The following is a 288,358-nucleotide window of genomic DNA, read 5'->3' as shown; positions in this document are numbered from 1 at the left end:
ATTCCTTAAACCATCTTCAACTTGATCCCATCTTTATGTTTTTGTTGTTCTCATTGTTTCTAGAAAAAAAAAATATATATATATATAGTAAAAGAAAATCAATAATTTAAACTGGATACTGACATAATTTGAATGACACAGTCCATATTAATGGATTTACACTATATCTAACTTAGGTTTTATAGCCACCAGAGCTGAGTCATTCAGGAGACTGTAATTCAGAAATCTGAACTGCTTATCTTCAGAACACATAGACAAGGTAATGACAATGTTATTATTCCTTCTTGACACATGAGGAATGAAGGCATATAAAACTAAGGGTAAAGATTTACTTTACTGCAACGTTTAAACTTGTGATGTTGATCTGCAAACAGAAGCCATGAAACTACAGCTAATTCAGTGCTTACTCTAAACTAGTAAATCCTGCTGAAATGCAAGATGCTTTGTCTAGTGCTCAAAAGAGGACCATGCATGTTATCTGATTGTGGCTGTCTTGGAGGATGCATAGGAACCTTACATCTGCTAGGGTAGACGACCAGTGTGCTCACACCTCCCTGAGAAAAGCCATGAAGATATTTCCTTTTTTGCAGACCTCTTGCACTGGATGAAGAAAGCCAAGAATACCTAGTTTGAGTCAAACTGCAAGAGTTGGACACAATCAAGTAGGCCTAAGCTATGCCAAGATCTTGCTTTGTTTACACCTGTCAGAGGAAATTCAAACAGATTCAAATTCGGGCAGCAACTGAACAGGGATTCTGAGATTGACAGAGGTCTTAGAGACATAGGTGCCTCCACCAAGTTGTGAGCCAAAACAGAAGAGGTTTATCCAAGGTTGCCCAAGATTCCTGTGAGACAGAAAGTGTATCAAAAGAGATCTCTCAGCCTCCAGGTCAGTGTCTACTCACTGCAACACCCACACTTTCACAAGTGTATCTGTAATTTCTTCTGTCTTACTGAATTGATTTTTTCCGAATTCTTAAGTTGCGTCCTGTATGTACACAGCACACAGGTTTTTTTGTTTGTTTCTTTGTGTTTGCTTGTTTTATATATATATGTATATATATATTATAAAACTCTTAATTACTGTAGTAGCTTTGACCCCACATGGTGCTTTCTATGTAAAACACTGACTACAGAAGAAGATCATGGTTTCAGCAGTGAAACTTTGAGTAGTGTTTGGTCCTTGGCATTGGAAACTGCTTAGCAGATCCTTTGATAACCTGACTTCACTTGCAGTTCCATGGACAGCATTAGGTCAAAAAATTACCTCTCCTGGCAAGATATAAATTGACCACTGTGGCTTTGGTAACTGGCGGACAGATACCTGTGCAGACCAATGCCGTGCTTCTACATCTACACAGAACCATATGCAAGTATTATACAAACCCACTGACTTAACACCTCTTCAATCACTATAATGCATATGTCTCTTTCCATAAAAGTTACAGATAATGCATAACCACCAACTTTTCAAACCTGAGAAAATTTTCTTCACTAAATTAATCATTAGTGTTTGCATTATCATGGAGGACCCAGCTATTTAAACATTTTTTTGAGGATCACATTGATATGCAGAAACATCAAAGACTTTCTGCCACTTAACAGTAAAAATGGCTAAAATACCAAGATGAGCCATGAGTGAAAATAACATGTTTTCATGAATGTGCTAATATGTTATTTTGTTGTTGTTTTTGTTTTTGTCTGGGATGGAGAGGGCACTTTTTGCAAGCTTTTGCCCCATAACCAGATATTCTCAGAGGTCTTAGGAAGAGAGAGAGAGACAGAGATTGTAAAAAACTTCCCTGAGTACATGGGCTTGGAAGAATATACGAATACAAGAGAATGAAGAGTTGGAAAAGTGCAAAGAGCAAGATCAAGGACAGGCAACTTAACAAGCTGTATAGATAATAGAATTGGATCTGAAATGAAAAAACAATAATCATAGAATCATAGAATACCGTGAGTTGGAAGGGACCCATATGGATCATCAAGTCCAACTCCTGGCACTGCACAGGTCTACCCAAAAGTTTAGACCATGTGACTAAGTGCACAGTCCATTCGCTTTTTAAATTCAGACAGGCTTGCTGAAGTGACTACGTCCCTATTTCAGTGTGCAACCACCCTCTCAGTGAAGAGCCTCTTCCTGATGTCAAGCCTAAACTTCCCCTGCCTCAGCTTAATACCATTCCCATGGGTCCTGTCACTGGTGTTTACAGAGAATAGGTCACCTGCCTCTCCAGTAATAAGGAGAATAATAATTGTGTAAAGCAAATAGATAATGTGAACATTTCTCCTAAGTGTCTCAAGCCACTTTAAAATCTATTTTCTTCTGCCAAACTTACAGTCCTACAGTGTTTGGTTTTAGTAGATATGAGAAGAGGTTTCTAGGAAATGCATTTCAAAGTGACAAATAATGAATGTACACTGGGAAAACTCAGTTCTGTAGTTCTGAAACAATTGCAGGCCATAAGCATCTGAAAGTACAGCATGGTGCAACAACCATCTCATCTGGCACTGTTGACTGATCACCTCTCAAATTTCTAAGTCAGCAGTATTTTCAGGAAACTGTAACTAGTCAGAGAGAGAAGAAAAGGGGAGCAAAAGAGCAATCCAGCTGAACACCAGACTGTTCTGTTATCCAAGCATCACTACAGATAACATATTCTGCCCTATCTCTTAACACGTTAAGGTGACCTGGGAACTTTAGAAAATGAAGCTATGTTGTACTCAGTGGGGACATCTGCAAAACTGATGTAAACTATATTATATTTTAACACCACTAAGCCTGTACTTCCTAAGAAAGACAGGTGATCAAATGGTTGTTCTTTTTTTCTAAGGCAACATCATAGGTGTATTTTGTGGAGAAAGCAGGGTCTGTGGAGGTGTTAGGAAGTGCTCTTAACTTCAATAGCATCTCTGGAACATTAATCGGCAGAGCTAATGAAAACCGTTGTGTTATTTGTGAAGGGCTTGTACAGACTCAAGCAGGGAGCCTGCTTCCTCCCTCACAACACACACACATGCAGAGCTGGAACCAGCTTTTTTTTTTTTTTTTTTTTTTTTTTTTTTGACATCATTGGCTAAGAATCTTTTATTCAATTTCCTTTTCCATTGTCTGAAATCTGAAGAGAATAACACTCTTGGCAAGAACAACTAATATATTTTTGCAAAGAGAGAGAGGAAGGAAGGAAGGAAGGAAGGAAGGAAGGAAGGAAGGAAGGAAGGAAGGAAGGAAGGAAGGAAGGAAGGAAGGAAGGAAGGAAGGAAGGAAGGAAGGAAGGAAGGAAGGAAGGAAGGAAGGAAGGAAGGAAGGAAGGAAGGAAGGAAGGAAGTCCCACTGCATTATTATAGTTGTTTCTCTGTCTCTCTGATGAACTCACCAAACAACCCGTGTACTACTGCTGCATCTGTTAATTTTCATGCTAAGAAAAACATCTTATTTACTCATGACATATACAACCCATAAGAGAAGTTGTTGTAGCAGATTTTATTATATAACTTCCCAAATACTCAGTTTCTGAGCCAAGTCTGTCTAAACAGAATATAATACATAGCAGATCTCTTTTTGATTACCATTTTAACTATATTTTTATTTTTATGAACATGTAGGAATGAAAGTACTCAGATTAATAAACCTGTTAATAATGAAATCTCTTCTAAGAAAACTTATAGATTCTGTAGTGATATAAAAATGCTTTGAAAAGTCCAAAAATACTTTTTTTTTTTTTCCCCTAAGATGAGGAAAAATGCTGGTGTCACTAGATCTGGAAGTGGTAAAAGCCAGTCATTTTCTTCTGAATTCAGAGAATGAGCTTAGCTGCAGGTATATGAAATATAAGAAATTATTTTAAGGCCTGTAAGTGTTTTAAGGTAATCACAAGTAGTAAGAGATCAGCAACCTGGATACTTGGGCAAGATCAGTAGTGTCTGAAGGAGAGAGAGACAACTGCTTGGTGTAGAAACATGGGTACATCTACAGTTAGTTGCAGTCATCACCGGGTCAAAATAGAAAGCCACAAAGTACAGCTGCTTTTACTGCGTCTGGCGAGGAGATTAAGGAGGAAAATAAATAAAGAAAGAAAACTTCACTTTCCATCTCTGAATGTAGCCCTGTCTCTAATTAGCTTTGTTGTTGTTGTTATTGTTGTTTGACTATCTGTAAAACTCTTCACAACCTCTCCACAGTGCAGCAAAGTTAACTGATTCTTGTCCACTGCTACCATAATCTGTTTTGCTTTACTGAGAATGAGCAGCAAAACTCTCAGTTACTGTGAATAATAATGATAATAATAAATTTAAAAAAAAAAAGGAAAGAAAAAAAGAAAAAGAAAAAAATGTTGTATTCACAAGCACCGAGAGCATCATTCTTTTCAGTGTTATCCTTTCAATTTTACATATGATGGTGGTGTGACCTGTTTTCTCCATGGACCCACCCAGCTAGCCACCTGATTGAGCCTGCAGGGCAGCTGAGTGCATGGAAATAACTTTCCCCAGAGTATAATCCCATCTAAAGGACCAGATGGCCCAATTTGTCATACAGTAATGTTGCTACTCTTCCCCACTGAACAGTCTCTATTCCGATGCCAAAAGCACACAAGTATGAAAGGCTCAATTCTCTTTTTGGGGGGCCTATGTAACTTCTAGCTGAAACTATTATATTTTACTAATTTAAAGTGCTGCACAACAAAAAAGTCAGACTTGTAGTCTAAGACAGAGCTGTGTATAATAAATTTAGCAAAGGTTTTTGTTTTTGCTGCTGATCACACAGACCATTGGAAAGTATAGTAGTCTTTTAATAAAAAGCTCCACCACAAAAAAAATCTGCTAGCTATATTGCTAGATTGCTCAAGCAATCCGTATGGGTTATATGAAGATATAAGTGTGTGCTCCAAGCCCATGTTATGCAGAGTCAAACCTCTTCTCTATCTCATTTATATTCTTCAGAAGGACTTTGACTGACTGTTCTTCCAGGGCTAAAATCAACAGTTTTGAACTATTTTTATGTGAAGGAGGAGCTTTGCTCATCCCACTAAAAGGGTTGAGGTGTTCTTCTGACTGCTAAATGTCTGCTCTGGGGAGCTGTAGAGAAAGGAGTTGCAGACAATCCATCACTGCACAGAAACAACAGCAGCAGCTGGGAGATTGAGACTATTTGACAGTAATGAGGAAAAAAAATGAGAAAACCATTCAACTGTAGTGATCATTGTCCATTTTAAAACATTCCTGAAACAAAAAGGGAGCTGACGATGCAATGCAAAGGATGCTGTAAAGGCCATGAGGAAGGCAGTGAATGGGTGAATGTCCACATAGAGGATTTTTACACTCAACACTCAATCTACCCTGAATATACTAGCATAAACACATATATATTTTTTTATTTTTATTTTTATTTTTTTTAATGAGGCAAAGCAATGCAGCTGATTGCTAAACATATGTTTAGGAATCATGTTTAAACATAAGTTTAAACATTGTCATTGGCTTCATTTGTTCACTGGACTTGTCAGGGTGTTTTATTACTATGAGTGAGTTCAATATATGCATCACACACATCACTTTTCCTGAGATCAGTATGCATTATAGATGTTGAAATTAAGAAAGATGGATAAGTGCCTGCTACTGTTGAGATGCTTAAGATTTTCCTCCTACCTTTCCCTGGGTTATCTAGGGAAAAATCTCTAAAACGTTATTTGTTCTGCAGTTTATGTGTTTGCAGGTTAGCTGAATTCAGTCTGATCTTAGCTACAGTAAAATATTTATCTATTTATCCTGTGTTAATACATTATATCCTTCCTGAAATGTACTTACTTCCCTTTGGTAATGAAGAAAAAGGCACTGAAGAGTCTCGCTGCAAGGATACATTTATACTGAAATATTCTTTCCATGGAAAATCCAATTATATCTCTTTCAATAGAAAGCCGAGCATGACATTTGGTTAGAGAAATGAGTCTTTTTAACTTATTGAGTCCCACAGAATTTCAATTTAAAAATACATTTCTAGGTAATGATGAATTTTCCCCCTCCATTTTTTATTTATCTAATTCTAAATCCCAGGCAGCAACTGAGAAGTTGAAAAACAACAAAATGGCAGAAGCTGATTAAATCAAAGAAACAGCACTTAAAAACAACTTGATTGTACCTTTCGAAAGCTCCATAATTAAGTATAGTGGGGAAAAACATGACATGGAAAATATCAAGTCGTTTTTAGAATACCCAGAAAAGGGAATTCTCACTGACTCCGGCAAGCAGAGAGAAACGGCACTGATGGCTATCTTTGGGAACATCTCATGATGACAGCAAGCAGAAGGAAAGGCATGGAGATTCACCAAACAGGAACCCTAATGTTGAGGTGGCACTTGTGATTTTCAATGATTTTGGGAAGCCCATGGCTCCACCACAAACAGCAGGCAGACTGTGGCTCCCACGATGGCGAGTACCAGCCATTGCCATTACATGTGTCCAAGTCCTGCCACCAGCCCCTGAGCAGACTCTAAACATGGCAAGAAACAGGGATGCCCTCTCTTCTTGATGTTATTTCTAATAATAGATAATGAAACCAGCACAAAAACTGAAGTTGCAAGCTATAAAGACCTATATTTTACCAGTAATTTTCTGCTGCTCAGCATTCTCCTAAAAGTGCTGAAAAGATATCAACACAGCAAAATAGCAGGCAAAGCAGAAATTAAAATTAATTAGAAACAAGAAAACCAGATGAAGGCTTTGATGTCCAGCTGCAATACCGCTGTGTGCAAAAATCACAGAGAGGTATGAGACATTGGAGGAGGAAATGGCATTAGTTTTTTGACAACCTTCCATGACATTCACTAAAACTAATGACAAGCAAAAATCAAAGCAAACACAGCTCCAGAATAAAAGTGAGAATTTTCTTTCCAAACACATCTTGATGATACAGTTGCAGCGTCTGGAGGTCTGCCAATGAGTTGGACAGGAAACGAGGTGTCTCATTAAACAAGTGCCGCCAGAAGTCTTGGGCAGTGGCCAGAAGTCCTCTACTATCAGCACGGTAAGCACATAGATGTTGCACTGGACCTGAACCCAAACAGCTGAGACCGTCCTGGATGAGGATATGAGAGGAGATGTAAATAGTTCCTTTTCCTTATTTTTATTTGTCCTTGTGCTCTACCAGGGGAAATAAAATACCAAGAAGACATAGGCCTTGTTATTGCTTTCATCACTCAGTCACTATTTGTTGCAGCTTTGTTAGAGCAAAGCTTACTACTTGTAGATAGCATTAACACTTTTTTCTTAACTGTTATTGATTATAGCCTGTATCCTAGATAAATAACCTGGGATAGAAAGATTTAGTCAATTTTTCTTCATCTTCTTCATTATAACCTTTTATAATAAATTATTTTTGCAAAAAGCAGAGCAGGTTCAATATTTATTTATTTATTAAGTAACCAAAGGCAGGATGATCTATGGTAAACTGAGTTGGGTGTAGCTATCCTGAAGTAAGATAGGTCCTTTATTTTTCCTTAAAAAAAAAAAAAAAAAAAAAAAAAAAAAAAAAAAAGCAAAAAAAGCACCAGTTTCCTCTCACTGTGAAAGAGAAAGAAACTGAAAGAGAATGAGAGAGAGAGAGAGAGAACAATCATCTGTATAGGTAAGGATCTGTAGAGTCTTGCACAATGTGTCTTATCAATATTTACAAAACAGCCAAAGCACTGTTAAGATGGAATGGTTTTGGTAGCAAGTCAACTAAAAACTTTGCACAAAGTAAAAACTGTAAGAAAGAATGTTAAATTGTTATTTCCATTTATTTCTTCTTGACTTAGGTATATAACATCACTATGTAGGTATGAAACTGTGAAATTACTAGCTTTCATCCACTAAGGAAAGGACGTCTTTAGAGTTGCTATAGGACAACGGCAAAAAACTGATTGACAAGTCAATCTGTGCCTTAGTACTTACATACATGTAGGTGTTTGGGCAGTGTGGTTGTGATCATGCCATGCCATGCTTTTATGTGCACTGCTCTTTCTATGGTGGGATAAGTGGCTTCTGGGTGTACTGTACCTATTTCTTCTGTTGATGTAAACAAATTCCATATACCCACAAAAAGATAAAACAAAAGAAAAATCCCCTCAAAACAAACTAACAGCAACATTTGCTACTGTCTCATCCAAATATTGGAGGAGGACTGTATGGCTCTACTTTTCTTCAATAGAAGAAAGCTTTCAAATTTCTACCTATGTGTCCAGGTTTTAAACATGCATATTTACTCACTAAAATTAAAAAAGTATTGGTTTATTACTCACATTTTGATGCTAAACCCACTTCTTTTGATGGCATCTACTCATGACTCTTGTTATGCAAGAAGGGGTAATTTCACCTTTTATCCAATATTACTTCATTCAGTTAATGTCTGTATGTTCTGTCTGAGACTACCAAATCTGCATGAAGTTACTTTCCAATCCACAGTCTCTCAGCGATAGATTTCTGTAAATAATCTTGAAACAAGAAATCTTTGTGCAATTGCTAATTTAATGTCTTTTAGTGATTTTCTTTTATCGCTAGGAGAATATCTAGAAGAGAAAGCCACCCTCCTCCAATTTAGGGGACCAAAGCACAACGGGAATTTTCTTATCAGAAGCCTTTCCCCTACTTATTCATATAATCAGCCTTCGTCTTCTCTATCAGGCTTATTAAGTTCACTGCTGTATTTTGAAATGACGTCCTTGGAGCTTCCATAGAATTCATTATCACATTTTTGCCTCTTCTTGTGGCCTGCAAATCCTACATAAAGACACACAGACATAGTAGCACATCTTCCTCTTAGATCCCATGTGTAACCTAAGGCAGTGATTTTTCTCTACAAAAGCTCAATGTCTCAGGTGGAGTTGCTTAGATATTCCTTTCCTTTTCTGCTGCAGTAGCTAAACTGTAAAAAGTCTGTATATGTCTAGTAAAACTGACACGACACATAGCAATGTGGGTGCACATCTAAACAGTTTCTCCCCATAGCTGGGAACACGCTGGACAAAAGCAAGCCTCGCTTGTCCTCCTTTTAATGCAGAAACAAAGTAAAGTAGAGGTAATAGAGACAGGAACTTTTGGTGAACTCAAACAAGAAGATTTTCATTGCCCATGGAAGAGAGTTTGTCCAAAAGGTGTAGAAATAGCATTGTGCTTTTAATTGCAGAGAATTTGTATTAAGGATAGCAAATAAATGCATTTGCAGAAGACATCAACAGCTTCTGGATATTCAGCTTTCTAAAGGAAATAATAAAAACAGCTCATCCATTACACCATGGTGCCTCCTACCAGTTCATAAAACAAAATAAAGGTTCCAGTGATTAGCTTTTACACAAAACACGATAATGGGGAAAGCACTGTAGGCTTCCTGAACCAAATCTGTCCTGGAATATCATGGCTCATTGGAGGCCAATCTGTTTTCATGAGGGGTTGCTAAAGGGAGGGTGAGACTTGAGACTGCATAAAAGGCTAGAGTCATTTCCACCTCTTTTCTTTCACCTCTGACATTTCATTTTTTTTGAGATCTCTAAAAACAACTTCCTCCACAGCTATATAGGATCTTTGATCCTGTTTCTTCATTAGTTTATGTATTTCTGAATGCTTTCCTTTAACCATATGTGGTTTTGCACTTCGTAGAAGAAATTTCACTCTGAGAAGTGAGAAGGATGTATGAGCTGATTAAAAATAAAACTGTCTGCCCAGAAGAGAAGCTGCCAAGCAGGGTGCAGGCAAGTTCAGGTTGACTATGTTGGAGCTGTGCAAAATTACTCACCACGGCTAGCATAGGCTTTGTCTTCTTTATATCTGGCCATCTTTATTAAACGGGGACAAAAATGCAGATCAATTGCACACTGGCTCAGCACAACAAAGCAGCTTACCAAACCACTTACCTTCCTACAGGAGCAGCTCAGGAGAGTGCTTCAGGTATAAAAACATAGGCAGCAAATTATGCAATCCCCTTTACAACATTTATCCTTTCACCTTTGCCATCGTCTAGCCCAAAAATATTGAGTGACACATGCTTAGAGGAATCTAGACTTAAACTGACATTTCAGAGCAGAGATCTGTTTGTCTAGGCCACTTCTTGGGGATTTTTCAGGAGCCTGCAGATAATACACACAGCTCATGCAATTACATTGTTGTATTTATGTATCTGCAATTACCCAACTGCCATCTCAAATACAAGGACAAGGCTGAGTTCTTCACGTCACTGATAAGTCCTTGGAGTAATCTTCTAGGACTCTTTTTTTACAAAGATTTCAGAATGAAATAAGGTTTTGCACAAAGTCATTAGATTCACAGAAGAAAGCAGAACACTCTTTTCAATCAGAACACAATGTACTAATCTGCCTGAAAAATAACACAATGAAATGGCATTTCAGAAGATTTAGCCCCTGTTACTTTGAGAATAGATAGATGCAATCTTCATGTAGGCATGCACATGGCTTTAGAATGTACCAGCTAACTTGTGTATGCTTTGCAGTCTAGCTGTCTGCATAGAGTTATTACCGTAAATGTCATTTGAGAGGACCAAATGGTGAATTTTGGCCCAGGGCTTCAGTGTAGCAGAGGAAACTAATGACCACGTCTATGTCATTGCTGCTTTTCTCTGCATAAGCAACACATCCCAATATTGTAAAGCAAAAATTTGTATTCTTCATCTTAAAACTGTAGAGGACTGAAACTGTTTATTTAATCAGAAATATTAAGAGTGTGTCAATAAAATAAATTGTTATCAGATTGAAGTTAATACCTTTTTCATGAACTATGCCGCAGGATTTTTTAAATGGAGCTTTTCAAATGTGTGCAAAAAGGAACCTTGCAAAAGTATTTGTAATCAAAACAAAGTACTGAAATACTTACATGTCAAAATGCAGTCAAGAACTTTTATTTCTTCTTACAGGATTATTTCAAACTCTACAAAAAGTATTATCTAAACATGAAAAACAAATAAATACATAAATAAACTTGTAAAAAATTACAAGATCTTTCTATTTCATAGATCTTAATGTTTTTCTTAACCTTTACAATTAGATCTATTCATATTACTACGTATGGAAGGTCTTTGGATAGCATTATCTTTTGTAAAATTTTGAGAACTTGAGCTTATTCTTCTTGTGTTTTTTTTTTTTGTTTGTTTGTTTGTTTTTGGTTTTGGTTTTTTTTTTTTGCATAACTAACTGAATGAGCAGTGGCATTTGGGCAACAGACTTATTTAAAATTATCAAAACCAAGGAAACAGTAAGTGCATGCACTTACTGTTGAATCTGCACGTCCATTAAGGGCCCACACCATCTTTCCAGTAACTCTTATTTACTCTGCATGCAGTAACACCGTGTTCTCAAAAACTAGGAGAACTGCACACATGAGGTTTTACACACTGTGAAAATCAAGAACTATTAAAGTAACTAAGAACTTAAAGGGAAGATTTTCAGTAGTTATAGCAGTTGAAAGCATTTTGTCCTTTATTTTACATATGCAAGAAAAAAAAGGCATCAATTTCTTATGTGAGTTTCACAGAAAACCATTTCAGGAGGGAAAAAGAGTTGAGTAGCAAATGAAGGCAAAGAGATAAAGCCAAAAAGACTGAAGCGGCCAGAAGAAGGCAATCTGCATAGCGGCAGAGTAGTAAAGTGTCACAGAGAGGCAGAGAGGCTGTGCACCCAGGTACACAGGCTGTTTCCAGACCTGCAGGCCTGCACTGCTCCCCCTGTGACCCCACTCCCTTCTGGGCACCAAACACTCAAGGACCAATTCATCAATTTGAGGAATAAAGTCCATTACAATTACTGAATTTCTTTTCTACGTGTGCACCTCGTCAATTCCCCACTCTCAGCTCTCATTCTCCCCTTTGGATGATGAAAAGAGCTGTTTTATCACAAGGCCCACATCCAGGATGGGAGTCTATGGATGGATCTGTACACTTCAGTGGTTCTGCAAGGTCAGTGCCATTTTGTACGGACATCAGTGTTAGATGGGAGCCCAGCAATCACATGGATTTCCACGGGAAATATCTGCCACTTTCCCTTGGGCCTGTGATACAGACAGTACATCCTCCAAACTGAACAGCACCTAGTCGACCTGAAAGGAGGGTTTTGACTTCACTCCAGAAGCACAGGGGATTGAGCTGTGACACCAGGATTTTTAGGAGTCACTTGGTGCCAGAAAAACAAAGGTAAGCTGTGCTGCAGGCATTGGTTGGCTTTGACAGACTGGATTTTGTGATATAATGCTGATTTGTTTTTCGTTTTCAGTTCATCTGCAGCTCATTTGTACAGTACTGTTATCTCCCTCAGATGGTGTAAAGGAACAAACAAATCCACCAAATCAATATATCGGTGTAGGTTCCTCACATTTGAGAGGTCAAGTTCATCCTTCCCCAAGTTTATTTACATATTCCCTAGAATGTAAACAACTGTAATAATCACATTTGTTTAAGAAGTGACTAAAAACCTAGCTAAAGAACATAACAATGTGCCACTGGCACAGGTGCCCAGCCCTTTGCTGCCTACAGAGCAGTTTGTGCAGCTGCTGCAGCTGCAGCATGGTAAGCCGTGTGATATCTGGACTATGAATTAAGGCTGTTATAGATCTAGCCTAAAAAACTGGAAAGAGATGGAGAGTTTTCACACATTGGGCTGTCATCACAGCAGAATTTAACACAACAGACCATGATCTGGAGAGAGCTCACTGGAAATTTTTGTGCCCTTAGTGCTCTCAGAGTACTTGCAAGGTGGAAGCCATTGAGCAGTGCAAAAGAAGGAATTAGCATCTTCCTGAGGAATCTTTCTTCTCCAGAGCTCAAATGGCACCTACAAAGATCAAAGGTTCTTTCCCCTCTAGTCACTTCAACAGAAACAAAATCTGAAGCACGGCTTTTCTATCCTATTTCATGGAGAAGGGTCTTATTAGCCAGCTCCTGCACAGACAAATACATGTCTGATCCCTAATAACCATCACACAGCATTCACTGATGTGCAGTAAAGACTGACAAAATGGGAGAGGCCTAATGCACAAACCCTTAACCACTATCGGATAAGTATGTGTAACCTTTAACATTATTTCAGATGGTAAGTAATGAAAAGCCCTGGTAAAATATGCTACAAGTTAATAAATGTCAAGAAAACCTTGCAACAGCAGAAACCAAAAGTCTTGTTCACCTTCACATAATTTTTTACAAGAAGCTTACTAGACATATTCTCAATTTACAGTTAAAATGAGAATAAGAGCCAATGATATCACATTCCTTTCTAAAGAATTTGTGGAAAAAAATGTTTTAAAGGTAAGATTATGAGGCATAGATTACTAAAAAACATTTCAGCGTGTATCTGTCCAGCTGTCTTAGGACAGAAGTTTAAGAAGCCTTCTACATTTCAACCAAGTCTCCATTTTCTTTTATAAATTGGTTGTATTCCAGATCCCTCTATTGTGTCCTTTCTATGCACCACAGTCCTTTTCTCCAGCTCTCTGTCTTAAAAATAGGACCTTTATAATAATTAATATTTCAGATTTTTTTATTAAGTACTTACACTAACATCTCACTTTCATTAAAAGAGCTGTTTCCATTGAAGTAAATGGCAAAACTTCAGAGCAAGCAGCATCATGCCCAAATCAATGCTCTGATGCCATTAACTATTTTTAAATTTTAATAATGGGAAGATATGTACACCCCAAATATAAAAGCAATACCCTCATTATCTAACTTAGCTTAATTTAACTTGGAAACTGTTAAAAAGAAAACACCATCTCTATTCATGTTGGATCCCTTTCAACAACGTCTATTGAAAATAAATCCAATTACTTGTTCCCCAGCCCCCACCCAGTACAGCACAGTGTCATTATTCCAACCTACACAAAAAGTATTTTTAATCGCAAGGATACAGCTTTGGCAACTGCTGAGGCAACTCCTACATTCTTAAAACTGACACCCTGCCATGATGCTAGCAATTAGGAACTCAGTCCTGCCCCATGGAGGATCAGAAGCCACCACGGGGCTCGGGGGCTGGCATAGCCACATGACCATGGCCCACAGCTGGTATACAGGGAGAAGGGTGCGCGTCCCAGGGACATGGTTTCTCCCCAAACCATGTGTGTGGTGTTGGTCTTGGGCCACTACCTGCCCTGCCAGAGCTCAGGAGGCAGAATTGCTCCCTGCCCACCAGGACAGACCTCCGTGGGCTAGCAGCATCCTCCGATCTCACTGCTCCTTCTGCTTCAGCAGGGCAACCTGCCACTTTCTTTCATTGCATGCAGTTCCTTTGTTAGTTTTCCAATGTCTTTGGGAAAGAGGAAGTGCATACCGGGGCATGGCTTCAACGGTTACAGTTTGTGTTTTCAGTCAAGGTAATTAAGTTTGATTTCTTTTTAATCTACCAACGCACTCAACACCAAGGTTTTGATTTGAACCTGCCTGTAAATGGAGAGGTCACAAGGAAACATTGAGTAAAAATATCATGACTGTAACATAGGATGCCTCTTGGAGAGGTACCCAGGAGTGAGGCTCTGCTTTAAACAATCTTCTGAAAGACATCTAATGTATTTTTGTCTTCTTCCTCTTTTATAAAGTAATAAAAGATTATAATATCTCCAGCCATGGTGCGGGCTTAAATGATACAGTGGAAATAAAGAGAAGAGAGGAAGCTTTGTAGAAGCTGCAAATCCCAACTCATATTTTATTTAGGAAAGAGGAACATTGCCCATATCAACATGCTGAATGACCTGAACTATCATCAAATATTAGAGATCATGCTTTACCCAGCAGGGTCATGGTGCACTTGGTAATACCATCACTTGCAAAGGCTAAACACATGGCAAGTTGTGATCTGCTTGCACAGCTCAGCAGGCACAGATAGCTCTCCTAACCCTTTGCAAAGCCAATCAACTGTGCAACCTGAATACCCCATCTGAAAACCCCATCCTAGTATTTCCATTTTGCTCTTATTTCCCCCTATCAGCTGCCATGTTTTGGAGTAGGTGATCACTTTTTTGAACCCAGCTAAGTTTTTGGGGATGTGATTATGAGTCCTTCAGGAGACACCAGCAAAGATGGCTGCAGCCATTCACCATGCTGCACAGTTCATCCCAATGAGCTCACCTCTGGGAAAGCAGTGGCACACTCCTGGACTGAGAAATGGTCCACCAGCTATGAAACATGAAGGTGTGGCCTTATGCATCTGCAGTAGCCTTCTTTTTTTTTCCTTCCTTCCTTCCTTCCTTCCTTCCTTCCTTCCTTCCTTCCTTCCTTCCTTCCTTCCTTCCTTCCTTCCTTCCTTCCTTCCTTCCTTCCTTCCTTCCTTCCTTCCTTCCTTCCTTCCTTCCTTCCTTCTTTCCTTCCTTCCTTCCTTCCTTCCTTCCTTCCTTCCTTCCTTCCTTCCTTCCTTCCTTCCTTCCTTCCTTCCTTCTTTTCTTTCTTTTCCTGATGATGGAGACAACAAAAATATTTAAATGTAGTATACACACAGGAAATTTAAATTGAAGGCAAGAAGCAAGAGTTCTTCTAGAAAGATTATTCACAGTTGCCAGAACACAACAATTGTCTCTTAGTTTTCTGAGGGATTTCACCAATATCTCTACTCCGTTTTTCTTAAAAAGTATATACTAGTTTTCCAGCATATTTCCAAATTGGTAACTCTATCCATTATCCATATGCCAAGTGTCAGACTGTGCCAGCTGGTTGGAAAACAGTTGGATCTCTTTCAGACAGCTTAAAATCCATGGATTATAATTATATAAAGGTAAAGCCAGGCAAGATGTCATCAAAATGTTAACTTCAAGGCAAATGGGATGTCATATGCCATCAAGGACTCCTCAGGTTTCCAGGACACACTCCGAGGAAATCCCTTGTTTGTTTGATTTCATTCTGCACAAGAGCATATTAGCAACAGGGAACTGCACGTGAAATATGAGCCCCTTCCAAAGGGCCTCTATAAAAAGCTCTGTTTCTTCCCAAGATGATGTGAACATCACACAGCATATGTGATGATTAATGGGCTGATCGCAAACAGTCCATGAAGTCAGGCAGCAAACATCTAGAGACCACCCAAAGGTGGAAAGAGTACCCCAACTCTTGCAGGAGGTGCAGGCTGAATGGCTTCAGTATCATCATTATACTTGTTCTTCGTGCTACTAAATTACTCCTTTTCAAAGGCAGTGTCCAGGGTGGGACTGACTTTAACTTATCTACTTTCCCCATCTTTTATCTACAAGATCTGCTCTGCAAGACAATAAGACTCAGTTCCAGGTTATTCTTTTGGTGGCAGCTCTTAAGAGCTTCTTGGGATGGTTAATCCTGAAGAAAAGGAGACTCAGGGAAGCCGGGGGGGGGGGCGGGGGGGACGGGGAGGGGAACGGACACTTAACGAAGGCTATAAATACCTGAAGGAAAGGTGCAAAGAGAATGGAGCCAGGCTCTTTTCAGTGGTGCCCAGTGACAAAACAAGAAGCAATGAGCACAAACTGAAAAGACAAGAGGTTCTACCTGATCTTCAGGAAGCACTTTGTCATTGTGCGGGTGACCACAGTAAAGAACAGGCACAGATTGCCCAGAGCGGCTGTGGTGTCTCCCTTCTTGGAGATCTTCTAAAGCCACCTGGACATGGTTCTGGGCAACCTGCTCAAGCAGCGGACTAGACCAGATGACCTCCAGAGACCCCTTCCAGCCTCAGCTATTCTGTGACAAGGTGATTCAGAAGGATGAGCAAAAATTCCCACAACTTACAGTGTGAGAGCAATTTGGTTATAGGAAACTGTATTCCTTAGTGTCAAGCACTTAGAATTTGGCTCATGACAGGATTTATTTTTCAAGCATCCCAAAAAGCCTTCAGTTCCAATCCGTATTGTTGTCCTTCTTGATTATCACAAGTCCACCAGTTTATCTCTTCACTTTCAATCTTTCTCAGCAGTCTATCCGAAACTAAACATAAAATATTTTCGTTTGTTCATCTTTGGATATCTGAATTTTCTCTTTGTTTCACTTTCCCCAGTGGAAATCTTAATTTCATTGTGTAACTTCTGTTCCCTCCCAGAGAACTTCATGCTCTATACTCCATGAAGTCGGGAGCATCTGAATTTTCCAGAAGCACTATTGTGTGCCAATAGCACTAGTATTCTGAAACTTCTCAGAATGCTCTGTCCATTAACAGATGAAGAACATAAAATTTTGAGAATTGTATGAACAGATAATATGGATAATACACAAAACTGGACCAGTTAATTTTTTTTTTCATTCACAAAATAAAATTCACATTTTATTTTGAATGTTCTCACTCTTCAACTATACCCTACCAATACATATATACAGGGAGAGACTCTACAAGTAAGACAAGGACTCTACAGATCTTATGAGGAGTGGTTGAGGGAGCTGGGATTTTCAGCCTGAAAAGGAGGCTCAGGAATGACCTTATCGCACTCTACAGGTACCTTAAAGGAGGCTGTAGCGAGGTTGAGGTTTGTCTATTCTCCCATGTGGCTGCCGACAGGATGAGGGGGAATGAGTTAAAGTTGTGCCAGGGGAGGTTTAGGTTGCATATTAGGAAGAACTTCTTTACTGAAAGAGTTGTTAGGCATTGGAATGGGCTGCCAAGGGAAGTGGTGAAGTCACCATCCCTGGTGATGTTTAAAGACGTTTAAATTTAGAGCTTAGTGATATGGTTTAGTGGAGGACTGGTTAGTGTTAGGTCAGAGGTTGGACTGTGTGATCTTGGAGGTCTCTTCCAACCTAGATGATTCTGTGATATATAGTACCAATACATATATATATATGTACATAAACATACATGTATGCATATACATACATGTATGCGTATGTGTATATATATACATATATATATAATATATATATGTTTATATATATTGCCAAAAATATTTTTTTCTCTAGTGAAAAATGTCACCATTTCCCTTTTTCAGGTTCACCAGATGTGACTCTCCCCCTTCCAGCTTGGCACTTCTAAAGTACTTCATTTTTTTCCTGTATGCAAATGTTATACATCAGATTTTAGGGTTTCCTGAGGCACTATGGCTTAACCTGGCCCAGATTAAAGGTTAATAGCAGGCGAATATACTGCTCCATCCCTGCCTTATGAGTTGCCTCCAGTTGCCTTGGCTGAAATAGAGATCAGAGGCTCTTTGCAGGGAGAATGAGCCTTCCTGCCTGGTACCGACCCCAGCCACAGTGAGGGGACTGCACACTGTCCCTGTGCCACCACCTCACAGGTACAGGTATACCTCCTCATGCCCCTATCCATGTTGATGGGGCCACTGCCTCCCCCTTGAGTAGCCTCAGTAAATGTGAGTCTGATTCTGTGTGTAAATTGTTGATGCTCCTTCTTGGCACTATAAGATAACAAATTATTATTATTATTATTATTATTATTATTATTATTATTATTATTATTATTATTATAGTTAATGACAAAGCTAATAGGCCAGATGATTCTTTGAACCTTTTTTTTTTTTTTTTTTGGCTATATTCCTCTGGACAACTTCAAAAATAACTGTGAAATTGTGATTTTCTTTCCATCTGAAATTTTCACACTTCGTTTTTTCTTCTTTCAAAATCTCCTTCAGGGTGCATGATTTGCTCTTCTCACCTTGCATCCAGGCTATCCTTTCCACAGCTTAAAGTCTTTGAAATTCTCATCTCTTTCCCTGAACTTCTTCAAACTCCTAGAAGAATTATGCTGCAAACCAACATAGAAACATGAGATTAAGCGTAGCAGCTTGGAGTTGCTACAATGCCACCTCCACTGCCAGAGTCCACAGATCTCAGGGATAATTAACTCTTCAGTAGGCTCATTGCTGGTGAATCAGGAGATACTTTGTGTTTCCCAACCTGCCCCTGGCAATTCATCTGCTGGGAAGGATGTGTGTGAACTTACTGACCCTTAGGGATGGTGACTCAGAGCTGCAGGAGGGCCAGACCTGGTGCTAATGCTCAGCCCTGCCATCCCCATGCGGAAGACATCACACGGCATGACTCAGAGCAACCCTGCTCTCCTCCAGTGTATGCTGCTCTTACATCTCCAGGCTCCCGCAGCTCATGTGATCCTGATGCAACTCCGGTTACATCACTGACTTCATGTAACAGCTCAGCAAATTGGCCAGAGATAACAGCAAATAGAGCTAGAGGAAGAAAAAAAAAAGAAATTAAAAAAAAAAAAAAAAAAAAGCAGATTTTCAGTTTTAGTTCGCCTATAAGGATCTTTTGAGGTTAACTGAAATTTTACCAGGACAACTCTATTGTGGCAGCAGCCACGCTATGGTATTTCTTTGGATAGTAAGTATATGTGACTATTAACACATATATCCTCAACTCCTACTTGCTTAGGCTGGTGCTCTTTGCTTTTCATTTTTCTAACGGGAGGTTGGGGAGGTAAGAGTGGTTTAGGACTAACATTACTGCTACAGCCCCCATATGGATCAGGTCCATTCAGAACTGAACTGTGATGATCTGGAAAGGGGAGCTGATCAGCTGAGGGTTCTCCCTACACCAGGAAAGCAAAGCACCTGGTGCAAAGTCCAGGCTAATTCTCTTGAAAATTCTGCATACTCTTGTTTGTGGTTTTCTTTCTTTCTGGTTATAAACCATGAGCAAATTCCACAGGTCATCCTCTTTTCATCACTAAGGTTTGGAACAGGCTTGATAACAGTGAAAACTACAGAATGGCTCTGTTGTTTTAAACCCATCTCAAAAACACAAGATCCAAGTGTCCTAATCTGAATATTGCTCATTTCATTCATAACAATAAGGCCACCAATTACACAGAATTAATTATACCAATAAAACAGGCTTTGACCAGAGAGGTTGTTCAATGAATTGTCTCTCAGTTTACTGCACCTCATGATACAATTGGACCTAAGATAAATTATCTTGCTTAGCTAATATACATATCTCATTACTACATCTGAGATGAAAATAGAAACTTTGCACATTCACTTGGCCACACCTACCCCAAACATCCATATGATCGTGTGGTATGCCATAGCTTGTAAACAAAACTGCAGCCATCTTCAAGACATTCAATGCGTTTATTGCATTGACAGGAAATGTATCTTTAGAACATCTTTACCTGACAGTAGTCTTCATGGGCCTAATTAGCTATTCTTTCAACCAGCAACAAAAATTCCCTTGCAAATTTTCTAATTAAATCTGCAGTGGCTCAGAAGAGTATTAGCACAGCAAAGATTTTCTCTAAGCAGGCCCACTGGGAGCCTGCCAGTGACCTTACCCTAGCTGTCAGCTGAACTGAGGACTATGTAACATATTATGCAATTTGGGCAAGATCACCCTGGTAGCTGCCCACAAGGAACAACAAGCCCTGATGAGGGTAAAAGTCAGGAGGAAAACACCTGCAGTTCCTTACTGGGTAATAGAACCTTTTCCATCTATGTCCTAAGAAAAGAGAAAGATGCAGGGAAAGCATCAGACTTGAAACAGACAGGAATGTGTTTTTTTTATACACAGAAGCTAGTTCAGATTTAAATCCAGCATAAACAGACATGGTTCTACTCAGTCTGATCCTCTGGCTCCTTGGCAAGGGTCAGGGGTAGGGGAGCAATTGCAGGTGCAGCACATCTTAGAAAAACAGCTGAGTCAGTCTCAATTTTTGTCCACTAATAATGAAAAAAATAAATGTCTCAGCTGTCTCAGCCTAGTGCAAGACTTCAGGTGTAACACAGCCAAAATTGCAAAACAGACAGTATAAGCAACTGGTCTGTTTTCAGAGATAGTGCTCTGACAGTCTGTGAAAGATGGATTCTTGCTTTTATCTAGGGCTTTCAGCCTCTAGATATGTAAAACCTACAGTTTTGCGGCCAGGGGTTGAGGGAAGGTTTGATGACTTGAGGGGAAAAAAATAATAAAAAATATCAAATTTTCAAAAGACATTAGCCCAGATTTGGCACTTCTTCTATGTGTACTGCCAGCTGAAACATGATTGTAGTAACATAAGCATTAATAGACATACCTGAAGTGAAACTTCTGATTCATTTTTCATTTCAGATTAACTGAAAACACATTAATGAGGAAATTTACTGTTCAGAGCTCTGAAGGCTAGGGTCAAGGAGCAGGACTCTGTGATCTTTGTGGGTCCCTTCCAACTCAGATATTATCAGATATTCTATGATTCCATAAATCTTACTCACTTATTTCCATAGGTATGCATAAAGCAATACTCTGTTCTACTGTATCCTACAGACAGTAGAGAAACTCAAGTAAACAACTGATGAGATTGCAGAGTGCAAATTTTCATATTTGCATGGCCTCCCTTATACTCCTCAAACCTTGAAATAAAGACAATTAAATAAATATTAAAATATTTTTAAAAGACCTCTGAACAAGTCTCTAAGTAGTTTATTTTTCTTAGCAGGCATAAAGTTGGAAAATCCACAGCACGTGAAAAAAGACTGAAAGGGATGTCAAAAAAAGTTGCCACAGACAGGTGCTATCAATAATGCAGAAAATGGGTATATTGATCTATGTCTCCACAGCAGTCACCTCCTGCAGGCAATTTTGTTTCATTTATTTCAAAGGTGTTAGTTCTGTGCGAGGGGATCCTCTCTTGTACTGGGGTACAGATATTTGTGACATTCTTAAATACACTGAGTGATGTCGCAGCTCCCTCAGTACATTCCTAATGCCTCAATCTGGTAGTGAGGTTTTCCTAGTACTTGCTGCTTTCAGGTGTCTACTACAATGTTATCTCTTTTTTGTAGTAAAAGGTGTCCTGAAGAACAAATTAATTCCTTCTTTCCTGAAGTTACCTTCTATGTGGTTGAGGATTGTTAATAGGTCTCTCTTCAGCCTTTTTTTTTTCTTTCTCTAGACTAAGCCACTCCAATTCTTTAAATTTGTCCTCACAGGTGATATTTTCTAGACCCTTGATCCTTCTCATTGCTTTACCTTGGGTTTTATATAGATAGTTATCTATTTCTGGAAGTCCAGTGTTCAAATCAGGACACAGGTCCCTAGCTGCGGGTTGAACACTGCTGTCATGTGTCTGGCAGATGACAGACCCAGCCAGATATCTCCATGTGATATTTACCTTTTACACAACAGAATGACATTGCTGACTTGTGTTCAGTGTGTGATCTACTATAATTGCTAGGACCTTTCTTACAGAATTACTATTTGCTTTGGTTTTGTCCAACCTAGATTTATTCCATGTGACTATTCCCACATCCTCACCAAACCAAACTGCTCTTGCTGAGTTGCATCTTAGTTTTTAAAACTGCATCCAGTTTGCTGTGCTCATGTCAAGTTCTCATCTAGTCGCTTGGTGCAATTCTTGCTCTTCTCAGTGAAGTGCCACGTGAACTTATTCAGCATACTCTCTACTCCACTTTACAAATAATTCAGAGAAATATTGAATAGAGTCTGAAGCAGGGCAGACTGCTGCAAAATCACACCTTTCTGGTTCAACACAAAGAAGTTAATCAGTACACTTTGAACCTGGTTCCCCATCAGATGATCACTCACTCTGGAGGAGTTTTGTTAGATTCTGTCCCCTTAACTTTTCTATTAAGAAGTCAGCTGAGTGTCAGGCAGTCCCACTAAAGAGATCTGGCTGCTTCACGCAAGGCCTGTTACCCTGTCAAAGCAGGAAATTAGATTGATTTGGAATCACTTGTCCTGAACAAATTCATTTTGGCTCTTACTTATCCCTGTATTTATCTTCTTGGTATTTTCAAACAGTTTGAGTGTTTGTTCCAGTACTTTTCTGGGAACTCAAATTATAGCCAGAGACGACAATGTCAGTCCCCTCCTGTTTCTCTCTTAGAGTTATGCACTGCCTTTACCTTTTACAGTCAATGGCCTCCAGGAGCGAGGTCAGCCTTTCCCAAAGGTGACAGTTCTGTGCAGGTCTCAGCCAGTTCTCCAGGTTCAGGTCAGCTCCAAACAAACGGGAAATCTCTACCCTAGCTAAATATTCTCTAGCTTAGTCTCCTGCTTGTGCACTGCTGGGTCAGCTGTGACTTCAGCTGGCCTTTCTAGTAAAAAGGGAGACATAACAAGCATCAGACATTTTAGTTTTCTCAGCACCATCTAGCTCTTTCTTCCAATTTGGTGACAAATTACAACTTCTCTTCCTATCACCCTCACTAGCAGCACACATTGAGGACACTTGTCAGTACTCTGCCCTGGTGCAGTCCAGACCCTGATATCTTTTAATTTGTCCCGTCCTGTTCATACTTTCCCTTGTATCCATTCTTAGTAGCCTGAATGAGTTTCAATTCTTACATGTTTCCTTTTATCTTAAAGGTCAAGGTCCAAGATTTAGATGATCTTTATGCAGTACTCTCCTACCTCCCACACCAGAATAGGCTGCAGCCCTAACATATACCCTGTACAGGAATCACCAGCTCTACCAGACAGCTTTCCTTCCCTTTACACATGATTTGTATGGGGTCGTTCCTGTTTATATCCCAAGCTCACTATCACCTGCCTTTCTAAAATTCCTGGTGTTTTTGCCACCCTGTTCTGCCTCTCGCAAAAGTCAGCCTTATACTGATCATTCTCACCCAAAAATGCTGTTGTGTGCATATTCTCCAACAGTTCCTCACTCTTTATTGCAATTACATGTTAAATTAAAAAATAATAATAAAAATAAATAAATAAATAAATAAATAATCAACTTTAGGTGCTTTTTCTACCTTTAGAACCAGTGACTGGTTTTCTACCATAGACCAGTGAACCAGAGTGTAAAATTGAAGCTAGCTGACACTATTACAAGTCTGTGTATCTCAAATAAGTGCTAGAGCCTGTGTAGATGTGTTTCCTCTCCCTCTGATGTGGTTATGGGCTTTAAAGCTGTGCCTTCTGGCTGACTGTGTCTTTAAAGTATTAGTCAACTGAAAGTAGGCCTGATACTGCAAAGTGAGTTCTCATTTGCAAACCTCAGCCCAATTGAAGTGGATTGTGCTCTCTTACGAGAATAGTAGATAAACAGACATCAAATGCAGCCTGAGAACAACTCTAGTACAGTTTTGAATATGAACAAATTGAGATCTCCTACCTGTCAGCAAGCAGCAAAGCAAAAGTTACAGAAAAAGAAATTGCAAAATCAAATTCCGGGGCAAAACTTCAAGGAATACATTCATACAGTCACTTCTGGAAAAAAAAAAAAAAAAAAGGATTTTGGAAAAAAAAAAAAAAAAAAAGAAAACACTACGTTATACCAGCTTGTGCATCTTCATAACTTAAAATAAATAAATAGATAAATAAATAAATAAAGCACCTGCAGTTTGTATCTTTCATCATTACCAGAGAGTACATGTGCTAAAAATCAACAACTAGCTCTAATATCACAGTGGATCTCATGAGAAGAAGCAGTGCAGGTGGCAGGTGCCAAGAATAGGTGAGTTTTGTAAGATTGTTCTAAACTCTGAAAGAAGTACATTAATTTTTTTCTCTCCTTGTGTAAATTTACAAGATCCATTTCTATAATGACTCATTCCTGCACCACAAATTGGGTTATATTAAATAACTGCTTTCATGTCCTTGTGTGAGTTATATTTAGCTCTCACGTTTTCGTTTCCTGAAGGAACTTAAACAAAGGCCACTCAGTTTGTAACCACTCCCCTTTGGACTACAGAAAAATTGGCATGCCAAGAAAAGCGACTTTTACATGGGAAACACTGGGTCCCTGCAGTATGTCAGTTTGTCTGAACAGCTGCCCCTTTCCCCTGAATGGTGAGTCAATGGCCTGCCAGCAGAAGGGCAGAAAATTGCCTCTCAAAATCTGTCCCATGCACCCTCAGAGGGCAGGGCTGGCTACAGTGCTCCCCCAGCATCACAGGGTTTTGAGCGATGTGGGACTGAAAGTGCCCCTACAGACTGCTGCAGAGCTTTTCTCTTCCCCACCCAGAGCCAGTGTATGAATTTTTGTGGCTTGACCAAGGGACAGTTTGGGAACGGCTGTGCTGTCTGCCTGGCCTCCTCCCTGCAGGTCTGACTGCACACAGAAATCTCCCTCACTTTGTGCCCTAGAGCCTGACCCTCATCTTAAATTTGCCTGTGCAGCGGCTGACGTCCAAAGTAGAGCATGTGGCTGCTGCATGTCTCCTGCTCCCTTCAGTGACCATGGTGGTCATCTTCTGTCCTCAACAGCACCACAACACTTTGCTGGAAAAGTTGATTCCTCTGTAATAATCCTGAAGAAAAAAAAAAAAAAAAAAAAAAAAAAAGTCCCTTCAAAGCAAGGGCAGCATCACTTTTGTCTTTAGCGATAGTATATTAAATGTGCCCTGCTAAAACTGATGAGTCACTCTTCAAGATGAAGGATTTGCCCTGCAAAAGCTGATGCATTATCTTCTGTTACCACAACAGTACTAGTTTCTGCACATTTTGATTCAAGTCAGTTTAGAGTGCTGCTACGTTTTGTCAGTGTCAATTTAATTCTACACATGAAGTTTTCTGACACTTCCATAGTTTTACCATTTGTTGACAATTCAGATTCAGAGATTATATTCAACAAATTCTATTTGATATGTTTTTATTGACTGCACAGAGCAGCAGGACAATATTTCTGTCTGCATTTCAACTCCAAACAGACATTAGAAAATGACTAAAACTAGAAACAATAGTTGGAGAAAAAATGCATGCTGTCTCATTTTCTTGGTCTGAAGTCTGCACTGAAAATTCTGGAAAAAAAAAAATAAAATAATACAAAAGAAAAAAGAAAAAAAAAAAAAAAAAACAGGTGAGGACAAATCCTCGTTGTATGTTGCAGAAATAAGTAAAACCTGTTTGATGGTTGGTTTGATTGTTTGGTTGGTTAGTTTGGTTTGACTCTGTTTACTCCCTATAGCCTGCTGCTCCTGAAGGTGAGCTCCAGGCCAGGCATGGGCAGCGCTGCTCCAGCTGGCCTGGACAGTTTGCCAGAGCACCCCTCCAAAGAGCAGGCTGCAGCCACATCCTGCTATCACCCTGTTCCTTCACACCTCCCACTCTCAGACCAACAGCCACGCATGTGCAAGTACAGGACATGCAGAAATGTCACTTGAACAAGAGGTGAAATCGCCAAGCTCCTGTGAACATTCAAATGTAAGACTTATAGCTGTTTGGCTGCAGATCACACCACTTAAAGAATAGAAATCCTTTTGAGCAAACATTGCCTGATCACGAAGTGAAGTCAGTGGTCTGTAAATGATCCAGGGGTTCCGATGTCTGCAAACAGCATCTTTATATTTTATGCGCTTAAAATTGTTTGCTTACTTGACATAAAAATTAGTACACCACATCAAAGGAAAACAAGTACTATAACTCTGTAGTCATCTGTCCCACTGCAGAGAGGAAAATTTACTTCTGCAAAGCAGCAGCACAGGGCATAGGCCCCATCCAGCTGCAGCCAGAGCAGTGTGCTACATGGAGCTGCAGTCAGACTCAGGGTTACGACCACCATGTTCAGGGCATATGTGAACATGTGCACACAGGGCTACAGGATTACTTTATCAAGCCTAAAAATGCAGGTAACTGGGTGTCCAGGAACGATGTTTTGCACCCAGTGCTCCCGCCAGCCTTGCTGCTGCTCCAGGCCCCGGGCAGCCTGGGGACAGAGCCAGATGTGACCTGGCTTGCAGTATTAAGAGGCTAATGCCAGTCCCGCACATGCTGGCTTGGAGGAACAGATTTAAAATGCTCCTGTGGGTCTCCCTGATCACTGGCCATCAGAATAAAAGATCACCAGTGAAGTCAGCGCTGCAGAACATTACTTTCTTGCAGCCAGAAAAGAATTTGTACACAGGCAGTTCTTAAAACGCTGCAAGTTAAGAAAATGTTCCTGCTACTCAGATGTATACTTCACAGCAAATACTCAAGCTTTTGACAGAAAATCAAATATTATCATTTTTTTCTGACATAGGACTCCTCAAGAAAGAAAGATTTTGACAGCTGCAGATTTCACACATGTCAAAAAAAGCACAGATACATTCCTGTTTTTAGAAGACAGAAAATGAAAGGAACATTTAATCATGCAACAGCTCAGACAGGGTTCTTAGCCCCGGGCTAAAACTTAGGCTCCGTGTACTATAATAATTCCCGGACTCATTAACTGTTCTACAGCAGGTGACCATGGAGATCTCAGGCAGAGGAAGTGCACTAGCACTGTGGGGCCAGCTATCACCTTTATAAATAAAAAGCACATTAATATCATTCCTTGCCCTAGAAGACTTACTGTAGCGATGCAAGCACAGTCTCTAGACTATTTCCTATTACTGAAGAATTAATCTCTTTGCAGTTCTAACTAAATTTATATTTTAAAAAATATTCTACGCTCCAAACCACAAGCTATTTTTCATCTTTACAAAACAAATCAATTCTAGGAATCTTTTTAGGATGAACTTTTTTTTGGCAGCACCTTGCAGACATAAAGATCAGTCACTGAAAGGTTATTAAAGAATTTTGTTTCCTGGAACTATTTTTTTTTTTCTTTTTCCTGTAAAGGCTGCTCTTCCAAAATTGGTGTTAGATATTCGAACATTTTAAAAAATGTGGATCCTATTCTGACTTTAAACATCATAAAGAGGAGTACCTGTATCTTTGCCTATTCCTTGTAAATTTGCCTCTGACAACTTCATATGTTATTGTCATTATCACTCCATATGTTTAGTCTCAGAAATTTGTTATGTAACTGCAAGAATAAGGAAATCCCCATTTAACAGAAAAAGAGAGAGAAAGAGAGAGAAATTGGAAGAAACCTTCTTGGTTGGTTAAGCAGCTACTCATTAACATTAAAAATAACAAAAAGGAGGCAATTAAGCCTCACTAGTTCTTATCTAAAAATTAAAAGCACAACTGCAGCAAAGAGTTGTTAAGAAATATTTGTGTGACCCTAAATTATTTGTAGTTAGCAATGTAAAGCAGATAGCCGCACACACCTCATTTTATCTCATGCAAGGGCCCATCCCATCTTACAAACAAATAAAAAAGGATGCACACCAGCAGCATCGGGGCTCTCAGATTTGGTTCATACTCTCCAACATGGTACTTGTTGGAGATGTGTGGATCAATGGCATTAGGAAAAGAAAACCTATACCCTAAATGTCATGACCTTTAATCAAATAATCCCAACTGCATAGGCTCCAAGATGACCAAGTCTTATTTTGAAATGAGCACACATGCATGCTCCAATATGACCCTTGTTTTCTGCAGCAGAGGTCTGCTCATAGCTGTCACAGGCACACCTCAGGAAGCTTTTCTGGCAGCTGTGCAACCTGTTTGGCAGAAGTCACTGCAGACACTAGGATGACAGGTTAGTTTTGAGGTTGCCTTCCCTTAACACACCTTCATTCAGTGAGGGTGCGTGTCAGGTCAGAGCTTTCCTCTGACAGACCCTTCTGCCCTTCATCCCTGCCCAGACATTTTGTTCCAGGCTCCTCTAGTGCTTTGAATCAGAAATAAAATATTCCCACTGCCTCATGAATTCCCAAGAATTCTTCCAAGGGGTGCTGAGGTGCGGCTCCCGACCAGCTGGGCACCCAGGCAGTGGGTGCAAGCAACTGCGGGTCCCTGTCCCTGCATGTCCTGCAGCCCTTGTGCTGCAGCCCCTGCGCTGCAGCCCCTGCCACTCACACTGCTCCTTTCCCCGCTTCCTGACACTTCAAAGAGGACAACAGCATGCTCAGCAAGAAACATCAAACGCAGCAGGTGAGTTTCCCCCAGTCACTCTCTTTGATAGCCCTCTCTGAATGCTTTCTGGCTCTACATCCCCACTGAACGTTCCTTTTTGCCAGCATGCACAAACAGTTCTGTCTTTGCCTTTAGTCTTTTTTTTTTTTTTTTTTTGAGACTCAAAGAGCCAAAGTCAAAAGAAAATTAAGGTAACAGTAACAGTTATGTCCTGCTGCTGCTCAGTGTGTGAGGTCTGTGTGGTCCCACAGAAAGCAGTGCATGCATGAGGATTGGGGACTGCAGTGGGAAGGATGCCAGGCTCATCACTGAGGGGCTTCTCTGTATCCATTTGCTTTCTTAGTTTAACATGAGTGAGTATTAGAGAAAGACATTGTGCCTAAAAAGACTGGAAGAAGACACTGTGTCATTTCAAAGCAATTACAAAACATGCATGTGCTTAATTTGAGTGCTTTCCTGGAGTTACACAAGTGCATATAGCTCTGACCCTCTGTGTCCTGCAGGAAACCAGAAAGCTTTGCTCAGGAGGCCAAGGGAGGTGGCACCATGCCCAGACAGCCGTGTTTATAGAAGTCCCAGAGAGCTGTTGACCTACTACACGTGACTCCAAAAGCTGCCTTGCTGATCGTCGTGCTTCCTCCATGGAGGAAACAGCACTTGGCAGAAAAGACTCGTAAAAAACAGAGGTTCATAAAAACAGAAACAGTGGCCATACTCCACACACTGCATGTGACAGGGTAAATGGTATTTACCAGGACAGGCAAGCGTAACCTAGCCCTGCAAGTTCATTGCAGCTTAATCTCTCAAGTGGCAAAGATCCCTTAAAGGAAAACCCGGGCAAGGGTTGAAAGTGCTTTGAGTCTCTATGTGCCACCCAGAAGCTGGTATTTTTATCTTTCCTAGTGCCTCTCCAAATGTCTCAGGAGTCTGGGGTTCATCCTGTGTTTCAGTGAAACTACTGCAACTGTGCAGCTCAGTTCATATAGTGAAAGGGCACTAAATAGCCCTGAAATATCAGGTGAAACATACTCATGTTGTTTAAACAAAAAGTAGTTCGTTCACTAATGCAACAGTTATCTTAATGAGAAATCTCTTAACGAGAAATCTGCATGTTTTGAATTATTCCCCTGTTTAATCTTATAAAATCAAATATTTCATAACCTGCTAAGGGCAAAAATGCACTGTGGCTTGCCCCAGTTTTCCAGGCAAAGCCAGCAGGACAGCTCTCCAGCTGAACACTGGCACGAACCAGCCACGTGCTATTCACAAGGCAACACCAAGTCCCTATGGAAGAGCCCCTCATACCTCTGGCCTGGCACAACGATCCTGGCAGGGCAGGTGGGGATGGCAGAGCCCCATCACACCTTATGAGCCTCCAGACTGGAGAAACGGGCCCTGGGCCTCCTGGAAACAACAGACTGCTTGTACCCGCAGCATCTCAGGAGCTGACCTCATACAGCTGTTGCATCTGCCTCCCATATACTCATGTGTTTTTTTCTCCAGCCACCATGCACCAAAGATATCAGCATCTTTCCTTTACCCTGGTCTTTTAAAGAAAACTTGTCACCTACATTTTGTTATGCATTTTTGTGATGAATAAGAGAAGGCATAAACAAAATCTATGCTTTCTGCATGCAGCTGAGAACCAGAAATCCTTACTTATCTGCTACGTTACAATGAAGGATAAAACTGGTTATTGTTTTAACAGTTACTTCAGGGACCACAAATTTCTTGAGTGTTTTTGAAAGTTTCATCTTTGCTTTTGACTAACATGGTTATTTATCAGAATGAATCAGCATCCGCATTGAATTAAGAGAGAGAATATATGTATATGCTGAGTGGGAGTGTCTACATATAACAGGAGTTACCATACACTAAACTTGCTTGAAAACAGTCTCTGAAATCAAAATGCTGACTCACAAGAGCATAGTTAAGCAGTTACATAAATTGTTCAGTGCTTTCTAAAAATTGAAAAAAAAATGCCATGTTGGAGGAGCTGTGGGGTCAGTGGTGTTTCCCAGTGCCAGGGTTTCCTGACAAAGTGATGTAAAGACCCAGACTGTTGTGAAAAGAGGAAAAGAATTGTGAAAATATTAATTCTGGGTGTGTGCACTAAGAAATAATTTCCCAGTTGTGTCTGTACAACACTACTCAGCATTTATCTGCACTGCAGATGATAAAGCAGAAATGCATCTCTTTCAGAACAATGGGACCCATTGATAAGGGTTTCACCAGAGGAAAATGCCACATACATTCCTGACTCCTCTAACAGGTGGCTAAGAAGCAATGTTGTTGCTAGAATATTAGCACCATTTGAAACTTGGACAAATGGCTTCATTAGCAAAGGCTAGTCATTTCAAACTTCTTTGTGTTTTTCACTGAAATTAGAGATTTTGATCCCTCAGAAAGCCAAGCGCGTTGCTGGAAATTAAATGGTCATAGTAATTCTACCCCCAAGCCTTAAACAGTGGCTCACTTCTGCCATTAAAACAAGATTGTTTTGTCACAGGAGAAGAGAGGGCAGGTATGCATGAGGATAGGTCACAGACTGCAGACCTTCTGCAAAGCTTCTGCCGCTGCCATCTCATAAAACTGAAATGAGAAGTTTGGCAGGTCAAGTCAGCTGAACCAACCCAATTATCCAGCTGCAAAGGGGCAAAATACTTCCTACACTATATTGTATGCAAAGATATGACAGGTGACATCATTTAACTCTGGTAAAAATCTGTCATCCAGTGCAACTAACAGTGAAAAGTATCCATTTTTCCCTATTTGTTTTACTGATGGAATAACGTTTGTCTCCTTTTCCAAAAGCCTTATGAATTAGAAGTCTGTAGTACTAATCACCTTTCCTTTAAAAAAAAAAAATGCACTTGTGAAGCAAATCATTTTTGTACTCATAATCAATTAAAGAAAGCACAAAGTTCTATAGGGTGGGATGACTTTTTTTTTTTTTTTTTTTCAGGAGTCTCTTAATCGTACACTGATATCAGCAACCCAATTTGTAGCCACTAGAAGAAAAACCTAAGACAAAGCAAAACTCATTTTCTGCTAGCACACTCCCTCAAAAACTAAGGGAACAGGCTTTCTTGTTGGCAGGCTGGAAGAAAGCTGTGAAGGAAGGTGAAGGCTGTGGTAAGCATGCACGCCAAATGCAACAGCACATGCTGCACTAACACTTTGGCTAGGATGTGTAAGTGAAGCATGATCTACTGTGTTCACTGAGGAATGCAGAAACCCTGAGGTGTGGCAGCAAGGTCTATTTTGTTGCGGTCACCCTTCTGGTTTGCATTTAGTAATTAGCATCTTAAATAGATTCCCACTTAATTTAGCATTCTGTACTTTTTATGTTTTTCCTGAATGCACACACAAACCAGACACCTTTGTGCGGTGCCAGTGGCACAACATGACTAATGCATTTGCATCTTGGCAATGGACTCTGGTAAGCTGCAGTCTACAGGCAGGCAGGATTTATTACCGCAGCCAGGTATGTCATGTACTGGGGGGAAGATAATTGTGAACAGCAGGCTGCATCTGTGAACGCCTTGTTCTGCCAGATTTATTTTATTTCATTTTTTTGTCAGAATTGAAAGGTGAGTAGAAAAGTGTTGGTGAGGGATGATGCAGGCTGTAGAAGGGACACCCAACTAAGGTCTCAGAGAAAGTTTCTCAGCTCTGCTCCAAAAGAAATCATTCATTTTACATTTATTGCTCATGCAGAGTACATGGGTAGTGATTGATCACTGGGCAATGTGCCTTGCAGATTTCTGAATTATAATCCATTTTGACTTGGTAATGCTTTACCTACCCTCATGAAATTTCTCTGTATTTTGCATATTCATTGACTTATGGCAGAGGACACTGCTGCCAGCTGTTTTCTCCTATCCTTCTTCCCCAAACAACTGTGTTGGATTTTGTGACATTTAGATTTGATGCAACTGTTCTGAGGAGAACAGAAGTGATTTTAGAGGCACTACTGTAAGTAATCATGGATTATAGAAACTTACATGACTCCTTTCCAACCACCGGGTACAAGCACTCTGCAAGGGGGTCTCCTTATTCTGCTGTCTCCAAAAAGATGTGTCATGTTTTTCTACAGTCAAGTAATACACATGTCAAATTTGCATTAACATGGAAAAAAAAAGAAAAGAGAATAGCTAGATTCCTAAGGTCAGAATTTTCTCAGCTGTAAAATGATGCATTCATTTTTACTTGAAAAGTATTGTGTTGTTACAAACAGTATTTAAGTGCCAAAATTAGATTCATCTGTGGCAACGCCACATTCATTCTGTGCTTGCCCCAACAGGGCCTGGGAACATATGCATATGCAGGGAGTTCACAGTTATACATTTAATAAATAATAATAATACATTTCAGACATTGTCCAAGTTCAAGCACAGATACATTAAACTGATCAGATTTTGTGGTGCTGTGTACACAAGGACGTATGAACTCACTTTCAAACTCCAGAAAGCACCTTCCACCCTCTGGATAGGTAGGATACTGTTGCAGAAACAGTCACTAAACCTTTTTCTTTAGATTTCAGGAAGAATCCGAGACATCTGAATAGAGCTAACAGATGGTGCAGGACCTCTGTGCCCTTCTGGAGAAGCAACTGGGAGGCCCCCAGGCAAGGCTCATCTGCACCTCAGATGCTTGCGTGAAGGCAATGAAACCCCAACCCACGTGTGAACACATCAGAACTCCATCTCACCTGGGACTTCTCCTTTTTGGCCTCCAGTGCTCTGGGATCACTGGGACAGAGCTGAAGGATGGAGTGCTGGCACTCTACAATGCACTGTTTGGGCTTGGAGAGCAGCCATTCCTGAGCTGGAGAGATTTCTGGTTATACTATGTTTATAGGGAAGCTTGTCCTGGAAGCCTAAATTATGTAAACAAGCTTTGCCAATAAACCTCCCCTCCCTTACAGAGCAAAACCTCTAAGACATGCCTTTAATTTTGCTTGTTATACAGCTCAGAGTAAAACTCAGAACTGTGAAGTTTGTCCAGTTAAAAACTTTTCCTATAAAACTCTAAACATGAACAGGTTTAAACCCCCAACAATGACCAAACAACTGGGGAACTTGTTACCTCAGAAGCCTTCATGCTAACTCCTCATGAGATAATATATCCTTGACACCAGTACAGTAACAAGTTATCTAAGACTACAAAATGTAATTTATTGAAAGCAGGTATCGTGGATTTAAAAGGAAAATGATATGTTTTGTAAGCACAGTAAAGATCTAAGATATAATTGCTTGAATCGGTTTGAATGGGTTAGGAAAGATGGCAGTGTTTAAAAGACATCCTTTTTTTTATTATTATTTTTTTTCCCCTCTCCATGTCTGCATGGTACAGCATTGAAGCATTCTTAATGTTCATATGAGAGAAAGTGAGTCTGTGAACTGCTTGGGACATCACAGAGACAGCTGAATATCCTCCACTGAAAACTTTAAATGACAAGAAATCAGTGCTGTTATTATAATAACATTAAGGACTGGCTTCCCTAGAACTGGACTCCAGAAATGAGAACTCTGCTCTATGAAGAGTGCAATGTAAGACCTATATATGGTCAGATCCAGCCTGTTGGCTAACAGGCACATGAAAGAGCAAAGCCATGGTCCTGCTTGACTCACCTTGAATTCTCATCAGCATTTAACACAGGGAATGGAGAAAGTGGCAGCAAGTGCTGAGGTTCCCTTTTAATTGCTGCAGGCAATTAGCATGCTGTGATTCCTGTTAACACCTTAAGAGGGATGTTCCTTGACATCATTATTACTCACTAATACTATGGACAGTAGGCTTATTGAAAAAAATCTCTGACCCAGAGGAACTATGTACTGAAGCAAGAACACTCCACCTGCATGAGTATGTCAGAGTCAGCCTTTGGGAGAGTTAAAATAGGCAATCCAAGTTTACATACCTTAGAACAAAATTAAAATGGCTCAACCTTGAAGGGCTATCTACAATGCTACCAGCTTCTGACCTGCTCCTCAGCAGGGGTTTGGGTGAGATCAGGATGACAAAGGCACATAACACCAAGAACAGATGCAGCAGGCACCTTGGACAACCAAATGAGACGTGATCAGGGCTCAGTCCCACTATACAACATCACGTGTGCTACACATCACAATGAGAAGGTGATTCTCATCCATCGATGTTCTTTCAAGTACTGTGTCTCCAAAAGCTTTTGTTTCACCCATAGGTGTCTCAACAGGCATTTGTAGCTTTACCCATGCGGTACGAACTGAATTCCTTAGAGCATAAATGAGCCAGATACATGTTACTCATTTCACTCAAAGAACAGGGCTGGAAAGACTTTCAGTGAGTCTATAAGGTAATGGGACAGGATGATGGTATGGACAGGACTGGCACAGTCCACTATGTTAGTACATGAGCTGCAAAACACTTTTTGTCTTGCTGTCTTACCTCCCATATATGTGCACATGCAGGACTGCATAACAGAAAGGAAAGCAGAAAAATAGCCACTACGTAGTTGTACAATAATGAAATAAACCCATTTTAATATTCCCCTTGTCAGATTATCAGTTATCAAATTTCCAGCCCTGACATCAGTTTCTGACTGCCATGCCAACTGCAATTTTCATCGGATCTTGCATCATTGTTTTGCAGGGTATATTTTTCTGGTGTTCTCTGGTTAGTCAATCACTGTATCTGAATCTCAGTTCTTCCTCTTCTGCCTCCTGTAGGGAGGTGTTACAGAAATCAGACTTTTATGCACACAGCCCTCATCAGAAATCTGATGAAATACTAGCACAGATAATGTTACTGTCTGATTGAGTCATCTGCTTTGGATGTAATCATTATTTTATTCACTTGCTTTACTAAAATAAGTATGTCAGGACTTCCATGTCAATGTTACAAGTGCTGAAATCAAATGACTAACACTGCTATTTAGATTCAGAACCTCTTTGTGTGCAGGCATATTGGATTCAACTGCGCTCAGTTGTCAAAAATTGACAAAGGCACACACACACACACACACAAAAATCACTTCCCAGCACCTGCAGGACCTTTCTGCTTATTTGATGGTGATCTCATCCAGACAACAGGCAAGCAGCAGTTCTAATGTCACCTTCACTCAAGCACACTGATAAAAAATTGAAGGATCTGATGGGTCATATCTAGCTGATGTAAGTGACCACATCTACTCTGGAGCTGCACTGGATTTCTGCTATAGATGACAGGGCAGCAATTGTATTTCAGTGCAGCCATAGTACACGTAAGCTGAAACTCCATCCCTGGGGCTCTCCGCCAACATGTATGGTGTAACAGCATTTCCTGGGAAGTTCTTGGTTAGGACAGCACCCAGACTATCCCCTGCTATGCCTCAATTATATTTCATCAGGAATATACCTTTGAGGAGAAAAAAAAATGCTCAGAAACAGAAAATATTACAGCTTAGATAGCTGTTTTGAAAGTACATTAACATCATCACAAAGCAGCAATGTGCAGAGTTGGCAAAAACCCAAGTCTTTCATTTGTTCTCTGCTTTCTTAAATCTCATAAAGCTTTTTAATAATCTGAAACTTTTCAATTAATGAAAATCAAAACTAAAAGAATACATAAAAGACGCACAATTGTAAATCATGACAGTGATATTACATGTACAATATACATAGTTTCTATAGTACTTCCTAGAGAAAGAAACCTTAAGAGAGAGGACAAGAACACGTTAATTTGCTAGTAGGATGTCTCTTGTTACAGTTTCCTGAAAAATGAATTTACATGTGCCACAGCACAGCAGATCAGTAAAACAGCAGCCATACTAGCATGTGTAATGCCTCCCACACACAACGTGACAAGTGAAGGAAACCTCCCCTGACCTCCCTGTCCCACCAGGTTTGTAATTTGCTGTTATACCAGAACATAAACATATAGCCTGATGGCCTGCCCCGTCTGCTGCTGGTCTCATGCAAGCTATGTGAGCCCTTGATCCTCTGGATGGGGAGAGAGAGCAGCATCCCTGGCCACACCACCAGCCCAGGGATGAACCTGACAAGCAGTCAGGCTGTTTGTGTGTACTTTGGCCACCCCGCTTCACGTGTTAGTAGAAACTGTTTTTCTAGGGGGGTGACGGGGCAGCTGCATCACCCTTGGAGCTTGAAACAGCTGCACACCCTACCTGACACCGCTGCGGAGGAGGTGGTGAGCACTGCTGGAAGGATCTGGCAGGCAGCTGGGGCATGTGATGTTGTTAAGTGACCGTAGCCAGACCTGCTCAGATTTCTCTGCCTTAGAAACTGCAGAGAAGCCTGGAAACTAGTCCACTACGTAATTTGAATCTGTCCAGTTTTAAAACTTGTGCCTAAAATAAAAAATTAGTTTAAGTAGGTTTGGTCTAGGGGGTGGCATCCCTGCCCATGACAGGGAGTGTTGCAACTAAACAGCCTTCAAGCTCCTTCAAACCCAAACAGTTCTATACTTCTATGATTAACTAACAGTCAAGCACGGAAGGAGTGTAAAGAACTGAGCCACACAGAGGAAAAGATTTTTGCAAATATATATTCACAACTGTTAGACTACAGTCAGAGACAGGTAAGACCAATCTGTGGTGTAAATAGACTGAATAACCCAGGATCACATTAGTGAGACTCATAAAATGCATGGCATGAAATACATCGCGTTACATATTCCCACTTAGGCATCTGAGCTTTTCATCAGGGTGTCAATGAGGGTGATTTTTCTGTCTTCTCTTCTATGTTCATCATTCATGTGCTTACATACATGTCTGCCTTTTTATGGGAAACTATATTTGAAATCCCGATAAACAGGTAAGTCACAGCAGAAAAGCTGAATATATAGTAAGTTGTATCAACACTATGAACTTGAAGTAATTTAATTAACATTGTTTTGGCGGACTGATGATTTTTTATTTCATTTTCATGGATTTCTCCCCTCCTCATTTCTTCAGTTTTGCACATTTTGCAGCAGTAAAAACAACAAACTGATAAGCAATTCCCATAATTATGTCACCACTAAATCATTCTGCCTCATGAACTCCTCAGGCTGCTGTCTAGTGACTCACTGTAATATCATGCCTTAAAGTAATTTAACTTCCTCCTATCAAACCTACTAAGAATCTGTGGAAAGGTGAATCAGAAGACATCCTCTACATTAAGTAAGTTTCACAGTACTTACTTCCCTTATAGGAAGAGTTTTATTATCATTGTAATTGGTGAGATGAATGTAAAGTGTATATCAAAGATCAGCGTCAATCATTTGTTCCACAGCAAGGAGGAACTACTGGAGCAGAATCCCAAAACCTACACCTTGACTGTTTGTTGTCACCTTTTTTAAAGATCATAGAATCATAGAATCATAGAATATCCTGAGTTGGAAGGGACCCTTAAGGATCATCAAGTCCAACTCTTGACACCGCACAGGTCTACCCAAAAGTTCAGACCATGTGCCTAAGTTCACAGTCCAATCTCTTCTTAAATTCAGACAGGCTCGGCGCAGTGACCACTTCCCTGGGGAGCCTGTTCCAGTGTGCAACCACCCTCTCTGTGAAGAACCCCCTCCTGACGTCCAGCCTAAATTTCCCCTGCCTCAGCTTAACCCCGTTCCCGCGGGTCCTGTCACTAGTGTTAATGGAGAAAAGGTCTCCTGCCTCTTGACAACCCCTTACGAGGAAGTTGTAGACTGTGATGAGGTCCCCCCTCAGCCTCCTCTTCTCCAGGCTGAACAGGCCCAGTGACCTCAGCCGTTCCTCGTACATCTTCCCCTCCAGGCCTTTCACCATCTTCGTAGCCCTCCTCTGGACACTTTCCAACAGTTTCATGTCCTTTTTATACTGTGGTGCCCAGAACTGCACACAGTACTCGAGGTGAGGCCGCACCAGCGCAGAGTAGAGCGGGACAATCACCTCCCTTGACCTACTAGCGATGCCGTGCTTGATGCACCCCAGGATACGATTGGCCCTCCTGGCTGCCAGGGCACACTGCTGGCTCATATTCAACTTGCTGTCTACCACGACCCCCAGATCCCTCTCTTCTAGGCTGCTCTCCAGCGTCTCATCGCCCAGTCTGTACATGCAGCCAGGGTTTCCCCGTCCCAGGTGCAGGACCCGGCACTTGCTCTTATTGAACTTCATGCGGTTGGTGATCGCCCAGCTCTCCAACCTGTCCAGATCCCTCTGCAAGGCCTTTACGCCCTCATTTGAGTCCACAACTCCTCCAAGTTTGGTGTCATCAGCAAACTTGCTCAAAATACCCTCTATTCCTACAGATGTGTGGAACAATTTTGCAGTGCCACTGAAGTACCACTGTACAACTCAATATGGAAAAACTGTATTCCTGTGAGCCTCAGCTAGATCCCCATGGGCATTAAATACCCAGCAATAGGTGATTTCAGTAGGAGTTAGGAATGTCAAAAGGACTTAAGTTTTCAAAGGTCTTCACAGATCTGAGCCTCCTGGTCTAAAGAAAGGAGAAACAGGGCAATCTGGAGTAGAATAAAGTAAATATGGCGATTATTTTTTCAAAGTAAAGAAATAATGCACAGGCACTGAAGGTGAGATATTCTGAAGTGGTCAGCAGCGATTTAAACATTTAATAAAATTATGTCAAAGTACTATAGTATTTCAATCCTTCTTGGATTAGTTTAGCAGAGCATATTTTTAAAAAATATTGACATCCTTGTGAAATAATTTGAGGCAGAGATGGGAACTGAACCTACAGTGCAGATGGAGGGGACCTTTTGGGAAGGGTAGATTGGGAAGGACCTTTTACCATGGTTAGTCATGCTTTTTTGTGTATTTGTTTGTTCTTCCTCTGTCCCTAAGGTTTTGTGTTTTTCATTTTTCAATTTAAAGTGTACTAATTTTGGTAGTGAAGGAAAACATAATGAAATGGCTTAGGCAATAATTACAAGAGTGCTTGGCACCCTCAACATTTCATGAGACTCTCGAAAGGGAAGTTTGCAATCAGTTTTTAGTTTTGTTACCATCAGATAGTTTTGCTTGTTTGACTAGTATATTCCCCTTTTATTTAGAATAAATCTTCATAACAGTAAGCAACTTCATAAAACTGTACTTTTTTAACTGGTATACTCTTTGTAAATGATGCACTAAAATGTCCCAAGTGTTAATCACAAATGATCAATGTGTTCTCATGCTGTATAAGCACAAGAGAGCTGCTGTCAGTTATAACAGAGCAGAGGAGACATCTGTGTCTGTATTAGTTCTCTATTAATAATGTCTGCAATTATACAGCAAACTACATTTGACTTCTTGCTCTGGAGATCCAGTAAAGTCCCTTAGCCATATTACAGTACGAATACCTTGACTATGTCCCCATAAAGTTTAAGAGTGCTATCCAGCTTCTTCATGCCCTGCATTACTGACAGAAAAGCAGTATGTACCCTCTGTGGTTGTTGTGTGTCATCTGTAAGCAATATCTTATTCAAAGAAAATATCATTATAATATTAATATTTGTGGCTCTGAGGGAATATTTTATTTCAATATATAATTTACTTCAGGCACAGCACTGCTTAGAAGCATGGCTAGAATTTTAAAAATATCATTGCCATTGTTGTCTTATTGTGCATGATTTAATTTCTATACACAAGCCTTTGTATGCACAAGTAACATTTTTTCCATACTCATCTTTATTGCATTAGAGAAGGCTACAGTCTTCTCTCAGTTCCTTCATGATTTGACTCAAATTTCTCCATGTTATTCTCCCTTTTCCATGTCTTCAAGTCGTACTTCCAATACATAATGGGGGCTACAAGAAAGATGGGAAGAAACTCTCCACAAGGGAGTGTAGTGATAGGACAAAGGGTAATGGCTTTAAACTAAAAGAGAACAAGTTCAGATTAGATATTAGGAAGAAATTCTTCACTCAGAGGGTGGTCAGGCACTGGCACAGGTTGCCCAGAGAAGCTGTGGATGCCCCATCCCTGGAGGTGTTCAAGGCCAGGCTGTATGGGGCTTTGAGATACCTGGTCTAGTGGGAGGTGTCCCTGCCCATGGCAGGGGGTTGGAATTAGATGATCTTTAAGGTCTCTTTCAAAAAATAAAAATAAATTATAAATATAAAAAATAAATTATAAAATATAAATCATATTAAATTTTATTAAAAATAAAGTATCAAAATAAAATCATAAAGTGATTCTGTGTGTGATTCTGTGATTCTGTGATTCTGTGAATATTCACCAAAGACCATGGCATTGTGTCAGCTGTGGCACCTTCCCCATAGCTAAAGTTCCTGATGGAAGCAGCTACAAAACCATTTCTGACCAGCTACATTCCCACTTCACCCCACAGCCCTGCTCTGACCTTTCCGTGGGTGCACTGCACTTGCTCTGGACCGTGACACACCTGACCACACATGAACAGCCTTGTCTTTGAGAGCTACTCACGACTCCCTGCCTTCCCTTCCCCACACTGTCACTGTGCCAGACCATCAAAGGATAGCTCACCCTGTTTCACACTAGGTTCATGTTCGAGCCATGTCTATGCTGTCACTGAGTGCCACACTGAGCAGAACACTCAAGCCTGCAGGCCAAATAGTATTGGAGTGACGTGAGTAAGTGCTGCTCTTGGCTTGCAAATCATAGGGTACTTTTTCTTACACAGGTCAGCCTGGGATCCTTTGTAGCACCTGTACTCAAGAACAGTTTTCTCTGTAGCACTGTCTTCAAACTGTTCTAAACAAAGAGCAATTATGTTACAACCCAGGAGAGCATTTTTTGCAGAATGATGCTAGGACTTGCTGTGATGAGTCCATACTTTCCATCTGCAGGGACCCCACAGTATACTTATCCTACCAGCAAAGATCAAGAGGGAGAACCAGAAATCTTGAGTCAAACAAAGAACAAGTCAACCTGACAGTACAGATAATGGGAATGAGCCAAGCTGGCCCAAAAACAAGAGCTTAACTGCCAAGGTCCCTACCAGAAATCACTGGTTCATAACACAGGCATTAGCCAGCCTGCGCTATTAAGCCCAAGGGTCTCAGGGACCTTTCTAATGAGGAGAACAAATCTAGTCCTCACTGTAATGGTTTTGGTTGGGATAGAATTAATTTTCTTCATAGTAGCTGGTATGGTGCTGTATTTTGAACTTAGATGAAAATAATGCTTATAACACACTGATATTTTAGTAGTTACTGAGCAATGCTTACACTGAGCCAAAGGCTTTTGGCTTTTGATGCTGCTCTGCCAGCAAGCAAGCTGAAGGTGTATAAGGAGCTAGGAGGTGACACAGCCATGAGAGCTGACCCCAGAAACCAATGGAATATTCCATAATATATGTTGTCATACTGAAAAATAAAAACGGGGGGGGAGTTGGCCAGAGGGGGCTGCCATTGCCTGGGTACTGGCTGGGCTTGGGTCACCTGGTGATGAACAATTGCTTTGTACATCACTTGCATTTTTTATTATGATTATTATTGTAGTTCTTTTTTATTATTTTATTTTGTTTTATTTTATTCCCCTTTTTATTAAATTGTCCTCACCTCAACCTCTGAGTTCTTGTATTTTTACCTCTTTTCAGTTCTCTCCTACATCCCACTGAGGGAGACTGAGAGAACAGCTGTGTGGTGCTGAGCTGCCTGTTGGGTTAAACCACAACACTCACATAGACAGACTGGTTGCTTCGTCTTCTTTAGCCTTCAAGTCCCACTTAATTGTCCAAATATCTTTTGTTACTAACTAATGTTAGGACTACGCAACACTCATAGTTGTGTGGAGTATTGTGTATTACTCATACAGGAGCCTAAAATAACTCCAGCTGACTGCTGGAGAAATGGTGTGGCACACACTGACATCAGGAACCTGTAAAGAGTGTCACTCCATTTCCAGCTTGGACTTGTCTGCTGGTGATCCACAGATAGAGCTGCACTACTCGTCCTAGGAAATCATTTGCACTGAGACTCAAGTGGTCTTTTTAAGAGGCATGAGTGTCCAGTGCTCACCTTTAAGTCATGCAGCATTCAGAAGTTTATACTGAAAAGCTTAGTAGAAGTTCATAACATCTGTCCTTTAGGCATTTAAGTCAGATGGCTCTGTCAGCAACTAAAACTCCTTAGAGATACAACAAAGAAGAGGTTGCTTCTAACCTAACATAGTGCAAATAGCAGTGCAAAGTCAGGTAAGAATTGTACATATCAGAATATCCTTTTGAATTTGTGGTCATTTTCTTAAGGATGGTCATGAGTACCATTGAACATAAACATACAGGTCCCAGCGCAGACACCTGTAGAGCTCCATTGCTGTTCCCTGCTCCAACATGAAAGCTGACCCTTTGCCCTTCCCCCGTTTCTGCCTTTTAGCTTACTATTTATCTGTGACTTCCTCATACACTCAGATGCTTTATCTAGTGCACTTAAAAGCTTTTGATGAAGGAAATTTGCCAAAAGTCTTTTGGAAATCCAGATAGTCTGTATCATATGGTATCTCCCACCTAACATGTTTCAGCAAAACACTTCAAAGCACAACCAGGTTAGTGGGGTGGGACTTCCCTTTAAATGAGCTGTATTAACTCTTTCTAAATTGATTATATTTATCTGGCTACCCAATATTTCCATTTTTCCCTACCATTTCTCCCAATATTCCTACTCTGAACATCACTGCCATAGGCCTGTTACTCCCCAGAATCTCAGCTGGAATGCGTTTTAAAGTCTGGTGTCACCTTTACCAGCACTGTAAAGCATGGGGTAACACACCAGTCTTAATGACTCAGACATTTCACCCCTGAATTCTGCTAAAATTCTTAAATGAACACCATCTGCTTCTAGCAGTGTATTACCAATCTTTATTTTTTATTTTTTTCCTCCTATTTGCTCTATAATTTTAAAGCCAGTTCATTACTCTCTGGGCTTACTCTCTGAAAAGTCCCTCACAAAGACAGGTTCCAAAGTGGGAATCTCTCCAGTTCCTTCTTCTCTGAAAATAGTTTATTTACTTGTTCTGCAAAAGCTTTATCATGTGTAGGTGATCCTTTGATACCTGTATCATCTATTGGCCCTACAAACTCCCTGGCAGGCTTCCCACCCTTGATGCATTTGAAGAAAGATTTATTACTTTTGTGAGCTTTTCCTCAAACCCTTTTGGACAGTGAGGTTTTATTTATACATTTAATCTGCCAGAATTTATGATTTTATTTTTTTTATATATTTTTTTTTAACGTGGATAGCACTTCAGCCTTTTGAAGGATTCCCTTTAACATGAGATAAGTTTTTCCTCCCTCTTCTAAAAAGCCTGGCTTCATTTTGCCCTCAGTCCTTTGTTAGTAGCTGGTGCATTCAATCTGAGTCTGCCAGAAGCCTCTATGCTGCCTGTAAAGTTTTAATTCTCTCAGCTGCTCCATTTAGCTTCTCTTTAAAAAGCTCAGGTATTTTGGAAGCCCCACTACTATAGAGATTTAACCTCTCTCTTACCTTTCTATGCCTAAAGTTTAACAGCATCAGCTTTATTTCAAGTATTAAAAGGAGGAAACAAACAAATCCTTTAAGAGAAATGCAAATAGCAAATGGTGTCAGAATTTACAACTGGAAGACTTTCATCTTTACCACGTATTTATTAATACTTTCACAGATAAGGATTACAGCTGCAGAATGTACCTGATGTACTCATGAGGCGAGGCTCCCAGAAATGCTAAGCGTACTTTGTGAATCAGGTTCACTCAGCTTTTACTGCCTCCTTCTGAAGGTATAAAGCAGAGGAACCTTTTCCTCTGCTACAGTTTTTCTTTGAAGTGGACAAACAAACAGAAACTCAAATGCACCTCTTGAAAGAGTAAGATTTAACTCCCTGTGATTAAAGGTAGTGAGTTAGCCCACAGAATGAAGTATTATAATATGATAGTTAGGATTACAACTTCAAACATTCAACAGCAGATTCATTCAAGAACAGAGCCAGTCATAATCTTTGAATTTATTGTCTTTGAAGATGTTGATCAATGGAACTTTTTTTCTAACAAACAGCTTTGAGATTTTAGTAGTGGAGGTCACTGAAAAGTTTACTATCTTACTTGCTATAGAGAAGGGAAATTCCTCCTAGCTGTACATCTGCTAACACACAGTCCCCCTAAGGCAGCTCCCAAAAGACTAGGCTTCTTTTTGTTTTTCAGAGCAAAGATTTTTTATTTCTTCTAGTGATCTATGAAATCAAGAAATCCTACTTTCTTGTCCTTGAACACCGAATTAAGGACAAAGTCAAATTTCATGACCATGGCAAAGTGCCAGCTAACATCTCAGGGCCCAATAGGTTATGAAGAAAAGGGCAGCGATGAGACCATTGCCAAAAAAATGTACTTTTTCAGCTAATTTGTTTAAAGTACAAGTGCTTCATCTCTTTGACATTCTTCTAATTCTTTAAAGAGCAGTGTACACTTCCTAGTGCAGCTGCTTTCTTTTATAGGCATCTCTTACATTTGGCTGGAGGCACGTTAATCTGAGCAGCAGCAACGTGCTGAGGGGCACCTGCCATCACCAAGCACAGCTAATCATCCTGGAGTGAGGTGCCAATGCTCCGTTTCTTCTGAATGGCACCTGGGGGGCACAAGGGGTGCAGGCACAAGGGATGCATTTTAGCAGTAAAAAATTACATGTCCGAGCCCAGTGTTCTCAAAAAGAGGAGATTCACTCCTTGGAATCATCCAGACTCTGCAGATGTCACCCATTTATGTGATATTTGCCTTTAATTTTGTATGACCCTTGCAACATCCTCTGCTCCTTCGGTTAAAATTACCAACTCACAGTCCTGCTATCAGCCATGACATGAGGACATCTAAAACGGCACATGAACATCCCTCGTCTTTTATCAGACAAAAGTTACATAGGAGAACACAGGACTTGCCACAGTGCTGGGCAAGCAGCAGATGCCTGCAGAGCTGATCTACTCCAGCCAGCTCTGGATGGCATGTTCTAACGAAGGACTTTTAAAATACTGCAGAGAAGGGTAAGATAGGAAGTAGGGCAGGAAGACCAGCCAAGCAGGACAGGATACTTGCGCAGGTCAGTAAGCACAGAAATCCCCTAATCTCACTTCCCCTACTCCTTCATATGGGGGGAGCCCAGGCAATGTCACCCCCAAAGCTGGTGCTGGCTCAGAGCACTGGTGGGGGCAGAGGTCCTGGGAAAGCCAGGCCAAGCCACCCCAGTACATCGTGCCTGGAAGACTGCAGCCAGCTCCCTGTGCAGGTCGCTCTAGGTCACCTCAGGAATGAAGCTCCCAAGAAGGTTTTTGGGGACTGAAGGGAGCCTTGAGGCACGGGAGGGGTGTAGTGGCCCCACGATGCTCTTTGGCTCCACAGCTTTGCAGCTTCACAGGGAGAAAGCACCAGGGTACAACAGGGCCCATTTTTTCAAGCAAAGCTTCTTCAGCTCAAAAAAAAAAAAAAAAAAAAAAAAAAACCTTCCTCACTGAATGACACAAAGCTAATCACTTCAGAGAAATTGGGAATGCATAAAGCCATATAGCCCATGCAGCATTAGAGAAATAAATATACAGAAATCCTGACCACTCTGCAAACACTATTTATAAGAAATTGTTTGCAAGGAGTAACTTGGCTCCTTCTACCAACACAACAGCAATTCACAGTTTGGGATTGGGAATGAGGTCCTAGCTCAATCAAAGTTTTTGTACTTTTCCAGGACTTCTGCTTTGAAAAGAAACAACATGCATCATTTTGTGTGCTTAGAAGCGTATCTTAAGTAGTAATGAAAGGCAGAGAAATCTCCAGGAAGCAAAAAAATGCATGCACATGTAAGCAGACACTGAACAGCACAATAAACAAATCAACATGGCACCACAGCAGTTTCTGTGGAGCAGTGGAAGGTTTTGTGTACTTTCTCCATCTTTCTTACCAAAACATGCAACTTTGTTTTGAAGGGTAATTAACTAAATAAACCCCAGAAACTGCAGCTATCTTGACTCTTATGCTCAAATGAACTTCCTTAAATTGCAATTTTAAGGTCAATTTAACATCATGACAACACTTTCCAAAACAGTTTCATCTTACCAGTTTTAAGGAAATAGGGGAAAAAAAGAAAAAAAAAAAAAAATGATTTTCAACTGGTAGCATAGCCTGGAATTTCCACATTTAAGCCAATCTGCTAGTATGCACCTGATCTAACTTCCTTTTGCATTTGATGTTCTTTACTTCTCACACGAAGCCCTTCTCAGTTATAAGAAAGCTAGTTAGAAAAGACTCTAGATTCTCTTTTATCATAGACCAGAAAAAAAGTTGAAAGCAGAACACTGTTTTCTAAACCACCTGCAAGCTCATGAAAAAGCCTCAGACTTAAAAGAAAAAGCTTACAGAGGTGCTTAACCAAAACAGTCTGAGTATCTATTGAAAAACCGCAAGAAAAATTCCCCTCTTATGTGGGAAGATTATTCAGAAGAGCTAAATATTAGTGAAGTTTTTTGGGGTTTAGTGCATATATCAAAGAGGAGTTTGCTACATTAAAAATAAATACATGAAGTTGACTCAGAAGCAAAAGTTTGCAGGATGTTATTCATTTGTGAAGCTTGATCACACTTTGGATTTTTAACTAGTATTTTATTTTGAGTGCAAACATTTCACAAAAAAAAAATAAAAATAGCACAATAGATTCCTATCACAAACATTTTTTGACATTAGAGATCTTCCGAAGCATGCATTCATTTGCCCCTATACATAGCCCTCTGACACTTATACGTTCTTCAAAGTTGGAAATTGCAGAGGGCAAGTTCTAATCACAGAAGTGTCTGCAAAAGATTTTCCCCATTAAAAAAAAAAAAAAAAAAAAAAAACTTGCAGTAAGACTGTTGCATGATTTCTGGGATCCTGTCTAAGCACTGCCACTGCAGCTTGCTAGGCACTGTGCTACCTGTTCGAGCATGTAACTGAATCAATAAGTAGAGAGAGGAGAACGATGGTTTTGGGTTTTGTTTCATCCCACAATCCTGTTTAACAAAAGCACATCTGAGATAAAGGTTACCCTGCACAGAGGGTGTGACAGTGATTTGTTCCATCAGCAGTGCCTGGATAACCTGTGCAGACACTGCTATGTCCTCACTCTGTTTGCTGCACCTCTTTCCTCTAAAAGCAATGCTGTTCTCTCTGGACTGAGAGTCTGGCCGTCTGTAGGTTTTGAGTCTGTCTTGCAACAAAACAAATTAGCTACATATTTCCCACTGGAGCTATCACTGATGCAGTTCTCCTGACATTGACCAAGACGCGGACCATTGTTCAGACAGGCACTCAGCTTTTTGCAATGCCACATCAATTAGATCTGCTGCTTTCGTCCTCCAGACTCCAGCTTCCCAGCTGGTTCTCTTTTGTCTCGTGTAAGCAGTGAGCACTGTCTTTGATATTTGCAGTAGCCCCCTCCTTCTTCTCTTTGTAAACTTGCCAGCTCTTTGGGTGCTTTTCCCGGATGAGAGGGAAATAGATGCATTATGCTGCTCTTTCAGTGCTCACTGCCCAGTAGATTTGCTCTGAGCAATGACACTACTCCCCTCCCCCACAAATGCTGACAACCTGTGTACATATGCCAGCAATCTTTGTGCTGCTGTGCCTGAAATTATTAACACTTAGAAAAAACAAACTGACAACCAGAGGCGCAACACTGGGAAATACTTGGATTGCTTCATACAGTTCCTTTATACTTTGATTTTGGCCCTGCTGATTTACCTACAGCTCAGGAATACCTTCTGTGTATTTGTATGCTTTGGAAGTGTTACATGAGAAGATAATCAGAACAAAGATGATAAATGATTAAGGAAGAAAAAAATAAAAATACAAAAAGCTAACTAAAAAATAGAAAAGTTTTTTGTTTGGTTTTTTTTTTTTGGTGGTGGTGGTTTTTCATTTGTTTGTTTGTTTTTCCTTAGAGGATGCTCTGAAGTGTGATGTTATAAAGATTTCTGAAGAAATCCACCCCAAGCCAATGTTTCTGGTTACATTGCTGTGCATTTGCGTGGCACCAGTGAAGACTTAGCTGTAACAGGGTGGCTAGTTCAGTTCTCAACAGAGCAAAGGGCAGTAGAATTCAAAACAATTCAGCTGCAAGACATCACCTTCTGAAGACTTGCAGACTGCAAGGTGGCAAAACAACACCAGTTTCTGCTGTTGCCTGCCACAAATAGCAAAGCAAGCCACTGGCTTCCCAAGAGAAAGCCTGCTGCTCCTGCAAATGTGCTGTAACCTCTCTTTCCCATGGATTACTTTGTGCAAACTCAGCAACTCCCATCTCACATCGCTGCAATAAGATCCCTGGCAGTCCTGAAAATTCAAGCTCCAGCATTTGCACTACTGCACCCCAGGAGGATGCTAGGGCAAATACGGGCTGCTGCCTCCTGGGGGAAGCCCCCCATCCTCCAAGGATTTGCCTTGACACTGGGTTATCTGCAGCTGGAGCCTGGTTGTGTCCCCAGTTCCGTTTCCCCTGTGGTGGTTTTACTCTGCCAGTCAAAACCAGTACACAAAACAGCTTTCAGGACTATATTTCTTTATATTTTCCCCAAAATGAAGTAACAGCGTGTGGATGGAAGGGGTGGGCAATGTTGGCCTGTCTGTTTGCAGTGATATACATCAGCCCTTACGCAGTCTGCCAAATTTAAGACCTATCAGGGCTGGAAGGTGGCACACAGACCCCAGCCTAGCAGCTGAACAAACTTCACAGCCATAAATTATGGGAAGGCACAAAGAGAAAGGTCAGGAGGAAGTGCTTCCTCATCATTGCCAAGTGACAGATTCACACTCCAAATGTGAGCACTGCCCATATGAACTGCATTGGCGGGGCAGTTAAAGGAAAGCAGCTGGGAGAAGAGAGGATGTGGTTACTGCTTGGGGGACTTAGAGTGCAAACAAGGCCTTTTTCTCTTTCTTCCCTCCTTTCATTTTTTTTTCCTTCATGTTTCCTTCAAAGCCTTTTCCAGTCCATAAAATCTGTCCTCTGAGTGGGTCTTGTGCTACCTCTTCTGGCAGGAACTCTTGCATCTTAGGCTAACCTTTTTCTGGCTTCAGTTTTTCTTCCAGCTGAAGCTCCTGCCTTTTTCCTGTATTTGTGTCCACTTTGGTTTTTGATTATCACAGCACCTGGAGCAGAGGTTTTCAGGACCTTACCATGCTCTCCCCATTACTTTGTGTAAAGTGGTTACAGATAGCTCAAACTCTGCACATTGGGAGAAAATCCCATCTCAATATTTTACCTCTCCCCCTGGTTGAGGGTGGCTGTCCCAGTCCTTAGGGGACTGTTGTCTGTGTAGGGGGACAGTAAGACAAAAACTCAGCCTCATGGCTTCCCTGCCTTGTGCATGGGGTGCCCCCACACTGGGAGACCACCATGCATAATTAGAAATGGGGGCAATGAACCAGACCCTTCTGCCTCCTCCAGAAGTACTTCTACAGAGGAGCAAGGCAGCAGCACAGCCAAAAGGACAAGCATCAACTTCTGCTCACAACCAGCTTCTCAGGGATTGTAAGGGAGGTGGCACGTATGGAATTTCCTTGAATAACTAGCTGCACTGGTGAACAAAGAGGGATGGGGAAATATTACCAAGAAAAATGCCACAAAAGAATTCTGAAAAATCATTAGATGCTTGTTACAGTTTCATCCAAAAGCTTTTAGCTGGCTATAAATGCCCTCTGGAACACTGGTCTAGTATATTTATTATATTTTTCAAAAACCTTCAAACAGTTTTACTTAGAACATAAATAAATATATATATATAAAAAGACCATGTTTGCTTTAAGAAAATAAAGAAAAAACAAATTGCTCTGGTTATTTGGAACATGACACCCACAGCATGTTTTCTGCTTGCGTCTGTCCTTGACCGTATTATTTTGATACCAGGTGAAGTTGTACGCTACTGTATGTGAATTCCCAGAACAGACATACAGGCTAACACTACATCTTCATGAGATTAGGTAAGCAAGAATGCAAAAACTCACTGCTGCAAAAACAGTGATTTACTACTCAGTGGTAAACTGGTACACTTCAAGTCACTGTTTGGATGATGTTTGTCAGTGCTTTGGCAGCATGTGTGCTAACCCCTGTTAGGAAGGCAAACACACGATAGGGGATGCTCAGGTCTATAAGACATTTTGCAGTACCTTATGTTAGGTGTTGTAATTTAAATCATACAACTACAAAAGCAAGCAAAACAAAACAAAAAACCCACAACATTCAAAAGCCAAAGTTTGGTTTTGGGGCTGACAGTAGCACACATGAAAGAAATGATTCTGTCTTTTAACGTTGTCTGCAGAGTGAGAGAGAACTACCTGATTCTCTAGGTCCAACAAAGCCTTTTATGAAAATCAGACTCTAAAAAAAAAAAAAAATGCCAGTTGGAAGGTGTCCTCTTTCAGTCCGCATGGGAGAAGATCCACCTTCGTTTCCTTTCTAAGAAGAAATCTGTTCACAGACAACTTTTTCTTACAGACTTTGTATCTAATGTACTCTAACTTGCAGGAGAATGATTATTTATATAAGTAAGACTATTCAGATAACTGTCAATAGGAAAAAAAAAAAAAAAAAAAAGGACACACACAAAAAAAAACACCATCCATTATGAACAAGCTTCTTATCATCTTAAGTACACTGTTTTAACTGTTTTTGTTTGTTTGTTTGTTTGTTTTTAGTTCTGTTATGTCAAAAGTCATTTATGCTTTGGCCCCATTGTAATCTAATCACTCTGAAATGCTACCACAAACCATAAGCAACCAATTAACTACAATGAAGGTGTTCTTCTATGAAGAAATATTGTCCTGGGACAACTTTATCACAGAAAAAAATAAGCTTTACACTTATATTGAAGTCTACTTAAGATAAAAAATCATAATGTGTTAAATATACATCTCTAATTAAAGTAAGATTTATGCACTGGGGAACAAACAGCTGACAACTGTGAGAGCTTTGCAACTCAGACTGCTACTAGTGTTTACAAGTTCTATAAACGTAAATTCAGCTAAGGCTATTCTTTTTCCTGTCACTTATATACACAGCTATGATACTGCCAAAAGCTTAAATAACTTAAATAACTCAATCTCCAAAAAGTTAGACTGGCACAAACATGCATCTCACAGAAAACCCTTCATTTCTGCAAGTATTATGTTTGTTTGTTTTGGGTAGGAAGTAGGTTTGCTTGGGGTAGGACGTGAGAAGGATGTTTTTCAAGTTATAGTGGAATACCCACTTCTGCTTCTTTTTCCATAGCCTCTCAAACAAAATGCAAATACTACAAATTGAATACTAACCATGAGGCACACGATTCACTACAGTGTAACTTTCTGTAATGCCCCTCTTTTCATTGTTACCCCAGTTATATGCTTTGTAATGGACAAGATGCAAGAAAAAAAACATCCAAACAAAGGCCTGTGACACTTATTTCTTTGGCACTCATTTATTTATCCTTGTCAAGTTAATTTCTACAAGGCAGAATGTTTTCCATATACTCTGTGCTCACATTTCATTTAGAAACTGATGCAAATATGACAGATAGATAGATCCCCACCCTTGCTCCCAAGCACAGGAAAACCCTGAAGAAAGAACCTATTTCACCCATGGGAAGCAGTTTGATCAGCACGCTCTGAAGAGGACACAGGAAGATGGTCTGCAGCAACATCAATTAAAGTAGATAGACTAGGTAGGAGTGTTGTGTAATGCACGTGTCAGAGAGTGCTGTGAACAAAACAGTAGCTGGGGAGCACCAGGAGGGAAGGCAGTCTCACTGACTAGCTAGGGGGCTGCTGTGCATGTGCCCCTGCTGAGGAACATGCTATGGGAAAAGGTGTGAGGCCTACTGTCTCTCTCTGCCAGCACACCCAGCTGCCCACCCATCAGCAGAGGGCAATGGGCAGCAGCCTCAGCTATTCTGGCAGGCCTGGTGTGTGAGGGACTGCTCTTTGGCACTGCACAGCCTGTGCCTACACTGTTCAGCCTTCCGACTTTCCAGGGGAGGATGGCTGGGTGCGGGCTGCCTGCTGGATACAGGCCCTGGCCCACGCCAACTTCCAAATAAGTGCCTGGCAATTGTCGAGGGGAGCGCTGGCTGGCAGGGGCTGGAACTGCACATGGGACTGTTTTAACAATTTAAGGGTATAGATAGTCAGGTTCCAGCGCCTGGGAACATTCCTTGTACCGTATATCTTACAAATATAGACACAAGCAGTGCACATAGCTATGTGCTGCCCTCACCCCCACGTGCACACGGTTTGGCAGCGATGGACAGGACGGGCGAGAACATCAGCAAGGTGCAGGACATCACAGTTGAACCTTGGCCTTCAGGGCTGATTCAGTGCTGATTCCAGCAGTGCCCATGCAGACTTCTAAACTGCCTTCCCTGAAAACCAAAACTGTATTTTTTCTGCTAATGTAGGAATGAGGAGAACAATATGACCACAGGCCTTCTTTGGTGCTGCTTAGATGGGAAGTAGCCACAGCTGTTTTATCTTCGGTGCCACTGTAGCCCATATATTTAAGATTATCCAGGTCTTTCTGAAAGAGCTGTTAAACCTGAAACACAACATGCAATGTGCCAAAAGTATCACACCAGTCATTTCCCCACCACCACAAAAAAAAAAAAAAAGTTTTTGTTTGGCTAAATGTATAACAGCAAATTGATTACATCTCAAGTGGTAGAAATAGCTTTTAGCTCTCACATAGAGTAAAAACTCCTTAAATGCAGACAACTGCATAAAAGACATAAAAGACAAGAAAATGTGGACATGTACTTTTGTGCAAAAACAAGCCTCAAATGCTCAGCTAGCTACAATATCCAACAGAAAATCTCTGTTCCATATTTTTTACCTTTAAAGAAAGTCCATGCAAAACACCTCTGAGTTGTACTGAAGATCTGCTCCAGTGTGGCATGCCCCAGATCCAGCAGTGGGCTGGGGTATCTAGTCCATTGCACCATAATTTCTGAAAAGATTACATTTTTCATACTGAAGGCACATTTCAGACGCAGTTTAATATGCCTATATTATAAAATAACAAATAAGCTAAGGCATCCCCACCTATTCTTCTTCTTTTTTTCCATTATATGATCTCACCAGTAAGGATTCCCTAAGTACGTTGCATCACCAGTACTGTGGTGAATACACAGCACAGCAGTATTTGCCAGTCCAGATTTATGTATGCCAAGCAGAAAAATTAATTAATTTTTTTTTTTCTGAAATATAAAACGTTATACAGCAGGTGGGACAAATGACTACAGTTGTCATTTAACCACTTAAGAGTAATTAATTGCCCTTATCTGACAGCTGGATCCAGTAAAACTAGCAGAAATCTGACAGCTGCTGGTGCTAGGAGCTGACTAGCTTCACTGTGATATGAGCTGACCTCCTGCTTTGCAGAGATAGTGGGTGAGGGGAACAAAGGCCAGGTCTATTCTGTGCATCAAAACTTTTGCCAGTACTACTGTGCCAGCTAAGGGGAGTGATCTATGATGACTTTCCTATAATAGAAGAAGACCTGATTTCAATACAGGGAGATGTTGCCAGATCAATGGTTGGCTTAGGTAGCTTTTTTCCCTATTTAAGCTGTGCGAGTAATGTACCTGTAAACATACACTCAGTGAAAGGAGTCTGCAAATACAGGTATCCAGTCAAATCTTTTCAAGCAGACCACAACAAAATGAAACAAGCAACATTTTACTTTGTGAATTCACCCTGTAAATCTGAATCCAGATACTTTCAATAAATGTAAGTCAACAACATTCCAACTTTTATGCAACTGCAGTTTAAAACACTGAGAAATGGTGTCTTTCAGACAAAATGTAAAATAGCCTAAGAGTACTTGCTATGTTCCAGTTGAAACACCACTTCACCGTAGGCATTGATTCCCAGAAAATATTTTCTTTGCTCTCCTGATACAGTTATAAAATTAGGTATCTTTAAAACATGATGTGCAAGGCATTTTCTGCCAAGACCTAAAACTTTCTCTTTTTTGTCATAACAGTCTTGTTCTCCTTCCCTCTCTTGGTTTAAAGAAATGTCAGTCAGAGCAGAGGTGGTCACATTTGCAGGGAAAATACTGTTGGCAAAAGGGCCTGCAGAGCAGCGTTATCAGTGGGAGGTCCTCCTTCCTGGTGCCAGCCCTGCTGCTGGAAAGGCAACGCTGTCCCCAACACACTGGTGCCACCTCGGCTTCGTCTCCCTCATCAGGAGAGGTGGTCTGCAGGGGGCATGGTCACACCGAGCTGGACCCGGCACTAGCTCTGCACCTGTGGGCAAGGCTCTCCACCTCACCCTCTCAGCTTCTGCAGAACTGATATGGACAAGCACAACAGGAGGGTTTAGTAAACATGGCTTACAAAATTTCAAGTAAGCTAAGGGGAAATCAGATAAAACTGCTCAAAAAAACAGCGCGCCGATGCCAAAAGGTGCCATTGCACCCTGCTCCCCTGTGGACCCCAAAAGCCTCTTATCAAGTAGTCTGTGCTGTCTGGATGGTCTGTATCTATCAGATATCACCATGCTGGGAGAAAGTAAGCTAAGATGCAGCACCAGAAATCTTTGGAAATATTCCGAGCTGAATGCAGATATCAGTATAGTAACTGATGAGAAAAGCACTATCCAGACACTTTCATTATTATTATTTTTAAAAGAAGATACATACAACTCATTTGTATGCAAAATGTGCATCCACAATCCCTATGTTAAATATAAACAACCCCACCATCACATATTTAAATATTTCATCTGCAAGTGCTAATGCACATTAATGAATGCCAAAGGCACTGCATGTCCTGAAAGAAGAGCCTCTTCATAGCAGGTAGGGTTTGTGCCAATTATGTTCTGAAAATATCATTACAGTAACCACTACACTTGATCCAATCAAGCTATTTCTTGAACCATAATAACTGACTTTGAAAAAAACACTTCTCTTTGGAGTCAGAAAGTTATGGAGGTTCTTCCCAGTTCTGAATATCTCAGACTATAAGAAGAGGTGCACAGGGGAATTTGAAGAACAAATGCTGCCCTGTTGACTTGCAGAGTGCAGCAGGTTGTATTGAAAACATATTTGTGCAAAACAAATGCGGCTCTCCATTAGTTATGTAAAGTATGTTAGCTATGTGAGTAATGAAGAAAATGAAAAAATAACAGTGTCCTAAAACTATTCATGTGTTTGTTCCTATAATCTCTGATTTTTACTGGGGAGTTTTGTCTTGCTTAGGTCATTCATACAAAAATCTACTTTTCCTGTCCTTCAGACAACACCTCTGGTTTTCTGACATTTTTGTTTGAATGCACAAGGGAAAGTGCTGCCTGATTTGTTTAACTAATGAACACCTCTCTCCACCTATTCCACTGTGATTAGATTGTTGCTGTTTGGTATGTCCTGAGTGATTTTGTAACCTCCACCCCAGTGTTTGTGTCTGGCATAGAAGAAAAATACAAGCAAACAACTGGAGAAGACAATTTGTTTATTTAACATTTTGTTTGTCTTAACTTTTGAGGGTTGTCTGAAAATGACTTAGCTGAACTCAAACTTACATGATCCACAAGCAGAAACTACCAATCTATAATAAATATTTCAGGGTCTACAGAAATTTTGTATAGAAAATTAGGTCTGGTTTGGATTTTCAGTCTCTGTGCCACAAACAACATTTTTTAAGGTTTTGCTCTAGTATCTGAGCTACATTACTCAGATGCCCTTCCAGCTCTGGATGGGATTGTGGCATGTCCCTGATTTTTGCTGAATAAGTTTGGGTGAATAACAGGTGAATAACAGAAAAAAAAAAAAAAAAAAAAAAAAAAAAAAAAAAAAAAAAAAAAAACTGTTCCAAATAACTTATATTCAAACTTATATGCAGGGACTGTGCAAAGTCCCTTGCTACAGGTCAGTCCATTAGCAAGGCAAAGCCTGCACTGTGAGACTGTTTACCTAAAACTACAGACCCACTTGTGCCTGCTGTCTGGGAATGGTGGGTGTACGCAGAAAGGCTGCTTCTGGAAACCTTGCACCTTGACTCACCTTTGCTCTCCTCCACTGCTTTCACATTCAATAAGCACTGCTTTTAATGTTTGTGTCCTGCTCTGCTGGTTTATTCAGGCAAACCACTAAATCCATGGCAAAGAGTGCCTTCCTAACAGCTGCGGACACTCGAGCCAAAGGAATTGATTTTTACAGATCAGAGAAATCTGAGAAAGTTTACACAGCCCTAATATAGCCACAGCTATTTTCAGCTTTAAAAAAAAAAAAATCAGGAAGGAAAAAAGAAATCCCATGGCTAAAGCTACCTCGCAAGTCTATGATTAATACAAAACACAACTTTCAATCTGATCTGCATAAATTGTGCCCAGTGTGGAAACAGTGAGATGTGCAGCTTACAGTGCACAGTACATCTCTGCTGTAGTGCTGCCAAGCAGGAGACATCCCCGGGCCCTGGAAAGATTTAATGCATCTTTCCTTTCACATTCTGTCAATGTAGAGCAATTCTCCTCTTCAAGGAGGGAATCTCCCAAACCCACTGAAAGGGCAAAGCAAAGCACGCAGGCACTGCAGAAATGGTGCAAGAAGCACTCCAGTAAGATGCAGTTCCACTTGCTGAAATGGTAAAACCATTGTGCCCCCGTATCTTCTCATCTCAAGAGCTTCACTTCTCTGCTGTTATCTTTCATTTGGTTTCTAGCAACACCGCTTCCTGCCCATCCTCAGCCATCAGACCAGAGGTTTTTTTCACTTCATTCATTTCCTTTTTTGTGGGAAACTGGCACTTACGCAAGGGCAAAGTTTACAGGGGTGGAAACTTCAGTCCTTTTTCCTCAGAAGAGGTGCCACGGGGAGAGCAGCTGCCTCAGACACAAATTACAAAGTGCAGTACCTCTCATGACATAGCTAAGCCCCAGAACCACTTTTATCCTCACCCCTTTTGTTGGTGGCACATGCCCTTCACTTCTAGGGGTATGGGGCAGTTCAGAAGCACTCCTTGGTATGACTGAGAAGCACAGAGAGAGCAACTCATAGGAGAAAATGCCAAGCAACCTTTCTCAGCTAGCATCTACTAGGCCAAAGCCCACTTGAACTGGGAGAACCACAATGATTTGCTCCAGCTGTGGGTCTGTCTCTCCCTCTGCTTGTGCTACGAGAAACCCCAGGGTGCCTATGTGTATTTTGTTGGGCAAACCTCCAGGGCCAGCTGCAGAAATGAAAGTCTGACTAGGGAAAGAGCCGAGGGAAGTCCCAGCAGATATAACCAAGGTAGGCATAAACAAAGTTGTCTGCAGTGTCAGGCAGGCAGGGACCTTGACAAAAGCAAAGATTTCTTAGGTCTATGTATGCAGCACTTCTGTACTGTCCCGGTCCTGTGGTGGGCTCAGATCCCTTCACCCCCCACTCAGCAGACAGTGGAGGCAGAACAATCTGCCAGAAGAGCCTTTACGACCTTTTTAGCAGCAAAGCAATGAACAAGAACAGGTTGTCAGCCCCCTCCACCACAAACTGGATGGTTTTAACACTGAAATGGGGTATGACGCTCATTCACCCATGGTCTTTGATTCCCTCTCCAGCACTGGAGCTCAAACATGCGTGTAGCTCAGGCATGCCCTAGAGGAGCTAGCTAGCAAGTGGGAGCTTATTGCTGCCAGTGTGGCTGGTGGTATAAACTAATAGGAACCTTGTCCCATGAGCAATCACAGGTGCTTCTCCTCAGGACGCTGGAGAAACCATGACTGCATTAAGCAAAACACCATGTTCCAGGCCCCGCAGCCTTGTCCAAGGTCAAATGCTTTAGTCCCTGTACACCACAAGCTAGTTTTGCAAGCTGGTGGGGACTGTTTTGCAACAAGTGAGCAACCAAAAATTATCTGTTTGTGGGGAGGCTTTTCACTGAAAATCCTTAACTTCTCTTTCACGAGGACCCTCACTGTCAGCAGCCTGCTGCTGCTTGTCATACCAGGAGACCAGGGGCCACAGCCAGGAGTCCTAGCACCAGAGCACACCAGGGATGCTGGCCCCACCACCACAGCACCCATCAGGAGTGTCAGAAGCATGCATATGGTGTTCTGGGAGCCAGGCCTTAAAAAAATAACCACAGATTTGGGGTTTAGTGCACATAAAAATTATGTGCAAAAATATTTTAAAAGTAAACTTAAATTTTGCATGGATGCTCAGTGGTTAAAACATTTTGTCCCCATGCTTCTCTATGAATCTGTGAAATGTCAAGCACAGAAGTACGATATTTATATAATTAGATGCAAGTGAATCACAGGCATGAATGATAGGATGTGTGGGAATTTCCACTGGACATTGAGCAGTGCAGGGAAGTGGGATTAAAATACTGTGGATCCTGATAGCTGGCAGAGAGGTTCACCTGGAGTTCTGCCAGCCAAGCACGGTGCTCCAACATCACTCCACACCGGTCTGAATCTAGCAGTTGGATCCAGAGCACTGCTACTGTTACAACAGCAGGCTGACTCCTGATCATGAAATTAATCGGCTCTTTGTTTGTACCATTCTGCAGCAAATCACATTTAAGCAGGCCTCTGAGCATCTGGTCTGTCACTATCACACCCAAAATCTGAATTCAAAGGTGCAGTGTAACCATGAAGCCAGGCAGATTTTCTTTGTAAAGTAACACCCCACTGACCACAAACTACTGTAGTCCAACAATTGTATTAGAATCGTAACTGTGTATTTACTTGAAATTGTTTAGGTATTCATTTGGGGTATCTATGCCGTACTTAAGTATATATGTATGTCTAGAAAAGAGTCCTGACACAGCTTCTCAGGCAGTCCCCAGTGGTAACTTCACCTCATATTGCCAGGTATTTGAACAACAGGTAAAGGCCAAGCATGGAAAGTGGCACAGGGAGCACTGTGCAAAACCTACAAAAAAAAAAAAAAAAAAAAAAGAGGGGGGTTGCATGGACAAGCATGTGAGTAGAGAGGAAAATTAAAAGGTTCAATTTGCCATGCTACTTCAGGCCTGACCTACATCAGGAATTTTTGCAAGCATTACAGTGTTAATACCATTCTTGCAACAGAGACCCCCAGACCCCCAGCATTAATGCACTGCAAGAGTTAAAAAAAGAAAAAAAAAAAGGGGGGGTGGGGGGGGGGATTAATTCCTCTATGATTTACTCTGCTGTTATGGATTTTGAAATGTTTTTGCAGAAAGCTGGAGGCTGATTCTGATGCCTTTGTTGGTCAAAACAAAGGCACATGTGAATTTTGCTTCCATGTATCTGCACATTCCTGAGGGCTGCAGTAAGCTAATTCGCTGGAAAAACACTGATAATGGTTTTCTAATAGACACCATATCCTACTTTGGGAGCTAAGCTTTCACTTACGTAAAGCTGATTCCCCAGCGTCTGGACTGAAGAAATAGCTTTCAGTGAAGAACAGGTTGTAAATCAATAAATACCGTAGCCATAGCCAGGTCTGCAAACAACCTGCACCAACAGCTTGAGAGATGTGTGCTCCTATGATTCATCTGAGTGAACTCTTACCTCAAATCATTAGCAGGTGTTCAAAGAAGGGAAATGAAAGCTTTATTAATGATACTATTCAATTTTATCTGAAATTCAGAATTTAAGACTTCATGCAAGGTTACACCTGTTAGCATTTGATATCCCTTCAAATATGTATGCTATTTATTACAAATTCAGCCTCAGTACTAGCACTTCACACTTCTCTTACAGGTGACGTCTGGAGTTTCCAAAGAATAATGAATTTAATGATTCTACATTGATAGGCTCTACTCTACTACTGAAGGAAAAAAAGTGTCCTTGTAAAAAACATTAATTAACCTTTTCAAATCATCACTCAGCTGGCCTCCCAGGAATTTTTATTGGTTTTGCTCTGACTTATAGTTAAGCCTTCTAGGTAGGTACATTTTAAGGTAAGCATGGGTCTTGAACAAAGCAACTCGAAATGACCTTTGGCACATCTGGTGTACTTTACATCGCCAAACGGTGTGACCTTTAATACTGAAGACAATACTGCAGTGTTGTCTAGCATGGATAAAAGCTTAGTCTCCAACTGGAACCTATAGTTTCCTCTTATTAAATTAATTACATAAGAAACTATGTCTTAAAATCAGCTCTTTGACTGACATGTTTCAACACTAAATGTTCAGTTCACTCTTAAATATTTCATCAAGCCATCCTTTGCATAATAGTAGAAGTTTATTTGGGTTATTCTATGTCCATGGTGACTGTGTAAAATATTGCCTAAAATCAAGCATACTTATGTGTGTAGCATTTGTTTATTTTTACAGCTTTATTACATGGAAACAAGAAAGACGGAGACATACTGTCTTTGAAAAAGGTAGGAACTTGTTAATGAAAAACAATATTTCACCTAAGGAATCCAGAGAACATTACAGTGCTTTTTAGAATTTGATCACAGGGACCTTTATTTATTATTAAATCACTAGTGTTTCCAGCTATAAGTAAGGGTACCTCAGGGTAAACCTGGGTGATGAATGCCTGACTGTTGGAAATCTGACTCAAACTGGCATTTAGCTTAAAAAATGTTCTCGGTGCAGCACTAACATTTCAGAGGAGGCTGCCTGCCTTACTGATGTCCTCCTCAGCTAACACTGGTTCTGGTGAATAGGCTGGAGGATGTGACCCAACTGGGGCTGTTCCCTGCCGGCCACCCCCTCTCTCTGGAGCCAGATTTTGGATGGATGTACTGGGCTGTGCCCAGTGCACAAATCAGCACACATCCACTGGCCAAGCGGTCAACATACTTTCAATTAATTGCATGTGTCCTGGTCTGCTTTAACAACAATGCACTGCTGCACTAGCACACAAGCAGCCACACACTAGGCCAAAAACTTGAGGAAGCCACTGGTGGTTGGAGCTGCTGGAAGCACCTCTGGGCACAGCCTGTCACCTCCCACCCCTCTGCTGCTTTTCCAGAGGGATTTGCAGAGCCCCAGCTTGCAGGGGGATGCTCGAGCAGGGACACCCCAGGGGGACACCTGGCACTGGGGTAGCCCCGGCCAGGCAGGGAAGCAGCAAGGCCATGGCAGACACGGCCTGCATGGGACTGGGAGGCTCTGCCCTCCCGCTCCAGCTGCGGGGCTGACTCACAGCCTCGCCCTTCCTTTCCCAACCTCCCTCTGACGTCTTGCCCTGGGGACCAGCCTCAGCAGGTTAAGTGCAGGGCCGGTCCATTGCTCTGCTGCTAGGCCTGGCACCCAGACACTGCTGCTCACCCATCTCCACCACCAGCCTCGGACACCCACAGCCTGACACCCTTTTGTCTTACCAACTCCTTTTATCCACCCATGGCCTCCACCTTACTACAGTTAAAATTAAATCTCCGTGTTTTTCCCTTAGCTCTGTCTTTTTCTGTGGTCCCCTCTTGAGAATGGTCCTGGCCACCCCCAGCCCACACTGGTTTTGGTATCACTGAGAAATGGGAAGACCCAGGAGAAGTTACTGCCCTGCTTGACAGCTCGCAGTACCTTTCCAGAAGCAAATGCAACCAAGACCACACTGATCTTTCCAGGCCCAGCTGTCCTCACTGGCTGCAAAGACGAGAAGGAGGTAGCTGCTCCTCACCATGCCCCCACCCCAGGGCTCAGCCCCCCTGGACAGATTTTGTGTGCAAGTCAGAGAAGATCCCTGGCACGCCCTGTACCCCGACTGCACACACTGCACCACTCTGGGGATGATTCACCTCACGTTGACACGGCAAGAGGGAAGCACGAGCTTCGAGGTTTTGGTCCAAGCCTGAACTTTCACCTGGTTTCAACCCTGTCTTCCCCAAAGTGAGTAAGGAAACCCCTGCACCAGCCTGGCTTCCCCCACCCACCCTGGAAAACGGCCTCCCTGAGAAACGCAGCAGCTCTAGCCTGGAAATCCCAGCAGTGCCCTGTGAGAGCTGCGTTACTCATATTTAGAGAGTGGTACAACCGAGCTGAAAAACAGCAGATCTTCCAGCTGTATAACGTAGTTTGGAACGGAAACATCACTACGCTGGTTTCACTGCCTGGTGAGAGCCCCTGCTGCAGTTCCTGATGTGCACCAGTGAATGTGGTGTCTGAGTAACATCAGAGCCCCTGTGTAGGACGCCGCAGCTCAAGGTCCCCAGCTCTGACTGTCCCCACCAGACTAGGCCGGGTGCGGTGCACCGCAGAAGCAGCTAGTGCAACCCGTCCCAGGGAGCACCACCCAGCAAACTGCAGACCTCTAACACTTCAGGGCCCGAGGCTCTGGAGAGCTGCCTTGCTCAACCAGACACAGCTATCACCAAGCAGGACTTTCAAGTTGATGGAAAAGTACGTGGAGCAATTGAAGGAGGGACACACTGAGCTGCCAAGGGAAATGCCAGTACGGCTCTGTAGAAAAGAGGGAATTCCCAGATGCGTACAGTCATTCCCCTTAAAGCAAAAGCTTGCTAACACTGAAACGAAGTTGGCTAACTGCTCCATCATGGTAATTAATGATAAATCATTGCTCATGTTGTTGTAAGGCATAATGCCTTTATGTCACTGTTTTCAGATAATGCAGCTTCTTCACTCGACATTCCCCAAGCGCTTTAAAAAGCTCGTGCACATGAAAACTCCTCTCCACACCATTGCTGCTTGTCTGGAGTTCTTGTTCTCCCACACCTCCAACACATACATAGGCATCATAACAGTGGTTCAGGATATCCACCCTCCCATCCTAGCAGCCTGCATTATCCTTTCTTCTTCCAATTTCTAGGTGGGAACTGGCAGCACAGCCCCAGGTCAGCATGGGGCTGCCCCCAGCAGGTGCCTCGTTCTTGCTAACTTACATCCTCGTTGAGTCAAATGCAGGAGCAGGCTGAGGAGTTTCTGCAGCACAGAGGTATATGCCAGCACACGTTGTAAGCAAAGGGCGTTTGTAAGAGCTCTGCTGAACCAGAGCCAGGGAGGCAGCGTGGCACATAAGGTCAAGCAGCAACAACGCGCAGCTCTTCCGAGTGCAGGAGGAGTGCTGTAACCACAAGGCCGTCCTCCTTCCTTCCTGCGCTCAGCGCCAGGCACCAGCTCGCTACGTGCACATCCACTCTGCTACATGCACGCTTACCTCAGTAACATTAGGAACACAAAAATGGGCATTTACAGTCCAAACACACCAGGGTGTCATGCAGGAATAGGGAAGGGACAAGGTGTTGCTGACAGGTGAAATGTGAAAAGCAGGCAGCATGTTTGGTCACTTGGGCCAATTGCAAGTGATGGGATGATCAGTAGCATGTCCAAATTGTCCTGGCCAAAGTATGTGCCTTTCCTTCTCCACTTTCCCCTTCTTCCCTTTTTTTCTCATTCCCATATCCTTCAATTCATGCAGAAATGTGTAATTTCTCCCAGTTATGCTTAACATTCTGCAGAAAAAAAAAAAAAAAAAAAAAAAAAGAAAAAAAAAGACAAGAAACAAAAAATGTTGCAGGAGGGTTGGGATAACACAGACAAAAACTGTTATCTCTGACAAAGCCAGCAGGGTAAGAAATTTCAATCAGTAAGAATTTTCCACATGTTGGGAGAGCACTGTACTGGTTTCTTTTTCCTTCCCCCTCACCTACCCTGCCCCCCCCCTTTTTTTTTTTTCTTTTACCCATGTTTCTGGAGAAACAAGAGCCAGCTTGCAGGAAGAAAACTCTTAATTTTGATGCTTATATAGACATTGCCAATATTTCCCTCTAAAAAGGATTGAACTTGAACCCGAGGGTAAAACAAAATCAGGTTCTGCACACATGCATATGCATTTATTAGGACTCTCCTTCACAGAAATTAAAGTTAGAAAATCCTGGGCAAGCCCCCAACCAGCAGCATCCTGGCAGGAGTTTGTCCCTTTTGTGGGAAGTCCCCCGAGCCCACGCCAAGTGCTCACCCAAGGAGTCAGATCCCGCTCAGGATAGGAACCGGGAGTTTCCAACAGCTGTGCGTGGGGCTCACTTGTTCTCCTGCTGCAGCACACACCGTTCACCTGAGGTCTCCCAGTGCTCAGACTTACAAGAGGAAGCATCTTCATGTGTTTTAGAGCACATGGAGGATGCGCACCGTGCTGACACCCTTCCTCCAGCAAAAGGAAGGGATGAAAACTGGCGTCCAGTGTTAGGGTCCACATTTGAGAGTTGTGGACTAGTTTTCTGTACCACACCTGTAAGATGCTTTTTTCCCACCTCCTCTTAAGCTGATACTAAAACTCGCCTTATTCAAGCACTAGCAGTGTAGCCCAGTGTAGTGTCTCACATACAATTTTTTCTATATATATCATTTATAAATTTTGGACACATTAGTTTGCTAAAGATTCTGGTAACCACAGCTGAGAAAAGGCTGGTGATTTGATTCAGAATTGGAATTCTGTAGCCAAAGACTATCAATTTTTCAAATAAGTTCCACTGAGCCACTACATCAGCTTACTTTAATGTAGTAAGCCAAGGGCATAATACTGCTGTAGCTATCAATAAACATATAGCAGTGAGTGGTTAGGCATTACTGAAAAAAAAAAATGTGTATTTTTTAGAAGGTACTGAAATAGGATTCAGCTCAAGATGCAGTAAAAAAGACCTCACACCTCTAAATGGATGCATATGGACAGTCACATATTTCAGTTCTGCTCTTTAAGCTGAGATGTTGTATTTTTCAATATTAGGATTCGGTTACTAAATGTAACTCCCTTTTGTAAAACAATAAACATCTTATTTACAGGGATTACCATGGACAAGATGTTTTGCAAGGTGACTTTCTTCCAAACACCCTTCTATCAGCTTTTGAGTTGCCAGAGCTCTCTTCAAATACATCTGCTTTCACTATCTCCAGTATCAGCCTTGTGGGCTGATGATTTCCCAGTACAGCCTGGGGCTTCTAGCTCATACTGACAAAATTAAGATGTCCTTATGTTCACCCCCATGAGCCACACTATCAGGGGGTTCCCCTTCTATGCCTCCATCCTAATCTGAGAATAGGATAACAACCAAGAAAGGTGTTTTCCACAAGTTTCTCCAGCAGTGTTTCTCTCAGCCAGAGAGCACGGCTTGTTGTCTGAAGAACCTGCCTGTAGGACAGGTTGCCCCCACCCAGAGTGTCTCCAGAGTGCAGAAATAACCCATGCCCACAACTCTTCAAAGCAGTTACCTCTCCTGGTTGAAAATCTGAGGGATTTCAAGACAGCGCTTGCACACTTTTGGTTCTTTGACAGAAACATGCCACAAATGTCACTGGGGGAATGGCTGCCAACACAAAACCAGTGTCCTCAAGCAACTCACTTACGCTATATATGGGAACAAATCAGCCTGCTTTTTTCCTGTTCTGAATGGCAAATTGCCCAGAGATTACTCCCACATTGCTCTAAGACATATAAATCTATGCTATGTAATGCAAAAGTAGAAAATTTAGTTTTTCAGACCTTCATATCAAATACATGTTGTTTGTTGTTTTTTTCCATGATCATATAGCAACAGGGTTTGGGATTTTTTTGTGGGGAAACTCATACAAAGCTCAATGCATGCCTAACTCAGAATGATTTATCACTTCCACACATAGTAGCCATGTGTGTGGTTAACTGGCATTTGTTTTCTGTGGGCTCAGTGCTGTTCACCACATTTTCTCTCTGAGTTTTTTTCCTTATCCATGATCGTGTCATGATGGGTAGTTCTACCTGTGGCAAGCTCAAGCAGATACTACACATAAAATGACACTTACCATGCTTCCACCAGCCTGTTAGCCTGTTTCTGCTGAAAATGAGTCACAGGGGTTTCCCTGGAGCCACTGAGAAAGGATTGCAGCTGAGGGATATTGGGAGCACAAGACATCATCCTGCACAACCCAGAGTCCCCGATGAAGCTCATGGCTCTGCCAGCCCTCACTCGGTGGCTTCTGCTTCCCACCATCCAGCTCGTTTTGACCCCATACCAAGAGCTGACCTCCCAACATTTGGAGCAAACCCCACTGTAGCATTTAATGTCGGGTAATGCTGTGGTTTAATCCAGCAAGCTAAGCATGGGGGGGAACGTGCTCATCTGCTCCAGGGTCCCCACTCACTGTCTGCTCCCTCCCCACCAAAGGAGGGACACTGACCTGATGCCCTTCACCTCTCATGGCCTTTCAGCTGTAATTACACTGCAGGTAGGGAGTCTTGCTGCCTGCCCTTGTGCACTCTTGTTGCCTATTCTGGACAACACAGCACCATAGTTCCGCAGTAAGGCAGGGACTCTCTGTCCTTCAGGGATTGTGCAGAGCATTTGCTGGTCCTTTGTCATGAGGACAGCCCCTGCTGTAGCGCCTGCCATCTCAAACATGCACAAGTCCAGCTGGAGGACAGAATAATTTTCACTGCCAGCAACACACATGTTTCAGCTTGCATTCCTACCATAGCCCTCCCTTCTGCCTTTCCGTGTTATCCTTAAGCTGAGGAGAACAAGGGTAGCAAGCAACAATCTCTGCAGATGTGGCCAGCATTACTACCCACATGGTACCAGGGAAGTCCGTGTAGCAATGCACTCTGTCACTTTACATGGCATCTATAAAACACAAAATCCAGGGAAGAGCATGCATTAAGTACTTCTTCACGCTGCCATGGCAGCCACAGTTGAAGGATACAGTGTTTATGGCCCTATACCTAGCAAATACTCAGCCCAGGGCTGCTCATACTTAAGAACATGGGTGATCTGAACCAGATATAATCTGAAAGATATGTGCATGTAGATGTATTTTTCCCCACACACCTTGCTGACAGACACACTATCTTTTTTTCCACTTATTTCAGGGATCATCTGCACAGGGGATTTCTGCCACTAGTGACCAGCTGGAGGTTGAACTGCAGCAACTGAAATCTCTTGTGCACAATCTCTATAACACTGCAGTCACTGTAATTTGCATGAGTAACTTTTACCCATTGCTTGGAGTTAGGACAGTCTATGATGTGAATTGTGGTTCTTTACACAGACTAAGGAAAAAGTGAGAGTACTTCATCTCTCCAGAAGCTTTAATCTAAAATGTAGATGAGAAGCAATAACTTTTGGGCTAAGCATGCCCAGTTCAACAAGGCAAACAAGTGCATCGCTGGTCAGCCTGGTGAGCTGCGCCTCCCAGAAGACCAGCCCCAGAGGTCGAGCAGATTGGGCCAGCTGATATTCACCTGCTCCCCAAACGAGACAGCAAGAGGCAGAGAGAAAACAAATGGGACCCCATCGCTGCTGAACTGATGTTATCTGCGGGCAGCTGTGCCTTTTGTGCAAGGAGCACACAGTGCCACAATTTGCAAATGTCACTGATGAATTGCTGCTGTCTCTGCAGCACATTGTAAAGGACTGCCTGCTCTTAATTACCAGGACTTTGTCTTTTTGTAGCAGTAATGCAGTAATGTAATTTAGTAATGAGCAAACCTAGTCCCTTTGACAATTAACTTCACATTAAACAAAGCCTTCCCTGCCTTTTTCACATACTAGTGTATGGAGAAGAAATTCTGTGGTGATTGCAGTTTTTTGCTCAGATTTCTTAAATAGAGCACAAGAACATCACTACAGATGGAAAAATACAATCTAAGGTCCTGATTCAGCAGTACATTTGAAGATACCAGGATAGAGGATCCATTCCAGGTCATTACAGGATGATGGTCAGCTCTGGGAGCAAACCAAAGAAGGGACAGAGGAAATTAAGACTCTCATATTTCAAAAAGACTTTAGTGTCATCGTGGACACTCTTATTCCTTCAACAAGGAGAACTAATAGTCAGTCATTCTAAAGCATTAATGAATTCTTCTCCATTTTTAACTTCTCACATTCTTGCTCTGCTGAATATGGGTTACTAGTAGTGAGGGTGCAACTTGACCTGTTATATGCAGATAATGCTGAAGCACAGCAGTCACCCTCGTTCCAGTTTCAAAAACAAATTGTTCCAAAGGTCTTGGCTTTGGACTTGTATTTCATGCCCCACCACATTGTACAAAAGGAACAGTTCCAGATTTGCAGTATGAATGATATTGTGTCATAACACCCCGTAAGTGAGAAGAGTGCTGCCTTGTGAGCTGGTATCTCCACTTACTCCCCTTGTTTAGAAACAGTTGTATTACTGCATTTCCCCCTCTAAACAGTCAGCATAAATGCCAGCAACGCCTGTTATTCTTCGTGCTACTCTCAGCAAATTCTTCACTACTTTTTTTTTTTTTTTTTTTTTTTTTTTTTTTTTTTTTTTTTTTGTGTGTGTGTGTGTGTGACCAAATAGAGCTGATGTGGCTGGGACACAAGGTACCAGACAGTAGCCCCACTTCAGATCAGAACAAGCTGTTAGGTGAACTGCATTTTTTGACATTCTCTGCTAAATCAGACCTTTTTCACAAGGCACTGTATGTAAGTCCTTTCTGCACCTTGCAGGGTTTGTGCATGTCTTTTTGCACTTCTGAATGCTTTGCAGGAGACTAGTAACAGCCTCAAGTTTCTGAGAAGCTCCCAGTCTGTACTTTGAACAGGCTGGCACATGAACACTGTACAAACAGCAGGGAGAGCACAGAACAGCCTCAGCCCGTGCTGGCTTGGCAGGACATTGACACCACAAGTAAGCTCAGTAGTTTCTTAGGTTAATACCACGGAGATTAACCTTGTAGTGTCTTGGACTACTGAAACTTCTTTAACTACTTTTTTTTTTTTCTTTTCCATCTGAAACTATAGAGTATGCCCTTTTATTCCCTGTAACAACAATCTGATATACTTACAATTTTGGCAAACTATCAAGGACTAATTTGACACTTGTGTTGAATGCCCAAGAGTGATTCAAGTTTTACTGCAGTGCCTGTGGCCCAGATTACCATTTTACACCTGTTTTATATCAAATTGTTTCTGCCACCATGCATGGTGTCACGCCAGCTGTAGTTTTTTGTTTGACCAAAGAGAAGACAGTGCTGTATAATTATCAAAGGGCATTCTTGCATCTGTAGTTCAAACAGGATCAAAACGTCAGTCCTTAACAGTGGTTCCAAGTGCACTGTTTTGTTTGTTTTTTTAAATCTTTAGCATATTTTTGTTCATGCTCTGTATTCTGTTTTTCAGACATACACGCATATGGTTTTATCACCCCAAATTCCTTGTTTTCTGGGAATGACAGCACAATGCTTAAGTAGAATGCAGTCTCTCTCAAATTTTAGTCTCTCAAATCATATAGAAAAAAAAATCATAATTTGAATGAAAAAAATGCACATGCTTTCATTAAGTTGATCTCTACAGAATCATGTCACAGAAAAAAAAATGAAAGAAAAAATGCAACTACAGTGGCTTAAATATATGCTGCAAATACAACTAATGGTTGTATTTAATAATAATCACCATCATCATCATAAATGACCAGTAATCCTATGAAACAAAAAGACATCTTTCATCTGGATGCACAGGATTTTTTAGGTGATATACAGGATCATTGCTCATATGCCAGTATTTTCTTTACGTTCTGTAGACAAGGCTGGAATGCTGATCTAACTGGTGAGTACAAAGACACTGCCTGGGAGGTGTCACGCTACATCACGCTGATGATAACCCGACATCCGCCATAAAAGAGGCATTTTACAAGAGTGTGATCCAACCAGCTAAACCCAGCCCGTGTCTGCTTCTGTCTTGCCCAACCTCCTCCTCCCTAAAGAAGGCAGAAAATGACTGTTCAGGCAAGCTGGGCTCTCTGAGGAGCCGAAACCTTCATCTGTGCATGGCACAACCCTCCTGTCAGCAGCCAGCCCGTGAAGGGTGGCCATGAGCTGGGATCCTGCCCCAGCTCAGCCACCCTTTTGTGCTGAAGGCACCACAGACTTCTTCAGACAAATTACTGGGGTTATTTGAGGTTTTATCAGTGATTAAATGGCTATTGACAGCCATGTCTATGCTGTGGGGTGGTTTTGTTCTGCTTTTTCCTCCTACTGTTCTTATTCTTTTGCAAAGTCATCTTGAAAGTATAAAGCACTAATAAATGCATTAATATTTCTGTCATTTTGCTCTTTGGGGCCTACATTCTTCAAATTTCACCATCTCACATGCAGCTTGATCTGCTTTAGTTACTCCCTTCTTTGACCATAACATGGTCCATCATGAAGTCCACCAAAGTAAGAGTTTCACCACTGAATTGTGCAAACCCTACTGGCTTTGTTGCAAAAAGCTTCAATGTTACTGCAAAGACCTAGCCTAAAAAAAGATCTGCACCACAGTCCTAAAATATGCATATAACTATATATAACTATATGCATAGCTGTATACACTAGTATATATAATGTAGTAGATTTCATTTAGGCACTATCCAAGCAAAAGGCAGCACAGAAGAGGAGGAGGGTGGCAGCAAACCTGGCAGTATGTGTATCTGCCAATTTTTACTGAGTAGCTAGGACATTCTGGAAAGGTCTTCCCTTATAGCCATTTGTCATTTATTAGTGTTAATGTCTAACGCTAAATGTCTACAGCCTGGAGCAGGAGCAGGGCTGATACTCCAAGAGGCCTTTCCTAGGTGAACTCGTCCCTGCTCCCTGGGGAGTGTTGTTTCCCTAGGGTAGATGCACTGAGAAGCCTTTGAGCAGCCCTCTGGTGGGGATTTTCACCAGCAGTATCTGGGGCAGTGGTTTCAGAGGAGGGCAGATCACCAGGCTCCTCACGGCTGTGCTGATTTCTGATGTGAGCAGTCTTGTCATTTCTCCAGCAGGTGCAAATCACCACAATTTCAAACAAACTGCTCCAACTGCACCAACAAACACGGCCGCAGCAGCCTGGCTAAACGCTGTGATAAATGTATACATGCATGCATACAGACGTGGAGGCTTTCTTCTGTGCCACTTATTGTGGAGAATAGCTGTTGCATCAACTTTTAATAGCAGTGCAGGGATTTACTTCCCCCTATGGTCTGTGGCACACTTTTCTCCTGTTCCACGATGTACTTTGGCTAATCATTTCTTAGACCTCTAGGTGCAAGCCTTTAAAAGCACTGGGAGCCCTGGGTCCCCCCTTTTCAATCGCAAACGATTCATTTTGGCGAAGTGTGGCCTCCCTATTCTTCTGCCAGCCGTTGTGTTTGTGAAAGGACCGTCTCAAATTTCTTGTGCGGGAGCAGCTGTTGCTGGACCGCGGCGGCCTTTTCAGAGCCCCTCTGCAGCCGCTTTTCACTCCTCCTCCTCCTCTCCTTCCTCCCTGCCTTTGTCTCCCCCCCAAGCAAGAGCCCCTCTGACCCTTGCCTCGCTCCAGCCTACCTCCTTTGTCGGCCACTGCAGACAAGTTCCACCCTAAATCAAGCATTGTCTCCATCCCCAGAAGCCAGCACGTGCCCACATCCCCCTAATCTTTTAATTTCCCCCCAGGAGAAGGCAGCTGTTGGCGCTACGCGCCGTGCACAGCTGTCAGCTGGGGCCCGCTGCCCGCCCGTGCCCCATGACGGGGAAGGCAGCACCAGCGGGGCCGAGGAGAGCCAGCATCCACATCCCCCTGCATTTGGCAACAGTTGGCAGCACGTGCTCTGAAATGCCGCATTGTGTTGGGAACACCACCCTGCCGGCCCCCACCGCCGCGCCGCGCACGCACCGGCTTGAACTTTGACTGATCTAAGAACAAAACGCACGCTCCAAAGGGCAGGGCTCCCCGGATGGCTGCATTATACCTTCTCTGCCGAAACAACCCCCTGCAAAATTGCCGGGTATGAAAGGGATGGGCCTCCAGGAGCCTGGTGCATGGGTCACGCATGCCCCTCTTTTACACACCAGTTGCTTAAAGATTTGTCCTGGAGGGAGAACAGCATAAGCAGCCCACAGCAGGGGGAAAAACATATACATCATGGTTTTACCTCTTCTATTGGGTTATGGGGGCCCCTACTCTCTGAGCTAAAGCAGGGACAGATATGAGTGTCTGTGGTTGGGTTGGTGATCAGACAGCATGAACGTGCAATCATTTCACAACGAGATGCAGAAAGAATTGGTTGTTTAGGGCCAGAAGAATGCAAGACATAATTCCATCTCTGCAAACACATGCACGTTTGCTTGCCAAATTGGTACCTGTAACAATGGCAAGCGTGCACACGAATGATAAATTGCACAACGCTGCAGTCATTTGCCAGTGCAGTTGCCTCAAGTGAGTTTGCAGACACAGTAGCTACAGACTCCAATTAGTCATGTAAATGTGCATGCCTCTTCACATGTACTGTGGTGTATATAGCATTGCAAAAACCTCACCTCTTTGCTCCCTGCTGGAACACAGAGGAGAAGTTTTTAAGGAAATTCACTTTGCAAACTCACATTTTGTGGCAAAGATGTATAAAAAACTCAAACATTAAAAACTGTTTCATTTCCTTTTCCCCATGCAGTTTATTTTATTCTTCTCCCACCCCCCACCCTGCTCCTACCCCTACCCCCCATTATGCATGTATTCTTCTCACCAGCCTTCTGGCTAATCATTAAATGAGAATTTGATTGATTTCTATGTGCAGTTGTCCCCAAAGACTAAGCATTTAAAAAGTGGCTGTCTCATCTGTTGCAGAGGTCCATTGCATAGTTTCCTCTCCAGGCAATGGAACAAACAAGCCTCCCTCCCGACCCTGTCACTGCCATAACCTTTCTGCAGCTAGGAGAACGAACGTGGGTTTACTTCACTGCTCCCAGTCATTTTCTGTGATAAGCAACAACTTCTGCATTATTTGTGTATATTCTCCAGCTTGCTCCATACACGTGTTTTTACTCGCTTTATCTCACCTGGCCTGTAATTTGAAGTACTTAAGAGAAACACTACACCAAGCCGACCATATGGCATGCGGTACACCTGCCCCGTGCTCAGCACCTGCCGAGCGCACCGTGGGTGTCAGGCTGCCTGGCCAGAGGGCAACAGCACTGCCACACATTTGCATGCTGGACAGAGGCCACGTGCCTCGGCTGTGAGCGGATCTGACACAGCAGCGTGTCAGTGCTTTCAAGATTAGCAAATCTGTAGAAAGCAATGGATTTAACTGACAAAGGAGAGGCCACATCACAGAGACCTACACACACACACACACAGACACCTCGGGGATCCTAATAAGCCTCAGAGTGATGAACCAGGATCTTCAATAAATGGTAACTTGCTTTGGGTGGAGAGTGTCAGCATTAGTCACTTGGGTGCAGCCAGAGTTTTGTTGTAGTGCTCAGAGAAATCACAAAGGGATGTGTTTTGCTTTTAGTTAGGCAAACACGAATGCAATCCTTACCTACCCCTGTGCAGGGCCACCAAAGGCACAGTCAGGGAGCAATGTGCAGTGAAAAACAGGTGTCTCAAAATAAAAGCATTACACATTAAATACAAAGGAAATGGACAAAACACCAAGATTCATAAGGGTTTAGGAAACATGCCCCTGGCATGTCCTGCAAAACCTGGTCTTACACTGTTTCATTTTCCCCATTTGCAAAATCAGGACAGTAATCCTGTGTTTGTGGTGCAAAGTTCTGTGGGATTTACGGAGGAGGAATAGCATGCAGAAGGACCAAGAGGTGTTATCGTCAGGTGAATTTTTATCCTGGGTGGTAGCTATAGCTGCCATTGGAGCAGTCCAAGTATCCAGGAAAGGCAGGGGACATCTTAGAGGCCCATGTGGGACTCCAACAGCACGCAGCTGGACACACACACAACATAGGGCAGCCAAAAGGATTTGTCCCTCTCACATTACTCATGGAGGAAAATTCACCATGCATGTGACTGGCAAAGGGAAGGCTGGGACAGGGTGGGCAGCAGGGCACTGGGTGCTCTCCTGAGCAGCAATGGGCAGGCTGGGAAGGAGCTCGGTTTTGCAATGGGGACAGCATGGGACCTTGTGCATGGGACCAGCTGCAATGCCACTGCCACGGGACGGGACATTGCAGGGTTTCTTTTTTCTTCCCACTTCAGGGTTTCTTTCTCTGACATGGAGTTTCAAATTGCTCAGTTTAAAAGATTTCCATTTTCTGATGGTGCTCCCCCTCAGTAGTGTTTCATGATTAACTTAGATGTAGTAAATTTTGCAATGCTCTTTCTGTCCTCGTGTTGGTGTTTGCAAGGGACTTTTCAGCAAGAGATGGCCTGGCCAGCTGACTTACGGTATGGTGAAAACAGGGGAACATTTCCAAGTGTCCTGTTACAGGAAAGAAAAATCCTCTGGCTGGAAGGTGGTTGTCAGGCTGGCAGTGCCTTTCTTTATCTCCATTACCAGAAGGGCCCGGTGATTGCCATGGCCTGGGAACCCCCTACCCCTGCAAAAAGGATGTGTTTTTCCTAGCATAGCTGCAGAAATGCTGAACCCACCAGATCTACAGTGTGCCCCCCCTGGAAATGTGGCTCTCTGGGCAGGCTTCAGGAAAGCAAGTGAGCTGCTGGGGGGTCTCTTTATTCCACAAAATCGTTCTTGTCCCACAGCTTTTGGCCAGCCTTCCAGGTTGTGGGAGACAGCAAAGTGCATCCAGCACCAAACCTTCAGCATCCCCCGGGGTGTGGGGTGCAAGCACGGGGTGCAGGGCCAGGCTATGGGCAGCCATAGGTCCTGCTCCTGCCTGTGGTCATCTGCGTCCCACTGAGCTACCAGCGAGTGCCCCCAGGCCCCATCCTCGCCTTAAACTACCCCAGTCCCATCTGTCACCATATCTGGGGCATCTTTGCCGCATGATTGGCACGGGGCTTGAAAAGGCAGCACAAGAGGGGCCATGTGGCAACCCTGCCGACGGGGAGGGGGCGGCGGGGGAGCAGAATGAAATATTGTGACAGGACACTTCAAGCCCCAGCTAATCACAGCTGCCGAGGGCTGAAGAGTGCTATACATCCCCTTGTATCAGCCAGCGCATTCCTGGCAGCATTATTAATTCAGAGGAGTCCCTTTAATTTGAAGCAGAGATTAAGGCTTTCCCCTGCTGGCCTCACCGCGGCTGCAAAGGCAACAGGCAGGGCTATTGTAAGGCCATTAGGGAAGAACAATAGGACGCTGAAAGGGGAGCGCGGGTGAATAGGAGAAAGAGACTTGGCTTGTGCCGGAGCCGGCGCGGCGCGACGGGGAGCGGCAGATGGAGCGGGGCGGGTTGCCGGGCAGAGCCGGGCGGGCAGCTGGCGGGGCGCGACCCTCCGCCGGCACGGCTCGGCACGGCTCGGCACGGCACGGCACGGCGCGGCACGGCCTCCCTCCGCTGGCACAGCCTCCGCTGGCACGGCCTCCGGCGGCACGGCCACCCGAGGGGCGAGCCGGAGCGCCAGTGCCTGGCTGGGTTTTTAAAGGTTTTGGGTTTATTTATTTATTTATGGACAGATTTGGTGAAAAGGTCTTTGCATCCTCCGGGTTTTGGTGTTGTTTCCACTCTCACAGGTTATGAGCAGCTCTGGCCATCGGGGCTGCAGGCAGGCGCCCGGCGAGGTGCATGCCGTGCCTGCGCAGAGAAATCTGCTCGCATCTGGTGGAGCCGCTCCCCGGATGCCTTAGGGAAGGTCAGACAGGAGATGTTGGTGAACATCCTGACAGTAGCTGTCGTATTTTTCAAGCAGGTGTAATTTTATGGTTGGGTTTCTCAAACTCCTTCACGGCGCTTTTGTGCAATTCTCTTTGGAAGAGAAATGACCTGAAAGAGAGCTCATGGCTGAGCAGCTTGGCACCATCCCAAGCAACTGCAACTGCAGACACCCAGACGAGGCACTCTGCCTCAAACAAGCTGACATCCCCTTGTCTTTATGGTTTCTGCTCCCTCCAGTTCATGGTCATGCATGTAATTGCTGATCAAACTGTGACTGCCTTTGCTTCCATGGAAAAAAAGTCACTTTTGGAAACTATGGGGAGTATTTTTAGATACAGAGGTGGAAACAAGGAGAAGGAGCCAGCACCCTGTGATCAGGTCACTTTGTGCAGACCATCACCAGGCACTCTTTGGACCACTCACTCTGCAAAGTGCTCTTTGGGAGCAGCAGGGTCATTAAAGGTGACAGCTGCAGTGCAGCATGCAGAGAAAGGTCTTACTCTTCAAAACAATGCCATCTAGGCTTTCTTCAGCTTCTCCTCTGCACCACAATGTTCATAGCCTGTTTGCTTTCACCTTACCTCATTTTTTTCCACTTTTTTCTTTTTCTTTCATACCTTATTCAAAATCATCACAGTCTACAATTTCACATTTATTCAGGGCACAACTGTATTTTCTGTACCATAAATGCATTGGAAGTGATTATGGAAATTAATACATCTCCTTTTATTTTTTTTGCCATTGCTCAACTATTGCTTTTATTTATTTATTTATTTATTTACTGGGTCCAACTCAGACCTGTTCAGTCTTCAAGTAGAGACTGCTCACTTTCAGTCAACTGCAGCTACATGGATCTGCAAAGGGTTTGCCCTCCACCAGTATCTGTGCTGTTCTCCCGTCTTCCTGGTCTTGACATGCATTACTTAGCATCTGCAAAGCCTGTCAAAATATCAAGAGGAAAAAACATGAGCACTCAGAAGTCTTGCTCTGCAACCAGCTGACACACTAGACATGGGAACTGCAATTTTTGTTTCTGAGTAAAATGAAAAGTTTCTGCATGGAAGAATGTAGCTATCAAAATGGGTTAAACCTGCTCCAGAAGTCTGGGTAGTTTAGTAAATAATGAATCAGAAATTGTCATGGTCTTTTCATGGGAGAACATCTGATTATACATTTGCAGCAATCCACTTTGTTGATTTTGAGTGTTTTTGAGATGGGTTCCTGAAAGTCCTTACACCTTTCTGTTGTGAAGCCAGGAATTTTGCTGCTGCAGTAGTTGGGACAGCCAAGCCATCACCATCAGGAGCTGCAGGCTCCATAAGCTGGCCAGCTAGTAGCAGCCTTGTACCCACGTTCCCCCATCTTATCATTTCATGTCAACATTAATTCCCTGAATAATGCGATTGGAAGGCCCAAAAGGCAAACACTTCAATTGCCAGTGGAAACTTGCAGCATATGGAGAATAGCGAAAAAATAACCATCCAGCTCTGACGCTGTGTTCCCGGCACGGGGCTCCCGGTCTGTCCTTCACTGCGGGCAAGTTCACAAGGCAGACGACAGCAGCGTTGCTCTCTGACCCTGCAGCAGATTCCCAAATGCCAGCAAACACAGGAGGCAGGGCAAAGTCAAAGCACAGGCTTTGGTGTCAGCACAGGTGTGGGCTGCACAGGCTGTGCTGCTCTTCTGCTGGGCAAATTTTAGGCTGTGATCTCCGACAGGGGCACTGGCCACCGGGCTGCCATCCTACAGTGCGCAGGTACACTGCTCTTCACCACTATGGAGATCGAAGGGCAGAAACCCTGGCGAGGCAGGAGAGCAACTGCATGTCATGGCTCTGCAGCTCCTCTTTGAAAACCTCAGATGGGGTCAAGGACCACATGCATATGTGTTTGTGCACAGACACCCAGAACACACCTTACACAGTGCCTCAGAAGCGTTTGAGGTCACACTGTACTCCCACCCTGAAAGGCTGCTGTCAAGTTTCATCAGCTTGACACTCAGAAATTAAGCTGTATAGAGACCCATCTGCAAAAGTAACCATGACCCTCTATATAAATTGTTTCTGCAGACAAATGCCTGTTTGCAGCCTTAATTATTGTCTATAAATGCTTTGCACTTCTCACTCTGGGAAAACTGGCTGCAAATGAAGGCATACCTTTCACATGTGCTCTTGTTTATGGGACTTTGTGTTCACTTTTGAAAATGCAAGTCCTAGGTCACTGCACTGAAGGAGATCAGCCACGGCACATGGCTTTAAAATGTGTTTTGCTAAAAAGGTTACCTTGACCCACTGTGGTCACTAATAGGGCAACAGGATCAACATGAGCATCACTCCTGTAAGTGCTTTTTCATGAGGCTCTTTGCAAGGAAAATGAAGTCTTTTTCATTCTTGCCTGTAGTAATTAGAACATAAAATAATTAACACAGAGAAACACAGCCATCCTATGCAAAATCTTATCTCATATAGCTGTTGACATGTTCTTATTTTGCAGCCCCTTAAGTAAGATAAAAGGAAAGGATATATTCCTACCCTATGGCACACAGTACTCCTATCTTCTTCTTGGAGCAAAGCTCAAATGTATCCCCTCCCCTTTTCCAGGATGAATAGCCCACCCATTTTCAAGAAAAAAGATTAATAAATCTAGACAGTTTCTAGGAATCAGAACATTTTGTGAAGTGTATATACTTGGGTTTTCTGTAGGGCAGTCTGTGAATCTCAATCCATGGATCAAGGAAGTGCCATGGGTTTACTCCTTCTTAATTGTGAACAGACCCTGCCCATAATCCTGCTGCAATTTGTACATAGCAGATGTACATTTGTACGATTTCAAAATCTGTACATTTTCAGAAATGTTCCTGCATGTGCATTAGGAAAGGGTAGCTGCACGCACACTTTTGCAACACGAGCAAATATCTGCAGGCAATCTTTAGATAATCCTACGACCTTAAACATGCATATGCATGCAGCCATACAACCAACATGTGCACCTGCACGCCACCGAACACCACCGTGCAACTACTGAGGATCCTTTGCAAAACTCATTTTGTGCAGAAGATTCGTGACAGCAGGGCTCTGGCAAGTTAATTGACCACCTATCCACACTTATTTGAGATCTGGCTAAACTGGGTGCCAGATTACAATTTGTATTTTTTATTTTTATTATTATAGTCAGTAAATACAAGGGCTGTGTAAGTACACTCAGCAATAAAAAATCTTTACTTGCACAGAGTTCCTTGAAACTGGTTCTGCTTCCCTCCCTGTCCCTGTCTCCACCTGCTCTCCCCAGGGAGGGGAGAGCCGGGGGAATGGGGGAGGTTCAACATGGTTTATTAAGCCTAGGATGGGCACAAGGACCATGTGCAAACAGAGGCAGTGTAACTTGGAAATGACTGGACCTTCACCGCGGGCAAAGTGGCAGATTTATAGTTAACAGTGCGAAACTGCAGCAGGGTGTTGTGGTAGCTGTGGAGGGATTACGTCCCCAGCTCCCCAGCACATGCTGGTCACATAACTTACGCAGTTGATTCGGCACCTACCACACAATGCCAGGGTGCTAAACTGAGAAGGATTTAAAGCAGAAAACAAATACTCAGAGACAATCCTCTGTATGCTGAATTTCGGCTTTTGCAATGCATTCTGAGCCTGATAAGTCAGCACTGGAAACAATTATTGGAAAGTGAATAATAATGGCCCCATTACCACAGCACCCTAAGCTGCAGAGCTTCTGTGGCCAGTCCCTGCTGCAGTTGCAGAGGGTTGTTTTGCAGATACCACGTTACAAAACAAACTCCAGCTTCCTTGGGTGCCTGCAGAAAGAGAAACCAAGATTTATTTTCTTCCTCTCATGATCATCAGCAGACACTGTTTTCACAGGGATCTCGAGTAAAGGGACAAAACACGGTGCAAATTGTGCAATTTTCACAGTACTCCTTCTGCCTTTCCCCTCAGCTGCCCGAAACCCCTTTTGCACTAGAGAGAAAGCAACAGCACAGGACAGTTTGTACACAAACAGGGCAGCACAGCGTTAGAGGAGCAAAAGCCCAGCTGAATTTCATAACTAGATGCCGTCCCAGTCATCAATTAGTGTGGGAGGTGGGAAGCTGTTTTCCCTCTGCGAGCGCTGTTGCTGTTGGGAGTTTATTTATAAGCACTTTGTACTGCAGAATCAGGGGCTGCTCTTGGAAAGCTTTGACTATCAGGATACCGTCCTAACTTAGCTTCGCCCCCCCCCCCCCCCCTCCTGTCTCCCCCCCCCAGCACACCACCACCCTCCTCCCCTGGTCACAGCTTTTTGCCTGGAGGGTTTTTTGGCACGGAGACAGTAGGAGCCCTTTCAGGACTTCACAGGAGCAGAAGGGAATGGTGCAACTCTTTATATGCTAACGTGTAAATTCAGCTCCAAGACTTTTCCAAATCAGTCGAAACCTCTCGTAAGTGTAAATACAATTTCTCAGGGTCCTGCATGAATGCTGAAAGCACTCGGGTTAAGCGATAATCAACAATGTCAGGGAGTTTGCATTCGATCTGCTGTAGCAGTAACACAATGTTCTGCCAGAAGCAGTGCAGAATGCAATGCTGGGAGAGCAGGAAGCTAGTGGGAAGGGAAAAAAAAATGCAAGCCTTGTCCTTTACGCTTTGCTGATAGGGAAAAATAAATAAAAAACATAACCTTTCACAAAGGGCTGACTCCGGGTCAGTCTGAAGGGCTGGGCCATGCACAAGGCAGAAAAGCAAGAGGAGAAAGCACCAGAGCTGTCTTTCTCAGGCACTGCACAGGAGAAAGCCCCTCAGCAAAATGGGCACCGATTCTTCCTCTCTTCCTTATTAATCCTTCCAAGTAAATATGGTGTCATATGCCCTTCCCTCAGTCCCTTTCCTTCCTTCCCACCTGTAATAAAAATCTCTTGGCCAAAAAGAAGGGAAGCTGGAAGAAGGTGATGTGAGCAGGCACTGATTTCCTAGATGGTGTAACACCCTTCCCCCCATAAGGTTGTTTCTGGTTTATGCCAGTAAAAGTGAGAGTGGAAACCAGCAGTACCAGTCAGTGCTGAGCCTGGGTTCTTCTATCTTTAAGCAATTGCTCTTGAGTGACCCACTGGCCTGCGCCCCTGCACCCAGGGGTCAAGGACAAGCCAAAAATTTGCTATGTGGCCTGAGGGAGGCCATGGGGCCGTGGGGGAAGGAGGGTGAGGAGGTGAGGAGCAGCATTGCTGGGCTGCAGGTGCGCTGAGTGCTTCTCCCCCGAGCAGAAGCCACCCCAGCCAGCCCCCTGGGGTACAGGGGGACCTGGTGGAGGAGAGGTGCCAGCACTGTCTTTCTCACTTCCCCACAGGCCAGCAGTGCTGTGCCCAAGCAGGGAGCTGGCCGTTTGTTTGGCTGCAGCGGGAGGAAATGCTGTCCCCCGGGGCCACGCCGCAGCATCAGACTGTTCCCAGCTCCGCTCCAGAGACGTTGGGAAACACGTCCTGGGAGCCTGCATAGTCCTGGGAGCCTGCGTAGTCCTGTGCTCACTGCTTTTGGGTAAGCACCAATCTTTTCTTGCTTGGATTAGCTTTGCTCATGGAAACCACATCCACTTTTTGTGCTGGCTGCTTACACTGTAAACTAGCACAGAGGTAGTTCCTACATGGGAAGAGGATAATGCCACATAATGAACTAATACAGAACATTCCTTTTGCTTTTCTTCTTTCTTCTCTGGCCTTCTTTGGTCAGAGAACTTTTGTCTCCTAAGGCGTGTGCTCCTGTTGCATCCCGCTGCCTCCCCCACCTCAAAGCACCCACGGCAGCTCTGCCTCTGTGTCCTGTTGGCAACGTCATTCATATTTCACTGCTGCACTGCAGGGCTGGTGTGTACCTCTCCTCATGTGCAGGTAACCCCTATAAACAAACCTGTGCAACTGCTGGCTCTGCTGCTCACAGGGTGGTTGTGAGGAGAGCACTTGCCATGCTCACCAGGACACATGGGAACAGCGATGTTCCCTTGTGGCAGTCAGGTGCTTCATTGCCACAGTCCTTGGGCTGCCATTTAGCCTCATTCAAAGTGACTCAGGCATCAAGGAGACTCTCACCTCCTGACACAGCCTCGGGTTTGCTCCCTGTAAGTGATAGTACAGGCTGAGAGAAGCCCACCAGTGTTGGTTCTCCTCTGCTGGGAGGAGGTGTCAATCCAATTTTTCTAACCAACAGGGTTTTCATGACCTATAAGAATGCTTAAGTGGAAAATGTTCTTCTAGGTCTTCAGGTGAGCATGGCTGAGGCTTTCCTTGTCCAGAGGACAGGTGAGCTGGCTTGCTTTCCTGCCACCTGAAAACACCCCTGAAGTGTACAACATGTCAGTGGCCTGCTCCTCAGCAACAGCCACGACCAAAAACGCCCCAAGAGAAAACTCCTCCCAGCCAAAGTGGGCACATTGCTCTTTACCAGACTTATCAAAGGATAAGTTGTACACATAACAAATGCTACACTGCCTCCAAAAATAGTCAGGTAACAGCTGTGTAGACCACAGGAATGGTTACATGAGGGAGAAAGCAGCCTTTGTCCCAAGACCTGCAGAGCAGAGCTTGGTCGTGTTCCTTCACACACAGCCACAGCTTTCATGTGTGGATGAGAGGGCTGTTTTCTAAGTCAGGTCAGCCTGATACGAGGAAGGCAGACAAGGGGAAGGAGAGATGAGAGGGCAGTGTCTCACCAGGGCCAGTGTTCCACCTGGAGAGCACCAGCTGCTGGTGGCTTCCACCACATCCCAGGCTCCATCACAGACTCATGACCTGACTCACACAGCATGCTTTTTCCATCTCACAGATCAACATGCTGCTTCAATGCACAGCAAAGGCACCAGCAGTCTGCACCATGTCCCTTGGAAAAGCAAGGAAAGGAAAGGAAGATCTCTGTGGTCAGAGATAGGTGACAAGATGTGTGGTCGTGAGAAGGTGACAAGATGTGTGCTGGGCAATAAAAGGGTGTGTTTTTCCCTTAGTCTAATTAATGGTGTTACAAGTACAGATTAGAGGAAGAACTGCACCTACCAACATCTGCATATGAGGTGGGGGAAAATGTAAATGCACCCACCTTAGCCAGCAGCATGTCCTGTTACCCTGTAAGTATTGTCAGTTGGAGTCGACACCAAGAAAAGATGCTCCAGGCTCCAGTGCCTTGATACTTTCTGTGCCATCGAGGTTTGTTAGTTCCTGTGCAGAAAAGACATTGCAGGAAAGTCACCGCAGCAGCGGGGAACCCTTTTCAAAGGCCTTTTTCTTTTTCCTCCAAATGTTTTACATGCTTTCACATTGCTTGAAGCTTGCAAGAGGCTTGTGTCCAGTCTTGTTTAACACCTTCATTAACAACTTGGATTATGGGGTAGAGAGCACCCTCAGTAGGTTGATGGAGGACATGAAACTGGGGGAAGTGACTGACTCACCAGAGGGCCACTCAGACATGCAGAGGGACCTTGACATGCTGGAGAGGCTGACCTGACACGAATCTCATGAAGTTCAACAAGCAGAAGTGCAGAGTCCCACACTTGCAGAAGAACAACCCCAGGCACCAGTATGTGCTGGGGGTCACCCAGCTGGAAAACTGCACTGCAGAAGAGAAACAGGGGATCCAGGCGGGCACCAAGCTGAACATGAGTTAGCAATGTGCCTTTGCTGCTAAGAAGGTTAATGGTGTTCCTGGATGGATTATGTAACTTATTTCCTGCAGGTCAAGAGAGGTGATCCTCCCCCTCTGTTCAGCCCTGGTGAGGGCACACCTGGAGTGCTGTGTCCTGTTCTGGGCTCCCCAGAACAAGAGAGGCATGGAGCTAGTCCAATGCTGGGCTGCTAAGGTGATGAAGGGTCTGGGAGCACCTCTCTTTTGAGGAGAGGTTGAGAGGTTTGAGACTGTTTAGTCTGGGGAAGAGGAGTCTCAGGGTGGGTCTCCTTACAGTCTATAAACACCCAAAAGGAGGGTGCAACAAGGACAGAGCCAGGCACTTTTCAGGGATGCCCAGTACCATGACAAGAGGAAATGGGTGCAATTTGGAACACAGGTGTTTCCATCTAAACATCCTGGAGTACTTCTTTACTGTGTGGATGAGAGATCATTGGCATAGATTACACAGAGAGATTGTGTGGAGTCTCTCGTCTTGGAGATCATCAGAAGCCACCTGGATGTGGTCCTGGGACACCTGCTCTAGGTGTCCCTGCTTGGACAAGGTGACCTCTGGAGGTCCCTTCCAGCCTCAATCATTCTGTGATTCTGTGGTATTGCCACGTTCAATTCAGTAAAAGCATCAGATCAAAGGAATTCACATTCCTCCTGCAATGCTATGTAACATAACTAGAAATATTGAAGAAGAAATTCATCAAGTAGGCATTTTTTCCAGAAATAACATTGCTTCCCTCAAATACATACAGAAAATTTTCAGCTTTGGAAAAAGACAATCCTTCCACTAGGATTTTGGTTTTCCATAATTTCTAGGAAGCCTGATCAGTTACCCAAAACCAAATCTAAGGGCAACATGGTCCTTTTGGTGCCATGGCCTCTACAGGGCTCACGGACTCGCATAGAAAGTAGAGTTTGTGTTGCCCATGCCATAGAGACTGATCTCTCCATGTGTACTTATGTATCAGCTTCTGTTGAGTAGATAATTCAAAAAAAAAAAAAAAAAAAAAGATATAGTAAAACAAACAAACAAACAAACAAACAAAAAGATGAAGAACACTAAGATCTACCCCTCATCTGAAAACTACATGCCACCTACAAAAGAATGGTCCCTATTCAGACACCAAATGTGTCGTAGCTGCAGGCTCCACAAACTAAAAAGTGTGGGTAGGGAAAGAAGACCATTACAAATATTGCTCAAGTCAAAAATGTGATGTATCATAGTATCAGAATGGCTTGGGTTGGAAGGGACCTTAAAGGTCCAGTTCCAACCCTGTGCCATGGGCAGGGATGCCACTCAGTAGATCAGGTAGCTCAAGGCCTCGTCCAACCTGGCCTTGAACACCTCCAGGGATGGGTCATCCACAACCTGTTCCAGTGCCTCACCACCCTCTGAGTGAAGAACTTCTTCTTAACCTCTAATATAAATCTCCCCTCTTTTAGTTTAAAACCACTCCCCATTGTCCTGTTATTGTCTGCCCAAGCAAAAAGTTGCTCTCCATCTTTTTATAAGCCCTCTTTAAGTATCGAAAGGCTGAAATGAGGTCTCCCTGGAGCCTTCTCTTTTTCAGGCTGACCAGCCATAGGTCTCTCATTCTTTCTTTATAGGAGAAAAACTGCTAGTTCATATAGGCTTTGTCTATCTGTTCCTGTTGTTGTTGTGGTTATTTCATAAACATTATATAGCACTTGTACAGCATGTGATGATGCATATAACCCAGCTACAGTCATAAACACTGCTTATTCATGTAAGTGGTCATAACTTGGTTCCAGACAACTTGGAGGTGTTAAATAACTGACAAAGATTTTTTATTTATTTATTTATCTTTTGTAATCAATGAATCTCAGGTGAAACTAGATATTAAAACAGAAAAATTGGAAGGATGCATTATTTTCATACAAAATATACTCAGCACTTTTTTTCCCCACATTTGAGCAAGTTTTTTATCTGGCTTTTATTGCCCTCCAATTTATAAGATAAAATCATGAAAACAAGAAGTAGTATAGTGTCGAGAGGAAGGAAAGTAAACACAGCTAATAAATGTACCTTATCTGAATGACTGTCAGATATGCACAGCTGAAACCTCTTCACTTCAGACTTCTACAAGTGTGGTCACTGCAGAACAAAATTACAGTTATTGCTAGGCTATATTTAAGCTGGTTCACAGGAGTGTTCTGATAGCAGGGAGCTAGTGCATTTGGATTTCATTCTCAATAAAAGAAATTTTGGGAAATCCCCTTTTATAATAGTGAGCTTTATCAAATGGGGTGCATTCTGTTCTGTATCTCAGTTTGAGTCAGCCTCATTTCCATACATGTTAGATAATGACTATCTACTAATAGAAGGCATTGGCTGATTCTGGTAATTGATATGCGAGAGGAAAGAAGGACCTGCTAGTTTAGACAAAAGCTAGAGATGAGGAAATTAATGAAAGTTGCTTTGTATTATCTGGCTGGCTTACCAAAAAAAAAATAAAATAAAAAAAATAAAAAAGTTTCACACAGAAATAGTTAAAAAAAAATAAAGTAAAAAATAGAATATCTTAGTCAATTGTTAAAATGAAATGACAGACTATTCGAGCCCCATTCAGTGGACACCCATTCATCTGTCTCTAAGTGGAAACACTCCATGGCCCAGCCCTGGTGACAGTATCAGGGAGACAGGAAAACCTGAATGGGGTTGCTGATATCAGAAAAGTGAAGCTGATAACACCAGCTGTGTCAGAGGGTGGGGAATGGCTCCCAGTGAGGCTCACACTGCTCACAGAGCAAGGAAGAGAATCCGTTGCCTCCTGGGGCCATGCCAGTGGGCTGCTTGGCTGGAAGGGACATTTGCAGAACTGATGAATTTAAGTCATTTGAGAAGCATATCAGCCAAGCATTCCTTCAGAGCTTACAAAGATCTGCAGCACAGACCATATTATAAGCTATGCCAGCTCTCATGATAGAAAACAGTAGTAAAGTTATCCCAGTCAAACCAGAATGCATTGCTTTGTACCCTGAAAGAGTGCAGCTCTATCAATCCTTATGTAATATGGAGTGGGACACACACCTTACCTTAAGCAGTTTGTAAAGAAAGTCTTCGACCTTCCAGATAAGTAAACACATATTTAGCTTCTCTCCCTTGGAGCAACAGGAGTCACTGAGGCTGTGAGCTTGCCGGATGTAGGCCTGTACTGTACTGAGATTGGGGTTTAAAGTCCTAATCCTGCAAATACTTCCCTGTGCGTGAAGACGCGATGAAACCGATGACATTTGTCATACAGTCAGAGCTGAACAGCAGCAAAGCCTAGCAGTAAATACACCTTGCTGCAGACCAGCCTGGGGTAAGGTGCGCTGTGGGTTCACCACATGTAGCTGCGGATGGACAGTCTGCTGTTCTGACTGAACTCATTTAATGAGACTTTTAATCAATCTTCACTCAACACTTTCCTCGGCTTCATGGACTGACCCGTTGATCTGCATTTTCTGCCAACAATTAGATGTAATAATGTCAGTCTTTCAATGCAGTATTTTCCTAAATTCTTCTAATAATCACTGGATCAAGCTGGTGGTAGCCAAAAGTACACAAAGTGGGGAGGCTTGATCTGTAACCAGCACTGTGTTGTGATCCTAAAACACCAGGTACCTTAGTAACTAAGGTCCTGTTGGCAAACAGAGCTTGCCTGTAAGAATTGTATGTAGAAGAAATGCAGGATCAACGGAAGACGCAGAGGCAGCCTCCTGGAGAGCAGACCGTAATAAAAATGGTATTCACAGGGAACATGGGATCTTCCAGTCCATGTTGATTTTGTGAATGATCCCTGATTTCTAGACTTAGACTTAATTTATGTGTTCTCATTCGAAATTTCCCAGCTAAGCACGATACATTTCTTTAGGGCCAAATTGACAGATTTTTATTTTTTATCTAGAAGAGAGATTTTCCAGTTTGTTTGTTTGTTTGTTTGTTTGTTTGTTTGTTTCTGGGAAGTCAAAGTGTCATTTCACTTTAGGCTAGTCCTGTATTTCCATGGCTGTTTGGTGGTCAAACCTAAAAATCAGGTATTCAGATGTACCTCCTACTAGAAAACTGTCAGTCTCCAATAGACAGAAAATAAGTGTTACAAATAATATCTTTAATAAAGCTTACTAAGTATCTATTGGGCTGCCATTATGTGAAGTATGTGGTTCATTTCTTCTCTATATTCCCATGGAATATATGGAGCTGGGATGCCCACTGTTCCCACCAGATCAAAGTCTCAGGTCCAGGGACTGAACAGTTAAGCGTCTGCAAAACAAAAGGTTGAGCAGCCATGTATGTACCACAGTGACTTATGAAGTATCCCACTTATTCATTGTGCCCATTATCCACGCCACAATGAAAAAAAAAAATAGTCCATTGTCTCCCTCATACTATTACCACAAACCTACGTTGCTGATTTTGCTTTTATCTAAGCCTGACTTCTAAAATCACCTTCATCTCCTATAGGCCTACATGACCTTTAGCATAGGGTCCAGTTGTAGATCCCGACATAGGGACTGGCAGGCACACTGCTGGAGTTGCTTTCACGCCCCGCTAAAGCCAAAATGCCAGGGAGGCAGCCTGGGAAATTGACCCCCTCCTGACTCTGGTAGCAGGCCAGGTTCCTGTCCCAGTGTGTTCATAGGCCTCTGAAATGGATGACGAAGGCTCCAGGTCTGTATTTCCTCAGGCAGGCTTTGTGCAGGGGCAGGACCCCTCACCCATGCAGCACAGGTGCGTACTGGAAGAGGAGGTGGCTGCAGGCATGACTCAGTGCCTGCTGGAGTCACTGGGCACGTCTCCAAGTCAAGAGCGATGGGGATTGTGCCTGACGGCACTTGCCCAGCTGGTGAATCCCCAGTAAGACACCACAAGTGAAGCTGGGAGGGTGCAGAAGCTCTGGCAGCAGCTGGCAGGCAAGTTTCTATAGATGCCCAGGACTAACCCCCAGGCAGCCAGCACACACCACCTGCCAGACCTCCTCAAGGCAAAGGACTTTTTGGGGGCTTTCATCTCTTTTACCAACAACCTGGGCTGTGCCAGCAGCACAGTGACAGCAGCACCTTCCAGCTGCTCCACAGCACCTCATGCATGCATGCAGCAGGTGAGCCAGCAGGGGAAGGGGACAGCCCTCACCCTTCCTCCAGAGCATGTCCCAGCCTCTCATGGGGGTGACAGAGCTGTAAAGAGGTCAGATGTGTCATGCTCTGTGGGTTACAAGTGAAGGTGCTAATTAATGCTTGGGATATGCCTAAGATCCGAATTTAGCAGGAGGCTCAATTGCAGTAGAATCACAGAGTCATAGCATCACAGAACACCCTGAGCTGGAAAGGACCCAGCACAACCATCGAGTCCCACTCCTGGCTCCACACAGAACCACCCAAAAAACAGACCATGTGTTGTCCAAATGCTTCTTGAACTCTGTCTGGCTTGGGACTGTGACCACTTCCTCCTTGGGCGGCCTGTCCCAGTGCCCGACCACCCTCTGGGTGCAGACCCTCTCCCTAACCCCCATCCTGACCCTCCCCTGTCCCAGCTCCATGCCGTTCCCTCGGGTCCTGTCGCTGTCCCCAGAGAGCAGAGCTCAGCGCCTGCCCCTCTGCTCCCCTCGTGAGGGAGCTGCAGGCTGCCATGAGGCCTCCCCTCAGCCTGCTCTGCTTGGGGCTGAACAAACCAAGGCACCTCAGCTGCTACTTACATGTCTTGCCCTGTACACCCTTCACAATCTTTGTAGCCCTCCTTCAGACACCCACTGATAGTTTTATTTTCTTAAATAAGTACTTAAATAAGGACTTACTTAAGCAACTAGAGCTTCTGCAACTGCAAACAGGCTCTAAAGAGACTAAATAAGGGTGTCTATTGCTGAACATCCAATTGTCTTCATCCCTGAGCTACTTCAGTGGCACCATGCCAAACCTTTCACAAAGCAGAAGCACTGCCCTTACCTGTGCTGGGAAGGACAGTACTGAGCATTAACACAGGATGCTCAGAATATTTATTTCCAAGTCACCAGAAGAACCAAGAAGGAGGGATGGAGAAAGGCAGGCTTTTCTCTGAAGCTGAGCCCCAGTGACTGCCCAGAGCCCATGTGCAGCCTAACTGAGCTGTCCCAGCCAGCATGGACTAGGGGAAGAGGCATGGTGAAGGGGCACGCGGAGCTGCTCCAGCTGCACAGGGCACCAGGACCTTCTGCAAACAGGGCTCTATTCCTGGCTTGTTTGTCCTGGTTTGTGTCCTCACTTGACACAAGCCCTCTGCAGCTACCTTCCAAAACCTGCTGTAGGGTTATTATTAGAAATGAGAAGACTTGGAGCTCTGCAAGCTTTCCAGCCCAGAGAGGCTAGGGGCTGCAGGGTGGCTGGTACCTGTGCAGGCACTGGTATGTCAGTGGCATGGGGCACCCTGTCCTCCCTATGGGGCTGACACCGGCCCCACGCTGCCCCAGCCTCAGGGCCAGCAAGCACGTGGGCCAGCTGCAGGCTCTGCACAGCAGTGTGATATGGAGAAACATTTCACAGCCATGGGTCCGGCTGCAGCTCACACCTGGTTACATTTCAAAGTTGTGGTTTTTTTTACATTTTGTTTGTTTGTTTGTTTTTAAGGAAGTGTAAAAACAAAAACAAACAAACAAAATATATATATATAAAAAAGACCCCTTTGCTTTCTGTTTGCAAAGTAAGATGATCTCCGTGAAATCTAGGCACCAAATGTATCTCTCTTGGAAATATCAGATTGCACTCTGGGCTCTGGTGAATGTTTTTCATAATGTTTTTGAAACACAAGCTCTGGGAGGTATTGTTTACAACCCAGGCCAAGGAAATCACAGAGCAAGATGAAACACAAAGCAAGTCTGATAGGAGATATAGTTACATTCACGATAGCAGATCTGATAAGGAGAGAAGTCTGCATTATGACACTTCTAATATAAGCTGAAAGTGGTTGGAAAACATTTACTATATGTCTCTGGCTCAAAAGTGCTATGGGTAGTAGTGAGTGCAAGCCTGTATACGTGCTTTACCACTGCAGCATTTGTCCATCACATCCCAGGAACCCATCTGAGGGGAAAGTTTCTTGGTAGGAGCAGCCAGGGCTGAAATAACAACACCAAGGAGGAGAAGCTGGCTGCTGTCCACGAGGCTTGCTGCTGCTTGCAGCTCACTGCCGGCAGCCAGCCCAACAGGCTGGGGAGTGCCAGGGACACGTGCTCTGTGCAGAGCTGACACCAGACCCCTGGCAGAGGGACGGGAAAAATTACCCGAGCTGCCCATCCAGCTTTGCTCCCTGCTCTGGGGATGGGGATCAGCTAGATAACCACAGCCCTTGTCTGCATGGTGCCCCATGCGTGCGGCCACATGGACCCGTTGCTGCTGCTCCACGTGCTGGGGCAGGAGGAAGCGTGCTGCTGCCTGTCCGCAGACAGTGCCGGCAGGAAACAGGAAGGGGAGCCAGCCGCCCCCTCGGTATCGCTTTCCACATCCCGCACTTCACCTCTGGCCCAAAGACAGGCCCGCACTGGCAGGGCAGCGAGGCGGGAGAGCCTGTCCCACGCTGCAGCAGGAGTCCTGAAAAAGGTAAACCTCTGAGTCATCTGAAAAATCGTCTTAAAAAGGTAAATCTCTCTCTAATGCAGGGTTCGTTGCTTTCTGGTAAGCTTCATAGCCTCAGCACCACAAAACTCCTCATGCTGCTGCACAGGCTCAAGCTGTATAAAGGAGGGCCTGGAGAACACAGGCCAGAGCTGCACACAGATTTGTCTGCTGACATCCCCACCAGCACGCAAGCACTACCACCTTGCACTTCTGCATATACCATTCTCTCTCCCAGGTGTATGATCAGGGATAGAGAAAAGTCAACTTACAGTGCTGGAGAAGTGGAAGAAAACTTCCAGTTTCCAGCATGACATACTGCCCTAGAAACCTGAATGACTTTTTGACAATAAGGAAATTGAGGGTATGTTTGGAAATAAGGAAATGAGGGTTTGTGCAGGGAAACAGCTTGAACTCTGATGGAGTATTCTAACTCAAGCAGCAGATAAATACATAGGCACACAGCAGCAGTGAGCAAAATACAGTAACCTATCACAGAGGAAAAGCACAGAACTGGTGATTTTGCGCAGTTTTTGTTCTGCCCTGTTCTTCACAGAGCTGGGCAGACTGTATTTTACTCACAGTAATAGGTGTTGCAAGTTTAGCTGTTTACCCCATTCATGAATTGGATTTATCTTCTTGCAACATCTTAATAATTCAGAAGCATTTGGTGAAGTGTTCATGTGACCAGGCATTAGCCTTTGGTTGGCTCACAGACCGTTTACATTAACTATCCATTGTAGTAAACAGTCGCCTCTGATGCACTGGTTTCTTTGTTCTGCAGTTCATGATCACTAATTTTTATAGAGTTATACAGACACAGAGAATAGCACTGCACCTGACTAAAGAATCACATCCTCACAGTGAGCACTGCATGTCACCTGTCAGCCAGATTAACATTTGAGAATTGCAGATATTTGGGTTAAATGTATCAAAACACACTCACTCATGCATATTTTGTGACTTTATCCACAAAAAAAAAAATAAAAATAAAAATAAATTACAAATCTGATTTGGCCAGCTCTGTTACAGCTGGTTGTATCTTGCTGCCGAAAGAGTAAATGGAGTAAATGTTCTGAGATTGTTTATCACCAAGCATCTACAGATTAATGCAAAGCACTGCACTTGAGCCTTAGGGTTACTGTGAGGCAAGGGAATGAACCCTAGAAGAAAGACTGCTGCAAGAGACCACCATGGTTCAAGACAATTTCCCATAAAGAATAAAGGTGTTTTCCCATAAAAGGCGATAAACAGAGCAGCTTCTTGAGCTCATGTTAGGAAAATCCTGTCTGTGTATGACCCTATGCAGCACTGTTCTGTGTGGGACTGATAACATCAGTGAAAAAGTAATAAGCATTTAGAAGTAAAGCATGCCTTTCTGCTTTGTACAAGAGTGGAAGGAGAAAGAAAGGTGGAGTCAGGGAGCTGCCAAAGCTCTGTGTCTCCCTTTTCAGGAGCTCTGCCAAGTGAAATGTGTCCTGGAGCAGGACAAGCATTGGCAGGAGCCTGCATCAGGGAACAATGGCGAGGCAGGGAGTAGAAAGCTCTCAGCAAAACCATTTTGAGTGAATATGGATTTCATGTGAGGCCAAGATGTCCTTAATCAGGCAGGAATGCTCAGGGCACAAACAGTTTTAGCTCTCCAGATGCTTTTAGTGGCTTTCACACACATGGATCCCCACCGCCTGGCAGCAGACAGAAGCAGGTATGGGGGGTCTCTGCAAAGGGGGCATTGCAGAGCGCTCACCAAAAGCACTATCCAATTATTCAGAGGAAGAATGTGGCATATGCTGCCTAATGGGCAGGAAGAGTGTCTCCTTCTGTCTGCCTGACATAATTTTTCAAATGTTTGGCCAGCTATTTCTGTCACCAGGCTCACCTTAACATACTTAGGGACACTGGGGGTGGATTTGTGTGCCTCTGGCCTTAAATCTGTCCTTACAGGCCAGCTGGGAACTTAGATGTGAAAGGATGGATTAACTCCTAGCAGTCCCAGGAGATGGCGACAGGAGGAAGGGACATATGACATTTGTCTCATCTGTCCATTGTAAGTGGCCATCAAGAAGCTTAGTCTCCCTTGAAGATCAAGGTCTAGCAATAACCACAGTCTGAGAGCACCTGTAGGACAGAAAGGAATCAAAGGGCAATTTAAGATGGACAAGATGGCAAGAAACGACCCAGCCCACCCCACTGCTTGAAGTCTGACACACACCACAGCTAGACCAGGACTGTGTCCTGCCAGGTTTTGAGTCCTTCCAGGCATGGCGGCACCCGACCTTCCCCAGTGTGTGACCACCCTCCAGGGAAAAAGAGGGTCCACCAGGACTCTCGCCATCTTTCCTGCAGAACTGCAGCTTCAGGCAGGCAGCCTCCAACCCCTACCTAGCTGCATGGGGTCATTTCACCCCAAATGGGAGATTTCACTCTGATTTCTGCTAGGGTGCTTGCTGAGACCCTGAGAGGCAGCACTGCCCTCCCAAGTTAAGACCCCTCCTCCACATTTGGTGCAATGAGGGTGCCATCCCCCTGTCCAAGCTGCCGGGAGTGGGACCAGGCTGGTGCAAGCTGGATCTGCTGCACTTATCCTGTTGGCTTCTCATGTCCCTGCAGTATGTGGGAACTGTTGGCCTGCCCCAAAATATTTGCAGTTCGAAGTGAAGAATTTTTGCATACTGCAGTTACTTTTATCACTTACAAGAAATACTTTATAGAGGCTTTTCTTAGACTGGTGTTGGTGTTTTTTTCCCCCCAGTGAACACTTTTAGACCTAATTCTGGCAAGTTCATAAAGTTTTTATCTTTCATTGTTAGTGGTTTTATTATTTATGTATTTTTTACTAGTAAACATTTCCTAGAAAATATTTGTTTTCAGTTTTATGAATTGACTTCATATTCTCTGAAAGATTTTGCTACACAAAGAATAAAAATCTTCCTTAAGACATTCTTCCTAGTAAAATGTAAATTGACTGCTCAACCACTCCTTCCCTTCCAGGCAGAGCATCCCAAGAGCAGAATTGTTTTTTGGTTTTTGAGTTTTGTTTTGTTTTTTTGTTGTTGTCATTGTTGTTGTTGGCTGATTTCCTCCAGTGCTGCACAGTTTGTTTTACCCTCTTTCATTTTTTAACAATGATTTTCTCTTTAGCTGTACCGTCATGATTTCCTTTTATTCTTACTGTGAAATGTTAAAGTATCATACATACTATATAGATCTGCAGTGTAAGGGACAGGTGTTCTGGTTCTAAATTTGACTTTCTTTCTGAGGTGAACCTATAATAAAAGAATAAATAAATTAAAAAAAAAAAAAATCTCTACCTATACACAATAGCTAGATATTTCCAAAGCTAGTTTATAACCTTAAGATCTCATGTACCTCAACATGTCAGAACACAGAGCATGGAGAAGTTATTTTCCTCACTTCATCTTTCTTAACATGGAATATTGAATCAAGCCCATCTTTAATATAACTTCAAACCTACTGCTCTTTCCTTTAAATCAAAAGTTTTAACTCTTTTGTCTACGTTCACAGAATGTAGCTACTGAAAGTTATCAAGCTCTGCAAGCACACTTTTGCTCTGAAATCCTGTCTCCAGCTTAGCTGATGCAAGGTTTCAGACATAGAGAGAGGAAAAAAAAAAAAAAAAAAAAAAAAAAAAAGTACAATAAGCTCCAGACCTTGACCTGCAGGCAGCATCCACTGAGCAGCCAGTTCTGTAAAAAAAGGTCACCCTGCCTTTGGCTTCAACTTAGCCTGAAGAGAATATGGCCAGTGGTTTTGGCCTGCAAAACTTCATTTCTACAGAAAAGGTTGTGGTGACCCAGGGATTTGTTGGGAGTGCTCAGAAAGCCAAAGTCAACCTGCACACAGGAGCTCTTGCAGCATCCACTCCGTTTCAGCAAGCAAGCTACAAGTGTCATTCACTCCAGCTCTCTTCCATGCACTAGAGAAACACACCGCATCCAGTCCTTCGTAGGAAAAAAATACAGAAATATCCTTAGGAAAACACAATGTTGGAATTAAAATTATCTACATTTTACTAAGTCTTGCCAAGATGTTGCCCCCTTGCCAGGTCCTGTAAAACCTTGGGAGAACAAAGTCCTTTCTGTGTGGGTAAAATAACCCTCTGTACACAGCTAATAAGTAACACAAGGGCCAGATTCTGGGCAAGGGACAAATAATAATAATCAACTGTGCAAGCTTTTCCAGCTTGCCCCAGTTTTAAAAGGAAAGCAAAAGACACCTAAAGAAAGGAGGGTCACCTCACAGCCTGGCGGCTCACGTAGGCAGTCATGCTCTGTGTGCTGCTGACCTGGGCACCCCTCGCTCCCCCTTGTCATACTGAGCCCCCAAATCTTTAGCTGCAAACAGTGCGCAGACCTGGTCTCTGCTAGAAACATCTGCAGCATCAGCAAGAAATGCTAAAGAGACAGCCAGGATATGGCAGTCTTGAACACACCATCACCCCCGTACAATTGTGCTTCCTAAAGTGATTTTAACAGTACTGATTAAATCGGAATTGTCTAGAGTTCGATCCAGACCTGAGAGACCTACTTCTTGGGGTGACCTTCCTGCCTCTTCTCCCCAAGTTAATACCTTTGCCTTCAGGAATGAGGCTCCAGGCCTAATTTATACTTCCTGTGGGTGCAGAAACAGTAGTTATGGTAGGAGACAGACTGAATCTGGGCAGTTAATTTAGGAATGCCTAGGGGTAGTTCAGTACATTTTTTCCAAAGGGGAACTGTTTTGCAAAGTGCAGAAAGCATGTGCAAAGTTTAGTTCTACTATGATAATCAGGTTGCTTTAATTTCTTTTGTACATCAAACATACTATTAACATATTTTACATGTTTTCATAGAATTAATCTAAGAATTGTCTAACTCCAACCACCTTGCAAGGGGTAGGGACACCTCCCATCAGACCAGGTTGCTCAAAGCCTCATCCAACCTATCCTTGCCAAGGACATCCAACACTTCCAGGGATGGAGCATCCACAGCTTCTCTGGGCAAACTGCTCTAGTGTCTCACCAATCTCATAGTAAAGAATTTCTTCCTTATATCTAATCTAAACTTACCTTCTTTTAGTTGAAAACCATTGCCCTTTTTCCTATCACTACAGCCCCTGAAAAAAAGTCCCTCCACAGCTTTCCTGTAGACCCCCTTTAGGTACTAGAAGGCCACTCCCTCAGGAGCTTTCTTTTCTCCAGGCTGAACTACCCCAACTCCCTCAGCCTGTCTTCATAAGAGAGTTGCTCTAGTCCTCTGATCATCTTTGTGGCAATCTCTGGACTCTCTGTAATATGTCCGTGTCCTTCTTGTGCTGGGGGCCCCAGAGCTGAATGCTGTTCTCCAGGTGGGGTTTCACGAGAGCAGAGCAGAGGGGGAGAATCACCTCTCTCACCCTGCTGGCCATGCTGCTTTTGATGCAGCCAGGATACAGGCGGCTTTCTAGGCTGCAAGCACACATTGCCAGGTCATCTTGAACTTTTCATCAACCAGCATCCCCAGGGCCTTCTCCTCAGGGCTGCTCTCAATCCATTATCCACCCAGCCTGTGTCTGTGCTTGGGATTGCCCCAGCCCAGATGCAGGACCTTGCACATGGCCTTGCTGAACCTCCTGAGGTTCCGTCTGCCACAATTGCACAGCATTGTCAGGGAAGAAAAGAAATACATGCAAGGCTGATGCTCTCTCATACTGCCAGGAATCCTTACACGGTCTTGAATACACAAAGCATATCCCGAGACCCAAAGAGCCACACATATACATAAAGCCGTTGCATTTTCACATGGTATTCATAGTTATGCATCCATTGTGGGATAGATATTCTTCTACATACAGTCCCAATGTGACATTTCATTTAATTTTGTCCCTGTATCTTACTGACACACATATTATTCCTCATGCCTGAAAATGATGCCAAGATTCAGCTTACTCTAAAACACATAAATGTGAAAGTAAATGAATTCTAGTTGTTATTTCAGCTTTTGGGATAAATATGAACAATCTGCTTCACTGAAGGGAATTAAAAACCCTACACTCTGCATTTCTGGAGCTATTTCCCTTCACTAAGCCCCCAGATCAGTTGTTGTACATCGGAATGAGAATGGCATTGGGACTATGCACCAGGGAATAAATATGGTTATCCCCCATACCTCACGACATAGCTTGTTTCACTTTCCTACAGTAGCTACCAGTGACAGGTGCCTAGAAAGGACTCTATATGTAGTCATTCTGTCTGTAAGGTGGAAATCATCCTGCACTTCCCTAATCTCCAGGTTTCCCTCTTCAGCAGCCCCTTCTGCCACCCAGCATCAGGTTGCCCTGGCTGCCAGATGAGGCCGGACAGGCTGGGTATCTGTCCTCCCCACCCTGCCGCTACCATGCTGCAAACCAGACACATCCCTGGCAAGGAAAATCCTCCCAGGCCCGGCATACTGGGCACCTTTCCAGCCCCGTGGAGATCCAGAGAAGTTAACTTGAAAAGCTGGTCACTTGGCAAAGTAGAGCAGCTTTCCAGAGGCAGGCAGATGTCTGGCAAAGGCCACCCTGCTGCCTATCTGCAAGGGCGGCTCCAGAGATTCACTGGTAAATGTTCCTGAGAAGTTTAACAACACTTTTTCCCCTAGCTCTGCACCTGAAATGGCAGAGCTTTTCAAGCTACAGCATTGCCAGAAAGCTCAGCATAAGGCAAACATGGAATTTGGAGAATTGCAGAGGAGCTTTCTCCAAATGCAAAAACATGAACAAGTCCAACCAGGGCCTTAGAATGGGAACCAGAGAAACCCATCTGCAGTTTTAGGCATTCTACCTGCATACATCCATGGACCAATGTCAAAGTGACCAACACTGTCTAAACAACCTATGTGCATAAGCACCATGTAGATCTTCAAGGCAGTGAAGGACCTGGCACAAGTGCAATCCAGGTACTTCTAAGAAAATGACACCTGGAGTGTGCCTCGTAAGAAACTTGTGATAATAAACTGGGGAAAATAAAAATATTCTTTGCTGCACTGTCAGTGATTGAAAACACGGAAATTAAACACTGAAGCTTCCATTGAAAACCTGCCTTGATTTTCTTTTGTGAAGAGTAAGTGGTCCTTATGTCTCTAGACAAATAACTTTCCAAACTCTGAGTTTGTTTTAGTAGCAGGGAATCTTGCAGGGGCCACATTTGGTAAAAAGTCTGCAAGATCTTTGTAGAAAATTGTGAATTGCAATAACACACACAATGGCTGCATTTCAGTTTCATGTCTCTTCACTGCTTCCTTTTTAATTTTGGCTTCATGACTCTCATGCCAGCAAAAAATGCCTTTGTCTTTTCCAGCCTGCTTGACTCCATGTGTGGGTGAGCATGCATAGCTGGAGCGACAATCCGCATGCTTACAAGATAGATACACTTGTTGGCTAATCATCCTTGCCGAGGAGACAGAGAGGGCAGTGGCTGAGGCAACTGTGCAGGAATGCAGTGTGCCCAGTGCTGCTGCCATGCTAGGTTTCAGTTCCCCTCAGAGGCTCAAAACTTTGCAAGAGCAGACAGTGCCATCCTCACTCAGGTAGAAAAGGGCAGACCACACACCATGGTAGAGCAACATTCCCCTGCCTGCAAAGAGCTTTGTGCAGCTCCAGCTGCAGAACCAGAAACCTGCTTCCCCACTTTCTATTTCATACTTTTTGTCCAAAAATTAGCAGATGTTAAGGATGGTGGTTTTCTTGTTTTGTTTTGTTTTTGAAGTGAGATGCACTAAATATTTCCATAGGGGAGTCTATCTCACTACGAAGAGCTAGGTGTTGTCTGTAATTAGAAGTACACAGCAAAGGTAAACACAGAGGCAGTTTCCAGGAGGAGCAGCAGCTAGGCAAAGAGGAAGACAGACAAACCATAAGGTAACACCCTATAAGTTTTGTTCCACTCCTACCCAACAACCAGGGTGTCTTGGCTACACCGTGCATACACCTTGCAAAAGGGTATCCATATATATGAATATATATATGCATATATAAGCACTTCAGTACATACCGAGTGCTTCGGATCCTTCAGTGGCATTGGTTGTGCTGGCATGATGCTCATAAAGCAGTCTGGAGGTTGTAGTTCCGATTATCATACAAATAGCAGGGAAAGTCAGGGATGAGAAACCTCTCTGGACTCTGAGGCATTTGTGCAGCCATCCCAGGAAGGCAGTCACAAAATGCCAGGTTTAGCTCTCCTCTAATTCCATTGAAATGGACAGAGATGAAACCAAGACAGTTGAGCCCAGTGTTTACAGCTTCCTATTGAGGCTGAGAACAGCACCACTTCTTTTTCAGCACCAGCACACTTTCTCTGGAAATTACATAAGAGCAACAGTTTGCAAACCTGCTTTCAATAGCTGCTTTTTCTTTTGCTTTTTTTGCTCTGTAACTATACCCTGCTATATAAAAACTTCCATAAGCTGAGGCCCCAGGGCACCTTCAGCTTCTGCAAAATGTAATGTTTCTCCAATGTCATTGCATGTTCCTGATAATTAGCAGCACCACATGCAGAGAGAAGTTTCTTCTCACTAGTGCACAGTTTTCTGTTTCTCCCAGGGGGATGCAGAAATCATCAGTTTCAACATCCAGATCTGTTCTGCTTGAAAAATAATGGTCAAGCGATGAAATCCTGCTGCAGAAAGTGCAAGACTGATTCTATCTGGGAGAATTTGTGGCTGCAATAAACTTAAACTCCTCACAGAAAGGCTTAACGTAGAGTTAACTCTTGTGCAGTCTCATCTACGGCTCTCTTCAAGCCACACAGCGATGACTAATATGACTGGTGTTCCCATGCATGCAAAGTGATAGGGCCCAAAATAACCTTGCTTCTTCTGCATGATTTGGGTGGGAAGTAGAAATCCTTCAGGTCTGGTCAGCTTTTGCAGAACTCTGGTGGCTGTTTGGTCCCCAGCATGGGACTCATGAATACACAGGACTACCTGCTTCCTTGCCAGCACTTGGGTTGTGTAAAATAGTACTGTCTGAGCCAAATACTCACAGTTGGCAGCATTGCTTGAGAAACAATGGAGAGGGTACTTTGCTGCAAGTAACCCCCAGTTTTGGTTTCAGGCACAGAGCAATGGCTGCCCTCCCACATCTTTCCTCAGCTGGACAGATTCAGACTAAAATTCAGGAAACAAGACACTGTCATTGCCTTTAGAGCCTCTCCTGACCTCTCTCCCGTCACTACCATAGGTCCAAATCCTTGTCTGGATGCAGCCTTGTCAAGACTTGTCGCTCGGTGAAGCAGGCGAAGAGCCAGCCTGGTTGGCCATCAATGATAAGGTGATTTTTCGGCAATGTGAAGTCTGCATCCCAGAGGCTGCTCAGCCAGCATAAGGTAGAACAAGCCTCCAGCTGATGGAGTCAGACCATGCTGGAAAGCAGCTGGCTAGGCGTATCACCCTCTTAGACCTAAAGGAGAGCACAGGGGAGCACTTTCTCAGGAATGGAAGGAAAAGCTAACCCCTCAAGATCCAACAACTATTTTTATTCAAATTACCAAATTGTGCAGAATTTACACCTCTTCTTTGAACACGTACACATCCTGGTTATGGTATACAGCTGCCCACAAGGAGTTTGTCCTGCTCAGTCATAACATACATGTAAATTATCTCTTACTGACCCACACATAGAATTTCACTTTCATTGTCTGTGATAAGCAGAATAAAGCCCCTCTTTGATATTTTTATATATTTCACCTATACTGGCAACTCTCTTTTTCTCTGTTCCTGGGGGTTCAGGCCTTCTTCAGGGACCTTTTTGACCTGTTTTTGACATGCTTCTGCACGTGCCATGGAGCTACTACCAGCACCTGAATTTCAAGCTTGTGGCCTCTAAGGACTGTACCTGGAAAATATGTATTGGTTTTAGGCATGAGAAGTCCCAGGGCTGCAAGTTTCTTAGGAATATCAGCTACAGAAAGGATCCGTAGATGTTTGCCCTTTTTTAGACTCTTCTAGAGACTCTTCTCTAGACACCTGCTCTTGTCTGCTGTAAGAAACAAGGTACTAGTCTGGATAGTCCTTTGTTCTGATCCTGTATGGTTATATATTTTGCTGAATTACACCAAAAAAAAAAAATCAAGGGATATTCCTTACTGATCACATCTGTGAATGCTGTAAAACGTTTTTCAATGATTATGCATCACTACAACAATGGACTAGGAGGAAGACACAGATAATGTCTCAATGAAACTGTGAAAGTCAGTAGCTGCAAAAATGTATTATATTAATTAATCCATCCCGACAACATACAATTGTGACTTTTTTTCTGTGACTTTTCCGACTTACTTTTCAAAGTAAGTTTTTTTACTGTTACCTTAGAGAAAGAATAAATGCAAAGAATGGTTAAAAAAAAAAAAAAAAAACCTCTAAGAAATTAAAAAGGCAATGAATCTTTTAAGGATAGGTCACACTTAATAATAATATCTTTCTTTTTTTCTTTTTTTTTTTTTTTTTTTTTTTTTTTTTAATAGCAACTCATGCACCAAGAACAGCATAAATGAAGGGACTCAGGTAATCAGATTGAATCCATATTTTCCAGAACTGTGAAGCCCATCTCTGGTACTTGGAAGCAGAAAGTTTGTAAGGAGACACTCCTCAAAAACAAGTAGGGCTGGCATCAACACACTTTTAACAGGGATGATTATTACAGGCAATTAGGCTACATAATTGCCCTAGAAGAGGAAATCATCTGCTGCTAAGAAACAAAGAAACCTTAGTTTCTAGTAGCAGCCCTACCAGCTGATGTGCGTTGCTCTGAAAAGCTTTCCCGTCATTTGTATAAGTGTATTTGGTAACCTCAATTGCAGGCTATATTCAGTTTTTCATTTCAGTAAACAATATGCCCATGCCAGATTAAAATGTTACTGCAAAAGCTGGATCAGGTGGCTGCTTTCTTCTGCACTTACCAGAGAAAGAATTTTTTATCTTCAGCTTGTGGAAAAAAAAAATTGCAGCTTCTTATATTTTCCCCGAGCCTGGTGGTTTTCCCTAGGGCTTCAGGCAATTGTTGGTTATCCATCCACGTTCTGCTTTCAGCAGGTAGGTGGTCAGATACATTTAGGCACACCAGCTGGGCTGTGGGAGCTTGGTGAGGCTGGGGCAGGGCAGGGAGGAGAGCCCTTCCCTGGGGCAGGAGAACAGGGCTGGGCAGTCCTGGGGCAGGAATACCCCTGCAGCCACCCCTGCAGCAACAGTTGGTGAAACATTTGCATCCTTGTCCTGCTTTTTTTTTGCAAGCAGGTACTGGCTCCCTCCCCGCAGAGACCTAGAGGGGGTCACCAGGCTGCATGGAGAGGTGCCCGGAGAGCCCAGCCCATCCTGGCCCTGCACAGGGAAGCAGCATCTGAGAGCACTGCAGAGGCAGCAATACAGGATGTGGGCCTCAGGGGGAGAAATGCAGGTTTGGAAGGTGGGAAACCAGTTCTTGCAAAATGCCCCTAACCAGCTGAGGCTTGGGAGGTAACGTCAGCGCTCCTGGGAGCAGAGCCTGCTCCAGCACCTTCTCCACAGGGTCCTCCTGGACCTGGCCTGCATGGGATTATTATCGTAATTAATACTCTGCAATTTGCTCCAAACGACACGCCACAGTGAGTTATTAGTAATGCAGGTGAAGGTACAATGAGGCCAGCCAAATGTTTACCTCGTCAACAAAGCATGGTGTCAGGCTCAGCTCCATGCGGGCAATCACCTTGAGCTCACCTGCTGCAGTGGGGTTGCTACAGCATCTGTGAGCTCTGGGCCTGGTTTCCCCTGCATGTGTATCTCACAGCGGATTATGCATGCTGCCTGGTGCTGTTTCCATGGCTGAAGCATTAGGAAACCCTCCCTCCAAAAAGGGTTTTCTGGAGCCTGTAATACGTTATGAGCACACACTGCAGGCTTAGCACCAGTCAGGGCACTGACCTGCTCTGATCTATCAGCCAACAATTTTTACAGATCTTGCAGAGCTTAGCTATTTTCAAGAGCTCTGGTCCTATGGCAAGTTTGGGCAGCCATTATCCAGCCAGTTCAAAATTCCATTGTGGAGCTCCTTGTAAGTGGCTCAGTGTTGCAATTGTGGCTGTAGGACAACTTCTCCTGCCTGCAAAATCAGTGGCACTCAGCCACAACTCTCTGGTCGTGCTTCCTCAAGAGGCATTTTCTGCTGCTTCCATGGCTGGGTGAGGTAAAGCACCACTTAGCTCCTCTGGCAAACCAGGCACAAAGCTCCATGTATTTCTGATTGTTCAGATATGGAATAATTAGGATGTCAAAACTGTCTTATGCCACAGCTTTTAAGAAGCACCATGCTGTGTTGTCCACAGCTGCTTTGCAAGGCAAGCTCTTGCACAACTCTCACTCCCTTCCTGCTTGAATCCTCTGCTACCTCATCAACTCCTGCACCTCAAGAAGAAAAGCTGTGAGCCCTAGACACCAGTGAATTAGCAATTATTGAGAAGCTTAGCAGGAGATAAATAGCTCTTTGAAAATGCAGTCCAGACCCCATGGAAGAGGTAGGGGTGAGTTCAGTAACCTATTGCATGGTTTTCCAAGAGTTGCTGTCATTTTGCCATGAAGTGACCTGCCCAAGGGGAAATGTGTAATGCAGCCAGACCTTCATAGCACAATATCAAGGTTTTGTTTTTGGTTTTGTCTTTGTTTTTCTGTAAAAAGTACTAGGAATTCCATTCTGCAGCAGATTTCCAAGGGTCATTTATGTTATGACAACAGATGGAGCAGAACACACAGTGATAAAATACAATTACACTTACGTGTAAGATTTGAACCATTCTGCATCTCCTTCTTGTGTATTTGTGCAACTATCCATTTTGGATGTTCATGGGTGTGACACTCCTGTATGCAATGTGAGGATATGTATGTTGCATTTAAGTGCATGCATTCTGTCTTTTCTGGAAATAGGCCTAAATTATTAACAAAAAAAGAAGAAAAAAAAAAAAAAGAAGAAAAAAAAAAAAAAAAGAGTAGCACTTCTTAAGATGTATTTAAATCAAGACAGCAGATTCTGGATTGGAAGATGCTTCTTTCCACAAAGACATGTCATCTACCTTTGCTTTAGCTTACACTTGTTGGCCAGATGTTTTGAGAGACATGCAAAAAATTTTTGTCATCACATTTAATGGGAAGACAGCATGCTCCTGTCGATCATGGCCCAGAAACACAATTAGGCACCTGGTTTTGAGCACCTGAAATCCAGTACAGCGTCTGCAGGGGTGAGCAGCTCTCGGCACAGGCAGCTAGGGTTGTGTACAGCCCATCTGTCGTCCCTCTGCAGCGTGCCGGGTCAGGCAGCATCCCAGGAACACAACCGCTCAGTGCACGCCATGCGTTGCCTGCCACTGGCTTCTTCTTCAGCAGTTCATTTGAAGGGCTTTCTATAGCACTAGAGAAACAGAGTGGCATGGAAGACAGAGAACATCTATATTAATGAAGAGTACAGCCAACCCACTGTAAAACTGTGCAAAGGTCTACCATCTTCCTATTTTGAACTACACACAACTAGCTTGCACTTATTGCTCATTTTCCATAAACGTGCCTTTTGCAGCATGAGACCACCCATAATGACAGCAAGTTTGTTTTGGTTTGGTTTTTGTTTGTTCGTTTTCAATGCAATAACTCTTAAGTGTAGAAAAAACAGCCTGCAACAAGGAGTTTGCTTTTAGCACAGGCACATCTGAAGCAACAGCAAGAGGTACTAGGGGCATTGGCACTGACATAAGATTACATGGCCTCCCATTTGGTAGTTATCATCTCCTGCCATGCAAGAAGACGCATCACCTCGTTCTTATCTATATTAAAAAGATGATTTGTGAAATTGTAACAATTCAGCCCAGTGATTCAGATCTTGCTGTAATATTTTCTGTCAGGATACGATCCTACTCATCCTTATGTCATCTGGAAATCATCTGCACGTATTGCATATTTACATTGACAAAGACAATCCAGCTGCGTGATGAGTGGCAGCTGCAGGGGACAGGTTGCACCGCGGGGACAGCCCTGCTTTGGCTGGCATGGGACCCACGGGGTGGTCCCAGCTGCCCCCACGGAGCGGCGGGGGAGGATGGCCACGCGTGGCCCGAGGGGACACCTGCTCCTCAGGCGCAAAGGCAGCGTGCCAGGAAAAGCTGTCCCAGTGCTGCCAGTTGGGCAGTGCTGGTCTATTAAATTAAAAAAAAAAAAAAAAAAAAAAAAAAAAAAAGTACTGGCAACCGCTTCTAGAAATAGTCCCATTCATTGTTCTTGCCTCAGAAACAATTACGTTCGGCAAGCTGCTGCCAAAGCAGATTTTTAACCCTGTTAATTCAAGAGTATGCAATTGTTTGAAACAAATTGGTATGTATATTACACTGAAATCTCTTCTTCTGTGAAAAGTAGGCCAACGTATTTCTCTTCTTTTATTGCCAAGATGGCCAATTTATTCTTAATCAGCAAATAATTGTGCTGTATGTATTTCAAGTGTGGTTCTAAGAACTGAATGCTCAACAGCAGCTGAAAAGCATTAGGTGGTCACTTGGAGTACATCACCTGGCTTGGTTTCTTCTGAAATAAATCCTGTTTGCACGGTCCAAGTCGGTTCTGCCATGTGAACCAAAGCAGGCTAGCAGTCGATGACCTACAGATTAATTTCAGTTACTCTTCCAGCCCAAAGCAAAGCACTAATGCTGTTGTGCTTATGGTACACATGGTCTAGCTGAAGAATAAAACATTAAGTCTGGCGTGTGAGTCTATGGCTATATACCTAAATTACCTGGTTAGTTGGAGGGCTTTAGCTGCAGGCCCCTAGCTGAGGATGTAGGCATCTGAACGTGCCCAGTAGGTATCTCCTTTTAGTGCCTTCCTTTTGGAGGCCAAATCTGAATTTTTCAGCCTTAACTACTTGCTTATGAATTTAAGTAGAAATTGCTAAGCACAATTGCTTCCTATTGATGTCAGTAAGAAGGTGACCACCTGTGAAATCTAGGCCACTACAGCTTGGGCACTCCAAAATAGGGAATAGGAATCAAACCTTACCTTCACAGTGTGTCAGGGCAGTAAAAAGTGCTTCTGGTATTGGAGTGCATCTTGGATTTTTTTTGTTTAATATTACCACAACATTCTGCAATAGATTATAACGTGGGACTTCTTGCAGGGAGTCAGACCAATTCTTCTTGGAAAAAATCATGTGTAGTGGTTTTTTGTTTTGTTTTGTTTTGTTTGTTTGTTTGCTTTTGTTGTTTTTTTATTTTTGTTTGTTTGTTTGTTTGTTTTGTTTTTTTTCCTCATCATCTGTTGCAAGCAGGAAATATTAAATCTCAGCAAACCTCTTGCTTTTCCTCTATAGCTATCTCTCTAAGGCAGAAACAAAAACAAACAAACAAACAAAAACACTGTACAAACTAGTGTTGAATCAGCACTATGTGCTCACACTAAAAGTTCAAAGCCATGATTTAAAAATAAAATGAGGTGTACAAAGAGGACTGGACATGGAGAAAAAATAATAATTTTGTGCACTTTACACACATATAAAAAAAATCAGAAAATAAGCAGGACAAATTAATCACATACCAGTACAGTGCGACATTGGAGATCTTACCATCACTGTAACAAGCCTAAGATGATTATACTACTAAAATCATCAATACATTCAAATAAATATGTTGTACACACTCCAAAATTTTGCACGTTTTATTTGCAAAAGGACACCTTATGGTAGGACAATGAAGAATAAGCAGCACATTCACTCATTTAGCACGAAATAATTACACATAAAGTACTAACTCAGCTTTTCCAATATGTCTGCATGTCCAGACTTCACAAAGTGAACAAATCACACCTGCCATGATGAAACAGATAAGAAATGAGCAGGAACCAAAAGCTGCTTTCACGAAAGCCTGTGGAAAATGTGGCTATGGCTTGGCGTACCCTGCGCGGCTCCCTCTCCCCTGAACATGGGTTTTGCCAGGGCTGCTTTACAGCAAGCTGAGATCTTGTGGATGCGCAGTCATGAGCACAGCTGACCGCCACGTGTGCCCCTACAAGGGCTACAGTATTCACACATCCTTCCCCACACATCTCTCCTGACCACACGTGTGATGGTGTTTGCTTCCACTAGTAAAATATTTTCTCTGTGCTTGACATGGCATAACCTGGGCACACACGGCTCTTTCCTCCTGATGACAGGGGATCTGAGAGCTGGAGCTAAAAGATGTGTTGACATGAACCAGTCTCCTTTACATGCCTGACAGTGGTGCTGCGGCACGTTTCTGTCATTAGAGCTCTTGCAAGGACTAGCTCCTTGCAGAGCATATGTTAATTTTAACAGCTTCCCCTTACCTTCCCCTTACAGACTCCACCAGTCCGCAGAACTCCAGCCCTGCAGCAGGGCATGTCACCTCTCCTTCCCTGAGTATCCCATGCTGAAAACACTTATTTTTCTAGTACTTGCACAGATTTTGTGCAAACAATATTCCCTGCAGTGATTTGCCTGCCTCTTTCTAGTACACTTTTTACTAGCTGCATTTTTGTATTTTCTACTCAACAGCAAAGAGAAAGTATTGTTTATATAAACCCTGATCAGATGATAAGGCAGGTAACAATATAGCATACAGGAAAAGGACTGGGCATCTGAAGAGAAGATCACCACCGTAACCGCAAGAGAGAGAAAAGCAGAGTGATGCACTTAAGTGTAACAGGAAGAAAACAGAATTAAGAGAAGGAAACAGAGAGCATGCGAGGGGAAATTCCTGTCAGTCAGTGCTGTTTGATGCTGAAACAGATACCTAGGCAAAGAAACTAGACCCATTACTCAAGAAATTTTAAATGAAACTTCATAAATTACTACATGAAAAAAAAAAAAAATAAATAAATAAAAAAAGTTTAGTCCCGGAAATGCAGACAGCACAACACAAACGCCTATGATTACAATATTCGAACACATGGTTTTGATGAGCTACTGTCCCCTCCCCTGCATGCCTGATGAAGCCCCCTGGACACCTGGTGAGCCCACCAGCACCTCCCAGGCAGCTGGCCCCACCACCCACAGCAGTGCCCAGGTCCACTCTGTCTGTCTGTTTCCAACAACTGTGTAGCTGCTCGTCGCACAGTTATATATGAGCACATAAAGATGAAGCTTGCTTGATGCCAGCTGCTGAATTTTTGCTACATTAAGTAGCGTTGATCGTTAGAGATATTTGCAGCAGTACATAACTTGCAAGTCACAGCTGCTTTTGGCTGTAATGCCATATTAATAGCATTTCCAGGCTAACCTGGGCTTCATGCTGTTCCTGCTGCACTGTTATCTGCACCGAGCCAGGAGGGATTTCAGGAAGGTCACTGAAATAGGAAGAACTTTGTGCCACACATGAGGCACAGTTCGCAGCTTCAGAAGACTATAGGAGAGGCAAAGGTCAGCCATCCATCCTCTGCTGCACTGGAGGCAACACCCTCACAATGGTACTTTGGTGTTGCTTCATTAATTTCATTGTTTGCCGTGTAATGTGTTTCTTCCATAAAAGCTGGACAGTTAAGCTTCGTACCAGGAACAGCTATCTGTGCCTATAGTCTCAGACAAGCTAGGCACACTTTTTCCCTGCTTTACTCAGTTATATGTGCTTGAGAACTTCCTTCAGTCTTATCTGCTCCGGCTTTTGTTTACACTACCTGAGTCTTTGAAGTGCTGCCTTTACTTTACATAAAAGCTAGTTTCAGGACAGTTCACATTAATCTGTTCCTGGCTCTGAGAACTGATTAGTCCCCAGAGAGAGAATAAAAATATGTTTCTTAGCTGTAAAACCACTGGAAATTAAGAAACTTTGCATTTGCTCAGGGAAAAAAAAAATACAAAATAAACCATCAAAACATAATAAATTACAGCATCTGGACCTGGCATTTTCTCTGTATCAAGGCAATTGCCTTAAAAGCAGTTTCTGTCAGTGCCCATCACAGTTGCAGGAACCATTTACCCTCTTAGCTCCTGGGTGCGACTTTCCTCGAAGTGCTGGAGCAGAGGGGCACCAGTTGATGCGCTCCAGTGGAAACTCAGGCCACCTGAGCCCTAAGCTCCACAAGTAACAGTTGCAGGTCTGAGAGCTGCAGAGTTTCATCTTCAGCCTGAACTCCTGGTTCTGTTGCTTCATGCAGTCCCTCATGACACAGTAACAAAGGCCGACCTAGTACACCACTGGGCATATTCCAGGAAAGCTAGAATTGAATTTGAACTTCCCCTATCAGGAACAATGAAACCAAGAGCAAGCTGCTTACCAGAAACTGCAACTGTTCGCACACACCCGGTAGAAATTACCACTTTTCAGCAAGTGCTACTGTCAATCTCTGCAAGCCCGGCCAGAGGAAACAATTCTAATAACTGAGTATTTTTAGTGCCTGCAGAGGATGTGAATAGTCTAGCATTCTTGCTCTCAGGAGAAGGGATCAGTACTATGCCATTTTAACGTCAGACACTGGGGCACTGATTTAGACTCTGCACAGAAATGGGATGATATTTTTTTCCCTTTTCACATAGAGAAAAATTGGTCCCCCCATATTAATTTTTCATGACAAGATCTCTGAGAAAGGCCACCCCATCCTTAAATTGTTTTGGACTTAATTTGGAGTTGTCGTGCAATTCACTTTCACAAAATTGCCTTCTGGAGTGACAGCTCCTATTGTTGGAGCATATGGCAATCAGAGGGCAGCTTGTGGCAGATGTGATGTTTATTCTCTATTAGCTAGTTTTCAGTCTAACTATGTCATTCTAGTCAAAGCAAGTGTAAGATGTATTTGACATCTAAGGAGTTCTGCAAGCCCCCATCATGTCTAAACTGCTTCTGTCAAGTGGCAACACTGCAGCTCTGAATGAGTAAGTCATATTCAGCAAGTAATGATGCCATTTACTGGAGGTCTGTATTCCAGAAAATCCATGTTCCTAACATGTATTGTGTTCCTTCAGCAGACTACAAAGACCACCTATTACAATAAGTGAGCTCATTAAGCATGCAGCTCCTTAGTCTTGCAAGCTGTTGCGATAAGCAGCTGTTGCAGAGGGTGAAAGGTTGAATTATCAACTTGGAAAGCATAGCTCTTCATTCAGCTGACCTGGGAGAGAAAGTGTTTGAGCAATGGCCCCGTTGCTGTGGTATATACCTTTGACTACAGCCCACGAGCAAAATATGAGTGGTATTTCAGTGACATGCTTCCCCACCCAGTAAGCAAGACACTCCCAGAAATTAATTGTCAAAAATTTATTATGAAAGCTTCAATAGCAGCAAATATTTCAATAAAAATTATTGCATTATTAAACCAGTTCTGCAGAGCAGCCCAGAGGCCTGTTGAAGTCTGTCTGCTTTAAGAGTCTCTATATCCCCCTTAGTAATCAGTCTCTAATAGTCCATTAAATACTGGAACTTCCTTTTCTCCGTGTTTTATAGACAGTGCCAACAGTTCTAGTTACAGTACTCTGTCCAGTCCTTCTGTAAAGTTTTGGCCCACTTCCCCCAACTTTCTCTGTCTTCTGAAACAGCTCCTCTCGACCAGGAAACTTGCAATACTTGTTTCAGTTCCATGGTATGCCAGCCTCCCCGCCGCAGCTGCAGCCTACTGAGGCTCACTGGTGGGGTGAGCTGTTCTTTTCCTCTTTCTCCTCTGTAAGAGCCCACTGCATGCCAGTCTGAGTGACCTTAATCCAGTCTCTTGACCAGGCTAATCCATGGAATCAGCAGCTTGTTGCACACTTCGGTGAACCAACACCACGTTGAGAATGCAACAAAGGTTTCAGCCTCCCCGGTGCGCTGGGTCACCATCACTCGGGCAGGGTGATAGTTGGCACCCACTCATTGACATTTCGGCTCTCTTCACAAAAGAAGTTCAGCTTTTCTAGAGCTGGGTCCTTCCAGCCATCCTCATTTGGGTTCTGCAAGAGGAAAAAAAAAAAGTTGCACACCATGAGAACTGCCTGCCAGCTGAAGTCATTACATTATTTACAGAAGCATTGACTTAGTAAGTGAGGTATTTTCAGATAGCTTCTGTCCCAGCACGGGGAAAGCAGGAAGCAGAGCTGTCACCCTTGCAGGCAGAGGAAATCCACAGTTACGAGAAACGTAGCCTACTACTACTCAGCAGATTGGCTCTCAGGCACATGTGCCAAGTCCCCTTTCTCTGCCCAGAAGAGGATCCAGCCACCTGCAGGCAGCGTGGCCACCCTGTGCAGAGGCTGTGCTGCAAGCAGCAGCGCAGAGACCCCCCCCAGCCCCTCGCCACCCGGGGACACCCACCGTAATGAGGATGCAGTGGAGGTCCCGCGGTTCCCCATCCTCCTCACTGGGCCCTACGACCGCCGCCAGCTTGGTCACGTCGTTGACCCGCACGATGTCGATGTCGTTCTCGCAGCAGAAGGCCTGGATGAGGGTGAAGTGGATCTGCAGGGCGATATCCCCCTCGTCCTCCTCATCGGCCGCCAGCACGCAGAAAGCCACATTGTCGGGGTCGCTGCAAGAGGCGAGGCGCGGCGTTAGGCTCTGCGGACCGTGCTGCAGCCCCCCGACAAGCCCAGCCCGGCCCCCGCCGCCCTACTTACACATTCATCAGCTTGGCCGACTCGTAGACGCCTGCCGTGAGGCAGCCGCGGCGCTGCGCCGACACCAGCAGCTCGTGGAGGGCCTTGCCGGCGCCCTGCATCCTGCGGGGGGAGACGGGCACGGTCAGTCAGTCAGCGCGGCGCCAACGGCCTCACCGCCGCCCAACCGCCGCAACGGCCGCCCAACCGCCGCCCCACCGCCGCCACTACCTACCAGTCGCTGCCCGCGGGCACTGGCTCCTGTCCGTGGGTCTCCTCCAGAGTCATAGCAGCGGGTGGATAAGGACAAGCCGCGGCGGCGCCGATCGCTCCCAGCCGGCACCGAGCCTCCCGCTGTGCTGCGCTTCGCTCGGCTCCGCTCTGCGCCACCCGCCGATCCGAGCGGCTCTGCGCCGCCCGCTCGCCGCCCGCCCCTATTTATAGCCCGCGCGGCCGCGGCTCCGGCAGCTGCCGGCGGATGCCGCGCTCCCATTGGCCGGCGGCGGGGAAGGGGGAGGGGGCTTTTGTCATGCTAATAGGCGCGCGCCGGCGGAGGGCGGGAGGGAGCGGGCGGCTCGTGCCGGCAGGACACGTGGGGCGGGGGAGGGGCGGCGGGGGCACGCGCCGGGCGGGGAAGCCCGCGCGCGGCCGGGAGGGGGGAGGGAAAATGGAGGAGGGGGGGGCGGCAGCGGGAGCGCGCACGGGTGTGTGAGGAGCCGGGCGAGCAGCCGGCCCCTTGGCGTTTAAAAGCACCTCCCTGCCACATACACACACTGAGTGCACCCCCATATATCCCCCAGAAAGCGCCCCACCGAGCCCAGCACCCGCTGCAGGCAGCCCGGTGCCGTGAGGCGTGTGGGGAGCCCAGCAGTGCCCCGCTGCCCGGCTGCGGCTGTGGTTTCAGTGCCCTTCCCCTCACGGTGGAAACCAAAGGTGCTTAAAACGGGCAGAAATCAGGCCCAGCAGCCTGTAGCAGATGCAGTAGGTTAACACGTGTAAGCACCGAAGTAACAACCCCAGGCGTGCAGGCGTATTGGTACAACCGCCCTTCCACACTTAGGCCTCCATGTCTTGCCTAAAAGCCTTGGCGTCAGGGCTTCCCCTCACAGCAGCGCTCACATCGCGCCGTCGTTCCCGTCTCTCCTGGCACAGACGGTGCCAAAGGCCACAGGGCATGGCCAGACAGCTGGTCCAGCTCGTTTCAAACCAGGGTGCCAACACTGGGCCTCCCAAGCAGCCCCGGGGGTGCAGGAAGGAGCTGTGCCTGCCCCTGGTCCCGTCCCTCTTTTTCCTCAGGTTTTGAAGCAGTCAGCTCCTCGGGCTTCGTTGTCTGCAGAGCAAACTCCAGCTTCCATGGACATCATGCTCCACTGCTCACTTTCTTGGTCTTTGCCTCCCGTGTCTTTAATATGTAGGAAAAAAGAAATCCATCTTTTTCACTTTTTAGCATTGCTGCCCACAAACACCCAAGTAAGTGTGCTGAATGTTTTGCTCTGGCAGTGGAAGTTACACCCCCCATTGTCCTAGGACGCTTGAGCACGCTCAGGTGGATGTAAGTGTCCCCAGTGCACTTACGAGCCCAATGCTAAGCACCAAAATTCACTCCTGCAAATGCAGCCCCGTATGGTCTGTGCATTTGACGGGAAGCTGAGAGGCACCAGTTCTCTGCTGGATCAGCTGCTGAGTGCTGGAAACCATCCTGCAGATCAGGGTGGGAATATCACTTGGCAGTCCTACTCAGGCAAGAATAAGTGGATTTTGACATTAAATTTGACAGCACCGGTATAATGCCAGTGCCACTTCCATAGCAATAAAAAAAAAAAAAAAAAATAGTTGGCCTAAAGCTCTTGGGTTTTTTACCGGCAGCTACAGCATATGAACAAACACCTCTCAGACAAACGTGATGCTGCATTCAAAGTAAAACTCTGACCTCTGGTGGACTTGTAAAATACTACTTCTACAAAAAATAATTGCCAGCCCAAAGGCATATGATGCCTAGATTCAGTGCCTGATCTCATCCCCTTAATGTTTCTGGTGAAAGCTTAGGGGAAAAAGAAAACAAGAAAACAAAACAAAACAAAAAATCAGTGTTTCTTCGATGAAGAAAGCCCTTAAAACAGAAAACGGGAAAACAGCCTCCTAATCTTATAAAAAGTCAGATGCAGAGTATCAGGGAAATAATAATGTATTCAGTTACGACAAAGGCAATGTAATGCAGGAAATGCAGGAAAATGCAGGAAATAGCAGACACGACAGCAGATAGATTATGCCCTTGTTTTGCTGGTAATACACATGATTTTGTCACAGTTAAGTGAGTAACATAGTAACATACTGCCAAGCAAAAAGCAGCAGACAGACATCACTTTTGCCTAAGGGAGAGGAGAATCCAGACTTCTGCACTGGAAAAAGCAAGCTAGCAAGGTAGCAGCTGTCCCAGACTTGGGACACTTCAGCCTGTCTGGTGCTTTCCTGGCTCCTGCTGCATGCCTGGAGTTCCCATCTGAAAGATGCTTTTCACCGAGAGATACTACTTCTCCTTTCGGTATAGGTGGAGCACCTCCAACCCGAAATCTTTTCAAAACCATCAGAACTTCTCTTCCTGTTCCAGTCCTCCACCTGGTCAGCCCTATTGTCCTCACCCAGCAACCTTTTTCTCCAAATACTGCGTCTCAGAAGATAAAAATGAAACCAAAAACCTCTCGGTGAAACCTGCAGGTTTGAAGGAGTAAGGCAGAGAGCTCCCTCTGCCGATACTCTTTGCTCGGTGGCACTTTAACCACAGAAATGTCACCTGCCAAAACCAAACACCCCTGATTTATAGGTATCAAAGACTTACGGTATCAACAATGGTTACTTTATAGGTATCAACTTAGGTATCAACTTAATGAGAAATAAGGGAATTAAGACTTTCTGTAGTGCCTTCTTTTTCCAAAATAAATAAACCTGCACATTACAAGTCAGGGTTGAAAATGACACTGTGGAAATAGAAGCAGTATTCATCTACATTAAGTGTTTTACAGTTTTATTTAAAAATGGAGTATTCCTACAAATATAACTGAAGTGCTGTAGGAAGGACACCACTTATTTGGCTACATAGACCTTATTATTACAGGATGTACTGCAGCTGAGCGCAGAGCCTCCACTTCTGTCATCTGTTCAGGTTTTGAGCTAAAAAGAGCTAGAGTACCTCTTGCATTAATTTTGGTTGTTTGAGGTTTTGTTTCGACAATGGCATGCTGCATCGAGTGTTTGTGTGTAGCCAGAAGTGTTTGTTTGTAAGTGTTGCTGAATCCACACCACTAGTGCATTTTTCCTCCTGCAGATGCTAATCTTAAAATAAAGCAAGAAACCAGAAGTGTTGATCTAATAACAGAGGAGCGCCTTTCTAATAATAGATGAATGTTTCTCTCCTGCTCTAAGAAAAGAAAGGAGTGCTTTAGAGGTTTTATACAGGGTGGCTATTTTTAGTCAACTCTTTCCTTTTATATAGGTGGAATGTTGAAAGAGCTAATTTTGAAAACACATACTTGGACCGGGTAAGGGCCCTCTTAGAGGAAGTGCCAACTACCGCAGAGGCCAAGGGAAGGGGAGAAATACTGCACCCAGCAGCTCACACTGGAGCGTTTCTGCATTCCCTGCCTGGTTTTGCTGCAGAGGAGCAGACACCCCTACCTGGCAATGTAAACAGACATCGCTGGCTGCCGCACCTTGCAATCTGGCATTGCCCAACTGATGAAGCCTCCTGTTTGGGTTCTGCACACAGCTGACCGTCCTTGAAACTGGTTGATTAAGAAGGCTCCTTCATCCCCTTCTCACCCCAAACAACGTGCTTTTTTTTTTTTTTTTTTTTTTTTTTTGCAATGAGGGCAGATAAGCCTTCATTGGCCTTCATTGACACAATCAAACAGAAGTATTCAGAAAGCTCGAGGCTCAAGCACTTTTTCCTCCTTGCAAATGATTTCTTATGTGGTTGCTTACATTCTTATACTTCGTTTATCTAGCTGTGTGGTGCCTGAGTTAAGGGTAGTCAAATGTATTGTCTTAAAGAGCACTGCATATTTGGGTTTCGTGTTCTAAACAAGACATGCATCTTCTGCCTATCTCTGCCCACCAGGAGTCACTGATGTATTTACAGACAGAAGAGGCTTTCCTTTTCATCTTTATCTTCAAAAACTTAGCAGCACACCAACTTATGTTGTCAAGACACCAACTGTAGTGTGCCTCTCAAAAAAAAAAAAAAAAAAAAGGAAAATGCAGAAAAAAATACAGTCTTGCATCATGCATTCTGTATTCAGACTGTGCAAAGCTGCAAATGTGCAAAGATCATATGCCTGGGCTAGGTACTACCTAGCCTCCTTATGCCAAAATCTTCATAATTCATACCCACCAGAGAGCAGGACAGTCTGAAGCAGCTCACAGGGGGTGGTGGACAAAGTGCCAGGGGACCTGCTGCTTCAGCATGACCCCTGCCTGGGAACCCCTCAGAAACTCTGGGAGGAATGGTGGATTTTTTCTGTTTCCTTCTCCTTGTTCTTCTTCCTCCTCTTCTTCTTCTTCCTCTTCTTCTCCTCCTCTCCTCTTCCTCCTCCTTCTCCTGTTATTTGTTCTTGGTGGTGTTTCTTTTGGTGTTTTTGTTGTTGTTTTTCATTAAGATGTGCTGAATGCCAGGTTTTCTTGCTTTCTTTCTTTCAGATCAAAGTATTATCAGGCCAGACTTTTCAGGATCAGTCCTTTCCTGGGATTTCTACGTGTCTGCAGGTCCAGCAACTGAGACCTTATTGTGCATTCACAGCAGCTCTGACTGGCTGCTGAATGGCTGGAAATTCTAGACACATTCACAGCCCATATGCACCACGGCTGCATAACACCCAGCTCAGAAAGTCCTATGTTTTTAAGCCAGATTGGACAGATTGTGCATGCATGTTCAATTGAAGTCTGCTTGCCAGGAAGCCTGCAGTGGCAGATTTACTATCCCTGAGTGCATACCTTTATCCAGGAATGCCCGGAAACCTTGCTTAGGAGGGTGACTTCAGACAGACACTCAAGTTTAGTAAATTACATAAGTGACACTAAAAATAGTGTTTGCTAATAACGCAAGCCGGAAGAACAGGGGCAAATCCAAGCATCAAAAATCCCAGGTTCTGAGCCTCCATCCACACAGCACTGGAGGGCTCTGGTTTGTGCCAATAATAGTCTCAAGTGAGGCTCAGTTACAAATAAGACCAAGAATTTCTTGTGGTGTAGCTGTTTTTCATCTGCACTTCCCTTAGTTCCTTCACATATTTCTTCTGCCATATCCATTAATCTGTTGCACAGGGGCCCCTCTCTTCTAGTAGAACAAAGATACTGAAAAACAGTCTTGCTCTGCTCACTCTCCAGCCCAACCAGAAGCTATTAAAGACCTCTTTGAGTGACAATGTCAGCTTTCCCAGTGCTGATGGCTCCTTAAGATGCCAAAGAGAATTTTGGACAGCTGAATATAACTTGGTCAGCACAATGTTAAAGAATATGATTTTTATTTTGTCTTACACTGAACTTTCCTATGGATGAAAACAAGAGCTAAAAATCAAATGCTTAAGAAGATCTCTGAGCTGTATGTTATAATGAAAGAAGAACACAGTCTTCCCTCAGTCCAGATGCTGACATAATTATTAATTTTACTGGGTAATTCTGCAGCATGAAGAAATGTAATTCACAAAGAAAGCAGATGGGTGGCCCTACAGTGAGTGCCTCTTGTATCTCAGCATAAAATTGTCTAATCAAACATTATTGAAGAGATGTGCTTGACTGACCAAAATAATCTGGTCATTCATTAGTCCTTTTGTGTCTTCTGTCATGGGTGTAATGAAACAGACAACTTCAGAATGGAGACTTACATGATCAGCCTAGATCGTAAATGAACTCCAAGCTTCTCTGATTGTATTTTCCCATCTTCAAAAAGCACTATGAAAGTGGCTTATATATAAGCAGTTTAGACATGAGGCCTGATGAGTTAGTTTATCATAATCCTTTCCTTTAAAACAAACAGAAAAGTGAGAATAGCAGAAATCTTTACTTGCCATTGTTACCTGCCAAGACAGTTCTGCATACTTTCCCTGACCATAAGCCACAGCAAATGAACATATTTTCTCTTTCCCCCTCACCCACCTTAAACAGAGGCATTTACTTAAGCTATAAAGAGGTAAATTAAGCTACTGCTCCATGGCCATAGTGAGAAGTGTGCCCTGAATGCCCCCCACCCCCCCCAAAGCTGCACCCTTTGATAGATACAGTTACAAAAAGAAAGTGATGACAGTTAATATATGTGCCAAAATATAACCTAACATTTAGATGCAGTCCAGTCCTGAATAGAAGGCCAACTGGGAGTTACTGATTTTTAAGTTCCTGTAGTAGGACTACTATTCTTGGCTGTCACAGTTTACTAGTGAAGAGTTTTATTCAGTTCGTCTCAAAATTCACTGGGATAGTTTTAGCTAATTTTATTGAAACGTGTGTATACCAACTGGCCAAGTATTCATTATTCTTTGTTTGCTTTTCACATTTTAGCCTTCTCTTGTTCCTGTCTTGTAGTTTCTTGTCATTCTGTCAAGTAGCTGTATTCCTCAGTCAGTCAGCATGGGATTTTGGAGCAAGCACACAAATCACAGGTTTCCCTCTATGCATCATGAGTTCATCTGGGGTGTGCGGGGAATGACAGATAGGTGTACAGAAGGAGGAGGTGCCAGGTAGCCTTCATTTGAAGCATACATTGTAATCAGTTGCCACTCAGGGCATGGGTATGATGCTGTCTTCAGAAAATGTGGATACCTAAAATCTCTCGGACCCCAGACAATTTGTATATGACCCTGAGTACAACAGAGGGGCAGCACAGTAGCACTGGTAGATGCTTTTATTGGTGATTAAAAATTTAGCATCCACACCAACAGCATGAGGTCCATCAGCTATGATTTACTCCTGGCCTCTGACACACACTCCGAGGATCAGGTATGTGGTCTGCAATAAACAGCCCTGAGTGAAGGAAGCATTGGTCCTCAGTAAGGGGACCAGAATGTGCCAGAGTCTCTGAGCAAGACTCTCTCAAGCCCAAGGTATTTGGGGGTTTGGTGGGCAGAGGGACTACCTACTGCCTACCTGTACAGACTGAAAAGAGAGGGTGTAAAGTACTGCCCATGCCAGTGTAGTGCGTGGTTTGAACCAAGGACATTCCCAGGCAGAGCTGCTGGCAGCCCTGGGACTGGAAACCAGGACTTGTGGGACCACTGAGCAGGGACTTTTCTGCCCAGCTGTGAGGGATGTGGCAGCAGGAACAATTCCACCTCCATCCCTGGCCTTCCTAGGCAGAACAGCCGCACATGGTGCAGGGTCTGGCTGTAAAGACATGGGCTGTGCATGCAGGCTCTTGGGGCTTGGCTTTAGGGGGCAGGTTTGGCTTAGTTATGGAGCAGCAGCACTCAGTCTGATGTTGTTCTAGACATTGACGTCGGCAGGAATTCAGTTTTGGAAACATCGCTAGTGAAATCTGAGGTGCACAGATAGAGAGGCTTGAGGATTAAGAATTTTGCTCTTCAGCTTGTACCCACCGTATCTCTGCCCTTGAAGTCTGTTTGTAGTTGTTTACCCAAAGCCATATATCAAATCTTTAACTGGGCAGGCAGAGGTACTTCAAAGTCCCAGACAAGTTCACTGAGCAATGACTCCTCTCCTCATGACTCCAGGTTTGATAATTCATTTTAGGTCAGAGTATCTCATTTCCCAGTATGCAGCTCTGACACTGTAATTTGTCTAAGAGTGATAAGAGAGGCCATTAGCAAGCTCCTTTGTGCCTCCAAAATTTCTGAGAAGGAGATAAGGATGCTAAAGTGGTCTTTCATGAATCATCCTGCACAGTGATTTCATCCTCCATATTTAGGGGGGAGAAATGATTCAAATTACTAGCAGATGCACACTGATCTAATCTCTTGTTTAGTAATCTGCTAGACAAATGCTAAAATAAGCAAAGGTCTACCGGCTTTCACAAGAAATGCTTATGACAGAGAAAAAATTCACCTTATTTTTTTAGGGTGGTCTTCTTATAGTATTCACTTAAGGCAAAATACTGTAGATGCATTTATTGATTCATTATCGCTAGATCTTAAAGTTTGCGAACTCATATTCGGTCTTTTCTGTACTCTGCAAAAGCTTTGTGTGAAATGGACCTCTAGTGGCTAAACTGGGCATATTTTCGAAGGATTGCTGTCACTCACTGTGTCTCACACTTTTGTGGAGATCCTCCAGTCAGCATCCTGGATGAATATGTCAAAGTCTAAGAATGATAAAATATTTTTTATAGATATAATTCTCCTTGGATCCAGTTTGCGTGGACATTATAGGAGGAAAACATGCATATCTTTTACCACTGCCACGAAAGTACTCCCACTGCAACTGACTCTTCTCTCATCCAATGTGTAGGATACAGAGATCTGGAGTTGTGGCTCGCTCAAGGCTAGCTAAGGAAATCTGCAGGCATTGGAACCAATATTTAAATAACAATAACTAGACTAAACTTGCAACAGAGATCTTCTCTCATTGCACTGAGAGCACGACAAATAGTGATCATTCAGAACAGGAAAGCAATCCCCTAAAAATGATAATCACTGAAGGAGAGAAATCCAAAAATTATACATTCAGCTTACCATATGCTAGCAAGGGTTAAAGGTGGTGCTGGCCAAGTAGACCTTTATTATGATTTGACAGAGGGAACTGGCTGTAGAATTTGGTCATTTCAATTCTTCAAAAGAGGAAGACTTGTCTGATAATGTGGATGCCAGGGCATCCGGCTCTGTCCAAGATTATATGTAATGCTGGGCAAAATAGTAGATCTGTCTGTGCCTGGACTAGTTCCACATCTGCAAAACAGGATTAACAGAGTGGCTGAATCTCAGTATGCTTTCTGTCATTTTAAATCTGTCCAATTGTTTGATTCATACTATTGAAGGGAAGCTATGTTTTTTTTTGTTGTTGTTTGTTTGTTTGTTTGTTTGTTTTTTTAATTAAAGCTTTCTGACTCTCACAGCTTGAGAAAAAAGCTATAAGTGAATGAACTGTTAGATTGATATTTTCAAAAAAGAATCCACTAATTAAAAATAAAAAACTCATGATCCTTAAACCAACCTTCATGACTGTTTTTGTGAACCTGACTCACATTTTATTTATTGTGTTTATAACTTGAGGTTGAAGAGCTTGCAACAATATTTCATTTCTCAAACTGTTTCTTGGCCTTGTCTCCTTAGTTTGCCATACCTTCAGGACAGGGTTGGTCTCTTGCCATATAACCATATTTTCTCCTGCACTGTGATGCCCTGCTTTTAACTGACTCCTTCAGGTGCAACCATAATGTGGATAATGTTAATGTAAAAGAACATTAAAACAAGGGAGCCAATATTAAAAAGGGGGGTTGTTTGTTTTGTATGCAATAGCAATGTTATAATGTGAAGTTGGCTGCCAAGCTTGGAGTAAAAGCTCATTTGCTAAACCCAGCCTAATTTCTACAAAAATAAATAAATAAATAAATAAATAAATAAATAAATAAATAATCACTCCCTGAAATTCAGTTTTCCTTTGAAAAGACTGAAAAAGCATGCCCTTAGACTGTCCCTACATATTGTCTTTGTAATTCCATATTAAAAGATACTTATTTTTCAGAAAGACTTGAGTTTGGTGAGTCTTAGTTTTCACTTTCTCTGCTTGGCAGCCTGGCAATCCATCAGCAGGAGGAAAGACGACATGACCGCAAAGTCAGGGCCGTGGCTTTGGCTCGGTGCCCTGACAGGCAGCAGGGCAGCGTTTGCTGCTTTCTGATTTTCAGTGTATTTTCATGAGTGAGCTGTTAAGAAAAAGCACCAGGCCTGGAATGATTGCTGTGCCTGTGCTAGCTTGTGTGTGAATAAATAACTTGGAAGCAGCTCCAACAGTACTGCTCACAAGGTGTCAGCCGTGGATTATGCTCTTTCAGGTTTCCTAAACTCAGCTTCTTCACCAGTTTTTGAATCCTGTGGAAATCTGTCTATTAGCACTGGCTTTTCCCTCACGGTCATGACCAGACGGGTCATCATGCCTCACTGTACAGCAAGACTGAACTTGTAGCTATTGGTCACTGCTTCACTGCTTTGCTAAGCACACCTAAAAACTTTCCAGAGCTCCTTTTGTCATCACTTTCTGATATTAAATATGAATTACATACCTTTCTCTTTATTTCTTTCTAATTTACCTTCTGCGTACAAAGCAGTCGGAATAGGATAGATCCTGCATACCTGAGCCTAGTAATGCTGCTTCAGAGAAACAGAAGGAAATAGTGAAACAATTTCCATATTTTGCCTAGAAAGCCCTTGGCTTTCAGAGAGTTTGCAGAGATTCTTGCCTGTACCGAGAATACCTCTGGCAGCCACCTATAGAAAGTATTGCTTTTGAAATTTGAAAGTAATCAGGAAGCATAACTCGGAAGGAAAGAACAATTGACTGCTACAGCAGTAAATGATGCATCAGACAACATCAGCTTGTTCATACAGTATCCTACTGTATGACATGGATTTGAATGTAATTAGTGTTCTGGTACCTGAAGTATTGCTCATATTGAAATGAGGTACATTAAAGCTGTGGTTACTCTTCAGGATACTCCTTCAACAATTTATTTTTATAAGGTGAGTTATATATAAGAAAGTACCTTGAAAGTACTGTTGCAACAGGACTGTTTGCAATGCATCAGCCTAAGCACATATTAAATTCTTGCAGAGTCAGGATCCAAGCATTTGTTCCACCATGCAGGTTTGGAGAGTGCTTTGCACTGCCTTGGAAATTTTCTAACACATCTGTAACAGATATAAAGAGGTTAATAGCATCCCATCTGCAGTCAGACAGTCTCAGATCCCTGCAATTAGATGTTATCATTGCATCTGTGCTTGTAAAATGTCTGAAAGATCCCACTACCTCATTCATTTGCAAACGCAAAGTCTGGTTAAAATTATACCATAGTAAAAGCTGAATAAATATTTGTTATTTTACACAACAGTTAGATGATGATGATGATAATTAGTAAGCTGAAGGTTTCACACATTGCTCTTCTTCCTGGAGTCAAAACCCAGGCAAACAACATCTACAGCACCTGAAGTGAAAGGAGAGAAAAATCTGTTTCACATGGTATGGTTGGGGCACCCTGGCCCCTCTAGCCTGCTGGCTCCCCTGGGGCTCCCACTCTTCCTTCCGTCTCTGCTTGCAGCAGCTCACCCTGCACACGCAGAGGCCCCAGCCTCTTCCAGGGGTCACTGAGCTCTCGCTAGAGTAAGTCAGCTCCCTGGAGAAACACAGTCATACGCTTCCCCCTGATTTCCGTGGCAAACATCATCGCCTGCACATCTGTGGCCCTGCCTGCACAGCTGGTTGACACACTGTAAACAGCACACTTGCAAGACACAGACCTTACATCAGCACTCAGGAAATCAAGAATGAAGCTCGTGGCATGACCAAAGGAAAAAAAAAAATGTCTCGTGAAGATTTGTGTTCTGCTTTCTCATTCAGAGGTCTTGAGCAGCGAAACAGAAACGAAGTATTTTAGGCTGTCCGTGTGCAGACTTGCAGCTGCCCTTTGCACAGCATAGCCCTGTCCGTATGACCGAGCACGGCCTGGGCCCTGACATTTATTCTACATACAGCATGAACCATAGTCCATGCACAGCCCTGCTGGCAGTGTACAGGGCCTCTGGAACATGGCTGGCATGTGATCACAAAATAATGCCATTAACACAATATCATGCCTGGAAATTATTCCATAAAGGAACTTCCAGAAGGCTGCGAGAAATCAATGCTAAGACCATGTTTGCAGCCACACCAAAACGTGCACTGCTTTTGCCTTGCATTCCTAGTGCAGAAGGAGCAGAACCTCACAATCATTTGGGGGACTTTTCAGGATTTGTGTCACCTGGAAAAGACCCTTTCATGGCCGAGCTGTGGGAGGGAGCTGCTTTGCTGCAGTTTTAGGCAGTGCTGGGTGTCGGGGAGGTGCAGGGGAAGAAGGCTGGCTGTGCCATACCCTGCGTCCCATGTCACTGCCTGCAGGCTTGTGCTGCAGGGTCCTCGTGCTGATGGACAAGGAGATGACTGACCAGCCACTCTGATAACCTACCCAATGGATGCTGTGCACACAAAGGCTGGCTCTGCCTGCCTGGGAGTCTTGCAGCCATTAAGGAGAAAAGTATGAGATGCTGGGTTTATTTTAGGAAACCTGGAGCTGGAAGTCTGGTCCCTTGTGTCACTTCACAATGAGCCGAGCTCACAGTCTCTCTGATTTAATAGCCTTCGTGGAACATTTCAACTCTTCTTCTTGTAATGAATTTGAATGATTTTGTTAAACTAGAACTGCAGACAGCCCAAGGACATACACTAAACCTGAAAATTTGCAAGAGTCTGACTTAACCATTTTGTAGCAGCTTGGGCCAGCTTGAGACAAGTAAAACCAGCACATGACAAAGAGTGAAAGAGCTTCTGAGAAAGAAGGGGTGTGTAACCAAACCACCCAGAACTCAAACTTGGTCCTATTTATTGAAGTGAGTGTTCACCTTTTTATGATACAGCAAAAAGCAAATGAAAAGTGAGCCACCAGCTGCCTTAGCTATACCTTGTCTGAGGCATAACAGGCAGGGTTGCTCAGCTTTGATTTTTAATTTACTGTTGCACTGGAATCCACTGCAGGAACAGCACTATGGGAATAAACAAATTACTCTCCCAACCCAGCTTAAAATACTTTTGGCCGATTCACACCATCTAAAGAGTAACAACTAACATGCACGAGCAGATACACAGCCATGAAGACGCATGAGACGCAGCCTTACCTATGGGGCAATGGGAGACAGGACCCAAATGCACCAGCTCCCAGCTTCATGCATGAGAGCTGGCAGGTGCGTGGAAGAGATCACAGCACAGCATGGTATGGGGAGCCTGTGCACGGTCAGCCTCAGACACAGCGCTCACAGCTCTGCCACCAGCCCTGGCACCCCACTGCCCTCAGCTCCCTGCTGGCCCGAACTCGAGGTCTCCATCTTGATGCCTACCACGAAGCGCTCCCCGCAGACAGCACTTCCCCATGTACAGTTGGTCTTTGTGGGCCCTAGGCACCCCACTCCACAGGGCGTTATGGCCATTCTGCATAGCACTGGTTATATCTGATTTTTAACCAGTGCTGTGGGGGCTGAGACTTTTCACCCCTTTCCAATTACAACCTGTATCGGCCGCTCCAATTCTGTCCCCGTGATGGATGTCAAGTTCACAGGCCCGAGTGCACACCAGTCATGCCATTTGCTCTTTTAAAAGATTGGCTTTTCTCCAACCTTTTCAATTTCTTCTTCACATTAATGGCTTAGAGAGCTCCTTGGCTAATTCCTGGAAGTTATCCAATCCTGCAGATTTTTAAATGTTTGAGTTTAATATCTGCCATTTAATATCCTCCCTAGTCACTCACTAATGGAATAGAAAGTAATCATCACTATATTCTTATCCCTCTCAGACATCAATCAAAGGCAAATGCGTCTTTTCCAGGGAGAAGCCGTTTCAGATCCCTTGTCTCCATCGGCGTCCCTCGCCATCACAGCCAGGTGCCCTGGGCAGCATGCAGGCAGGGCTGAGGCCATGCAGAAGTCCTGCAGCTACAAACTGACTGGTTTCACTTTTTCTTCCCCTGTTTCCTGCCTCCCCTCACCTTGCTGGAGGCCCTCCTAGGCCAGTCTCTGCATGCAACTCTGCCTGGGGATGGGTGAGGAACTGACTGGGAACTGATTGGTCAGGATTACAGGGAGGCCAGGGACAGGGGACATTATCCCGGGGATCTGCTACAGGTCACAGATGAGCCCCTCTACAAACATATAGAAACAGCCTCATGTTCACAAGCCCTGGTCCTCATGGGGGCTTCAATCACCCCAATATCTGTTGGAGGGACAGCACAGCAGGGCATAGGCAATACAAGAGGTTCCATGGGTGTGTTGATGACAACTCCCACCACTTGTAGAGGTGCCAGCAAGGATAGCTGCTAGGCTGGACTTCATTCTCAGCAACGAGGAGGTCTTATAGCAATCTTCCAGTACCTAAAGGGAGCCTACAAGAAAGCAGGACAGGGACTCTTTGCCAGGGTTTGAAGTGACAGGACAAGGAGTAATGGCTTTAAACTAAAAGTGTGTAGATTTAGATTAGATATTCAGAATAAATTCTTTACTATGAGGGTGGTGAGGCCCTGGCACAGGTTCCCCAGAGAAGCTGTGGATGCCCCATCCCTGGAGGTGTTCAAGGCCAGGTTGGATGGGGTTTTGAGCAACCTGGTCTGGTGGGAGATGTCATCTGGGTTGGAACTGGATGATCTTTAAGGTCCTTTCTAACCCAAACCATTCTATGATTACTTTGCTGTCACCACCAGGAGCTGGCTAATGGATGTGGGGGGCACTGCACTGAACGCTGCAGTTCAAAGGGGAGGCGTAGTCACAGAATCAGGCTCACAGAGTGGTTAAGGTTGGCAGAGAGCTCTGGAGGCCATCTTGTCAACCCCCCCAAACTCAAGCAGGGACACCCAGAACAGGTTGCCCAGGACCATGTCCGGGCAGCTTTTAAAGATCTCCAAGGAGGAGATGCCACCACATTTCTTGTTGACCTGTGCTCGGTCACCCATGCAGTGAAGAACCGATTCCTGATATTCAGAGGGAACATCAGGAAACATCCTGTGGTCCAGCTGGTATCTCTGTCCTGTCACTAGGCCCCACTGAAAAGAGACTCTCTCCCTGCTCTTTGCACCCTCCCTTCAAGTATTTACAGACATTGATGAGACTCCCTTGAGCCTCCCCCTCTCTAGGCTGAACAGTCCCTGCCCCAAAGGATTTGCTGTCCCTGGAAGGCAGCCAGCCCCATCTGGGCTTGGTGGAGCTGCGCTGAGGGGCTTGCCTGGTTCCACCTGGCTGCAGATGAGCCTTTCCCTTGGTCAGCAGGACCAAAATGGTCAGAGGACAAAGGAAAGCAGTGCAGAGGGATGGCCAGAAAGCTGCACACCAGCACTGTGGAGTATGTGGGAATGTGGGCTCCAAGGCAGACCCAAACTGGATCTGATACTTCTTCCTCATTTCTGGCATGTCTGTGGTCCCTGCGTTCACAGAAGTGCTGATTCCCTCAAACATTGGTTTCTAAAAAGATGAACTTGTATCAGGTCCGTGACAAAACTAGTTTTGCCCTTGAATACACCCAGCTTCTGTCACCAAGACATAGACATGCTTTGAAAAATCTTGTGGGAGAAAAGGGGTTTTATAGCTGAAAATGATTCTCCAAAGCTGCAAAGAAGCATCATTGCTGTAACCATTTCCCCCAACTTCCACAGAGGTTTTTGCCAGCCAGCGTGGATGGCCTTCACCAAGGAGGTCAGTGCCATGGTGACATGTTTATCAGAGGGACAGTCCTCACCACAGAGAGGTCAGAAAGCCCCGGGTTGTTCAGCAGGCAGCGATGGAGCCAGCTGCCTTTCCATCAGCGTCCTGGCCACCAGCCTACCTGCAGAAGTGGCAGTGTTTGGAAACTGATGAATGAGCTCATGAGCTGCTGTTCTCTGGTCAGCAGTTCATGACCACGCGGGTGGGTAGACAGCAAGCAGAGGAGATCACCAGGTTTTTAAAACACAGATAGTTAATTTTTGTTCTTGTCTTGTTATTCAGTTCTATGAGGCCTGTGTTCTTACACACGGGTAGTCAGTCAGAGAGGGTGTAAATATCCATGCAGACCCCTGTGGAGACCTATGGATTTTCCAGTAGCATCTGGCTATTATTGCACTAAGCTTACTTGTAGAAGACAGAGAAGTTTTTACTGTTGAACTCATGTCAGGCCTGCTGAGGCACATTTTGAAAGATGTTTGTAGCAGAATAATCCTGAGGCTGGGCCTGGTAGAGAATGGCACCGTATTGCTGGCACACAGGCTGAGGAGCTGATGGTGGTGAGATGCACTGGCTTCCAGGGAGCAGCTTGCAGACAGCTCACATCCCATACGGCACAAAAGCAGCTTGGTTCGTGGTGCCTACAGCCAGCGCTCCTGGAGGTGCCGCATCCAACACTGCCACCACCCTCACTCTCACAAAGCAGATGGAGTGCTGCAGCTTGGCGTGCTACATATCCCTGCAGTCCCTGGGGATGATGCTAGTGACCATAACCAACACTGTAGGCTTGAAACTGTCAGTGTTTGGGCAGAAACGCTCCTCCCCATTCCTAAAACTTGGATTAAGAAAAGCTTACCTTCATATACTGAGGCCAAGTTTTGCCAGAGAACACCAGAAATGAAGTAACAGGGCAAATGAAAGTTTTCTTCAAATGCCTGAGACATTTAAAAAGGATAGAAAAGTACAAATACTTAAGGCTAGGGACAGATAGCTTTGAGGGCACGTTTTCCCTTCCACACACTGATGTAAATTGGAAATGATGTTCTTGATACGAATTCATGCTTCAGTGCTATAACTAGGAGGAAACTTAGTGGACTATTAAGAATTATACATCAAACTTTATAAACACACTTTTTGGTTGAAACTGTCTGAACAGGGCACATTCTTCCCTCTGTGGCAGCGAATGCAGAGCCCTGGGCCCAGCAGAACTGTACTTCTGGGAATATTCTCAGCACTTGGTTCTGCTGAGCTGAGTGCTTTGCCATTAGCTAATCCTATGCAAACTGCAAAACTGGCACCTATAGGAAAACAAGAGTTTTCCCAAGTGCATTTCAAATCAGGTATGTTTACCAAACAGCTGTAACTGTAGGGATCATTTCATGTTTTATTTAGTCATTTACATAATAAATGAAATCATCCTCTGCAATCTGTAAATTTCCAAAGACCAAGCTGTGAGCTAGGTTCAGAAGAGATGTGCACAGAAGTTAAGTGCTGCAATGGATTTTTAAACACTTGATCCTTGGATGAGGATCGATAAATAACTTTATGTTATATACTGGGGCTGCTGACACAGCGTGCTGGAAGTCCTTGGCACTCAGACTGGCAAGACAAAACACCCGCATCTCTGTACCACAAGAAGCAAGCACCAAGCACGTGGGAAATGCCATCCTATGCAGAAACTGCTCTGGGTCAGGACCACCAGAACCCACCTTCCAAAGTCCTTTTCTGAAAAATGTCTCATCCTTGTGCCTCCCGGTGCCACAGCGGGATCATTTACAGGACAGAGAGCAATGCAAGAGCAAAACCTGGGAATAAAATCTGGGAGACTGAAAGCCTGAGTTCTTGACCTTGCTCCAGAGAACGTTTCTGCGTATGGTATGAAGGCTGTTAAGCACAAAACCAGGACACAGAGCCATACAGTTCACTTCCCAGTGGGCTAGAGGTATGCCCCCTACACCCCCACCCCTCCTTGAATTTCTCCTCTCTCCTTCCTGCTCTGATTTAGATATTGATGCCAAAAGACTTTTGGTGCAGATAATTGCTTCTTCATCCTAGTCATGTCAACTCTTTGCAAGAGCAAAAATTGGGGAAGAGGGGAAAAAACCCTGTCTGTAGAAAAACGGAAGTGTCTGACCTAGACACGCTTGGAGACTGGCTGCAGCCTGCTCCCAGCTCTGAAAGGGCCGCCTGTCCTCCAGGTGCATGCAACTGCTGTCATGCAGACCATGGGGATGCCTCGGAGAGCCACACGGCTCTGTCTGCTGACATGTCCCATGAACAACCTGGGATGCCGGCTGAATGTGCTACATGCGGAGCAGATAATTTGACAGGAGCTGGGCATTCAGTAATTACAAATAGTGCAGGATTAGCTACATATGATTGCTTCAGAACATGAAAAGGACATGGTCTGGAGGCGAGGAGAGGAGAAATCAGATTTCACAAACAGGCCTTGCATTTTATGAAGCAGCAAGCAGCCCAGTCATGGGACTCGCTGTATTTAATAGGTAAAATGAAAGAGACCTGTTTAGTGAGACACTGCACAACAGCACTCTCAAATAATTACACAGCGCTCCTGGCAGTCAGAAAGATGTGTTTTAACTTGTACTCTGGCCTCTCTCACACAGCACGTTGGTGTACCTTTGTCTTGACAAGCTCTCTTGCTTTGCTGCCTTGGAGCCAAACCAATGCATGGTAACGAGCAGGTTCAGTTCCAGATGAGCCATTGTAGCGATGAACTTGGCATGCAACACTTGAAATTGTTCTTTTCTCAGGCCCACTCTTGCACAGCCCTAAGCACTTACTTCTCAGCGATTATAATGTAAGCTGAAAATCCTCAGACTTTTTCGGATTGGACTTGAAATAATTAAGGTGATCTTGAAACCACCAACCCGACCTGACAAGTAGGTTTGCTCCTCCTGATTTCTGGCTTGGATATTAATTTTTTTTTGCTGATGATCAGATTATTGACTATGTTAGCAAGGCTTTCCATAGTCATGGGTATACAAACAAACATGTTATACTTTTAGAAGACATCATTAAAAGTTGTCATAGCTGTTATAAAACTAAAAGTCTCCGGACTTTAGACATAAATGAAACAAGTGTATGATGATTTATCTTATTATGGGAAAGGTCATGGGGTGCCTGCATTAAGGGAGTACTGGCCACCACTGACCCCTGGCAGAGCTTCCATCCATGGGTCTGAAATGTTTGAGAAGTATACAGACCTAAGTGTTACCATAAGACAATAGTAACATCAGGCTGTCTCTTCCAATATATAAGCTGACTTGATTCCTGCCAACAAATGTAGAAGTGGTGGTGTGATAATGCACATGCAATAGAAACCAGTACAGCATGCTAAGTACATTTTGAACTGCTGTGGGTATCTGTCTTCCTGACAGAGACCCGACTCCTGTCCTCACACCAAGCCAGGAAACAGGCAGAAATGCTGCTAATTGTATCACTTTGGCAGAAAGACAATTTAATGGATAACAATCAAAATATTAAAAGTATGCTTGTTTGACCATGTAACTACCTTAATTTTCATGCAGTTGTTCAGTGATGAGAACATAACTGAACAAATAGTTGGCTGACCAATCCTTTTCTCTCTATTTGTCTAACTGGGATAAAGGGTACTTTATGCAAGCTGCAACTGATGCCAATGGGACACCGCTGTTGGTTACAATGGTAAAAGTGGGGGCTAAAAACCTCAGCCAGGGATGTGGATAAATTTACAGTGAGATTAGCTGCAAGCTAATGTATAACCAAAAGAAACGAAAAATGAAAGCATACAGGAAAGAGGATCACTTTGCATCGCTCACACGGTACTAACAGCTTGGAAGGCTGCCGAGAAAGAAGCGGCGGGGAATTTGGGGGGAGCACACAGCTGGCACAGTGTCCCTGAGCTACCTGCCCCTCTGGCCTTCCCTCTGCTAGGGGGCACATCAGAATAGGTGTGAGAAGGTATTTCCAGATTCCCAGCAGCGCTGCACCATGGGCAACTGTGAGAAAGGGGTGTTCGGGAGCACAGGAGGGAAGTGCATGTGCTGTTTTGTGGCATGGCTCCAGGAGAGTGCTCAGCCAGAGGGCCCTTGGTGAGGCAGGACCCATGTGCTGCTGCCCTGTGGGGTGCCCCACAGGTAATTTACCCACAGGTAAACCGCCCCACAGTGCAGCAGCAAGTAGCTGGCGGGCTGCCTCAACCTTGAATGTCAACAGCACAAGTGGACCTGGGCAAGAGGTTCCCATGTGAAGGAAAATGCAGGAAAAACATCATGAGGGACGGGAGAAGGGATAAACCCTTGAGAAACTTGGGATTTCCCTGCCCTCTTCCTTAAGTCAAAGTAGGATGAGCAACACCCAGGGGGACAAAGAAAGTGAGTGTGAAGGTCCTGTCCAGCTGGAGGTCTTAGACCTCTTCCAAAGTCACCATTACAATCCCATACATTAAACCTGGATGCTGACAGGGGGGACAAGCATGGCATGTGAAAAAAATCACACCCTCTGCCTGGCACCCAGGTATGTTCTGCTCTCATTGTACAAGCTTGCCTCTATATGCCTCTTAAATACTTCTAAAAGAGGATGGAGCATATGAGATGTTCCTTCTTTTTTTTTTTTTTTTTTTTTTTTTTTTTTTTTTTTTTCACCTGCCTTATAAGCCTTCAGCGAGGAGTAACTCGGAACTGAAACCCAGAAAAACCTCATTTTCTCTGCTCATCAGCTACAAACGAGGGCCAGGTGCATCCTGCAGGTAGACTCCCAGCTTAGGACCCCGCTTCTTGCTGGCAGGGCATGCTGTCCCTCCCTGCTGTCTGCACAGAGAGCTGTAAGCTGATGGCACAAGGCATGCAGCTTGGGCTCCTCCGGGCAGCTCCAGAGGCAGGCGTGTGCTCCCCTTGGAAAACCGGCCACTCGTGACAGAGAGGGGAGGCGTAACGAAAAGGCGCTCTTAACACCCTAATTAGCAGCTTCCAGAGTGGTAGATCTGTATCGGGGCTCACAAAAATAGAGAGATGTGTTTCATCCCGACAGACACTGCTCCGGCTGGGCCAGCACGCTTTGAAGTCGCCAGGAAGACCGGGGACGGGCTGGGGCTCCTGGAGCAGCCCCTTTGATCTGCGCGGTGGTGTCACCGGAGAAGCCCCTGCATGATTCGTGTCTCCAGAAACTTCCAGCACCTCCCGCAGCCACTGGCAGCTCCCTCTCCCTCAGTGGCTCCTCCGAGCATGGGGGAGCCCCCAACAAGGACAAAATTCGGTTCCCTCCAGTCGTGGTCCCTCGCCCCCAGCAGGATGGGATGGGTGCCACTATCACATGTCACCGCCGTGCGATCTTCCGGGGTGATGAGTGCCGCAGCAGAGGCTGCTGAACTTGTCACCTCTGAGGCCGCCCGCTTTTAGGAACCGGGGCAGCGCCGTGCTCCTCTGCACATTGCACAACCGGGGGTCTGACTGAGGGGCTTGTTTCCGGTGCTGGGGAAAATAAAAAGAGAAGTCAATATTGTGAAGGTTAAAGCAGTCTTCAAAGGCCAGAAACTCAGCGGCTTTAAATCAATGTGGTGGTATTCACGGCAGGAAAGCAGAGCAAAGTTACGTCGGTTTAGTATCTGGACCGAAAACAATTCAAATCATAGAGTCACAGAAATGAGATGGGAAAGAATGATTAGATCATCTCCTCTGTCCCTTGGGGCAGGGCAGCCAGGCTATACTGAGTGCTTTGTGCTGCGGCCAGCGAAGCCACGGCTGGTTCAGGCCCTGCTAAGGCTTTCCATTTCTGTTTTCCTAGTGCTTCTGTTCTTTGACAAATGTATTTTGAGTGAATAATTTATGCCTGGGATATTTAAAGAACAGAAACCTAAATCCTCTATTTACTGAATTCACGCAGAGCTGGCTTTGAAGGAAACAGCTGCAATGCCTCATTTCCCATTGCCTCCCCTCTGCTGACCTGCTCAGGACCTTCACCCCAGCCCAGGCAGATCATCCTCCCCGGGGGAAGCGGCTATTAGAGGAGTAGCCAAAATCACTCACGAATGACAGTGTTAAAAACGGTCTGCTCAACATGTTAGGAGTCCAGGTGTGTTACAATATGGTTTGTTTCCTTGTGTGCTTTACAATCAGGATGAAAGACATGCCATGTCCTCCAAAAAAAAATAAAAATAATAAAAATAAAGAAAAAGATCAGAACTGTTCCTGGTAAGTTCTCATTGTCAGTTCTTGCTGCTCAGGCCTTGCCTCTCTCTTTTGAGCAGGAGCTCCAAATAATGCTGTCTGATGCCATCTGGTGAATCCACAGGGGATGGGTAAACAATACCAAACTGATTTCCCTGCCTACCAGAAGAACTTGGCTTGCGTTCACATTCCCTTGGAGGTAAATCATTATTATTCTGATTGCTAGCTCAGATTCCACAAAGAGCAGAAGGAAAGGAAGGGAAGCAATAAAGGGACCTCCTTTTGCGCCATGGATGCAGTGGAGATCACACAGACAAGGTGCAATAATAAAAGTGACACGACTGGGGCTGCTCTTTTGATGTGCCAGTGAATCATAAGCCTTGATTTAAGCAAAGAGATCTGCATCTGCTCTACAGATAAGCAAAGGGAGAAGAGTGGGTGAAAAATCTACTGATTTTTAATAAGAGTAGGCAGCCTGAGGTACATTTTGTTCTCAGTTAAACTTATTGCATAGTAAAGAAAAAAAGTTTTTAAAAAAGTCGAAAATTAGATGCTGTATATCTAGTCATTTGCAAATTTATTTATTTATTTATTTATTTATTTATTTTTTGGAGGGGGGGGAGGTCACTTATCCCATACCTAATATCCAGATATATGCTTTCCTTTTGTGATCAGATCTCTGTATTACATTATATGCAAACATACATTTTTCAATCTACCAAAGTTGTATAATACTTTGAGAGAGAGAGAGAGAGTCTTAGCCCTGCACAAACCGAAGTGCGTAAGGACAGGCAGGCAGGTCTGTAGGTGTCCTGTCAGATAAATGGGTAGCTGCAGAGTTTTTAGAGGGTAATGCATAGCACAGCTTTCATCTGTGTTCATGCAAGAGACAATGGAGTTGGAAAGGTGGGTAGAAATCATTTCTTTGTACCACAGACATGTTCAAGTGGGGTCACATTTGATGTTTACTCACTCCATGGTTTCTGCCATTACAGCCTTACTCAGAGGTGAGGTTCATTCCCAGGGTCTGCTGCGGAGAATTCCCACATAGTTTGGCACATCACTTGGCTTTTGTGCCTCATTTCCTGTCCAAACTAATTGCTTCTCCCTGACAGACCCACCGATGCTGGCAGGTCTGAAAGCAGTGTCTCCTGCAGGCCTTACACCTGATGTACTGCTCCTGCGCGGCCAGGCCAGCACGTCCCAGACAGACCAGAAGGTGCAGGTGCAGAAGGGCTCTGCGCTGGTGACAGACCCCGTGGAGGACAGGGCCCAGCAGTTGCACGCCACCAGCCTTGCTCTCAGCAAGTGTGCAAGAGCACTTCTCCAGGCCTGCTGCCCGAAGCAGCGGATGACAGATTGCTGCTTAGCACAGTAGTCTGCCGTCAGAAGGAAAAGGGTTGTCAGGCATGTCCTATTTAGGGGAAGAAAAATGCGGTGCCTATAGACACAGGGACTGTGTGAGTCATTATGGGAGATGAAGAAGGAAACAAAAATAATGTTCCTTAAACTTCGTGTCATATCACTGTGAGGGGAGGAAGGTCACTGCGCCCTTGCAGGGTCTAGGCAAGCATCCACAAGACTATTTTGGGGACAAGGACTACAGGCACCATCCTGGAGGGCAAACCCTAGGGAGATGTGGGGACAGACAGTAAATTGCTGGGAAGGGGGTGTCTCTTCAGTGCATGAAACAAAGTGCTCAGAATGTGGGACTCTTTTGGAAAACCCAGGAGATAACGGGAATAACCAGGATGTGTGTGGCAGCAGGCCTGGGGCCCAGCATGAGGAACTGGGGGGAGCAGCCAGGGCCCGGACTCAGTTGTGGTAAGGATCAGAATTGGGATCAGGATCATGTGGGAATCGTGTGGGGATCAGGTCCCTTCTGCCCCACAGGGAGCTGGTCCAGGCAGGTCCTGCAAAGGGTGAGGAGGGAGCCTGTCTTCCACTCCTGCCTCTTGTTTGTTTTTAAACACTGGCTGCATTTCCCAGCGATTATACTCAGGTTTGTACTCATTAGCAGAAGTTAGCGCAGTATCTTTGCTGTGAAGCTTGTGGATTCGTAACTCACCAGCACAGCGGACGCTTCCTTAGCCAGAGGGTGTTTGGTTTGTGCAATTCGTTATAGGAAATCTCCCTGGATTTTCCCAGGTTTTGTGTGCTTTTTGTCTTACCGGTGGTTGCACTCAGCACTTCAAACCCTTCTTTGCTTTTGATATGTTTTGTGGCTCTGCTCCACAGCTCTCAAAGGCCAGCCGGGAGACAAAGGGAACCTCTGAGATCAAAACGTTTTCAGCCAGCACAGCAGCTTACATGCTATGCAGCCCGGCTGCAGGCTTTCTGGGAAGAAAAATCTGTTTCTGAAAATTTTGTAAGAGAATTAAATGGTTAAGAATGTAAGGTGCATTTGTTGTTTTTTTTTTCCCCCACATATTGACAACATTATTTCTATCACCGTAGCTCCTACATTTGGAAGAACACATGTGTTTGTTAGGCTGACTAACATCCCTGCAACCTGACCTGCTAACAGCATCCGAAACATAACTATCCTTATGTACTCATGGCGATTAACAGTGGACAGTGTTAGGTGCCGTTTTATATTTTAGTTACTTCAGCTAAAGCATTCAACTAGTATTGAGTTGATGTGATTCCTAACACAATGCTTCCCCATCCCACCTCCCCAGCTTACAATAAAGCACTTACATAGCCAGGAAGGCTTTTCAGCTAATTCCCCCAAAAACGGGAACGAGCAAAGTTCACGCTTCTGCTGCGGCTTGGCCGGCCCAGCCTGCCTGGCTGCACAACAAAGGCGGACAGCAGGCTGCTACTCGAAAATAGACTGCAGCCAGGCACAGCTCAAGTGCAGGAACAACTTCTCCCCGCTGTTCTCCCTCCCTGGGCCGCCCTCCACCCTGTCCCCATATGCCCTGCACCATGGCCTTGCGCAGGACCCCCACAAAGGGGCACTTGTCCAGGTGGAGAGGGCCCTGCTGGATTTGGGGACGGTGAGAGGGGAGGACGGAGGGAGGCCCTAAATTAAAATTTAGACTTTTGTTTTTACCTGATTGCCCCAGCAATGACCAGCAGGAGCTCTGAAAAGAGCTGGGCCAGAGGCAGTCCCTGTCTCCGCCAAGTAACATACCTGTGCTTCCACACTGCCTTTTGGGAAAGTGGGCGATGCCAGAGGAAGAAGCACCAAAATTCAGAAAGTGCAAAAAATTTAACAAAAGATATTCTGAATAAAAGCAGAAGCACAAGAAGTCAGAAAATGAAAAAGCTCACAAAAGCTCTTCTGAAAGTCTTTCTGGGCAATCTGCAGACAGGCAGCACTGCAAAATTTCATTTGCTGCTGAAGGTTGATTTTACAGAGATTAAGTTCTTGGGTAGAAAAAGGAAATCTTCCTGTGATGCTTCACAGACTACATATACCTCTGTATGGCAGCCAGACTAACAGCACACTGAAGCACACATCTGTCTTGGAGATGTTTCTTTCTCATTTATTTTTTTCTGAAAAGGAAACATATTTCACAAATGAGAGGGCGCTTCACCAGTCTGACAGAGCATCTCTGTGCAAATTCTAAGCTTCTGTGCTGGGCTGTTCTTCCAAAGAGAAAACCCCTAAAACCAAAATGTTATACTTTTTAAAATAGCAAGAAAAGAAATTGTTTTGCCACATACTTCCTTCATGAAAATGGCAAAGCTAAGTGCAGCATTTTATGCATTATTCAGTGCCTCTTTAACAGTTTAAGCTTCTTTAAAAAAAAAAAAATCATCTTCTGTAACTGACATTACATTCATAAAGCATTTAACAAAAGTACAATGGTTTATTTAGAAATAACAATGTTCTTTCAAAAGGAATACAGATATGGGCCTTCTCTGGAAGGGTTAAAGCACTTTTTGGCTGCTTACCACTTAGCAGCAGCAATTTTGTGTAGTTAACCCAGCGGGGACTGAGGAGTTGGGCTGGGAGTTATTTTATTTGCAGCGTGCATGTAGGATGGAAGCCTGACACTGTGTAAAGAAAATGAAGATGGAGTAATGCAGAACACTTATGTTGAGTAAGAACTTTATCCCTCTTCTAGCAAGAAGGATCAAGGATGTTTATAAATAAATTGGGAGAACAAATAGTTTAGCCTCCACCATAACGGGCTAGCAATAAACAGAGATTTTTGTATTGTTGATTCTGGTTCAGGCAGTAATTGCACACATCTGCGTGCTGAGTACAATTAAACTATACCAAAATACTTTTCGCAGGGACAAGTCATTCTTACCATTGTCTGGTGCTGCATAAATAATATCACAACATAGCTGCTTTCTACAAAAGCTGACCGTACATCATCCCCCCTATTTATCATCATGCTGGTTCATGCCAACAAGTTCCCAGAGGAGCAGCACATGTATCAGCAGACATTGATTTCTGAGCTCGGCCTGCATCTTCCTACTGCAACACTTCACTTGAGAAATGAGAATGTGTTTGAAAACTGGCAGTGGGGAGACGCACCGTCTTCCTGGGAAGAGAACATCATGTGGCATTTCTTGCCGTCAGCACCAATTCCTTTTACAAGGCCGTAGCGCATGGGAAACTTTTCTGCATTACTGATGAACAACAGTTTCTGAAAGATGGGAAATTAGTTTGATAAGAAGCCACCCCAGCCCTTGCAGAGCAGGATAAAGGCGCCCAGGAATGCATAAACAGGACAGCTGAGTCGGCAGGGTGAAGCAGGAGGGCTGTCAGAGGAGTGCAGCCTCTCTCCCAGGCACAGGCTTGGACTTTCCAGGCAGCTCTTCCTGGGCCCTGAGTGCCCCAACATTTGCAGGGCACTGGTTTCACGCCCAGCTTCACCTCCTGGCCTTCTCCACACAGCCCTTCTCACGTCCCTACAGCAACCATCGGTCTAGCAGGAGCCAGGAAGGTACCGAGAACTTCAGACTTCCCTAATTAACTCCTTAATCATCACAGCCCTTGATCTTTCTAGTATGGCCTGTCTTCCTTGTGCTAATCCATGAAATCAAGAGAACTGCTGACAAAAGCATAATTACTTGGGCTGCAGTTTCATGACACAGAGCCTTTGGTGGCAATGCTGCCCGCAGGTGTTCTCGCCGCCTGCTCCCGGGGGGTGAGACCACTCCACCGGTTTTGCTGTAAGCCACCCAGGAAAAAAACACAGCTTAAAAAGCAGAAGAAACTCACCAAAAACAGACACCTCAACTAGGAGAAAGTATAGTGTGTGGTGGGGCACCGGTCACGAGCAGCTGATTTCAGGGTAGAGAGCCAGGAGTGGAGCTGGGACTGTCACCAACATGTGGTGGCCTCACCCGTGCCAATATCCAGGGCAGGGGGACGTAGGCTGGGAGCTCCTCTGGGGAGGAACTCGCTGTATTTTGTGTGCTAGTGGAGAGCCAGTGTGACTAGCAATAAAGCAGCTACAGGGTGTGATAATATTTCCATTAGGGAAGACGTGTTTGCGTCCGGGTTCAGCGAGTGATTGAGTGCTTACGACAGCTTCGTGCCTAAAGAGTTATCTCTGCACCTTCCTTTTTCCTCTGCTCTCTCTGGTCTGATTGGTATTTTTGTCTGTGAGGCTAGAGCCAAACGCATTGTTCTTTCTTTCTAATACCATTAAAGCATTGACATTTTGGCTTTGTGAGATACTTTATTTAATGAAAAAGGAAATAAGGGCTTTTATTGCTACAAAAGCTAGCGGGAGGCAAGGGATGGTATTGCTGAGCTTTGAGAACAGTTGCTTTCAGGAAAATTATTCTCCAAATGGAGGCTGAGGGCACTGACCAGGGTGAACTGAATTGTGACAAGTAATTTCATTACCTGGACTGGGCTAAGCTGCCTAAGCTTATTGCTACCTCCAGCAACAGAGCGCGGTGGCTTGTGGTGCTGCGGCTCTGCAGTGGAAGGAAGTGCAAGGCAATGAGGGTTGTCACAATTTTCTCACGTGCAGTAAAAAAAAGGTGTCCAGTTGGTCATAACTTGATGCCCCCACGGTTTAAACCGATCACATGCTGCTGAGATCCTGCAAATAGGCTGGTTAGCTCTCAGGGCAGCGCTGCCGTTAGACCAGCTCTTGCAGAATTACCATTCATGTAGGAAATCTGTGTGATTCCCACATGTGTTTGGTTTTCAGACTTGCAGGCTCCATGGCAGGGTGTGGGGGGGAAACCAACAATCAAACCATCGTTCCCTTGAGCTTTGTGCTGAGTTATTTTACTGTATGCAATCCTTTTTTTTTTTTTTTTTTTTTTTTTTGTTTACAAGGCTATGTATACACCAGGATGGCATTTCTTGTGCTTTCTGGCATTTGAAAGTAAGAGAGCAAGATGAATAGTAATCTTGTGTGGTGGGTATGTATATCCGCGTGCATACATTTGTATGCTCCTTTTATGTCTGTGAATTGTGCTGGACAGATAATCATGAAAACTTGACATCCTCTCCTTCAAAGCAGCAGTGTGAGAAGCAATTACATGCACTTTGAATACCAGCCGGACGAGCTTCCCACACCATAAAACATGGTATTTCAATTTGGACCCGGAGGAGAGAGCTGCTGCATACTGCCATTTTTATTCTGCCTTCAAACAAGATTACCTGTACTGTGCTCCAGGAAAAACGCACAGTGCTTATCATCTGCATGGGCTGCAGGAATCCCTGGCTGAAATGCTCTGACCTCTGTGATACAAAGGGTGAGCCTGAGCGATCAATCATCTTTAATCTATGAAGAGAAAGAGGGGAGTGTTGCAGCTCACTGCGATCTGAGCTGTTCTGTTATCTATGGCAAAAGCCCTAGTACTTAGGGCTCTGCATTTCCTACGCTGCCTCATAAAATCCTTCATTTATTATGGGTGTCAGTACAGGGTGTAACTAAACCCGCATGAAGAGTGGTTTAACAACATGTATAAACAAGACCAAGCAATGCAAATCACAGTTCCTGCAACTCCTTCTGAGCTGTTCTGAGAACAGGGAGGAGCAATACACAATAAAGGGTGAAAAATCGTGTCGTTTTTATCCTAATCTGGCTTCTACTTCTCATTAATTAATTCATATTGTGAATTAGTTCTGGTTGGCGGATACATTTTGGTGTTTTGTGAGCCCAAGAGCACGTCCTACCTCCATTCAGATTACGAAACAAGCACAACAAGCATGCCTATTGACTAGGAGTCCGTATTGCTTTCGGTCATTTCGGAAATCTGGCCCCATAAAGGTCAAATGAATGTCCGAGGATAGGAGGAAGGTGGAAGCACAGAGGCCCCTAAGTTGCACAAGGGCTGTCAGGGACAGGAGGTGTGGACAGGCTGTTTTGGCTCTTCTGTCAACCTACTTCCCCATACACTGGTGACAGCAATGAACTTCCTCTATTTAAAAATAAATGAATGAATGAATGAATGAATGAATGAATGAATGAATAAATAAATATGCCCTAGCTCAAACAGGTTCAAATTGGTTATTAACTGGTGCTCCAAAACTGCCTTTAAGCCTTCACAAGCTGCTTGCCCTAAGTCAGTCACTGGGGCTGACTGCATATCACACTGAAATATCTCGTGTGGTTTCTTAATTTAATTTGCTTGGTCTGAAACACCAGAAGGAGCGTTAAGTATGTGGACAAAAAAAAACATTTTGATTTCTCAGAATTGTAATGCATCTACTTTTTTTTTTAGTGTCCGTAGCTGCCTTTTACCTTTGGGTAGATTTCCAGCTAGTCATCAGAAGGCCAATTCCCGCTGAAGTCCCTGCTGCCCCTGTTGGTCATACAGCAGCCAGAAACTGGCCAAGAGTCTTCCCTAAAACCCAGATAAGAACAGGGGAGTGCTTGGGAAAACTACGGGAAAACTGAAAGGCTGCTTTCCAATAACAGCATTGTCCCGCACTGTTTCCATGTGCACCGAACCTCGGCGAAGAAGGCTGCCCTTGCAAAGATTCTTGCAAACCCTGCTGAGAAGGGAGCAGTCACCCAGGAGGAACAAGTCGTCCTCTACATCTGTATTTTTGCCAGGGGTGAAGCAATCTGCCCTGGGACATTGCTCCTTGGTGCCAGGTCAGAGTTTTGCTCAGGCTGTGGTGGTGCAGGAGCCAAGCTGGCAGTGCTCCCCAGGCCCCTTCACACAGGCAGAAGGGTCTCTGAACGGCACAGGCACATCAAACTAGCAATGGTACCAAATGGGTTAAAACCCCTTGGGACAGCTGTTGGTTATCCCATTTTCCCCACAGGAAATAATCAGATGACATGAAACTTTAACAAACATATGGTACAAGTGAATATTTTGTCACTGGTCTGTTGCACTGAAGTTGGAGGTAATGTGGCTTCTCATCCTTGTCCACGGGACCCTTTTCCTGAGCTTGTCACTGGTCAGTTACTGCAGAAATGTGCAATCCAGGTCTGTTGTTAGGATCTGCACTTAGGCAGGTCTCTGACCTGATGGTTATGAAACTTATTCCCGAAAAAACTGCGGGGACTTTACCATGTTTGCATTTGCATTGTTCTTTGCTTCGCGTAGAATCGTGAGCTGCTCTCTGGATGCTGTTTGCTGCTTCATCATTTCATGATATCTAATCACTTCATATTACCAGAATTCCTTGTCTGTTATGCATGCAAGGATGTCCAAGCGACTAACCTTGGATGTCTGACTGCAGTGAAAGAAACAAGGCTGGGCTCTGCACTAGGTCAGCGAGCGCCAGCCGGGCAGCCCAGGGGATCAGTGTGCAGTGTGATGGTGCCTGGAAGGGACAGATATGATAGTGATCCCTGAAATACATTCAGACTGTCTCCGATTAAGCTATTTGTGCAGGTGCAAGGTTACAGGAAAAATGGACAAGCAGAGCAATAAATACAATTTTCTTATCCTTTGCTATAGGATCACGTACTTTTTTTTTTTTTTTTTTTTTTCCAGTAAAGGAATGTACACAGTAGAGATGGTGTGAATACACAATAGCAATGTACTCCAGCAATGCTAAAAAAGCCTCGCTTTAAAATGTCTGCCTCTAGGCATATCGTGCAACAAATGGCAGAAGGTGGAAAATCCAGGCCTGCCCTAACACTGAAGTTACATATAAGAGCCAGAAACAACAGGCCTTGAAAGCAGCTTCAAAACCCTAGAAGTCTGTGAGCGAATTTTCTTTATCGCTCCAAATTGTAGAACATTTCTTATCTTTCTCCTTGTATCAGTGCAAAAATGTATTTCATATGTGAGAAACATATAAATAACAGGCCTAGCTGAGTCATTTTATTTTTCTGACATTTGTATCCAATCTTTTTTTCTCTACCTCTTTCTTTCTTTTTCTTTCTTTCTTTCTTTCTTTCTTTCTTTCTTTCTTTCTTTCTTTCTTTCTTTCTTTCTTTCTTTCTTTCTTTCTTTCTTTCTTTCTTTCTTTCTTTCCTTCCTTCCTTCCTTCCTTCCTTCCTTCCTTCCTTCTTTCCTTCTTTCCTTCTTTCCTTCTTTCTTTCCTTCTTTCTTTCTTTCCTTCTTTCCTTCTTTCCTTCTTTCTTTCTTTCTTAATAGAGATGCTTTCTTTCTACCAGACTTTTTTTTTCTCTACCTTTTTTTTATTCCTAAAGCCAAGAAAAACAGCAGTGATTATCAGCTTATAATGTCCTTAATGTTGACATTTTCCTCAGCCTTTTTCTTATCTCTGTTATCTTAGAATAATTAGAAATTTAAAGCATTAAACAAATAGAAAAAGAAAGAGTAAATATTATGACACTCCTCCTTGTGGGTTAGAGCTGAGTTGGACGCAGCCACAGCTGACAGCAGCAGACTGAATCCAAAGGCAGCAGAGAGGCTTGGGGCAGCTCCTCCACTTCTGCACACGCCATGAGGTGCAGTTCTCCCACGCCTGAGGCTCTCCCACGCCTGGTCCCACACCTCTCCTCTGCTGGAACACCCATCAGAGATGGGGACTCCTCTCCGGGCCCAGACAGGTTTCCAAGACAATAAAGTGCTACCAACTCAAAGCCAGGAAAGGGATAGAGACATCATTCCCAGGGAAATGGTTAATCAATTTGTTTTATTTACATCTCATGATTTTTATTTCTTCTTTTTTTTTTTTTTTTTCTTTATTTTTTTTTTACAGTTAACCAGGGAAAGTAAAACCTGAAGTCTTTCAGTATAAAAAACTTTTGGCTAAGGATCTCTTTCTTGATAAGCCTAAGCACAAAATAAATATTTAATCATAGTAGCTGGAACTTTCTCCTTTTGAATGGTTTTGATGTGAACCAATGGAAATTTTCCAGGGTTATATAAAAAAATTCCCAGCTTGCTCTACAACAAAACTTGTTTCCTCTTCTTCCTCTTCTAAGGGGGGATGTTTGAGATAGCTAAAAGACATTTTTTGCACTGTGTACCAGAATGCCCAGTGTACATTAAATGCAGTAACCAAGAGCTTTGCATTTGTTTCATTTGTGGAGGAGACAGGACACAGTTACAGATATGAATTCTGATATTCTGCACTTTCGCTCACTTTGATTGTCAAGCAACTCATAGAAAAGATATACAATTTTCCTAGTTTCTACACACCAAAGTGATCTTTTATGGCTTTATAAGTCTCTTGTCAAAGATTATCCTTGATCCCTTCCACTCTATCCTTTATTTGCATTTTTTTCCTTATTCTCTGGAACAGTGACATGTTCCCAAGAGGTTCTTGCTAGCTGCAAATTACTTATATCATCTTAGAAAATCCCATCCTCTCCTGAGCTGTGTGTCCTTTTATTTAATTTATAATGCTGAGGCAATTGGATCCTTAGCTATTGTTCTCCATACGAAATAACAGAAATCTAATAGGAGCAACTGGTGGAAACTGAAACCTTACTGTAGAGAAGGAAAGAAATGTCTCTGTAACATCATACTGAGAAACCATGACCTGGCTTAGCTTCAGCAAAGGGGTGCTTATTAGGGCAGCCTAGTTCAGGCAGCAAATCACATCAGGTTTTTGCATTCTTTTGGAGTGAGAGGGACAGGGGATGCCAGCACACACACATGCACACACAAAATAAAAAATTAAAAAATAAAAATAAAAAAAAGGAAGAGGGCACAGAAGGAGAGAACTGGAGTCTGCTTTCATGTTTTATTCACAGTATATTTCCATTGCTGACTTCCTATTTTGTAGGTTTGTGGTTGCCTGAGTGTTGTCAGGCATTCATTGCCTTGTACATTATTTGAGGAAGATGTCCAGCAGAACAGCAGCAGCTACAAGATACGTGTTTTTAAGTCAATATTCTTTGCTTATCCACATCCAGACTCGGAGCCTACAGGCTTTAGTTGGGTAATTTAGCATAAGTTACAGGCACTGGTATAAGTCAAAGAATCTAACCAGTCAAGTGATCCTCTCTTCATAAACTGTTATGTGTGGAAAGAAACAGGATTATAGTGTTATGCTATGCAAACTCTTCACTCTGTATAACAGAGACAGGTCTGGGGCTAGTAAATTTTAAAGTATAGTTGGCCACCAGACAAATCCTTTGTAATTCCATTTCTTAGTTTCTTTTTGTGAACTGTGGCATGAAGTTACTAGTCTATAAAAATGATTGTGGAAAGTATAAAACTTGCAATAATGCAGACAATAAAAATGTAGAGTTTATATAGGAAGACTGAAAGCTTAGTATAAAGTTTGTAATTGTCTTCCTCCATTATCGTCATACCCTACATTTGCTTTTCCTGTGTTAACAACAGAACACGTTTGTTACCTTTCTGGATTCACGCTTCTTCATGGCTAGCACAGTTATCCCACATCCGCAGTTTGATATTGACTTGTGTGAAAAACATTTAAAGGAAGATAATTCACATGATTGGTGATGACTGCATTTTAAAATTTTCATTAACTTTGGTCTTTTTGGAAATGCAATCACATTTTCAAGAGGGAAGAAAAACAATATATTGAGTTTTAGTTTCTTCATTATTCTTCCTGTACTACATTATTAATGTTGCCTCATAGGCCTTGTCCCTTGAGGCAAGCACTGCTGACACCTTTTTTATTATTTTTCTCATTAATAAACACATCGTGCATCCTCTACTACCCATGCACTTTCCCCACTGTGTATCGTGGATGAAGTGTCTTTTATCATTCATTTATCATTCATTGACTGTTGATCCTACATCTTTCCATGCTAGCTGCTATGAGAAGACCAGTCAAGTGGTAAGATTCTTCCTTTTGTACCCATGCAAGTAACTTGACTTAATTAGCTGCTTAAATAAGAATTAAAGGGTCAGAGTTTGAACACTTATACATGACACTTAACACATTTGTTTTAGCTGTTGCTGCTTTGTCTGTGAGCAAAATGCGCCAGTAACATACTTTGCTAGTGAGTTCTTGTTGTAAATTATGGACTCTTACACAGAATCAGAATGAGGGAATTCCTATCACCTTGGCATCCTTCCCTAAATTCAACCTGTCCCCCATCCCTTCAGCAAAACTGTTAGCACGCTTTGCAGGGGGCTTTCATGGAGACTGGATGACGGATAACTCTTTTCTCCCTTGGTCAGACACTAACTGCCAGTGCTGCTCCACTAAATTTGTTATTCCAGACTACGAAATAAAAAGATAAGAAAAGAAAACTATTCTCTGCGGTCAGCATGGGGTGCTAGATGGACCAAAAGAGGACAAAGAGATGCTCCTTTCCTGTGCAATCCAGTCACACACTTCCTCTGCTGCACACCGTCTAAATGCAGATGCCTCAGTGCAGCACCTACTTTCCTCCTTCTACTTCTGTCTTAGACATACAAACAGGCACATGGTAAATGCAGAGACAGTTTTAAAGTCTTGGAGTGTATCCTATACATAATTGCTGTGTTTATCCATAATGACATAGGAAGAGTTTAGACCAAAAAAAACCCTACAGGGTTAGGAGATAACACCCCTTGACTATTATAATTTAGTTCCACTGCCTCTGTAATTGCAAAAGTGAATGGCAGGGCATTTTCTCTGCCTGATCGGGAATATAGAGAAGTAAAAGGTCATGGTCTTATCTGCTTATGGTTCTGCCACTGACTTACTGTATAATCTTGCATAATTCACTTCGAGTTATTGTGCATCCTCATCCTCTTCCTAGCTGGGATGAAGAGTTAATGGTATTTTCCTATTCTGCAAATAATTTTAGCTGTGTCAGTCACTAGTGTTTTAAAAATGGTAATGTTAAGCAACATGAACATACTGGACAGTGCTTGTATGCTTCTGAGTGCCTTTTGTCTGCTTACTTTTCTGTACTGAGGTTTCCAAAGCTATTTTTACTACTGTAACTACAAAGTGTATTTAAAATCAATACTTTGGTAATTTTCCAAGATTGTTAGTTGAAAAGGTGGTGAGTTTTTTTTTTATTTGTTTGTTTGTTTGTTGGCTGGTTGGTTGTTTTGTTGTTTTGTTGTTGTTTTTAGTAATGCAGGTTGCTTTCCTCTAGCACTGATATCAGTGACAAATGATCTGAAAAGTCACGGCATCACAGCTATATAGCTATAAAACAGTATAGCTTGAAACTCTGACTTTGTTTGGAATTGTTCACATACATTCAACCCGACTATTTATTCTTTTATTCTCTCACCCATTCATTCTCTCACGTACTCTGCTGCTGACCTATTCATTGCATTATATATTGGTCTGCAAACCTCCAGACACGCTCACTGCCCCTTTCACCGACTTACTAAATACCCACCACCTGTTCACTCACTCACTCTTGAACTTCTCCATCCCCAGCTTCAGACCTAGCTTCCGGGCCAGCTTCAGTCTTCCTTTCATTCCCTGCTCTCTCCTCTGGTATCTTCCACCCTGCAGCTTGTTTCTTCCTGAGCTTAATTAAGGACTTTGGTTTCAAGAGCACAGCCAGTTGTTAATGCTTTCTTTAACTTTTCCTTGCTTAATTGCCTTTTTCTTTCCCCAGCACAGATTTGATACAACTAGCTTAGGAGTAAAATGCCCATGCGTATATTCCCCAGAACATGATTTCAGATCTAGGTATATTAAGACTGAGGTACTCTTTACATATCATTACTTCACCGCATACATTATATGTACTCTTGAAGATTATACTTTATTATGCTTTTAATGGAGCTTTTAAAAAGCATGTTTCATGCATATCTTTGGAATAGCCATTATAAAGTTGCTCTGGACATTCATTAATAGCTGTTCATTATATGATCTCACTGCTGCAGCATGTAGTATTTGACAGATGCTGATCATTTTTAGCAAAACAAATTCAGTTATAATTACCGTGAGGATCAGCGTCTTTAGCCCTATACCACTACTTCACATGCAATCCAGACTAACGTTACAGATCTTTGGAAAACCTCCCAGATTTAAGTCCATCATGTCTAGGAAGCCATTTGTGTTTAAGTACTGTGAAAGATGTTCGAATGGGAACTGATAGGAATTGTGAGTGGTGTGATCGCTGCTGCTTGTTTAATGTTCCCATTTTTGTCAGGGCTTTTTCTACGTCTCAGCAAATCCCTGTTGGTAGCATGTTTTACCTGAAGGGAGGTTCTGAATCCAGACACCAATACCCTGTTTCACATCCGACCTTTCAGTCTGCGAGACATACCAAAAAACTCCACAAGCTGTACCCAGGACGGAGACTGAAAACTATTGCTATACAGAGGAACAGCTCCAGTCTTAAAGGTCATGAAATCTAACCCGGATAGAGACAGTGGCAGCAGTGGGCATTTTGCCTGGGTGCTAGCCTTCACTTCTTCCTTTGCACTGCTCTGGGTTTGGGGATGTCTGTACAGAGCGGGAGCTCCCTGGGGAAACCTGACAAAACCCCTGTGCTTTTCCTGCTCTGTGCTGAGAACTGCCTCAGCCTGGAATTCGCGCAATGCAAAAGGGATTAAGAAACATCTTTGTTTCTTCCCTCGGAATATCATTTCGTAGCTGTATCCCTCAGGAGTTGCTTAGCCTTGTCTACGCTGGAAAGGTTTTGCTGGTCTATTAATACCCGCAGCCAGTCCCAGAGGAGACGCAGCTTACTCCTTTTGCCGGCATAAATCGCAGCAAATTCCCCAAATAAAACGCGATACGCTATACAGATTTTTCACCCTGCCACTGCATTTGCACTGGGGGTTCTCCTGCCCAGCTGCGCGACCCTTTTCCACGCTGCGGACAGGTAAAGGGTGGGACGTGCCCCTCGCCCTGCCGAGGACAGCATCTCCCCACGCTCTCCTGCCCGGCTGTGGTGCTCGCTTCCCGAGGGAGGCCCCGGACCTGGCGCCCCGGTGGTGTGTGATCCTGAGGGGCTGCGGGGGGCTGCGCTGACCCAGCCTGTTGGTGTCGGTGGCGTTTCCCCGCCGTGCCCCTCACAAATGGCAGGCGCTGGGCCTCGCCTGCCGCCCTGCAGGGGGAACACAACCACAGCCCGGGCGGCCGCCATACTGCGGGGCAACCCAAACTTGTTACACGCGGGCACCCGGCCCTCCTCCTCCTCCTCCTCCTTCCTCCCCTCCTCCTCCTCTTCGCCGCCGGGAGGAGGGGGCTGCGGGGGCTCACCCCACGGCGGGGAGGTGCCGAGGCGGGCGGGGGCCGGGCGATGCGGGCAGCCCCCCCCCGTCCCCGGCAGCCCGGCCCGGCCCAGCCCCGCTCGGCTCCGCGCCGCCGCAGGTAGAGCAGCGCCCGGCGCGGGGTCAGGGCTCGCAGCGGGGCCGCAGGAGCCGGAGCCGGAGCAGGAGCCGGAGCAGGACGGCTGCAGCCGCCGAGCCGAGCCGAGCCGAGCCGAGGTGGGTGCCGGGGCCTGCGGCGGGGAGACCCCCACCCACGGGCACGCGTGGGCTGGGGGCGCTGCACCTGCTGCTGGGGTGGGTGGGGGGGTGCGGGCGGCTGCTGCTCGCCCCGCGCTGTCCCCGGCTGTCCCCTCGCCCGTCCCCTGCCCGCTGCGGGTGCCCTGGGAGCCCGGCTCCATTTCGTGGCGCCCACCCCGCAGCGGGCACTTGTTGGCCGGACACCCCCCTGCCCTCCTCCCCCTGCCCTCCCGCCCGAGCCTGCTGCCCTGCGAGGCCCCCGGGACGGGCGGGGGTGTTGGCAGGGTGCGGGTGGGCGCTGGGCGCTCCTTCCCGCAGCGCCGCTGCCCCCAGAAGCCAGCCAGCAGCGAGGTGTCTGCATGCATGCTGGCCACGGGTAGAAACCAGGCTCTGCTGCTGTGGAGCTGCGCTGGCAGATGAAGCCTGTCTCCAGCGGGACTTCTCAGCCACGGGAGCAAATAGTGCACCCCCCCCCCCCCCCCCCCCCCAAAAAAAAAAAAAGCTGCGCGCACCCAGAGATGCGTTGAGGGTGTTGGCGAGAGCTGCCAGCCCTCGTACTGACCCAGGCAGGTCTGCAGCTGAATTTCGTGTCTCCTTTTCGTGTGGTTTGAAATAGAAACAAAAGGCCCGGGTGGCTGGTGGGGAGGGAGGGTGGTAGCTCCTTCCCCGCCGAAGGGAGCCATGTGCTGTCAGCCTTTGAGGACGGCTCTGGTTCAGAGCCGCGGGGCTGATGGGCGGCTTCTTTGGGCAGCGTGCGTACAGGTGTGCTCGGAGGTGTCCTCTGATGTGCTGTGCTCCTTCCCTTCGCTGGTGGTATGAGTCGGGGCCCTCTCCTCCCCCCGTGCAAGCAGCTATCACACAAAATGCTCGATAACCTTTCCTGAGCCTGCCTGCGTGGCTGCAGCTGCAGCGTTACACCACATAGGCTGCGGTCCCACGAGGGTGAGGGACGAGCTGACGCCCTGCCACCAGGTCACATAGGTCCAAGGCAAGTCATCTCCCATCAGAGTCCAAGGATGAGATGGGTTATCCCTGCTTTTGCTCTGCAAAGATAGCTTGAAATGGATAGTGATGAGGGAAGGGAGATGTAATTGCCAAGATTTAGTAACACTTCTTGTAAGCCTTTGATGCTTCCAAATGTTGGATCTTGCAAAAGCTCAGATTATTCTGTGATTTAAATGAGTTGAAAAGTCATTTCTGAAGGCGTGCGACCATGGAAGTGTTATTTGTGAATGGATGCTACCCTACTACGCCTTCCTCTAAAGTTTAATTAAAGACACAGCTGCGAGATAATTCTTCAGCATGGCTTACTTTTGGAAAAACTCATGAAACAGAGCAGTGCGTTCCTGGTAGCACATGACAGAGAGGGTGGTGTTTTAGGGGTGGCAACAAAAAGAAGGAAAACAGATCATAAACTTCCCTTGTGCATCCTTCAAAGGTTCTTTCTTTTATTTTAGCACCTGCGTGTAAATTCCTGTGCTGGAAGTTTAAGATGAGTGTTCAATCTTCATCATTGTGGTGATACCGAACACCTCGGGGATGTTGTTTCTTGTGCCTGGTCCTCTGCTGCTGCCTGCTGAAGAAAGATGCGCCCAGCTGGGCTGCTGGCTGGCCCAAGAGGGGCACACCTGTATGTGCTTCTGCCTCCTGCACCTGGTTGTGCTCTCTCTGAAGCTCTCCCCTCTTCCTTTCTCACTCTCTGTTTCTCTGATGACGATAATGAAGCTTTTTGTAAGGCTGTCATCACCTGGCTTTGCGCAGCCCTATGCTCGGAGTCCCTAAGGAAGATGGGTGGAAGCATATCAAAAAGAGCAGGGGAGGTCCTGCTGGTTTCTCCAGGGTCTTGTTTCCAGGGGGACAAAGTGGCTGCAGAGTGGCTTTTTGGCATCCAGTGCCTCAAGGAGCCTGTGAGTGCTGAAAGTTCTGCTGCCCGGAGAGCTAGCAGAACTGGCAGCACAGGCAGATTTCGGAAAATGGCATGAGTCAATAAGCAGACATTCAGTTTTGATCCTGTTGGTACTTTTTGGACAGGGAGGAGAGTGAGAGAGGTAGGAAAAAATACATAACTATATATTTATATGTAGTATTTGCTGTGAGGGGGCATGTGTGTTGGCAGCACTGCAGTTCCCAGATTTTTGACGGTAGGTGTTTCGAAGCACAAAGCAGCACACTTGAGCTGTAAGAACGTAGTCTAGAAGTACTAAGGGGAAACAAAACAGGTGGCAAATTAACATGAACTTGGACTGTCAGTGTGAGCAGATAAGAAAGCCTTCTGAGGGCAGTAAATAAAGTTAATTGAAAACCTTGTATCAAGTTTTGACCAAGTCTGTTAACGATATGGAAATAATGATCATCTTGCAGTCTTTCCCGCCTCTTCCACCTGTTTCTTTTTCTCTCTGTTCGCGTACAGCAGTGAACCCATTATCCACAAGGCACTTTCTGCCTTGATCCTCTTAAAAAATTAGTGTTAGCCTATATATGAGGCAGGCCAAAGAGGATTGAATGCCGTGCTGCGAAATCAGTACCTGTTGGCCTCATTGCGAGGGCAGGCCGGCTGCGTGCTACTTGCCCATTCTCCTCAGAGCATGCTTTCGGCACCGTGAGGAGGAAGAGGATGATGTGCATGCCCACCGGACTTGTACGTGATGGAGCTCTTCCATGGAGCTGACCAGGAGTGCCTGGAGTTACTGGGCTGGGAAGCCAAAGGGGTCCTGAGTGCATCTGCTCGCTGGGCTGGGGGACAGAAGATGATGCGCAAAGCGAGGCAGGGCGTATAGAGGAGGGTGTTTCCGCTGGGAGAGCGGGCAGGGGAGCAGGAACTCCTGCAAGCCTTTCGCCCTCACGTAGGAGGGGGACTGCAGGAGCAAGGTGAGGTGCCGTGGGGAGGTACTGCCTGCTCCGCGAGTGGCAGGGCAGGAGGAAAAGGGGGAGAAATGCATGAAACGTGATTATAGCTCTCACTTTGTTCGGGAGTAGTTTTCCAGGGCAGCCTGTAGCTGTGTTTCTGCTGAGTTTTTCCTCTTTCCCCTGATATAAAGCAGGCATTATTCTTGCCCCAGATGATTGCTTTTTATATGTATATGCTCAGTTGTACTTGATTTTTTTTTTCATAAACAAATGATGCTCTCTGAACTTTGTCATTGTATATACAAAGGGACGCATAGAAAAGTGGAGGCTAATTTTTTTTAAAAGAATGTCTTTGTTCTCATTTTCACTGAAAGAGATAATACATTATAGTTGGCTGCTACTGGAAAAACAATGCAGGATGTAGGGGAGAGGCCTAGAGATGTGAAAGGTCTTGGATTTATGTTTCAATTCTCCCATTTTAAATGTGATGTGCTTTGGGGAGAGTGGAACTATGCGGACTTTGTTCTCAAAAAAGTGTCCTATGAATCTATGTCATAAACCAGATCCGTGAGCTTGTGCTTGGCTTTCCTGAGGCTTGCAGTGGTTAAACCCCCAAGCTGGAACTGCTTCAGAAGCAGCTATCTGTTTCTTACATCATTTAGTATAACATAGGCTGTGTGAAGTTTCTGTGAGGACACGTGAGATGTGGTAATTTAACTCTGTGAAACGTGTTCTGTTGCAACCTGTGGAAGTAGGAAAGAATAAACCTGCTGTGCCCGCTGGTGTGCGAAGCTGTCACGTGCACGTGGGTAGCGCTGGCTTGCTCTCTGGATCTCTAGCCGCTGCTTAATCCAGAGCGAAAGGAACATGCATCAATATTGCATATCAAAAATAACCTGTGCACTTTACCTTATCCTTCAGTGCTCGAGTTTATTCAGGAGCTGTGTTATGGATCGCCTATGGCAAGCAAAGCCCCAGCTGTTAGCACAAGGAGAACATGTCCACTTGGTGAAACCACTTTTTTGGGGTGCTGGAAGGGCACAGCTTGTGGAAGGAGGGCATACCTCCCACTGGACCTGCTGGGAATATGGACAGTCTTTTTCCAGCCTGTCCTAACAGTACATTTACTACGCTTCCTTCTAAGCCCCAGCTTGTATTTTCCTCGTGGCCTTCCTAATTGTTGCCAGACGTCGTAGTGTGGGTCGTGAGATGTTTCTGCCTGTAAATCTGTATTTGATCTGAGCGCAGTAACAGTTGTCTGCAAAGCCTTTGAAAACAGAGGAGCCTGCTGCAGGCAGGAGCTCGTAATCGACGGCCCAGGCCCCTCTCATGCGTCTGCGTGGTGCAGCATTGCTGCCTTTGGGGTACGCCTGCAGAGCTTTCCCTGCACGATGGGGTTCCCTCTTGAGTGCACCCTCCCAGCTTCTCCCAAAATTCATCAGCAGAAAAGCTGGAGTGAATACAAAAGCTCAGTAACGCTCTCAGTTGTCATTTCGGATGTAGAAGTCTGCCGGAGTGATGTCAGGCTAGCAGAGCTTTCTTCTCTCCCACACTTCTGTGTTTTTGATTTAAAAAAAAAAAAAAAAAAAAAAAAAGTGCATGAAGTGACCAGAGGCAAAGTCTTTGGCGTTCTTGTTTCTGCCCGGCAGTTGCATAATTACTAAGGATTTGCTAAAGATGTGTATGTATAAGCACACAGATTCCCCCTCTGTATTTGTCTTGCAGATCTACCCTACCTGAAGGATCTATTTGTCAGAAAGTGAGTCGTCCATCACAACTCCAGGTGTAAAGAAAATTAACACCTTTGATGGAACTAATTTAAAAAAAAAAAAAAAAAAAAGCAAACTCACTGAAAAGTATCTGTCAGTTGAACCAGAGTAAGAATTACATTATTTATTTATTTTTCCTGTTAAAATCTAGTCTTATTTAGGTGAGAGAAAATAACCATCTTTTTGTTCTTGAAATTATTAGGGTTGTCAAAAATTTGCAGTTAACAAGCCTAGGTGCTGGGCCCTACTGAAATAAATTCACTGTCCAGTTGAATATGACAATGTCTTTACTCCAGGTGTCAGTGGAATTGATAAACTGCTCTGAAAGGTCATCCTGATTATCTTCTAGGTAAGTGGGACACATAATGGCCTTTTCATTTCACTTCCTTTGCACAGGAATTAGTTTTGAGGGATTGTATGATAAATATGTAAGACAGGCCTTTTCGTAGGCTTAAGAGCTTTCCTCTCTGTGCAATTCTATCTCCCAGAAGAATTAAATAATAATAATAAAGAAAACCCCATCCGTACGGATACATTTACAGCATTCCGGTTAAGATATTTGACTAATTGCCTTCAACAAGGGTAGATGCTACGCAAATATTTTTTTTCAAATACACAAAGAAGTAACTAAGTATATTTTGATTCTCACACACTCTACATGTCAGAGGAATTTACTATTGCATTGGCAGAGGCTGAATGAAATAACTCCACATACAGTTCATACTATATGAATCAAATGCCTGCATATTAAATCTTGGATTAGCGTTTGCTCACAGTATGAAGATACTGATATGTATATATTCTAAAATGGATGAATTTGCTTATCTGGATTTAAAAAAAAAAAAATTTTTTGAAGTATCTGCTTACATTTGCCCTGAAATGGGCCTCCCATGTGCATAAATTGATTGCACGTCTAATGATGCATGCTGATAATCAGGAATTCCACTGAGGTTTTTAAGAACTTCTTTTTCCTGCTTTAGCACTGATAGTCACCAGGGGAAAAAAAGTAACCATTATTCAGAGCCTGTCTTCTGTTCTTTAATTTAATTGTTGGCTTTTATGAGAGGTTCAGTTCCTGTCACTGCATGTCTGCCTCTGTTTTTCTTCAGAGCTATGCCTCCATCCTCTAGAAGAGGATGCAAATTTGTTGCATTTCAGTAGCTTTGGAAAAAAAAAATAAATTCTTCACAGATTGTGGAGTGATGCCTTTGATCACGTGAAGCATCCCGTTGCACTCTGGGTTTCTGGTTGGCGTTTGGAGAGGGCGCTGGGGATGGATTTGCTGCTGCTGAAACGATGGTGCTGGCATGGACCGGGCGCATGTCCGGGAAGGGGCAAGGGCGGCTGGAAGTGGGTTCAGCAGGAGCAGTTAATGTTTGCCTGCAGAAGGTGAATGGAGTCAGCTGTGTTAATTTCCATGCAACAAATGGGCTTTGAGAGTCAGAGGTGTTAATGTGACCCTGTCATTACGCAGCGCTAGGCGGTGGAGGAGGCTTTGAGGTTCCCACAGAGAGATCCTGGCCTGCCCATTTCCATGGCAACGGCCATCATTTAAACATTTATAACCTTTGATTAAAGATACAAAAAGGAGGGGAAAACCTTTTAAACGTTACAAATGTAAAGCTTTAACTAGGTCTTTCGCTTTAACAATATCCCTTATTTACATTCCTTGGAGTGTGGAGGTTTTATAAGGAACGCAGCTGTCCCTTCCCCATTTGGTAGGCTTCGAGATGACATTTCGGGGCAAATGCAGTGTTCTGGAGATAGCAATCTGACTTTGATCATAGCTGCACTGACATTACTCCACCAATTTAGTTGCTATTTATTTACATTAGTGTACTTTGCACCAAAATTGTGCTTGAAGTCTGTTATGCAAGATTTATGCCTCTGATAAAAGTGTTTGGGGAAAATAGCTATTTCTGTGTTGAATAAAATTAGTTTTTAAAGAGGAGGAAGATGAGATAGACCCGAAATTACAGACTCTGAAGCAGTGTAATGGCTGATACACAAAAGCCTTATGCTAGTGGGAAGAGCAAGCTGTAACTGCAGAAAATACAGGCTGGTTGCTAGCCTGCAAATTGTGTAGAAGGGCATGCTTCTGCCCGGTGTACCTCCACATCCAGTCCTCCTTCCTTTCCCCATATGCACGGTCTTTAACGTGTGGTTGCATAGCAGTGCTGCGGGAGAAATGCTCCCCGTTTGGGTTGGGGATTCTCACGTGTGGTGCTCGGGTGCGTGGCGTTAGGCTTTCTGGGAGTCTCCCACTGCTGGAATAATCTGCCATTATATTTTTGTTTTGTTTTTTAATCCTTCCCGCTTCTCACCCTCCCCCCAACCTGCTGCTACTTGCAATTCGTTCCTGGGGAGATGGAGGGAAATACTGAATGTGCTAGTGGATTTCATGGTCATGCTGTCGAAAGCTGTGGTGTAACGTCAGGACTGGCACAGTGGGAGCTCTGAAGAAGGATGAAATAAAGCTGTATTTCTTCTCTGCTTTTACTTGGGGCAGCTGAAATTTGGTTCTGCTTTGGACTAATCCGCACTGACTATAGGTGAGGATAGAAATGGCGTGACTGCCTCAGTGGGAAAACAACAAAAACGTCTTCTGGTGACGTGTAGCCTTGGACGTACTGCTTGGGATCTAGATACGCTTTTGAAAGGCAGCAGCACATTGAGAGCATCCAGGTGTCAGGACCGTGTCAGATGGATCCGTGACATAGCTGTGGAGTTTCCCACCAATTTGATGAATCAGAAGGGTGGGTTTCGGGTTAGTCGGTTGTCTTTCCGAGTAGTCAGAGGATGAAAAGTACGCTGCTCCGTCTCAGGAAACAGCCCAAGGGCTCCTCTGTGCTGCACTGTGTATGTACTAGTGTGGACGGTTTGGTGCTATATATTCTTATGTTGCATTTCTTACGTTTCCTAAAGTGTGAGGAAATGCTTGTGATATAGTGCTTGTTTTGTGACGGGGTGGCTCATTTGCTAGTATTGTGAACGTATGGATGTTAGTAGCGCTGAGACAAGTCAGCTTTGTTTTTATCTTTTACAAACTTAGAAGATGCTGTGCTTCAGAGTGGCTTTTTTTTTTTTTTTTTTTTTTTTTTTTTTTGCTGTGTCTTGCTTCCCATGTCCTATTTATCCCTTCCTACCTTTAAAATAACTATGCGTTCTCAGTTTTTACCCACCATCAGCCATTCTGCCGCTCAAATTGCTTCTTGTGAAAGTTCTTGCTTAATCCTTATGTTGTTTCCCTTTTGGAGGCACGTAGGTGTAGGAGCTTTGTGGTTATACCTTGCATACGGTGAGGAAGAGGGGTTGAAGACCTGTGCAGACGCTGGGGCACACACTGGGTGATGCCGGTGCCTTGCACGAGGGCATCCCCTCAGGGCTGTGTTTGGGGAGGATTCTGCAGCAGGGTGCCAGGCTTAAACTCCTCAAGGACATGCGCGGTTTCTGGGTCTCCTTTCGTATTGATGGGACATGCTGTCCTGGTTGCAGACACAGACAGAGCTGAATGACAGAACTGTGGAGTGGTTTGTGTTGGAAGGGACCTTAAAGATCACTTCTTCCAACCTGCTTGCCGTGGACAGGGTCATTTCTAGGCCAGGCTGTCCAAAGCCCCATCCAACCTGGCCTTGCACGCTTCCTCCCTCAGATACGAATGGAGCTGGTTCAGGGTCTCCAAAGCTGTTTGGCTTAAAATTTACTGTGTGGACAAGTCTCAAAGGACTGGCGATTTGTAAGATTTGCAGCAGCGTGGTGTGACGCGGTGACAGCTTGTTCAGCGGCGGTGTAGTTGTGGGTTTTGCATTGCAGCAGTGCACTCTCTGAGTTCCCTCATGCAGCCTCTCTGTCTGTGGAGGGGAAGACAATTTGTTCTGAGCAGAACAAAGCTGACGTTCCCAGAGGTTCATGTCCAGCATCTCCCTTGAGGACCGTGGTGTTTGGTCCCAGGTCAGAGGCTTGGCTGCTGTGCAAGCAGGGTGGGAGAGGCTGGGTTTGAGCTTCATGTGGTCAGGTCTCCATGGAAGTGCCACAGGGCAGGCTCCCTGGTACCCCCAGAGAGGATCCCCTGCACCAGAGAGGACACAGGCTGCTCACTGTGCTGCAGGCAAGCCAGCTCAGCTGGTGGTGGCAGGCCAGTGATGAAGCTGGTAGCTACATGCTGGTTGAAGTCTGCTCCCAAAGCAAGCTCGTTAGCATTTTGGAAACGAATGATAATGTGGTGTGGGGGAATATTATACCGAACAGCTCAAGTTGACCCACTAACAATCTGCTAAGGAAAGAAAGCTCCAAGGTTGCGTAAGCTAGCTGGAAAATGGGTCCCAGTATATAAATAGTGACAAAATAAAGACCCATCTGAGAGTGAAATCTCTGGATTTCTTTCACTGAGCTCCTTTCCAGTTGCTGAGGTGTGAGCTGTAGTTTTGGCAACTCTTGTTTTTAACCACAGTTAAACAATTGCATTTAAGGCTGAAGTAAGCATTAGTTCAAGTTGCCTTTCCACCTGAATAAAAGACACTCTGAGCGTATCCAGTTACACCTGTGAAGAGGGTAGTCATTTGTGTTGTGATTAAAGAATGCTTTTAGTGAAAGGCCAAAATCATGGACCGGCTTTCTGAGGTAATTTTGTTGTAGTGTTTAATCAGCGGAAAACGAAAGCTGTGAGGTTTTCATCAGCTCCTGTGTCAGGGAGGGAGAGGACTCGATACCTATGGTAACATGCAGAAAGTAAACGGGGTCAATGCTTGAGGAAAGAAATCCTTCCTAATTCCTGTGGCTAAACATATTTTTGTGACTGATTCTAATTCTGACAGCAGCTATCAGGAAAATGTGCATGCTTTTCCTGGTGTTCAGTTATGTATAATAAACACATTTGTTAGTTTACGTCTTTGTCATCCGCTACTAAGACTTTAATTGTTGTTGTTTTTTTTTTTTTTTTTTTTAAAGTCTTAAAAAATTGTTTCATGAGCTTTAAAAACTCCATCCTGAGCATGTAGAGCTCTGTAAGTGCAAGCTCCTATGTCACAAGCAAGCTCCTAATAATATTGTTTGAGAATGTTCTCAAATGCAGATGGAAATGTGTAGAGGTGGGGAACTGAGTTGTTCTGAAGTGAAGCACATTGAAAGTGTGTGTTGAAGTTTGTTCTGTGTTTTATGTGCACAGCTTCAAACCCTTGAAGTTCTGATGATCTGAACGTGCACATCCAGTTGTGCTGCGGCAGCTCTGGAGTAGTGCAGACTGTAGCATTTGGGAAGTCTGGATGATCAGGGAGGGCATCCAGATCCTGAAATGCCTGGATAGAGCTCAACAGGAACAGATGTACCTATGTGTTGTTCAGACTTTGCATATTTTTCTGTTGACTTCTGAAATATTCTTAGTGATTTAGCTCTGAGCCTGAAAAAAGCAATGTAGACTTTTAATGTGCTTTCATTACAGCCAACACCACCAAGAAAACATTGGCTGTTTAGGTGTTCATGTGGGATTGTGATTGCTGCACAGATTGAAGAAGGCCCTCAGATGTGCTCAAATGTCTTCAGTAGTTTTTTTAAAGCTTTTCTTATGCTAATGAAAATCCTTCATGGTTACACGCATGTGAGTTGTTGAATTCTTGAGTTTAAAGACTTCATACCCTTTAAAATTGTAAACGTGGTATTGATACTAAAATGGTATACTTAGCTATTCAGGCTGTATGAATATGTTGATTCTCTAACGCCTGTGAAGTTCCCTCTGTTCACGGTGGAACCTCAAGGTAGATTTAAAATTAATCAAATGTTGACTGTAAAGCCACATGCATTACAGAAGCTGTACTTTGTGATACTGGCATACATTAGGATTCTCATGGGAAATAGGAAGAAAAAAGATGTTTTATTGCTATGAGAATGACTATAGTGATGCCTACTGATTTCAGCATTCAAAGAGGAAAAATACAGAGTTTTGAGCCACTGCCTTTTTTCTACCAGTCATTTTTTGAAAGTGCATCGATGGAACTATTTGTACTGCTGTGAACAAGAACATGTCAGGTGGGTACTGCCTGTACTGGAACAAACAGCTTTATTGTTTCCTGGATTGTCTTGAGTATAAGAATGCGAAGGCCAAAACAGTAATAAAAACAGACGATTACTTCTGCTCATTCAAAGAGAAAAGCAGTAGCTAAAATACAATTTAGTTTTAATTCTTTATGTTTCACTTCATCTACTTCAAAGCAGTTGATAAAAAGCGTAGCTGATACTTTGCTTATACAGACAATTATGTCCCACAGGCTTTGTTAGAATTAAAACCACTTTAAATTTTAATACCAAACTGCTTGTAAATTGTTTTAATCTAAAATTTCATATCAAACTGTTGAGATACTTACATTCATGGAGCAAAGTAGGTATTTTAGTTCACTTTTAATGACTAGCACATGTGAGCTATGTAAATTGAGTTACATGCATAGGATTTCCAGCACGTAGAACAAAGCAGAATTGTATGTAACGTTTGTCTGTGCCTCGAATTCCTGATGCTGCAGCATCTGACAAATGTATACGTAGCCGTCTGCTCTGTTTGCAGACTACGTGCTGCAGATAGCCACCCGCCTTGGCACAGACTGTCCGGCCTCATCGCGCTGATCCAACAGCGGGGTGCGTGCCAAAGGCTGAAGTGTGCAGGGCGAGAGGCACGGCGTACCGTGTCCAGCACAGCACCGCCGGGCTTGGGGGTTGGTGATGGCGGTCTTCTCAGGGTCTCTGCTACCACATGCAGCATTTCTGTGTCTGCCTGTGAAAGCAGTGCAGAGCTGTGCCTAGCAGCCTGGGCTGTGACAGGCCGTGGTGGTGGGGTGGCCGCCTGCAGAGCGGCAGGCCCGTTGTGCTGCGAGGTGCCCGGCGTGGCTGCGAGGCAGCCCTTTTGGACTGGGGAGGTGTGGAGGCACGCATCCGCTTGCTGAGGAAGTGCTCTGAAAATCAGGGGCACCCGGGCGCTTCCCCTTCCCAGCCCTGGCTTGCTTATGTCTTGACTCACACGCTTAAGGGCTCGCCCCAGCTGACTTGTGCAAGGTAGGGCTTCTCTGTCTGCTGATGTTGTCACCGTGTTGTTTCCACTTCTCAAGTTTCTTATGTTCATGTGATTGCTTTAAGGATATAAAACTCTTTATTTCCGGTCTCCTGAAGCAAGCATTTCTTCCTTCCTTTTTAAAACTCTTTAATTGTAATCCTTCATTGTGCTTTCACTTTTTTCTCTGATGCTTTTCTGAAAAGGTTTGAAGATTTCTGTGTGTCTGTGGCATGGGGTGAGCCACCAGCAGTTTAATCTTCTCCAATTGACAGAAACGTGAACTTTTTAAAATGTTTGTGTAGCAACAAGCTGAGGTTTGCCTGAGTCTTTGAGAGGCTGTGGAGGAGGATATGAAGGCTCTACAATCCCTGAAATTCTCATCCCAGCAATCAAGCCCTAAGATAACCAAGTTAGGTAGTTCCTTTAGTGAAGAGAGGAGGGACCTGAGGGCTGGGATAGGACAGTTTGTCATTTCCTTAATTAACGATTTCCATTTCCTGCAAGTATCCGAAGCCATCAGGTTCAGGCGTAATTGATGTTTTTACTCCTGTACCACGGCTGTGGTGTTCAGGTAGGCATTTGAGGGCCTGAAGGAGAGCTTTGGTGCACTCAGTGTTTATAGATAAACACATGTGGGAGACACGGTCCCTTCTTGGGGAAGTTTACAGCATATTTTGGAGCGGGAAGAAAGGGAACCCCACAGGAGGAGGAGAAGCAGAATTTGGAAGAGCAAGCTCGAGATGAACGGCGTGGTCTTGCTGCGTCAGACTCTTCGGCTGTTGTGTCTGAGAATGCTTTCCTGTAAGTCTTGCTGCAAACGTGTATCTCAAAGGCACAGGGTAAAAAAGGGAAGGGGGCGACTACCTGTCAGTTTACTAAGCTGAGAAGGCTAAAGATATGAAGGACAGAAAAGTGGCTGTTGTGGGTAAAAGGAAAAAATTACAGGATTTAAGCACGCCCTATCCTGCCAGTAAAGATGATTTTGGTGCCTCTTTTACAGTGAGGACGTTGAAGACCATGTTTAGATTTTATCTTCCAAGTAGGATGTGGGAAGAGACAGTGACTGATTTGAAGAAACATACCTGCACAATTTCTAGATGCTGACATTTCATCCTAGAGTGAAACTACAGCAGTTGATGGAAGCTGAAATTAGCGTTACTCTGATTCACAGAGTTTATTTTTCGGTATACCCACTGCAAGTATATTGGTAATGCCTACAAGCATTTTTTTCTTTCTGTCTCTCCAGTTCATTGAGAAATAGATACCTGGTTTTATTTTCTGAGGTATTTCTGCAGAGAGCTGCTTGAATGTCCTTTGTTGTAAATCTGTCCATGGTTTTATAACTCTGGGTAGTTTTATTGGTATCCTGCCTCTGCCAGGGCATGACGACTTGCAGATCTACTGTGGCTTGTTACCATGCTCACACTGTGATAAAAATTGAGAGGTAACACAGTTGATCATTGCTGATTATGTATGTATCGAGGTATACCAAAAGCATTGTGGGTTCATTTCTGCAAATGGATTTTCCCTGAGGTTTGCATGCAGCCTGGACTGACTGACCCTCGGCGGTAGCTGTATTGATAAGCTAAGTCCTAATAGGCAGCTGGTGCAGTAGTGTGAAGTGGGCTTTTGGAGGGGGGCCTTGCTGGAATATGGTTCTCATTAGGGCAGAACACCACATCTGAAGTCATTTTAATTCTCGACAGCATGGTACTGCCTTGCGGAGACAGTGCGATTACTCCGGGGAGGAGGTGGAAGTGCCTCGCGTCACTCAGCTGTCCTGCTGCTGATTAAGGGGTGACACTGTCCCAGACGCCTTTCGGAGGCAGGCAATTATTTTCAGCTGGAGAGATGTTAACCAAGAACTGAAGCCCTAGGGGAGGAAAGGGTGAGCAGGGCCAGAGAAGGGGGGGGGGGTGGAGCTCACAAAACACAGAACATTTATTTTACTATTTCTATGTCTTGGGCTCTCCCGTTACAAGGCTTTCACCATTGGCACGGTGAGGCACTGCATGTTTGTGGCTGACTGCACAGAGCTAAGTGTTCTGTTCCGTAAGTTTTTTTTACATTTGCTTGAATATAAAATAATTTTGTATTAATTTGCATCCTGCTGTATGGTTAGTGAGACCAGCACAGATGCTTTGTCTTCTTTCTACTCTTCTTTTCATGTAGCATTGTGGTTTGTTTGTTTGTTGTTTTGTTTATTTTTATTTTTGCTTAAATATTGATCCAGAATCCAGTTTTAATCAGTGGAGGGATTTATATCCAGCAGGCTGCTGCCATGTGGTCATTATTTTTGTGATAGACTCATTACTTGATGATAAAATTCAGGCCATTGCCTACTGCTTAAGGCAACCTTTTGCTACGGTCTTTGTAAGAGAGCTGTGAGAACAGCCATGCAGCTGGGGTTGCAGGTAAGAAATTAATTTTTTTGGTTATTTTGTAAGTCAGTGGAAGTTGAAAGCTCATTTAAAGGTTCTTTATCAACTACATTAGTTGTCACAACAGGGAATAATTTAGTAGCAGTAGAAAGTAATTGCTTCAGCTTGTAAAATGCTGTAATCTAGGCTTGAAATGTGAGAGGTTTATACAGTATTGTCACTGTTGACTGACTGATTTCATTACATCACAACTAACAATAAAGCTGTTTGAATTACTCAGCAGATTGAGTTTCTTAAACTGACTGTGAGTCACATTGCCTGTATGGAGATTAATTGTAAATGGTCTTATGTTTGTGTGCGTGTTGCAGAGAGATATCCTTCGCTAACAGCCTGGATTCAGCACCTGTCTGTAGCTCCAGAGTACTCAGGCACAGTTAGGTGTAGTCCCTACAAACAGAAACGCCCAGGAAAGAGCCTCAGTACTGCTGTGATGGGACCTACTGGGAACCTGTCTTGTTGGCTGGTTGCGTATAGATACTGTATGGTTTCTATTGCCATACAGCTTAAATAAGAATTAACAACTGCAACAAAAAAAGCCCAACCCTTTGATGCATGTATTGTGTAAATTGTAGCTGAACAGGCTGCCGCTTTGTGTACACGGCTGGTGTGCAAAATTGTAGTTTGAAGCTTGAAATCTGTTTCGAAGACATGAAACTTTGAAGTGATTTCTGTTGGCATATACAGAACAGTCTGTGTTTATATAAGTATCTGGCAGCTGAATGTCAGTATTTTTTTTCAAAGAATAGCCTTGCTGATATTAGAAGAAAAATGGAGTGGAAAAAAAAGCCCTCAGTTGTGGTTGTGCCCTAGAATGTACTACTAGTTTTTCTGGTTATTGCTATTAAATCATGCTGATGCTTTTGTTTTTTTGCTGAGACTTAGCATATATCTTGCATAACTAGCATATGCTTTTCTGTTTGTGCTCATTTTTAATTTAAGTGTACCTTGCTTATCAGCATCACCAAAGCTCACTTGAATAAACAAAGAGAACTCATTCCCTTCAAATCCAAACTCAGCTGCAGGTAGTCTGCCTTTTGCTTTCCAACAATGGCAAACCAGGAGTAAATCTGCCTTTTAGCAGACATCAGAATAATCTTTTATGCTTCCAAAAGTTCTTTTTTGCATAGTAACAGGAACCTGCTAAATAGCAAGACAGTGCTGTTAGGTTTTATTGACATCGTTCCTTTGCCTAATAGGAAACAGAAAACAAAGGGGGGGGGGAAGTTTTAAGCATTTTGAGGAGGAAAGACTTTAGGCTGAAACTTTCCTTGTGTTCAATTAGCGGATATATATGTGTATTTATTGGACTGTTTCATTACGGTGGTCCGGGTCTAAGTGCTTAATTAGCTTGTTTGTTGAAGTCAGGCAGGAGAAGAAAATAAAGGACCCAGGTAAAACTTTGCAGGCTGTGAGTGAGCAGGCGGCACGTGAGGCTGTGCTGGGGTTGGCCTGCCTCCATGCAGGGGAGGATTTCCTGGGCGACGCTGTGGGCTGGAGGTCTCAGGTGGGTCAGGAGGGGTGGTGGTAGCACGGGGCCACCCGTGCTGCTGCAGCAGCTGGAGGAGCAGTCCCACCAGTGCTGGCTTTGGTGTCTGCCTCGCTGCTGCCTCCCTGTCCTCCACCGGAGTATGGATGCCATGCTCTGTGGGCAGCACTCCCTAGCTAGGGACTGATTCCTGAGCACACTCGAGTAGGCAGTACTCTGCTTTTGCTCCTGTACCTCTCCCTCACCTTCTAATTAGTTTCCCTCTCAGCTTTGCGGGTGCTGGAGGCTGGGGCGAAGGTGCCAGGGCCATGAGGAGGCTCAGTGGGGCCTTTCTTGACCCCTGCCTGCTGCCACCACCACCCCTGGGCCTCCTGGCCCGGCCTTCGTGCCTGACCCATGCCTCTCCTGCGCCCCAGGCTCCCAAAATTATGGCTTCAGGGGAGGGGTGATGAGGGGACTGGGGGTGTCCTCAGCGTGGTGTCGTCATCCCCTTCCTACGTGGCCAAAGCCATGCTGGCATGTTGCTGCCTCTGTTTATATCAGCTGGCCGCCCGCTTTTCTTGCTAATGAAACGTGGCTAATGAAGTAGTTGGCATCTGTTTTGGGAGAGGGTGAATGGGAGAGGGGAACCTCTAAGAACAGCTTTATGGCTTGGCTCTGCGGACCAGCTATTTAATGTAGCGCAATAAAACTTCGCAATTTTAGCAATTCAGAGCGATCTGAGCAGTTTCACATTGTTTTACTGCATGAACAAAGCAGCTATTGTTCTCCTGGTCATAGCTGTTTGCCTCCATCAGTGTGAAATGAGGTCCAGGAGAGCTGCTGTGTGTGAAACAAGCGAGATCACTTCTGAAGGCCCCGCAGATGTGTGGGATTAGCCTGTCACTGCTGGGGCAGCCTGAGCAAGGACCAGATGGGGGTGTGCAGCTCGGCACGCCAGCCGGGAGCCAGGGCCTTCCCCAGCTAATGTGGCTTGTGCAAATAGTGCAGGCATCCTTGGTGGCTTGTACAAGTAGTGTGGACATCGGCGTGGCGGCCTGTTGTGCGCCTCTCTAGAGATGCGTCCCCAAGTGTGCAGGCTGGGGGGGGTGGGGGTGTTGGTGGCCTCTGGGAAGGCTGCAGCATCACCAGATGCAAAATGAGGTCTGTTTGTGGGACTTGGTCCGGTGGGACTTGCTGGTAGCACTGTGACTATGAAATTAAGCGAGGTGGGCAACGTAAATCTGTAGTTCGAAGCTTCAGCTAGGAGGACGCTTCTTGAAAATAGCATTTAGATGCTCGAATTTGCCTGAAAGTAAAATGACTACATGAGCTGACTTTCATGCCTGTTAAGTTCTCTCCTTTTATATTAAATGTTGCTTTAAACTTTAAAGGCATCAGTCAATTAAAGAAGTCTGTACCTTCCTAAAATATATTTTATAAGTAATTATTTTACTTTATTAATATTATTGTACCTACCATATAATATATACTAATATATGTTATTACAAGTAATTATAGTAATTACATTTATCATGTAAATACAAATTTTCTTGTCTGGAAATCTGGTGGAGGACAGGATCCTGAAGGGCCCTATTTGCTTGAAGTTTGGGTGTTATGCCGAGGATGCATGAGGAACTTCAGAAGAAATAACAAGTTATACCTGTTTCTTTGATTTGAGAAGTTACTAGTTCAAAGCTGAGGGATCTTATAGCTCTCATTATAGGATCTGCCTTCTTGTGTTAGATCCGTGGGTGACAGGAACAGATGAAATATTTTCGGAAGTAGTCAGGAAAGAATGGAGAAGAGAAGCTAGTTGAGCTCAGTGCAATCTGTCCGGGCCTCGTGCAGGTACCTGTGTGGCTGATGGGACGCTGCTGCATTATTTCCTGCAGGAAAGAAACGTGATGCCCCTGCGTGAGTTTTGCGGGGCTCCTGCAGAGTACCTATAAATATATGTGAATAGTAATGAATAGTACTTCCACGCCAGCTGATAGACTGGGAGTTTGCAGTCTGGGGGAAGGAAAGTCTGGCAGGAGGGAAGCCTGTTGTTGTCTGCTGTTGGTGTTTCCTCCATAACATTGCTGGCAGGATAGATTTGGAAACACGAAAGAAGAGATCCTTACACTGAGCCTTCCAGGCTGGTTCTGTTTGCCACACTCATGCTACGCTCAGTGACCCCTCCGCCTCACCAGGATACAGACGGTGCAGGTGAGTCAGCTGAATGGTAATTTGGACAATGATGCGTTGTACCAATAGTGATCGAGTTCCTCAAATCATGATGCTACCACAGGCAAAACACCACAAACTGCTGCTCTCCTTTCATTCCAGACTGTCCCAGACGTCTTCAGATCCTGTTTCAGGTTTGAAGAGAAAGTTTTTTGAGGTCTGGCACGCATGCAGAACATGCAGTGTCTTGAGGCTGAAAGTTACCTTCCCATTAATTTGATTTTACAACTTTCTTGGGCTGCCGTGAGATTTATTTATTTATTTATTTATTTATTTTATTTATTTATTTATTTTTGTCCATGTGGGATTTCTCACGAAGACTCTTAATTATCGAGTGCAGTTTGGGGAGTTCCCTGTGCGTTACCTTCAGCTGATGTTCTGTCGGTGTACTTATGTTGAAATTCATATTGTATTATAATTGCTGTTTATAAATTACACCTGCAGTATGTTAGAGGTTATCTGGAAATTCAGAAATAAATGGCATAACACAAGCATAACATATGAAGTAAACATGTACTAAGACATTTCCTTTGCAAGAGCTTGAAATGTGTCTGAGTTAAATATGCAAAAATATGCAGAGAGAACATTTGTAATTATGCCATGCAAGCTTGAAGGACTTAATATGGAGAACTTGTATTGAAGTGATTCATGACATATAGAAGCAGACTTAAAAGAGTGTGGCTTTGTGAAGGACACTTTTGAAATCGAGGTGGGATTTTTCCAAGCTTTGTAACCAAATAGAAGTCAAGGAGATTTTTGAAAATGAATTTCAGATAGGTGACTTGGTAGAGCCTTGCTCTGTACTGACTAGGTATTCGGCTTTGGAAGTGTGCATGTAGTTATACTGGATTTAGCTTCCAACTTGGTGATGGGTTGGGTAGACCAATAATCAGAAAAAATATGCGCTGTGCTGATGAAACTTTTGTGGAGAAATAGAGAAACACCTTCAAAATAGCCAGAAGGCTAGATTTTTGCTCTCTCACTGAGAGGTGTGCATGAAGTTTTTCTGGGCATCGAGCAGGATTGTGAGGTGTACCTTTAGAAGGTGGTAGCACTTGGAGAAGAAGGTAAGTGAGTGGGTTGCTGCCCTGGTCAGGGGTTGGCCTGGAGCAACTTGCATGCTACTGCTGCAGCTGTGCTGCAGTCTTCACTGCTTCTGGATCTTGTAGCTAGAGCTGCGTTGTAGAAATTGTCAGCAAAAATGTTGGGAAGAAGCTTGAAAAAGCCAGTCAAACATCCTGGGAAACAGTTGGCTTGTATCGTCCCAGAAGTGCATCAGCTGGTATCCTGCCTGCCCTGCAGTGCTTGTCTGAGACAGAGGATAGGGAGGCTGGGTGCTGAACTTGAGCTTGCCCAAGACAAAAAGATAACCTGACAAAAGCATAACCCAGTACTGCCTTGGAAGTATAGCTGATCATCAGGAAGCACTTCCTTACGGTGTGGGTGATGGAGCACTGGCACGGGTTGCCCAGAGAGGGTGTCAGCTGTGGTTTCTGCCTCCTGGGAGCTCTCCTAGAGCCTCCTGTGCATGGTCCTGGGCAGCCTGCTCCAGGTGTCCCTGCTTGAGCAGGGGGTTGGACTAGGTGACCTCCAGAGGTCCCTTCCAGCCTAAACCCTTCTGATTGGGAGAAATAAAGCAAATTTAAGTTGCTAACGTAGCCCTTAACATGGCTACGTTATGGCTACGTAGCATGGGTCTCTGGTGCTGTTGGGTGAAATTCTGGCACCAAGACCAGGAGTTTACGTACTAGTCTTGTTTCCCCTGTGCAGAAAAAAAGGATCTTTCTTCACTCTGTGTTTCTAACGATGGCAAATCTTCCACCTCATCATGTGTCCAGTGGTTAATTATTCTGCACCTTGAGTGTCCGTACAGTATTTCCATCTTATAGTTGATCTTAGGTTTCTGGCCACAGGATCTTTTTAAAACTTAATTAAATGAAAGACCACACTATGCAATATCACCTTCTACTACTAACACCTGGTAGTTAACAGCTCTAACAGTTCGTTGCGTAGACTGTAGGAAGTGGTTTCTTTCTGCCTAAGCAAATGGTTTACTGTTGAAAATACTGTTCTGTCTGTTCTTGGAAGTGTACAAATGTCTATCATTTGTCAAGTTGTTATTCCAGAACATAGTGCTCCAAAGCTATCAGTCTTAAAATACTGTTAAATGACATTACAGGGAAGAATAAATGAGCAAAATCAGCATTGTCTTGCTTTTTTTTTTTTCCCTCTTGAGTTATTAAATGTTTTAAATATAACACTAAGTAGCACACCACCAAAAAGCACAGTCCCAGAAAAATCAACCTGATTATTTGGTTTTAAGTAAATAATTAATTTGGCTTCTTTTACCTTTCTACAAGAGGTTTAGGGGGAAGGATGGATGATCACGTTATTGAGTAGACTAGTTAAATAATCTAGGTTCTTTTCACTCTAACTAATGCCAAGTAACACGAGGAATGAATTAGTTTTTACTTAGTATGAACAGAGCTATATATTAGTTGCGTATTATATTAAACATGAAAACAGTGGTTAAATACAGGTGGCGTAGGAATTTCTGAACCAGCAAGCGCAGCAAAACTTGAATTAAGCTCCTCGTTCAATTAATTGCATGTTGGTAAGTATACACTGAACTCTGGGCTGCAGCCGTGCGGTCTGCTGCCTCTCCTCCTGGTAGAAATGAGGGCAGCTTGCACCTTCAGCAAACTGTGCCCGTGTCTATTTGCTGTATTTGTTGTAAGTCCTGTTTTGCTAGAGCGAGGTGGAGAGGGAGCTTGAAACACCAGTGCCTGGACACAAAGAGAAGCCCAAACCCCAGGGGTTGAGGGGGTGGTGGGACCTGCCCCGTGGGCAGCGGCTGACCTGCGATGGGCAGCAGAGGCTGGATGCAGCACGGGGCAGCTGAGGGTGGATGTGGTGGCTGGAGTCAGAATTAGGGCCCCCTGTGACGTGAGGTGGGTAAGAGTTGCTTGCTGCGTTGCCTATAGCTATGCTTTGGCTGTGAGGCACCCCGCAGCTCAAGCCCTTCTTCAGGAGCAGTAACCTTTTATTCGGTTTTCTGTAAGATTTATTTTAGTGGTGGGAACTGATGTGTGATCCCTGGAATTGAGTTCCTATTGGATGCACCTTTACCTCAATACTCAATGTAGAAAAAGTGTTTTGCTGAATGAGTATTAAAATAGTCAAAGCTGAAGAGCTAATAAACTTACAAAGAATAGTTTTGAAGGGAGTGTATTACTTTGAAAATCAATGCATGGTAGGCTGGAGTATTTTGTGATTCATTCTTTGAAGGGACAAACTGGAATAACTTATGTTGGTCTGCGCCTAATTTTTTTTTTTTTTTGAGTTGTTGTTAGATTGAAGTGCTTCCGAGCCCAGAACCAACCTTCATTAGCTCTCGAAGGGCTTAACAGAAAAGCAGGTATAAAATCAATTTAGGAGGCGGAAACCATTGCCAGTACTTGTGTGTGAAACCATTTGTGCGGATGATGCTGACTTACACCGAGAACACGCACTCCTGTGTTTATACTCTTAACTTCACGATGCTGACGTGCTGAAGTGGTGCCTCTCCAGAGATGTACGTACGCTGTCTCAAGTGTCCCCCTTCACGGTAGCTTTTTGTGACATTCAGCGCAATTCACCTTGACATTTACTCAAGTAGTTTTCTATTGAAAGGATATTTTAGCTATCTCATCGTAAGGTTTACAAAAGAAATGAGTTTAATTGCTCACATCGAAGCGCTCACCCCTCCCACTTGCACACATTCTGCAAGTGAAACGTGTTAATCCCCTCCTGCCCTCCCCCCATTGAAGAAGCCTGATACGTTTCCTTTTGCATTAGTTAGGCCTTCTGGGAAATACATGCAGAAATAAAAGGCTTTTCTATAGCCCTTTCTCCCTCAGGAATGCATAGAAACCAGCTCCTTGGATCTGTTCCACAATTTGAAACTTGATTTGCGGGGGGGGGGGGGAGTCTATAATCCTATGCACATGTTACTGAGAGAGACCTAATTAAAATTTGAGGTAGAGGTGCAGGTTCTTAGAGGATCTCGCACTACTTTTTCGAAAAAGCATTTCATGTGCCTTATTTGCAATCCGTATGTTGTGCCGAGGCATGTTTCCGAAGCAGGTATGTAAAGCTCTCTTAGCTATATGACCTTTGGTTTTCCATCCTCTTTATTAGCAGCGTGTACCCAGACAGCCTACACAGAAGGGGCTTCTTTTGTTTATAAAGATTACTTGAGGATGGTGATGGTTTCTCGGCTGCTGACAGTATTCACACATTTTACCTCAGCTACAGCAAAAGGCGTGCCCTTTGCCGGGGGGCAAATATTCGTGCATGCTCGTTACACGTCCATGAAAACCCATGGGAAGAGGTGCTGCGGGGTTTCACAGTGATGTTGAGATGTTGGTTGATGTCAGTGCCGTACTGAGGGCAGAAAGGCTGGTGTGTAGCCTCAGAGCGTTGGGACAGGCAGGAATCCCAGCAGGCTGGGCTGGGGTGACCATCACATTGCTAAGTAACCCAAGCGCTGAGATACCTGCGTGGTTCGGTAGCCCTTGGGGCTTGTAGGTACTGGATCCTCCTCGGATCATACCTGGCGTTAGCCCAGGACGGGCATGCTGGTGCCCACAAGGTTGGTGAGATAAAAGCAGCGGTGTGGTGGCTTGGGCATAAGCTGCTGTCCATGCTGCTGGGCGTGTGCCAGTGCCCATGCTCTCCTTCTCCTGCCTGAGTGTGCCTGGAGGCGAGTGAAGTGTGAACTTGAGCTCTTCTATGGGGACAGTGTGACTGAACCCAAAGATCTCCTGTGTCTTCACTGTATTTTCCCCCTGTACTCAGCTCTGGTGAGGCTGCACCTCGAGTACTGTGTTCAGTTTTGGGCCCCTCGCTACAAGAAGGACATGGAGGTGCTTGAGCGGGTGCAGAGAAGGGCGACGAAGCTGGTGAGGGGCCTGGAGAACAAGTCCTCCGAGGAGCGGCTGAGGGAGCTGGGCTTGTTCAGCCTGGAGAAGAGGAGGCTCAGGGGCGACCTTATCGCTCTCTATAGGTACCTCAAGGGAGGCTGTAGCGAGGTGGGGGTTGGCCTGTTCTCCCACGTGCCTGGTGACAGGACGAGGGGGAATGGGCTTAAGTTGCGCCAGGGGAGTTTTAGGTTAGATGTTAGGAAGAACTTCTTCACTGAAAGGGTTGTGAGGCATTGGAACAGGCTGCCCAGGGAAGTGGTGGAGTCACCATCCCTGGAGGTCTTTAAAAGACGTTTAGATGTAGAGCTTAGGGAAATGGTTTAGTGGGGACTGTTAGCGTTAGGTCAGAGGTTGGACTCGATGACCTTGAGGTCTCTTCCAACCTAGAAAATTCTGTGATTCTGTGATTCTATTGGCAACCACGGGCAGAAATAGTTTCCTTGTCCCCACAATAATTGCATGTGTTCATATGTAGGTTGGAAAGAAAACAGCCAATTTTCGAGTCTCTGGTGCTCTCCAGGTAATCTAAGCAGAGGCAGTGCTGCTGCCTCTTGGCACAGTTGAGGCAGTCCACGTAACGCTGGGGAGGCAGCTCCTCCTCACCATCAGCAGCCTCATTTCCATTGCCAGCAGAGCCAGCCTAACCTTCTCATGTCCCTATACAGACCCCTGGAAGTGGCGGTGGGGCCTGTGCGGGGCCGTGCAGCCCTGCTCCCAGCCCGGCTGCGGGGGCAGGAGCCGCCTGAGCTGGTTTTGCTGGGGAGAGGAGCGCCGGGGGAGCCACGGCGTGATCGGTGTGGTGGTGAGCCACGGCATGCAAACGGGCACCGACAAATTAGGGTTGAATCTGACTGGGCTGAAGCGACGGGTTCTTTCAGCTGATGAAAATATTTCATAAATATTGGCTTGTTTTCAGCTGCTATCTAGTGTGGAACTGTAGGTCATACTCCTTGGCAGTCGCCGAAGAAGAAAGTTATTTTCATTCCACGCCTCTCCCTGGAGCGAGAGATTATAATCTCAGTGATGACAGGTTGTCAGGTTATCTTCTTCTTTCTCCCCCCAAGTTTTAGGAAGGAATTGCAGGGGACTTGGTGCAGGAGACCTGTTGCACGACGTCCTCCTTTTGATGCCGCCGTCTTTACTTCCCAGCTCAGCTCAGTGATTTCCTCTGCTCCTCAGCTTCTTCAGCCTGGTCTAATAACAGCATCCGGCCCCAAAACGTCTCTTTGCTGACAGTTATAGACCTGACTGTATGTATTCTGTTTACTCTCCAATTTTAATTTCAGGTTGGCGTTTGATCTTGTTTGTTCAGGCCCAGATTTTCACTGTCTTGTTTGCTCTCAGGAGGTGGCATTTTGTTCTGTAGGCTGTCTTGTTTTGAAAATGGACCTTCATCAGATAAGGACGGCTGTCTGTAAGGTGAGAAAAGTCAGGGTGATCTGTTGCGCAGTCTTTTGGGTATATTTTCCAATGCTGACCAGCTCACATTGATTAATTGCTTTTCTGCTAATGAGTTGGGGACTATTTTCTGCGTCTGTGTGACTGTAAGTGGATGATGCTTTTTCACAACTCCCATTCTGCTGGGTAAGTAGTTTTCCCAAGATGTAATATGCTACTTCCAACCTGTATTGTAATTATGCTGGGCAAGCCGTGGCTTTTAGTGGGGAAAAGTCATTCAGTAATGGCTTTGCATACGGGAGGCACTGATTTGCCGCAGAACTGTCTGGCTTCAGGTAACCCTTACGTGACAGTTGCCGTGATGTTTGCTGGTCCACTTGATTTAATGCCATGTAACTAATTAGGTAAGAAGGCCAAAAGCAAAGATTAGTGTTTGAATTTGAAAATGGTTAACTGTTGTGGATTGATATGTATTTCATAGGATCATACACTATCTATATATATCCCATATGGTAGTACTGTTTGCTTTGGAATGGTGGACAAATTCTGAGAGAAATGTTGGAAACCATAGCTGTTTAATAATGTGGTCGTAACCTCAAATCAAGGAGTAAGATATTTTTATTTTTAGATATGCAAAAACCTTTCTATGTCACAATTTGCATCACAGGGACAGAATGCTGTGCAGCTTCTCTTTAATCATTTTCCTGAAGGAAAGGATGCTGTAGGGTGGTTGAGTCTTGAATCTGTTTGTTGAAGGCTGCCTGGAGAATAGAATGTACTTAATCAAGTAGTGTGTGTTTATCTAGCACTTTAAGCTTCTAGTTCGCCAGGTTTGTATTCTCTAGTCTGCTTTCATTTCAAATAATATGTTAATCCGTGAAATCAGGTTTGGTTATGGGGAAGAATGTTAGAACTTGTGAGGACTCATCTGATACATGAATTTTTCTGCAAAAGCTTTTTTTTTTTTTTTTTTTTTTTTTCCAGTAGTGAAAAGTGAAAGCATTTCCATTCATGTATTTTTGAATTTTAAAGAACTAAAAAGTGAGCTGTGGCTCGGCTCCTTCCTGTCAAAACGGCATATAGAGAGCTTCCTTTCCAGGTACTACAGGAATCACATGCCTTCACACAAGAATTCATGAAAATGAATGTCTCAGACTTTAATGCTTTTCCCTTTGCTTTGGCAGGGGACCATGTGCTTTTATGAAGGGTGTAGCATTGCTTTGTGTGCATGGGTCACGAGTGCAGATCAGGTGGGTGTTTCGTAAGCTAGAATTGAGTAACAGGTAAATTTATTTTTGAATTCTAGTTATAAAGGAAATGTGTTTGATGATGAGGTTGTAGGTGGCAAAAATTTGGAGATATAGCGTGTGAACTGCCTCGGGAAAAGAGGGTTGACCCTTCTGTTGAACTAATTGATCAGTTAATGTGTTCAGCAGGGATAAGGCCCCTTTTAAGGTTCCGATAAATCAGTTGCGTGGTTTAACATCCAGCAAAACACTTTTTATAAAATAATAAAACTGTCTGGTGCTGTGCCTTGAATTCTTAATGTCAGATGACGGCTGCTGGGCTCGTGCGTCACCTTCACTTCTTCAGCCACGTCTGAAGGCTGGCGTTTGGACAACGCTCGTCACGGTGTGCTCTGGAAGCAGTCCGCCAGCTGGACTTGGTGACACGTGTCGGTCCCCTCCAGCAGGAACATTTCTGTCCCCTCCTTCCTTCTCCTGATGTGTCAGCGCCTGTGGAGCCAGGACTCCTGCACTGCTGTGGCCCGGAGCTGGTGGCAGGCCACAGGCCTCTGTGTCTGTCACATCCTGTTGCAGACAGACGCCCACGGTCATGGGTGGACGGCCACCAGCGTCTCCTGCGCCCGTGCAGCGCTGTGCCTGGGTGCTCGTCCCTGGCAGCAAGCTGTGCAGGTGTACCTGGTCTCTGAAATGCTTTCTTTTGTTCAGGACTGCTGGAGCTGAACCAGGCACTTGCTAACGTGTCCTGACTTACCAGAAGGAAGCATATGTTGTTTTTTTTTTTTCCCCTGCCTTGGTTAATGATTGAGAAAGGTGTGATGCTGCCTAGGCTCCTTCTGGTGCCACGCAGTAGTGCCCTCTGTTTGTAGCAATTTATGGATTTTTGCCTTTTTTTTTTTTTTTTTTTTTTTTTTTTTCTTTAACCTTTTTTTAAACAATTTTCTGTCCTGTGTGCTGCCTTGCTGAGTTTCCTGCCCCACTGTACCCCTGGCTTCCTTTGGTAAGAAGCTGCCAGCGTGCCCTGTGCTGTGGTCAGGGATGGTGAACTTGGTTTTTGCTCTCACTGACTCTTTCTGTTTGTTTTGAAGTGATGCATTTGGTGTGGTTTGGGCAACACAGAGTAAAAGGCTGGTTTGCCAAGTGTAGTGTTTGTCCAGGCTAACCTTCAGTCTGGTGCAGAAAAAGAAACCGAAAAGAAAAGAAAACCAAACCCTCTTGTGAAGCATTTGTTCCCACCGGTCCGGGAGAGGTGGAACTTCCTCTCTCACAACAGCTTCTTTCAAGCATGTGCCCTTACAGCGATGTTCGTAGGGTGTTCTCGGTAACCTGAGCATGTTCTTTGTCCAGGCTGTTACGTGTTTTTTCCAAATGCTGACCCACGCCATTGTGTTTCTGTGACTTGCTGTGCTTGCTTACAGCATAGCATTTTATTAAAATTTATTTATTTATTTTTCCCTTTTAATGTTGCTACGCTTTTTTCCCAAATCCTTTTCTTAAAGAAGTTATTTTTTCTGTGTTACTTAGCTTTTCCGAACAGGTGGTAGCCGTAAGCTTGAATTCCTGTGCTCTCACGGTGCACTGAGTGATCCTCCAGAGACCGCATCAGTTACATCCTCAGAAAGTCAAATCTAAACAGAAGTGACCCACTGAACCAGAAGGGTAACTGCTGGACAACAAAATGCCCTTTCTTTTCTGCCTGTTGTCTTCTCTCTTTCTCCTCCTCCCCACCAGTGAACAAGGCTCCTGTGTCCGGGGGCACGTGCCGTGCTAGGCAGTGCTGGACAGGGAGACCCCGGCCCCTTCGGTGGTGCCTCCTGCCTGGATGTGCCCCCGCTGTTGACGTGCCCTTGTCCACGTAAGGCTGGGAAGCTCAGCTGGGAGGCAGATGTTGAGACCCTCTCTGCCTGAAGAGGGTGGTGGTTGATCCGGGTGAAGGGAAGGGCTTTGCTGACTGGTAATGAATGAAGGGGGGAGAAGGCAGTGAGTCAGAGGGCATAACTTTGTTTTTCCTTGTTACATTTTCTTTCTTTCCTCTTGGAAACTTTTTTTTGTGGATATTTTAGCTGACAAATGAGGAGGGTTTTTTATTTATTTCTTAAGAAAACGAAAATTGGACTGACGCTGAAGAAAAGAACCTGTGTTTGTGGAACATGCGAGGTTGTGCCACGTCAGAAATCTGTTGTTACTGTCTCAGCTTCTCCTACATCTGTACTTCACCAAAAGAACTTCTGCTTCTTTACCCACATGAAGTGGTCAACGAAAGGGTGTAGAAGTGCTGTAAAGCTTAATTTCTTCTTCCCCACCCAAGGAGCTCTCCTTCTGCACCAGTGCGGCTGAACTTGCATCATTTAATGAAATATCTTGGTGTTCTGAGATAACAGCTGAAAATGTTTCTTTTTCTTTTTATAAAGAATGAGAAGGAACAAAGCGATGTCCTGAGCCATGCCCCTGGTGTTGTACAATGAGATTAATGTGTTTTATAGATTATGCAGAGTAAGTGCTTGCTGGAAGCTTCAGGCTCCTTGCAAGAGCTGCCTCTCGACACCCCCAGAGGCTGCTGAGCTGAGTCATGGCTCTGAGCTTGGTTCCATCGAGAAGGTGAGGTCTTGGACAGCCACTGTCTGAATGCCTTGTAAAACAGATTTAAAAGCCATGGCCAAGGACTCCAAAGGCAATTTTCTGCTGCTGTCATTTGTGTGTTTGTTTGTTTTTTGTAGTATCTGAGCCATGGCAAACTGGTGCTGTCTGTCCTTGGTTTGTGGAGGGCAAACCAAGTTTCAGTGACAGCTTTTGGCTTTGTAGCTGCATGTTTATTTTTTACGTTTTCCTTCCTGCAAGTACTTAATGCATTAATTTGTTTTTTGTGGTTTCACTTCATTGCTTACAAGGGTTTTCTTCCCTCTAATTCATAGCTGTTGTTGCCTACCTCTGTTTCAGCTTCATACATCATTTCATCTGTACCCTAATTTAAAAGCAGAGACTTCTGAAAGTATGTGTGTAAGAGAATGGCTGGTACTTAGGAGAATTATAGCTTACATCTACTCTTTATTTTCTTTTGGTTTATTTCGAAGATAGTGCTAAGGCATTCTTTCTTAAACTTAAGGCCATAAAAAGTAATGAGTTTTAAGCCATTGTTTAAAGTCACCATCTGTCATTTTCTCCAGATTATCACTTACAGGCACTTGACATGAGCCAACCCAGATCCATATTGCTAATTGAAAAACACTTTCTCCCTCCATGAATTCCTAAATCTTGTGGGCTCATTACATAACCTGACAGTAACAGGCTGTAATAGAATAAATCACTACCATTAGAGGCCCTTACCTGCCTTACCACGTTTTTTATTTTTGTTCAGGGGTTCATTCCTATCTTTTCTCATCTCTGCAGCTTTGGACATCATTTCCTCCGTTTTGCTATTTTCAGGAAAATTGGGGTGAAAGAAAGCATTTATATTGCTCTTTTGAATTGGGCTGCATGCCAACTGATTGCTATTTGCAGTTAGGGTAGTTAATGAAACATTTACTTTAGAAACAATACGAGTATGAATCAATTTGTTTTTAAACATGTCATACAAATTCATGGAACGCTGCCACAAGTTCAAAATCCCCCTTGTGCTCTTTTATGTAAGGCTTCTTGTTCTGCTAAATGTTTTGCAGTGTGTTGGTGTTAATTCCGTTTTACTGAAGGATAACTCTGTCCTACCACAAATGTTTTTGAGGAAGAGTGTATCTCATTTTTAGAGACATTTGTCTCGTAAGTGTCACATTCAGACGTCAAAATGTCATATTGTGTTTGTAGGTCTGAAGAGCACTGGATGTGACAACTTGGGAGAAAGGAAGGAGAGAAAACTATCCTTCCTTGGGAGGCATTTTGTCCTGCCTTTTCTAGCTAATGATAATGGCTGAGTGGTATGATGTTGACTGGCAGCATTTGTGGAAGGGTGCTGAACAACTGTAACACACAGCTTTTAGAGTGTTGTCTTATTTTCTTTTTATAACTAAAACTTTTTAGCTCTTCTTTCTGTGCGAGGTCTCTTTTGTTGTTGAGCCTGTTCTTGAGAAGCAATGCTACCTGCAGACATTCAAGTCCTTGTTGACTGTCTACAACCATCACCTTTTGTTCTGCGGACGAACATGTGAAGAAAAGACTAACAATGGCTTCATTATGCCATAGTTCCTGAATGTGCTGCTGACTGATGGGTAACGAAGCGTCAGCTTTAATTAATGGACACTCTGTTGCTGCAGTCCATTGGAACTGTGCTAGCAGGCCCAGCGCTCTGTGATGTGCTAACTTATGTGAAGATTTAATCTTTGGCCTTGAAGATCTTTCAGAGTGGCGTGAGAGCTGTAACCTCAGAGTCTGCTGATAGACAGGCAGTTCAGGCTGAAGCTAGGGACTGTGAGTTAGGGCTCAGCTGCTCCAGAGCCCCGCTTTCCAGCCACAGGCTTAGCAAACAGCTCTTCTCGTGGGGACATGAGTGGGTACCAGGGTTTTAGTCACAGACCACCAGGGTTTTGATCACAGACCTCCAGGTTCTTCCTCAGATGACTTTCCAATCTAAGTTTGATTTCGTACCTGTAACGCTGTCCCTTTTGGGAACCTCTGGTAGTGTGTATTTATAGCGAGCAGGACATACGTAAAATAAAATACCGCATCTGCGCTGCGCAGGGGTGCGATGCATGAAAAGCAAAGGTTAAAAATAATAAAATGCCCATGTGCATGAAGGCCTTAGTTGTATGTTAACATCCCTTTGGCAGCTGTGAGGTGCTCTGGCCATCGTTTTAGAAGAAAGCAGCCGCCCCTGCCAGCTGCGCACACCAGCCACAGACACGCTGTGTTCGGTCCGTCGCTGTTCGTTGATCCGGAGAGGGCAGTCATCGACTGCTCACTGCTCTGTCTGCTCCTCCAGCCTTGCTGTGGTGAGGATCTTCTGATGGGAACGTCGGTCTGGCTTGCAGCGGGTCAGGCGGGGAGTTTTTGGTTAAACATTAGTTGGTTTCCAACTGTTTCCTCAAAGACCGGAGCCCTTCGGATGGATTTTGCTCCCTGATTTTGCAGCCTGAAGCTGTGCCGAACTGGGGCTGTGTTGTTTGTGTCTCTGTCACACAGGCAGCGTGTGTTTTTGCCACTCCGACTGTTTTTGTTTTGCAAGACGAGCCTTTATGGTACATTCAACATGGGGAAAGTAAGCTAAAATATGCAAAAAGTGCTTGTTCATACTTTTTTGGGATATCCAGGCAGTGAAACCAACCTGTGGCAGAAATTGTACTCGCTAAACTTGTGGTTCAGGGGTTTATCTGCTCTATCTTACAGCATTCAAATGGCTTTTAGCACTGGGAAGTCAGAAGATAGATAAAAGTCATCAAGCAGGCTTCTGCCCAGGTGACGTGAGCCTCTCTTCCACTTCAGTGGTCCTTCTGGGTGCTGCTGCTCACTGTTTTGCAGCCCTGTGGCCCTGCTGGGGCACATCAGCATGGGAACTGAAGGGTACCAAAGACTTCAGAGGGCTTCGTGACCCTCTGTGAGCAGCTCTTGGTGGGAATGGTGCGATGAAGGTTGGGCATCACTGTACGTAACTGCAGGGAGGGCTCAGGAGGCACCGGGGATGGGGCTGCAGCTCGCTGGAAGGGGCTGCAAGGGTACTTGTGGAGGGACAGGAGCCCTGACATGAGGCTCTCAGAGCCTGTGTCCCCCAGCCACCCTCTGCGCCTCTCGGCTGGCGTTTGGCCGGGCTCTCATGCTGTTGGCAGGAGCATCAGGGAGGTGGATCAGCCTCCTGCATGCTGTGAGTTGCAAGCACGCTTCTGACTTCTTGTCAAGCCTCCGTGCCAGCGCCAGGAGGACGCTGACGTGCAGACCTGGGTAGCCTCATACTGGCAGCAGGACGGGGGTCAGCAGAAACACAAACCTGCGAGGAGCTTGATGGGTACCTACAGGCGCTTTGTTCAGTGACAGCAGCTGCTCTGGTCGCTTCCACCCTTTTATTTTCCCCGGCTGGCAGAATTTCAGTCAAAACCTCAGTGCTGTCCAAAACCGCACTTCTGCACTGTTAAAGACATGGGGCATATTTTTCTTGAAAATTTGCAGGTAAATGAGTTCTTACATGTTTCCTCATGCTAATATTAAATCAGTGAGCTGCATTCAGGTACTGACCTGGCAGAAGAGTAGCACCTCACAACTTCCACTTCTGCCCAGAAAACCAAATGGCTCAGTTTCTCAGCAGGATAAAATTTTTGATCCAACACAAAGTGTTAAATTTCATGTTTTCCTGTATCTCTGAGAACAAGGTAAGACAGCTACGTGCACACAGAGCTTTTTCAATCCCTGAGCGTGGTGTATGAGTTACATATTTTCTGCTATCAGAGTGTCGTTCCAGACACTGTCAGCTTGGTGGTTGTATGAGTCTCCTCTGAGTTTTTCTGTCTGGTCCTGTTCGTCTGGTCCCTCAGGCGACGACGTTCTGCCCCTGGCTGTGGAGGTGGAGAGGAGATCAGGTCTGCTGTTGGCAAGTCTCTGCATCTTCATTAATGTTCTGCTAATGTTTGTTCAAAGTCTCTTCCCTCTCCTGCCCGCCACACTTCAAGCAAGTGAGCTTTGGGGCTTTCCCTGCTGAGCGAACTTCAAGCAGTTGCTTGTTAGTTCATGACCTCTTTAATTCTTGGTAACACGGATCAGACACCAGCCAACAAGGGGGAAAAAATTGCCTGCAGAGATGTGATTCTAGCACTAGCCTGAAAAATACATGTGCTTTTGCTTTTCGTGTTTTTTCTATGTATCCCAGAAAGATTCCCTGCAAATCTTCTTGGATCAGAGAGGTGCTGGAACAAGTAACAGGATGGGTTCCTGCTGCCCTGCTTTCAGTTAAAACCTTGGTAAAAAGAAGTTGTGTTTGGGGGGCAGCAGTGTTTCTGCCTTTGCTGCATTACTGGAGGATGCCAGCTTTATGTACCTGGGGTTTGAGTGGCACTGCAGCAGGGGGGATGCCGGGCACCTCCCATGCTGTAAGGAGAGGAAAAGGGTGAGTGAAGGTGCCGCTGAAAGGCAGTTCACTACATGGCCATGGGCAGCGGAGCACAGGCTCCTCTGCCACCTTTGGTGGGAAGGTTGTTTGCTTCTCTTTCAGGCAGTGATGGGAGGTGGTTTTGGCTGCCAGTTTTATGGTCTGAAGGCAGGAAAAATTACAGGCAGCTTCACTGAAAGGGGGCATGTGATGGATGCACTGGCAGCGCCAGCGTCCGAAAGATTTGCAGCAAGGCCTGTGCTGCTGTCAGTCTGCCAGATGCACCTTACCACAGAGGGCGAGGCTGGAGCGGGTTGGTTATTTCGCAGTCCGGGCACAATTTAACATGCCAGTGCAGAGGAGGTGAGGTGCGTGCTCCTGTTTTAAATCAATGGAAGTAGTAAACAACCTCCTTACACCGTTCTTGTCTGAATTACAGGGTGGTTTTGCCTTCTCCAAGCATGAAATGCTGTGTATCTTCAACACCTGTGGCACCACGCTGGTGTTTTCTGCTTTGCTTTTAATGAACCTCCTGTTTTAATTGTATAACCATGCAGGATGAGGAAGTGGCACCACTTGCAACTGAAGAACTGGCTTCTTGTCGAAGTTGAGTTTTGGTGATACAGTCCCTCCGGTAACCTTGGCCTACTTTAGGAGCTGTCTCTGTCAGACAGATCCTGTTTCAGATGAGTTAGCTATGCCCATGACTGTAGCAGCACGCTTGCTTTTGGAGAATCCTGGCACTGGATAAAAAATGATGTCTGAGTCTCTGTGGTACCATCTCTGCTTCTGCTTCTCACTGCTGCGAAGTCCAAAAATGACAGCCTTGCCTTTGTTGCTCTCTGAATGTGAAAAGGCTAAATTTGGAATTCACACTTTTTTTTTTTTTTTAAATGAATACAAGACGAGTTTTTATTATAAAAAAATCTGGGAGAAAAAAATGTAAATTGTGATCATATTTCAGTTTCTTTTTTTTTTTTTTTTAATGCTGAAGGAAGCTTGGCTTTGTGAACAGCAACTTGACACAAATTTTCTAAAGTGTGATCACAGAACTGGGATTTTGTCATTCAGTGCTGCAGGAGCAGAGTAGCTGTTCATGCTCACATTTCAGTGTGGAACTTTGCTGTATTTTAATAGCAGTTTCACTTTGATTTTGCCTGTTCCGTGCTACTGCTGTGAATATGGCTGGCTACAGGTTATTAATGAAGTTTTGAATAGCCAGTCTAGTATGTTAGATATAGCTCCTACTGAGAAGCTATGCCTTTTGAAAACTTATGTCATAAAACCCATTGGGAACAGGGAATCTTCTCCCTTTCTTGTCCCCCTACCTACTGCAAAGTCTTGCCATAGAAGCCATGAAACCCAAAACGCTGCACGATGCTTCTGCTTGTTTTGTGTTTTTAGAGTCTGCTCCCTTACAAATACAATTCTGTTTTTACACTCCATTATACCACTCATAATTTTCTTGAGGTTTCTGGTGGTGGTGTTTTGTTTGTAGCTGTACACAATGATCAGTTGTGTGGAAAAGTGATCTAGAAGCACCGGGCTAAATTGAAGGCTCCGTTGTGCTTGGCGTTGTGGTGAATGTACATTCAGTTCCCAGATGACCTGCAGCACACTATTAATTTTGGACTCTTATTGGAAATACCTTGCAACAGAATTTTTCCTTTTTGAACCTGCATTGTATGTAACCTGTGTGTTTTCCAGTTGGAAAAGCACACTTACGTTTATTTATACTGCCAGGTGCAGCAGAAGCTGATCGTACGCAGTAGTATATCACCTTGAAAAGTCATCTTTTAAGTCTGCTGCCAAATGGGTGCTGACAGACAGGAAATTGGAAAAGCATACGTGTAAGTATCAAAATGTTAGAGTGGGTATCTGTTACGTGTCCGTGTGTAAAAGCAATGACTTCATGCAGGAGACGTCCCTGTGCTCAGGTTGTCTGTGTGTGTGTTCGCCTCTTCCTGTCTCTCACGCCCACACAGGGGGCAGATGGTGCTGATGTTCAGCCTATTGGCTGAGTGTGGTCACGGAAGGTGTGTGTTCACTCGTATGAGAGCCCTTTCCTGTGGTCCCTACAGCAGTTTTTCTTTCAATCTGTATCTTTGGGCTGGTATTTTGCAGATGGGTTGGATAGAGCTTTTGGAAAATGAACGAACATGCATTTTTCACTTCTTTGTTAAGCTTATGTGGTACTGTAGTGTAAGAGGCATTTTAACATCGTGGATCAGTTAAATAGCTTCAATGATTTGACGTGTTTGTTTACTTTACCAAGTAACATAAACTCAATTACAACAAAAGCAAGCACTGCAAGCTTCAGTTCTGCACGTTGCAATTTTCTGTTTTATCTCCTTTCTTTGAAACTAAATATTACCAGACTTCTTGTCAATGATACGCGATACGAGATGTATGTGCAGATACTGAAGTACCTTCACGTACGTATGAGCACAGCGTTTTCAGTAATGTTTTTTCTGCTTTTTGCTTTGCTGCTTGCAAAGGTTGTAGCCTTGGGATGCTAGCCAGGCTTTGAACTGTAAAAGGGAACATAAAGAATGCAGGATGTTTTTGCAGGAGCACATTTAGCTCAGCTATGAGCAGATGGCTTCATTAAATTCTCTTTAGGAGCAAGGAGAGCAGATTCTGCTTCTGGGAGAATATTGGCCAAAGCAACTACTTTTACATTGCAATTCCAAGTTTGTGGCAGGTAGTAAGAATATTTTTATCAATTTTATTTAAAGTGATCAGTCCAAGTACCTTAAAAAAAAAAAAAATGAAGTAGGGTGTAGCCTCCACTTCATAAGCTGATAGGCACAAACTAGGACAGAAGATTTAATATTTAATCATCACACTTTCTACATGTATTTTAAATACTGGGCAGGGAAACTCTTGCTTTGTTTTTTGCTTCTCAGTCCTGAACATTTTCATGTAGTTTTGTTGTTTGCCATAAAATTGTGTGGTTTGTTTTGTGTTTTTGCCTTCTCCAGAGAATTAACAAAAACTGCATGTGTAACTAGCTCTATTTATAAATAAGCTGTGAAGGAGAGTGATGTCCAGAAAGTTTCTCTCCCATCTAATAAAAGACTCCTAGCAGTAGCATTTCAAAGGGTCTGTTTATTCCGGGGTTCGGTGTTGTTGTGTGGATCAAAGTTGTGTTATGTGATCAAAGGTCAAAATAAACGTTATGAGGAAATTAGGATCATAGACTATACAAGTTGGAAGGCACCCACAAGGATCATCGAGTCAACTCCTGGGTCCTCAAAGCTTGGACCTAAGCTATAACTAGGTATAGTTTCCTTGATTTCTACCCACCCTAAAATTAAAACACAAACCTCAGAGTTTTGCTTCAAGGCAAGTACGCATGAGTTATCATATATTGGGTTTGAGGTTGAATAGCCTGCTAAAAATGGAAGAAGGTGTGTTGGACTTTAAAGATGGGGATGGATTTAAGGAGAAGAATATGAAGCTGGAGTTTTTGGTTCTTGAGGATGGGAAGTTAGAGATGAGAGAAAGTTTTACCTGTTAAGCCCTATCAGGGTTGTGTGTTTCCTTTATTTACTTAATTATTTTAAATTATATTTGGAGGCAGTAAACCTGGTAATAGGGAAGAGAGTGTTGTGCTGTTGTGGTAGAGTTTATTGGTATTGATTATTGCATGTTCATTCTTTCACCTGTGAAATGCCTCTGTTACAAATTAAGTTTTAGCTCATCTCAGTAGCACGAGGAGACTCACAGGGTCTGATGCTGGTAGGCTGAACTCCTGTGTTGTGGATTGTCTATTGGTAAATACTCTGTCCCGGGGAGGATTTGGGCTCTAACCAAGCTGCCTGGCTGGTTTTAGGTCTATAGTCTGTTAAGATGCCTCCAGCAGGTAATCTGGGCCTGTGACATTGAAATGCATACACTGTGAGATCACTGTGTGTGGGAAAAACCTTTATTTATGGCAGTGGTTTGGGATCAGTTTGTCTCATCATATTGAAGCAAACACTTTTGTGTAATAGTCATGTAGAAATCTGTACATGTGTGCTGACAGAAAAACATGTTTGTATAATAGAACAAGTCTGTGTTTTTTTTCCCAAGTTGCTTTTTAAAGGTAAACCAGCAGCGTATATACGTTACAGAAACTGTCTGAACCAGACATATTAACCACTGTTGCTGCAGGAAAACTTGTGCTTAATTAGAATCAATACATTCCACAATGAGAGAAGAAAATGACCTTGGTTTTGGAAGGATGAATTACTAGTGTGTTCCTGTTCTTGCTCTGAGTTTTTCCCTGCATGATCTTATCACAACTTCTTCTAATGATTTTTATACGTATATAGTACCTACTTGTAAAATGTTATCCCTTGTATGTGTTCTCCGCGTGGTGCTAGGAGGTGCTGAACAGCACTACTATTCAGAGAGAATTAGGTTAGTGGACCCACTGTAAATATAATTCAGGCCCTAGTTACCTAGTACCTGCCGCTGTGTGTAAGATAACCTAATGAGAGTTATGCTGGCACACCTTTGTTGGACCTGAGGGTCTGTATCAAAGCTTTAAGTGCAATGCTTTCCACTGCAGTGTGGTGTGTCAGGTATCTTCCAGCATGTCAGATTGTCAGTGTTTTACATAGCTCATTTCTTTGCTGTTTCCCTATTAATGATGGGTACAGCAGCACTGCATAGGGGAGAGAGGGGACCTTAATGAGGACCTCCCTTTACAGTCCAAGTTGGACTGTTTTTACCTTTTCTTTGGAGAAGAATGGAATATTGTATAACTACAGTTACAGTACACGAATAAGTTTTATCAGTACATATTACCAAAAATAGCCTTGTCGAACTGCAGGCCTTGCACGTCCGCTGGACAGGCACTTTGTCATGTATTTGTGTCTGTTATTCTTTTTTGATGTTTTGCAAACATCTCACAACAAAGACTGCTAAGCCTTTCGGACATCTGGGCTGAATCACATTTAACCAGCTTATGTGAGCAAATGTTTCTATCCATTCACATAGAGAGATGTTTGCTATGAAGTCCAGGACATTCTGCCACAGAGATGAATAGCTTAATGTGGTTACGATTAAATAAATTCACTCAGTTTATTCTGACTCTTGCTTTTTCCCATGAATGCAGAAATTTTTGCCACTTTGCAGTCTAGGATTTTTAGACCCATGGAAATACTTTATTTTTGTGCTTTCTGTGTTTATGTTTTGCCAAACATAGAACCTTAACAAATAGGGAGGAAAAAAAAAAACAAAAACAAAAACAAAAAAACGGAAAAACTATCTGCAGAAATACCACAAACCAGGTGCTTCTCATGTCCAGTCAGCATCAGTTTGGACCAAATAATACTCAACATCTGAAAACATCTTTTGCTGCTGGTGGTGATGTTTTTTTTCCTGTACTGAGTAAATTATCAGCTTCCTTGAAACTTGATTTATAATAGCGCCTGGCCCGTATGTTAAAAAGATAAAATGTCTGCTAAGACACAAGTATAAATAATCCTCAGCTGGAGTTACAATCTGCCTTGTTTCTAGAGCTTTCCTAACCTGCAGCAAAGAAAACCAGACTAGCGTTCTCGTATTCATCCTGCAGCTCGGAGCCTGTTGTCAGCACTAGCACTTGTAAATAGGAGCAGCTTCACACTGCTCCGAGAAGCTGCAGAAAGCAGCCGTAGGGGTAAGGATATGAGAACATCTCATGAGCCCGTGGTGGTAAAGGAAAGCTCTGAACCATAAGCTGATACTTCCCTGTGAATGGATGAAGTGGTGCAGTCTCCGGGATGCTGGAATGTGATTTCATTTAAGGTAAACTGGGGTGGCAGTGACAGCCTTTGCCTAAACAGGGAGGAGCTCGAGAGGAACGGCATTTGATGGTGCTTGTGGATCCCTCCCGAAGCAGCAAAGCACTGCTGCAAAAACAGCCTGGGAATGAGTTATTTCCTTCCTCCCTCACAATGCCTCTTTCTCTGCATGTAACAAGAAAATTAAATTATCTGGATATTTAACTTTTTTTTTCCTTTACTTGTGGTCATTGCTGTGTGGACCATCATATGCCCAAGTAAGCTGTGGTTACTCTGTTCTTTTATTACAGTGTCATCTTTGGTGCTGAACATGAATCCAGCTAATCAGCAGTTGTTTATTGTGCAGGTAGAAAATTGAGGTATTTTTACACAATCTTCCTCAAGTTGTGGTTGAAGAAGAACACCTGCTGCATGGGCAGAGAGTCTGAGCAGAGGTCTGTGCTCCAGGCCCTAGATGCTGCCCAAACCCTATCTTGTCTGTGGTCTTCTCTGCAAGGCTCGACTGATCCTTGACTTCCAGGCCTCTAGGTTTGCCTTATCCCCCTGCAGACTTCTGCAGTCTCAGGGACACAATTTTCACAGTAAACCATTTCTGTAAGAGGTAGCTCACTCATGTTTATGTCACAAAATTTTCTCTTTTGGACTACAATTCAAAATATTGAGTTACTTTTTTTTTTTTTTTTTTTTTTTTTTTTTTTGTATTCTCTTAGCATTTTTATTCAGTGTTTTCCATTTAAATTTGGCAGACTGATAGCAGAAACAAACCCATGCTCCTCTGTGGTGCTGATGGCCTCCTTATTGCAGGAAAGAGATTTGTATTTTGTCCATTTCTTTCAGATTGATGCAGTTAATGCTTTGAAGTGTTTGCTTTGTCCTCTTTAATGGATCACTTTTAAGATCTCATAATCTTGTTTGTCTAAATTTCAAAGCTGCTGGGGGCAAAGGCTAGAACACAACAGGATTTTTATTTTATGGGGCTTTTGCATGAAGAACATGGCCCAGCCCTGTTTTTAGTGGTGCCTTTGGCCCAGTCAGTGAGGGTGGTCCAAATATTTATTTTGTAAACCTTTCTAAAACTGTAGGTGGCAAGGGGTGTCCCAGAGCAGGCCCTGGGGTTCACTGACCGTGAGGCAGTGGATCCTGGTGCTTGTTGCTCTTAAAACTTATCTCCACCCAGCACTCAAAGTCACGGAGCAAGGCCCTGTGTGGTGGTGGAGCCTGTCATGTCCTCACCTGCACCTCCTGTTGGTGAGGCATTGCTCCTGTCAGCCATATTACACTGACTAGCTGAGGAGAAAGCAGAGGATACCCCTCTTGTAATGTGATGGCAGAATCTCTTCCTGGGGTGATCCTTTGGGGGTTTCTACATGCGTCTGGGGTTGTCCTGGTGAAGTTGTGGAGAAGGTGAGTGGCTGGGTGCACTGTGAGCTGTGCTGCCACTGCTTGCTCAGTGAGGAGTAAACCTGTTAAAGAGCCAGGAAGATAATACGTTTATTAAATGTGTTTGTCACCCTGCAAGCTTAATGAGGTGGCTTAGAGGTAGGAGAAAATTACTTGATGAGTTCCATAAGCATAAGGTGCTTACGCTGAAGGTGGTAGAAGCTGTATGTGTTGCAGACTTCCACAGAGGGGTTCAAATCTCAGTTTCTGCAAGTGGCTGGAAAATCATTATTGTAGTGCTTGTGAGTCTCAGGAGACAGTGCTCTCATCTTTTATGTTGGGGTTGCTGAAGACTTTTCAAGTCTTCCTGGTAAGTAAATTGTTTTGTATTTTAACTGTTGCTCTTGTATTCTTCCAGTAAGGGCCTTTTCTTGGGTCCATTGTGATACTTTTCTTGGCTTCCTGAGCCTGTCTTTTACCAGAAACTTCGGTGTACCCCAGGAGCTGGTGTAGCGCTCTACTAGGCAGCATAGCCATAGTCACCATCTCCTTTCTTTGCAGTTTCTGTGTTCCTTGGAAGTGAAGCAGTTGAAGCCACACTTTTGCACTGCTTCTCAGGCACGGAGCTGATGACTGCGCTGACACATATCAGGGAGGTTAATCCTAATAACATATGCCTGTGAGAGCTGGAAACATACCTAAGTGTTAGGCAGTGAATAAATGCCACAGAAAAGTTCCAGACCTTGGTTGGAAAGACCTATTACCCACAGAGTGGTGTGAGAAATTGTTAGTCGGCAATCCAGGTCAGCTCTTTGTGAGGATCTAAACCGGTTGTGTATAGGACATGCTTTTCTAAGGAAGACTCTTGACTTTCTCATGGAAGTGTCCCGTGAAACCTTGCTAATGTCAGACAGGAAAGATTCCCGTAGGAAATATTAAAAAAAAAAAAAAAAAATCCTGTAAAAGGCAGAATGAAACAACCTGTTTGCATATCCTGAGCAGTAGTAAGCAGCAGTATCAGGAGTAGCGTGGTGAAAATAAGTATACATCAACAATATGAAGCATCTCATGTATGCTACAGTGATAATATTTGACTTTTTAGCTTACTTCTTGTATATGACCTTGCCTTGCAAAAGGTTTATTTTGGGAAGTGTTCTCAAATATTAATATTTGAATTCCTTGTTTCATGTTAACAAAAAGATACTTGAGCAAGGGCTTTTTTCTGCTGAAGAGTGATGTCACTTCACATCATCCAAGAGGACCCACAGTGTGACAGTGTTTTGCTAGAAGTCTTAATGGAGGGGGTCAACTGTAGTGAAATTGCATAACTGTTGGCTGTCGCTTAAATTTTGGATGTGCTACCAGTCTTTCAAAGCATGTTAGAATTTAAAAAAACTTACAACCTAATCGGATATTTTTGAGCAAGTGCCCTTGCTCAAAGGTGCCAACAGTAAAATGCTCGGATCCCCTCATTCTGGAAAGATAGAGGAGTTTTTTGAACATAGGTACCTAGTACCTATATTTATATATTTTTATTTTATTTTTTTCTGCAGAATAAATTAATTTTGGGCTTTGTGAAAAGGGAGTCATGGAAATCTGGGTTCAATAGAGAGCGGATTGTGTTGTGCCTTGAGGTATGCAGTGTCAGCTGAACTTTTCAGTGGACTTCTCAGACCCTTGCACGCAAGCTGTTACACAGTTTCTTGTGTTACTGAATGTTGAATCTTTTGTTAAAGATGATAAGCATTTTACCTAGCAGAAATATGTCTGCAGTCTTCAAGAACAAGGAAGCTTAAATGAAAGCTGCTATTTAGAATCTATCTCAGTAAGTGAGGACCATGAGCAACCAGGCCAACAAACGACAGGTTTCGTAGCAACAAAAATAATGAAAAGCATTGTTTAGACTTTCCCTGTAGAAAAGCAATAGCAAAACATCTAATGAATGGTTGTTAATCTGCAATACAGATATTCAGCTTGTGGTCTATATACCTCTGGATACTCTGGACAACTTCTAAGAGATATGCCAAAGCTACATAAGAAAAACAAGCTGACTGTCAGTAGGCTTAATTTCTCAGTGCAAGCTCATACTCTTGGAAAATTGAATGGCTTTTGATCTATTAAAAAAAAAAAAAAACAAAAAAAAAAAACACACACAAAAAAAAAAAACAACAACAAAAAAAACACCTTCTTTAAGCCTAAATATTTGGCTAGAAAGAAGAATGTAAGACTAGGTTCCCTTAGTCACAAATAAATAAAATTAAAGTCACAATTTAGTACTCGGACAGTGTTTGATTTGATGCTATGTAATTTTCCAGTAGCTTAAAGCTAGCAATACCAATCAGAAAAAAAAAAAATAGGGGAAGGAGAAAGTGAAAAGGAAACTAATACTTAGCAAGAAACATTTTGTTTGCAATATAAAACCTGCACTTATTTTAACACACAGAAAAAATCTGATTAAACTATTTCATGAAATCACCTACATGACACCTGAAATTTAGGAAATGAATGTATCCACAGAGAACTTGGAACTTAAAAGTTTAACTGATTTGAATTAGTGTGGAACAAAAAAAGAAGAGAATTATAGAAATGGCGCATTTATTTTTTCAGGCAGTATGGGAAATGAGGTTTGTTTCTTGCTCTATCAATTGTGCTTTGGAAGAGAAGGGTGTTTTGAGTTTCAGAATGGCAATTGCCATGTAGACGATGGCGATACATTCTTAAGTTTTTTCTTTATCTGTCCTGAGACATTTAGCAAGGCCCTGGCTGTCTCTAGGCCATTCTCTTTTTTTTTGTTTCCATTCCTTCTGGTGGTGTGATGTGGTATCGGGTTTACGTGGCAAGGTTTTGAATGTGGCCTGGAGGAGGCTGCGGCCCATGGAGAGCCCCCGCAGGAGCAGGCCCCGGGCCGGAGCTGCAGCCTGTGGAGAGGAGCCCACGCAGGAGCAGGGGGTCTGGGGGGAGCTGCCCCCACCCGTGGGGGACCCGTGCTGGAACAGTTTGCTCCTGGGGGATGGATGGATGGACCCCGTGGGACGGAGCCGTGTGGGAGCAGTGCTTGGAGAGCTGCTGCCTGTGAGCAGCCCCCGCAGGCTCTGTTAGGGCAGGACGGCATCCATGGGAGGGACCCCACGGGGAGCAGGGGCAGGGAGGGACTGTGAGGGAGCGGCGGAGATGAAGGGACCAGGACTGACCGCAGCCCCGATTCCCTGTTCCCCTGTGTTGTTTGGTGAGAGAAGGTAGAAGAGGGTGGATGTGGGGAAGGTGTTTTTAGTTCTCTTTTAGCTTCTCACTGTTACAGTCTGTTTGTTATCAATAGGGAACAAATTACATTAATGTCTTGTGTTGAGTCTGTTTTGTCAGTGACAGTGATTGGTGAGCGATCTCGCTGTCCTTATTTCAACCCATGAGCTTCTTTTTAATATCACATTCCCCCTCCACTCCCCACCCCCCCCATTGGTGCTGAGCCCATTGGTGTGAAACCGCAGCAGACACTTACAGCTTCCAGACTCACAGTTATCAAGGGATGCAGGGAAACAGCTGTTAACATGAGCACCTCTACTGAATGCATTTCACAATTAAAAATGTTAGTTGCCATCAAGTTCTCTGTCAGATCTCCCTAGGCTGTAATTCATTTTTGCATACAACTGAGCATAACCTCATTTTTGAGGGTGACATTTGAAATCTGTAAGCTGTGAAGGTTCTGGGGTATCGGTTTCTGATATGAGATTAGATATGAATAGCTGCTGTTGTGCTCAGAGGTCAGCTTTGCTGAGAAAGTCGTGGTGTTTTACTGTTAAGCCTTAAGGAAGCACGTATATTTGGTCTTGCTTCTGACTACTGTGTTCGTATAATTTTACAGTTCTGCTTTTCTGTAATATCAAAAACATCAAAGTTTGTAGCCTTTGTTAGCATTCAAGGGCTGGAAATTCGCAGTAATTATCAGTTTCCTCAGCAAACTTTGAGGCAGAACCTCTTCAGTGTGTGACTGTCAGTGTATGTTTTCTTTTCATAAAGTCCTAATGATGGTGCAAACAAGATTCTTAAAAGTTAATTATCAAGTGTAGTAATGACTCCCTCTGCTACATTTATTTGGCATAGGAAAAAGCTCATTTTAGGCTTGGCAGGAGTTAAAATCCCAGTAATGCTCATGAGAATGTTCTACAGGCAAAGCTTCTATTAATCCTGCTGCTGACATGCTCACACGTAATTTAATGTGAAATCTGAAGCATTAATACTTGAAGGATTTGCACCCATGCTTTTGAATGTACGGAAAGAGGTAACGTGGGCATGGACCAACACCTGCTTTATAGCTAATGGTCAAAATGACCTTTGCATTGCTAACATCATGGGAAGGACTGTACTGAGGTAGGAGCAGGTATGATGGATGCTCTGTAACCTCTGAGAGTGGAGGTAGTAACACACGACAAGCCACTGCACCGTTGTCAGCTGTCCTGAAGTCAGAGTTGCCTTTTCACACTCTGGAGCTGGTCACCATGAGCCAAATGAGTTGTTACTGACTGAATTTGGCAACAGAGCACCTGTGGTTAGCGTGTTCTGTCCTGCACAAACTTTTTTGTAGTCACTGGTGTGTGTCGTTTCTTCACATATTTAATGGAAGTGTGCTGACTCCTACCTATGCACAGCTAGTTTAAAAAATAGTGAAGGTTAATGAGTGGCAGTGTAATAATCTAATGATTATTGGTAACCTCTACCTGTGCTATCTGTGAAAAGCACTATTAACTTTCGTCCAGTCATCTCTTTTCAGAAGCGTGGTTGCATTACTTTTCAGCAGCAAAAACGCCAGGATTGCTGTTTAACCACTGATGCTGTTTGCTTTAGGTGTTTTGATATGATAAATCAATGATTTCGTGAATTTTGAAGCCATTTTACTCCATTTCCGTGGTGCTTGCCAATAAATCATTAGTCTCCAACAGCAGATGGAAACTCATGTCCTGTAAAGGTGTCAGGTATTTAAACCTACCTCTGCAGTTTGGTGTGAATTCTGAATTTTGACCCAAAACCTGGTATGTCCTGATTTGTGTGGGATTGCCTGGGACACGCGGCTGTTCTACAGTACGTGCTCTTGCCAGTGCTTCAGAGGAAGCTGAACATCTTGAATAAGCAAGTAAACGTACGAGTAACTCCCTTGTGGCGAGATTTTAGCTGATGAAAAAGAACTGTAGTTTGTTACTCATCATTGGCAGAATAAAGTAAATTGTTTTCATAATGATGCTGCAGGAGGAAAAGAGCAACATTTACAGCTGGGGACTTAGCCCTGCCCTCGGGTGGTTCTCTGACTTGCCTCCTTTGGAGACCTCTTGCAGCGAGCAGTCCTGCAGAGAAAGCTCAGTCCCCAGCGGGTGCTGCGCCACATCAGAGGGGACAGATCACAGGCCAAATCCCAGACAGCCCTGAATTCTTCACAGTTTTCTTCTGCAGGCCAGGAGCCCTGATCTCTGGGTTGCTTTTTCTTGTTTTAGCTCTGAGGCGAGCTGGGAGGGCTTGAGTAGCTGAAGCACTTAGTGGGTTTTCTGCTCCATTTTTCCGAGGAAGGCTCAGACTTAATGTCTCAAAGCTGCTGCTGCACATACATTTAATCTGACAAAAGCTAACACTGCTTCTGAAAGAGGCGTTGTGGATGGATTTAAACTAACCTGACCCTGTCTTCCCCCAGAGCTGCTTTAAACCTCTAGAAGTTCATCAGTCAACTTCCCTAACGGGTTGCTCCGTGGCTCAAGTGGCCAGAGGTAGCAGGTGGGCAGGATGGCTTCTTTCAGTAGGCAGGCTGGACCCCTAGTAACTGTAAGGAGGAGTGCAGTTACCTCATTTCTTTCCTCCAGTCCTATTTTGTGGAGCAGAAGGTGATTTTTAATCCACACACCCTGGTGTATTTGTAGATTTGTAAAACTAGGAGCTGTAAAACTAGGATGTTCCAGTATTTTCTTACCAGTGTCCAGTTGGTGTCTAGGACCAGTGAAGCCTAACTGCACTGTAAGTAGATGAGGATATGGATGGAAGAGAGGGTCACCAAATACTGCAGGTAGGGAAGAGGGCAGTGACCCGGTGACAGGCCAGGAGTGGGAGCCAAGCACAACAAATTGGGGTGGTAACACTGCAGGAAAAACTGCATTGCTGCTCGAGGCTGTTGATCCTGTATCTGAAAACAAAACTTCACATTTCTTCTCCAAGGGTTAGATATCAGACACTGTAAGTGAGGATGAGAAAAAGGTGTTTCTGCATTTCTTCAGTTAAACATCAGAGGGAAACGTGAGAGGCAGCCTGCCTTCCCTCTGCTTCTGAAGCCCGAGGCTCAAATTATTGCTGCACATCCATTTGCCAATTGGGTGTCACAGTTCTTGGTCCCAGGTGAAACTGGGAATGCAGTGCAGGAGGATTCAGGAATGTCCAAATTTCCTGCAGTCTGTCATGGTTGTTTTGCCATTAAGTGAGCATGTTTTTAAGGCAATATGAAGTATCACCCTAACCAGTCCAATGACATTCTCCGTATGTATATGACTGTGCAATTGGACGTGAGAGAGAAGATAGTTTTGAAGGGGTGTGTGTGATAAGGGAGTAGTAATGCACGATCAGTGAGATAAAGATGTTCAGAAGCACAACAGCTTTTTACCTGTGTTCCTAAGTCAGTGATATCCTTACGTAACTTGTAAAGCTTGAGGAAATCCTTTCTTTATAGCTCTTGGGGTTTTGTTTGGACATGAGTGGTTTTGTTTTGTTGTTACAAAAAATAGGAAAATTCCACCTGTGAATTTTAATAGTTTTTTTAATAGTTGAACCACTGCAAGGTTCAGCTTCTGAATTTCATACAGTCCAGCACAGCGAAGTTTTGTTTTTGTTATTTCTCTTCTGTTTTTGAGAATAACTTGGTTCAAATTCCCTGCTTCAGCAATCTTGCGCAGCTCCCTCAGGGAGGCTGCTGCTGTAGCTTACACAACCCAGGAAGTGTCTCCGTGACTCCTTGAAATGAAGTTCCTTGTTTTTTTTCAGCACAGAAGCCTTTACTCACAACGGACAGGTAAGCTTTACCAAGACTTCTCTCTGGGAAGCTGGAAAACTTTGCTGCACAGGTTAGAGAAGAGCTGTTTTTATCATGCATACTGAGATTAAACTTACTTTTTCTTCTCCTCCTTCTCCATCTACTGTTAATTTATTTCAGAGAAAACAAAACCAAACCAGACAAAGAAAAAGGCAGTGATTTGGAAATACTTTTCAGGTTTAAGAGTTGTCTTTGCCTTTTGCATTGTTGCTGTGACTTCCCCTGGGCAGTGCATGCTGTTCACAGGGCGTGTGGGTATGTACAGGACCATTATCAGTTGGCTGTTTTGAATGGGCAGACTGGTTGAGGATGCTTGGATGCTTTGGTACTGAAAACTTCTGCTCTGTGGACAAAGTGTTTTTTTGTATTTACTTCCTCTGAGAGCCAGAAAACTCCAGGGTCTGTCACCTGTCTCAGTACCTGGCATAACTTGTTGAACTCTTTTGAAAGCTTGAAAAGCTTGTGTGTGTTACTGAAGAATAAGGTTATTATACTGCACTGTGGTAGTGTGAAACTCTGTTCTTTATGCGTTAAAGAGTCAATTTCATGTCTTCTCTTTGCCTTCATTTTTTGGAAGAATCCATGCATTTCTCAAGGTAAGGGAGAGAGAAAAAAAAACAGCATTGAAAACTGCTTGGTGTGGAACAATGTGAAATAGCACCTGGGTGTTTTGTAGACTTATATTCATGAGATATCTGAACATTATTTAGATGATCACCTATAAACAGTGATAAGGCATTTTGTGTAAAAAAAAATATATATATATATATATATATAGGAAATCGAAGGGAGTGTTTGAGTAATAAAGTTGAAAAGCTACAAAAGATCTGTTCTAAACATTAAAATTATGTATTATGTTACAGCTTTAGCTTTGATTTTCTTTTTTTTTTGACTTTAGTTTTTCTGTGTTGCTATATTGTCATAGTGAATATGGAAAAAATTCCATTCATTCACTTATCGGCTGAGTACCTGGCAGCTGATAGCCCATTTGGAAAAGACATCCACGAAGCAGAGGTTGTAGTACAGACTTCCTTTTTTTATTAAAAAACAAAACAAAACACAACACTGATCTTCTGGAAGTGTGATTAATTCATTCTCCCACAGAACCTTAATCAGAAAGTGTTGAATACTTAACAGCAGACAAGCCTCCAAATACTTTTTCTTCTTGTTCAGATTTTAGAACCAGCAAATCATTTTATGAATTGCTTCTTTCCTGATAGGAGGAAAAGAAGACTTTTTAGGACAATAAGGGATGATGCTTATAGAGTGAAAGCTGTCTCCATTGTACTAACCTTTTTGGGCCAAAAATGTGTTGAATACAGGTACGCTCTTAGTGACCTCCGCTTTTCAAAGGGTACATTGTTTATTGAACATTTAAAATATTCTCATGCTGCTTTGCTAAGCAAATCTACCCTATAGTGAGTACACATAAATTTTACATGTCCCTGAAGTGAAGGCTTAAAAAGTTCAGTCTGAAATCGAAGTGCTGGTATCTGCTATTATCTTTGTGCAGTTGTTTCCTCCTTTCCTTTCTCTAGTGCTCTCTTGCTCTTGGTTTTACACAGTTGCAATTCTGTTGCCTTTTGTTTTTGCTAGAATTTGATTCAAAACCACTAGTATGATTGTAATAAATGTTATTTAAATGGTTTTGAGTTGATATTTGTATAGTATTATATCTGCAGGAAAGTTAAAATTACGAAATACACTCAAAGCCTTTATTGAAGAAGGGTAGGGATGCATAGATAACATCACAAACGCTTCCACCTGGTATTGTGGAAGTTAGTTTTGATAACTATAGTTTTTGTCAGCATCCTTAAAAATGAAGGAACTCCATTGCAACCAGCAGTACTAGCTGGCCTGGTCTCTGTATTTGTATTTTGTTGTTTGGATGCTGGAGGACCCACAGTTTTTTGCTGTCTCTCCGTAGTAGTCTCCGTTTTCTTCTCAGCTTTCTGAGATTTGAGGAGTGTCAGCGTAGAGGGGGGAATTGAAAGCTGAAGGTCCTGTTCCAGTTTGGGCAAAATTAAAGTGACTGAGACATAAGAGGGCTTTTTTGCTTTGTTGTTACAAAACTTGGACTAGCACAATGCTCTTCTGTAGTTCAAACATGTTCACATAAAGTCAAGCACAAGGCAAATGCATTTTCAACATAAAGTTTAGAAAAAGTTGGGGGACTTTAATGAGCCAGTAAGAAGCTATTTGAAATAAAAACGTTTTTATGTAAAGTGAAGCTTTGCAGGTGGGAAAGGAGAAAAAATTGTGAAGCTTGGCTTTGTAAGTTCTGAAGCGTGTTTTGCCGCTTGACTTTCTTTCCCCCAAGTACCTCGCACAAGTGGTGAGCAGGTATCATCAAGCTGACCAGTCCCAGGAGAGGGCAGGAATTACAGAAATAGTGATGGAAATAAATTATGGAAAACTACCATGTGTTTTGATTTGACACATACCAAACTACTGAAATAAAGTGCTGATAATAGGTACGGTTCTTAAATTTTGTAGTCAAACCTACCTTTTCGTGTAATTACTTTATTTTAGAACTCCAAAATCACACAAAGTAGCCGCAGAAGCGTTTTTAGCGCACTCTGTGTAAACCAGCTGTTCGTAGCAATTTGTCTGCCTAACCTGCGGTTTCTGCACGCATGTCTAAAATAGTCTTCTAAGAATGCTAGCCCACAAATAGGTTGTGTCAGGCTTGAGGTATAGGTAGCAAAAGCACCTCCACTTGCAATCATCAAGGGTATTGATCTGCAAATTACTTTGGTAAGGCAGGTAAACGATGCTGTCATAATACAAACATTTCCAAAGTTAAAATTTGGCTCCTTCATCTCCCAAAGAGCTATTTGAGTGATTAAAATTTGCTTATAATTTGCTTATAAACTAGCTTTCTTCTGTGTTTCCTTTCTCCTTTTTTTCTTCTTATTTAGTCTCTTGGACCTAGTTATAGCATTAAGCTATAAGCCTGAATAAAGGATTAAAGAAATGCTTCTGATAGTAATTGATACACAGAAAGAAGTAGTACAAGTTTATTGTTTGTTTGTTTTTAGTGCAAGTTGTCTGTGACAGTCAGAAGTACATTGCAATAGGGTAATGTGTTGTGAAGTTTGAAAGGAGAAGGAGATCCTTGAATAAATAAATACACACACACACACACATATATATGAAAGATTGCAGCTCTCTTATTTAAAGTTTCCTTAAAGTGACTGTCATGTTATTCTACATAATATATTCCAGGCTGTCTTTCATTTGTAATCCAGTAGGTGTTTTCTTTAATCTTTGAGGATTTAGTCACAGTTGTCAAAATAATGAGCTTTTCATGATGTAATTTATTTTGTCCATGTACTTCTACCCCCATCTTAAGTAATTGCTACCTTTTTTTTTTTTTTTTTTTCCTGAAATTTGCACCAAAATACAACCTTAAAGCCTGGCAACATGTAAGGTTGCTCGGGAGCTCTTGCAGTGCCTGTTCTGGAGTCCCATATGAAAGATATAGGTCAAACAGAAGGACTGAAGGGTGCCAGAAAACTTGCAATGTTTACATGAATGTTAATGTAATATTCAAGTCCTGGTTGAATTAGCGTGCAATTATGTCATCGCTTTTGGCAAGCTGTGACGAGTTACTTATTTATTTGTGCAGTGCGACAGCAGGTGTTGCCCAAACAGGCAGCCAGCAGAGGCCTGATCAAAGGGCAAGAACCTACCTGTGCTGCAAACTCACCTCCCTCTGTGCTCAGCTGCCCTCACGCCAGGTCCTGAGTCTCTGGGGTCTGTGCAAAAGACACCAACAACCACCAGGTAACTGGTTGCAGGTTTTTCCTCCCACCCCTTCTCAAGAGGAAGCTCTGAGGAGCAATGAAGTGCTTGCAGGAGCCAAGTTATTGAGCTGAGGCAGCCTTGCAGCTTTTCTCCATCTCCCCACCTCTGTGGAGATCCACTTGCTGAAAGCTAGCCTGGGGCCTGGACACTTGCCTGTCCCTCAGATGGCTTTCAGCTCCTCCGTCGCTGCCAATCTTAGCTGAGAAACCTGGGGCTACTTGCCTCTTGAGATAGGGGAATTTCTGTGATGAACCATTTTCAGAACCACTGAAGTCTGCCGGTCAGCTTATTTGCTGCAAAGGATTGCTCGAGTAATTAGCATCTACCTGTACCTACTTAGAAGTGAGTGCTTCATTATAATGAAGGTACTTGTAAAAGCCACAGAATATTAGAAGTCATCTCTAAGCGGAGGCAGAAGAGAATTTTTCTCTTCCCTTTAATCTACCTACAGCTAAAATGGGTATGTCTGTTTGCTCTGTAAGCAATAAGCTGTGAGGAAGCTCTCTGGGACCTGAAAATCACAGCTAACAATAACAACTGTGGCGATCAATGGCCTATTACAGCAGCAAGTAGCAGTTCCTACAGATTTTAACAATTCACTTCTGTTATTGAGTAGGTACAGCCATCGAGATGATCTGATGTTGGCTCGTTTATGGAGAGCTTCGTGATTGCCAGGATGATTCACGGTTCACCTGTGTTTTTTTCATTTTTATTTTTTTCTGTCTTTCAAAGAATGAAAGAGAGACAACTGCTTTGGTTTTGCAACAAAAATAAGTTGCCTACAAGCTTCTTGTGAAAAGTGACTGGTGGGCAATAGCTCAGGCAAGCTAAGTTGACATAGAAAAAGATTTCTCTGGGATATCTTGTCCAAAAAATGTTGTGGGGAAAGAACCAGACATTCCTTGTTCTGTATCCCAAAAGATTTTGAATTGTGGAGAGAAGACATTTCTCTCCAGCAAAAGTGGATCTGATGTAGCTGTTTGGTACCTGCTAATACAATGGCCATCACAAAATGGGCTCTGTCGAAGGACAGGGCAGACAGGCGGTGTATTTTCGAGCAGACATGTACGCTCTCTCTTCCCGTATTGCCATGTGGTATTGATCTCACTTTCTTGTAATTTTGGGTCTGGTCTGTTTCTTTTGGGGCCTTCTGTGTTGTCTGCCTTTCACTCTAATCCTCTGGATCAAGAACAGAGCCTTCAGGTGTACAGTGGTGACTTTTCTAGGTGCAGTTTCTTCCCATCTAGATCTGCAGGAGCCCCCTTACTGTTCAGCTCATCGAAATCCAAATCAGATCCATTGTGACAAGTGTTTAAAAGCACTAACCCTGCAAGCAGCCCATACCCTTCTCAGATCTGTTGGGTGCACACTAGGAAGTGTGTGTGTGTGTATATATATATATGCTGGATACAAACTGATGTAACAATATATGTTTGCATATTTAGAAATGTTACCTAAAATAAGTACTAAGATAAATGTTTCCTGCTGTGGTTGCATCAGAGTAGTCCTACCATTCTTTGATTATACCAAAATATATACAAATGCAGTAGGTTTTATCATAAGTATCCAGATATTCTTGCTCCACACTTGTGCATAATACAAGTTCAGTAATGCAGGGGAATGTTGAGATTGCTCTGTGTGGATTTGGTAGAGCTAATTGTTCGTGAGACTGGTCGGTGTCTAAACTTCCTGAGCTTTCTGTGTGTGTTCAGCCCCAGCGTAAGGGAAGTCCCAGGTGCTTAGGAGGATCAATAGTTGCTACCACAATGCAAATGCTGAATAATTTTGTACTGGCTGGCTTGGAAGAGAGGGAACAAACTGTGGCTGAAAAAGGCTTGTGTGTACGCTTTTTATCAGGTCTGCTTGGCAGTTTTTTGTTTGGTCGTGGGTTTTTTCTTGGTATTATATGCAGTATCAGGATCCTGGCTCATGGGATGCAGATAGATCGGTTCTGGTTTCTGTCAGAAGCAGTCTCTCACTGAGAATCTGGCAAATGAAAGCCAGCCTCTGGGGGAGGTTTTATTATAATTCCCATATCAAAAATAGTGCTTCGGGTTTATGCGGTAACGATGTCAAATTCCGCCTATTATCTCTTTGCAGAAAAGAAGGATTTCTGACGACTCCACGTTTCCAGCGGCGCGCAGGAGGCTCCAAGAAGTGGCAGGTACGGGAAAATGTGGGTTACCCCTCCCTGCTATTGCAGTGGGATTTGTAACAGCTGCATTGGGGGTGTCTTTCTTAATCACACAAATATATTGCCTATACAAGCAAGAAGACTGGGGTCTTGATCTGTATGGCAAACATAAATAAGGATTTCATAATAAGCTTGATTTATTATTTTGTTTTGCTTTCAGATGGAAATATTTCTCAGTAAATTTATGAGAAAAGAGACTTTTTTATTCACTCAGGAACATACTGTATGCTTCACTTGTGCTTTGGTTACCACTGAAAGCTTCTGTTCAGGGTTGCAGCTGTACTGTGTTAAGAAGATTGTGTCTGAGGGGGTAGTTGTGTTGCTTTCTGAGACAACTATATCTTCGAAGGTGTTGCTGGGCATCTTTTCTAGTCTTTTTTGTTGTTTCTTTTTAAATAAAAACAACTGATTTAGACATTCAGGTGCCTTTGAGAGTACCATTAGTTGCCAGTAAGCATTTTCAAATAATTTTGATTGACTGACTCAGTCCAACAAGCCCGAGAAGAAATAATGAAGAAGCTGACCAATATTTTATGTTGTGACAGGGTGTTTAAATTGTAGGGGAAGATGGACTTGGCGCTTCATGGATCTTATTTCTTGGTCATTTGAACAGTTCCTACTGCAGCAGTGATGCTGTCATAACACAGGGGAATAGAGTGAAACACATCTCTCCCTTGGGCAGCTCTTGAATTCTGTCTGGACTTGGGACATAGCTCAACATCCAGGTTAGCAGAAGGTGCTGGCACTGCAGCTGTAGATGGGACCCACTGACCATCCGGGTAGTTCTAAATTAATAACTTCTGCTTAGTTTTGTTCTGCACAGCCAGACCGAGGACCCACAACAATGTTTACAGCCTCTGCTAGCTCAGAGGTTGACTTGTGCAAGGCCAGAGTTAGTTTTTATTTTTCTCAAAGAAAAACAAACAGAAACAAGTGTGTTTACTCATTCCTGTTGCTCTTCAGAGTTGAAGGCTAACAGCATTTCTGACAATCCAGCTATGGTTATCTGAAAAAATAAGACTTCTAATCTATTTGTCCTTTGTAGTCTTTGGTATTTGTTTATTTGGTGTTGTAATTTTTCTTTTAGTAATTTGCCTTTTTCTCAGCATAGTAGTTTGTCTTGTAACTTCTTTTTTTTATTTTTTTTTTCCTAGTAGTTAGGAAAAGAACACATGTGTGCTTAAAAAAAAAAAAAGTCTCTTCAGGTATTCCAATGAAGATGATGAATATTCTGGAGTAGTGACCCCTGGGGTACTCTCCTGTTGCTGGGCTTCAATTAGGCTTTGTGCCACAGATCTCTGTTCTCTGGGCCCTGCCATTCAGACAGTTTTTGATCAACCCTACTGTCTGTCCGTCCAGTCCCATGCCTCTACAGCTTGCCTATGAGCTGATCTTTCCTTGTCAATGTAAGGAGGAGAGTGTCAAAGTAACTGACCGTGTCTGTGCTCCTGCCGCGTTTTACCTCTCCTTGCTTCCACCTCCTGCATGCTTCCTCGTTGTGTATGTGTTTGGCCAGGAGCTCCTTGTTTATTCACGCAGGCCTCCCGGCATCTGTGACTCTGTGCTCATAGGGATGGATCTCTCTGGGACTTGGAGAAGGTGATCCTTGAATATTAAACAACTTTCTTCCCTCCAGGGCCTTGTCCCATGGGGCTCTTCCAAGCAGATCTTTGAAGCGGTCAAATTCTGCTCTCCTGAAGTCCAGCGTTGTGAGCTTGTTTTTCGGTTTCCTCCCTGCCCTCAGGATCTCCTGAACTTTACCGTCTCATGGTCACTGCAGTCAAGGCTGCCTTTGATCCTTGTGTTCCCAATAAGCCCCTTGTCAATGGTGAGTACGAGGTCCAGCAGAGTAGCAGCTCTCCTTGTTAGCTTGTCCCTTACTTAAGGAGGAAGGTATCATTGGTGAACTCCATGAACTTCTTGAATTGCTTAGGTCTTGCTGTGTTGTCTCTTCAGCAAGTATTGAAGGTCCATGAGGACCAAAGCCTGAGAATATGAGGCTCCTCCCATCTGTCTGAGTGCCTCATCTGCTTTTTCTTCTGGCCAGGTGGCCTGCAGCATCATGTCACCTTTACCTGTGCTCTCTTTAATCTCACCTGTAAGGTCTCCGTCAGCTCCTCATCCATTCCCTTCATAGGGCTTCATGCTTTCCAGGTGTGCTCTCACATAAAGGACTCCTTGTCATCCCAACCCAACCTTCCTAAAGAGCCTGTAGCCCATCATTGCAGCACTCCAGTCGTGGGAGGCATCCCACCACATCTTGGTGATCCCAAGATCGTAGCCCTGCAGCTGTCCTCACGGAAGGTTTCAGCCTAAAAAATTTAGGCATGACTTGCAACTGGGAACTTTGTTTTCCTCAAAAATTTTGTCCTCTTTTTAGCCCTAGCACGCATCCTTCAGCAATCTTTGTGGTGCAGGTAAAGAATGCATAAAATTATCTTGAAAAGCTTCACCTAATTTGTGAGTATCTAGTTAACTATAAAGTATTTTTGATACAGTTTGAAATGTAAATAATCCCCTGCTCTACATTTGTATTAGTTGTAAAGGGACACTGGTCTGTTAGGTTGAGGTTTAACTTACTTTAGCAAACAGTGAGTTTGTGTGTGTTGCATAATAAAGAAAAGATGATAGAAATGATGTTTTCCATCAGGCAATCTAAAAATGGCACCGTGCTTCAGGTTGTGACAGAGTGAGATCTAAAGCAAGGGGCATTTCCCATCTGTCCTTATACCAGTCCAAAATAAACTACATAAATAAAACTCAGTTGTCAAAGGTGAATTGTATGTTTCTGTCTTTGTAATTTTGACAGGTAATGACACAAGTATTGCTAACTTTTCCATCTATTTTTGGAATCAAAGACGAAGCAAATTGAAAAAATCAGGTTTAAGCAAAGTCTCGCAGCGGGAGTTCTGTGGTTTGCTTTTTCATATGGAGCCTTAAAATCTTTGTTATCGAATAGGCATCAGTAAACATTGAAGCAGGTCTGTATTGTGTTAAAGTTTCCTAAAGCCTTTGAAGGAAATTATTTTGGGAAAACATTTTATGCCATCTGACAAATAAATCACGTTACCTCCCCCTTTTTTTGCCAAAGGAAGCAGCTTAAAGTTTGCCTGTCGCCCCGTATTGAGCTTCCTATCCCTCATCACAGTAACCCTACTACTTTGCAAAAGCATAATTAAATTGTTGTATTTATCTGTCTTAAAAATAGATGGGTAAGTTGCCCAGGAAGCCTGTGTGTTCTTTGCTCCTGCTGGGGCAGGGGATGCCTGGTGGCCAGCTGCTGCTTACTGTGAGGTGAGGCCTCCTTTGCTCTGCCAGCGCAGCGGAAGATGTGGAAGTAATTTGATGGAGAGGCAGGGAACTGTGAGTGTTTGAAGCTCTGTCTTGCAGCCCAGAGGAAGGTGCTCATTTGTCTTGCAGCCTCATGGAGGCTTGCATCACCTATGGTAATATAATTGCGTGCAGCTGACAGCGTTCCTGTTTTCACCCTTAGTTTTCCCCTGGCGGGGCGGTGCAGTGGGTTCTTAGGTGTGAAAGGTGAGAGCCTCTGCCACTGTGGAGGCCCAGGAGCTGTGTTTTCTGGACAAGAAAGGCCCTCTGGCAAGGCCCATTCCCTGGGCAAGCAGTGTCTCTGCTGCCAGCCCTGTCCCAGCCTGGTGCCGGCTGCCTGGGGCTGCTCGCTCGGTCCCATCTCCAGCGCTGGCCTAAGGGTGCCCGAAGTGCTGCAGCCCCTCTGTGTGGGACCTGCCGTGGAGCAGCGCCTGAGCATTGCCAGAAAAGATTGCCCAGGGGAGAGCGCAGGGCTACGTGAACAGATGGGGAAGTGCTGTGGGCACTCAGTGTGTGTGGGGAGCTGTGAGAAGACATCAGGAGGTGGGCGTCTGCCTTGCTTTTACTGGGGGGAGAGGTAGGGTGGGTGCTGTGCTGCTAATGATCCTCTCTGGGGAGTGATGAGGCCCCAGCTGTGATGTTCCGTGCTGCGGGTGCCTCAGCTCATTGCCATGCAGTCCGAGGCTTTGTCAAGAAGATAAGGAAAGATCCATCCAGCACTTTGTGCAACACCGAGCAGAATTCAGGAGTTGCGCAATGTAAGTAAGTACTTATTAAGAGAAGAAAAGGGGGAAAAAAAATATATATTTCAAAATCAAGGTTGCAAAACTGGGCATTTCCTAACTTGGAAATTCCAGAATTTAGATAGATTGGGCAAGTATCCCACGTACAGGTTGCAGCTTTACAGTGTTGGCAGGGGGAGAAGATGCTGACCTCTGGGTGTTCAGTGTTGCATTTTATTACTTCATTCATAAAATTAATCTGGTAGCGATAAGAGTCACTGAATTGACATCTGTGAAAGGTGAAACTTTACTTTCACAAATACCCCTTTGTGCTTTCTTTTGTGCCTGTGCCCCAGAGGATGAGAAAGATAGGAGCCTTCTTCCTGTTGCTGGTTTCTCAACTTCTCCCATTGCAGAGCTTGTGTTTTGTGATGAGAGTGTTTTTCCAGAAGAAGGTGGACCAGAGCACTGTTTCTTTCCAACAAGTCTCTCAAGTACTCTTCGGATGCCACTGACGTGGGCGATGTGAGAGCCAGATGTTTTTCCGTCTCAGTAACAGTCAAGATTAGATATTAGGAAGAAATTCTTCACTCAGAGGGTGGTGAGGCCCTGGCACAGGCTGCCCAGAGAAGCTGTGGATGCCCCATCCCTGGAGGTGCTCAAGGCCAGGCTGGATGGGGCGTTGAGCAGCTTGGTCTGGGGGGAGGTGTCCCTGACCCCTGGCCAGAGGGTTGGAGGTAGATCTTTAAGGTCCCTTCCAACCCAAACTGCTCTGTGATAAGTTACTATGGTAAGATAAGCCATTGCAACTCCCCGCTTTCGTAATTTGTGTTAGTTTTTTACATGGGTTGTTCACTATAAGCAATTAGGCATTCTGAAATGTTCCTGTATTTAACAGTTTCAATTTTCTGTCCTCAGAGAGCAGAATCTCGTCTCTTTTCTCTGCCTGTGCAGTAAAATCATGCAAGTCAACAGGAGTGTTCACAGCTCGCAATTTCCAGCTGTGCCCTGCCAAACTGACAGGAGCTCTGTTAATTGTTTCTTCTTCTGTAGTTGCCCTGTTTTCAGACACCATAAATACAAGCATTATGGAAAACTCATGCAAGTGCTGTACACATTAGTTTGCTCCAGTTCATCATAATACATTGATTTAAAAACACGAGCAGAAGAATGCCTAAATGAAAATTACTTGTTTAAATTTACCTTAGAAAATGTTCAGCAATTTTACAGAAAACCAAAGAGTAGACCTGTGGCCACTTTAATTAGAGTTTAATTGTGTAACTAAGCATTGCAGGCTTCTTCCTGAATTACTTCTTAAATGTTCTTGTTTTCAAGCAAATTATAGCTCATTTTTAGGAGTCAAACCTAAAGCATTAGGAGACCTAACTTCTCAAAAATGCAAAGCACTCAACTCTAATCAAAACCAGTGAACACTGATGGAGCTGAGCTAATTTGGAAATTAGGCCATTGTCTGGGTTTTTTGCTCCTTCTACCCGTTGTGTTATATCAAAACAGGTTCATATTAGATTATGGATGACTTCCCAGTGGATGTGAGTGAAGGACTTATTCCAGATAATTTTCAGCACAGGGAAGGGGGGAGGGAGAGTAATTAAATTGAAGGCTAAATTTAAGGACAAGCTCCTGAGCGCATTTTCATCTCTATTTAAACTAAAGGGAGTGAGAACATCTTGCACTGTTGGGCATGCAGCATGCACTGTGGTGTCCCACCCCTCTTTCCTAATACGCAAAACTTTACCTTAATTCAGCAAATAATTTTCTGTAAGTCAAATATATTAATGTGAAAAAGGCTCTGTCCTGCAAACCTACACAGCAAGCCCATCTGTGAAAGGACAGACTTTTGCTTTGTGTAGCTGGAGGAGTTCCCTGGCCACACAGCAACGTAAGCGCTTGCCGGTCATTTTGTCACCTTCAGAAGGTAATAATAAGTTGTAGTAACAAGATTTTGTTGTCATTTTTCGTTTTCCGAGACAGGCGAGCTAAGCTAGGAGTGTAATAACGGCTATGGGAAGGTTTGTTCAGGTTTGTGCATCGTGAAGGTCTGCTAAACCAGCAAAGTCCAGAAATTTTTTAGGACTGGAGAATTCTTCTCTGGAGACAGTGTGTGATTGCTTTTTGTTGGGACTGGTGCTGAATAGTTCTGTTCCGGCAGTTGTTGTCTTTTTTTTTTGTCTTTTTTTTTTTTTTTTTTTTAAATAAAGAGTTTAGGGGAAATGATACTGCTTTGAGTCTCTTTTACTAACAAAAGATGGCCTGAAAAGAATTAATAGTGTAGAAATAATGGCCCAGGGTTCTTCCTTCAAAGTGCTGTTTTCCCCCTGACATTTCCATTAAAATAGATTGCTGAACTGCCTTGAACTCCACCGCTGAACTGCTGCTGGCTCTGTGAGTACCTGCCTGTGGAGCTATTTGCATCAGAACGTGTGAGATGCTTCGGCAGCTCTGAGGCAAGGGGGCTGTTCAACAGGTTGGATAGCAAAGCGGGGCTGCTCAGCTTGGGACAATAAACAGGAAAGGTACAATACAGATAAACAAATAAATAATGTAAATAAAGTTTAAAAAAAAAAAGAAAAGATTTCTGTGATCCATGACAGTGATTGGATCAAAGTGCTTACCGGAAATAAACACTAATTATAAAATAGTAGCAGTAATAATTTAAATCCCAGGCTCAGTTTGACCAAATTGTGATTATTTTTTTTCTCTTAGTAGGCAAAAGATTGTTAGGAAGAAAAGTTTTTTTTGTTTGTTTGTTTGTTTTTTAATCTTGTGTAATCATTGAGTAAACCAGATGTAAAAGCTTGTAATGCATGTGGATCGCCTGCTCAGTGCTAATGATTACTTCTGTGCTCCTAATGGCTTGCTCTCCGCAGCTTCCAGAGGTCCTTGGCCTCTGCCTGTTTGAAGCCGGCACCTCTCCCTCCCGGAGAGGAGAGGAGAGGAGAAGCTGCTGGCACCGCTCCTCTCCCCGGAGAACCTCGCTGCAGCTCCTGCGTATCTCTTAGCACTGGCCTCCTCACGTGCTGCCCCTTTCCCCTGAAACAGCACGTCGGGCTTTGGCACTGCCTGCTGCTGTTTGTCGTGGCACAAAATGCCTCTTTCCGCCCTCCCACCCCTTCTAAAGTGTGCAGCCCCACAGAGAGTCCCCCCAGATTACCTAAATGCAGTAATTTAGTGGCTGATGAATGTGTTCACTGCTCCTCACCAGTCCATGCTGATGTACTTGGATGAGTCTTGAGCATAGGAAGGTGGAGCACTGGTGGCTCATGGACAGATAGCACAGAAGGTAGTGAATGGTTTTGGTGATCTTTCTGGGCCTGAGAGCAACAGGCGGCTTGGTGACAGACTGACTTCCATATGAGAGTCTAGCACTTTGAGTATTTAAGCATTTTCTCCTTTTTTTTTTTTTTTTTTTTTTTTTTTTTTTTTTTTTTTTAAGTACACTGTGCCTTACCTCTTTGTTAGGTGAATTTCTTTGTACCCCCTTGCACCTTGAGTGCACAAGAAGACTTTGCTAAAAATGACACTTTTGTTCATAAGATCCCAAAAACAGGAGATGGGGCAGGTTTGTGTAAGTAGTATTTAACATTTAGCTGCACTTCTTATGTCTTTTGCTCTGTGAAACTAGTCTCAGTAATTTTGTTACCTTGGTTTGTGTATTTAGTGCGGAGGTGGGATTTTCTTCAACTCACTATTAAAAGAAAATGCATCAACTCACTATTAAAATCAATCAACTCACTATTAAAAGAAAATGCAAGGTTAAAGTCAGGTTTTGGGCATTAAGCATAAATGACAGCTCAAGATACTTATACCATGTGTTCTAGATGGAGATGGCTACTTTCAGTTGCTGCCTGTATGCTGTGTAATATATGGGAAGTTTTTAAGGAAGCCTCACTTTCCAAACTGAGGCAGGCAGCTGTAGAATTATTGCAAGACGAGTGCGTGCAATGCGCTATTTTTGGCAATGCTCAGTTCACTTTCTCTTCTACTTACTGTTCCCCTCCTCTCTCCACAGCATCATTTATTTCTTCAGCGAAACTGAAGAATGCGCTCAGTAGCGCTGATCAGCAGCCCTGGAGAGTGTGGGCAGGCTCTGTATTCAGCATCCTGGAAAATGTGCATTTCCTTGAAGTGATCTGCTGAAAGCACATACTTAGAAGGCTGTTCCAGCCTGCCTTGTTGCACTGCTCTCAAGCGCTGAAATGCCTGCTCTCTAATACTGCCTGGAATTTGGTTTTCTTCTTCTAAAGGAGCGCAACCTGCTGCAGCTATCCAAGGAGCCCAAAAGAGCAAGGACAGTGAAGATGGCTCTGTGCGCTTTTTATGCAGTTTGGGCTATCCTTGTGGAAGTGGCAGTAACATTTGGTCCGGTACCGAGGATCACTTGGGAACACAGAGGTAAGAAGAGAAATAGTGTAATAAGGGAATATTGCAACAACATCAGGGTTTGTGTGTGTCCTTCCAGCCTGCCTGCAGAAAGTTTAGTCAGTTTCTGATGGCTTTGCTCAACCTATAGCACTTAGGACCAGAATATCCAGCAGTGGCTTGGGCACCAACTTGACCTCTTGCATATCCTTCAAACAGTTCCAAAAATGTGTCTTCTTAAAGGAGGAATTTCATATTGGGATTTCTCTGCTGAAGATTCTTACAGGAGAACCTTGCTCCAAGAGGAAAACAAAAAAAAAACAAAAAAAAAAAAAACAAAAAAAAAAAAAACAACAACAAAAAAAAAAAAAAAAAAACCAAAAAAAACAATAAACAGATGTATTTTGTTTTAATCAAGTTATCAAGAGACAGAACATAATAACAAAATGTACCTCTCCAGCTAATGCTCTTTTTTTTTTTGGTCATTTATCTTTTAATACTTTTTTGGACTGAGGTGTATTTTGATGCTGAATAGTCCTGAGCTCTAGGTTAATCACTAGGTGAAGGAAAACATTTGGCCTTCTTCTGACAGTGTTATTTGATGCCTGGAGCTGAACCAACCCAGCATTTTCCACCGAACACTACTTACACTGTGCTTGAAGTTGCAGCAAATAGTTGTAACCTCCCAGTACAGTTAGTGGGATGTAGCATAAAGAGAGCCAGTAGGGATCAGATATTCCTGTAGATTTTGGGTTTAATTGTTCAACCTGGGTCTGAAGAGAGCTCTAGAGCACAGGCTATGGAATAGTGCTTCTGTTTGTGAATAATTTTTTTTTTTTTTTTCCCTGTACCCCTATGTGTCATGGATGTTTTAGCTTTTAAAAGCTTTTGTCCTTGACTCCTGCTTTTACTGGTAGTTAAAAGTTAGCCACCCAAGTGTGCTGTAACCAAATAAACCTATGGATAGTATGAAGAAGCAACCATAAGTAAAGATATTAAATGCTGAGGAGTCAGGCTGTAGGAGAAAATAAATGGAGGTTAAGGATATAGTTACAGTGAGCTGATTTATGAGAAAGCTGTAGAGATGCTTTTCCTTTTTATTGGTGTAGCAATAAATGAGTTGCTGATAGACTGTTTTTTTCAGAAAGTAGTCCAGACAAGGCTTGCAGTTCCTGCTTAGGCTCCTTGGTGCTCTTGTGGTGTATAAGAGTTCAAACTTGGCAAGTTGCTGTTTAGTGGTATTATGCATCACAGACCTGTATCCAAATTATTCAAAATATGTGATTTTTTTTGTTTGTTTGTTCCTGCTATTTCTCTGTCTCTGTCTGCTAAAGATTGTTGTATTTAAGAATAAGAAGTCTACTTTAAATAGGAAGGGGAATTTAGTTCAGTGGAGGAGTGAACAGGTAGGTAAGAATTGTATGAACCAGTTCATCCTTTGGGGGAAAACTTTACTGCCAAGTGAAAGATTTTAAAATCGTATGTTTCAGAATCTAGTTTAAAACGATTATTTTTCCAAGTCTTGCAGCTGAAATGGTGCAATTTCTAATGTTACAGTTGAGAAAAATATGTTGTTTTCTGCCTATCTCTGAAAATCGAAGCTTTATCTCATGGTAGATTCTCGCACAAAGTACGGCCTCCCAACCTTTCAGTAGTTTTTCCGTGTTCTTTGTACACGCTGAATAAATATTCCTGTATATTAATCATTTTGTGTCATCTTTCTCCAAGCCTTTCTGTTCCAGTTCACATGCTTCCTCATTCCACTGCCTCTTTTCCCCATGTTTCCCCCTTTTCTTCTTCTTCCTTTTCATCATCGTTTTCCCACATCTCTTACTGTTGTGTGCAATTTATCTCCAGTCTCCACTTGAAAATCGGCTTGTTGACACTGTATACATGGCTCCTTTCTAGCTTCTCTGTTTAATTTCTCCTGTGATAATATCTTGAAATGTCTTATTTTAAGGTGAGGGATTTTTTTTGTGAGATTTGTCTGGGGAGGGTGCAAGGGATGTGGTGAATTATTTAGTTTTCCACAGTAGGTGGGTATGTGGAAGGGAGAAGGTGAGGAAAGAGCCGACAGTGGATGTGTAAGATGAGAGGTTAGGAAAAAAAAAAAAAAAGAAGTAACGATTGGAAAAAAAAATGAAGGAAGACATGAGTTATGGGGATCACTGCAGGACGAAATTTGTAGGCATTTGAAATTGAACCAGAAAGTAGGGACCATTGATTTTGATGTCAATGATGGGAGCTGCTGTTTCTGCTGAACCAAGCTTCTGAGGGGGTCTCTCATCTGTTATGTGTGTTGTCCAAACTAAGCTTTGTTGCTTTCCAGATACCCAAGGGCTGTTAGACAGCTTAGAAAAATGACCCATAAACTTGACCCTAAGTGATCATGTTTCTTCATGTGGTGCTATTTTCCTTTGATTTCGACAGAGGTCCAGCTAATACATTTTCATGAATCAGAAGTGTCAAACTATTCAACCTTGCTGTTAAGTGAGGACAAAGATGTCCTGTATGTAGGAGCCAGAGAAGTGATCTTTGCATTAAATGCGGTTAATATTGCTGAAAAGCAGCATGAGGTGAGTATGCATTTTAATACACTATTCTCCACATATAAATCATATCCCAAATTTGACTTCACTTTCTGATACCAGCAGCACTGTGTTCTAGGTGTTATGTACTGAAAAGAGAAAATGCTATCTGGGCTACCTCAGTTTTATTTCTGGAAGATGCTATTGAGTAAAGTATGGCAGCAGATGAGAGGAAGAAATGAGAAAATGAAATACAAACAAGTTATTAGAGGTCTCCATAGGTATTTTCTCTTTGCAGACATTGTGCTGGACTAGAGGGACTTTGCATAGGAGCTGTCAAGCTGGCCCTTAGATATCTATTTTATTGGTGGGAGTGGGCTATATCTCCTCTTAATCTGAATCAGAAGAAAATTAATCTGAAACAGAAGCAAAGTTGGAGCTTGCTCAGGAGTGGCAAGCTGCAGACATGCCTCTGATGTGACGAAGGCCTTGTCCATTAAGTTTCAGCTTCTGTGTGGTGTCTCTAGCTGTGTCTGCACGGTAAGCAGCAGTGTAAAGAGGTCTGGTCCAGCTCGCTCAGAATTAGCTCAGCTGCAGAAGTGCTCTGGGTGTGCTGACACTTGGTTCTCAGAGCAGGTTAACTCATGCAGAAGCCTGCTAACACAATTCTGTTGCTGCAGGTCCTCCCCAAGCTCCTGCTTCTCACACACCAGCAGTACAGGCTGAAGCTTAGAAACATGGCATGGAATCACACCCAGGATGTTCTGAACGATGCTCTGTGATTTTTAATATGAACAAAATGTTCAGGGATAATGATAGGAAACTTCACGAGTATATAAAGCTTGCTTTCGACTATTATTCTGAGTGTGTGTAAATGTCAAAGTTGTACCTCTCCACACAGTATGAACTGGTCAAATAAGTTTTCTTTATTTTTTCAAATAGTTTCCTTTTCCAGTGTGAATTAAAGTGAGAAGTGCTTAAAGCAGATACTCTTGCACCTCGCTAAAGCATATGTTAATGGAGGTCTTTAAGTAATTTGAGGGGAAAGATAATGATTAACCCCAAAGATACTAGCAGTGGTTCTGAACTCCCTGATGACACATGCATTTGGAAATGTCACCTCCTCAGAAAAGAATGGCTTTGAACTTTTGAAAGCCACTTGCAAAATGAAAGCTACTTGCAAAATGACTTAAATTTGCTGCAGACAGTAACCTTAGAATTGCTTGTTTTGTTTGTTATGCAAGGTCTGAAAATACTGCAATTGTGTTAAAGTGCTTTGAACGTACCTTCTTATTACCTGTTTTTCACTTAGTTGCAATGGAAGGTCACTGAAGATAAAAGGACTAAATGTGCAGTCAAGGGCAAATCAGAACAGGTATGTTCTTTTATTGGACTTTAAGAAAGATATTTTATGTTTAACTTCAAGAGGAGTGATGTTCAAGAAGAAAGGCTCCGAATGTTTGCAATTAAAATTTTCAAATAATCACCTAAATTCTTTAATAAACTTGAGCTTTAGTAGCATACTTGAGCAGTAGGCTTAGTCTTTTTTGGTAACTCTTAGTTCATTATTTCTTGCTGTTGAATTTTATTTGAATGTTAAAAAATCTGAACACACTAATGTGTGCTTAGTTATTTTAAGTTTTTCCATTAAATTTATAAACAACTGCTACTGTAACTGAGGTAATTGATAGCAACTGTTGTTTTATTACTACAATAACTCTACACCAACATTTGATTTTCTAAAATGACGGGTTATTTTATCTTCTTCTTTGCTGTAGGGCATAGGGTTTATTTATTAGGCCAGCACTTCGCACCGGTGCATTTTTCACTAGCTGTATATCCTCCTTGTGATGCTGAATCCTTGCTGGTCTGACTGCTCAGACAGCTCCCCGGCGCCTGAGCAGCCCGGTCTCCTCCCAGCTTGGCAGTGCAGGCAGCTCAGCACAAGGGCTCCCTTGGTGTGTCTGGCATCCCTCTGGACTGTCGGCACACAGGCTGGCTTGCTCATATTGCTATTCTGTTGAGGTAGTTTCTAGAGTGTGATTGACCGTAGATGGGGATACCTTGCCCTCTGTGTTGTGCCACATGGTATAGCGATACAGTGAAGCGAGGGTTTTCTTGGCAAGATTCGTGGTCAGGCTTTTAGTACAGGTTTGAAAATGGAAGGCTGCATGCACTGCAGATGCAGAAAGCAGTACTACATTACACTTCAGGGGATTTGACATCAGCACCCCTACATCCACAATTTCTTTGGTGCTCTCCCGGTTATAAAACCCCAGGCGCATTCCGGGCTGACAGACATCCTGCATTCAGGGGGCTCATTTGAAATGGAGTAGGCTATTCTCTCCTTTGCTCAGCTATCTGCATTTCCTTGGACTGAGAACCATCCAGGCAATTTACCTGCCTAAGGTGAGGTGTGGCGGGCAGTTAAGGACCATTTCCTCTTTGACTCTCCCTGATGCACTCAGAGTTTTTTGTGTTCTCCAGGTTCAGTGGGGGTTACTAGTGATAACAATTACTTCCAGCCATGGGGTGAGTGCATGAGAAGTGAATTTATTTCTCTTGTGCACCTGCATGCACTTCGTCAGATGGTGTCTGGGTCTCCATCAGTTCTTTGCAGCGATCACTGGTGGTTATTATAAGGGATGTCAGACCCTTAGAAAGCGCAATTGATACCACAGAATGAAGGGGGAGAAAAAAAAACATAAATAACCAAGATTTACTGAGGATTTGATGGTCTTAGGGGTCTCTTAAGATACAGCTGTGGCTATCACATACTGTTTCCTTTAGGCTTGTAAAGGATGACAAATTCTAAGATGTACTCTGGTTTTAGGTAAGTCATTCTCATGGATCAGCTATATCTCTGCAGTTTGTAGTTTAATGGAACAATCTGAGATGCCCTCCTTTGAGTGTCTGGTAGTCAGACGCGTTACCCTAACAGGTTTACTGAGGCAGCTGCGCACTACTGACTGTAGGAAAGCAGCTGCTGCAGGACTCGGGCTCCCAGAGGCTGTAAGGTGGCAGTGTCCCAGGGGTGACTCTCACCCAGCATTACTGGGGTGGTGTGGCATGAGTAGCGGTGACAGAAGAGTTGACAGTGCAACTTTAATTGTTTGTTTATGTTGTAACATGGAAGTTATTGTTTATCAGACCAGTCCTTTTCTCGTCCTCTATTACAGACAGAGTGTCGTAATTACGTGCGTGTTCTGCAGCAGCTAAATGACACTTTTCTCTATGTGTGTGGAACTAACGCGTTTCAGCCAACGTGTGATTACCTGGTAAGAGCCTACAGGTTTTTTGATCCAGTAACAACTTTAACTTAAAACTAGTTCATATAAACAATGAGTTAATCTCTTTTCCCAAAGACACTTGTAATTTCAGTGCTGGTCATGGCACTGAAGCATTTATAATACTGTCTCACAGTGATGATAGAGTACAGAAATAAACCATACTGTTCCTTTTTCAAAACACTGAATTATTGATTCACCTTGGTTAACAGCAGATTTACTCTTTCTTAGGTTTCATAATTCTCTGTGTATTGTACGTTAGTGTGAAAATAATTTCTGAAACTGAAATGATGTTCTTTGTGACTTCCATCCATTGTTGAATCTCCCTGAAATTTCTCAGATTCCTGACTCTGCTTGTCTCATCTCTGCTTCTGGCAATGCCATAGCTTCATAATGCTGAGCACTTCAGAATAAAGTCTTGGCTCAGAATTAAAACTTCCTTTTCTTGTTGCTGACTCTCACATTGTTCTCTTTACTATGGCTCTTAATGATTCTGAAATTTAGAAGTCTTGTAGTTATGTTAAATTTTTTTTTTTTTTTGTCTCCCCTGCCTGCAAGTCTGTCTGCCATCAGCTCTGGAGCACTGCCAGAAGTCACTGTCCTTAGCCTCGAATGTCTTCATTACACAGTATAAATAATCACTTCCCCAGTATTGTTGCTATAGTTCTGATTATCTTACTGATACTTATTCCCTTGATTTTTAAGGGTTTTACAAAGTAGCAGTCAAAGTACTCTCTTGCTTTTAGAAAATGTAGTTGGATTATAATTATACCCCATCTCACCATTTTATCATCATCTAAAAATTGCTCAGTCCACTTCAGAAAGTCATCTTGATTTCTAATACTGTCCATTTTTGTGCAGGCTGATTCAATAGTTGCAAATTTTGCCTTATATTGGTTAACTTTCCTGCTTTTCATATTGTCTGGCTTTTTGGGTTTTCTTTCTTGAGGTCTCTTTTTATGTCTGGATTTAACTTTTTGTCTATTCTTTTCTGCTACTGCCCTCACAAATTATAGGATCACATTTCCTCTCTGTTAGACTTCATACATTTTTTTCTGAAAACTCAAGTGCCTTCTATAATCTTAGAACCTTCTATAATCTTAGAAAACAGGCATTCCAGGCTGAAAGTTACAGGTTTAGTCTATTAATGTATATTTTTTGTTAACTTTGCATGATTTGGGTGGCTGAAAGAAAAAGTAAAAATGGTTGTTTTATGGTTTTCAACTTCATTTTTTGCAGAATTTGATTTCGTTTGAGCTCGGAGGTAAGAATGAGGATGGTAAAGGCAGGTGTCCATTTGATCCTGCTCAAAGTTACACATCTGTTATGGTTGGTAAGTTTCTTCTTTGCATACTTCATTATTATGTATAAATATTTGGTCTTCACTATCATTTTCCAGTTCAATATCGAAATGGTAGATCGGGGTCTGTATTTCTAAATCTTTACTGTGTAACTAGATAGACATAAAAATACTCATGTAGTCAACCTTAGTGTGTGTCTTAAAAGGAGAGCACAGAACTTTGGCTTGTTTTGGAAGCAACTTTTAAAATACCAACTTTCAAAATACTAGCTTTTAAGTGCTTCAGTCCAAGTAATCTAAACTTATTTTGACTGTCTCTGTATTATAAATTACTGCAATTTCAGTAAATTTAACAAGTAGAACTTTTGTCTTTCTTGAAGACGTATCCATGAAACAGAACAGGGAAATGAGACACTGGAGGGACGTAACCACATGGTTAGATGCCACTGAATCTTGACTTGGTAAAGCCAAAGTGGCTGTGTTGTGGTGTCGCAAGACCGTAGAAGAGAAACTTGTAGTGACACAAAACAGGAAATGAAAAAGTAAAGCTCTCGCTCACTATGTTGCTGCCTACGTTCTTAAGTTTAGTTTGAATATTGGCAGTGTGTAAAGAGGAAAAAGAACAATTAGTTCAAAACTTACGTGGCATTTCATGTGTATCAAAACACAAGTTAACTTAAACTGCAGGTTTACATAGGAAGTGTTAAAGTACGGTGAAAACAGTGCTAACTTTTGCCAGTTGCTTGTGTTAGAGCAATAATAAACCAAGTGTAAAAGTGTTAGCTTTGAGAGTGGTCAGCAGAAATATAAACATCGAAGATATGTCTGGGGCAACTGAGAGGAAATCCTTGTTTATCGTTTCTTGTGGGAAGTTTAAGCTAACATAGTCTCTTGAAGTATTTATATACCTTTTTTGGTATCCAGTGTATAAGAAAGTTTACAATATTTGTTTTTGTGTTAAAGATGAGGAGCTTTATTCTGGGACTTCCTACAATTTCTTGGGAAGTGAACCTATTATTTCACGGAATTCTCATCAGAGTCCTCTGAGAACAGAATATGCGATACCTTGGCTTAATGGTAAGTGGGTGTGAGAACAGGCTAGATCAAATCATTCTTCCTTCTTCAAAGTCACAATTTCAGACAAAGAAATTTAAGTTTTCTTTCAGAGGTGAGGAACGATTGTCCGGTATCTGAAAGAGGATAGTGTAGGTAATACTGGCATACACTGAGGTATAAGTGTATGCACCTGTGTGTGCCTTCAATATATTTATTTATTTATTTATTTATTAGAAATTTCAGAACATTTATCAATACTGGCAATGAAGACAGCTTAGAGACACAGACTTTAACTTATTGTTACAGGACACAGACTTTAACTCATTGTTAACTTATTGTTCATATCCACTTGTTCATCTTTGCTACGATACAGGATACCTGTGATATAGTATGAAGGAGAATGTTCTTTGTCTTTAACATGTTTTCAAATCGATAAGTCCGTGGTTCCCAATTATCTCAATTACTGAATTTCAAAACTTGCTGAGTTTTGGGAACTCTCCGAGGTTTGTGGCTTTTGTCCATAAGAAACCAAAATTATAAAATCGGCATATTCAAAAAAAAAAAAAAAAAAAAAAAAAAAAAAAAGCACTATGCCCAAAAGGTGTAGGATATGGAATTTTGTAGCAAATTTTGTAGTTGTTATGTTTAGTATTTCAGCTAACAGCACAAATATTAAGCGTCTGGTATTCTGTGTATGTAGTTGAAAGATGGTTGTTTTTGCAAGGCAGATATGAATTAAATCTTGAGAAAATGTCTTCTGATTTCACATGTGGAAGCTGGATAACAGCAGTATGATTATGCGTATTTGAAAGTCAACAGAGTTTGGGAGTATGCTTAGTGGGTTTTTTTTTGTTGTTGTTGATTTTCTGAGGCTGTTTGGCCTTCGTAAGGGTCCAACTAACTGCTGGGTTTGCAGGTGCTGATAGCTGGCCAATCTTGGCAAGTTATTACTTGCACATTTTAGCTGATTTTCTCTTTAAATATATGAACCATAGAAACCATATCATTTCTCTCATGTTTGTGTTTCCCTTAAGGAGCACCTTGGCTTTTGTTCAGAGAGGCAGGCAAGGGAAGGCAGCTACTCAAGCCTGTCCGAAAACCATTCCTGAGTGTGGGTGAAAAACGTGAAGTAACAAGATACAAGACCTTAGAGATCTGTCGTATCTCTTAGCCTGTTGTATTTTCACATAGCTTTTTTTTTTAATCCAGCATTTCTATTTTTTATTTTTTTGAAGAAATGTCTGTCAGTTAATGAGCAGTCAAATACAGTGCGAGGCCTGGGAGGACTCCTAGAGCATCTTAGAGGGAATCAAGTTATAAGAGTTGTATGTAATATAAAATTCTTCTCTTTGTATCTTTAGAGCCCAATTTTGTTTTTGCTGATGTGGTAAGAGCAGATCAAAACAACACAGATGGAGAGGACGACAAGATATACTTCTTTTTCACCGAGGTGTCCGTGGAGTATGAGTTTGTTGGAAAACTGATGATTCCAAGAATAGCTAGAGTGTGCAAGGTGGGACAGTTCAATTTCCTTTCACTACTTCAAGTGGATTTTGCTTATTAATATATAAAAAAAACTTTATATTAAATATTGATATAAGTATTAATACAAAATATTTATATTATATTATATGTATATCTATATCAATATAACATATTAATATGAAAATATTTATTAGAAATTAAATGGAAGTGGTTAAATCTCATTGGTTCATCTCATTGAATCAGCAATTTTAATCAGTTTTTCAGAACTGAAAACGTCTAATTGTTGCTTTGGAAACAAATAGTTGATTTAACTTAATGGTGAAATTTCAGTACATCTGAGTGTTCTACCCACCTCTGGGAGCTAGGGGGAAGAACAAGACAGACAAAAGTATTCTTGTTGTGTGGTTTGCTTTGTTCTTGTTGAAGTTTGTTTTAAGTTTAAGTACAGTCCTCTGGGAAAAACTGACTTATTTGCTGAGCAGGTTATTGCTGAGGTTATTGCTGAGCAGCTAGGACATTTGAGAAGAATTGTAGTTCTTGACTAGTAGCTGCATACAAGCAAGACTATTCTACCGTAGATACAGCTAGTTGTAGCAGATGGGACTTCCACGAAGCTGGCAGAACTGCCAGAACCTCAAACAAAACAGTCACCATCCATCCAATTCTGTCACACTTAGTATGTTTAAGCCTCAGTATTAGACTGAGTCAAGTATATAGTGTTGGTTAAAAATCTTGCTGATGGAAGACTTTTTTTTTTTTCCAGTAGAAAATGTTGATTTAACAAAAAAAAACTTTTCAATGGAATGTATCAATTTCCTCAGTATTTTTTTTCCAACAGGAAATTTATCTAGCCGTTTCATTTTGATGAGGTTGAAATGCTTTATTTTGACTTTACTGTTTTATATTTAAACATGGAAGTCAAAACATCAATAACAAGTTAGTGCCCTTGAGATTTCCTTTAAACAAGCAGTTGGAGGCAGGTTTACATGGGAGTTATTATTGTGGCCCTCTGCCCACTGACAGCTTGTGAATGCTTTAGAACAGGAGTATCGTAGAATGAGAGCTTTATTGCTGCTGTTTGATAGGAATAGGAATCAATGCACATTGCAGATCTATAGGCATTTATACTTACATTTTACTTAAATATACCTAATTTTTGCAGATTTTCTTCAATTCTTTGCATAACAATACTGGATAATTAACAGAAAATATTAATAGTGTTCAAATACTTCTGCTTTTGTAAAGAAGTAACAGTTGCAGCTCAAGAACCAAATATTTTGAAACATTTTAGTCTAGTCAAATATATCTTTATTTCTTCAAGTCATGATACTGCATATCCTTATTAAAAATGGTAACTGCTCACAGGATTAGGCCATAGATGCATTTTTTTCTAATGGAATTATTAATATCAGGAAGTTAAATGCATATTGCAACATTACAACTTAAATCATTAATGCTTAGATGTCAGACAACAAATACAATGTTATTGATCTCTTTTAAAGGAAAGGATATGTATAATACCTGCACACTTATTTTAATTGTTCTAATGAACATGTGTGTTTTATGAAGGTATGTTGCTCATCTCTGTTCTTCAAATGCTGCTGAAATACAGTGTTTTAGAAGGCCCATGTCTCATCTTAGCCACAGGTGTTGACAGAAACCATTCAGTGTTATTTCTGTTGACTTAAATTAAAAACAACAACAACAACAACAACAACAAAACTGACTTCCTTACTTTTCTGTATATAAATATGTTAACAGTTATTGATGAAATCTTAGAAAAAATACAAGGGTTCAGTAGCATTTTAGATATAGTTCTTACGTACTTGTAGCTAGTACAAAAACGATGCCTAATCTTCCTCACAAACACCTTTACACTTCCTTTTTTTTTTTTTCTCTTCTTTTTAATGCCAAAAGAGAGACCAAGGAGGATTAAGGACTTTACAGAAGAAATGGACTTCCTTTCTCAAGGCCAGATTGATTTGTACCATCCCTGATAAGAATTTAATTTTCAATATTATCAATGATGTCTTTATTCTCAAATCCCCAACCTTGAAGGAACCAGTGATATATGGAGTTTTTACCCCACAACTGTAAGTGTGTTACCGTCTTTCCCTGGATGAATACTTTTGATTTTGACTGGTTACTAAAGCAAGTAATAATTACTCATGACTTTTTCTCTTTCTTCCCGTACTTGTAGAAATAATGTGGGGCTGTCAGCAGTGTGTGCATACAATATGTCTACTGTAGAAGAAGTCTTCTCAAAAGGAAAGTATATGCAGAGTGCTACAGTTGAACAGTCTCATACCAAGTGGGTACGGTACAATGGAGAAATTCCTAATCCTCGACCTGGTGCAGTAAGTTTCTGTATCTTGGATTTAATGACTAATGTTTTTTAATGTGCAAGAGTAAAGAAACAAAACAAACAAAAAAAACTACTAAAGCATAGTATTAGATTGCCCTGATGTGGATGTTTCCTGTCATAAAGATTTTGTAGAAAAAAAGGCTTCATGTGATTTATTCCAAATGTTGTTTCTGGGGATCAAAGTGTTTTTTTTTTTTTTTATTTATAGTTGAGTTAATTGCTGTTTTCATATTTTCATTATTTTGTTACTCATTTTCTCATGGTGAAATAGATATTAGTATACATTAGGGAGCATCAAAGACTTTTTAGTTCAGGTGAACAGAAGTATAAATCAATTGTCTTTCTAAGTTCAACAGGTTTATCAAATACAGTAAGTTGCTTTACAAACTAAAATGTTAGTAGTGCTGGGTCTCTTCCATGCTTTCCTGATTTTCTCATGTTTCCTGCAGTTGTCCTGTTGCTACTCATAGATAAGAGGACAGGTACAGGTAGTTAAGAAGCATGGGAATCCAGAAAGAATGTTTTCCAAAAATATATTTTGGGTCTAAACAAAAACATAGCATGAAGCATTTGCTCAGAGATCAGCATATTGCAGTAGCCAAGGTGCTGCAGGACCTGAGTAGCTTCTGTGGTAGAATGAATATAATGTAAAGGTGCCCTTACTGGCCAAAATAATGTGCAGAAGAAAATACATGTGCCTGCTGTTATGATATAATTTGGTGTCTCTCTTTTTTAATTTTAAATACTAGTGCATAAACAATGAAGCCAGAGCATCGAACTACATGAGTTCTCTGAATTTACCAGACAAAACATTGCAGTTTGTTAAAGATCATCCTCTAATGGATGATTCTGTGACTCCAATGGGAGACAGACCCCGACTAGTAAAACGAGATGTGAAGTACACCCAGATTGTAGTGGACAGAGTCAGAGCACTCAATGGTACCATATATGATGTTATGTTCATCAGTACAGGTGAGTTCTGCAAAACACTCTTTTTAATGATGGTTCTCTAGGCTGAGATATGCTCTAACAAACTCAAAAGATTTCCATGTTTACAGCGCTTTTACATCAGGTGGTATTTTCACTAAAAAGTGGGGAGCCACTGCAAGTTAGTGGAGAACCTTGCATGCTTTGAAGAGCAATGGCAGGAGAAGAACTGCAAAAGTGCAATGAGTGCAACAAAAACCATGCATGAGATAATCCCTAAGAGGTCATTCTGTGCCCCCAGAATGTTTTTTCTTGCTCAGAACTCCTTACGTGTAATGGTTGTCTTTGGCACAGAAAGGTGTGAAGTCTTCAGCTGCACTGCAAGCAGATAATTGATACAAATTATAGTAAGTGTGCAGTTCTCCATGTCTTTCTGTTTTAAGAATCTTACTTAAATACACTGCTCTCTTGTTTCAGATCAAGGAGCCCTGCACAAAGCTATCAGCTATGAAAACGGAATGCATATTATCGAAGAAACACAGCTTTTCCCAAACTTTGAGCCAGTCCAAACACTCTTGCTTTCATCCAAAAAAGTAGGTGCTACAAGCATCACAGCATTCGTCATTTTTTTTTTTCCTCTTCCACAAAACTTACTAAGTAACCTTGTAACTTGTAACCTTGTCGTGATGAAAGACCATGACTATGCAAACCGCTGAAGGCTGCACCTGTAATCTCTGCAGCGGTATCAATCTATTTATTACCCAGTACATTCCATTGCACTGGATAGGTAGCATGCTTCTGAAAGTGTGCAGATATGGGGAAGGTGTGTGTGTGGTGGTGGTGGCGGTGATGAGAGAAGGGCACAGGTGTGCCAGTCTTCAGTCTAATTGCTCGTACAGGAGCTGAAAACTGTAAGCTGTTTATTAAAGGGACCAGTTTTAAGGTTAGAAGTAATGTAAAAATCCTGACCCCTTCTGGCCAGTAGAAATCCATGAGGAAAAATCCTCAGAGAAGTAATAGAAGAGTTGTGGTATATTTTTCCTGAGGAAGTAAGCCTAACAGAAGAGCAGTCTTATCTAGCAGAGAGACTCAAATTTTGTATTTAATTGATTTCTGCTGTCCCAAACTTTGCAGGCTGGTTCTGTGTGGTAGATTTATTGTGAGAGTAGGCACTTCGGTGCTGCGTTCCAGTACTGCACTGCTGGTGAGGTCCTGCCCGCCAGACAAGGGAGGGCTTCAGCTGCAGCTGGAAGACACAAGCTTTGCTGCAGGCTCCAAACCCAGTGGTCGTTCATCATTATTAAACAATTCCTGGGTTTAATCCCAGAATGATTTTTCAACAATGGGAGGATAATCACATTGTGTGTCTTGTACACTAGCCCTTCTGGTCCTAGTTACTCAGACTTGCAGATCCATAAATGCCTACAAAAGTATTACCCCTAAACAGTGGCTTTTACCATCAGACCCTTCAACTGTTGAAATTTCTGGACTCCTTAAGGAAAGAATGGCTCTGTTTAAAAGTGTGTAGTAATCTTACTGATGTTTGGTAAGTACCCAGTAATCAATGAATTCTCAGATGTTAGAGATTTAGGAATAGTGCCAAGATATCTCAAGAGCAGCTTTTACTTTTGTGTCCTATTAAAACAAACAAACAACAACAACAAAAAAAAACACACTGCCAACGTGATCTATTCTCTGGAAATGAACTGTATGCCAAAATCCTTCCAAGCTCGTCTTGCATGCTTAATAGTCCTTTCATGCTTGTAACAGAAAAAAAGTGTTGAGAAGATAGAATATACTTTTGACAGACAGATCAAAGTCAATGTGATTAAAAACTTCCATGTTCATAGATTTCAGTAATATCTCTGTTTTTGTATTTGTATATATGATGCATCATACGGGCCAGATCACAGAACCACAGCATGGCTGAGGTCAGAAGGGACCTCTGGAGGTCATCTGGTCCAACTCCCCAGCTCAACCAGGGCCACCTACAGCAGGCTGGCCCAGACAATGTCCAGATGGCATTTGAAAATGTCAGCTATAGGGTTGGAATTAAAAATGCACACTTACTGTACTTCTGATAGGACCACAAGCTAATATCCATTCTTGTAATTGTGGGTACGTTATGCAGTCATTCATGTACTGGCTTACTTGTGGTTCCTCCATTCCTGGGAAGTGGTAGTGAAGGGATGGGCATTGCAACCTGATGTAGAAATGGTGGCACTGAATTTATGCGTCCTGAACCCAGCTGCCAAGTTCTTAGTTACTCAAGAGTATTCCTGAAAGAGAGCCATGTAAACACAGCATAGGGACTTCATAGGGAATGCACTGTCTTTTCACACCAGAAGTTCTCTCATACTTAAGAATTAAAATAAAACACAGCTTCCTTCATGGTATTGTGGTGCAGAATCTCTTTATCTTCAGGAAGTAAAAACCTCCATGTGGCTGGAACAACTTCTGACACCAAAAGCTGAAGCAGTGCTGTCCAGCACACTCCCATGAAGGCAGCAGTCCTTGCCAGTGATGAATTAGAGTTTGGACTCGGGTGGTGCTGGACTCATGGAAGTTGTGTAACTGTGGTACCAGCCAAGTGGGGGTTACTTCTGCTCCCTGTCCTGGAAGCGTGAGTTTTTGCCTCCTTGGACAGCCAGTAAGGAATTGCAGTTAGATACAACTGAAGTCCTTCATACAGCTGGTATTGTGATGTGTGGTAGCATCCTGTAGTAATTGATCATCCACACGCAGGCAAGAGTTGTTACCCATGATGGTGGGCTTCAGACCACCCTGGAGTAGGAATCCTTTCTGAACACTGTACTGTAGTACTCTCCAGGCCCTTCTCTTACACCTTCACATTGCCTGGAGGGCTGCAGTCGGTCACAGGAGCCTATGGCAGGTCCTCGTAACTCCTGTTTGGCTGGAAGGTGTGTCTGGGTTTTACAAGTGGTCTGCGCAGTTCCCCACCTGTTTCCTGAGCCCCCAGGCTGCCAAGGCACTGCAGCCCGTGCTCAGCGTTGCCCTGCTAGCTTGGATGTTGGCTACCAGAGCACGGGGGAGACAAACAGACTGCAGTGCAGCAGGGCGAGCTTTCTGTCCGGGTGGGAAGCTTTTCCTTGAAAGCCGTGTGTCTCCCAGTGCTGCAGACTTATTTCTGGGGACATTTGAGCACAGACTAACACTAACCTAAGTTAATTTTTAGGATGAAAGACTGCATTTGAATGTATGTCTTTGAAGTTTTGTTCTCTTTCAAGGTCTCTCTTCCAGCAGGGCCGGTATACTCTTTTTTTTCGTTTGTCCTGTTTTGTCTTTTGTCTTCTAGGATCAAGTTTTTCCTTGAAAGTCATCTGAACACTAGGTCCTTCATATATATGAAGTATATGAAAACTGATTTATGCTTGATCTTGTTGCCATCCTCTAGAGACTGCTGTTACACACACTGCATCATTCTTTAGTTTGTTCTTAAAACAGACTTTCTCATGCGCATTGCATTAAAGAGACTACCCTGTTCTGAGTCCTCATGAGAATACCTCTTCACATAATTTAGTGAGAAGGTGACAGTGAGCTCCCAAACCTCAGTTCAGCTCTAAGATGCCCTGTTAGCTGTTTTTTTTGGTTGTTTTTTTTTTTTTTCCTCTTGAGGCTGTTCTTGATGTCAAGAACAAAAGCCTGCACCATGAATGTGAGGTTTATGAAGAGCCTTGATGTACTCGGAGGCTTTTTTGGATACCTGCCTATGCAACCATGTTCATCCTGCCAGGGTCAAGCAGTCTCACTGCAGACACAACCCTTGAGTGCATTTCTACGTACTGAAATCTGTGCAGCTGCAATACAGAAAAAAACACTTGATGCTTGGATCCGACTTCTTTGCCATGACAACAGCTATAGAGTGCCAATAAATTCACCCAGTATTCTACTCTGGATGGAGTAGATCCACTGCGTAGGTGGGTGTACTACGTAGGTGGCTTTGTATATGCTGCCTCTCAAAAGCACTAGAGGGTAGGTCACTGATGTTTTGGGCTTCCAGGGCAGACATCTGTCTTGCAGCTTTGCATAGCAGTGAGTAAATTCACAGTGTACCTTTAGCCATTGGTTTCCCTGAACTTTGAAACAGATGCGTGAAACACAGTTGTCCATCTTTTACAACACGGGTGTTCGGGATGAGTGTGATTATTTTCCTGGTGTGCTCAGGGTGAGGCTTGTTTGTGATCCCCAGCAACAGGAGGGCAAGCAGTCGTTTCCTTTGTACCACCCTTTTGCTAGGTATTATGCCAACATTATTTCCTTTGAACTCTACTTGAGTAGCAAGTAGGCAGTTACAAGGTTCAGACGCAGGGCTGACAGTGATGGATCTGCAGAGATCTGGATGGTCTGCAGTAGGGCTGCTTTGGTTTAAAGAGAGCAGGAGTGGTCTGCGTATGTAGAAAATCTTCTTCCCTTTTGGGGCTTTTATGTGCCCTTTGCAGCTTTGTCATTAGCGTATGCTTGGCTTCCCTTTTATGAAGGTTTTCAGTGCATTCATATTTGCAGAAAAAATATTTAATAAAGCTACTGTTAGGCAGTAGTTTTCCTTTCCCATAAAGTGTATTGACTTCAGTTTTTTGTTCTTTTGTCTTGTTCCACTTCTGGTATCACTGAATATTGTAAAGCTGCTTTTACAGATATACAGCTGTATGCATGTACTTCTTCACTTTTAAACACTTTTCAGTTGCTTCATGAACTTGATTGTTGCAGTTTGAGAAAGTGATGGGCTGTGTGTCTGTTTTTAGGGCAGAAGATACCTCTATGCTGGTTCGAATTCTGGCGTGGTTCAGTCTCCTGTGGCATTTTGCGACAAGTACACCACTTGTGTTGACTGCGTTTTAGCAAGGGATCCTTACTGTGCCTGGAAACCCCTTGAAGCTTCCTGCGTTGATATTTTTAAAGAAAGTGAAACTGAAAGGTAATGGCAGCCTTTGATTACCGTACAGTTGCAGTCAGTATCATATCAGTCTTGCTCCTTACCAGTAATTTTTATCTGAATATTTTCAAATGTAGACTTTTTTTTTCTATCCATTAACTGCATCTGTCAAAAATACCTGCTCGTGCTAGAAGACAAATTTCATTTTACACGAAAAAATAAGGAAATAAGATTTGAAGTTGCAATATTTGTGCTATATTTTACAGGAATTGGATCCAGAACATAGGTGGAGATGCATCTTCTTGTTCTGGTGAGTTACAGTCTTTGAAGAGCTATTTCTTCACATGTCTAGGTGGAATAGTGGAACAGTAGTGTTTAGTTCAGCTTGTTTCCATGATTATTTGGACTTTTGGTTATATCTTAATAGGTATGCAATTCTGCATTTTAATGTTTGAGCATCTGTATGGCCTTTATGTTGTCTTAAAATGTTTGTATTTGTGTACACTTCAGTGTGCAGTGCACAAACCTCTGAAATGACCTCCACAGCGCCATGTGAATGAAAGCACTATTTCTCATAAGTATATCTAGTACAGAGGCCTCTGTCTATGTGATATAACAGCATTTGACATTCTGCTGTGAGCCTTGATAAGTGCTTGGTTATTGCTGCTGGATCAGATGAAATGATCCTGAAAAAAGCTAGTTTTATGATCAGAGGAGAGGGGGGCTCAGAACATCATGCAGAGCAACTGAAGTGCTCTCCAGTGTGCTTTAAGGCAAGTAACTACAGATCCTTTTTTTATAGCATGTTGCTGACATCAGATCATGATCTTAAAGAGGACTAGTGTTACAGAAGATTTGTATTGCAGTAAACAGCACTTTGCTCCACTGTTTTCATTTCTAATCCAAGCATAGCGAGGACTGCTGTGAGAGTTTCGCTTGTTAGTTACATCACTGTGGGCATGAAATATAGGTGCTGATACTTTCAGAAGAGATTTGAGTACCAGCACTTTTGTCAGATTTCTTCTCGGATATTTTGTAGTTGCTGATCTACTTTAAAATGCACTAATTGCTTTTAAAGTGATACCAAGTTCAGCATTTTGTTTCAAATAATGACTCTTCTCAGAGGCACGCTCAGTTGTGGATCAGCAAGGTCTCACCCACTCCCTGGAAATGGAGGCTGTTTTGGAGCTTGGGGTGTCCAATCTCATAGTATTTTCTGATTTCCTGTACACAGCTGTAGTTGAGCGTTTCACTGAGACTCTTGCATGCTGTTGTCGTGGTCTTGTCAGATAATCTTAACACCGTAATCTTTCCATTACAACTAGCACGGTCTCATGAAACTGTACAGATTAGACCAAGCAGGAATCATTGCTGATACTTTGCACATTTATTTTGATGTTCCAGATAAAGTAAGAGAGAATTCCCTACAGCATACATTCAAGCATGGGAGCACAGCAGAGCTCAAGTGTTCTCAAAAGTCCAATCTGGCGCAGGTAGTTTGGAAGTTCAAAGATGACGTACTGAGAGTGGAGAGCCCCAAATACCGCCTGCTGGAAAAGGCACTGCTCATCTTCAATTTGTCGGAAGGAGACAGTGGTGTTTACCAGTGTTTGTCAGAAGAAAAAGTGAAGAATAAGAAATTCTCTCAAGTGTTGGCAAAGCATGTTTTGGAACTGAAAAAAGCCCAGCATACAACAGCGGGCCCGACGGTGGCAGCTGCACCCACAGAAGGTAATAGTGATGTGCCGAAAGTGTCAGCTGTATCAACCGAGGGCTCTACTGCTCAAACCTCAACCACTCAGATTGTACCAGTGACAACTGCAAGGATAACAAAACCCATTGGCCCTGTCCTAACAAGCGCGGCCTCCAACACAGAGCTCTTCAATTCAATCCCTGACGCAGTCCCAGAAAAGACAATGTTCCTGAAGTCCAACGATAACTTTCTGTTGATGTTCCTATTCCTCTTCTTTTTTATCCTCTTCTTGTGCCTGCTCTCCTACAACTGTTACAAAGGGTATTTGCCAGGACAGTGCTTGAAGTTTCGCTCAGTCATGCTGCTGGGTAAGAAAAAAACAAAGTCAGATTTTTCTGATTGCGAACAAAGCGTGAAGGAAACCCTGGTGGAGCAAGGCAGCGTCAGCCACCAGAGTGGGGAGCAGCCAAAGCCGGCGCACGACACCGGCTACGAGACGGAGCCAGACTGCGGCAACGGCCAGCTCCAGCCCGGGGACGTGCTGGCGCCCAGGGAGGCCAAGGACAAGCCTTTCGATGTGAAGTGTGAGCTCAAGTACGCTGACTCAGACGTGGAGGGAGACTGAAGGACGCGATCTTCAGTTTCGGTGGTGGAAATCAGCTGCGGTGCCACGGCGAGCTTTGAACACCGAGCGCGTGGTCGTGACCGCTGAGCCATCGTGGGCTTCTCGCGCTTCAGCTGCTCTGCAAGCCACTTTGCATTCAGATCTCACCAGATACAGAAGCGGTGTTCTTGTCTGCAGACCATAGCATCTTGTATTGTACTGTCATTTTTTTTTTTTAAATGGCCAGTTTCAGATCCCCATTTGTTTATTCCTGGTTTTTCCACCCAACCCTGAGCACTTCACTCTGGTGAACAGTTGCCCACCCCTTTCTTGGCCCTTTTCTTTCATAGGATAAAAGTAACTAATTCAGTTGGCTTTAAAAAGTACTTCAGTCTGCACATCTTGTAGCTGCCATTAAAAAAAGTTCTAGTTTCATTTGAATTCCAAATTGGAAATTAAGTTTAGTTTATCAGATTGGTAAATTATAGACTTTTGTCCAGATTGGGACATTTTTTTTCTTTGCTTCTAGTGATTATTTTTAGTTTTATGTTTTGTGTTTTGGCACGCTAGGTCTCTTTAGTTTGTTAAAGTTAATTTTTTTAACTGCTCTTTAAATATCTTAGATTTTAAGAAACATGGGGATAATAGTTGGCTTGATTTGTGTAAGACTCTCAGGGATAATCTTGTTTAAAGGCTTTTTTCCTTGCTGCTTTTTAGAAATTTAGGTACAACAATATTGGTACAAAACGTGGACTGGAGTAAGAGGGGGAAGGAAGAAAATGATAGATTTAGGAATGCTTTTTTTCTTCTTTAAACAGCAAGCTGGACACATTTTCTTTTTCTATACAAAACTGGATTTCTTCATTTTCTTTTGTTTATTTTTTTTTTTAATGAAACAATACAGGCAAGCAACTGTCAGTTAGCAGTGACACAGAGAGGTTTTTTGCACTGTGGAAGCGAAATGGGAATTGAGAAGAATTCCCGACAATAACTCAACTTGTGACTCGCTGGAATGGACTGTTAGGATACAGCCTGATGAGAAAACGTTGCCGATTTTTTTTCTTCTTTTTCAGATTCAGATATAACTCAACCTCTTTTTTTGTGACAAGTCTTTGCAGCGTCACCCTTTCTGGATGACACCTACCAATCAATCTCCTATGCAACTGGAGACTGAAACTGGAGCTGCTCAAACAATCAGTCATTTGAACTGTCTGTGTGAATCATGCCTGCAAAAGTGAAAATGTGCATTTGTTCTAAGCGCAGTTCACAACAGCACTGTTTGTCTGTTAAAAGCATTTTGTGCGGTACAGTTCTGAAGAGTTGTTCCTCTCACTGCGTATTTCTGTAAATATGACTAGAAGTAGAGTACGTTTTAACAGTAAATAGCAGTATGCCTGGGCTGCTTTTCTATGTTGAACATCCATGCAAAGTTAATTTAGACCATCTTAGTGTAAACGGTTTATATTTTATAAGATTCAGTTCGGTTTTATTTTTCTATTTTAATTATGTACATATAACAGAATAAATATTAAAATAAATTGTATTACTCCTTGACTTTTATGAAGGTTGACATAACGACGCTCCTTTCTGTACTGCAAGTACTCATGTTCCTTGTGGTTGCCTTTAAGGGGGGAAAAAAATGAAAACTTTTGTCAAGAGCTGGGAGAAGACTCTCAGCTTCAGTTAAATGGGTTATTGCCCTGTGGGGGATTGGAAGGATGGGAAAAGACGTGGGTGAAGGAGGAAAGCATTCTTTCCTAGTGCTCTAGGGACACTTCCATTTATTACCCTTCTAAAATTCATTTGTCTTCTTGCATTATTTCTTCAATGTGTGATGTATTTCTTGCAACTTTTTTCCTTAGTACCCTCTTTTTTTCTTTTCTGTCCTCTTCTGTCGCACAGCCTCATCTCCTATACCTTTCCCTCCTACTGGTACCTCCTTTTTGTCCTGTGTGGGAAGTGATTCACCTCCTTCACCCACCAGTACCCAGCCTGATGTCTGGTCTAGCACAGACCCTGTAAAGGTCATGTTGTTGCCACCTTTCCTAAGTGACCAGGCACAGCATGTTAGTGTCGGGGGACACTTTCACCTCTTCTGCCAAGCCACAGGTAAGTTAGAGGACCCCTGTGTCAACTAGTATTTTCTGCAGTAAAGGTTTAGATGTGTGGCCATGCAATATACATGCTCTTCTTTTTGACTTCTTTTTTAAGAAAAAAAAAGAAAAAGGACTATTCCAGGATGTCTTGTGAACATGCTTTTTACCAAGAGTCAGGCACTGCAAATGGCATTATGCAAAACACAGGCTCTGATTTAGTGGCCTACTTCAGTTTGTTAATAGTCGATTGACTGCAGTAGGCTCATTTGCATGCTGAAGGAGCCTGCTAAATCATGATTGCATATGGATGTTTAAGGTAAATATTTTCACTGTGAGGATGTACGCAATTAAAAAAACAAACAAACAAACTTCTGTCAAATTTGAATTTTGCATATTGTTTTAGATCTGGTCAGGTATTCTTTTTCATTCTTACTTATTTCACATGGTAGAGTACTTTTGGTAATGATAATTTCCATTTTATGGGGAACGTACTGTCTGATGTTACAGGAGAAAGTCAAAGCTATTTTTTTTCCTGTAGAAATTCAACATTTGTCTTTCAGCTTTTGTCTGGACCGTAGTTGCCTGTTTAAGTGGAGTTTAATGAATTTAATACCTAGACAGGTCTTAAAATGTAACTTCATTCGTTAAAAGAAAAAAGAAATAGATTAATTTAAAAGCATTGTTTCATACTGGGCTATCTGTGATTGTTCAAATGTTACATGGAATCAGATCATAATGCATCAATCTTCATTAAAGCAGGTCTTACCAAAGACACGATTTGTTTTTTCAAGGCCAGAAAGAGCAACAGTGGGGTCAGGGCTTTTAGCAATAATTTGCTCACTGCTGCTATAGATGCTCAAGAAGCCTTTTATTGTTCACCAAGGGAAAAAAAAAAAAAAAGAAAGAAAAGGAGTAATAGCATGAATAGCGCAAAGGATTTAAGCGGTTTGATAATGGTACTACAGATCTGGAGTTTATTTTAAAATTGCTTTAACATATGTGTTTTAGCATGGTATTCATGGCCGGCTTTTTTAAGTGTGTCAGTAATGGCTCTGGTAGTGAGCTTGAGAAGGAAGAAGCAGTGTCTTAAAGGCAGCCTGCGGAGCTCGCTGCCCGAGGGAGCAGGGGCAGGCGGGGGCAGGAGCTGTGACCAGAAGCTGTCCCCTGAGAGCCGCAGTGGTGGCACGGGGGCAGCCAGCCAGCTGCAGTCCCCTCCGCTCAGAAGGCAAAGGGTGGCTGTGTCGTATGGACGGGGCTTCCCTTCTCCTTGGCAAACAAGATGCCTGGCTGGTACCTTGTGTCCTTCCTGTGTTGTTTTAAAAAACAACAAGCACAAGCCAGCATGTCGACCTGATGCTGGCCTGCTGCTTCCTTCTGTGGCCGGCGTGTCAGGGTGTACAAATCTGTCTGGAGCCGGGGGCTGGCAAATGCTTCTTCAAGGAGATCTCTGCTTGGGTTTATTCACATTCCTCCACTGGTTGTTGATACTTCTTCCCATAAACATAGCTGTAATGGAATTTTTTATTTTCATTTTTTTTCCCTCAGCAGGATAAAAAATAAACACATAAGGTAAAATGTGTTTGCAAAGAACAGAGGGGCAAAATGGGACTGGCAGAGTTAAGTGTTGTGCTTGGCCTTCCGAACAAAGGGTGCGGGATAGGCAAGTTCCCCCCCTGTGGTGGATTATAGGCACAGACTGCCACATCACACAGTCAGACTGAAGCTTATTTAAGATTTTAACGTTATTTTCATGAGAATTACTCATTTATTTATTTTTTAATTGTAAGCATCTGCTTCAAGCTGTCTGGGAACTCTGCAGGAGCTGGTGAGTTCTCTTACCCATCCCACATGTTTTAACCTGAAAACTTTCCGAAGGACAACACGTGGCTGCCTTGTAAGCGGGCCATTTCAACAACATGCTAGGTTTACTGTGTGCTTTCTTCAGTACAGCTTAAGAGCATTTCAGGCTGCCTTCAAGCACACTGAATGAAATACTGCGCTGTCTGGTGCAGGGGAGAGGCAGTGAGCTGACGCTGTACACACCTGTGTGTGTTTGTTTGGTGCGCTCTGCTGAGTGCAGGTAGAGGAGGAACTGGGCGGTGTCTCGGTGGTTGTGGTGGCACTGACATCACCCCCACTCCCAGCTGCAGGGCAGTGTATCCTTCACCTTGTCATGGCAGATGCATGGCATCCGAGAATATCCTGAGTGTGCTCAGCAACACTTTAAATACGTTTGCAGATGGAGTCTAGAAGGAGTGCAAAACATTATGCTTCACTCTTGTATTTCTGGCCTGCGGATGCACTCCATCAGTTTCCATGCTGTCAAGAAGTCTAACCACTTCCCTTAGTTTGTCTGGAGCTAGAGGTTTCCCATAAATGCTGCTTAACTTTTTGGTCTAATTTCAATAACCCTGTGAGACAAAAGCTCTGCAAAATCAGGAACATAGTTTACAGGAGTTATTTCGCAGACATACTGAGATGGGTACATAATAAAATCCCATGTACTGCAGTGGCTGCTCCCTGTGGTTACGTTATTTTAAAGGCAGTGCAAGACAGCTTTCCACGTCAGTCCAGGAAAAGATCCGTAACTCGCTGTAATCAGAATCACGAGCGACTCACTGACGCTATGCTGGCAAGGAACTGCAAAGTTACACCGAAAGTCGTGCAGGAGAGTGGGGAAAACGGGCTGTGAGGGCGCTGCTGCAGATGGCTTGACTCCAGAGAGCATCTGCAGCCTGAGCCAGACCCGACCGTGCCCAAGGCTGTGTCCAGGTGCCTGAGGTCTGGCTTTTCTGAGGCCAATGCACTTAGAACTGAGAGACCGGGGAGAGGAGGGGGAAAAGCTCTGCATCTCACAGGGAAATCCACTACATAAATACTTCAGAACTGCCTGAAACATTTTGTTGATTTGTGTGTAGTATATTTTGAATTTTATCTGAATCATGGAATCATAGAGTTTTATGTGGTGATGCTTTGAAGCAATGCCCTTGACTTTAATCTGTGTGGTTACTTGTTAACCTGTGTTTGGTTTACCTTTATCCCTGTCCTTGTTTGGGAATGCTAGAATATTACCTGCTGGAGCAGTTCTGTAGCTCAGTGTATGAATTAGCTCCTTCGCAAACCTCTGGTGTTTTACTGCCTGCTGCCTGCCTACAATTCAGTTTCAACACCTGTGGCTACAGTTATCTGATAGCAAGTGTTAATTTGTCATTTTGTGGTTTTGTACCGTTTCTTTCAGTGATTTCTGCTCTGAGTGAACATTCATTACCTGAAGCGATCTTAGCATGATAAAACCATTCCTTCCTGCGGATCTGTGATGTGCCACATTTTTTATTATTTAAATTGCATCTAGAAGATAACTTCAAAACTTGAAATTGCTCCTATAATGTATTAACAAAAAAGGACTTGGAAGTCATTGCTTAAGGTTATAGAATCAATTACACACTGCAGACATATTCTGAATAAAAACCACAGATACTAGAAGAAGTATCCATGTTACTGTGTCTGAAAATCACAGAATCACAGACTCACAGAATGGTTTGAGTGGGAAGGGACCTTAAAGACCACCCAGTTCCAGCCTCCCACCAGACCAGGTTGCCCAAAGCCCCATCCAGCCTGGCCTTGAGCACCCCCAGGGATGGGACATCCACAGCTTCTCTGGGCAGCCTGTGCCAGGGCCTCACCACCCTCTGAGTGAAGAATTTCTTCCTAATGTCTAATCTAAATCTCTCTTAGTTTAAAACCATTACTCCTCCTATTGCTACACTGTCTGATAAGAGTCCCTCTCCGGCTTTCTTGTAGCCCCCTCCAGGTACCATGAGGCTGCCACCATCTTGCCAGCACATTGGCAGTGCTTGCTTCAGACATGAGGGTCTGCTGTGGCCCTCCTGCATCCACCTGCGTGCAGAAACTACAAACCTTGCTAAGTGTTGGTGCTGCCTTGGCTCTGGTGGTTCCTCCTTAGTGACACCTGCAAGCCAGCTAAAAATCAGTTTCTGTAGGGACTATGATGTGGGTGCAGCGTTCTTAAGTTCTGGCATCAACAGCAGGTTTGACTTTTATATGCAAAGTCTATGGCCACACTAACAGATACATGCAGTTGTGTGCAAGAAAGCCATCTCCTTATTTTGTAACATTTTAAGACTAAGAGTCTAGTCAAGACTAAGATCAATGTATGCATAATTTAAGCTCAAGGCACCTAAAGATAAAGGAGGGGAGTGAGGGGAAGAAATAAAATAAAGAGTATATCATTAATTCCTCTTCAGAAGCTTTCCTTCCTTATTTTTCTTCTGAACCGAATGCTGTCCTGTACGATATACAGCTGACTGTATTCGCACAGGCTTTTCCTGTGCAATGAATAATCAGGTGCAGCTGGAGAACCTCCTCTTCTATGACTTTTGATAATTTTGTAAATACTTAGAACATAAGAAACATTACAATCTTTTTCCCCATGAGGAAATGAGTCTGTTAGTACTAGTAATTGTAGCCTGCAAATAATTATTGCTGTTGTAATGTGCTTAAAGCTTAAAAAGTCTGAAACTGCCTTCGTGTTGTAGCCTATCCCATGTTACCAAAGAAAACCAGTGAAATCTGTAAGTGTTCTTGAGTATTCACTGCTGAATTTTATCAGCTGTATCATCTGTCAGCAGAGGACTTAGGCAAATTAAGTACATGGATGGTCTTCCAAGAGCTGGAATTGCACTGGTCTGGAAGTTTTAGGTTAATATCTGCACAGGTTGAACCAAGCCATTCTGGGCTTGTCAGAAGGTCTCTGGAGACAGGAAAACAGATGGTACCTTCTAGTCTGGGTAAAAACCGTGCCAAGGAGAACTTGTGGGAAGCAGCAGCGTTCACCTGCTGCATTTCATGCACACATGGCCACTGGGAAACCACAGCCACGTAAGAAAAAGATGTGCTCAGGAATCCGTGGCAGCTTTTACGGTACGACTAGCTGTAGGTAAAAGGCAAAGCTTGCTGCACATCCACCTGCCTCTCAGCACGTCTTCTGAAAACCTCAGATTTCTCTTTGCTGTACATTTGCTCCGTTACACCATTTGCTTACGGGATTTTATTTGACCTCCTGGCCTTTATTTCGTAATTCAGAATAACCACGTGTGCTGTGTTCTCCTTGCCTAGCATGCAGCTCCGACTCAGCACTGAGCAGTAACCCCAAAACCCTTTCCTGGGCAGGGAAGCCGGGTTTCCCAGCCCTGCCTGGTGAGACCCAGGAGGTTTGGACCAGGGCTGGAGTGGCGTGCAGGCAGTGCTGCCTTCCACGTGCTTTTCCTCAAGACTTCTCGTTACCCCCACTGGCCCTGTTTGCAAAGGGACTACCTCTCCACTTTTCTTCCTTGGAGAGCTACAACCTATAGGCTTTTAGTAATTAATCCCTCAATACAATGGCTGATTAGCTGGGTACTGATTTGGAGCATAGCTGTTGTTCTTTTTTTGTTGTTGTTGTTGTTTGTTGTTTTTTTTTGAGCCATTTTGCAGACATTACTTACCAGAGCTGCTTCAACATGCCGCATGCGCTGTGCCTGCGGTGGAGATTAATATCTCATTTTCTTCTCTTCCAGTCACTACATCTGTCCAGGAAACAGTGGAGCAAATTCAATATCTTGTACTCTCTGGAGAGAAGGAATGCTTTCTGGAGAGCATTTTGCTCCCTAAAATAGCTATGGTCTCTATTTTTTTTTTTCACCGTATTTTACAACTTAACGCCATAGCTTTGTTAGTTGATGGGGGGACAGGGACAGGGCAGAGTGGAGGCAAAAATAGGCAAACTGGAACTGGAAACTCCACACTTCTTTTGCTCTAGCCCCTAGTTTGGACTTCATTTAATTATTCTTTGCAGGCAATTACCTGGGTTCCAATTGCAAACTCTTGCCTTGGAGCCACTCAGATAATAATAGCTAACAAGTGCTTGTGGTGCTGGGAAGCACAGGCAGGTATGCTCTGCGTTTTCATCTCAGACCAGCCAGACATTTTCCCAGTCTGCTTTTACGTTTCTTTGAGGAGGCAGATGCCGTGTCCTACTTTCATCGATATGCATTGTGCATTGCCTCCTCTGGGGATGGCTACTTTGTTGTGCATTAATGAGGCTCGTGCTTCTCGCCCAGCCCTTCCTGCTCCTTATCTGTTCAGATAAGGCTGCACCAGCTTGAGATGTGCTGTCACACAAATGTACCAGTGAGGTAACAGAAGCACCAGAGTTTTGAAGGAGTATGCCGTGCTTCTTCAAACTGGTTTATTTGCTCTTGGAAATAATATTCTCTGTTGGCATCTTAGAGATCTGTTTTCTTTTTCTTTTTCCTTTTTTTTTTTTTTTTTTTTTTTTTTTTTTTTAAGCGCTGATAAACTGTTGTCACTTGTAGAATGATAATGGGTTGCACCTCATTTTTAAAAAATTAAACCCAGTTATCTGACATAAAAACTATAATAAAAGGACTTGCCTGATAAACCAGTTTCAGAAAATTGCAGAGATGCTTGTCTCAATTTAATGATTCCTTCTCCCCACTTCCAGTCTGCAGCCCTTCACTGCAAATGTTTGCTCCATTTGTTATTTTGCTAATTTGTCAGCAGCAGTGACTCAGACCCCTTCAGCTCCTGAAATGCTAGCCAGCCTCCTATATTAACTTCCATTCACTCGCTGGGAAGTGCTGGTGGTTGTTTTCCATATTAATGGCTAGGGGCTGTGTCACCTTTTCCTGTGCTTTGATCTCTGATTGAACATAATCTTTCTGCATCCAGATTATGGAGTCTTTTTAAAACATAATCCCTGCTTTGAATGAGCTGCTTGTATGATCTTGGCATTCTGAAGATCGGGGATGATTGGTTCAGTAGCACTCAGTACAAGCCAAAGCTGCAATGCAAGCTAGATAGCAAATGTTAACTCCAGATGCCAGGCTTTTTTTTTTTTTTTTTTTTTTTCCCTTAATCTGATACTTGTTGTGAACTTTGTAAAAGTTTTGGTGAGTATTGGGGAATAAAGGAGAGGTTGTTTTTTTTTGTTTTGTTTTGTTTTGTTTTGTTTTTTTCTCCCCAAACCTTAAAGCCTCATCACTGAGGATAGCCACCTGTAGCAATGCTATATCCAGATTATGGGCATTTATCAAAAACAACTTTTATTATGCTGCTAGAAATGTTTTGTGAGGATACCTCTGAGCAGCTATCCTCACTGGATTTCTATTTGCTGTCAGCCTTTTGAGATGAGTTTAGCTGGGAGGCTTGGACTTTCTGGCTCTGTTTTGTTTTTCCTCAATGTTGAAACGTTTCTCTGAGTCATTTTGGGGGAAGTTTAGTTTTCCTGTTACCCTTTTATCTCCAAGAACTGTATAAAAGTGAGGAAAAACAGTGCATTAAGCCAACAGCAAGGTGTAGCAGCACTTCCTGAGCGTTTCACTGCATAGCCTCCTCCCCAGGTAGCTCTGAAACATCTGCTCAGGTCTAGGCACACGTTCCTGCATCTGGCAAGGGGAACCAGAGGGGCTGCTATTCCCTCTTACCCCCCTGCTCCAGCCATATGTCAGTGAGCTGTGCTTAATCCATAATCTCTTGCTCTTAAATTAGTATCTCCAAGCTATCTTGAAAGCCGTATGTCTCGTAGGATTTCATGCATATACAGCAAATGCTCGATTCGGTGCGGTTTCATGGGGTCCACCAGCATGCTGTTCTGAATCTGTAGCTGTATTCTTCAGTTCTTTGTAGCTGGATTTACTGATTGACTGACTTTCAGCTAAAACGGAATTTAAACCAATGCTTTAATGAATAAATTTAAAGGGCAGGTAGAAACTTACTCTGCAAGCAGCTGAAATAGTTCAGGTTTTTAATGCTACCTACAGCTGCTGGAGTTATTCCTGCAGATCCTGAGACAAAATCATCCAGCTGCTAAATACATGGTTTGTGCAAACCTGCCTGACTCAAAGCAGGTTACGGGACCCATTTCACCTACCTGGGCAGTAATACTTCACACAAAATGCTGACAGCAGAGGAATAGAAAACGACATCTACATGAAAAAATAACAAATGCTTCTATGCACGCTAGAAATTATTATGGACTTTTGCAAAGAAAGGGGATAGCTCAGAAAGTGCAACAAGTTTGTTCTTCCTTTTTTTTTTTTTTTAAATAGTATTTTGTTGTATAAATGTTAACCTTCCTCCAGGATATGTTAACCTCTAGACCAGGTAAGAGGGTGAATTAGGTTACAAATGCTGATTTTACTGAGATGAAACAATGCTTTCAGAATTAACTGTTTGGAATACCTTTCATTGTTAAATGTAGCTATTTACATGTCTAATCTGGCTTGCTGTTTAATTCTCTGCTTTATTATAATGTTTTAAAAAGATCATTTTCTTAAATCTTTCAAGCATTCTTAAAATGGATGGCCACGTAAGTAAATAAATGTTTTAGCCATTAATATTTTAAAGTTTGCACTGGATGTGTATTTCACTTGTATTATAGCAACAGTAGCAAATGTAGAATATAAACTTGGATTCATTTATTTAATCTTCGAAAGAAACCCTGACTAGTGCTTGAACCTAGATCTTGTTGTTGAGGAACTGCAGTGCTGGCTGCACAGAAAACAAAGGTAGGGTAAAATCGCCCAGTTGCAGCTTGCTCAGGGGCTGGCCAAAAGCAACGAGGCCCGAAAAACTTCTCATAGTAGGAAACCGTTGGATTTTACTGTTGGAGAAATGTGTCTACAGCGAGCTCTTGGCAGCATTTCCCAGACACCTGTGATGTTTAACACCGGAAAACAGAGTGAGTGGGTTCTTTGGTGTGAACAGTAACATGAAACGCTTTAAGTATGTTTAGAGAAGCGTCCTGTGCTCAACGTGCCACTTCCTTGCAGGGCCCTAAAACAGTGCTTTTCAAACCCGTGGTCTTAGGTAATAAATAGCTCTATTGTCACATCCTAGAGCTTGAATTACGGCTCATAAAACTTGTGAGCTCGTGGCTTTACTCAAGCACCTGGCTTTTGGCTTTACGATGCCAGAGTAATAACTCTTACACTCATCCTGAGGCTTGTGCCCCAGCACATTGATCTTTACAGTGGCCAAGTTAGTCTTCGCTCCTCCAAGTCATCTCCACTTCTTTTGACACTATTGCCTGATTTGTTTTCAGTGCTAACACAGTGGTTTTGAGTTTTTCAGCACTCATCTGCGGCATCCATTAGCACTTCTAATCCAGTGTTAAGTCTGCTCTTCAAAAGGTGGATGCAAAGCCCAGTATCTCAAAGCCTTGCTTTCTGTTTCAAGACTTCTATTTCGGTCTGTTTGTATTTACCTACTTTTCTTTCCATTTGTCTAAATACCACCTTCATTAGATTTCGTAAGTTTTCCGTGGTCATGGTCCCAATTTCCCATATTTTTAGCTAGCTGTAACCTACCTTCTCTTAATCACAGAAGTCATGCAATCATCTATAAATGACTTTTTTTTTTTTTTTTTTTTAAGAATATTATTTGCTAGTTGTTTGCAGTTCCGCTTATGCTTGCCCTCCCCACTTTTGTCAGAGCTGTCATCAGTCCTTCTCAGGATTGTGCCACCTCCCTCTCCCCCACACCTCTTTCCCTCAGACATGAAATCTACCATGTCTTAATTAGATCACGTTCTCTGTACTTCAGCCTTGCACTCACTTCGGATTTATTTCTCTGTAGTTGCAGAGGATTATTAGTTCTGTTTCTGAAAGGTTAGGCTAAGGAAGCACATAGATGAACAGGCTACTTACCTTTTTTTTTTTTTTTTTTTTTTTTTTTTTGTCCACCTGCATAGCAATCCAAAATTTAACTATTTTTCAGGACAGGGGCCAAGAATCAGGTATTTTATCTAGTGAAAATTCCATATCAATTTGCAATAAAAAGTTTGCATAGTAAAAGTTGCCTTTTGTAGTAGGTTGCCTGTTCTCTCAACACTTACTTGCAAAAATCCTTTATTTTCCTTTTACTCCAAGTTTCTTTTTACATCTTGTCTTGCTAAGGCTAGTCTGGATCCTAAGCCCCAGGGAAGAAACAGGCACATTTTAGAAGTCAGAATTACTGTGATGTTCTTATTTTGGCCGAGATACCTTTCCTTTAAATGAAAAGGCTCTGATGGTGCCAAGTACACTTCATCCAACCTTGCTCATTTTCTGGGAACAGCTGTTCTGTCCTCTGGGCTACTGTCAATCTCTGATTTATTCAGATTCTGTCCTCGCAGGTTAAGACGAATAATAGCAACAAGGGTAAAAGATTAGATTGCTCTTTGTTCTTGATCCAAACCGATCCCAAGTTCTGTCTTGTCTAATTGCCTGCTGTGACTAATGGTTCTACACTTCTTCAAGTTCTGTTTCTTTCATTAGTTCCAGCATCTCTGACACCCTGAGTTCTTGAACTTTTTCCCCTCCTGGCCTCTGCTTCAGATTTTAGAAGGCACGTCTGATGGTTTCAGCTTTGTACCAGACACTAGCTGTAGGGTGGCCCGGTTCTTCAGGTACAGGCCGATGGTGCTGATCTTCATTATCTGGTCTACCCTGTTTGTGGGTCAGGTCCCCCTTGTGAGAACACACACACAAAATTCCTTAGTACACATGAACTTAGTTACAACTTTGTCTTGAACCTAAGCTCTCAATACTAGCTCTCTATCCCATCCTTTTGGTGCCCAGAATTGCAGCTAACTGGACCTAAGAAACATTGCAATAAAACATTTTATGCCTTTGAATGTAATCTTAAGGTCCTAGGCTTTTGTTCTCTTTTCAAAGACACAAGTTGTATCATTTTTTTCCCCAAAGTAAGCTGACTGACACTTTTATAGGTCCGAGTGATTCACACTTTGTCTGGAAGAAGAATGGGCAGAGGATGAAGGCATGCATCACTGAGCAATCTCATATGCTGTTTGATGGCAGACTGCATGTTCTAAGTTGGGTGAACGATGCAGTGTCAGAAAATACAAAATATGAATGTTCATTCATCTCAAAAGTTGGGAACACAGCATCAGAAGTACTCATCACAGCAGAAGATAAAGGTAGGCTGGTTCTGAATGTATGCTGTGTGTGTCCTGATCCTGATTTATAATCACTGCACACAAGTTTATGTGGAGATACTAACTCTCATTTACTGTATTAGTGTCCACTTCAGTTATGTACGAAAAGGTTTTACAACCATAGAAGGTGTTTCTTCCACACTCTCCTACAGGACTAACCTGCAAATCAGCAGTTATGATCTAGAAATGAAACCAAAACTGCTAAACTAATGGACACAGATTGGATGTAAGGTGAATATTAAACAAAAACACTCTGCAAGAACTGTATATGGTAATGAAGAAAAGATCTTTAATGCTAAGAACTAAAGTGATAAAAAGAAATGCCCACCATACGGTGCATTTCAGTCAGGCGTTTCATGAATTGCCTGCAGTCAGGCAGGATCAGTTCCTACATCTTTATTTTGATGCTCACTAGGCTTGAAGTCAGTCAGGTAAATCAAGCACCTGGGCAAGATCTTTACACACCCTGAACTGACCAAGGCAACTTGAGCACTATTTGCAACTAGCTTTTGAGAACATACCCACACCTGCAGAAAGTCTGAACAGCCTTCAAAAAGGTACCAGGCACAATGAAGGTGCTGTAGAATGGATTGTTTTGGTAGGAAGAAGGAGAAGAATAATTCATATTTAGCTGGTCAGTGTCAAATGTGAATTTGTCTCCAACAGCTCAACCCAGCCCTTTTCAGTGGTAGAGAAAAGCAGAGTAGAAGTGGTACAAGTCAGCTTGCTATCATCCCAGTTATTCTAAACTCAGGGTTGGAAGCTAAATGAAGAGCACCTCAGTGAAACTACTGTAAGTAAGTAAGCGTAAAGCAGAGGGCAGCTTCCACTGTGCTCAAAAGCATCCTATGCCACTAGTGTCATGAAAAGAAAAATAGAAAATATTACAACTGTGGATGTCACCACCATAGTGGTAGGGACTGAAAGAAAAAAATAGTTGGTAGACAGGACTTGAAGTAAAACTTTATCAAGATCCAGTAAAATAATCCATCTTAAGTTCTCAAATATGGAATGGAGGACAACTCACTACATAACATTACTGAAAAAGTCAGCTGTGTTATACTGTTCTCCTCCCCGGCCTTTGTACACTCTAAATGGAGTACTCCCATGCTTCTAAAAGGAACCTCAAGCACTAAATCTGTTCACACTGGAGGCTATAAAGTCTGCTGCAGAGCAGAAGAGACATGACCACTTGAACAGAACTTATTTCCAAGTAACTGTAGAGCAAAATGAATGATAAAATGGTGTCTTGGCTTCCTTCTGGACTGGTCCTTCGCAGGATGTCCTGCTTGAGTTGTTATCAGCTTCCTTTCACCGTTGCTTGGTTATGTAATCATCCCACTTACAATTTTCAGATAGTGCTGGTCAGGATGGATGGACCAAAGAATTTGTTACCTGGAGAACTGCCATCAATGAGCACGACAAGATGATGCAAAACTGGAGGAAGACTTGGGTAAGAATTTTTGGAACAGGCATCCCCTGCAGGGTTTCCTACATGATAGACTACTCTCAATTTTATAAATAGCCTGTGACACTTCTGCAACTGAATGGATTTATATAACAAGGCGATCAGTGTTCCTGTACACATTGCCATTCTTGACCCTCTCAAGGGTATGATCTGCCTGATCTATCACATACAATTATGTCAGCTTGCTCCTTCAGTACACTAACCAAGGTTTAAATGAGGAAATAGTTCTCATCCTGCCCAAAAAAGCAAGTCTGTGCACTGAATGGAGTAAGTTAGTTTGATTGGCTTTAATTAGTTGCAGACACTATTTGTCTTCATAAATAATATTGTTAATCAAAGCTGCCCTTTCTTAAAAACACACCTCTACTTAGCTTTCGGCTTACTTCTCCAACAGTTTGAGCAAAGATTATTTAACTTCTGGCTATGACATGTACTTGTCGCCTGTGTAACAATGAATACAGCTAATCTTTTAACATAGCTTTAAAATAAAATGGGGTTGACATACTCGTGTCCTTTTTATCCTTCAGGAAAGCTGCAAGAAGAAAAACAGCTGCTTATGTACAAAGGAATGAGCACACTGGAAAGAAATGTATGCAACTTCTGAGTGCCCAGCACTCTTAATATTGTAGCTTTTGAAGACTTATTTGGAAGTGTTAGGACTGGCATTTCAACTGATGCATAAGGTGGAACAAGACATACTTACTGCACCAAAGAATGAGTGTGGTGTGCACCAGTGCCATGAGAGAGGCCACCACTCCCATGCTGGAACCATCTCTATGCTAATTATTTAACACAGAATGAAAATGGTCCTAGTATGACTTGTGCAGCTCAAGCAGTGTACTATGATCTATTGCCTCTGTTTTGAGTTCAATACAAGCAAACCAGTTTATTTTGGGCTTGGAGGTCTTGGTGTATAAATAAGAGATTGATAAATAAGATTTGGATCACATTTATTTAAAGGCACTTCCACTCTCCCATTTCTTTTCTCTTGATGCATTTAACCTTATACTTTGTTTGCAGTATTTTGAAGAACATTCCTTTCTGGTGTTAGCAAGTTCATTTATTTGAACACATTTCCTTTGGTTATAAAGTTTCTGTATGAGATAAAGAGTTTCTGACTAACACTCAAAACACAGACAGCTTAAAACCTACTGAAGTTAAAATCTTTAGTTATTGCAAATTATTCTTCCCTATTTGAGATATTTACGGTAGCTTTAAAAAATTACACACTGAGTGAATTTTAAGACTACACATGCATCAAGTTCATTTATTGCTAGTTAACAACTGCAGATTGAAAATGTGTGGACCTACTTATTTCACAGTGAAACTGTATTACTGTGTTGCTGTTCTGCCATTTGGCCTTCTGCATCTAATAAACAGAAGACAGAAATAGAGTTTTATCTTAATGTTTTTCAAAAATCTGTAAGCAAGTAAGATGTCACCTAAGAATCATTATAGGGTGAGTCTGGGGGACAGCTGCTCCTAGCAATAAAGGAAAGATTCACACATAGCCCCAACATTATCTACTAACTAACAAGAGTTTCTTCAGATGATTTGTTTCACATTGAAGAAAGCACTCTCCTAATTCTGGGACTCCTGACCCGCTGGTTTCCAATACTGAACCACTCCGTAGTCACATTCAGATTGAAAATTCTTATATGCAAACTCTTTTCCCTGTTCATGTTGATAATCACAAATTAATGCTAACAGACCTCTGACACCAAGGTTCAGTGGGAACCCTTCCTTCATTCTGTTTATGCTTATGACATCTTTCATTGCTAAGGGACAATCAAAAAAAGACTTCTCTTGAATTGCCCCTCCTCTGTTTGTTCAACAGCTTTGGAGCAGACTTCAGGTTAGTTCTGTGTTGCTGAATGATAAGGTAAGACCTTAGAAAAGTGTAACTGAATTTTGCCTTGAGTGCAAAGAAGTACTCCAACTAGTTAAAAACTGATTGTCGGATTTTGTTCAGCTCTACTTTGTAAAGAAAAAAACATGTCTAACAATTAGTGAACACTCCTGTGACACCTTATAGTAAAATTTTTAGATACATTCAAAGAGCAGAAAATAATTCCATAAGATTTTGAACAACCCATAATGTTTCCAAAGTCATTTTTCATGTTCTTCTACAATAAGACAAAATAGAATATATGGCAAAAAAAAAAAAATGAAGCTTTTGCTGTGATCTTCAGCAAGTGGTCCCCATTCCACACTACCACAGGGAGACTAGAAAAAACAGTTCAGCAGTTTTAGATGTGTATCAAAGTGGCATGAATGCTAACAAATCACAACCTACCTCCGGGTCAAGAATAGCTGTGGGCAAAACCATCTTTCATCGCTGGGATCAAATTCCGTTTAAGATTAGAATAAATTAGGAGATGATCACCATAGCCAGTAACCAACTGTGCATTTCAGCCTAAGGCTGGTTTACTTCTTTTACCAATGTTTTTCTTCAAAAGTAACAACTCAGGTATCCATTAAATACCCATCAGAAGAGTTTATTTAAATCATAAAGAACACTTCCACCATAGTTTATCGAAACAATATATTGTTATAGATTTTATACATCTTACATTCTACAAAAGTGTTCATTTAAAGAAAGATTTTTGCGTCACATCTAACTTAAAGAGGCAGCTACTTTTTAAAGTACTGCACTACAACAGTTAAATGTGGTGAAGTATTTATTAATGCACTTCAGAGATGCTACCTGTAGCACATGGCATCTATTTTTTTTTTTTTTTTTTTTCAGAACAGCTGACCAGTTACATCTGCATCCTCTGATGACTTCTTTCAGGCTTGTCCTCTTACATCTGTAAGCTACAGAGGTGTTTATAAAGGACATTCCTACTAAGGTGCTCCACCACACTGTTATGAGCACATTTAGTTTTTTAAAATTTATTTAAAATATAGGAAAATTTTTCCCTACCTTAGATACAAACAGAGACTGATTAAAAAACTCTTGCATATATACACCGACACAACCCTGAAATGAAGGAATGAGGAGTCTGCCGGCATGGAAAAGGTACAGATAGGACAGCAGGCTGGCCCATTGTATGTCCTCTGGTATCCTTTAACTTCAAAGCAGGACCTGTAGTGAACTGATGTTGGTAACATCAGAGAACAGAAACATCATCACTGTTCCCTATACCGACTTTAGAACGTTCTCTTTTCACTTCATGAATGTCCTTTATACTCCATATTTTCTTCTTTACACCTGCAGTATGATCCCAGAACAATACATTATCACAGGAAGAACTGGGAACCTTCATCATTACGGCCTTCCTTAATTAGGTTTTAACTAGCTGTGCCAGCCCAGAATTCACTTCTTGCTGACTGGTAGAGAGTGACAATTATGCCAGCCTGCCCACCTGAGTAGGTTTATTATAAAGAAAACAGAAGGCATAACAAGGACAACAACAACATAAATCTAAATCCCCTAAGCTCCAAACATCCATCATGTGGAATCTATCCCCAAAGCAAGACATCTTGCTAACAAGTTCTTTTGGTATATTGCACTGTTTACAAATCAAAAGTCCATAAAACCATTACTAGTATGCAAAGCCAGTTCAAGTTGTTCTGGGTTAAGACAATTTGTTTGCTATTATCATCTGCTATAGTTATCAGCCAAGTACACAGAACTTTAGAAGAATTAGGCAGTGCCTCATGTACTCCAGTGTGCATTTTGCTTAAGGGGATTCGAAACAGTTTACTTAGCTGACTTCAGATAACAATTTTTTTTAATTGTTTTATCTTGCTATGCCATTTTCATAGATGGATATTTGATTTTAGATAAAGTATTTACAGATCTATAGAAAAATTAAAAACCTTAAGACACCTAACAGAATCGGATCTACATTAAGTGATGCTCTTCTGAATTCGCAGTTGCACTCTTTGCCAGTTCCAGCGCATAGGGGTTATACTCTTCTTCAAGCTTTCTCTTCCAGATTTTAACTAGAGAATATTAGAATAAAACAAACACACAAAGAAAAAATAAAACCAAAATCCCCTAAGTTACTTTATAACACTTGAGGCAAAACCTAAAATGAAAAGTTGTTGATTTTCAAGCTCCTCCTCCTCAAAGTAAATGCTGAGGTAAGTTGGCACATGTGTCATGAAACATCAGATGACCAATGAAACATTTTAAATATGCAGGAATGTGCTGAGGTCCTTGACCCAACCTCACACTCAAGCAAGGCTCAGCTCTGAAGGTGTATCCAACTTTTGTATCAAGAAAAACTCCTAAGTTTTCAAAACTTCTGAAGAAGTTTTAAAGTTGCCTAGTACCTATAATAACTACTGTTGGCTGCTGAATGCATTAACAGAGCTGGAAGAATGTGTTTCTAGAAGTACAAGGCTTTAACAAAACATTTTGGACAGGAAGATGCATCTCAAACAAGCTTCAATACAGAACTTAAGTCCACCCTAAGTACAGAGTATATACACCTGGGGGGGAAAGGTGTTGGTGGTAAAACACATTTGTAGGATTTTCTAACAAATGGAAACAGCAACTCAATTAAAACCTCTTTGGATAAAGCAACATGTTTCACCTGCCAGAGGATTTCAGAGAGGGATTTTGTCTAAGAGTTTCTCAGACAGAGCTGACCTCAGTTTCACAGAATCAGGAAAACAAAAATCACAGAAAAGCACAACTCCGCCCTTACTAACCACTAACATGACAGGTGTCATCTTTCCAGTGAAAATGGTGAAGTGGAATGATGAAAAAACTAAATCAAATTAAGTCCGTAAATACTCACTATAATTTGGTACATCCTCAAGTTCCCCAGAAGCTGTTTTATCAGTGTCTGATAAGAAACTTTTTTCATGTTCAGTGGTTACAATGTTAAGTTCAGTTTCTCTTAGTCTTCCTTCAGCTTCTTCCTCAAAAGCCGCTATCATATCTCTGTAGGCCTTCCTGGCCTCTTCTGTCAGCTGTACCATTCTATGAAAATGGTCCTATTTAAATACAAAATACTAGTATTACTTACATGAGACAGTATGTTTGAACATCTCTATGAAAATCGGAATGAATATCTGTTATTTGGAATGTATGCATACTTATATATAAAGTTGAAACCCAATGTGTGTTTTTAGTCAGTAAGAACTAAATCTAAAATGTGCATAGGAATATTTTGCTGAAAAATCATGAATGAAAAAATTTTCAAAACCAACTAATGTAGGTTTGTCCACACATGTAACCACTGCAAAGTTTAGAACAGTCTTCTACACGTTACATCCATTTTCACAGCAAGATTGTTATCGTGCAGATTCATTCAAACGTCTGTTCAGCTAACCAGACGGTGGTGATCTTTAATACCTTCCACCTTTGGCCTTGGCTTTTCCCTATCTTTAAGAATATTTTTATAAGCATCCATTGTCTGTTTGGGTTGGAAGGGACCTTAAAGATCACCCAGTTCCAACCCTCCTGCCATGGGCAGGGACAGCTCTCACTAAACCAGGTTGCTCAAAGCCCCATCCAGCCTGGCCTTCAGCACTTCCAGGAATGGGGCATATTGTAAACGATGCAACTCCTCCACCTAAGTGTTTCTAAAACCAGAAAAACAAACCAAGCTTTTACAGAAACCTAACTCTCTTGAAACAAATAAGTCGGAAAGACATCTAGGTGGAGACAATGTCAGGAAGATTGTGAAATCACTTTTTTGAACACTGCTGAGTGGCTCTACATTTATAATTAATTTTTCATATAAGCCACTTACCTAGAATAACGGATACAGGTATGCGAAAGCAAATCAAACAAAACTTTAAAGAAGGAACTTTTTTTTCCACCCTACAGGTAAAAAGTAAAGCTCAACAAAAGCATAAAACTTGATCTCCCAACTCACCTGAGCCCCATCGTAGCTAAAAATTCCCACCACACTCACAGGCACTGATTTGTTCACACAACGGCCTAGGGCCCTGCGATTAAGGGCAAAAACAAATGGGATGTTCTGCTCACAGGCACAGTCGATAATGTTATGTAGCGTCTCATCCAACCCACCTGTAGCAGATAAAAGTGTTAACAATGAACAACACTACTCAAGCTAGAAGACAGTGTTAAAGGATGATGAAAATTACATGATTATGGGTACATTTAGAAATGACAATAGTTTACAAGAACAAATACATGGATCTCAGTAACAGTGTTAGATCTCCATTTTAAAGGAGAACTTCATACTTCTTTTGTTAACTAGCAGTATCCTTAGTCTGCTACTATTCTTTTTGGTTTTGTATGTAAAAACAATAGGATTTACTACAGAAACAAATCAACCATAAAAAGATCTGACTGATACAAAAATATTTAAAAGTTAGTAGAAATTAATGACAATAATTAGTAAAGCAATTTTTAAACAAAGAATCACTGACAACTTATTGTCAATCTGCAGCCTAAAAATACTGATAACAGGAGGGTTTCTTGTGCTGACACAACTGACATCAGTAATCTTTTTCTCTTCTTAGCTGTGCCAGTGCAATCTTTTGTGCAACTGCAATGCATATCAGTAAGTAAACAGTTGTCAGTTTCAAGTAACTTCCCCCACCCCAGGTATTCTTGACTTAGTTCACACTTCAGATGCACTACAGTAAACAATCTGAAAAAGGAAAGCCTCTCTATATGATTGGATTTCAAAGGCTACTCGGATAGGTTCTGCCAATTATAATAATAATTGTCATCACAAGTATACAAAGTCCACTTTTTTACATTTCTTTTATTAAACAAACTTTTCAAAATTTTTTATTTTTAACTTATTTACCCTTTGACTGAATCTTTTCACAGTTAGGAGATATGATGACACACTTCAGTCTGTTCAGCCTCAGATGTTTCAAAACTTCTCGAAGCCCCATAACAAGCCTGCGCCTTATTTTAGCCTTTACTGGGTCTTTTTGATACATACGATCTTGGAAACGAACCAGTTCTTTTAAGAGATCTGTCACACAACTGTCAACTTCTTTGCTAAGTACCTGGCTGCAATAACTGGAAGAAATAATAAATTGAATGTTAACAACTCTAAAATTACAAATGTGTCTTTGTCCATTTTCTATTCCCACTCCAGACACACTTATGACATACAAGAAAACAAATATTTACTTAAGATAATTGTAACTATTCAAGAGCCAGGATTTAGCTTGGACTCTCTTCCTATAATGGTATGTGAATTTGCCACTTGCCATCTTTCTGTTGACATCCTTAGTTTTTTTCCTTGAGATCCTTCCTTACTGAAGGGCTACTTGTGTAAAAGATGGGAAAAAAAATAATTCAGAACCCTTATCTTTTCCCAGGAAATACTAGAAAGATGAAGTATATCCATTTTTACCACAAGGCTGTGGTCTGATACTGAAGTTAAGTGAAATAGGACAAAAGACAAAAATAACATATTCTCAATGTTCTGTGGAGGAGGAATTTGATTCAGATTTCTATCTTTATTATAAGTAGCCATGTATTTAAAGAAATAAATTAGAATTATATACTTTCATTGTTGAACTTTGATTTAGATAGGTCAAAATAAAGATCCTCAGAAAAATGCTTTATTAGAAAAAATACATAAAGACTTATTTATTGGTATAAATATATATAGGTTTATGGTATAAGTTTATATATATATATATGTTTTATTTTGGTTTGTTATCTGTGGTATCTAGCTGTCCTATCAAGTTCTTAGCCACTGAAAAAAATCTTAAGTAAATATTTTTTACATAATTGCCATTTTTCACGTCAGAAGAAAATCAAACTCCATACTAAAAATAAGTACGGTATTGTTGAGTATTAAGCTGGCACTCTATTTAATGCAAGGTACTTATACTCAGCTACTTTTCCTTCCTTAGTCTCATGATTTTTTCACCTTTTTTTTTTTCCCTGCAAGAATAATTTATTCTGAAGTGACAACTACAATGATGTAAAAACTATGTCTCTGGATTTCACTTTTTCACTTATGCACCAGCTTATAGAAAAAGAAATTTAGAATCTTAAACTAAACACTAATTCGTGTTGCACAGAATGCAGTTAAGTATCTTCTAAGGAAGTTGCCACATTGGTGGTACTGTTGGAAAACAGGTATCAGTACAATCGGTACTTACTCTCTAAATCTCCTACTATGGATTTTCGGAAGACAGCAATTTAGCTGCTTTGAAGCCATAGAGCTTTCTGTAGACTCCTTGGTAGACTCCTGGGTTCCTGTACTCTCCAGAAACCCTTCAGCAACTTGCATTACAGGAACAGCTATCACATAAATAAAGATGTTTCAATTAAAAGACAGGCGACAAAGCTACTGGGAAGAGACTAATGTGAAGTACCTATCTCTTGAAGAGTTATTTCAGTATTATAACTATAGTATGTGAACGACTTTTTTTTTTTTTTTTTTTTTTTTTTTTGAATTCATAGAATCTTAGAGTTGGAAGGGTCCCACAAGGATAATGAAGTCCAGCTCCTGGCTCCACAAAGGACAATACAAAATCCAGACTGTATATCCTGAGAGCATGGTCCAAATGCTTGACTCCAGCAGGCTTAGTGCCATGACCACTTCCCTATTCCAAGTGCCCACACACCCTCTCAGTGAAGAACCTTCTCCAGTTTTCCAACCTGAACCTTCCCCTGTCACTGTTAATTATTGTTCTTCTTTTTAAAACATACTGCCATAGAGATGCAGGGAGTCTCATTATGATGTATAATAAATCCAACAGGCATAAACATGTGAAATAGTAATCAGAATCCCAATTACTCAGCTACAGTGAGCATCAACTTTGGCATACTTTAAACTCTAGATAAGCCAGTGTTGAATCTTTGAAAATTTTGAAGTTACATTTTCATTTAGCAGTATTTGGTACAATTGTTGCAAGTGCCAAGTGTGCTCATTCTCAAATCTCAACGTACATACTATGTTATAGCTTGAAAGATACCTGCTTGACTAGCCTGTGGAAGTGGTTCACCTTCAGTAGTATTTTCTGCAGGGAGACAAGTATCTCCATCTTTTAGTGTTGCCGTTTGTTCTAGCAGGTGTTGCTGTTTTCGCTGCTCTCTTTCTTTCAGAATAATCTAAAACATAGAAATAAAAAAAATCAGTATCACAGACAAAAAAGCAGTTTCTCTTACCAAGTGTTTACACACAGATCAATCAGAGAACTTTGGTGCTATAATTCGAGGTTTACATGTATTTTTAATTTTACATATAAATTCTGCAGTTCTTCAGAATAACATTATAGGGAAGGAAAGATAATTCCTTAAATCTACATTAAAAAACATCTTTTTTTCCTAGACTACCAGCATGTGGGTGGAGAAAATCATTTCTAGTGATCTGCCTTGCTGGTAAATGAAAAATGTCTCCCTCTTTACCTTTCTTCTTCAAACTAAAGATTTGTAGCACTTCAGCTAAGCACTCAAATTCTCTCTCTTTCCCACCCACCCACCCAACATCCTGCACATTGCAATTTGCTTAACCAAGAATCCACCAGTCTACCTTCTGCATTTGCTCCCCTGTTAAAAATCCCAAGTCAATCTCTATTGCATTGCTGTTTCTGAACTTGCAGGTTGGAGAAAAAAAAAGAAAAAACAAACTACAGATCACTATCTGTATGGTACACTGAAGAAGGAAGGGAAGAAAGACATTTTCAATCCAAACTTGCTGCTATAGCTGAAAGCCCTAATCAGTTTCTTGAAACCCATCTTCCTTCTCTGCCGTTGTAGCTGGCTAGAAGTGGTTATTGTACACAAGGCTGCCTAGCTCAGATAATCTGCCCAAACTTTGTAATGAACTACACCATGGAACCTAAATGCCAAAGCAAATTTCTCCATTTGTGTTTGTCAAAAAGAAAGAACAAAGATAATCCCTACCACACTCAGAACACAAGATATTATGCAGAAAAAGCAGATCTTTGTCTTTCTCAGACCCACTTTGGGCCTGAGAAAATAGAACAGCCAAAAGACTCAACAGTGATTACTATCCCTCCCCTCCCTCCCCAGGAGTTTGTTATGGTTTTATAGTATACGGCTCTCAAATTCAAACAGTCAGCACAGAGCAACTAGCAAACTACCTTCACTAGCTCCATAAGAACTTTTCTAGACCAAGATGTAACCCAGTGATGGAGTATTACATCCGGGGACAGTGCCATAAATGAAACCAGTGGTACTACAAAAATACTCTGCATAGGAGGCACGACAAGAAACAACATGAATGGGGAAAGAAGGAAGAGAACTGAAGCCCCCAGGCTGATCTAACACCAGTTGCTGGAGAGTCAGCAGAAATTCTGGCTTGGAAGAACCCAGATAAATTAAACACTAACTTTGCATGTTCATTATCCCCACTCCTGAAAATAACTGTATCTTGTCCAAACCAAACAAGGATTCTTTGGGTGTCCCCCTGTTCCAGTCATATGCACACACTTTTGTAGTGATGGCTATCTTCAGCTATAAAGTCATGTAAGCAAGGAAATGAATTCTGGGGGGAAATGGTATATGCTGTTTGTTAAGACTTTTCTTCCTCCCCTTTTCTTCTTAAACCAAGAAAAACCAAAACTGAATTTTGGCAAGCAGAAGCTGAGATGCCTATCCCTGTAACAGGAATTTTAACAGACTCAGAATAATACTAAAATTGCATTAGCCTATAATGTACTACGATTCTATAAATGTTAAAAATAGCAGCACCTTTTTAAGAGGTGTTGGTCTCTTTGCTTTAGGGACTTCTCTCTGCTTCCCTTTCTTTACCAAAGGAGCGCTGGAGTCCAAAGGGTTATGAGGCATCTTTCCTTGATTTAACCGGCGACTTTTTGTAGCTGTAGCAGGTTCTTTAGAAAGCAATGGTATGGCACCACCAACTGAGATAAAAAAGAAGTCTGTATCAGACAACTAGCACAAAGTACCTAAAGCAGAATCCAATGCAAGATTAATGACTGGAATAGGACTAGTATCCACACAGTAAATTTGTGTTGTGTTGCTTTTAAGAATGTTTATAGGTAATTCTGTCATTAAATGATGCTCTTTAATAAAGGTATTCTTAGACCCCTCCCAAGTTAATGACATTTCCTCTACTATTATCATACTACCAGAATCACAAACTCTGTCTCAGAAGTAGAATTTGGCAGATCACTGCACTCCATGCTGCCTTTAACACCAAGCCACCTCAGCTTAGTAAACCTTCAGACATCTCCGTGTTTCACTGTAAAACTGCCGCTAAGTCTTTTATTCAATCAAAACATCTCTCTGAAGATGTCCACTTTACCTGCACTTTTCAGAGGGTTTAGGGCACAGAGGCTTTAAATGACTGGCCGAGTGACAGAAATTGGAACCACCACACCATACCCTACCACACTCAGCTCAGGGTCACTAAGAATTACTGTATCCTGTAACTTCCATTACCTGCAATATAAACCAGGCTACGTTACCAAGTAAATGAGCATGACGTAAGTAACAGTGGAATGAGCTTGACAAACCTCTGTACCCAAGGCAACCTCTTCCCACTGAAAATTACACAAAGCTTCTGGCAATTTGTCTTAAGCCATCTTCATTTACTGCTTCCAAAGTCTTTATGTGCTGATCCTCCAATATCACATATAGCACAATTAGCATGAGCCGCTTACTTCACAAATCTCTTACACCACTACTTTTCTCTTCAGGCACTGTGCAACAAAGGCAAACTAAGAACACTGCCAAGAACGCGTTGCAGTATGATATTAAAACTGGATTTGAAGCAATACATACGTCCTGCAGGCACCTCAGAGCACTTATGTTGCTGAAACTGACGACTTCAACAGTTTGTCATTTTGAATGACTAATGCATTTCCAGAATTGAATTTAAATTCTAATTGCTACCGCTTTACTATGCTTTTCCAGCTAAAGATTATTCACCAAATGAAGTAGTAAGTGGAATGAAATAATTTCAGCTGCAGTTGCATTCCTTGCCTTTCTTGCTCACTGCGCTTCTTTTCCAGCTACAGAGGTCAGCACAATGCTGCTTTACAAACTGATGTTGCATTTTGATATGCACTGATTTAATTGCACTGAATAACACTAAAATAAAAACAGGAAAGTGAGGTAACATCTGCCTTACACTTCGAGGATATCAACACCATACAAAAGTTTGTCTTGTGCAGGCAATCTACTATTAGAAAGGAAGTTCTGTGACCCATAAATTTGTGCCCCACCACCTACTTTTCAATCCATGCATTATATAATAATATATAACCAAAACTGGTTGTTAGCACCTCCACAGCACTGACTGACTCAAATGGGGGGAAAGTAAAAGTCAACTGCAGAATTAAAAAAAAAATAGAAATCATACAGGGTCTCTCAACAAAGCCTGATTGAAGACGAGTAATTTGAGCTTTTTAGAAAAGCTTATCCTGATATCACATTAAACTTTGTGAGATGAATGCTCCTTCAGTTAGCTATTTCCACAGTACTAAAATCATGAGAGAACATTTGTCATCCTTAAATTTCAGCAAACACCATGTTTCTTTTTGCAAAACGTACCTCACTAACACAGTTAAGACTAAATTTTGACCTACAACAGAAAAGGCACTGATCTATTTGTTTCCTTGGTATGCATCAACAAGGTTTGAAGGATTCTATCACCAAAAATCTACCATTTTGTTAAAAGCCACTGCTGCACAATTTTCAGGAACAGCAGAATTCATCCTTTGGATTGCGCTGAGTGATTCTCATGTAACCCCTGTGTTTACAAAGCAGTTTTTTTTGCATAAGTTCATAGCTCTAGGGTTTTTAGCATCAGAAGAGTTTAAGATGGCCTTTGTTATTGTGTAACCCCTTCCTGCAAGCTAAAAGCACAACAGTAACACACTTATTTATGACAAAGCAAAATCTCTCCAAAACATTAATATTTTCCTCAAAACTAGTTATATGTTTTATTTTTATTTATTTATTTTACAATTCAGTGTCTTGAAGATCTTTTCTTGCCCCAAGTCTTCCTCTAAAAAATTTAGACTTTCATGTCTTTTTTTTCTTAAAACAAAAAAAAAACAAAACAAAAAAACACACAACTGAATTAAAAAACAACAAATACATACAAAACATAAGATGATTTTCTCTTGCATCTTGTGAACAATGCTCCTGCCTGAATATTCACAGATGATTATATATCAGAATCAGGCTGCATTTAAACTTTGAATACTTAAACACAAATCAAGTTGAAAGAAAGTAAATTTAATCATAACCAGTACCTGAAAACACCACAGGTTTAGAAGACTGTTTTGACTTCTCTGTCTGCTGTTTCTGCTCCAAGACTGCCAGCATGCCACCTAAATCCAGTTGCACAGGAGTTTGACTCTTCTTACTATTGCTTTTGGATGTTTCCTAAGCAAATGAGGTATAGATTAGAACTGTTTTCCATTTCTGAATACAGAGACTGTTGAATAATATATTCTTACAAACTTTATTCACAGTACACTTTTAATTTTTAACTTGATTTAATCAAACTATTATGCTCTTTAAACTCATATGAACTTTAATGTGAGAAACAAAAAGTCAAAAACAGTTCAAATACTGTGTTGTTACTTTTTAATAGTGAAATAAAGCATAGAATAATAAAGTCTTTATTAAAGCAGGTGTTTCATGTCAGGATCACACTTTGGTTAAACTGCCACCTATTTTTGACATAGAAAAAAGGCTTACCAGAATTGAAAGTCTTGTTAAAAGTACAGTGAAATTTCTAGGGCATGTGATTGCAATACACATACATCACCATCTTCAATGCTTTTTTAAAAAAGAGGTCACCAGCTCTTCCTTTAAGCAGCATTGCCTTATAAGCACTAATCTTTGTCTGCTTTGAAGAGAAGTTGAAAGTGGCGTCCCATATTTGCCACCGCATGTAATGATTCAGAATATAAAAAGATTACAAACGAATAGACTAGCAAAGACTAAGAAAGTGCAAACTGTGACTGCAGAACATGATAAGAAAATAACTCTCAGATTTTTACTTACTCTGGAAGATCAATTCTATTATCTCCTGTTTTAACACAGTTAAGGAAAATGATCTCCTCTTGCTGAGTGCAAGATCATACCTTTCAACAGAGCTATGCCAGAACCTACAAGCCAACATGGAACTACTTATTGACCTCACTGTTGTGGTGTTTTTCTCTTCCTTGACCCAGGCTAAGTGGATCTCCATGTCTTAATCTGGCCAAACCATTTTCAAGAGGTTCTCAATTTCTTAAGACAATCAGTGAGGGCTGGATTTATGTAACGATCAAGTAAGAGAGGAGAAAAAAAGTATTGCAATACCTGAAACTTACATGCATTAAAAAGCTAGTATTTTCCCCTAAAAATTGTAATACAAACCAGGGGGGTAGCAATTACTACCACTGAGTGTTTTGAGTCAAGAAGACCTTGTCACTTACCTCAAAGTATGAATGAGGAACTACCAATACAATCATGGAAGGGCTTGGACTTAGTCTTATATTTAAATATGTTAGTTTCCTTTGTAATTTTGAATTTTCAAATATAAATTAATTTACCTGCATTTTCTTCCTTTCTAATGGTAAAGAAGGAGCCTGCTTCCATGACAATCCATCTACTTTAGGAGTCCTATCCTGTGTGGGAGAGGAACTATCCCAAGATGCTTTGGGGTAATGGATCTTTATTTAGAAACAAAAGGTAACAAGGAAGAGAAAGTATTAAAAGACACAAAAAAGGTAAAGTGAAAATGGTATTAAATTCATTTGGTATATGCTAGTCATCCTATCTACAGTAAATGGGGTTTAAAACTATGATCTACATCTTAAGCAGCAATGAAATTCTTTAACAGTGAAATCACCTGTTTGCTGCCCTATTACATCAGGCTCATATTTCCTTACTTTTTTCATGTTTGTAATTAAAAACAGCAAAGCAGCTTCCTCATCAAATAGTTGTTATGAAGGAATATAAGCTACTTTATGATAATGCCTCTACAACCTATGCTTGTTTTCAGAGATGATATTCCACTTAAGCTTACAAAAGTCAAAGGCTTTTCTCTTGTTTTCACTGCAGGTCTGCAAACTGCCTTCTTTATAGCAAACCTGGCTTGAGCAATCACCATGACTTCTACTGCCTTAAGCAGTAAAAAGAAAAAAAATGTGTTTTGTTAATGCCACTAGTATTCACGGTAAAACAAAACCAAGGACAAAAAATTCTACCAACAAAACTGGCTTCAAAGAAAAAGAAACAGCTTTTCACCTTTATTATTTATTTGCTCTGCAAGAGCAATCACATTTCCAATCCTTGTGATTTATGTTTGGGATTCATACCAATACTGAATACATTTCCGTATTAATCCTTAATAAATTTTCAAATGAATCCTTAATTCATTTTACTTATGGAAAATTAAGTAGCTTTGATTTATAATTAAGTAGCTTGGATTTATGACCAATGTCAGACTGAAGTTCTTACCTTTACACAGTTTGACAACAGTGTTACACAATTCAAATGCCAGTGAAATTTGTTTGTATGCACAAACAGCAAGGCCAGAAAATGAGTCTTCCTATTTTGTCCTTTTATGAAATGCAAAATTAAACATTAACATTATATGTATGAAAATCCTCAATCTACTGAATACATTGACTTTACAGAGAACCTATGGGGAAAGCCATGGGTAGAGGGCTACATCATAAGCATTCACATTTAGTCAAGAGAACTCCACCTTCACTCAACTAAAACCTGCAGTCTTTTCATGTTTATTTTCTTAAAATTCAGGTAAAGTTGTAAGATTACTTACTTCAACTTGCTTTTTGACAGCAGGAGTAAATGGTGATTTCTGAGATCCTAATTTGGTTCTCCTAGCAAAAGCAGTTACCAGATCAGGAAACTCCTCAGCATCCTAAATAAATTAAACAGAAAATGTTGCTTTTGTATGAACCATCAAGTCCATATTCTCAAAACTGAGTTTTCCTGTGCTCAAATGTTTTTCTCCCTGCTTATCACTCACTTACCATGATTTATTTCACTGTACAAAAATTCAGAAGCTGAGTGTAGTGCCACCAACTATAATCAGCACTACAATGGTTAAATCAACTAGGCAGTAGTAGTTAATTCAGGGCTGAAAGAGCTTAGGAAAGAAATGCTTCCAACAGCAGCTTGTTATTGCTGTCAGCTGATACAAATAATTAGACATAAATGGCTCCTAAAGGAGTGTTTTTCAGATCATTTAACAGCCTTGCAAGCAACTACCCTCTTCTTCCAGTACAGTCTCCAGCTGTGCAATTCTGCCTTAAACATGTTAGTGGTGAAGAACAAAAGGGCAGGCAAAGGGGTAATAACTCTTGACTACAGTACAGAAGTAAACAGATAAATCAGTCAAGAGATTGTGTAGCCTTAGACACTTAGCAAATTTTAATAGCAAAGGATCCAGATTTTGGATTAATTAAGTCACTGGTACAGACAGGGTGAAGCTTGCTCTACACTGGCCACTTTATACCCAGGAGAGCTTCAATCAGAATGACCCGAAACCACCAGCCTGGTTTTAATTCAATTGCTTCTCCTCCCACTCTCTGAGAGGCCTTTTCAGCTGTGACGATACTGCTGAACGTACCAACACTTCTTCTAGAGCCTGGAAGACTTCTTATAAACAGCCCAAGTTAGCATGTTTAAGAACAGGCAAGCTCAGTCTGTACAGACACACCTAACTCAATAAATTATTTTAGAAGAAGGTCAAAAGAAGACTGGAAGAAAGGGAAAATGTTTTCTGAATGCACTCTTTCATCTTAAGGATTTCTTTAACCAGAGTTAGTACCTTTGGATTTAAATAGCCCTCGGTAGAATGAATACTTATTTCAGTTTGTCCAATCATTTACTGAAATTACATAAACTTCTGGCATTTGCAACACCCTGTAGTAAAGGGAATAGTTAAAATCTAGCACTCAGAGTGGCATAATACCTCCTTATATTTGTTCTTAACTCATTACGCAGAAAAAACGGAGGACATAAAACAAATTAATGAAATCAAGCAAATAATTGCCTTTTTATTCTCTTGTCTCTTTTGATTCCTTCTAAGACATCTATTTTATAGACCAAGAAATATTATTCAGTCTTGCCTCCCACAAGAACAGTTTTGATACCTTTGATCGTTGTCAGAGCCCTCCATCTTTTTTTAGTTCAGGTATGTGTATTTTTTTTTAAGGAGTAGGGCATGCAAACCAGTATCCACATTCTATTTAGATCAGATCTGTCCAGGATTTATAATGTCATAATGTTTTCCATTTTCTTTCCTATTTTTCTGTGAATAATTCATAACACTGCTTGCATGTTTGACCAGTACTACTAGCACTGGCCTGATTTGATGCTGTTACTAATAATTTCTTCCCTCAGGGAAAATACCTGGTTCAGAGACATTCATTGTGGACATAAAAACAGGATTACTTTTCCCCACATGCACTAATTTACACACATTAGGAGTTTCTATTAATTAGTGACTTTTATGAAATCTAGTAAGCATTCCAATACATTCCTCCAGTGAGCAGCTGCAAATGCAGAACCTTCTTAAGTTCTTGAGGTCCCCAGAAGTTCCACATGCACGATCGTTTTATGCTCTTCTATTTCAAGAATATCATACAAGCATCTCATGCATTTTTCACACTCAAGCTTTTCTATCAAACCAGGAGGCTCTAAAAGCTGTTCCCAACTACCACCCCAGATGCTGCATCCACATCATGGATTTCAGTGCGATATGTACATTCTGTTCTATGGTCCTATGCGATTTTTTTCCCCTCTTTTTGTACCATTACCACAGTAAGTACCATTACCTTCCTACTATTTTCCAGAATTCCTGCCATTCTTCCTGTTTAGATAAGTCATTCACAGATCAGATATTCTATTTTGGCATGTAGTAAAAAAAAAAAAAAAAAAAAAAAAAAAAAAAAAAAAAAAAAGGATATTGTAATGCAGGAAAGATCATGCAGATCTTTGATTCTATCCACAGAGAAATAATGAAAAGGTCTGTTAATAAAGTCGTTTCTTTTGACCTACCAGGGCAATGAACCATGCATGCAATGACAGTTCTGACATATGGTCCATGTTAAAACGTACAGAACAGAGGCCAGCCAGGAGGTCACAGGAGGTCGTTTCACAGACTGAATATTACATACAATACATCAAATATATAAATCAACACAGGTGGTTACTGTTGTACACTACTGGACTTTCAATGAAGGGTTGTTAAACCACAGATCATACAACAGTTCTTTAAGGTGGGAGAGTCTAAGGCCTTCATGATACTGATACACAACAGTATCAATACACTAATATGCATATTACAGTTAAAAAAATTAAAATATTACTGAAAAAAATAATTAGCAATCAGGAACGTAAATGAATAGTGACAACTATGTTCCATAAGAATTGCTTCCAGATTTGAGATGGGCTGAAGCACATTACCAATATTGCATTCTTTAATACTGTGGCACACTACGGTATCAAGTATACTCCCCATCCATTGCACACTTTGCTTTCTGAAACAGTTACTGCACAATATTTTTCATTTAGGAAATCTGTTTTTTTTTGGAGCCTGTTAACATCCAGATTCTCCAGTCTTTCCTGCACAACTATGCTAGTTCAATCCCTGGTAAGTCAAAAGGCACAACCGCTCCCCACCTGTAACTTCTAACAAAAATCGTAACTGACATGGATATGACCCAATTTCCTCTACTAATGGCATTTGAACTTAAATGTGTGGAAAGCTGACTAATGTCTGGTCTTCCAATACACACTCATAACACTAAAAAAACAAAAATATTACAACAAAAACCTCCTCACTGTACCTCAATCCTTGGTGGTTCCTGTGTTGCAGTAGATTTGTTCTGAGTTTCTTCTACATCAGTGGGTGACTTGTTTTTCTTTTTCTTCTTCTTCTTTTTCTTCTTCTTTTCTGACACTTCTTTATTCTCAGTTTCATTATCAACAGTGTTTATTTCTTCCTGTTAACAAAAATCATGAGGTATGACTATTAGAAATTGATTTATTTAATTATCACCTATGAAAATAAATACAAGAGTGACCACACTTACACAAATAATATGCATCTTAGTCAGATTAAGCTAGAAAATTCAAGATCTCTTAGTAACTCAGAAGTACTGCAAGAACTCTTCATTTGAAGCACTTTAAATAATTATCAGAACATATCTGAACTAATGAGATTCCAATATGAAATTTCCACCCAAGTAGGACAAGATTTCCATGTTACATTCCTGTTTCAGAATGTGGGAATTTCAATAAAGTCCGGCCTAAGAGTGGCATATTCAAATCAGCTATTTTGGAATTCTGTGTTGCTGGATTTGCATTGTTTTTCTGATACCTTGTTATTCTTTTTTTGACCGCAAGTGGAGAAAAAAAAATCTAATAAGGACAATGGAACTTTATGTTACTTCTTAAACGTTACACTAGATACAGTATTTAAAAAAAAAGGTAGTGTTTCACATCAAGAGACACACAGTAAGAAAAATTAGTTTAAAGCAGGTAATTCTCAAGTACCTTTACTGGACTATCCTGCTTTTCTTTGTCTTTGGGAAGACCTTCAGATGCTGGTGACAATGGAGTTTTCTTTGGGGGTTGTGAAAGCACCATAGCCCAAGTCAGACCTGGCTGAGCAGAATCATCTGTAGGTGCTTTAGGAAATGCCGCTGAGGAAAAAAAAAAAGTGATATTCAAAGACATCACAAAATATTTCTCAAATATTCAGAAGACACAGCGTCAATAGTGATTTAATCAAGGACTAGCAAATACAGCGTAGAGCTATATTCTCTCTGAGGAAGGAGTGAAATAAGATGTTGTCTTATACATTTTGCTCCTTCAGGAAAGCTTCCAGAGTTACAATTACTCCACATATTGTCAGGCCCTATATGCATACATTTAGTCCAATTAAATTATGACAGGAAATTATACTGTCATACAAACTACATAAATCCATGCTCATTTTCTAACATATATTTTTTAAACTATGAACTCCTAGGATATTTCTATATAAAATTCCTTTAATTCTATATAAAATTCCTCTATATAAAATTCCTTCAGCTGTGAACCACGCAGATTTACATACAAGGCCACATCAGTCCTTTCTACTTTCTGAAAAGTTTCCAGTTTTGCAGATATATAAACACAAGCTAAAAGGTTTCCTTACATGCCTCAGCATACAGGAGTTTCACCCACTACCATTTAGTGGTATTGGTGTTTTGGGAGAAAAGAACTCACACATTTTGTAAATATTCCTAAAACACAGCAAAGCACATCAAAAGTAAAATAAAATAAATAAATAAAAATAATTGAGTGATTAAACACAACAGTTTACTGAGTTTATGTGGCAAGGTTTTGGTAGTGAGGGGACGGGAGGGATGGCCTCTGTGAGAAAAGACCAGGGGCTGCCCTCAGGTTGTACACAGCTGGTTCCAGTGACAACAAAAAGGATCCACCACTGGCCAAACCTGAGCCCATCAGTGATACAGACAGCACCACTGTTTTAACGCATTAAAGGAAGGGTAAAAATGTTGCACAGCAGCTGTGAAAGATAGGGTGACAAAAATGTGAGAAAACTCTGCAGACACCAAGGTCACTGAGGAACGAGGGGAGGAGGTGCTCCAGATACCAGAGCAGAAGTTCCCCTGCAGCCCATGTAGAAGACCATGGTAAACAAAACAGGCTGTCACTTTGTAGGCCATGGGGGACCCCATAGTGCAGCAGGTGGACATGCCCTGAAGGAAGCTACAGCCTGTGGGGAGGCCACATTGGAACAGGCTGCTGGCAATAGGGGCAGGCAGCCTCCTTCCCAGTCGGGGACAAAGGCCACATCAGTCTCTTTCTGAAGGACTCTACCCTGTGGGACAGAGCCGTGTGGGAGCAGTGCTTGAAGAGCTGCTGCCTGTGGGCAGCCCCCGCAGGCTCAGCTAGGGAAGGATGGCATCCATGGGAGGGACCCCACGGGGAGCAGGGGCAGAGAGGGACCGTGAGGGAGTGGCAGAGGGACCGTGAGGGAGTGGCAGAGATGAAGCCTCAGGGACTGACCGCAGTCCTGATTCCCTGTTCCCCTGCGCTGCTCAGGGGGAGAAGGTATAAGACTCGGGAGAGGAGTGAGGTTGAGCCTGGGAAGAAGGTTGGGGGTACAGGGAAGGTCATTTTAGGGTTGTCCTTGTTTCTCACCATCTACTCTATTTGTAGTTGGCAATGAATTAAATTTAGCTACTCCAAGTTGAGTCTCTTTTGCCTCTGATGGTAACTGGTAAGCAATCTTCCCGTCTTTATCTTGATCCACAAGCTTTTCCATCTTATTTTCTCCCTCTGGCACGTTGAGGAGGGGGAATGCAGCTTGGTGGGCACCCAAGGTTAACCTTAACATTTATTTCAAACATCAGTTTTATTCAGGGGGATAGAAACTCACAGCAACATTTGCAAACTGATAAATGCAAGCAGTTCAAATATGTGGAAAGAATTTACACCTGCAGCACATACCTCTACCATCAAATGAAGAGGGAATTAAGCTGGCTACTGCTTCATTTAAAGTTTTTGATGGGGCTTTGTTTTCTGCAGAAACATCTTCCTGTAAAATAGAGGGTCATATGTCATACAAATATGAATAACACCACTTACCTAAACAGAGCTAAAACTTAAAAACAGAATAAAAAAAATCCTCAACCCTTGCAAACAAAGGTGTAGGGAATTTTGCAGCCCACTTTTTTGTTGTTGTTGCTGTTCTTAGTGGAATCATCATTTGGACCCCACTGCATTATAAAATATAAGCAGATGCTTTTCCTGTGTTTTACAAGTACGATGGCTACTTCCATTTTACAAAGTTACCCAAATAATGATTCTAAAACATTTTATTGTTCATTCTTAATCTCCCAAGAACACTGAAAACAAAGTCCATCACCAAACTCAAACTAGCAATGAAAAAAAAGGAACAGCAAAAAGGTACTCTGTCCATCACAAGCAGTTTTCCCCTGAAGGGTACTGTAAGTCTCATGCTATTGTGATTTTTTCAAAAGGATTCATCTATAGCCACTGTTGAAAACTCTGATTCAACATGCTTGGCATACTGCTGAACATGTCAGCATTACCAATCTAAACTGTCACAGTACATGGCTTTCCTGTATCTGCACACAGCACCAGATAACGAAGGAATAGAAAGAAAGAGTAAAAGAGAAAAGAAGTGTTAAGCTATGAAACATCCCACTTGCAAGCTACTTAAACGGGTATTAACATAATGCAAAAATAGTTTCTTGAATTTAGGAAAAAAGTATTTTTATGAGTTCTGCAACATGAAGCTAACATTAGCTAACCTTTCCGTTCAACCAAGGAGACATTTCTGGTTGACTAAGGCACGTAAAGTTACTTTCTGCTGAACATACTGGTCCACTTCGATGATGTACATTCCATGTCTCACTGGTTTCAAAATTCTGTGACTTGTGGAAATCCAAAAGAGTAGTTTCAAAGGCAGGTAAAGGAAGAGACTCTATTTTTGGAGTTTGAGTTGACTTCTTGCTTGTAGTTTTATTGTAGCTGTCTGAATAAAGCATGTAAAGTCAAAAAAATGAAACTTGCTTGTGATTGTCTCTGTATGTCCTATAGCACACCAGTTGACATAGCTACTGTAACTGTTACAAGAACCATTGCTATATACACATCTCATAGTAAAACAAACAAACAAACCAAACCCTAGTGTTTATAACCAACTTGTATAAACAACAACAAATTGACAAGCAACTGTTAATTCTGACGCTTGCTTAGGAAATTTTTATATCGATTTACATGAGCTTGTGCAATCAGCAAGAAGACATTACCATCTGTTGTCAAAAAGTCACAGAGTAAAAAAAAAATAAAAATCCTGTTCCTTAACCACTCTAGATATAGAAAAATGATCACAAACCAGAAGTTATAACACAGTCAAATATTTTACATCTATCCTACATGTTTCAAACCAAACATTTATACCTGGCTTCATGGAATCTCTGCTCCATGCAGTGGACTGGGATGAAGTCCTGTTCACGATTTTGACAGAAGACTGCTCTCTATCATGCTCTTTCTTGTCTGATTTTTTCTCATCCTCTTTTGATCTCCTCTGCTGCAAAGTATTTGTGACATGTTTAGTTGATTCTAGAACTTAGTAAAACTAAGTTAACTGTGCACAGTTTAACTGTGAAGCTTTAAAATGAAGCAAATACATCATAAACACTACACCATAACCACAAATAACCAACAAAACCAGGAACGGCCATTAAGTGATTTATAACTGAATTTTATCTACTTTGTTACTTTTTAACTGTGCTACTTGTAGCCCATGGAAAAGGGATTATTCCATGCTTCTATGCAACTATGTTTTAAGATCTCATTAAAATCAATCACAGCATTGTCAAAAGCTTAAAATCATTTTGTCTTAAATTGTCCAGTCTTACTTTCTAAGACTGAGTTTCTTCTAGAAAAGGAATAAAATCCTAAAAGCATTCCAAGCTTTTGACTAAACTACATATTATTAATTTTGAAAAGGAAGAAAACATTTAGACTGATTTAAAACAATATCATAACTTTAAAAACAGTGCTCACCTTTGAAAGATTCTTACTTTCTTGTCTGATTGGATACTTTTGCTGGGCAGATTGACTAACTAGGCCAGAATCATTACAGGGTGCTGAGTTGTTACCAGGATGGTATGAGCCAGCTATTGGATACATATTTGAAACAACATCAGGTGAGTAAGAGCTGCTGGAGTATTCACAGAATGCAGGAGCTCCCATAACCCTATGTGAGGGACGTTGAGAAAGAGATGAGAAGTCGTCCTGGGGTAAATCTTCAGGATATACTGGGTGCCTAGATAAACATAATATTCATGGTCTGAATGATTTGTTTAACAGGAAAGCTATATTTCAAAAGAAAAGTATTGCATGTTATTGCAATGAAGTATTTGCTCACTGCTATAGGCTGTTTAAAAAATACATATTTTGTTTTGGATAAAACATGCAGTTTAGGAAATATTTAAAAATACAGGTGTTATCTGTTTCCAAGTTGCAAATGTAGTATGTTTTATATTTACAGCCCTCATTTCTGTTTAAGGTAACTAGCTTTCTTTGTTCTTATTTTTGGTCAGCTTTTTCTTGTGAAACAAATGAAATGCACAGTATAACTACACAACATGCATTAGACACTTGACTACAAAAATACAAGCACTAAACAGTGAAATCTATCCCAAAATGGCATAATAACAAAGTATGAATATAGCATCTTATGGGGTAGAAGGCATGTATGAAATACAAAGCAAAATGTCTAATTCGTGCCTTTTTCCTTCAAAGGTGTACTCAAAGTTCCCTTCCAATTTCATTTTATAATTTCTACAGAAATTGCATGCTGAGGTCCAAACTTGATTAAGGAGGGAGGAGGGACATTTCTCAGCTGTTGTGTCGAGATGAAGACAGTTTAATAAGAAAGAAAAGGGAGGGAAAAACACAGTTCTGTCTAATTTTTAAAGCTGTTCAGCATGAAGCTGTTCATCCCTGGGGAGATGAAAAACACAAAAACGCTCCCATCAGAACAAGATGCTTGTTGGAATTCTGATAAACTGTAGTCAAAATAACACCTGCAATGACAACAGCCAGGCCTGTCATCACAGATCAACGTTCTCCCTGTGAAAAGTCCTTACAAAAACAGGGCCTTGGGAACAGGAGATGAGGTACCAGACATAAGCCCAAATACACAATACACAAATACAGAAATGCACAAATCTAAACCTGGAAAACAACAGGTGGAGCACTTCTAGAAGCAGAATATCAGTGTATTAGAGCTTTGACTTTCCCAGAGCACTCAATGTCCGAAACTGGAAAGCTAAAACCCTCCAAGAAATAACATTCAGAAAATGTACGTACTTATCCAGAGATGGGTTTTGAAAGAATGGGTAGCACGGAGTAAAGTATGTAGGAGACACGCATGCTACTGAGGATTCTGTCCATGCCATGGTTACTGCCGCATGTTTTGGGATAAACGGCTTGACCTCTGCTGATAACTGGACGCCCTAAGAAACAAAACATTTTTAGGCTACATGCGTTTTGAGATTAACATTATAAGCGAACAACATTCACTCCTGTGAGCATAACTATCACAGAAGAGCGTTAGTTTGCTCTCTGTGCTCTTGACAAAGCATGCAAAACAACAAAGTGCACCAAAAAGAAACAGAGGAAGACGGAGAGGAAAAATCAAGGAGCCCTAGGAGAAACGCGACTGCTCTGGAAAGTTATTTCCTTTAATCCCAAGGTTATCGTTAAATATCACACGGGCCCGCTTCAGAAAGCACAGGGGGTAGCTCAGCAGACGAAGAGCGTAAGCTGCAGCTCCCGACTGGCACTGCTGCGCGGTCCGAGGCTGCACGCGTGTCACAATAAGGGCTTCCTCTGCTCGCACCCGTATTTTAAGGCAGTCTGTGTGAGACGAACGCTTAATGACGCAGCCGTCCCGCTCCTGGCCCGACACCCATCGGAATTCGGGTGCATTCCCCTCTCGCCCTGACCCACCCCCGAGCCGCAATCCCCCGGCCCGGCCCCGCCGCCCCCCCCCGGCCCCCGGCGCGCCCTGGGGCTGTGCCCGGCCTCACCTCGGCGCCCCGCAGCGGCGCCGTCCACCTGTCGGCACACATGGCAACGGCAGCGCCGGGACGGGCCGGGCCGGGCCGGGCCGGGCCCCGCAGCTTCGCCTCAGCCTCGCGCCGCTCCCCCTCCGCCGCCTGCAAAGCGCGCGGCGGCGCGGGGCGATGACGTGCGGGACCGCCCGGCGGGGCGGGGCGGGGCGGGGCGGGGCGGGGCCGGGCGCACGGAGGCCGCGGCCGGGGCCGGGCTGGGGCTGCTGCCCCCGGCAGGGCGCTCACCTGGACCGCCGGGCATCGTCACCGAGGGTACTACAGAAGTTATCAATGTGTAAGAAGTTTTATGGAATGTTTTAACTGTTGTTTGACACCTTAGGACGAGTTTATACCACGTCATCTTGGCCTCTAGCGTAAGATAATTCTTGCCGAGAAACAATATAGCCTCATCACGTTAGTTGCCTGGTGAGTTAGAACCCCAGACATCTAGGTTTCATAGATCATGTAAGAATAGTTTTATTTTTTTGTCTGAAACTGAACAGTTGCACCACTGGATTTGAGCATGCAATGCAGCAGCAAAGCAGAGTGCAAAAGTTACAGAACACAGGTGACAAGTGATCATCTAGTCAGAACATGAGGTTTTTAAAGTAGGTGAACTTTAATAAGAAATTCAGTGCAAAGTTAGACAGACACAGTAACAGTAAAGAAGACAGATAGTTTCATTATTCTTTGAACAGATAGCAGCCTACTTGGAATTGCATTTGACTGAGCTTTGTTGCTGTGAATAATACAGCTCATGCACAGGTACGGATATATGTTTGTACATCTTAAAGTATTCACTGAATACTACCAGCATGTATACACTCATATACATAAACTTCCAGAAGATTTAGGAGACAAGTTGTAGACAGTGGTTCACTTCTGCTCATCCTTTGAAAGAGGTCTTCTAAAGAGAAGAATGTGCGGCTCTGCAGAAATAAAATTGAACAAAGTGTCAGTCTGACCCCTATGTCTTGGTTACAGATACTTAATTAGTAAGGCCTAAATATTGTCCAAATGTTGTTAAATGTATGAAATAAGAAACATAAATCAGGTCCACAAAGGTGTCCACATGTAGCATCTACAATTTTGCAGTAATGTTTTCTGAATCAAGCAGCTGATCTAAAAAAATTTATAGCAAAGGTTGTCAGTATCATGAATGTGTACAGGAAGGAAGTACTGAAGATACAGGGTTGGTACCAGACTTGTTGCTCTACATTAGGTACTTTTCGAGCTCTGCTAATGTAACAGTATAAAAAAACTGCTGGTACTGTCCTTGTTAGGTACACACTGCCAAGCATCAAGTCCCTTAAGCTGATACAGCCTGCAGATTTTTTTCCAAGAAATTAGCCTTCTCATGTCTTTAGAATCTGCATTTTTGGAAACCTGGAAGTTTATAGGACTAGCTGCAATTTATCTATCACCATTTGCAAGCTTGATTACCATGCATCAGGAATGGCCATGTTCAGTAGACTCTTGTTGGAGAGGTGTTAGGGCTTTGTGCCCTTTAAATGGAAAGACTGGCTTTAGTTTTTCATTTTGTAGATAGCATAACTAGAGCTCAAACTGTAAATTTTCAAAGCATTTATGCAGGAGTTTGTATACATGAGCATCTGCTAGGTTTTTGTAGTAAGAAGGTGTGCCAGCTTCATAATATAAAAATATCCTGATATACTAACATCATTGAAGAGCTCACAAAAAATAATTCTGTAGAAACTGTTTCAAATTTAGCATGCTTTATCTACCAGTAGACTGATCTACTTGGAAGAAAGATAGCATTTTCTATGACTAGTTCTGAGAATAAGAGGTGAAGTTCAAAAAAAAAAACCAAGCTGCTGTGTTATGTTGCTACCATACTGAAATAGCAAGAAACTGACTAACCATTGAGTAGTGAATTCCACTTAGGTTCAACTGCAGAATCAACTATGCACTTCATAGTTCAGTTGAAGAACCAGGCAGTTGATATTTTTGACTTTTGTTCATCTAATCCTATTCAGCTGTACTTACCAGGCTCGTGGATCATATAATGAACCCATCCGAGACTCTGCTGAACACCAAGACTTCTCCACTCCTCTTCAGACATTAGATGAGTTTTTGGCACTTGTTTTAAGAGTTCTCTTGGCAGCGTCACATGCCTGTAGACGTTTAGCAATTAACATGTTACACATGCTAATCCCTACAAACCTTGCACATCTCTGTTGAAAGGTGGCTTGCGGGCTCACTTACAAATACCAGCCCTTCCCGAAGGAGAATCCTAGCATACCAATTGTGAAGCATCAATTCTAATATCCACTTTTATATTTACTTTGTTTAGTGTGTAAAGTTACATCTTTAATGCAACTGTACTCTAAGACAGTCAGTCTAGAAAATATTAATTCCCCTGCATGTTCTAATCATGTTACTTGTACAGAAGTACACATTGCTATCAATTGGCTGACATATCAGGGATTTGAAAAATATGACTCTGCACTTTTACAACAATCAAGTCACTCTTCTTTGCATTTTGTAGACATGACACTTTCTACAGCAGTTATAGCGCTGGTTTGTGGGGCCAGAACACTAGCACAAGTGTTTCTGTCAGACGAGAAACACAAGACCTGTTTTTCACATTTGCAGGTTCCTTTAGTGTACAAGCAAAGTATTGAAGTCTTGCTTTTGAGGTCGAGTAACTTTCAGAGTCAGCTGCTAGCAGGTCCTCGACCTCTCCATGGAGAAAAAAACAGTCCCTACTAGTGCTTTCAGCTAAGCTTGGGAGACCGGACTTTGTAACCGTATCAATTTCAAGCTGCGACTGACGAGCGCAGTGACACACGGCTGAAAGCCTGGAGGCAGAGTCCCGCCGGTCTCGTTTTAGTTTATCTGTACATTTGTTTGTTAGCGCTACGCTTCGACGCGGAGTTACGACTCGCTTCGCATACCGGCGATCTAACGGCAACGCGCTCGGAGCCACAACCGGCACCGCGCACAGCTCCCAGCTGCGCCGAGCCCCCCGACCGCTCGGCCCGCAGCGCCCAGCTCCACCCTCCGGGCACGCCGGCGAGCGAGGCACCGGCTGGCCCCCCCCCCACCCCGCTGCTACCCCCGGCTTGGAGGCGAGGCGCTGCCCCCCCGACCCCATGGAGCCGCAGGCTCCCCCCCGGCTCTGCAGCCGCCCCCCGCCTCGCGGTGCCGTACCGGTACTCGTACTGCTCGTCAAAGTACTTGTCGGAGTAGTAGATCTGCTTGTTGGCCGGGGTGACAGCGGTGGTGGTCGCAGGCCCGTCCGTCATTCCGTCCGTCACTCCGTCCGTCATTCTGTCGCTCGGTGCGGTGCGGCGCGGCCCGCTGGGTGCAGGCGGTGCGCGGCGGCCCCGTTCCGTGGGCGGAGCTCCCCAGCGACTGAGCGCCGCGGCCGCGCCCGCTCCGTTTGAATCCTACGCCGCGGCTGCCGATTGGCCCGCCGGCTCGGCCAATGGGACGACAGCCGCGCCGCCCCGCCAGCCAATCCTGGGGAGCTGCAGGTTGCGTAACGGGGAGGGGCGGGGCTGGAAGGGGCGTGGCAGGGAGGGGCGCGGGCTGACCGCGTGAGCCGGAGCGGCGCGGTGATTGGCCGGCGGCCGGCGGGCGGTTCCAATAGCTGCTGTAGCGTCCGGCACCCCTTAGCGCCCGTTAACGACGGTTGCTAACGACGGTTACTAACGCCCGTTGCTAACGGCCGTTACCGCCCGTGCCTCCCTTCTTTCTTCCTCCCCCATGTCCTGTCCCCTCACAGCGCGCTGGGTTCCGGCTACTCAGTGCCTTTGGTGCCGTGCCCTCTAGTGGCTGCGCGCTACCTGGAGAACAGGGGCTGCCCGCGGTGCCCTGAGGCAGGGACCTGCCCCCTCTGACCCCCTGGTTTGGCCTCAGCACCGTGCTCGGTTCTGGCTCGGTGCGCAGCCAAACGCGAGGCACGGGTGTGCTCACAGGTGTGGCACAGGTGCCAGCTTGCAAGCCTCCCCGCCTAGGAGAGCGGCAGCACCGTAAATGTTCTGGTAGTGGCCGCCTGCGGCAAGTTCCCAGAAATGGACGAGAGGCGGTGCAGTCCCTCAGGCACAAGTTGTTTTTGGCGCCAAACGTTTTCAGTATGTAAGCACCCAACGCTGCGCCTTCCTGAACTCCAGCAGTAGTTCCCAGGTGCAGTCACCCTCAGATTAGCTCAATGTTTGTTGCCTCAAAGGCAACTCCTCTCTTCCCCACATGCTGCTTTCAGTGCCTACACCGTGCTCCTGCCCGCTCTCCTTAATGTTTCTAAAGAGAAAACCAGCTTAATTTTCTGCTTTCACGGTGCTACCAGAAGCGTACATGTTATCTCTAATCCTGCAATGCATCTGTTTGAGAACTGCTCTGATGGGAAACGAATGTGAAACTGCGCAAGGCACTAATGCTGACACCTATGCTTGTATAGGGATCACTGCTTTTAGCAGTAGGCCACAAATGAAGTGGCTTTTTTGGTGGCAGTGCAGTCTGAAGTCTTAAATGATGAGATTTACACCAATCTCAACCCTTACAACTATTAAAAGGAGTTTGCTTATCTAACAGGTAACATTATCCCAATGCAATCATAGTACAAACCAGCCATCAGTTTCCTAAGATGTCAGCTGGATTAAACAAAGCTTTTTCTTTCTTTCTTTTTTTTTTCTTTTTTTTTTTTTTCCTTTTTTCTTTTTTTCTTTATATTATTTATTTATTTATTTATTTATTCATAGCAGAACAACAGTTACTTTTTAATAGATAGGACAGGGGGTACACTAAATAATTGATATTAGGAATGGCATTATATAATAATGGAAAAAAGAGAGAAAACCACCGCAGCAAAGCAGTTCTGCTGGACCAAAGATGCTTTATCTATGTGCCTTATTTATAACCTTTCAGCTTATCTCATGCATATTAAACAGCACAGAAAATTGACCTTAACGTCACACTATGTATAAGCATCCTTTGAGTACACTCAGAATTGAAAGCCTGGAGTTCCTTTAAAGCAACTTTTTCTTCAATTGAAAATACAATTATACCAAATCAGAATTTTAAAGAGGATTAAGAGGATTCTCAGGTAGATGGGCATTCAATTTTAATTTAGATCCCTCATTATTTTCAAAGTCCTTGTTCATCAGGACTGAAGTACTGTATTTGTTAATTAAGTGGCAGAGCTAACAAGACTAACACACTGTTTTTAGCAACACAGGGTTAGGACATACTCTAATGCCATTTCAGCTTCTTCCTTCATCTTTTTTTCTTTTTTCTTTTTTCTTTTTCCCTTTTTCTTTTTTCTTTTTTTCTTTTTTTTTTTCTCTTTTCTTTTTTTTTCTTTTTTCTCTTTTCTTTTTTTATTTTTTCTTTTTCTCTTTTTTCTTTTTTTTTTTTTTTCTTTTTTTTCCCTCCATTTTGGAAAAGGCTTTCAACACTGTACTAGATGGGATCCTGACAGAGAAGCTGCTGAAATATGGGCTGGATGAAGAGACAGTGAGGTGGACTGAAAACTGTCTGAGCAGCCAGGCCCAGAGACTGGAGAGCAGCGTCACAAAGTCTGTTGGGAAGCCAATAACTAGTGTTGTACCCCAGAGGTCAATACTGGGTCCAGTCTGATTAACATCTCCTGTTGATCTGGATGGTGTCATGGAGTGTGTACCCTCAGCAAGTTTGCAGATGACAAAAATCTGGGAGGAAAGACTGATACACCAGAGGATTTTGCTGCCATTCACAGGGATTTGGCCAGGCTGGAGGAATGCTCTGACGGGAAGCTCATGCATTTCATCAAGTGCAGAGTCCTGTAACTGGGAAGGAACACCCCAGGCACTGCAACATGCCGGAGGCCACCCATCTGGAAAGCTGCTCTGCAGAAGAGAACTGGTGGACACCAAGCTGAACATGAGCCCTTGACACAAAGAAAGTTGACAGTATCCTGGGCTCCAGTGGGCAAACCATTGCCAGCAGGTGGATGCTGGCAATGCTTTCTCCTCCCCTCAGCACCAGTGAGGCTGCACGTTGAGTACTGTGTCCAGTTTTGGGCAGTGGTGCCCAGACAAGAGGCAATTGGCAGAAAATGAAGCACAGGAACTTATTCCTGAACATTGGGGAAGATTTTATATTTATTTATTTGACTGTGGGGGTGACCAAGCACTGAAATATGTTGCCTAGAGAAGTGGTGGAATCTTGGTCCTTGGAGGTATTCAAAAGCTGCCCAGACACAGTCCTGGGCAACTGGCTTTTGGTGACCCTACTTGAGCAGGGGTGTTTGACCAGATAAAATTCGGACATCACTTCCAACCTTATCAATTCTTTGTGATTTTGTGTGAAATAAGGCTCTCTGGCACTTTCTTTAGAATAATTGTTATACACAAAGGATACGACAATCATCATTGCAAAGAAGGAAGTAAGCTGTTCCAACTCCTCTGTGGAAAAAAAAAAAAAAAAAAAAAAAAAAAAAAAAAAAAAAAAGAAGCTTAGTCTTTGTTAAGGCAGGTTTGGAGTAGATCTTAGGAAACATTTCATAACAGTACTTAATTTAACTATCTTAGCACTAGAATAAGAACATTTTAAAGAACAGTTCAGAAAAAAAAAAAAAAAAACACATAAAAAACACATCCTGCAGGAATGTCCTAGATCCAGCAAATCCTGTCTCTGCCCAGTGGTTTCTTTTGGGGATACTTGCTGTGGCAGTGTCAGTTATGCCTTCCCATTTCAACTTTTGCCTTTTCTAGACAGTTGTATGTTTACAGCAAGTAAGTTTTTTTGTTTGTTTGTTTTGTTTTGTTTTCTCTAATGCTCTAGAATGATCTTTTTATTTGAATTATTATAATTTCATTACAAAAAATAATAGCTATTGTTAATTTCAGGAATTAGTGTTATTAGGTGGTGGGTCCAGATCCTGACTTTGAAGCTTCTGAACTAGATCAGAAATAAATGAATGACAAACATCTAAATTATTTATAGAGGAAAGCTGCTGATTGTCTCTTACTATTTACTCATGCCTCAGCAGCTTGAAGGCATATAATGAAGCATATCTTGAAGTTTAAGTTGTAATTTGAGATTTTACTGCTGAATATTGTGCATGCATGCAAGTTGTTGGCTGACAGCATGCCTTACAACAAACTGAAAAGGCCTATAGTGCACCTGTTAGGAGAAACACATGAGTTACTCTGAAGGAAAGCATGCATCTGCTTGAAGCCCTGTCCAATAAAATCTGAAAATGACAAAAACATGTAGAGAATATTCTTGAGCTCCTCTCTCTCTTCTGTAGCTGTTATGTAGGCACATATAATTTTGAGATGCAGGAATCTGTATGAAAATAGTATGACTGTAGTTAGCACAAAATGTTTTCAGGACTGCAGATGGACTATGAACATTGGCTTTTTTAGATGATTTTGTTTATCCAGACAGGAGCAGATTGCAACCCTTTGTGTAACCTGTTGGTTGTGACCAAGGCCATCTACAGAGTTGTGTCGGGTATGGTAAATCAAAACTGTCATACTGAAGGACCAATGTGCCACTTACTATTGCATATACAGAGTTCAGGATCTAAGTTACGGTGGATAAAAACATTTTCAGTGATTTTTGACAGAAGGGGAAGAAGAAAAGTTTCCCATTTTCCCATTTGTGGTCTGCAAAACAATTTCTCTGCTTTTTTTTTTTTTTTTTTTTTTTTGCTTTTTTTTTTTTTCTGTTCTATGGGATATTTGAAAAAAAGATAATGGTCAAGGAATCTTTTGCAACTTCTTCATGAGTCATGATCGCATATACAGTTAACAATTTGTGAATAATTTGCATGTGAATCACATTCATATATCCATGAACTGGTATCAGAGCATTTATACTTTCAATCTGTTTCATGTGGAAACAAGGCGTAAGCAATTGTACTCTCTGTTGGCTTTGACTCAGTTGAACCTATTGACGGATTTCAGTTAACAGAAATGTTCGTAAATAAATTATTGAAGTTTTTGTGATAGCTGGTGGACGAACAGAGCAGAAACATTCTGATGGGACAAGGCAATACAGTCAAATTCACACCTTACTAGACACCAAAGAACCTGAACAAAAAACATACCAATGCCTCCACAGTAAATATCCTCCAGCCTTTGGTGCACAGGCCTTCCAAGACATAAAAGCCTATCATTCAAAAAAACAAGAATCTGTAAAAAAACAGTCTCACTTAGTTCTGATACTCAGTAAGCAAATGTTTTATTTGACCAAGATTTTGTTTTCTAGCTTGATACGGTATTTGCCTCATAGTTCACATCCCAGAAATCTTCAAAGCACTGGTCCTACAAACTTAAATCAGACTTCTTGTCTGTGTGAAATTAACAATATTTGTCTTTGCAGGCTTGATCTTCAAAATTACTTTGTCTTATTTTAGATACTTAAGTTTGGATTTATTGTCCAACTCAGTCTGAAAAATCTTTTCATTAAGCATGGAATTATTTGTGTGCTAATTAACCTCCCCACAGTTAATTAAAGAAAATGGATTATTTATCTTTTGGTTTTCATTTCACAGAAAGATGTGATCTAGGTCTTTGAGAAGAGACTAGAGAATGATGCAATATTTTGATGGTTTATCTCTCTCTAAGTAAGCTAGTGTATGTGTTGAAAATAGTCTAGCTGAATTCCTGAGGATTTCCATCAGAGAGAGGATAAATTGAATTGAGAAACAGATAAAATTATGTGTACTCCTTCCAGTACCTGCACTGATTCAAGAACTGCATTTTGAAGGCTTTCATGAATAAATTACTCCCAAGTGATAAAGGAGCCCAGCCTGCAGGGTGGGGATAGAAATACAGAATGCCTGAGATCCCAAGATCCATGGAGATCCTAGTAGTCTGGGGTCTTGTGTTGACGTGTCATCTCATGGAGATTTAATTCTCTTCAGCTCTCTTTCTATGGACTTTCTTGTAAAAGGAGTGATCAGAACCTTATCTAAAGAGTACAGCTCAGATCTGAAGAGGAGCCACAGTGAAGTGTTCCTGTGCTAAACAAAATCAATAATACTGAATTTAGGAGATGATGATTTCCATAGCAACCAAGGCTCATATAGCAAATTCAGGATGATACTGTATAATGACTGTAGAGTCAAGCATAAGAAGATGTTGTCAGAGGAGGCACAGTCCCACACAGATTTGTCTTGTAGATTGTGCAAAATGACAGTATCTCAAAGTGGACCAACAGAAGAAAATCTGCAATGAAACCTCTCAGATTTTTTTCATTGGCCTGATATTTTTAGGACAGTGCTTAAATGGTTAGAGTAAGGGCTTTATTTAATCTTAAAAACGTCAGTGCTAGATCTGAGAAAAGGTCGTTTTAGCCAAACATGTCTCTGCAGCTTTCTATAGTGTATGCCTCGGGAAGAGTGTAAGAGTTGGAGAAGTATGCAGTGATACCTTCCCACATTCTCTAGACTTACAGATTACTTATCAGGGATTTGTTTGCATGTGACAGTCCCAGATGGATTGTTGTTTCATGAATTTCACAGTCTGTATAGTCCATATTTCACAGGCCTATATAAACGTTCTGTTTCCAAAGTATCTTGTTGCAAGGAGTTCCATGGCTGAACAAGTTTGTTTGTGAGAGCATGCATCCTCTTTTTTTCATATTAAATCAGCTACGTCCTTGTTTTTATATTGGAGGAGCCTGTAAATGATTTATTCATTATTTTCTTTTCCTGTAGTCTGTAGTTTCCAGGGATAGGATTGAAATACTAGAGAATTAGAGGCTAGGATTTTGAATTTGAACCCAATGCAGACTTTCTTTCCTTTTTTTCCTTCCCCTTAAGTAAATATTCCTCAAATATTTAAAACTAATAACATGTACAATTTGCACATACAGAGGAGAGGAAGCAAGTGTATCTAAGTTGAAAACGTATGAGGTTTGCAAGTATTGTAAAGCCTTTTAATAGGTTGCCACAATATGATGTTTAATTAGAATACTTGCTGATGACTGAATTCAATTAAAATCTAACAGAGTCTGAATAAAACATATATATGTGTGTACACATGTTTTGTCTTGTGTTTACTGTAACAGTATAAGATTTAAAATAGCCACTGGAGGGCTCACGGATTTCATGTTAAATCACAAAGTGGCCTTTGAAAACTGGGAGTTATAGTTATTGGCTCTGATGATTTTAATTGGTTCATTAAACATTTGAAGACGATTTCATGACAGATTTTTTACAGATTATGGACAGAGAGCACATATTTTTTCATCTCAAAGACTAACACTTGTGTGATTAATACCTTTGTCACGGTGAGGGAACATTTACAAAGATTGGAAGGTAGGAGAATCTAAATGTCATACAGTACATGTTAAAGGATAAGATTTCCCACACCTCTCCCATAAAAATCCAAAAAGTCACCCTGTCAGGCATCAGGGTTTCCCCATTTTGAGGAGTCACACACACACACACATCTGACTTCCCCTCCCTCTTTCTCCTAAGCCTGGCACCAAAGGCTCAGTGATGAGTCAGGCTGAGGGCTGTGGTCTGTCTGGACTACTTAGTAGAGATGGGAGAAAATGCAATATGTTTAATTGGTATCAGTTTCTCCTGGCATTCCAAATCCTGTTTTTCACTGCAGTTATATAGAACTTAGTTTTCAGAAATTTCAGGAACAATCAATTCTGTTTACAGAACCTAATCTCATGTTTTATTTTCCTTATATATCAGCCTCGATTTTTCTATCCCTACTATTATGAAGCTAAACTTATATTCAGTATCACCATCCTGCTTCAGTTCACAACATTATTTACCACTCTTCCATGGGACAAGCATGTGAAGAACAAAATGTATTGTTCCTGGGGTGATTTCAACAGTATGTAGGGTTTCAACAGTATGTAGGGATTTTAATTATATGTAGGGCTATATAATTTATTCTGCTCCTGTGAATATATATTAACCCCCAGTTTCACTCAGTCTTGTTGCCTTATTTCATGGAAACTCATCTGGTTTATTATTTAGCGCAGGAGCTGGCAGGGGTCTTTGAGAGGGCTTTAAAGTAGGTAAGAAGGGGGATGGGGCTGAAACAAGGCTTGTTGGAGCTGTGCCAGGGGAATAACGGCTAGGCCAGAGGAGAAGGCAATGGCCCAGCTGAAGTGCATCTACACCAATGCACGCAGCATGGGTAACAAACAGGAGGAGCTGGAAGCTGTCGTGCAGCAGGCAGGCTACACCTTGGTTGCCATCACGGAGACGTGGTGGGGCCACTCTCATGACTGCAGTGCTGCAATGCCTGGCTATAAGCTCTTCAGAAGGGACAGGCAGCACAGAAGGGGTGGTGGTGTGGCTCTCTATTATCAGAGAGTGTTTTGATGTCATGGAACTTGAGGCTGGGAATGATAAGGTTGAGTCCATATGGGTTAGGATCAGCAGTAAGGCCAACAAGGCAAGCATCCTGGTGGGGGTCTGTTATAGACTGCCGAACCAGGACAAGGAGACGGACGAGGAATTCTACAGGCGGCTGGCAGAAGCTGCGAAATAGTCAGCACTTGTTCTCATGGGGGACTTCAACTTCCCAGACGTATCCTGGAAGCACAACACAGCCCAGAGAAAACAGTCTAGGAGGTTTCTGGAGAGCATGGAAGATAACTTCCCGATGCAGCTGGTTAGTGAGCCTACCAGGGGTGGTGCCCCGCTAGACCTTCTGTTCACAAACAGAGGAGGACTGGTGGGAAATGTGGTGGTCGGGAGCTGTCTTGGGCAGAGTGACCATGAAATGTTAGAGTTCTCCATTCTTGGCGAAGTCAGGAGCGGGATCAGTAAAACCGCAGTCTTGGATTTCCATAGGGTTGACTTTGAGCTGTTCAGGACAGTGGCTGGTAGAGTCCCTTCAGAGGTGGTTCTGAAGGGCAGAGGAGTCCAGGAAAGCTGGGCATTCCTCAAGAAGGAAATCTTAATGGCTGAGAAGCAGTCTGTACCCACATGCCCAAAGACGAGCTGGTGTGGAAGAAGGCCAGCCTGGCTAAACAGAGTTGTGGCTTGAGCTTAGGAGAAAAAAAGAGGGTTTATAATCTTTGGAAAAGAGGGTGGGCCACTCAGGACTATAAAGATGTTGTGAGGCAGTGCAGGTACAAAATTAGAAAGGCCAAAGCTCACCTGGAGCTCAATCTGGCTACTGCTGTTAAAGATAACAAAAAATGTTTTTATAAACATATCAACACAAAAAGGAGGACCAAGGAGAATCTCCATCTGTTACTGGATGCGGGGTGAAACTTAGTTACAAGGGGTGAAGAAAAGGCTGAGGTGCTTAATGCCTTCTTTGCCTCAGTCTTTAGCAGCAAAACCAGTTGTTCTCTGGATACCCAGTACCCTGAGCTGGTGGAAGGGGATGGGGAGCAGAATGTGGCCCTCACTATCCACGAGGAAATGGTTGGCGACCTGCTACAGCACTTGGATGTATGCAAGTCGATGGGGCCAGATGGGAGCCACCCGAGGATACTGAGAGAACTGGTGGAGGAGCTGGCCAAGCCACTTTCCATCATTTATCAGCAATCCTGGCTATCAGGGGAGGTCCCAGTTGACGGGCAGCTAGCAAACATGATGCCCATCTACAAGAAGGGCCAAAGGGTAGGCCTGGGAACTATAGGCCTGTTAGTTTGACCTCAGTGTCAGGGAAGCTCATGGAGCAGATTATCTTGAGAGTCATCACACGGCACTTGCAGGGCAACCAGGTGATCAGGCCCAGTCAGCATGGGTTTATGAAAGGCAGGTCCTGCTTGATGAACCTGATCTCCTTCACAAAGTGACGCGCTGGGTGGATGAGGGAAAGGCTGTGGATGTGGTCTACCTTGACTGCAGGTACCTTAAAGGAGGCTGTAGCGAGGTGGGGGTTGGTCTATTCTCCCACATGCCTGGTGACAGGACGAGGGGGAATGGGTTAAAGTTGTGCCACGGGAGGTTTAGGTTGGATATGAAGAAAAACTTATTTACTGAAAGGGTTGTTACACATTGGAATGGGCTGCCCAGGGAAGTGGTTGAGTCACCATCCCTGAAGGTCTTTAAAAGATGTTTAGATGTAGAGCTTGGTGATATGGTTTAGTGGAGGACTGTTTAGTGTTATGTCAGAGGTTGGACTCGGTGATCTTGAGGTCTCTTCCAACCTAGATGATTCTGTGATTCTCTTGTGGTCATTTTTGGTTCTGCTTATATCAAAGTATTTCCCTTGCACTGAATAGTTGTTTGATTTCTTTCCCACAATTTTGAATCCTCCAGTTTGCAAGCTAAATCTATCTATCTATCTATCTATCTATCTATCTATCTATCTATCTATCTATCTATTTTATCCATGCTTATACATCTCAACTTTCATTGTTCCTGGTGAATTCCTTCCTTGCTTCTTTAGTTTTGGTACTAGAACGGTCATTTGTTACAGTTCTGTTACACAGAACTTTGAATTTGTCTTGGTAAGTAAAACTTGTTGCTGTTGTTCATAATTAAGTACAGATATTTTTAGTTCCTCATTGTTTCACCCATATCTTTCTAACAATCAGCTTTTTAGTCTTTCATCTAAAGAAAAATATCCACTGTTTAAATTTTCCTATTACACATTACCGTGTCCTATCTATACAGAAAATAATGTAATAGTTATAACATAGATAGGCAGATGATTCTGCCTTGAAAAAAAAAAATTGCAAGGGTCATTCTTTCCTACCTGTCAGACTACAAGCATTCACCAAACTCAACTCTGCATAGCGTTTTTGCTCCACTCTTGCTGTTCTGGAGACCTGTTGCAAACCTGACTGAAACAAACAAACAAACAAAAAACTACTTTAGATGACTTCATTTCTAAAACTGATATATATTGGTGACGTGCTCAGTTTGAAACCTTGTCCATTTTTTTTTTCTCGTTGTATCATTTAATCTAAGAAAAGGAATTACCTGCCTCCACAGACCTTGCCTTAAACTGTTCCTGTTGTAAGAACTTAAGAGAACATGCCTTTTTTTCTGCTATACTAAGAATATCCTTGAGTGAAGTTCTCGCCATAGCTGAGAATATTATATCATTGCTAATATGTACATACAAACCTATATTAAAAAAAAAAAGTGCTGCAAAGTCATAGAATAGAAACAGTCAAACTGATTCCTGCATAGGTATTAAAACTTAATGCCTTTGTCTTGTTTATGCACATCTTGTTTGTGCACATCAGCAGGGTTGTCATGGATACTGGGTCAGGTCCCATTTTGCCAGCTTGCAGATGTGCTAAAAATGGGGTTTTCCCTTCCCACCCATTAGAGTTAACCATCCTCACAAACTTGATTGGACTTGAAATAAGTGAAGTCTTTGGTCATCTTAATAGATCTTGGACTAAGATGTAGGTGAGAAGTACAATACCAGTAAACAGTATATTTCATAATAGTCATCAGGTATTTTTACATCTGATTCCACTGTTGAAAAATAGATATATGTCATGAGCTTTTTCTTGTGCCAGAGGACACCAGACTTTAAGCTGCTACCAGCTTTGTCTTGCCATGCAGTTCTTGTTTTTTGTTCTCCCCATCCTCAGACTCAGGACAGAGGCCATATGATGCGCTGTATCTCAAAAAGCATCAACCACTAACTCAGACTTCATGAATTGCCTCTTTTTTTTTTTTTTTTTCTTCCTGTGAAATTCCATAAAATTATTGCTAGCCATGCTGATTTTAATCTTAAATGAAATGGCAGAGGCTATGGAAATCACTGTCTTGATGGAAGACAGAAAGGAAGACAGAACAATGTTGTTAGTTGGTCTGTTTACTGCATTCTGGGACAGGCTGTTTGGCAACATAACTGCTGCAGTTGCAACATTCGTTTGTGAGAGTGGGAGCTTGTAAGCTTCGATCAGGTTTTTGACTGGCTCTGAACTGTAGATGTACATATATCTGTGCCTGTGGAGCGTGCCTGCCAGAGTGCATCCTGGCCTCTCTGTCTCTGTATTGCACAGAGCAGGGGACTAGCTAAAATGTCACACAACTTACTGCCTCTGGAAGCGACTGTGAGTGGTGGAGATGGCTTATAGGCATGTCGTTACTGAACTTTAACCCAGGGGGTAGACACAGTTGCCATGCTCATCTAAACCTGATCCCCAAAGAGGCACCTCCATCAGCCTCTCAGCTTAGATAAATTGTTTTACAAATTGGTGTGTTAAGACTCTCACTAGATTTCTGGTGTACGTAGGTTTCCAGTAGAGTGTAAATTTAAAACCAAGTTCTACAGCTGTCTTTCGAAAGAATTGGGATCAATATTGTCACTGCTATTGGTTTGCAGCTGCAATATGACAAGGATATAAATCTGGAACTGCAGTATTTAAAAAGCCCGGAAGTGTGCAAAACTTTGTGATTGTACTATTGTTTTTAGACTTAAAAATCTGTTTTGGGACATACCAGAAGAAATACTGGCAGTGAGAAGGGTGTTTTTCAGGATACCACATAAACTAATCGTTACCTCAGATTGAGTCACAGTTGTTTTGGTTTAGCCTTACAAAAACTGCTGAGAAATGATTATGCTTTGTATAGATGATGTTATAAATGGAGGTTGGGTCTTGACAGATAGAAAGCATTTAATTTCACATGGGAAGGCATGGATTTCAAAGACCTTTGTGGTCAGGTCTACCATTTCATTAAAGGCAAAACACACCTGAAACAAGCCCCCAGCCTTCGGGAAAATTCAGACAACACTGGTCTGTTATCACAATGGTATTATTATATTATTGTATTGTTATTGTTAAAATATTTGATGGAGGGAAGCTTGCAAGCAAAAGAAGATTAAATAGAAAAGGGTAAATTCAGGCTCGTTTTCCAGCCTGAAAGCAGGAGATGGAACTGATCCTCCATGAGCTGCACTTGGCAGGAATAAATGAGCACAGTGTAGATGATGTAGATGTGGGTTTTTATTTATTTATTTATTTATTTTTTCTTCTGAGATAGAAGACTGCATAAAAGATGAATGCTGTGGTTTGATCATGCTCTGTTTCCTGCTGCTTGATATTGGTTACTAACGTGTGCTGCTACAAGTGAGCCCTCAATGAAGATCAGGGCTGGTTTGATTTTTGATGGCAAAAGGGCAACCTAATCATAGCATAGCTGGTCACCTAGGTCTCTTTTGTGACAAAGATACACCTTTACAAAGGGAAAATTGGTCTGTTCTCTGAATTTTCCTGTAAGAGTCTTTTTTTCTTTTTTTCTTTTTTCCTGACTGAAGAGGAAGTCTAGTGAGATTAACCCTGTGTGCCTGATAGCTTGTCCTTATGAGTATCACTTGTCTCTTTGTGACATTGATCATCAACACTGGTATCTGGATGCCGAGCAGTGAAGTTTAGATATCAAAATTGCCAGGTCACACTTCGAGAGTGCCTGAGCTTTGCTTCAAACAACAAAATGTGTTGAAACAATGAAATACCAAATTACCTTTTATTAGGGCAAGATAATTTTTCCAGTCTGTGCATTATATATATATATTTAAGATAAAAATATATAATATTTATGAATTACATGAAATAATATATTTGGAGTGTTTCTCTGACATTGTTGTTCATTTTTTGTATATCTGAGTTCTGCCTGAGGAGTCTGAAAACTTTCTTCAGTTTGTCTTATAGCATAGCAAGTGTTGCCATGGTGCCTTGTAACATTTTTCTAATCAACAGATGGAGCCACAAGGGGAAAAAGAAAAAAAAAAAAAAAAAAAAAAAAAAAAAAGGTTTGAGCAAAGAATTTTGGAATGGAATAATGTTATAAAAATAATGTTATAAAAAACTTGTTATAAAAATGCTCCATATGATTGATGATAAATTAAAGCAAACAGTCCTGTAATGTATCATCTGTTAGTTAAACATGTGCTCTCATTTATCTGATCTGTATATAGCCAAAGCCAATTACTGTAAATTAGTAACAACTAATGACAGTCTTTACTTAACTCAAAGCTGTATCCCCTTATTTAAGCCATCAACCTAATATCTGAAGGAGTGGAAAAAAAAATAACCTTTGGGAAGTTTAATATTTTAATTTCTCAAAAGTTAGAATTAGAATAGTTACATCAAATTGAATGTGGAAAGTGGGGGGGGGGGGGGGGGGGGGAAAGACTTGAGACTTGAAGAGTCGGTTTGTCACTGCGATCATCTGGAGATGGGAGTGGGGTCTGAAATGGCAAAGACCTTCCTGAAAGATGAGATAAAGATGTGATTTACTAAAAGATGAAGACACAGGTGAAGAATCTGAAGCTTGGTCCAAGGGCAGAAGTTCTTCAACATATATTTGGGCTCTATCAGAATCCTTGCTGCGGTGTAAAACCAAGGAGCCAGGTGCTTTGCAGCACTACAAATGTAGCTGCATAAATACCTCAGATTTTAAGTTGAAAACAGTTACTTGAATCTTACTTTCCTTGGTGATTTTTCTTAGCAGACATTAAGGTGCTGTCGCAATGGCAGTTAATATTGTATTTCTTCTGTGAATGAACAGAGAATTTCAGTATTCAGGGTGACACCTTCAGAAACATTAAATGCATATACAATCACTTTAAAATGGCAGAATGTAATTAGAGCTGTGATTTTGACAGTAATTCCTACAAAATTACAATATTTTTCACTGCATGGAAGGCAAAACTAAATGAAATGGATGTTGTTAGCATCTGGTAAACATGATCACAGTTTTTTTGAGATGGTTTGATGCCATATTTATGGCACTCTGAGTAAGATCTGTAGCTGTGACTGATGCTGCCTTACCATTCCATGGTAGCATTTCAGCTGCACTTTTATGAGGCATTACTGAGGATGCCTCTTTCTGCAGCATCAGATATGTGGGTGAGGGGGCCAGGTTCCCTTATTAACCATTCAACCAGAAGTGCTCCCATGCAGTCATACATGCAGCCACAAGCTAAAGACCTATTATTTGGAAAAGAACTGTGTAATAGTTTTCCCAATGCATATAATTGCCAGTAACAAAGTAGGTTCCTTGAATTCAATTCTCCAGTTAGGGATGAGGAAAAACAACACTGAAGATCCCATGGTCACCTACCTGAACCTTCCTGTTACACCATTTATTGAGATTTAACTGATGTTTTTGCCACATGCATGCCATTTTAGCA

At 42.7% G+C, this 288,358-nt stretch overlaps 4 protein-coding genes and 2 long non-coding RNA genes across 13 annotated transcripts; 1 reads left to right on the top strand and 5 right to left on the bottom strand.

Annotated features, from left to right (window-relative positions):
• Nucleotides 1-51,966: 51,966 nt before the first annotated feature.
• On the bottom strand, nucleotides 51,967-53,739 carry LOC311427544. The gene is made up of 3 exons (XR_014687417.1): nucleotides 53,599-53,739; nucleotides 53,390-53,503; nucleotides 51,967-53,095 (listed from the first exon to the last, which is right to left on the bottom strand). It is a non-coding gene; the product is annotated as an uncharacterized lncRNA (long non-coding RNA).
• Nucleotides 53,740-104,151: 50,412 nt separating this feature from the next.
• LOC311427533 lies at nucleotides 104,152-108,500 on the bottom strand. The gene is made up of 2 exons (XR_014687405.1): nucleotides 108,432-108,500; nucleotides 104,152-104,569 (listed from the first exon to the last, which is right to left on the bottom strand). It is a non-coding gene; the product is annotated as an uncharacterized lncRNA (long non-coding RNA).
• A 1,887-nt stretch (nucleotides 108,501-110,387) lies between these two features.
• Nucleotides 110,388-112,121, bottom strand: GADD45G (growth arrest and DNA damage inducible gamma). Its single transcript, XM_084504893.1, has 4 exons — nucleotides 111,948-112,121; nucleotides 111,734-111,835; nucleotides 111,432-111,645; nucleotides 110,388-111,070 (listed from the first exon to the last, which is right to left on the bottom strand). Exons 1-4 carry the CDS (start codon nucleotides 111,998-112,000, stop codon nucleotides 110,960-110,962), a joined length of 480 nt encoding a protein of 159 aa, XP_084361019.1. The 5' UTR covers nucleotides 112,001-112,121; the 3' UTR covers nucleotides 110,388-110,959.
• Nucleotides 112,122-148,656: 36,535 nt separating this feature from the next.
• On the top strand, nucleotides 148,657-247,818 carry SEMA4D (semaphorin 4D). 6 transcript variants are annotated; one of them, XM_084503166.1, is made up of 19 exons: nucleotides 148,657-148,985; nucleotides 201,518-201,581; nucleotides 209,694-210,076; nucleotides 212,474-212,619; nucleotides 213,884-213,946; nucleotides 215,751-215,849; nucleotides 217,098-217,191; nucleotides 218,122-218,235; nucleotides 219,576-219,727; nucleotides 221,617-221,792; nucleotides 221,900-222,056; nucleotides 222,814-223,036; nucleotides 223,469-223,584; nucleotides 227,755-227,927; nucleotides 228,152-228,195; nucleotides 232,085-232,291; nucleotides 243,068-243,277; nucleotides 244,651-244,748; nucleotides 245,291-247,818. In XM_084503166.1, exons 3-19 carry the CDS (start codon nucleotides 209,983-209,985, stop codon nucleotides 245,333-245,335), a joined length of 2,211 nt encoding a protein of 736 aa, XP_084359292.1. In that variant the 5' UTR covers nucleotides 148,657-148,985; nucleotides 201,518-201,581; nucleotides 209,694-209,982; the 3' UTR covers nucleotides 245,336-247,818. The 6 variants fall into 6 exon arrangements, with proteins under 6 accessions (XP_084359292.1, XP_084359293.1, XP_084359291.1 ...); XM_084503167.1 differs by lacking the exon at nucleotides 245,291-247,818 and adding an exon at nucleotides 229,290-229,616 and having other exon boundaries at nucleotides 244,651-244,887; XM_084503165.1 differs by lacking the exon at nucleotides 245,291-247,818 and having other exon boundaries at nucleotides 244,651-244,887.
• On the bottom strand, nucleotides 247,237-270,445 carry SECISBP2 (SECIS binding protein 2). Of its 3 annotated transcripts, none has more exons than XM_084503159.1 (18): nucleotides 270,285-270,445; nucleotides 269,563-269,708; nucleotides 268,252-268,513; nucleotides 267,643-267,772; nucleotides 266,991-267,214; nucleotides 266,164-266,251; nucleotides 264,196-264,344; nucleotides 263,487-263,642; nucleotides 260,450-260,551; nucleotides 259,215-259,334; nucleotides 257,922-258,054; nucleotides 255,391-255,560; nucleotides 253,650-253,785; nucleotides 252,831-252,972; nucleotides 251,510-251,730; nucleotides 250,604-250,758; nucleotides 249,518-249,716; nucleotides 247,237-248,714 (listed from the first exon to the last, which is right to left on the bottom strand). In XM_084503159.1, the coding sequence occupies exons 1-18, from the start codon at nucleotides 270,324-270,326 to the stop codon at nucleotides 248,614-248,616; spliced, it is 2,676 nt and encodes an 891-aa protein (XP_084359285.1). In that variant the 5' UTR covers nucleotides 270,327-270,445; the 3' UTR covers nucleotides 247,237-248,613. The 3 variants fall into 3 exon arrangements, with proteins under 3 accessions (XP_084359285.1, XP_084359286.1, XP_084359287.1); XM_084503160.1 differs by having other exon boundaries at nucleotides 267,643-267,769; XM_084503161.1 differs by having other exon boundaries at nucleotides 268,252-268,444.
• A 458-nt stretch (nucleotides 270,446-270,903) lies between these two features.
• Nucleotides 270,904-273,686, bottom strand: CKS2 (CDC28 protein kinase regulatory subunit 2). Its single transcript, XM_084503169.1, has 3 exons — nucleotides 273,483-273,686; nucleotides 272,316-272,443; nucleotides 270,904-271,237 (listed from the first exon to the last, which is right to left on the bottom strand). The coding sequence occupies exons 1-3, from the start codon at nucleotides 273,599-273,601 to the stop codon at nucleotides 271,185-271,187; spliced, it is 300 nt and encodes a 99-aa protein (XP_084359295.1). The 5' UTR covers nucleotides 273,602-273,686; the 3' UTR covers nucleotides 270,904-271,184.
• Nucleotides 273,687-288,358: the final 14,672 nt, after the last annotated feature.

The sequence above is a fragment of the Aythya ferina genome, assembly GCF_964211825.1.
Source record: "Aythya ferina genome assembly, chromosome: Z".
Taxonomy (NCBI): Eukaryota; Metazoa; Chordata; class Aves; order Anseriformes; family Anatidae; genus Aythya; species Aythya ferina.
Note: the sequence above shows the minus strand (reverse complement) of the source record. Positions and strands in the feature narration are given on the sequence as shown.

Bases quoted from the DNA above. Each gene is read 5' to 3' on its own strand.
- GADD45G (XM_084504893.1), bottom strand. From the start codon at position 112,000: ATGACTCTGGAGGAGACCCACGGACAGGAGCCAGTGCCCGCGGGCAGC. The intron at 111,836-111,947 runs GTAGGTAGTGGC...CTCCCCCCGCAG, and splicing joins GTGCCCGCGGGCAGCGACTG to GATGCAGGGCGCCGGCAAGG. The intron at 111,071-111,431 runs GTGGGTGTCCCC...TTCCTCTTGCAG, and splicing joins TCCACTGCATCCTCATTACG to AACCCAAATGAGGATGGCTG.
- SEMA4D (XM_084503167.1), top strand. From the start codon at position 209,983: ATGGCTCTGTGCGCTTTTTATGCAGTTTGGGCTATCCTTGTGGAAGTG. The intron at 212,620-213,883 runs GTGAGTATGCAT...TTTTTCACTTAG, and splicing joins TTGCTGAAAAGCAGCATGAG to TTGCAATGGAAGGTCACTGA. The intron at 219,728-221,616 runs GTGGGACAGTTC...TAATGCCAAAAG, and splicing joins GAATAGCTAGAGTGTGCAAG to AGAGACCAAGGAGGATTAAG.
- SECISBP2 (XM_084503159.1), bottom strand. From the start codon at position 270,326: ATGTGTGCCGACAGGTGGACGGCGCCGCTGCGGGGCGCCGAG. The intron at 267,215-267,642 runs GTATAAATGTTT...TGCTTTATTCAG, and splicing joins CAGAGATTCCATGAAGCCAG to ACAGCTACAATAAAACTACA. The intron at 266,252-266,990 runs GTTAGCTAATGT...TCTATTTTACAG, and splicing joins CTCCTTGGTTGAACGGAAAG to GAAGATGTTTCTGCAGAAAA.
- CKS2 (XM_084503169.1), bottom strand. From the start codon at position 273,601: ATGACGGACGGAGTGACGGACGGAATGACGGACGGGCCTGCGACCACC. The intron at 272,444-273,482 runs GTACGGCACCGC...AAACGTCTACAG, and splicing joins GACGAGCAGTACGAGTACCG to GCATGTGACGCTGCCAAGAG. The intron at 271,238-272,315 runs GTAAGTACAGCT...TTATTTCTGCAG, and splicing joins TTATATGATCCACGAGCCTG to AGCCGCACATTCTTCTCTTT.